Below are 288,358 nucleotides of genomic sequence, written 5' to 3'. Positions count from 1 at the left end.
CATCAAACAAGCCGACAAAGGCGGAGCGGTAGTGGTATGGCCCAGAGAACAATATCTGGCGGAAGGGGAACTGCAAGTAAATAACCAGGAATGGTATAGGAAACTGCAGGAGGACCCTCTGCAAGAGATTCAGGCTTCAATCACAGAGATCGTTCAAATAGGCAAAGAAAGTGGTTTCCTAGGCCCAAAAGAAAGTGAGTTTTTGGTTAAGAAATGCCCACGAACCCCGGTGGCATATTTCTTACCAAAGATCCACAAGAACTTGTCGAACCCACCGGGGAGACCAATAGTTTCGGGCTGTGATTCATGCCTCGAGCCCCTATCTAAGTATATAGATTTCTTTCTGAAGCCCTTTGTAACAAATGTTAAGTCCTACTTAAGAGACACCACTGACTTCCTGGTAAAGGTAGAAGGGACGCCGTTCGACCGGGTGTCACAACTTATGGTCACCATGGACGTGACGTCCCTTTACACCCAGATACCGCAAGATGAGGCATTGGAGGTCCTGGAACTCTATTTAGACCTAAGGGAAAGACCCCACAGGGTCCCAACATCGTTCATTTTACGATTGGCCGAAATAACTCTCAAAAAAAACTATTTCCGTTTCAACAACGACTTCTTTATGCAAATCAAGGGCACCGCGATGGGGTGCCCTTATGCCCCTGAAATGGGCGTACTCTATATGGCAGAGTACGAGAAAAAGTATGTGGAGGCTGACAACCCTTTCTTGAATCATATTGTGCACTGGTACCGTTACATCGACGACGTGTGGCTCCTGTGGCAGGGGAGCCACTCTGAGTTGAGTGACTTTCACCAGTGGCTCAATAATAGACACATGGACATCAAATTTTCATTGACCTCAAGTAATGTCAAAATGACATTCTTAGATGTGGAGATAGGAGATGTGGGTGGTTCCCTGAAGTCTTGTCTTTTCAAAAAAGCGACAGACCGGAATACTATACTCCACTATGGGAGCTCACACCCCAGGAACTTGAGGGCAAACCTGCCCTATGGGCAACTCCTTCGAATCAGGAGGAATTGTTCAGAGCTGGATAAATTTGACCAACATGGATCAAAATTCTGCGATGAATTGACACAACGGGGATACCCCAAAAAGCTCCTTAAACACTCTTTTAAAAGAGCACGCTGCACTCCAAGAGAAAGCCTTCTGGAAACAAAGGTGAAACGCGACCTTGAGAACTTGGTATGCGTAACGACATTCTGTGCCGAAACCCACAACATTCGCCAATTGATATTAAAAAATTGGCATTTGTTGGAACAATTGGAGACACCAATCCCCCGCCCAATATTCGCCTTCAGAAGGAATCAAAATATTGGTCAACAACTAGTCCGGGCAGACATCAGACTAGAAAAACCGAAAAGTGACCTGATATCTAAATGGGGCTTAAAGCCCATTGAGGGACACCACAGATGTGGGAATTGTATCGCTTGTGATACAACCATCGAGGGCACGATTTTCCAACACTCTAACATATCTTGGTCACATACCAATTTTACCAATTGTAAGACAAAAAATGTCGTTTACGCTATACTTTGTCCTTGCAATAAAATCTATATTGGCAAGACTACCCAGCAGGTTAATACCCGAATGACACAGCACAAATCACGTGTCAAAAACAAGGTAGTGAATGCACCCCTTGTGCAACACTATGTCGACAAACAGCATGGCGACAACGAGTTTAAATGGACCGTGCTCTTCAACATCAATCAACTTAAAAAAGGAGTGAATGTCGACCAAATACTACTGAAAAAAGAAGCTTACCTAATATTAAAATTCAACACTACCCAAACGGGGTTAAATGCACTCTCCGAAATTTCGAGACTATAATGTATCCCTGTTGAACCACAACTCCCAGAATGCCACGCACCCGGCTCGCTATGATGTAAGCGCCCGCTACAGCCACCAGGCGTCTCCAACGCAAGCAGTCCCTGGTTCGCCTGTGCGAGAGGAAGGTTAGTGTAACTCATGCTCCGATAAGATAACGCAGGTTTTCACCGGCGGCAGCGCACCGCAGCCAAAACTAAGTTAACCCCCACCCTCCCACTCTTGTCTTCCAGCGCGAGTAAGCAGCGCTGCTGAAAAGGACTGGGAAAACTTATTCCCGCTACAAACAGAGACCGGGTCCAACGAGGAAACCAAACACACGGCATGGCGACCGCCGCCCTGTGTCAAAACCCGAGACTCTAGGTATGTGCGTTTCAAACAATTTCACTTTGTCCTACCATTGTCCTAGTGTTCTTAACCCGAATAAAGACCGAAACTGAGCGCGACCTTAATTTCCCCCTAGGTCGCACAAACTAAGTAGGACGAGCCAAATGAGGAATTGAAGTAGAAATCTACGCCTGACTCGATAAAAGGTATGAACATGCCGCTTTGGGGTCTGTAGTAGTCACTTTTCTCCGCTTGAGATGGCCTACTAAGTACGTGAACTAATGTCTTATAGATTTAAAACTCCACTCCCATTGATTTGCGATGCACAGTTCTACGTGCCCAATCTAATCCACGAGAGCCCTCCGCTCCGGATACAAAGGTAAACCAACCCACCTAAACACAGCAATAGCAGGGAATCTTTCATAAAATACAAAACCTTAAAACAAACTTCGTTTCTTATTTTCTGTACAGAATTATAACACTGAGAGAGCCCTGAGGAGAATCTGCAATTCATTACAGATTCGAAACGCGTCGGCAAAACGGCAGACAAATTCCAGAATCAGTGCCCCCTTTGTGTTGGGTTTAATCATTCGTTGGTTTGAAATAATTTGATTTGTCTTGTGATTACTGCCGTATACATCTCTTGTTTACCCTTTTTCTGGTTAACAGTGGCCTGACTAGCTCTCAAAAAATCAATCATTTTTTCATACAGTCAAGAAATACCATTCACATGAGAAGTTTGTTGTGTATAGTATATGTGATATATGTCCAGTTGGCGTAAATATGTGTAAATGTTTTTGTATTCTTTTGTAAATATTTTTCTGCAAGTGATTATAAAGTGTTCTTCTTGCCCATGAAAATTGTTACATTTCAAGTGAATATATGAATAAAAGGGTTAAATAATATTACCCATACAAACAAATTGACCCGGCCTTTTGTTTGTCAGTCTCATGAGCTTTTAGCGAGACGAAATAAGTGGGAGGGCTAGCAAATTGTTTTTTGTACTGGTAATGACAAACAGCATACTTCATTTGTCACTACTGTGAGATCTACTACTTTCAGAGATTAGCATTGGGAATTCCTTAAAAGACTTTTAAACTGTAATCCCTGATTGAGAAGAGTAGCCTTTTCATGTTTCATATGTTTGGAATGGTAATGATAAATCCTACCTACTGGTGAAGTTGGATTCAACATTAATGTTTTAGAAATGCCACTTTTAGAAAGTGTACATTTCTCTGTGCCTATAACACTTTGTGCTGTGCAGCCTGTCTCCAAAACACGTCTGAGTTGGGTAACAGCTACACTTTTTGCAATCCCTCTGGAGTTCTGGACTTTTTAGTTCCGTCCAGAGGTGTCAGGGAACAACACCCAAAGACCCCGGAGTTCCACCTGCCTTGGTGCACAAATGAACAGAAACACGGGCTTCTCGATGGTGGCGTCAAAGACCAAAGGTTTATTACTGCAGGGACACAGAAGTCACAGATACTACACACGGGCAGTAACCAGGAGCCTGTTCAATTTGTACAAAGCGGGTTGCTCCTTATATACTAAATTTTAAGCTGGGGGCGAATTCTTTACATGTAATACATTCCCAAAACCTTTGTGTCTAAAACAATAAATATTTGGCGTTACACAGGTGTTATGGCTGTCTTTTTGCTAGCTCTTTGGAGAAGGAGAATGATGGAGAAGTGACTCCAGCCTATCACCCCCATAGCATAGGGATTAGGCCGATAGACAGGGACCCTGTCTTATATACATAAAGGCATTTGCGTGTTATTTTCCTTAGAGTAAGGCTTATGAATTTAAGTGAGGGGTTAGATATATAAGTATTAGCCATGATTCGCTCATTTGCTAACATGCCGATCTGTTTTTCATGGAGCTATGCATATTATGGGCTCCGTAGGCCTTAAACGAGACAGACTCCATTTTGCTTTTTGCCCGGTAGCTCGAGAAGGCTTTCTAGGTTAAGTGTAATGTTTTAGTTTCAAGCTGTTGTTTGCTTGGAGAGAACCGGTTCAGGCTGACCCTTATCGAAGGAATGTATTTTTCTCCATTCCGAAGACACAACTTCAGGCCGGCCGGCTGGGAAAGTGTCCTTGGTACGGGGAGGTACAAGAATTTGGTGGGCGGCAGGTTACTGGCCGTGAATTTCCATGAAGGAACGGGCTTTGATATTAGCGAAGGTGTTAGTCTTGAGTTAGTCAGTCCGTAGGCGGCATCTAGCCGTTAGCATCTCTGCTATTATTCACTTTCATGGTGGACAAGTCGCCATCTTTGAAGTCGGAGAAAGATTTAAGACCGAAACTCTCTGAGATAGACTGAACGAGAAGTGGCGCGGAGCGCACTGATACAGAGAGAGAGAGACGGTAGTTAATAAACAGCAAGGTTCCGAGGTCCTGAGGGAGAGCAGACGAGGTTGAGCCTAGCGGTGCAGACGTGTACTTGTGACGGCTGAGGGTGACTGCAAGGCGAGCCAGGACCCAGAGACGAGACAGGAGCCTAGATGACTGCCGAGTCCCGATTTCCCATTAACCAGGTGATGTCCGACCGATTCTTATAGTATGTGCACCCTAACCTTTATCTTTTATTCCCTTTGCAAATGTAATGTTGTATAGTGATGTGATTTATGTCTATTGTTAATAAATATCCTAATTCATATAGAATTATTGTGTACCTGGTGCTCATGTTCAATCTTGATAAACCAGACTCCTAGTCAGTAACCGTTTGGGTGAACGGATGAGAAATCCCGATCAGGTAAATGGTGAGTGAATAAGGAGGGAGTGGGTGGATCTTTGATGTCAAGAGCAGGAAGTACATTATACAATTTGAACCCATATTCAAAGTTATTATTTTAGTTTTATCCCAAGTAGATTGCCGAGATATCGTCCCAATAATGGTTCATAGGAATGTGGTCGTCGTTGATATGCGGCGTTAATGAGAACACTGGGTGGGAGACCAGTGTGTAAATCCACCAGATTGTGGCTTAAAATAAGTGAGAGCGTCAGGAGGGACACTGACGTGTAGTTTCGCAGGATCGCGAACAATTTGGAAAAGGGAGCATTGGGTTCTGCAGGCCCGTGTGTAGACACACCGGATTGTGTGTCAGATCTGCCCTAGGGTAGAACGGTCTGGGTCGGGGTGACCGCGAGACCAACTGATGTGAATAAGATATTGTAGAAAATCCATATATGTATATTGTCATTCCCCATTCTTAGGTGCAATCTGTATATTTATCTGTATAGCTACTCATTGTGAATACGATCTAAGAAAGGAAGGTGAGTACGTTTTGGCTGGGTCACAGGGGCCCCTGGGGGCTGATCCCATCTAAACAGAAAATCCAGCCATTACATCTGGCGTCACGAACTGTTTACGAAGCCTGTGTGCATTGTGTTGTTTTCATCTTGTTGGTTTGCGCTCGGCTTGTACGTATAAAATTTTGTTTATAATTGTGTATATAATTTTTTGCGTGTCATTATGTTTGCGAAAAAATCACATTCGGTTTTTAAATTACCGATCCAGATTCCCGGCTGGGAGTCTACGCCTTACGAGGCTTTGGCCCGTGAGTGGGCTGATTCTACTGGCTTGAGTGAAAATTGGTCTTCATTCTTAGAGCAGGCGGAGCCTGCTGATGTGGTGTCGTGCCTACAGAAAGCGCCAGTAGTGAAGGGTGATGAGCTTCCTATTTTAGGACGCAGAGGGTGGATTATTCTTAATGCATACAAAATATTGCATGAGAGGTTTGTAAAACTACAGAAACAATTTAAAGATTCGGAAGGACAGTGTGTCGAGTTACAAAATGCGCACACTTTGTTGCGCTGTCAAAATAAATTGCTTGCCGACAAACTTGAAACATATCAGACCATTGCCGAAAGGGCTGCGGTCCGTATTGCACGATATAAGTATAAACATCGTCGTGGACGTGTGTCTTCACGCAAAGTGCGTATGGTTGTAGCAAAAGCTGGAATGGATTGGAACCCCGATGAGTGGGACGGTAATATCTGGGATTCTCATACTTCTGACTCCTCGGCAGAGGAGGGTGACAAGCGCGAGTCTTCTCGCTCCGGACGTGATTGTAAATCTGCTTCGTGCATTGATTTGACTCCTGATTCTGACCGTGCTCGTTCTTCCCGTGTGGATGACGTAGCTTGCCCTGATTGTTCTGTTAAATCTAAGATGCGGGCTTCCTCGGAAGCTCTTCCCGCAGTTTCTGCTCACCCGATCTTTCGACGGAAATTACAACAAGCCCCTGGTAATCCGGGTGGTATCCCTCTTGATTGTATTGAAGATTTTACTCAGCAGGAGATTAGTGACATCCTGCAACGATTTAAACAACGGCCTGGTGAGGCCTTGCTTACCTGGATGGTGCGTCTTTATGAGCTTGGCGCTTCCGGTATTATGCTCGATGCTGTTGATTGCTTACGGTTTTGCTCTTTGAGTTCTGATTCTACTATTCAGGACCATTTTCGGAATTTTAATGGTAATGTCCAAACTTCTTTGCTCCAGCTTGCGTCTGATGGCTGTAATCATAAATATCCAACAGAGTCTGATTGGCCCTCTGATGAAAAGCCGTGGTATACTCTGCGCGATGCGTCGCAACGTTTAAAGGAAGAAGTCATGAAAACGTGTATCTTCCTTAGTACTGCTGACAGGTTATTGGATGGTCTTTTAACATCCTCTGTGCGTAACCGCATTATACGTACTTCTCCTGTTGCTTACAAGCAGGTCATGATGACATTATTGATTAATCAAACTGGCAATCCTTTGTCTGCTGTGCTCGAGTCTGTTCGTCAGCTTGGTGAGCTGGGTGAATGGTTTAAACCTGAAAGACAATCCCGACCTGAGGGTCGTACTGCTGGGGACTATAAGTTCTCTAGACGTGACATGTTTCTTGCTCTCATTGCTGATGGTGTCAAAAGGGAAGAGATTGATGGTGAACCTAATAATATCCTATGGGATATGTTTCGTAAGCGTGGTTTGGATCGAAAGGAGGGTGCCCGTCGTGTGCGAAAGAATGAGTATGATCGTGGTTCGGATGACAGTGGTGATGAGAGACGACGTGTGAATACTGATCGCCGTGATGATCGGCGCTATGAACGCGGTGGTTCCCCCCGTCGTAGTGATGGGAGGGGGAGAGAGGATGATCGTGAGAGGGGAAGAGATGATCGTGGTTCTAGCAGACGTAGAGATGCAAGGAGTTTTTCCCCTGACATAAGAAAGGGGGAGGATCGTAACAGACTCTCTGATCGTAACTCACAACTTTTTGAACCTGACACTAATCCATTTCGTACTGGAGACGGATATGAACAAGAAATTCTGATACCCAAGAAAACTGAAAACATTTACCCTGATCTGTCTTGGTTGACGGAACGCAGGAAAAATGACTAGGAAATAGGTCAAGCTCCGGTACGCAGGTGGGCCCACAGAGATTACAGACCCTATGTAGATATTGAGATTTTTTGGAAACATCGTAATATCCAAAGGGCCCGAGCGTTAGTTGATACTGGGGCGGAGGCCACTTTAATTCATGGTAAGTCAAGAAAATTTCATGGACAGTCTTTCACAATTACCGGGCTGGGTGGTAAGGAAACACCCACAGTTCAAACTGCACTTGAAATTAAAATTGGTAGAATTCCTCGTAGAGAATACTCTGTGTTGGTTGTGCCACTTTTGGAATACATTATTGGAATTGACATCTTGAAAGGTATGACTTTGCATCTGGATGATGGTTACTATCAATTTGGTACTAGACAGTACATTTCGACCAGACCCGTACGGGTTGGCCGTTTACGCATGCCACCTATTAAGATCCCTTTAGCGACAAAAGTGATTTCTCAGAAACAATATCGCATCCCAGGTGGTCATGAGGAAATTACAGCTACGATTCAGGATTTGGTTGACGCGGGAGTCATTACTCCGGTCACATCTGCTTGGAATAATCCTGTTTGGCCCGTGCGCAAAAGTGATAACTCTTGGCGCATGACTGTTGATTATCGAGAATTGAATAAACATACACCTAAATTGACTGTTGCAGTGCCTGATATTGTTACATTGATTGAGAGAATTCAAAAGCATCCAGGTACGTGGTATGCTTCCATTGATATTGCTAATGCATTCTTTTCAATTCCGATTGCCCCCGAATGCCAGGAACAATTCAGTTTTACATGGAATGGACGTCAAATGACGTTCCGGAGTCTTCCTCAAGGCTATGTACATAGTCCTACGATCTGTCACCGGCTGGTGGCGGAACATTTATCTGAAGTGCCCACGATTCCACAAGTTCAGATTTGTCATTATATTGACGACATTTTGATTCAAGGTGAAACGCAAGACCAAGTACAGTCTCATTTAGATCAGATCATTGACTGTTTGCGAGCAAAAGGCTGGGAAATTAATCCTGACAAATTACAAACTCCATCCCAAGCTGTGAAATTCCTAGGAATTAATTGGCATGAGGGTCACAGAGAGGTGATTCCACAGGTTAAACGAAAAATACTTGATTTTGCTGTTCCCAGAAACAGGAAAGAGGCGCAATGCTTTATTGGATTGTTTGGATTTTGGCGTCAGCATATTCCCCATTTGAGTCAGATCTTGGCTCCACTGTATCGAGTCACTCGTAAAAAGAATGCGTTTGAATGGGGTGAACCTCAACAGACTGCTTTTAATTTGGCTAAAGAAGCTATTCAGTATGCTTTGGATTTGTGGCCCGTGAGTGAAGGTAATGTGGATTTGAATGTATCCGTGGAAGGTCTGTATGCCAATTGGAGTTTGTGGCAAAAGCAAGGCAGACAAAAAGTGCCATTAGGTTTTTGGACCAAAAAGTTACCAGAGGCTGGTGAGCGTTACTCACCTTTTGAAAAACAGTTGCTTGCTTGTTATTGGGCTCTGGTGGATACCGAGCAATTGACTTTAGGCCATGCTGTGATTTTGAGGCCTGAGATTCCCATCATGCAGTGGGTTTTGAGTTCACCGAAGTCCCATCGAATTGGACATGCTCAGGAGGCTAGTGTGATTAAATGGAAATGGTACATTCAGGACAGGGCACGTGTGGGTCCGAAAGGTGTGGCGGTTTTACATGAGCGAGTGGCGCAGGCGCCCTCCAATGAGGCTGAAAGTGAGCGTTCGGTTCCCGTAGTGCAGGAGTCTCCCGTGAAGTGGGGTAAATCATTTGATGATCTGTCCGCGGAGGATAGAAAACATGTGTGGTTTACGGATGGTTCTGCGAAGTTCATTGGTGACAAGAGACATTGGAAAGCTGTCTCCTATAACCCGATTACACAGAAATTATTGAGCACAACTGGAGATGGTAAGAGTAGTCAATATGCTGAACTCTATGCTGTTTACCAAGTTTTGAAACAGGAGTTACCAGGTACATGTCATATTTTCACTGATTCTTGGTCCACTGCAAATGGACTAGCGGTGTGGCTGCCTACATGGCACTCGCATAATTGGGAATTGCATTCTAAAGAATTGTGGGGTAAAGAATGGTGGCAAGATATTTGGGAACTGCTTCCGCAGAGTACTGTAACAATCTTTCACGTGGATGCTCATACTCCAATCGACTCCCTTGACAAATTTTTCCATAACATTGCAGATGAACAGTCTAAAATTTCTGAGGCAGTGGTTGACATGCAAGATTCTGATTTGGCGGGATTGGCGAAATGGGCCCATCAGAAAGCAGGACATTTTGGAGAGAAAGCCACTAACAGGTGGGCTGCTGATAGAGGAATTCATATTCCCTTTTCTTTAATTAAAGATGCCATTCTACATTGTCCCATTTGCCAGCATTCTAGAAAGAAAGAGGTGCCTCAAATTGTTCGAGGCCACTTACATCGAGGTAAATTGCCCGCCCAAATTTGGCAGATTGATTATATTGGTCCGCTTCCCATGAGCAGAAATTGTCAATACATTTGTACAGTGGTTGATACTTATAGTGGCCTTTTGGTCGCTTTCCCTTGCAAGAATGCTACCCAAGTGAATACAATTAAAACCCTGGAGCTAATTATTCTGTATTATGGTGTCCCATTCCAAATTCAATCAGACAATGCATCCCACTTTCGTGGAAGATTGGTGCAGGAATTCTGTATAGAGAATAATATAGATTGGATGTTTCATATTCCATATTATCCACAAGCTTCAGGATTGATTGAGAGAATGAATGGCTTGTTGAAAGAACAGTTGCGCAAGTTGACTGATGACCGTTACAGCCAGTGGAGAGATGTCCTACTTCAAGCTTTACTTATTTTGAACAATCGTCCTTTATTACATGCTGAATCTCCTTTGATGCGTTTGTTTCCTCCACATGTTGATGCGAAACCTAATTCTGTTGGAACTACTGTCACATATTGGGAAATTACCCCCGGTGCTATGGCTCCATGTAGAGCAACCCCAGGTTCCGCAGGCCTCGACCTGCATGCATTAAATGATGCACACTTCCCAGGAAAGGATCGAATAATTGTTGAAACTGGCATTGGTGTCTCTATACCTGCCGGTAGTTTTGGATTAATTGCCCCTAGATCTGGCCTGGCCCTGAAAGGTGTACAAGTACTCGGAGGAGTGATCGACAGTGATTATCAGGGAGAGATTAAGGTTCTCTTGCTTAATAGCAGTGAGACGGATTTGTTCATCAAAAAGTCTGACCGTGTTGCTCAGTTACTGATTATGCCTGTCTTCAGTGGTGAGATCAAAAAAGGCTCTGCCCCAACGTTGCTAACTGTGCGAGGACAAAAAGGCTTCGGATCCTCTGATCTTCCTGGAGCTAAAATATGGGTGCAATCGCCTAAAAATCCTCCTGAACAGGCTGATATTATTGCGACCGGTCATGACAACACCGTTTTGGTGATGAAGCCAGGGAAAGATGGCTGGGAAGCTGTCCCAGCTGATAAATGTTACTTACGAGAATGATTAAGGCCTGTGGTTGTATTCTTTCAGATCATTCTTTGGACTGCTGCTGCAGGATGTGTCGGCTTTGGACTCCTTTTGGCCTGCTACGCTGGGAGAGGAGAGGATCCACCGACGCCGAGTGATGGGATAACAAGAGCCGCGCGATCTGCGTGGCAGAAATCTTCAAATTTCTGGATCACACTCGCGAAGCGAGTGACGAACTCTCCGCATTTTTGCCTTACCCCCATGAAGTCTGTCACTGACATTTTATCGACCTGTTTGGTTGCTGTCCCTGCATCTACTGAAACTCTATATCATGTATTCAATGTATCCAATGCCCGACCTAATGTTATTTTGGGCGATTTCGCGGCCCATGAATTTTGTCCCTCATGTACTCTTCTTTCAGACCTTGATGTCCCTATTAATTCCAGAATTATTACTTTTAATATTACCCCTGGTGACCTTTGTTTCATGATGACCTGTAATCCTAAGGCCATCTCTGAATGTTTGCGGTTGAAACTCCAAGCCGCTACTACTTTTTCATTTCATCAACGTTTGCTATGTTTAAAAAGACTTCCTAATTCATGTCTTTCAGTGAAAAACATATGACCTGTAAAAGTTTAGTTGTAGCCACTAGCCATTATCGTTCAATGTTATTACCAGCTGGATGGCTCTTTTCCTGCGGGAATTCATCTTGGCCCTATATTCCTGCGAATATTTCTGGTGGCCCATGTGCCATCACTAGATTAAGTTTGCTAATGTTTTCTTCACATCCCCCTTCCCATTCTCGTATTGTTCGAGATTCTATGTCATTACATGAAGACTGCGATTCCTCTGTTCATCTTTTTTCCAGATCAGAATATCTTGGTTTAGCTTTTTCTATTATTGGTGTTCCGGCATTGGCCGTGTATAATGCCAAAACAATCAGTAAAATGGCCTGCTGGATGGTAAAATCGATCAACCAAACATCTACTGTTTTATCAGATTTATTGTTAGATTCCCAAGGTGAACGTAGAGCTATTTTACAAAACCGTGCTGCAATCGATTATTTGTTGTTAAAACATGGGCATGAGTGCTCTGAATTTGAAGGTCTATGTTGTTTTAATTTATCTGACCATTCTAAAGATATCCAATCCCATATTAATAAACTCCACGACTTGACTGCAGAAATTAGAGAACATATAGATCAGGGTTTCTTTGACTGGCTTTTTAACTGGCTCCCTGACATGCATTTTTTACGACAAATTTTGGGAGGGGTTATTGTTGCTGTTTGTATCCTTATAGTGATTTGTTGCTTTATTCAGTGTATTCCTTCCCTGCTACAATATTTTAGACTTACTAAGGCTCGTAGATCGGTTAGTTTTGTTTCATATTATTCGTCTACTGACGTTAGTTCCATTTAGTTTGTGGTTAATAGACTGGAGTCAAGGGGTGTAATGTTATGGCTGTCTTTTTGCTAGCTCTTTGGAGAAGGAGAATGATGGAGAAGTGACTCCAGCCTATCACCCCCATAGCATAGGGATTAGGCCGATAGACAGGGACCCTGTCTTATATACATAAAGGCATTTGCGTGTTATTTTCCTTAGAGTAAGGCTTATGAATTTAAGTGAGGGGTTAGATATATAAGTATTAGCCATGATTCGCTCATTTGCTAACATGCCGATCTGTTTTTCATGGAGCTATGCATATTATGGGCTCCGTAGGCCTTAAACGAGACAGACTCCATTTTGCTTTTTGCCCGGTAGCTCGAGAAGGCTTTCTAGGTTAAGTGTAATGTTTTAGTTTCAAGCTGTTGTTCGCTTGGAGAGAACCGGTTCAGGCTGACCCTTATCGAAGGAATGTATTTTTCTCCATTCCGAAGACACAACTTCAGGCCGGCCGGCTGGGAAAGTGTCCTTGGTACGGGGAGGTACAAGAATTTGGTGGGCGGCAGGTTACTGGCCGTGAATTTCCATGAAGGAACGGGCTTTGATATTAGCGAAGGTGTTAGTCTTGAGTTAGTCAGTCCGTAGGCGGCATCTAGCCGTTAGCATCTCTGCTATTATTCACTTTCATGGTGGACAAGTCGCCATCTTTGAAGTCGGAGAAAGATTTAAGACCGAAACTCTCTGAGATAGACTGAACGAGAAGTGGCGCGGAGCGCACTGATACAGAGAGAGAGAGACGGTAGTTAATAAACAGCAAGGTTCCGAGGTCCTGAGGGAGAGCAGACGAGGTTGAGCCTAGCGGTGCAGACGTGTACTTGTGACGGCTGAGGGTGACTGCAAGGCGAGCCAGGACCCAGAGACGAGACAGGAGCCTAGATGACTGCCGAGTCCCGATTTCCCATTAACCAGGTGATGTCCGACCGATTCTTATAGTATGTGCACCCTAACCTTTATCTTTTATTCCCTTTGCAAATGTAATGTTGTATAGTGATGTGATTTATGTCTATTGTTAATAAATATCCTAATTCATATAGAATTATTGTGTACCTGGTGCTCATGTTCAATCTTGATAAACCAGACTCCTAGTCAGTAACCGTTTGGGTGAACGGATGAGAAATCCCGATCAGGTAAATGGTGAGTGAATAAGGAGGGAGTGGGTGGATCTTTGATGTCAAGAGCAGGAAGTACATTATACAATTTGAACCCATATTCAAAGTTATTATTTTAGTTTTATCCCAAGTAGATTGCCGAGATATCGTCCCAATAATGGTTCATAGGAATGTGGTCGTCGTTGATATGCGGCGTTAATGAGAACACTGGGTGGGAGACCAGTGTGTAAATCCACCAGATTGTGGCTTAAAATAAGTGAGAGCGTCAGGAGGGACACTGACGTGTAGTTTCGCAGGATCGCGAACAATTTGGAAAAGGGAGCATTGGGTTCTGCAGGCCCGTGTGTAGACACACCGGATTGTGTGTCAGATCTGCCCTAGGGTAGAACGGTCTGGGTCGGGTTGACCGCGAGACCAACTGATGTGAATAAGATATTGTAGAAAATCCATATATGTATATTGTCATTCCCCATTCTTAGGTGCAATCTGTATATTTATCTGTATAGCTACTCATTGTGAATACGATCTAAGAAAGGAAGGTGAGTACGTTTTGGCTGGGTCACAGGGGCCCCTGGGGGCTGATCCCATCTAAACAGAAAATCCAGCCATTACAACAGGAACCGTCGATAATATCTGAGGCCAAACATTGCGAAGAGAGGGGTTCCCACTAGTTTGTCACAATTCCCTGTCAATATTGCATTCAGGACCCGGACCGCCTCATCGTAAAGTTTGTTACCTCCCCCTAATAAAGATTCAGAAAGAAAGAAACAGAGCCAGGTGTGGAAGATAGAAAAGTGGGATAAGGGATGTTTGTGGGTTGTAAATGGGCAAGGCTACCGGCTTCGGCCGCCTAATCATGATCAGGTACAATGGACACGAAGACCAGTTTGGCAGGGCTGGCCTCGGGCAGAGGAGGTAGCCTTTGTCGAGTCATGCAGCTACAGCGTGATCTGGTTTAAGGTGCACGTGTTCAAGAAAGAGGTGAATCTCCGGCTAAGGTTACGTGTCCTTAATCGAAATGAAGTGATCAGAGGCTATTGCGTATGTGAGGGCAAGAAACACAAAATGGCGGCCATGATCTAAGATGGATGCCGTGGGTAGATCAGAAATGTGTTTATAAAAGGAGTGCTCTTGCTCGTAGCATAGCGAAAACACCAGGATATACTAAATGGATCATTTGCGGTTCGCTGATACCAATATTATGTATTTCCGACAAACTTGAAAACACGGGTTCAAATCGTCACGGAACCGTCACGGAACCTCAGACCCTCCTTTTGCCCTTACATAGGCAATTACTCAGTCTATGTCAGAATCTAGTTCTATGCTCATCAGGTCAGTGACATGCTGTTGTATCATCATCCTTTCTCGTGTCTTTTCTCCAAACGCAGGTTGTTTTCTGAGACAAGTTGCAGCACAAAGACTACACAGAGCAGGACCACACTGGATAATCAGACAACATGAGAATAGGAATACTAAGATGACACCAATGACCATTAGAACCTTCCATCCCCACGCTGATATCAGAGTCCAAAACCACTCCATGAAGGACCAGTTTCCCTTGTCTACATGTATGGAGTCTGAAATCTTGTGCAACTTAGAGATCGCCTCATAGACTGTTGGAGCATTATTAGGAATAAAGACACAGCAGCTCGATTGGATCATTCTGCATACCCCACCTCGATCTGCAAGTATAACGTCTAGAACCATACGGTTCTGCAACGTCATGAGCCTATCCGCCTGAAGCTCAGCTGTCAAATTGCTAAGGGCACCAGCAGTTTCGGTAATAGTAGATTCAACTACCCGTGTTAGCTGATGTATGTTTCTACTATTGGCCATAGGCCCCCAGAACGGAAGGAAGCCTTTGAAGAAGTCTCCAGCTTCCTGACCAGCGGTATCTTCCTTGCTGAAGACACCTCTCGCTACTCTGGTTCTGTGGTAATCAGATGAAGCAGTGTATGTTGGAGGCAACAATCGAGCAATGTAACATGATCCTGAAAAGTCGGCAGGCAACCATGTATAAGCTCTGTCTCGACAAATGAAGTAGGTACCCCTGGCAGTAAGAAAGGCAGGGGAAGAGTTAGCCGGAAACACGTAAGTCTCTACGCACTCACTCCTCCCTAGCTGAGCTCTCGGATTTCTCCCATTACCTTGCAGGCAGACCTGACCTCGGTGAGGTACGACCCAGATTGGAGTTGAGCTTTTACGCTTGCTTTCTCCTAAACTAAGGCGATACTCTGAAGTATTCCAACTTAAATATACTCGCAATTCGTCTCTAGGATAAGATGGAGTATTATTGACGTCCTTGACCATGTCAATAATTCCCTGGACTTAGGCTTTGTTGGCAGAGTTATATTTAGTGGAACGCGGTGGACGTGGAGGATAGGTTTCAAGGGCATAAGCAAAGATGGTTTGGAAGGCCTGAAATGATCCATTATAGCTGTAAGGCAAAACCAGATAGGGAATACCTTTATCCATAGTGTGGGGTATCAAGCCACACACCCAGCAGTCTGTAGTGTTAACTACCAGTTGGTGTTGGTGCAAGAGCTGTACAAAAGTGTTGTTCGTGAACTCTGAGCGTCGGGCTTGCTCATGTTCTGGAAACGAGTGAAAAGAGTGTATAGAAGAAACAGTAGAAATAGCAGGATCAAGGGGAGGTACTGTAGAAACTGGCACAAAAATCAAATTTATACTAAAGACGATTCCACCCACCAATGTTGCTAAAACAATCAAAAATGTAATGGCACATTGCATCAAAAAGCATTTGCTATGAAGAATTCTATTAAGTCTGTTTCTGCGAACATAAATCAAATTTTCTCGTTGCAGCGCAGGAAGCTCCATCTTCTACAATCCGCTCGCGACCACTGATGATGTGTACGTAGATGAAAATGCCTCTATCAGCCCTGGGAGTTCCCAGAACCAACAGAAAGATCGACCTTGTGTCAGACCCCTGCAAATTCAAACTAGGCACACAGCCACGACCCTACGGCTACCCAGACGGCAAGGCAATTTTAAAAACAATAAACAATAGCAAACTTCCTGGCTGAAGGCAAAAGTTCAATATATATCAAAATCACAATATGCAGTTGCCTGCTTTATTTGTCCATTTTATGGCTTCTTAGGTTGTATCTCTGCTTCGCTGGTACTGTCTGATCGGAAAATAGTGTATCACTAGCAGTTGTTGCAGAGTTTAAGTTCGCAGATAGCAAAGTTTCTTCTGATGCTGGAGACAAATGTTCAATGTTCAAAGGAGTCTTTTCAGGAGGAGAGTCAGGTTTTGAAGTGTCAGTAATCAATTCGGCATCGCTGAAAGAGATGAACTTCGGTGTGATTTCAGATTCGGAGGCACCAATTCCCTTTTTCACCCAGTCGTCGTAAGGGAGCGGCAAAGGAACACGCTTAACATGAGAGGCGTGTATCCAGTGCTTACGGCCAGCTACACGAACTGCTGTCCTCGTTGTCAGTAAGATCTGAAAAGGCCCCACAAATCTCGGCTGAAGGTTCTTTGTCCTCGCGAAGTTCTTGATGACAACCAGATCTCCTGGTTTCAGCTGATGCCCTGGACTCTCCGGAGGTTTTGGCAAAGCATCGAAAACCTGTTGATGAATAAGACTCAATTTAGCAGTCAAGTCGTAAAGGTAGTCTATCAACATAGGATATTCAATGGAGCAAAATTCTTTAGGCCTTGGCACACCCCAGACATTTGCCGGGCGACCAAAGACTATCTCGTACGGGCTAAGCCCTATTCTAGAATGTACTGTTGCTCTCGTTGATAACAAGGCCAAAGGAAGTGCATCTGGCCAGGCTAAACCTGGGGATGCTTGTATTTTGGCTATTTTCAGCTTGAGGGTGCCATTGTAACCCTCGACTAAACCAGCAGACTGGGGATGGTTTGCACTGAGAAATTTCTGTTTCAATCCTAGGCCGGCACACACACTCTGCATAACTTTCCCTATAAACTCACTTCCGTTATCTGACCATACAATCCGTGGCATTCCATATCTAGGGAAAAATTCCTTGAGAAGAATTTTGGCAGTTGATAGGGCAGTATTGTCCTTTAATGGATATGCTTCTATCCACCTGGAAAAAGCACAGACTACCACCAGGACATACTTCAAATTATTGCAGCGCTCCATGTGAATGAAATCTAACTGAATCACTTCAAAGGGGCAGGAAGGAGGAGCGAAATGACCAGCTGGAGTTGGAGTTCCCTTGCCAGGATTATGCATCAAACACACCATACAATTTTTCACCACTCTCTCTGCACACTTACTGATTCCCTCATTCTTCCAGACCGGAGCTAACATCTTACATATCCCTTTAGAACTTATATGCGCTACTCCATGCGCCATTGTCACTACTGCAAGCACATACGCATCGGGCAACATCCAACGCTGCTGTTCTGTCAAATCAATCCAACATCCATTCGAGTCCAACTTGCCCGTACTTTCTCTCCATACACGTTTCTCTTCCTCAGTTGCTTCTTTCTGAATCTCTTTCACACTTTCCATAGTGTCTTCACACATTCCGGACTCAGCAATCCATCTTGCAGATGTAGCAACATACATTCTGCTCATCGTGTCTCTAGCTGTCTGTTTAGCAATTTCATCAGCAAAAGCATTCCCACGACCAACATCATCCGTGATTGCTTTATGAGCACTGCACTTCACAATCGCAACTTCAGTCGGCAAGGTTAGAGATTCCAACAAGTCGTTAACTAGCTGACCATGTTGGATCTTAGTCCCATGGGACGTAATGAAACCTCTTTCTCTCCACAACCGGCCAAAACTATGGGCCACGCCAAATGCGTACTGACTATCTGTAAACACATTCACTCTCTTTCCCTCAGCTAAAACACACGCTCTCGTTAGAGCTATTAATTCTGCAGCTTGGGCAGAATTCTGACTCACTCTTGCAGTCTCCACAATCGTCTTCAAAGTCGTTACTGCGTAAGCAGCAGTCACATCACCATTCTCCAATTTAAAACATGACCCGTCCACATACAGTGTACCATCCAGATCTGATAGCGGAGTATCTTTTAAATCAATGCGTCCTTTTGTCTCTTCCTCCGTTTTGAAATAGCAATCATGTGGCTCGGAATCACTCGACTCTTGATCAGTCGGCAACAATGTTGCTGGATTCAATACATTGCATCTTTTGATCTGAATATGACTCGCTAGTAATGTCAGCTCGTAACCAGATAATCTCGCACTAGTAAGGTGTTGTGTCTTCGTTCGGTTCATGAGTGTATCCACTGCATGAGGAACCATGACCACTAGCATGTTATTCATCACCAAACCAGCAGATTGTCGAATGGAAGCCGCAGCTGCCGCTGTAGCTCTCAAACAACTAGGCAACGCTCTGGCTACCGGATCTAATGTTGATGAAAAATACGCACAAGGGCGTTGTTTATCACCAAACTTCTGTGTCAGAACACTCAACGCGCAACCTTCCCTTTCGTGAACGTAGAGCGTGAATGGCTTACTGTAATCAGGTGTACCCAATACAGGAGCTGAACACAATGCTTTTCGTAATTCAATAAAACTCTCTTGACATTCATCAGACCATGGCACCGGACTCGGAACATTTTTCCCAGTCAAAGCTACCAATGGTTTCGCTAAAAGAGAAAAATTTGGAATCCACTGCCTACAGTAAGAGGTAATACCTAGAAAGGCACGTACTTCTCTCTGTGTGCGTGGAACACTCATCTGCGTAATTGCTTTTATTCTCTCTGGGGTGAACTTCCTTCCCTCCTTTGACAAGAGATGACCTAGGTAGGTCACTTCTTGGCAGCAGTATTGCATTTTGGAAGGAGACACCTTGTGATTCAAATTAGACAAATGATGCAATAAGGAAATTGTAGCTGCTTTGCAAGTTTCCTTGTCATCGGCAGCCACTAGAAGATCGTCTACGTATTGTACTAGAGCAGAACCTGGAGGAAGGACAAAGGAATCTAACTGGCTTTTTAATGCTTGACTGTAAATGGATGGACTCTCACAATAGCCTTGTGGAGCGCGTTTAAATCTGAAACTGCGACCTCCTAGACAGAAGCCGAAAATATCCCTACTTTCTTCAGCTATCGGAATGCTGAAAAAGGCATTCTTTAGGTCAATAACTGAGAACCATGTGGCTGTGGCAGGAATCAATGTTAACAAGGCAGTAATGTCTGGCACCACGGGAAACTGCGGGACTACAATCTTATTAACTTCTCTAAGGTCTATGACAAACCTGTACACTGGAGGTTTTGTAGGATCAGTTCGTTTCAGAATTGGTAATACAGGACTGTTACAGACATTTCCTCTAGTTTCTTCAACCACACCTTTCTTAATCAAATCTTGCACAATCAATAAAAGTGCACGCTCTCCTTCACTCGATATTTTATATTGGGGAATTCTTGGAAATTTCACATTCGCTTTCAAAGTTACCACATACGGTGGAATTTCTAGGAGACCTACATCATTAGGACCAGTCGCCCAAAGAGAATCAGGGAGTGAACGTAGCTCCGGCGGGAGTGCGTCCATTGACAAGTACATCGGAGAGGTGATATTTTTACCCAATGTAAGCTGTACTCCTTCCGGAGAACAGTATAATGTCGCATATAGTTGTTTTAACAAATCTAAACCAAGCAGATTTTCATTACAACCTGTCGTCAAAATCAGGGGTGCTTTCAATTGGCATGGTCCTACAGAAATAGACAAAGGACCAGATATCGGGTTGTAAACAGGGGCGCCTGAAAAACCTACGGAAACATTTGTTGAGCCAGACAAAGGTGCGCCAGGGAGTTTCGCATGAATGATAGAACTTTTTGCGGCACCAGTATCCAACAGAAACGGTTCGACTACACCTGATGTTGCTACTGCGACATAAGGCCCACTCTGATCCACTGGAACTGATACTACTCCCTCTCTCTGTCCATGGCTGTCCTAGTACCCATTTTGCTGATAACCCTCATCTACTTCATTATAGTCCTCAACAAGGTACTGTTGAGATCTATTTTGCTGAGCAGATTGTCCATTTCGTTGATCAAAGTGATTGGAGGGACGATCATTCGTTTGTGGAGGCATAGCACCTCGCCCTCGACCTCTAGATTTCTGCACAAAACCACCACGACCTCTTTGAGCTGCTGCTGCATTATTTTGCGCTAAGATCGGACATTCATTTTTATAGTGACCCTCTTTCTTACAGTATGCACACTGATTCCACTGGTATTGAGGTCTTGATGAGCCATAATCTGTCCTTTGGTATGAACCTTGCTGCGTATTAGTCTGATTCGTGCGAGGCGGATACGCCTGCTGCAAAAGAACTTTAGTTTTTAAATCTTTCGTTTTCTTCTCTGATTTTTCCTTTTCCTCTTTATCCCTATTTTCATAGTACTGTGCAGTCGCAAGTATCTGCACTGTCGTAGATACAGCCCACGCACTTTCTGAATCCTTTAATTTATTGCATAATTCAGGTAACAAATTATGCACAAATTTATCTACAAACAGTCTTTGCCCTCCTTCTGTACTCATGTCCTGACCACTATGATCTACAAAAGTCTCTTCAAACCTCGTGAAGAAGTCGGAGACACTTTCGTCTTTCTTCTGCCTGCATGCTGACAGCTTGTCCCAATTAACACGCAATGCTGGCATCAGAGTCTTCATTAGATCAATTATTCTACCTGCAAGATTAGCGATTAGAGGTTCGGGTTTTGCACCACCTATTTGCTGACCATCTGCTGCAGTGATAGCTGCCCAATCACCACCTAAAGCAGCTTGATGATCCTCTCTACGAATTTTAGCCCACACTGGTTGCGGAACTACGTTACCAAACAACATATCGATGTCAGCTAAGTTCATTATACAAGCCTCAACTGTCTGTGTTAATTCCTTGTAATATCCAGCTGGATTCTTACGTGGATCTGGCAAGGCCTGTTTCACCGCTAACACTTCAGCTCGCTTCCATGGAATGTGTATCCACACTCGTTGGAACTGTGCTGGAGCAGCTGCAATTCCTGCATTATCATCACGTTGTATTGCTTCGCGCCAGATTGGAGGAACCTCCCTCATAGGATATTGGCGACTTAGCTTCACTTTACCTTTTTCTAAGTCTCTCGGTGAACGAAGGGATGGATCATTCCTAAAACTTAAAATAAGTTCCATCGCTTCCTTTATATTCTCACCCACTATCATTCCAGCAGCAAACTCCTTTTGAACCCTAATTAAATCTTCCAAATCTGATTCGACATCATCCTCTTCTATTTACTCACGTAACAACGAGCACATCTCATCAAAGACATACCGTTGCGTCGGTTCCTTCCACTGCATAAATGTGTCTAATACATCTCTCGTACTATATCTTCTACTCTTCGAAATCCATCTGAGAGCCGTGGAATCTAAAATTCCCCGTTCCTCAGTACTTGGAAGCTGACTACGTCTCTGAACAGAGTCAGGAGTAGGAGTCTTAATTAAAGTTTTATATATAGGAGACAGCATATTAGTAACAGAATCAGTGATTCTTCGACGAACAGAAAGTGGTTTAGCACACTCGCAGACGTAGAGAATGCAGTAGAGGTAGGAATAGATAACGGAACAGTAGGAGTATCGAGAAAAATAGTTTCTGGAGCAGTAGGTACAGAAGTAGGTATAGAGGCTGGCAGTGCAAGAAGAGGAGGAGCTGTAGGAACATTCACATTCATCACAGGAGGTACGGGAACTTGATTCTGAGGGACAGGAGCAGGAACACCAGGTTGTCCAGCAACCGGTAATTGAACATTCGGGACAAGTGGAGCCGTAGCACCTTGTGCATACGGTGGAGGTGACCTTAACAGATAAGATAGCAGAGGATCGTTTTCGGAATCCTCCAGTATCTTAGCCATTTTCGATGGCAAGGCAGGATAGCACTTGTCAATCGCTAGGTTATGCTCTCTAATTGCTACATCTATGGCCTTCTCACACTCGTTAGCCTGCAACTGTTTAGCCACTTGCTCTAGAGTTAACTCTTCTTGTTCTTTCTGTTCTTTCTTCAACCTTTTCATTTCTCTCTGTTTGGATTCTTTTCGCCAGTAGCGGAAAGAATCAAACATTGCCGGCCGGGCTTTCTTCTTGAACAATTTCGCTTCTAAGTTGTCGAGAATCTCTGGTTCAAAACTACCATGCAGTGGCCAGCTAAGGACACCATCCTTCTTACAATAACGGACCCATACCTCATTATAAGATATAGGACCCACACCATGCTTACAATATAAATCATATAGGGGAGTCCCAATCGGAGGAACCAGACAAGAGTCCTCCAATCGTGAGTCACTGTTGCAACTAAAACAAGACAACATTTTCCGACTTACCATTTTCAGTCCGGAACAAAAAACAAACAAACACGGAACAAATATGTGCACTCGAACCAAGAACTTAGGCCTACCAAAACGAACTGATGTATCGATACCCAAACTAAACCAAAAAGATTATCGTAACCTAGAACAACCAGTGATAATCTTACAAAACCAAACCAAACCAAGAACCGATCAAGGATTTTAACAATCCTCACAAAAGTAACCAGCTAGCTATCACTAAATACTTAACTGAGTCACTGAAGACGTCACCAAGGAGAAACCCGTCACGTTTCGCCGTACTAAGGACTGCACCTCGGGTCCAAGACAGGGCGACGGTCAAGGCAACGGCCCACTGCAGCCGTCCTGAACGGGAAGCCCTCGTGGAAGAGAACTTCGGACCACTTTTGCGATATGCCGGGATCGATGAAGTGGGGCGCCTCCCTCAGGAATCTTCACACGAAGCTTCTCGAACTCTTCAGGCTTTTGGACCGGTACCGAATGACGTCGCCCCACGTTGGGCGCCAATTGGAGTTCTGGACTTTTTGGTTCCGTCCAGAGGTGTCAGGGAACAACACCCAAAGACCCCGGAGTTCCACCTGCCTTGGTGCACAAATGAACAGAAACACGGGCTTCTCGATGGTGGCGTCAAAGACCAAAGGTTTATTACTGCAGGGACACAGAAGTCACAGATACTACACACGGGCAGTAACCAGGAGCCTGTTCAATTTGTACAAAGCGGGTTGCTCCTTATATACTAAATTTTAAGCTGGGGGCGAATTCTTTACATGTAATACATTCCCAAAACCTTTGTGTCTAAAACAATAAATATTTGGCGTTACACAGGAACCGTCGATAATATCTGAGGCCAAACATTGCGAAGAGAGGGGTTCCCACTAGTTTGTCACAATTCCCTGTCAATATTGCATTCAGGACCCGGACCGCCTCATCGTAAAGTTCGTTACCTCCCCCTAATAAAGATTCAGAAAGAAAGAAACAGAGCCAGGTGTGGAAGATAGAAAAGTGGGATAAGGGATGTTTGTGGGTTGTAAATGGGCAAGGCTACCGGCTTCGGCCGCCTAATCATGATCAGGTACAATGGACACGAAGACCAGTTTGGCAGGGCTGGCCTCGGGCAGAGGAGGTAGCCTTTGTCGAGTCATGCAGCTACAGCGTGATCTGGTTTAAGGTGCACGTGTTCAAGAAAGAGGTGAATCTCCGGCTAAGGTTACGTGTCCTTAATCGAAATGAAGTGATCAGAGGCTATTGCGTATGTGAGGGCAAGAAACACAAAATGGCGGCCATGATCTAAGATGGATGCCGTGGGTAGATCAGAAATGTGTTTATAAAAGGAGTGCTCTTGCTCGTAGCATAGCGAAAACACCAGGATATACTAAATGGATCATTTGCGGTTCGCTGATACCAATATTATGTATTTCCGACAAACTTGAAAACACGGGTTCAAATCGTCACGGAACCGTCACGGAACCTCACCTCTAGACAGCCAAAAACACAAGAATTGGACAAGTGATCTCCAAGGGTTTGCTGTCTTGGCTCCTGTTTTCTTCAAGCCCTCCATAATTTGATATACTGTATTGTTACCACCTAATGACTATAATCAATGAATTAACATTATTAGTCATAGAGAATATCATGTTTACTGGTGAAAATGTTCAGTTGATTATATTTATATTAAATTATCCTGTTTATGTTCGTGAAATGAGATCCTGTCAGATTTACCATAAAAGATGATTGTGAATAGCTGTATGGATAGTCTCCTAATGATATTTTAGCTTTCTTATTATTCATATACCAAATAAATATTTTTTTGCGATTTTGAATATAAAATACTCTAGATCTTGTCTATGTTTGTAATAAACCCATCATTTATGCATTTTTGGACTAAGATATTAATGTGCAGTCATATTCCTGCAACTCAAAGTTGATCATCACATAAGTCATTAACCCATCCAGTGTATATAACTTTCAAACAATAGCCTTTTGCAAAAGCACATGAGTGAGTTCAAGAGGACAGTTTCTCATGGCAGATGTTGCAAAAGTAGCAAAATCGCTACAATCAGTCCTTGCATAGGAATGGGAACATTCCTTATGAGACATAGTTTCTCTTCACATTGTAAATTGAATTTGGTTCATTAAAACAGGGAATATAAAATGATAGAAATATACATTTAATTTATACCTTTTTGTGACCTTATATATTTTGTTCAACTTATTTGCACTCATACTGCATTTTGATGTTGTTGTAGATAGCACGTGTAACTGTGACATATTACTGCATTTTCAAAGTACCAAGATTCATATTAGTACATATATGAAGATTATTCCCTAAAAGTTTCCAGCAATTGGTTTAGTATAAACATGCAGCACTCATTTCTTCTTTCTCTCTTGGTGCACAGTTTCTCTTATTCAAAATATTGTGCTTGGAATGTAACTTCTAAATACCGCACATAATATCCTCAAGATTACATTAGTTGCCATTAATTCATCACACACATTATTATTTGATAAAGAAAATTCCCTCACTATGTGATTTTATCACCTATCAACTTCTATTACATTTTGAAAAGATACACCAATACTAGTACACAGAATACAATCTAAGTTATTCAATGCCTAATTGTCATCTGATTTTCTCTCATCTGCATGCTTTTATGATGCAGTAACTAAGTCTTCTTGTGATTTTTTCTCCTCATTCTTCAATGTATAATTAGCACAGTTGGTGCCCGTTTGTCATTTTTCTCTCAAATTTGTCGTAATGGGTTTTATGTGTCAGTTAAAAGGCTTAGCAGTTTATCTGCTTCATCAATCCCTCATTTGAAGGTGAATTAAGCCATCACACAATTCTCGTATCTGATGTCACACATTACAACTCTGTAGACTTGTTTTTCATCTATAATTTTCTAATGACTTCATCTTGTCATAGGTCCCACTTTGTATATCTTTCAATTTTATTTCAGCTCTTTTCTTTTTTATTCCTCTAATTTATTTCTTTGTTTTCAAATGTCTATAAACCATTAACATGATAATCAAGGTAAACATACAGATAATAATTTCTTTCCCAATTGATTCCCAAGCACATCTGCTTTAAAATCTTTCAAGTCTCTTTTAAGATACATAATGGTCTTCATGTATTCTTTCAAAACGTTACTTTTATCTGGAATGTAAGTGCAACAATGTTGCACCTTTAGCATTTAGAAGACTCCGACTTCTTTCGTGGGAAGGACGGCTAAAGCAAGTTGCTTTTAAATAAAAATGGATCTCATGGCAATCATTACAGCATCTGTAGCTAAGAATCCTCCAGCAGTGTCAGTAGACAGCTTGTTTACCACAGTAGAAAGTTTTCATATCCTGTGAGAATTTAGTATCACCCCATCAGATGGTATTAAGGCTCCAAAAATGTCTCCTACTATCTCTTCAATGCTTGCACCTCATTTAAGTCTTTGGTGTGCAACTTTGTTGCTTTCATCAGATTACCAGCATGATACATTTTTGGTAAAATGATTTCCGTGTAACGAGAGACATAAAAAAATGTAGGCAGCCTTTAATAGGCATTTTTCCCAGAGATATATTAAATTCCCGGAAATACAGGATTAACACCTCCCAGAAATAATCCCCAATGACCCAGATCTTGAAATGTATGGTCCCCTTTGCTGGAACCAACAAAGTCTGAATCAGTTTCAGTTCTTCTCAGCTTTCCTCTATGTTGTCAATCTAAAGCAATAGCAGCTCGGTTTCCCATTGTTTTGAGATCTGGTACCTTAAGTGCCCAAGATGGCATATCCTAGTAGGATTTGCAGCCTTAACCATGTTCTCTCTTCATCTACCCTCTATTGATTCTACAAATTATTTTTCTACAGAATGTAGGACGCAGATTAATATGTTTCGGTGTTTATAAGCAGTATCAAGACTTTGTGTATGAGTAAAGAATACTCCCATCATTTTAGCTGTTTCTGTATAAGGCACATATTCTACATATTACCATGCAGGCACTTCAGAAAATATTAAATAATAATTATAATAGAATTACTGAAATTGTTCTTTGCCATAAAATAAACTTGTTAATATACTGGCAGAAATTCAATGTGTTACATGCAAATGGAGTTAGGTCGCGCCCTCAGAAACTGATGTAGGCAATTGCAAGCATACATAACAACCTCTACCATTCATGGTTTCACATACTCATTCAACATTTTTGTAAATACATTCATTGAAATATCACCAGCAGACTGATCTCCATGCAATAACTTATCAACTGAAATACTTAGTTCAGTGTGATTTGCTAAGTTATTTTTAGGTACAGAAGTAAACTTAGGTTTTGTATATATATATATATATGTATATATATATTCACTGAAAAAACCATAGGTTTTAGGCCATATATAGTTAGGGATTAGCATTTACAAAACCTTAATTTACTCGCACAAAACCAAAGAAATTCGCATATATAGTTAGATGCAATAACTATATATTGCGCACCTGCAATCCACTGCTGATGATGTCACATATTACATCATTCATGACATGGTCAGTGACATCACTGATGACATCACTGATGACAACTCAAATGACATCACTGATGACAACTCAAATGACATCACTGACAAAATCACTGATGACATCAATCATGTGATAATACGATCAACCTCTTCAGACTCTAATATAACCTTAGATACACTCAGAGTAAACAGACACTCGCAGACTGTCACTCATCCATGGAGTTACTCACACACCTAGTCAGTCATGCACTGAATCAATCACACCTCCATTTCATCAACTATACAGTTATACACACCTTACTTATTCAAACATATACTAACATATATTTACTCTCTTATACAATTCCTGATACAAGTTTTCAATGATCCATTCAGCCACTCACACATTCACTGGCTCTTATACACAGTAATTTATATATGTGAACTCTCACATGTACTGTGTTTTACATATGTACTTACTTTGACATGTAGCACTGAGATATCCATTAACTCACCAATACACTCGTACACAGTCAACCACCCATATAGCTGTTTCAACATGCAGTTTTGAACCCATAGATCTAGTGAATCAACTGTTCACACATGTATACACAGAGTCACACACCTCCCAGCCACCCCCACACACACACTCACCCTCCCATAGAAATACTTAGGCAACCAATCAATAACCCATATAGTTACTCATATAGCTACTGATTAACACATGCAGCACTTCATAGAACAACAGATATAATGATGCACAAATTAAGACAGTTTAGTCACTAACCCATGCACTCAGTGAGACACATTTAATCACTCTCTCATACAGTCAGTCATGCACCTACTAAATCCTTCATCCAGACACTTATACATCCACTCATTCTTCAATATGTAAGACATATTTTAACTTTACAGAAACATACAGTCACTGGATGTTGTCATCCGTGATGTCATCAGTGATGTCACTGACCATGTCATGAATGATGTAATATGTGACATCATCAGCAGTGGATTGCGGGTGCGCGATATATAGTTATTGTATCTAACTATATATGCGAATTTCTATGGTTTTGTGCGAGTAAATTAAGGTTTTGTAAATGCTAATCCCTAACTATATATGGCCTAAAACCTATGGTTTTTTCAGTGAATTTCAATGGTTTTTTAATAGCAAATATCAAAAGCTGTCAAATGTCAAGTACGTGATAGGTAAAAACATTTTCGTGTTTATGCACGCTGATGTACTTTGAACGCTGCCCCCCCCCACTTTTCTCTTAGCACTACTCTCTCTTTGCAGATAGTGAAGGGTAGTTAACGCAGGCCTTTGCCCCCGTTGTAATCCGTCGTGCCTGCTTCACTCCCCATTTGATTGATTGTTATCCAAGCATTTACTGTTTTAGAATTGGTTCTCGTTGGTTCATTCTCTATTTACAAACAAGCACAGAGACGCAATACTCTGTTTAGTCTTTTCAAATAGTGAAAAATCGTTTTAAAAAACAAAAGGAATCGAGCAAAATCAGTAGGCCACTAATGGGATCTCTTTTTGACCTAGCTAAAATAGAAACATTAAGAACAACCCCTCATGAGAAATACGAAACTAGTGAGATGAACTGAGCTCCACACGATGATGGCTGCAAGACAGCTCGGCTTCGCCACCCACCCCACCCAAAATAACGACAAACCCTATGCAAATATTATAAATATATACAACACACCAGCAAAGTAACAGGGTAAAACATTTTATTAAATAACTATTTACATAACTATTTTATACTTTTAGTTGCCCGATCCGGCTAGCTCAATCGATCGAGCATGAGACTCTGATCTCCTTGGCCTCAGTCAAGCATCAATAGTAAGATTTTCATACATGAGTGTTCGTTCATGGTTTTGGTCCCTGAGTTGCTTCGATGTCACTGCCTTGCACAAATGGCATAAGTCCTGGATGTTGGGTGCCATAGTTCAGAGTTCTGAGCAGCGCTTGTAACACTGTCTAAACCTTATTTGCACCTGCTGCAGCTTCACTATTCTCAAAGTAAGTGGGGGCCGTTTGTGGACCTGACTGCATTTGAAAACAATGTGATACGGTACCTCCCTAAACCGCTTGACGAGGCCCCCGAGGGGCGGTGTGATGGCGCGGACTCGGAGAAGACGCTTGGCTCCGACCCCCTCCCCAAGTCTTGTTGCCCTGGTGTAGCCTGAGATCGCACCGACATAGGCGGCCGGCTCCCGGGGTCAAGCAGAACTTTTTGCCTTTTGGTGACTCTTCCATTCTGAACATTGTCCCACAATCCGTTTGACCTGAAACGATGACACAAATAAAACATTTGTGAGTTTTAAATTTCCGGAGAAGTATAATTCACCAATACCTTTCTCTGTAGATCTTTTTTCATTAACAATCCCAGTTCCATCACCCGCCCAGGATATCACTACTGTCATTTTTGCTTCTGTTTTAATAAAAAATGTTTTAAGGTGTTTACTGTTTTTGTTGCGATGTATATATTTATAAGTTATTAAAGTGTTATAATCCTACTAATTTTTTATCGATTATTGCTCTTTGAGATATTCCCTGTCACAGGGAATATCTCAAAGAGCAATAATCGGACCCTGTCTACAAACAGAGAAGAATAGGAATATTCTGTCTCCCTTTGCAGATAGTGAAGGATAGGTAATGCGGACTTTTGTCCCCCGTTGTAATCCGTCATGCCTGTTTTTCTCCCCACTAATTGATTGATTGGCTGGACATTTATTGTTCAAGGAATAGTTCTTTTGAGGTATTCTCTGTTTACAAATAACGTGGAATAGAAATATTCTGTCTAGTCTTTGCAAGTAGTGAAGGGTGGGTAATGCCGGCCTTTGTCCCCCGTTGTAATCTGTCATGCCCATCTACTCCCCACTGATTGAGAAACTAGTTCCACCCGGACCATTTATTAGAGGTACATCATCCGGCTCAACCGGAGAGTACCCCTAATAAAGAAGACATATGTAAAATACGAAGTAATCACTGTATCCTAATAAACAGAAACTTTAACATGAAACACACTTGAAAAGGAAGGGAAAGAAATCGAACAAAATCAGTAGGCCACTGATAAGTTTTTGACTTCGCTAGAAATAAGAAACATAGAAGTGGTGAAAAAAGCCAAGCTTGACATTACGGCAGCCACGAGGTAGCTAGGCTCCGCCACCCTCCCACTGCTCCAAGCATGTCTGTCCCACCGCCCGCCACGCCCATTAACGGTAACATGAAATAGATACAAATCAGCAGATACCTACCCCCATTCCGGAAACTCCTGAAGTGCAACAGGGCCACGGTTACGCCCATCCGGAAGATGAGGCCTCGACACGTGCAGGGTGGGGCCCGGCTAACCGCCATCAGCCGTGGGGTGGATGGCCCAAAATGTACTGGTCTCCCGATTCCCTTCTTCTGCCGCCTTACAGGCCACGCGGGGGGATGTCTTGCCTATGCCTCCGATCCCCCCCCTCTTATCGCCTGGTCCGGACATCACGGATATCAACGCCAGGTGTCGGCACGTTTGCTGAATACTGTAAAGGTTTTCCTACATTGGCGACGTGCTCGCTGCCTTGAATTCCTGGCGTGAGTCCATGAAGTTTCAGTCAACAAGGCCGGAGGGTGTTCTTCTAGACTGGCTCGCTGACCCGCTTCCCACGTGTGCTTGATATGAGCTCCCCGTTCGGGCCTGAAGCAACGCCCTGCAGGCCACGGGGGGGATGTCTTGCCTCTGCCTCTGACCCCCCCCCTCTTATCGCCTGGTCCGGACATCACGGATATCAACGCCAGGTGTCGGCGTGGGGTGCGCTGGGAGGAAGAGGCGGCGCGAACGAGCCTCTCCCACCCCCACAGGTGGGGACCCTCAGCTGCACCCCCAACGCTCCACTCACCCAACAAAAGGGTTCCTCCACTCTTGCGATGCAGCGGCACTGCACTCACCCGACAAAAGGTCTCGTCCACTATTGCGAGGCAATGATGCTCCGCTCACCCAGCGGGGGTCTCGTCCACTGTTGCGGTGCAACGGCGCTTCTAGTTTCCTGCGTCCAGAAACGTTCTCCTCAACTTTGAAGATTCTATAAGAGCCACGGGGGCCCCCGACCCCCGATGGGGAATGACTGCCATGATCACCCACGGAACAACCACGACGTAGCCGCGGGACGTCGGCGCGCTCATGCCGGCGCCGGCCTCAGTCTTGAAATCACCAAAATCCTGCAAGACTACCAACTTGATCAGTTCCGGTGGGACACCAGTATGACCCGGTAGAAGAGATTGTTGCCTCCCACCCCACTTTGACTGATGGTTCATGTCGGCAGTCCCCTCTGCTACCCTTCAACGAAAACTTTTGGACTGCCGAAAGAGGTCCCGGTCCAACCACGAGTTGATGGAGACATTTTGACTATACTTGGACCTTCCTGACCTCACCCAAAATGGCGCCGGTACAAATGAAACTCTCAACTCCTTGTTGTGCCCCGATTGCTCAGCCTTGATATCATGAGATATGTATGCAGTTTTTAGCACATGAATTGATCCAGGATGGGTATTGATTATACGTTCGAACAATGAATTGACATGGGACGGGTACTGATTACACGTTCGAACAATGAATTGATATTAACTTCTAATGCATCATTGATTACTGTATTTATTATTGAAGGATCGAATTGCCGACACTTTTGGTACTTGCTCACAATGAATTATCGATATGATTTTGTTGCACTTTTCGCACTTTTTACTATGAAATCAACGACCACTGACTCTCTGTTATGTTTTCCACAGATAAATACCCCACCCCATTTACAGTTACAGCCTGCTCCGTGGTCGGCCCACGGGGTTGTAAGCCCGTATTTGGGCACCAACATTTTTATTAAAGGTTTTTGAAAAAGCAAACGTAGTTGTAACGCGTAGATTGGTAAGTTTCGAATAAATGGCCACTGTTTCCGATTTTTTTTTTTTTTTTTTAAAAAAGCAGGTGAAATGAAGCAGCTCAATTAGTTAAGGGTTAAAAAGTATAGTACGCAGAAACATTGAAAATATGAATGGTCCAGGTTTGTTGTGTGTTTTTCATTTTTCTACAGCATAAAGCAATCGATAAAGATCCTGGTATTTAGCCTCTACTTTATATGCTACCTGTATCAGGTAAGTTGTTTTAAATGCCCCTAAGCCACCCCGAACGAATGTCACCTGGCCCCCCTAGTACGAACGAAAATGACCCCATACCACTGTAGGTTATCTCTCTTCCTCAAAAATGACAAAAATTACTTTCTACGACGTTTTGGACATTGATGATTTTCATATGATCTATTTATTAAAGTAATACTCATCTCTCCGCATGAAATTAATTTTCCACATGCTACACAAGTCAATCTCATCTGCCTAAAGTTCTTTTACAGATTTGGGACCGTTTCCCTTGCCTCTGACTAACTTATTGCTAAGTCATTGGTGGATGTTTTTGCCGGTCGGGGATTATCCACCAAATCTCGAAGTTGTGCTTTAGAATAATTAAGAGGGTGCCACCTCTCCATGTGCCGATGCATGGTATGATTACCATAGCTATATTTTTTTCGGTCCCTCTCTCGAGTTTTTTTTTTGCAGATGAGGCAGGTAACAAACCTGGCATTAACTTTCTTTTCATGAGAAGGAAAAGAAAAAAATTGCCAGATAAAATTCACTTTCACATGGGACGTTCTTGGCATTTCTTTCAGAAACTTTTACATCACTGTGGCATTTCTTTGTCTATCCTGGTTAAAGCAATGTCATGTAAATAGTTGTTTAAAAAGTTTTTTTAACGTGTTTACTTTGTTGGAGCGTTGTATATATTTACAAGTTATTAAAGTGTTATAATCCTACAACTTTGTTGGAGTGCTATATATTTTTAATGTGACACATAATTGTGAAGACTTTGATGTACAAAAAGACATCCCTGGAATCTTCCGCTTCAGGCTCAGTCCCACACACCCTTACAGTGAGAAACCCCACCCAATTACAATACAGGATCGTTATCAGATAGTAGGAACGCGTGTGGTGTGACGGATCTCATGAGGTGGCGACCTTGATCTACTGTAACTCCTTTGAACAGGGGTGATTATTTACAGTTGGGGCTATAAACTACATCCGCAGGGCTAGGTGATAGCCTGGGACCGGCCTGGACAATCAGACACAGAGGAAGAGGAGTGTCAGAGGGTGCGGTAGTGAATAGGGTGAAAGGGAGGTGTCGGGCGGGCACAGGGTGTGATACTCAGGGAAGAGCAGCGCAGATGGGGGGAAGTTTATGGACCATGCATGAGAGAGAGAGTGGGGGTGACCAGTGCGTGGGGGAGATGCTTGCGAGGGTGGGGAGCCATGCTGAGGATCGGCGGCGTGCAGAGAGTGGGTCTGGTCAAGGCATCTAAAATGGCTGCCGTGCACGACAAAAGTGTGGCATTGGAAAAAAGGCAAGATGGCGCAGACAATGCTTATCAATACGGATTATTTTTTTATAACAATTATTTTTAACAATATATTTACTCGCAGTGTCAAAATGGCGATCAACACTTCCTAATTTCCTTCGAATCGAACGTTAACAGAAGTCAAGCGGCAAAAAAAAAAAAAAAACTCTCACGCGCAACCGCTGGAAGACAAGTATCAACATATATGAGCCTCCTCAACCACCCTCAGAAAACATAGGGGGTCAGGATAAGTCTCCCATACCCCCTTATACCCAATACTCACATTGCTTTTCCTCCATCTAGTAATTTAATTAAATCGAAACACAAAATGGCGAATTCCCGTTTCGCTACCAGTTTGTAACCCGGTTCGCGAACCGAGAAGCGCTTCTACCGCGAAAAATCAAATTTTTTTTATTTGCCCCACGGGACCCTTTAATAACCCCAACATCATTCCTAGGGGGTCAAGAGGAGCCTACCTTGCCCCCTTTCATTAAATTCCCCCTTCGTTTTTCTCCTCCTCTTGTCTCTCGATCCTACCGAGAGACAAGAACGCGGCCGTACCGGACTGTTTAGAATGTTGACAGACACCGGAGAGCCAATCAGCTTCGCTTTGCAAAGCTCCGTTACGCGAAAAGTACGCGATCTGGAGTGCTATCCAGGACGCTGTCACAGATATATCTGTTTTTTTAAACGTTAATTTCTCGAAATCCACTGGAGCACATATATTGAGACCCAGCAAAGGCACATCGGGCTAACAGTCCCTACAATTTTGCCAAGTTTCGTGCAAATCCATTCAGCCGTTCGAGCTAAAAGTGAGGCCAAAGGCCCTATGGAAAAATGAATGGGAAAACGCTTTTTGGGACCCCCCTTTTTTCTCGCCCCCCCTTGACGGAACCCCCCCAAATTTTCAGGGGCTGCTCAGAAACAAAATGTGCCATTTTCCTGAAAATTTCAGCCGATTCCGTCCACAAACACCAAAGTTATTAGACATAGAATTATCAAAAGTTCCATAGAGAAATAATCCTAACTATATATACCTGCTGGCTATCGCCAGTAGGTAATATATATATATATATATATATATATATATATATATATATATATATATATATATATATATATATATATATATATATATATATATATATATATATATATATATATATATATATATATATATATATATATATATATATATATATATATATATATATATATATATATATATATATATATATATATATATATATATATATATAAATATAATAGGGCAAATTCAAAACTATAAGAAATACTACAAGTGCTACAGAAAGTATAGCAAGAATACATGCACATACACATTTTTTAATGATTTCGCATTTGTGTCCATTGCTTCCATGGAATCAGACTTTATGACCCTATGATAAATTTGGATTAGATGTTAATAGGAATAGCAGTACAAGTAAGAGTCAGGAAGCTTGTTCATTACAAGGCTTCAGCTACTTTTATTTATAGTCTTGTAAATGCAGGTTCTCAGTAAAGGCACAGTTCTAATGTATTGTTAAAATTCCCCAACACAAATTGACTCAGATATTATTTTTGGGAAGTTTATTTCAATAATTCCAATTGGAGCATAGAGTTCTCTCAAGCTGGCTCATGCAAACTTGGATTGTTGTAGCAAAAGGCAAGATATGCTTTTTCACAGTTATTCAGTGCCAAATAAGTCCATTAGGAGTAGCGTTATTTTTTTACGTGGTATCTTAGCTCTGTTAGAACTTCTCACTGAAGGTCCTTCATCATCACTGTCGCTTTGTTCAAACTGACTTGAGATTTCCGCAATTGTTCGTGGTACTCTTCCTTCTGTCAAAATGTGTCTCATTCTGTCTTGTCTTCTGGGCCAAAACTGTGGTCTCTGGGTATTACTCATGTTTCAGCTGTACTGTTCCCTTCAGGGAGGTCAGAATCACGCCTATTCAGCCCTTCCTCTCTTGACTTTTCGATACCGACAAGAGCCGACTCTCTTGGACCTTCCTCAGGACCAGTGCATGGAGTCCCAGTAACTGGAGCCAGCTCTACAGCTTGACTAACCTGAGTTGGTTGTCTCTCATTAAACACCGGCACATTCGAAACAGGTGCTGTATCTTCAAGAAGACTTGGGACTCTGGGAGTATGGGTGGCATGCACCCAATTTAGAAGACCACCATACTTAACAGCAGTTGTAGTTTTCAGGATCAACTGGAACGGCCCATGCCAAGGATGTTCTAAAGACAACTTGAATGCATATTTCTTCACCAGGACCCAGTTACCCAGACTGAGGTCATAGCACTGCTCCTGTTGAGACAAAGTAGCAGCTTCCCCAACCTGCTGAGACACAGAACATATTAGGTCAGCCAGACCTTTGTAGTAATCGAGCACCAAATCATTTGTAATATTCACCAGTGCGGTGGTGGGAACTGCAGGCTGTCACATAGCCCTCCCCATAATTACTTTGTGAGGAGATAATCCTGTACTTCTGTCTGGGGTACTTCTCAAACTCAGCAACACAAGTGGCAATTCATCAGGTCACTTTAAAGAAGTTGAAGCACACAATTTTGCCATTTATCTTCTCCACAACTCCAGAAGCTTATTGACGATAGGGACAATGGAGCTTTTGGTCAATGTTTAATGCTGCTCATAACATCTATAAGATTTCATTGTTAAAATAGGTCCCTCGGTCTGTTTCCAAAGAAGTCGGGAATCTTAAACACGGTATCAACTTGCTCAACAGTAACTTGGCTACAGTTAGACTGTCATTTTGTCTTGTTGGGTAATTTTCTAACTACGTCGAGAGTATACAAACAATTACAGAATGTATTTTAAACCATTGCACATTGGCATCTCAACAAAATTAAGCTACGTTGGGTTAAAAGGACCTCCTCACCTCCTTACATGAGTCATTGTGATTGGTGTTCTTTTCCCCCATTTGTTTGTTGAAACACCATGCAGCGGTGACACAGAGTTTCTGCCACCAATCTGAACCTTGGGTTAAACCATATCGAGCAAAAGAGACACATCTTAGTATCCTTCCCAACGTGTGCAGGACCATGATAGTCTTGTGCCATGGGAGGCAGCAAAGTATCTGGTAATAAAGATCTCTTATCAGTGTACACCCACATCTCATCTTCATGCCTTCTAATGCAATCTGTTCTGATCCCTCCTTGTGCCTCAGCATCTGGTACTGTCTTGCCTGCCTTGCCCTTATAATATTACAGAGTTCCACAAAATACCTAAAAAGGGGTTTCACTTTACAAACTGCAAAGACCACCTTTTAGAATAAGACTTGGGGTTTTATTTATGAAATGCTCTCCCAGATATCAAATTAACAACATTCAAAAGGATATAGAGATAAAAATATTTATATGCAAACAATAATAACATGCTTGGTACATGTAACAGTTAAATGCATGAATAATAATAATGAACAAACAAGCAGCAAATAATACTGCAAGATATCAGACAGATATATACACTAAATACACCCAATGATTACTTTGGATGTGTACTCTGACTCACTCACACATCACAAAGAAAACACCTCAAATGATCATAGCCACTGGCCACACATCACAGTCACAGTAATCATAACTCAAACACTTCACCTTGTGCAAACACTGCATCTTAGCCTACTCCAGACCGGGGGATTTAACAGCCGGGGATTAGAGCCTCAGCAACCAGGGTTCCGCTGTACCAAAGTAGGCACGTCCATCCAGAGATAACATCCCTCAGCTTTATAGTCTCAAAACACACTAGAAGGTCGAGAGTCTTTCCCTCTGCGCCAAATAAACTTACTGGAAATGGCCAGTTTCCATGCAAGAATTCCAGGGCAAAATGAGTTCCCACGTTCCCTCTACATGCTCACATGTTCCAGCCTTTATCCTAACGAAGCTTGCAAAAGCCTTTCAAGGTACATTCAACAACCTCTTCTCCTCTCCAAGAACAGCCTTGAAAGTGATTAACCCAAACAACTTGCAAACACTCTGAGGGCCTGTCTGTGTGCGCAGAAAAGCTCCTGCAAGGCAGAGTCAGAATTCAGGATGACATTATGCCATGTCAAAGCCAATAATAAGAACTAAGTAATACTTCCCCGTGTACAACACAATGCACATTTGGGCACCGCTGCCTATAGCATCACATACTTTATCTCTCAATGTACAATATAATGCACATTTGTGCACCACTGCTCATAAAACTGCACTTCGAGACAAAAAAGTGCATTCCACACTTCTCTCTCTCTCATGCTTTCAAATGCACATCCCACATGTTCTGTTCTTGGCAAGGCTGCTCTACTGTGACAGCTCCCACTTCAAAACTACGAGAAGCAATCTTCCAGAGAAACAAGGCATATGCAGGACGTACATTCGGGCTAGGATAAAATAACACACCAAAGTCAATTAAAATGATGGTAGTCAAGGGTCATCACGTGGTGTCAGACCATAAGAGTACCTCTAGCACTACATTCCAACCCATGACCTTTGGCTGTCATAATAATAATCATAATGGAGCAGCAAATAATACTGGACATCCTGCAAGAAATCCAAAAGATATATATATGCAGGACATCGTACATTAATGCTAGGGTAGAGTAAAACACCAAAGTCAATTAAAATGGTGGTAGTCAAAGGTCATCACGTGGTGTCAGACCATAAGAGAGCCTCTAGCACTACAGGCACCTCATCCTGTAATGCTTTTACTTCCTCCCACATACACACAATGGATAACATCAGTTTGCAATCTGTGATATCAGTGTTCTCTCTCAGGGGATCTCTATTGAAGGAATTTAGAGCCGAATAACGTGCAGTCTCATCCACATAGCAGTTTCCGACTGTGTTGTCATTATTGCCTTGCCAATGGACAGCATGCTTCACCAGGGTAATTTAAGCAGGCACTTGTAGTGACAGCAAAAGGTTTCTCACATTCTCTCCATTACGGATGGGGGATGGGTGACCCTGACGAGGTCATGAACCCCCGCTGTGACCACAATTGCCCACATTCATGTACAATGCCAAATCCATACTGACTGTTGTTGAAGATGGTAATTCGCATTTGGTCAGAGATATTACAGGCTTGTGACAAAGCTATCAACTTGGCCACTTGAGAGGAAAACACACCCTGCAACCATGAAGCTTCAATTGCACCCTTAACTGTACATACAGCATATGCAGCCTTTAGATTTCTTTCTTCATCTTGCAATCCATCAACATACAGCACATACAGCACAGCAGATGCACATGATCTGATTCAGACAAAGGGGTGTCAAGGGTATCTGGCCTTGGCTTCACAGACAGCTCAGCCATGTTCAGGCAATCATGATCAGCCTCATCAATCGCAACCTCATTGCCAGGATGGAGCATCAATGTTGCAGGATTCAAACTCGTGCTTTGCATCAGAGTCGCATTTTCAGCTCCCAAGATTATCTGCTCATACCTTGTAAGGCAGTTATTTGTGAAGTGTTACGTTCAAGAATAAGTAAGAAAGACCTCAACTGAGTGTGACACATACACCCTAAGTGGATGTCCCATCACAATGCTCTCAATCTGCTCCAAACTTACACAAGTTTCAGTGACAGATTTAAAAAATCCAGGGAATGAGGCGGCAAGAGGGTCAAGGTGTTGCACAGGTCTGTGTGCAATACCATGCAACTGAGCTACTACTGATAATGCACAGCCCTCACAAACACTGTAAAACAGTAAAGCTCTTGTTATAATCAGGCATTCCCAAAGCTCAACAAAGACTCTCTCACAGTTACCTAAAAGAGCTCATGCAATCATCATCCCAAGGAACTGGGTCTGACACACCTTTCCGTGTCAGCCTGTGAAGAGGTTTGGCTGTCAGAGAAAAATTAGAAATCCATTGTTGAAAGTAGCTAACCATTCTGAGAAACAGGCAAACTTCCTTTTGAGTACTTGGCAGACTCATGTTCAGAATCACAGTAATCCTGTCCTGTCTGACAGTTTCCGGGCTCCTTTCTCAATATAATGACCAAGATTAAGAACATCTCTCTTGCAAAATGCAATTTGGATGGTGACACCTTATGTCACATCACAGCCAATTGATTCAGTAAAGCAATGGTATTGTGAGTGCAAACCTCCTAAGTACTTGATGATACCAAGTCATCAATGTACTGTAAGAGAACAGAATTATTAGGCAGCTCAAAAGACTCAAAACCTTTCTTTAGAATCTGATTAAATATTGAGGGGCTCTCCGTATACCCTTGTGGAACTCGGCACCATGGCAAAACATGACCACTGACCTGGAAAGCAAAAAAGATTCTGACTGTCCTCATGAAGCAGAATAGAAAAGAAGGCTTGCCACAAATCAATGGCAGTAAACCACTCAGCTTCACATGGAATCTAAAATAAGAGCACAACTGGTTTCAGAACCACAGGATTACATGGGACTACAATCTGATACATTTTTCACAAACACTGAAAAATGAAGTATTTAACATTGGGTTTCTGCAATCCCATAAAAGGAGAGTTACATGAACTTCCCATTGTTTCTTTCAGGATTCCTTTCTCAATCATCGACACAATCAGAGGAGAAATCCCTGCAATGGTTTCTGGACTCAAATTGAATTGCAGAATTTAGGGAAATTCAGCATTAAGTTTCACAATATATTTTACTGGAGCCACACCTTTGATCAGACCAAAATCTTTTCCTGTAAGGCTCAAACTTCTGCAAATACACTATCTGTCCGGTCTAAATGCAGATCACCTCTGATTAACATGAAGAACAATCCTTTTATCTCTGAATTCTGTTTAGCCAATGTAAATACAACATCCTTATTGTATGTGTGGAACTCAATTCCCTTTGGAGTACAGTAAATTGAGCAATTTATTTTGCACAACAAGTCTCATCCTCGTATGTTTTCTGGACTTGAATCACACATAACAAATGTGTGCAAATCCTCAAAGGAACCTGTTTTCACAGGTACAGGTTTTGTCAGCGGGTTAGACATTTGTTGATTTTCAACTCTCACAACTTGGATTATTTCTCCTAAGAGGGGTAGGTTTGGGACTTCCGGTGTTCTTACAGTGGAACGTGTAGCGTCGGTATTGACAACAAATGAGATAGGAGTCCCATTTACCTTGCCGTCCATGTTGGGACCACTCTGGTCTACCTCTAAGCATGTGCCAAGCACTTATTCCTCCTCCCATCTCAGGTACCATCATTGTGACAAGTCTGAGCCTGCATCATCTATTTGGATTAAAGAAACATTCTGATTTGCATGAAATTCTGCATCTGTATGAAATCCTTTATTCGGATTGCATTTCTGGACCGGACCATTCATTTGGGGCAACAAGGCTCTGGCACATTTAGAGCCTGATTTCTTTGCTGTGAACCTGTTGAGTCTGTGCCATGCCAACACCCTGTAACTATGCATTTCCAATATTCTGAATCTGTCCCCCATTTCCTTGATTAATCAGAATAAATCAACATTCATACTTTCAATGCCCCAGAATGCAATAAAACGTGACACAAATGTGTCCTCTTCAACACATCAATTGAAACACTCTGATCTCTACCTCAGGGCTGCATAACCTGCTGTTGTCCTCCACTTACCTCTCACATCATTGGGGACTGCTGATAGCCTCCCTGCACAGCAAACATGGGATCACCACCTGTTCACCTTGACACTTCTGAACTGATTTCATTTGGGCAATCATTATTTTCTTCTTGCGCTTCTTATGTTTTGATTTACTTTTGTCCCCATAATATTTTGCATTATGGAGGATTTCATCAACAGGCTTACTTTGCCAACAAATGAAGTGCTGTTGGAACATGCTGCTAATCACAGGTCTCAGTCCATAAACAAAGCGATAAACAAAATGTCCCATATCTTTTTCTGACACATTCTTCATTCTACTGTATTGATTAAATGCCCACAGTACCCGCTCATAGTAAGCATGAACGGTTTCCTTCAATTCTTAAGTTGTCCTGTGAATTTTTACTCAATCAATTTCTTTAGGAGAAATTTTCCCTTACAAATAGGTAAATGTTTGGTTATGTTTTTACATTACCTCAGGACAAGGTTCACCTCTCTGACTATTCCTAGCTGGTTCTGTTTCGGGCCTATCAACAGCAATTTTAAATTCTGCCCACAGGTCAGTCGGGACCACAATGTCAAATAAGGTATCTAAATCTTTCAGCAAAACCTTTGAAACCTTCACAAAACATTCAACTTGTTTGTATCATTCAATGGGATGTTCTTTCAATTTTGGAAAGTCGTTCGTAAGGGACAATATATCTGGTCTAATCCAAGGGACATGTATAAGTCCTCCTCCAGCTACCTCTCTCATAGTGATCATCCTCACTCCCTCACCCCCATCATCTTCGATAATAACTGGGAACTCTTGCATGGCAACTTTTTATAATTTCTTCGTCTTGGCCCATCAACCTTCCCATTTTTCCAGCTCTCCCCATTTTTTAAGGATAGCCAAACAATCTTTAATCTGTAGCCTTATTCCTGAAGGTCTCATGTTATCAATATCCCTGAAATCTACTCTATAGGGTTTTTGTAATGTTTTTGACTTTTGTACATAATCTATATTTCTGCGCCAATTTAGATACATTTTCATGTATATTTTGAGCAAGCCTGGTGATTTCTTTGCAGACAAACATTCATCATCCTGATACGCAACTATCCTAACAGGGCATTTGGTTCCTATAATAATTTCCTCCAGTTGCACCTTGAGTGCTGCAACATCAAGGGACCCACTTTTTTTCATTCCCATTGCATTTGTTCCATTAACTTCAACACCTGTATTATTTTCAGGGTTAAGTATACCTTCATACCCTTAATAAAATACTTGAGAGGTACGACCTGTTTGCCTTCCTTAAGTATTTCCTAGTAAATCCTCATTCTGACCTTCCATTCTTGCAATAGGTGTAGAATGTAAAAGAGACACATCGAAGTCTGGCATTCCCATCGGAAGAATGTCTCCTGTAGTATTGTGAGTTACCCACGGTGGAGTTACCATACCATTATCTGGTACATAGAAAGTTTGGGCCTGTCCTGAACGTCTGCTGGAAGAATTTAATTGAGAGGAATGTACACTTGAACCAGCATTAGCTCCACAAGGAATATCAGCTGGGGGCAGAATTAAAAAGGCACCTGGGTTGGCTGTCTCATTCTCAAATCTGCAGTAATAGAATTTGAACCATTCATCCCAGTAAGGACAGACAATGTATGTACTTGTTTTCCACTATTTCCAGACTGATATAAAGGAACTATAGGACCTATGGCCACCTGGACAAGTCACCTGTTGGATTCAAAACAGTCTGAATATTCAAATCAGATATACCTATGTTTCCACCCACTGGCATGAAGGGTGTGTGTGTGGAACTGGATCTACGGGCAAGGCAGGTGTGTTAGGTATTTAACCCAAAGAAGAATGTGTTCTACTCTTGGGCTGATATTTATTATAAGGTGATGGACATTTGAGTAAAAATTCATTTAAGAATATTTAATCAAATTCATGATCACTATCTCCAGCAGGAGCTAGTATTTTTGGCTCTTCAAGATGTCTTTAATTTTCCTTACGCTTCCTTATTTACACTTTCTCTGCACCTATTACGGAATACATTCTGGTTTCCTCTGCTATATCTGTTCTGCAGGGCTTCTTTGAGCATCTCATCTAGCCTAAACATATCGGATTAAAGTATACTGACACCTTCTCTGATAATTCTGTTTCTCTTTTTGATGGGTTATATGTCCCTATTCACCTAGCACCTCAAAGTGCATAGGCCTAGAAGTCAGTTTACTCTCATATAGTTGTCTCCTCAAATTTTCTAGAATTACATCAAATGTTCCATATTGTTGGAAAGCTAATGGCCCATCATTGTCAGTGTATTTAATCCAAATTTCAAGTCATGTACATGTGTAATATTCTTTCTCTTAGACATATAGAATGCTGGTGTACGCTCGGACAGTATTGGTACTACTCCTTGAGTGGGTACAGGTACATCCCCATGCATTAAGCATTTTCAAATCTTTTCAAATGTTCATTTTTTTGCACATTTTATATGATATCCTTAAAAAATAACTCTCCTCAATCAATTTCCCCTATACTTTCTTGTTTGACCCCTTCACAGGGAATGCCAGCATGGCGCACAGTGATGTAGTCACCCTATCTCAGCGTGGCGTTACACCAACCAACCCATACCAGCACAGCATATTGTAACATCAATCTTACTTCTTGCAGTGGCTACTACTCCTTTACAATCCTTTATGCACGTTTTCTTTGCGCAAAATATTTACATAATGCAAGCTATTTCAAATACTCTGTCTGCTCCACTAAAGAAATGATCTATCCTTTCACACAAGAAGTCTAACCAAATGCAATGATCTGATCTACTTTCCCATACACTTCAAGTGAGACCTTGACCAGAGTGATCTCACTTAGTTTATCGTGATTTCTCCATGTACACTGAGAGCAACCATAACAACTGTACCCCTCACTTACACAAAGAAAGTTTCCCTTTACTACTGCGGGTGACATCGCATGAACAGCACTTCAAAACACAGAAAACAACTTACTTAGAGTATACCACATTAGGTTCTCAAGTAGGTATTTATCCCGGAATCATAGATCACGATGTACTCAATAAATAACTTCAAACTTTCCGCATAAAGCGCACCACTCAAACGTGGAATCTAACCACTTCACATAACCTCATACAGCCATTTCACACTAAAAGTAATCTGAGCTTAAGTATTTGCAACGTGGAACCCTCTTTATATTTACAACACTGCTCTAAACCATCTTCATCTTACTCCTCTGGTGGTACAGGCACTTGGTCTCCTTCAACCGAAGATGATCTTTGGGATTGGGCTGGGGTGGACAAGCTTTAGACAGGGAATTTCAGTAGGCATCTCAGTAGAGGCCCATTGTATCCTAACTTCATCAGACAGATGAACCATCCGACATGCTACCAGTATAACTGTTGTAGCATCACTGGGCACTCTTTGATCACTAACTTCTTTATCATATCACTAGCCTTACTTTCATTGAATTGGTCCTCCGATGGATCTTGCTTCATTCCAACAGGGGTCGTATATAGGGGATCTAACTCCATTCAACCAATAAGGACTAGGAATTGTGTAACTGACCTACACACTTGTAATTAGATTCATGTATATAACTCTCAGAACTAAGCTATACTAGCAAAGAATTGTCACGACAAGACCAAATCTCCTAAAGAAATTTAGTCGAACCAAGATCATTAGAACCAATAAAGTTAGAGCAATGCAGAATAAAAACATTAGTATCAGCTGTACAGAGATCTCTCCAACCATCAATAACCCAATTGGAATGCACAATCAATTGTCAGAGACCAATCATGGAGAGACAGAACCAGGTTTCATTTAAAGTTAGTTTTAAGAGAATTGAATGCATCAATATCAGGCATTTAACCCCTTCCACACTCATGACGAGCCCAGCTCGTCATGGAGCAGGCCGCTCGCACGCTGATGCCGAGCTGGGCTCGTCATGAATAAAGGAAAATAGCAATTCCCAGCACAGCAGGGGAAAACGCCTAGCAGCCATGGTGTTAAACCTAGGAGTACAAGATAGTTAATTCAAAATCTGAGTTGCCATTAATTACCAAAGTTATGAGAAAGTTCAGGAAGGCGCAGGAACCATGTTGGATCAAAAGAACTCACCCATGAGAGGGAAAGAAGTCTGAGATAGTGCACACAGTGTATGCATCAGTTGAAAGGAAAGCCAGCCGAGTCTGCAAGGAAGTTCCAAAGTAAGGAGAAGTGATGTCTCCAAGTGGGAGCAAGAACATCTCCTTTCATCACATCAACGTATGATATAATCCTCAAGTTCTGGGGTGACACCTCCTGGGTCACCTCATCTGGTCAGACCACTCAGTCCATTGGGCAGTTAATATAGGGTGATTGTCATGCAGCATAATGAAGACACATATTATAGCAAAAAGGTGGTGATCATCATGTAAGTCATTGAACCATTCAGTGCATATAACTTTCAAACAATAGTCCTTTTTCAAAAGCACATGAGTGAGTTCAAGAGGACAATTTCTCATAGCAGATGTTCCCAAAGAAGGGGAATTATTGCAATCAGTCCTCTTATGTGAATGGGAACTCTCCTTATGAGACATAGTTTCTCGTCACATTGTACGTTTATGAAACCTTTCCATGAGAACAGACTCAAGCAAAGTAGGTAAAATGCAGCACTAAATTGAATTTGGCTCATGAAGTACAGAATATAAAATAATAGAAACATACATTTAATTCATAACTTTTTGGGACCTTATATATTTCTTTAAACTTTTTGCACTCATAAAGCATTTTAGTTTTGATGTGAATAGCACAAGTAACTATATCATATTATTGCATTTTCAAAGTACCATCCTGCAAAATTATTTCAGAACATACTATTAATATTTTTTCCAGTTAATCATATTACTTCAAATATGAAGATTATACCCTACAAGTTTCACAGCAATCAATTTTAGTATAAACATGAAGCGTCCTTTTCTCCTTTTTTCATTTTTTGCACAGTTTCTCATATGCAAAATATGGAGATTAGAAATAGACATCTCATTGATACACATAATATCCTCCTGATTACATTAGTTGTCATTCATTATTTACACACATTATTATTTCATCAATGTAAAGAAGACAATTTCAAAAGTATGCATTTTTATCACTTAACATCTTCTATTACGTTTTGAAAAGATACATCAATACTAGTAAAAAGAATACAATCGACGTTATCCAACAAAAAAGCCTGTAGTGAGCCCGATTGATACACCTGGTGTTGCCAATGTTTCAATTATAGAAATTGCTATAGTAACAACTAAACATCAGTCTATACCGTGACAGGGCTGGGACTCTAGACAAGCAGGGTCTGCATTAGTAGAAAACATATTGATAGGGACTCCAAGTGCGTCACAATTTCATGCCCTTAAAACACCAATCATTGTTCATGAAAAGCAACATCTGACAACTTGTGAGCTCATTTACCTTCTGTGTCCCACAGGGAGTCGGTGAGGAGCCGAGCAGCAGTCACGCACTTCTACCGCTTGAGAAGGCAAAACCGGGGAGGACGCCACCTGGGGCGACTACATATCCCATCTTCCCCAGTGCCTGAGCCCCTACAAAAAACCCATGCTGGCCCGCGGCGGGATGTAGTGGCTTAATCACCTTCTGTGTCCCACAGGAAGTCGGCGAGGAGCCGAGCAGCCATCCGGCACTTCTACCACTTAAGAAGGCAAAACCGGGAAGAGGACACCACCTGGGGGGACTACATTTCCCATCTTCGCCAGCACCGGAGCGCTGACAAAACACCCACGCCTGCTTGCGGCATGGGACGCGCCCTTGGCCAAGCCCGGGCCAAGGGCGGGCCCGTCCACGCCCATCAGAGCCCAGAGGAGGCATGGCTGGGCCTCCTTTCTAACATCTGGTTCATTGAAGTGGGAGCTTCCTGTCTCCATGTACTGTGCTGTTGTTATTTTATCTGTCTACAATTAAAGTGTTTGCTTAGACGTATTGATATTTATAATGAGCAAGTGGAAGGGTTGTCGCGACTGCACAGGAGTAGCGGGGACATTGGATGCCTTCATTACACGGGCTGAATCAATGCTCAGCCATGAGATCGAGCTAACGGAGCAGTGGCTCTCACTGGACCCATTGACTTTGCAGAGACGCTCATCGCTAGGCTCTTACAACTTGCGCACCAGCTCGCTAATTCCCCAGCCTACCCCATACAAACCCAGTCTTTACCTTGTCCTGTACCAGACCTGGATGTCCCCACCCCTCTGATACTTCAAACAGGCCCAGTACATGAATGAGGGGCCAGGTTTCCAAGTCTTATAATGATGAAAACAAGACCAAACAACCAATAAAGTAAAGGAGGGATTGGAGCCACAAAAACCAACGAAAGGGTCTCGATCTGTTCAACTTAAGGGGCACGGTGAACCTGAACAGGCGCAAACACTTGCCCCATTGACCTCCCAGTCCGGTGGGGAGGATTTCAGGAAATGAATGGAGACCTTGGTTATGGTGTTAATAAGCCCTCTCCAGCTTAAGCTTCTCACTTGTTCAAGTGGCATTGGGGGAACATTAAAATATAAGTAAATATGCATATTTTGTCGCTTTCTAATGTGACAGTCTGCCTTTAGATTAAACAGCTTATTTACCCTGGGGACCGTGATTTGTATCACATTCTTTGACATAGATTTCATCATTTTGTTAGACTATAGGTTTGCTACAAACTGTGGGAATCACAAACTTTCCCTGATGCCTCGACTTCTCTTTTTATGATTTCCCTAACAATAATAAACCTTTAGTAAAGTTGCTCATAAAGTTAACATCAACGGATTGGGAAAACATACAGCTCTTTGTATATTCTGTTATAACTTTTTTAAGCCTAAAGTCTGCCTCTAACTAAGCGCCCTACATACCTTGGGAACTGTGTTTTGCGTCTGTATGTATCGTTGTGCATCATAAAACGGTGGGATCTGTGATTTGTCTGTACTTTCTTGATGCTTCCATGCATTTGCATCTTGCCGTTAATTCTAAAATCAGAGGTCTGGGATATCTTATAGCTCCATGCCTTTTCCTGCATATATTGGCCCATATTTCAGGTATAACAGAGTGTTCCTTCTTCCTTGCTTGGACTGTATATAATAGAAACAATTATTCACAATATTTCTGTGGTCTCATGAGATCCCCATGAGACTTATTTATGAATATACATTTGCCCGTTTAGAAGCTACAAGCCTATCCATTTTTTCAAACCGTCTGTGTATTACGTTTTTCACGATTACTCTTGAATAAAATGCTGATTCAAACGATGGACTTTGTGTATGGGCTTTATAAAGATAAATGTATTCTGAGCAAATCCTTTGATATTTCTAGGGTTTGAAACATATAAACATAGCACCGAGAATTTCGATGTATGTGACCTCTGGACTTATCATCCCCTTTGCCGACGAAGCCCCGCCCATCCTTTAGAACGCCCGCACCGCGGCGGAGAAAGCGCTGTGGTTAAGGCGTTATTACGGCACACAAGGCTTCCTATTTATTTTATTGAGGTATGTTCATTTCTCCATGTCGGCCCATTTATAATTATGTTTTGCTTTTTAAAAATAAAATTTGCCATAGACTGCATGACCGACATTTGTCTCATAGTAAGTTATTGGGAATACTTATACATTTACTGGTTTCATGTGGATATTACCATTTCTAACGATTGAAAGGGACGTATTTGAGGAACCAAAATCGGTAAGCCTCTATTCGTAGTCCATCAAATAGGGAGATCCCTAGTAAGAATTTGAGGATGGGTGCCATTAGAAATTTCTCCCAGGGTACCTCATGCTTGCTGACCTCTAGTATTAAGAATTCTTTCCCTAAAATGTTGTTCTATAATCAAATCTTGTGAACTTGATATGAATGAAACTTTATTAGTTTTTGTTGATCTTTTGACCCTCTCTCCTTTTCTTCTCTTTTCATGTTCCAAATGAAAGTGTAATTTATATTATCTAGAATCAGCAGGGCCAAACTGGGTGTAAATAATGTTGTAAGTAAGAACTTATCAGGTTTCTTGTGGCTCACACTATTTGCTACAGGCTCTATGGAAAGAAAATTGATATGTGTATAAATAAATAATTGAAATGTACAGTTTTCATGTGGTTGTGTAGAGCCGACCCCCCTTTTTTTAATAAACTTTTTTGTATTTTCAAATGTATAGGTTTGTATAAATATATATATTGTGGATATAAAATGTGCTGCATATAATGTCTAAAAATAAAATTTGTTTGTATGTATTTGTTTGTAGCCCTGAAGAAGTCCGTAAGGACGAAACGCGTTGGCTACCTCGTGTTTGACTACTCCGCACTTTTTATAAGAAAGAAGAATTTTTGAATAAAGAAGTCATACCATGACCTGCTCTTTCTGTTCTTTGAAAGATTTATGTGTCTTTATATGTTTTAATTACTAAATGGAGTGCCAGATCATTGTATGTTAAATGAGTGTTTTGTGGAGTGTTCCATAGGAGACGGAAGGGTACTGCGTCTCAGGTCCCGGGCACCCAAACCAGTCACTATATCCACTATATCCAACTAAGGAGTTAGGTGCTGTCAATATTGCCCTATACACTGTGTGTATATGTTAATCAGCACTTCAGCATTGGTATGGAAGAAGCACAATTGACTCATTGCAAAGTGGAGGAGGGTTCAAAAGTACCAATAACTGCAGGAGATCCTCCATCCCAGCCACCCTGTCAGGAACCTTATTACAATATGAACCAAAGTACTTCTGTTCCTGCTCTTCACTTGCAAAGGCACACAACCATAGTGCAAAGGACTGGTAACGGTTCTAAAACGTGGGGTTCTATACCCACTTCCCTTTTCCCTCCCAGCAATGCCTCAGATAGGCCGCCAAGAAACCTACAGATAGCTAAAAGAGGGGGTTGCAATGCTTACATCTCAAAACAGGAGAACGGTACACAGAGGCAGGCCCACAATAAGTCCCAATCGCTTTCACTACCACCCTCAGAGGCACCCCTTGTATTAGTTCTCGGAAATTTTCCCACCTTCAGGGAGGGCCAGTTTGAAGCCACACTTCAGTTAATCAATAAATTATCTCTCACTGGTTGACTGCCTGCGCAACAGGCCTGAAAAGAGGGGATCTCGGCTAGCCACTCAAATCATCTTAGCAAGAAGGATAGGATGGGTGGGATCGACCCAAAAAACACTGGAAGCGACGGTGTGGTACTTAATATCAATAATCCAGCAATATCGAGATCCCTTTTTTCTCAATTACACAGAGCTCCTCCTCAGGGGACCCAGATCTTAGCACTACCTGTTGGCTATTTCTATAACCCGCCCCACAAATGGGTCTAGAACCAATACTCTATCATGGGGTGAATCAAGCTAATTCTAACCCTCTGGGAAACCCGGGTTTACATCCTATGAATAGATTTGCTCCTCTTTCTGGTATGGACCTCTTTGATTGACTGCCCCCACGACCAGCCTATGGGCTTTCCCCAGCGGAAGATGTACTGCCTGACATCATTGAGTGCCGCAGTTCCAGTGAACGGATGACGAGGCAAGCTGATACATTTCTACCAGCATCTTGGAATGTGACAGGTTTAGCAAACAAACTGGGTGATGAACAATGAGTAAAAAGTTTGCAGGAATATTATATAATCTCCCTCCAGGAAAGCTGGGCAACCAATTCCATCTTTGTAAATGGCTACCGATCTTTTCGAATGAGAGCAGTCCTGTCGCCGTCAGGGAGGTCCAAGGAAGTCCGTTAACATTAATCCCAAATACATCAGCCCTGAAAATAAAGAAGTTCATATAAAAGACCCCACTTTTTCACATCCTCACCCTTGAGCTGGCTAAACAAGGTTCCTGTCTTCTAATACATTTCTATAGTAATAGCTTTGGGACTAATATGCACCTGGTCATAGATAAAGTAAACAGGGAACTGGATGAGGTATTAAAACTATAAAGGATAAAGGAACCAATACACGTCTTCTGGTTGGGAGATTTTAATATTCACCCTTGTAAGCACAACCTAGAGAATTTATGTGGGTCGGTGGACCTTATGGGTAACCTGACATATCATTTTTCCCATTGTTCTTAAGTAAATAGCCTCAATAAAACACTCTTGGCCAGGAATATGGTGATTGCGAACAAGCATTCCCCCTTCTCGGACTCGCTGCTAAAAACCTTCCAATGATTAGACAATGGAATTACTGTAGATTTTGTCCTTGTGTCAAACGCCCTCAACGAGAGCTGTATTTATGCTGACGCCCACTTCACAACTTTTAGTGATCATGCTATTTTAATATGCAAGAGAGGAATCATGGCGTGCAGATGGTCGGGATGTATCAATTAACACCCCACTGCTTGAGGGTAAATTTTCTTATTTAGCAGTGGTCCCACTCTCACATCACAATTTTATTTTGCTGAGATTCCGTCTGAATTTGTTCCCACTGATGCTGGGGTACCTGGGCAGAAGATTCAATCGTTCCAACTTGTCTTTGTGCCTGTGTGATCTTAATTCACCTCAAAATGACTTGCATTTGGTTGTTTTCTGTAGTTTGAATGCTCAGGAAAGAAAGCACAACATTGTACCGATTCTAAAGAGGCAAAATTTTCGTTCATGTCGGGTTGCATTATATTTCTTAAAATCACTGACCAACCTATTTGTCTGTTTTGAAGTGGCATATTTTTTATGGGCATGACCGCAGAAAAGGAAATATGTGGTTCATTAATGAATTCTGAGGGTCTTTTACTGCTCACTGTTTTTAAATTGTATTATTTCTATTTAAATGGATGTTCTATGATCCTAAGTGTGACTTTATTCGGGCATGCTTCATGAATTTGAGTAGTCCAGAATCTGTTGTAGTATGAATTGTGATTGGTTGTGATTTTATATATTTGTTTTATCTACTTTTCATGTACTTATGTGATCTAAATCAAGAAAGATCGAATAAAGTTTCTTTGATGATGATACACTTGTGAGCTTAGTAAAAGGATTAACAAAATGAACAAAACTTTATGAGTGCAGTGACATAATCGGTAATGCTATGCCACATATTAATCAGGTATTAATGATCACAAGCGTGCAATAACATAAAAGGAGCAGAAAACAGACGTAGACAAAGACAAAATTAAATGCGCCTACAGCTTTAAGTCAGCCAGTTGAAATGTTGGCATGTGCTTAAATGACAATCTGTAGACACACCTCTATTATGTAAGTAGAAACGGTATGTCAAATTATTTATGTGGCTAGAATTATGACACAAATACAATGTACTCTTGAATTACAAACTCCAAGGCCCAGATTAACTAAAACTTCACAGGCAGGGGTTTCGTGAAAGGGAGAGAGCAGACAAACGCCATATCCACTATTTATTTATTTATTTCATGCAATTTTTAAAGCGCGCAAATACCCATACGGGTGTCTCAGCGCTATTGTTACAGAACTCACTTCTTGCGATGAGGGGGAATTTAGGAAGAAAACAACCATGTTTTGAGGCTCTTTCTGAATTGGAATAGCGTGGGGGCAGTTTTAATGTGGAGTGATAGAGTATTCCACAGTTTGGCAGTTGCGATGGTAAAGCATCTATCTCCCCAGTTAGCCTTTCTTGTCCGTGGGACTTTTAGCAAGTAGGCTGAGGACGATCGTAAGGTCCTAAGTTGTTCCACTGGACAGAGGGCTTTTTTTAGGAACTGTGGTCCGGAATTGTTCAAAGTTTTGTAGGCTATACACAAAGCCTTAAATTTGATTTGGCTCCTGATAGGGAGCCAATGTAGCTCTTTGATGTAGGGGGAAGTTGAGGTGAATTTGGGGATGGATAGTAGGATTCTAGACTTCAAATTAGGAAGGAGAAACCCTTTATTGAAAAGGGAAGGGGTTCTAAGCAGACAAAAGTAAAATTCCCTTTTCATGTAGTCTGAGAGAAAAGACTTGCGTCTCTGGGGGATTACAGAGGGAGGCCTGGGGTGAGCCAACTCACGTATTAAAGTTGTGAAGGGATTAACAAATTCACAGTTAATTTCAATGTGCCTTAGTAAACATCATTTTGCCTATCTGAGCAAAGCGTCAAATAATAAGGAGATAAACATTAAAGTGTAAATTGTATAAAAAGATTTTTTATTTTTAGATATTATTATCTGTTCATACCATCTTATGAAACAAGTACATACATTTATTCATTAAAAATATATTAAAACATTTGATATAACATTTTATCTCACAAAATCAAAATACAATTAAAAAGGTTCCTTCAAAACAACAATTTTATCACACAACAAAAAATGTCGACGCGACGTTTCGGTGATATTATGTCGTCACTTTCTTCAGGACAGTGTGTAAGTTAAAATCACTATAAATTTAAAACACAAAAGGATAACATGTTAACATATCTCCATCATTAGATGTATTAGGTCTTTGGCAGAACAGAGTTTAACTGTAGTCATATACATAGTATAACAAGCATTTAGATTTTTACTCTCAGATACATCCTATATTCCAAAACATTCTTATTCATTGAACCATAAAGGCACAGTTGTTTACACTCTGTAAATTACGAATATTTCAAAAGATTATACAGTTGTAGGGTTGCTCTATTTTGAAGACAAGCCTATATAGTATTTGTGAATCCCACAACTTTAGTTTGGTCACACCCTTTCACTTACATCCCTTCATGCCTTTCTTCTAAAGCGGTTGGTTAGACATAGATACCTATTTGCCCTCAGGTATCACCTATCAATCATCATGATGTTAAGATACTATAGTGATGTATAACCATTTCAGCTTTTACTTCGATCTGGGGTGTGTTAGTTTTATACATACCTCAAATTAAGCTGTTGATTGGTCAGTCGCTTTTTTTATAAGAATTGGCGATATGTGACCATGTCGGAGTTATCTCGATTTCTGTGAAATATTTATATAAGAATAAACGGGGTCATTAGATCACCTCAAGGTATTGTGTCTATTTTATCTCAATACACCTTACTGATTACTTTTTTACCTTTCTCCAGTAAATGTTCTTCATAAAAGGAGTGGGTTAATATTCTTCCGCTACTCCGTTAGTGTATAAAATCAGAGTGCCTGTCAGGAAATTACATATATTAGTCATTGTTTTAATCTTCTTCACCCGTTGTTAAACATACTATTTTTACTACTATTTACCTATTCTTATTCTCTGATTTTTAAGGTAGAATCATAAGTACCTGGGTGGTTTACAGGCGATTCTTATGCAAAAGACGGTCTTCCTTTTCTTAGCCCGGTATTTGGTTCAGGTTTTTATTTCTGGTCTTGGGAAAAAACCAAGAGAAACAAAAAATGTGGGGAATTTAGTAGAAAATTAAAGCAAGGCTTTCTATCTCTATTTCCCTGCTTCGAGGCCAATTACTCTTACCTTAGACCATGTAATTTAGTAGCTCGCTCTTGTTTTTGTGGCGAAGCTTCTCTTTTTAAAAAAAACACAGGAATTTTCTTATTTCATCTAGAAAAAAAAGGGGGAGAGTGGTTTTTGGTACATAGTTATGCTCAGTCCTTTCTTATTTTTAATTAAACAAAGTTTAAGGGTTTACTATTTTTTTGGGCTCGGGTCGGGTCTGTACTTACTTAGAGTTTTCTTCCTCGCGTTTTCCGGGCGTCCACCTTGGCCATCTTGCAAGTAGTGTTTACTGTCTACTGGCAGTACTAGTGCTTATATAGGCCTTTAAATGGGTTAATTGAGCTTAAACCATTCCACCTGTGGTTTTATCTTTCAGGCAAGCTTTGTTCACTCGTTCGACATGGCGGCCATCTTAACGTTATGTTTAGTTCATTGAGCACAATTTGTATTTTTTCATAATTTCGCTGCTGGTTTGTTTACACTCTACATCTTCGTTACAGGGTGAAACGTTTTTGTTATTTAATCGGAAACAATCCAATCTACCGCAGTGAGTTCCCATTTTTTACCGCGGGAGAAGTTCGTGTATAACTTACTGGCAGAATTGGATATTCCATATGTAAATGGGGCGGCCATCTTAGAGGATGTTTGGGGATGTTTGGGGCACAATTTGTATTTTTTCATAATTTCGCTACGGGTTTGTTAACACTCTACATTTTTGTTAAAGGATGAAACATTTATGTTATTTCATCGGAAACAACCCAATCTGCCGCAGTGAATTCCCATTTTTTACCGTGGGAAAAGTTCATGTTTAACTTACAGCCGGAACTGAATATTCCATGCGTAAATGTGGCGGCCATCTTAGAGGATATTTGGGATCTGCCGTTTCAGTAATAGTGTCATGTTATTAGGACTAAGTTTCTTAGTTCCTTTATAATATGGTCTATTTTACATTTTTCTCTGAGTCTCCATATGTTGGCTTCGCCGATTTTAATTGTATTAAATTTTTGATGATGATCATTGTCTATGTCTATTCCTTAAAGCCTATGTTTTCGGTGCACGATGTTATTTTTTTTTTAAAAAATGTTAAAAAAAATTTTGGGGGAAATTTTAGAGCCAGAATACCTTAGGTGTGGGGTCATTTAAGGCGATATAGATCCCCTTGATATGAGACTCTTGACGGGCAAGGGATGTAAGTGAAAGGGTGTGACCAAACTAAAGTTGTGGGATTCACAAATACTATATAGGCTTGTCTTCAAAATAGAGCAACCCTACAACTATATAATCTTTTGAAATATTCGTAATTTACAGAGTGTAAACAACTGTGCCTTTATGGTTCAATGAATGAGAATGTTTTGGAATATAGGATGTATCTGAGAGTAAAAACCTAAATGCTTGTTATACTATGTATATGACTACAGTTAAACTCTGTTCTGCCAAAGACCTAATACATCTAATGATGGAGATATGTTAACATGTTATCCTTTTGTGTTTTAAATTTATAGTGATTTTAACTTACACACTGTCCTGAAGAAGGTGACGACATAATATCACCGAAACGCCGCGTCGACATTTTTTGTTGTGTGATAAAATTGTTGTTTTGAAGGAACCTTTTTAATTGTATTTTGATTTTGTGAGATAAAATGTTATTTCAAATGTTTTAATATATTTTTAATGAATAAATGTATGTACTTGTTTCATAAGATGGTATGAACAGATAATAATATCTAAAAATAAAAAATCTTTTTATACAATTTACACTTTAATGTTTACATCCTTATTATTTGACGCTTTGCTCAGATAGGCAAAATGATGTTTACTAAGGCACATTGAAATTAACTGTGAATTTGTTAATCCGTTCACAACTTTAATACGTGAGTTGGCTCACCCCAGGCCTCCCTCTGTAATCCCCCATAGTAGGATTCTAGTCGCGGCGTTTTGCACCGTCTGGAGTTTATTGAGTACCTTTTCCTGAGCGTTCAGAAGAAGGGAGTTACAATAATCGGTTCTTGAGAACACTAAGGTGCTGATCAGAGTTTTGCCAGCGGACTGCGCTAAGTAAGGAAGTAGTTTTTTTATTCTTTTTAGGGTGTAGAAGGCAGATGATACCACAGCGTTGGCGTGATGTAGGAAAGTCAACTTGTTGTCGAATGTGACTCCCAAATTACGGACCTTGACTACCGGTTGGGGTGGGGGACCCAGCTGAGATGGCCACCACTGTGGGGACCATGCCAGCTGCAAGTTCCCGAATGTCATCACCTCCGTTTTATCGGAGTTTAGTTTGAGGCAGTTTGATTACATCCAGGAGCTTATCGCCTTCATTCCCTCTTGGAAATTGGCTGCGACAGATGTTCCATTGTTGTGCACCGATAATACTAATTGGCTATCGTCGGCGTACGTTGTAGGGGCAATTCCATATGATTTTATCACCCTCGCTAAGTCCGATACATAGATATTAAAAAGCGTCGGACTTAGCAAGGAGCCCTGTGGAACTCCGCAGGGGAGGGAGAAGGTCTTGGAGGTGAAATTACCCATCTTAACTGTCTGAGGGCGGTTGGCCAAGAATGAAGCAATAAGATCATTGGCCTTGCCTCTTATTCCTAAAGCCGAGACACGGTCGATCAGAGTGACATGATCGACCGTGTCAAATGCAGCGGAGAGGTCCAGAAGTATTAGGACCGCCGCTCCTCCCTTGTCCATTGTTGCTCTAATTTCATCTGCAGCTTTAAGCAGTGCTGCCTCCATTCAGTGCCCCTGTCTGAAGCCAAACTGGGTGTCATCTAGTAGGTCGTTATCATTAATGAATTTCGAAAGTTGGATGTTCATAATTTTTTCGAAAATCTTGGCTGGGAAGGGGAGACAGGCAATAGGTCTATAACTGGCAGGGAGGAGAGGGTCCAAAGTCGGCTTTTTTAGAAGTGGATTAATAATAGCCTCCTTCCAAACAGATGGGTAGATGCCTGTTAAAAACATGGCATTGCAGATAGTAGACAACGCGGGAGAAACAGCTTCTGGGATAAGATTCAGAATAGCTGGGGGACATGGGTCGAGGGGGGATCCAGATTTGGTGCTGGCTACCAGGTGTTGAATCTGTTCCCGGTTAGTGGTATCGAAAGATGAAAAGATGGGAGGATTGCTGATGGGAAGTGCCACAGGGGAGGGGGTAGAAGAGGAATGAGAGAAAGTAAGGAAAATGGAGCTAACCTTATCCTCAAAGAAGCTGGCCAGAGCGTCCGATAGAGACTGAGAGCCTTCTAGGCGCGGAGCGTGGGGATTAGACAGATTTGTAACCACCTGAAATAGTTCTCCTACCGAGTTTTTCACCTGGTTAATTTGTGAAGTATCATAGCGACTTTTTTCAGAAACTATAAGTCTTTTGTAGATGGAAAGGGCGTTTTTATAGGTCGTTTTGTCTGCAGGGCTATATTGGTGGCGCCACTGCCTTTCAAGGTTCCCCAATATTGTCTCTGAATCCGAAGGGGCTCAGTAAACCACTGAGCTGATGGTATTTTCCTGTTACGGTGGGAGGTTTTGATCCGGGCTAGTATGTTGCAAGCCATGTTTAAGTTCGTCAAGTAATTAGAAGACGCTAGAGTGGGGTCCTGTTCGTTGGGGATATGACTTTCTTGCATCATCTCTGTTAAATGAGCTAGATTAATATGTTTCCAGTCTCTGTAGGAAAATTGAGAGGAGGATGTAAGAGGAGGTTTAGTGGGGTTGATTTCAACAGAGAAACAGATCGCTGTGTGGTCTGTCCAGATCAGGGGGATTACTTGGGTAACGGCTATATAGGGACTATTAGTAAATAGGCCATCTAGTGTGTGGCCTGCTTGGTGCGTGGGTGCTTTTATCAATTGCAGCAAGCCGGCAGTTGCTAAGTCTGTAGTTAGCTGCGTTGTTTCGTAGTCGTTGAAGGCTTCTAGGTGAAAGTTAAAATCACCTAGTATGGTAAAGTGTGGGGAGCCTGCAGCTGCTTCAATCATGTTGCCTATGTTGGCTAAAAACTTAGATCTTGACCCAGGAGGGCAATAGATTAGCATGCCCTTAAACGATGATTTGGCCGAGAGGCCTAATGTGAAAAGGAACGCCTCATATTCAGGGCAATTAGATTGTGTTGTTTTAAGTTTAAACTGGTCTTTATAGATTATTGCTATGCCTCCACCCTTTTTTTTAGGCCTATCTAGTCTGCATACATTGTAATTGATAGGGGTGGCAGCTCTGAAGTCTGGGCCGGAGGCTTCATCCCCCCATGTCTCTGTGATAAATAGGAGATCCAGTTTATGCGTGTCAATCAAGTCGGCAATTTCTAGCTTGTGTTTGGGGAGAGATCTGGCATTTATTAGCGCTGCTTGAACCAGTTGTGGGACAGTTGTAGAGGGTTTGGGGGCTTCCTTTATGCAAGTAGGACATTGGTGAGGGCCTAGGATGGGATGAGTATACCCGAAATGTGGTAGAGCGTGGGGTAAGTCTACTACATGTCTAAGGTTAAGTAATTCAGCAGAGGTGTAGATGAGTCTCACCGTATTAGTAGCTGATCGTGGAACCGGTGCGACAGGGGGGGTGGCCCTTAGCCCGTCCTCGGCGCAGACGAGCGCAGACGAGCTTGCCTTATGCGCGCCTTCGTCGCGCCCGCTGCCCTCATCCGCTGCGCTTCCGGTTACAACACATGATTTATCGTGCATAAAGTGACGTTGGAAAAGGCGTGGTCAGCGCGGGTAGGCGTGTCCGCTGGTCGAGGAAGGCGGCGTTGCCCTGGCAGCAGTCTACCGCGTCAGCCCTGAATCGGCTGGGCGTGAAGTATTTCGGGGTTCCCAAGGCCTACACGCTCCAGAGATTACCCACATACACAAAAGAACTGTTGGTACGGAAGCTGCTAAAGGCAAAGAACAAGTTTATTAAAACCCCATGGGGTGGTGGTACACTCAAACAGCACCCTTCGGTATTGCAAGAGGTATCACACCGGACACCGGTGTGACCCCGTTTATATACACATTTGGGGCAATAAAAGACAGGCGGCACAAGCTAAAACACAGTTTTAGAGACATATATGGTCATGTTTTGGAACACTGCCAGCTCATTGGAGGGTTTCAAACCCACTGGTCAGTTTGGGACACATTCCTGAAGGTTTACGGGTCAGTGAGAACTGCGCATGTGTGGCTTGACCAATACTAAAAATAGCCTGTTGCTGGGCAGATGAGAGTGGTCAGTAGAACGGACAAAGGACTAAAGGGCACGTCGGCCACGAGGCCGCTCATGAGCTAAGATGGCCGCCACAGTATTAAAAACGGCGTTTATCGTATACAGCCAAGTTAAGGAGGACAACGTGTAGGTTCAGCTAATCGCTAACACGGACGGGCCAATTACGACAGACGACCCTTTTAGCGTTTAGCTGAATCTACCTCATAATGAACATAATCTGGATGTTCGTCCTCGATGTCAATTAACATAATTTGTGTCACCTCTTTGTGGAGCATTATTTTGTCATGGACAAGAGCTCGCCTCGATGGTAAGCAAGCTGATAGGCACATTGAACATAAGGCGGGACCACATTGGATACACAAGCAGATAAAAAACATAGCTCCCACAAGTATACAGAGAATTGTCAACAGTTTCCAGCCCCAAGTTGCAATCATGGACCAGAACCATCCAGAAAGTGTCCAAGTCCCATTGTCCGGGTGTATTTCGGCAGCTATTTTGTGCAGCTTGGAAATCGCATCATACACAGATGGAGAGTTATCAGGCACGTAAACACAACAGCTGCTTCCGATAATTCTACATGCCCCCCCACGATCAGCCAAAACAACATCCAACACCATCCGATTTTGGAGGGTGACAATTCTAGAAATCTGCAGTTCTTCGGTGATATTTCCCAAGGCAATAGCAGTGTCATTCGCAACAGCCTCGACAACGTGAGTCAGCCGTCTTATTTTCCGACTGTTCAATGCAGCCCCCACAAAGGAGAACAGTCCCAGATTAAAATCCACATATTGTTGCAACGCAGTGTCCGTTTGATCAATGTCCTCTAAAGCAACAGTTCGCTTAACTCTGTTCAAAACAAAATCGTGGTACAGAGTATAGTCATTGGGATACATCGGTGGGGCAATGAATACAGGAGGTAGCACAAATGATACATAACAGGTGCCCAACCACCCCACTGGAAGCTGATGATACCCCTTCGTTCCACAGATGAAGTAGGTGTTTCTGGATGCAACAAATGAAATGCCATTCGGGCTATCGAACGTGAGAGTAACGTTACATTCACTTTTCCCCACTGCAATCGTGCCCTTATTTCGGATACATAAATCAGCTTTTGTAGCAATGACATTTATAACATGAGCACTTGATACATTCACATTTCTCTGATTGCTGTATATTCGTGGAGCAGACACATTGTCGGGCTTATACTCTTCCCATTCAAAACGTGTACCCTCAGCCCGTGGAAACCCATCCTTGTCATGGGGACATTCTTTATTGAGACGGAAAAGCACCCCCCCTTTGGTTGGCCATCTCAGGGTAAAAAGGAGGGTGTACCAAGCGTTGCAAGACCCATTATGCGAAAACGGGAGTGGAATAAGTGGGGTGCCCCCTCTCTTCTGGTGCCCAGGCAACATTCCACACACCCAGCAATTAGAGGTATTGGTCATATTATGTGTGTGGTGAAGAATCTGAATGAAACTGTTATTTAAGTACGTTTGACGGTGGCGCTCTTCATGAAAAGGCAACGTAAAATGGAAATGTTCAGACGGTGCCGGGGTAGTCGGCAGCAAATGTTCACGTACAGGCACTACGAGTTCGACTACCCAGGCTATAACAGCTATCACCACAATCGTGAAAACAAAAAGAAAGGCACCCAGTATTTTCTTATCACGCGATGCCGTTGATGCCATAGTTCAAGAAAGTTCTGTGCAAAGTCTCAAATGACACAAATTGTTCACAGTTTCTCACAAGTGGTCTCTGATACACGTACGTGTATACCTAAGAAAAAAAAAGGAAAAATGCGGTGCTGAACTCCGAGGTAGCCGTTGTTTTCTTCTCCGGGCCAAGACGGGTGTCGCTACTCTGGCAGAACTGATCCCCCCCCCTTGGAATTCCCGGTTTCCGTTTCACAAACCTGGAGCGGTTACCAACCAGTTCAAAAAGGAACAAAAATCTTCTTTTATCGCGGTCGTAGATTGTAGCGCTCTCTTCCAGTAGCAGATTGGTCCGGGAAGGCTCCCTCTACTTCGGCCGACGTCACAGCTGGGCTCTTTTCTTTCTCCAAGATCTCTTTATAATCAGTAAGCACAGCAGGAGTCACCAGATCCGGAGAGACTCGACGACAGTGAGTCGAATGCACCCACCGCTTCCTGTTGGTCACTCGTACGGCGGTGCGGGTTGCCAGAAGGACCTGCTCGGGGCCCTTCCACCTGGGCTCCAAACTGCTTGCTCTTTCAAACGAACGGATCATCACATGATCCCCAGGACGAAGATCGTGGCCTTCTCCAGTAGAGTTGTCAGGGAGCGCTTCTCGAACCTGTTGATGAATGGAGAGCAAATCATTTGTTAATCGCGCCAAATAATCATTCATCATAACACAAGGCACATCATGTATTAATCGCGGCTTGGGCACTCCCCAGATATTCATGGGGCGGCCAAACACCACCTCATAAGGTGTAAGGCCAGTTCGTGAATGGGGTACTGATCTAAGAGACAGTAGTGCTAGCGGCAACGCATCTGGCCACTTCAATGATGTAGACGCCACAATTTTGGCCAGCTTAAGCTTCAACGTTGCATTGTACCGCTCGACCAAACCTGCTGACTGAGGGTGGAATACAGCGTGGAACTTTTGCTGAATCCCTAACCCCTTCAGTACATACTCCACAATCTTTCCGACAAAATGGGGCCCATTATCGCTCCACAAAAATTTGCAAACTCCAAAGCGAGGAAAGAATTCCTTAAGCAACACCTTAGCTGTTGTCAGAGCCGTATTGTCTTTCGTGGGGTAGGCCTCAACCCATTTGCTAAAAGCACACACCACCACTAAGACGTACTTCAGGTTATTGCAGCGCTCGAGTTGGATGTAATCCATTTGAAGGACTTCAAACGGTGCAGAAGGTGGAACGAACCCTCCTTTCGGAGTATAGGCCCCCTTTCCAGGATTGTGTTGCAAACATACCAGGCAGGTCTGCACTACTCTCTTCGCAGTATTCGCAATCTCGGGATGTTCCCAAACTCGTGCTAAAAGCCGAGTGATTGCAAGAGCTCCGACATGAGCCAGTCCATGTGTCATCTGGACCATCGCTTGTAAGTAAGCCGCAGGCAATTTCCACTTCTCCATGTCTTTGCTTCTCCAACACCCCTCGTCGTCTAGTACCCCATCTGCTGCCCAAGCCGCAAGCTCAGATTCTGTAGCTGAATTTTGTATATCCCGTATCTCTGCTCTAGCATCACTCCATCGCTCAGCCTGTGATTGTACCACGTACATGGGGGAGCTAGTTCGAGACATAGCCGTTTGCCTTGCTATGCTGTCTGCAAAGGCATTTCCTTGGCCCACCTTATCTGTGACTTTCTTGTGGGCACTGCACTTCACTATCGCTACTTTTTTAGGGCCGAGCAACGCATTTAGAAGATCACGCACTAAGTCTCCGTGCATAATATGCTCCCCGTGTGATGTCAGAAACCCACGTTCCCTCCAAAGAAGGCCGAAATCATGGGCCACTCCAAAGGCGTACCGGCTGTCTGTGTATATGTTCACACATAGGCCAGCACTCAATTCGCAGGCTCTTGTTAAAGCTATCAGCTCTGCTGCCTGAGCCGATTTTTGTGGTATCCTAGCTGTTTCTACCACCGTTTTAAGAGTCGTGATCGCATATGCTGCGGAAGTCGTACCATCTGGCAGCCGTATGCACGATCCATCAACCCACAGTTCCCCATCCACATCGGGAAGTGGCACATCCTGTAAGTCAACACGACCCTTTGTCTGTTCCTCAGTCAGGAAAACACAATCATGATGTTTATCTTCCTGACCCTCCTCGGCCGGATCAGGCAACAGGGTGGCAGGGTTCAAAGTAGCGCATCTTTTTAACGTTATATGTGGCGCTAAGAGTGTCAGCTCATATCCTGTAAGTCGCGCACTCGTGAGATATTGGGTCTTAGTTTGGTTTAGCAGGGCATCTACTGCGTGGGGGACTAACACCAGCAATTTGTGTGATAACACTATGCCCTCACTCTGTCGTATGGCTACTGCTGTTGCCGCTACTGCTCGAAAACACCCAGGCAGCCCTCGTGCTACAGGGTCCAAAATGGCAGAGAAGTATGCACATGGTCTCTGCTTATCCCCGTGTAACTGCACTAATACTGACAATGCACACCCATCATTCTCATGTACATATAATGTGAAAAGTTTTGTGTAGTCTGGTGTTCCCAACACGGGTGCGGAACAAAGTGCCTGCCTTAGCTGTTCGAAAGCTTTCTGACATTCATCCGTCCACTCAAGAGGCATTGGTGTGGTCTTTGACAATAATGCTAGCAAAGGTTTTATGATATGTGAAAAACCCATGATCCATTGCCTACAAAAGGATGTCAACCCTATAAAGGCACGCACATCTCTCTGCGTGCGGGGGACTGGTGTATCTAAAATCGCCTGAATTCGATCAGATGTTAATGCCCGCCCCTCCTTAGACAACAGATGACCAAGGTAGGTCACCTGGGGTCTACAATATTGAAGCTTTTTCCTGGAAACCTTGTGATTGTGTTGTGCCAAAAAGGAAAGTAATGCAAGTGTACTCTGTTCGCATTGCGCATAGGTGTCGGCGGCAAGCAAAAGGTCATCCACGTACTGGATGAGCGCAACGCCAGACTGCAATTCAAAGGAATCTAGTTGTCGTTTCAAGGCCTGGCTGTAGATGCTAGGGCTCTCAGTATATCCTTGAGGAACACGACAAAATCTATATGATTTATTATTGAGCGTAAAACCAAACAGATATCTACTATCTGGATGAACAGGGATAGAAAAGAACGCATTCTTTAGATCAATAACAGTAAAAGTGGTGGCCGTCGGGGGAACCAAAGTGAGCAAGGTCGTGATATCGGACACCACTGGATATTGGGGAATGACAATTTTGTTGACTTCACGCAAATCAATAATAAATCGATAGATCTTGCCATCTGAATCTCTTTTTAGAATCGGTAGAATAGGGCTATTACAAACATTATAAGGGACCTCCTCCACCACCCCTGCAGAAATCAAATCCTGAACAATGTGTGTCAGTGCAATTTCACCTTCCTTTGAGATCTTGTACTGTGGCACTCGTGGTAGAGGGGCCCCTTCCTTAACAGTAATGCGTATTGGTGGAATGCGCATCTCTCCCACATCCGTATCCGATGTCGCCCACAATGTGTGCGGCAGGGAGGCCAAAGCAGGGATATCCAATATGGCATAAAATCTGTCGGGCTCAATACAATCGTCAGGGTCGGGGTAATTGTCATTCAAGATAACCCGCACTCCCTCTGGAGCGCAACGTATTGTTGCTCGAAAATATTTAAGTAAATCAATGCCCAGGATATTGTCTGGGGTATGAGGTGATAACAAGAATTGACCCAAGCTAAAATATTTGTCAATACATAGTGCAAGGGGCTTGGACAATGGGCTGGGGGAGGGTGTGCCATCGAACCCTACACACGTAATCATTTCGCCAGACAGGGGAGCCCTCGGAACCAAGTTTTTCGACAGAGCGCTACGAGTAGCTCCCGTGTCGACTAAAAATTTATCAGTAGAGCCCAAAATACCCGCTGTTACATATGGACCTTGCTGATCTACCCGTACTTCAACTGATTCCTTACCCCATCCTACGCAATCCTATGCATGCACATAATCCTGGTGTTCCACATTCTCTCCTTCCGAAATCTGATATTGATTCCGCCTATCAAACGTGTTTCGTTCGCCCTGGCCACGGCCCCTCTCCTCAACCTGTCTACGATCACCTCCGCCACCTCTCGCTCCCGTATAACCTCCTCTTGACCTTCCACTGCCTCGACCACGCTGACTACGCTGTTCACGAAGTACCGGACAATCGTCGGCCCAATGCCCAAACTCCTTACAATAAGCACACTGATCCTCCGCAATGTCCGTACGACCATACGACGCATTTCCTCCACCTCGTCTACCTCTATCATTCCCTCTGCTCTGTGTTCCCCGAACCTGCGCCAACATCACCTTCGTTTTCAATTCCTTCGCCTTTTTCTCCACACTTTCTTTAGCTTCCACCTCCTGCCGCTCATAGTACTGAGCCATAGTTAACAAAGACGCAGGGGTCGCCGTGGCCCAGGAACTTTCGCTCGATTTCAATCGCTTAGCAATCTCCGGTAGGAGATTAGCTACGTACTTATCTACAAACAGATGCCGACCCGTATCGTCTGTTAAAGATTGACCACTGTAATCATGAAAGGCCTCCTCGAAGCGCGTAAAGAAATCTGAAACCGTTTCATCATGTTTCTGCTTGCACGACGTTAACATGGTCCAATCAATCTTTTTGGCGGGAACAAGCGTTTTCAATTTACGCAAAATAGCTGCCGGGAGTTCTAGGATTAGCTGACAGGGCTTACATGCTGGTTCCCTATCTAAATCTGCAGCATTTATTTCTTTCCATGTCCCTCCCAATATTGTCTCATCATTATTTTTACGAATCTGCCGCCACATGTCAGGTGGTAATATCAACCCAAAAAACAAATCTATATCTACAAGAGTCATCACACAAGACGATATAGCCCCCTCCACCCCCTCATAAAATGCCGCTGGATTCTTTCGGAGATCAGGTAAAGAATTTTTAAGTGCCATGACATCTGCTCTATTCCATGGTGTATACACCCAATTATACACAAAATATCCCTTCGCATCCTTTGACAATTTATCGTCATCCGTACCTTCCCCTTTTGGTGGAACATACAAAGGCGCAGCTTCACGCATAGGCATAACATGCAACGCAGAGCTCTTATCTGAACCACGAAGAGAACACTCCTTAACCGCCCCGTCGTTTCCCGGCTCGGACTCCTTTTTCCTCCGTTTCAGTTCCTGTCGCAAATACGTTGTCTCATCCCGCAGCGCGATCAACTGTTTGAACAGGTCATCCACATCTGTAAGATCAAAATCACCTTTAGCTAAATTCTCACGATATACCGACAAAACTTTAGGCTCTAACGTTTCAGAAACTTCACGATATGCATTGACAACTTCATCCGCTAAAGTGGACAAGAAATACATTAATTCAAGATCCGACCACCCCTGTTTCTCTGTTACCAACTGTTCCTGAGTAACACAATGCTTATTCACTTTACGAGCCCAACTGCGCAAATGAGCGGACCTCTCCGCAGTAAACCTGAGAGCCGATACCCCTTTCTGGCTCACTTGAATCTGCCCATCATCCTCAGGATCCGCAGTCGGAGCCGTCGGTGAAACGTACGGAGGCGGTGACCGATCTAACAAAGAAAAATCATCAATTTCATTATTAAGGACAGGATAAAGCGGTCGGCGAATAGGAAACTGACCAGTTGTTCGCAATTTACGTTCCCGTTCCTCCCTCTCTTTCTTCTCCTGAGCCTCCTTCTCCTCAAGCTGTAAAGCCTTATCCCGAGCAGCCTTGCGCTGCTCTTTGTCCGCCAAGGCAACCTCACGCTTCATTCGTTCACGCACCGCTTTCTCCCACATTCGTACACAATCAAACATATTTTGTCTAGACCTACGTTGAAACATACATTGCTCGACAAATTGGATTTTACTCAAATCGTATGACCCGTGTAGGGGCCATTGCAATTCGGGATCGGCCTTAGTGTACTTATGCCATAATTTACTGTACATAATAGGTGGAAGGCCGTGCTTGATATACATTTCCCTATTTGGTGTTCCCTCTGGGGGAGCCGGCTGTGATTCCGCTAACCTAATTGATGCATCATCTCCTAAGCAACACATTCCCCGGAGTTTGCTGAAAACAGGCATGTTCAAAAAGTATCACGAAAGCGTGACACCAGACCAAATGGCACTTACAGTTCTTCACACGATTGTGCCGCTCAAAGGAAAAAACAAGGTTAGAGAAACATCTCTACATGCCTGCCTATGTGAAGTGCACTACACATATAAGTTCAAAGGTCACAAATTCAAAATGTTAGCTAACTCAGATCAAAGTTCACAAAATTCGGCGAGCGTCCGAAGACTACCTCACCGATCACAAATCTCAGGACTTCAGTAAGCGTCCGAAGACTACCTTACCGAACACAAATCTCAGGACTTCAGTAAGCGTCCGAAGACTACCTTACCGAACACAAAGCTTACCAATTCTCAAAAGTCCAGATTCCAACTGCCAAGGTCTTGTAAGCCAAATCAGCCAAACGGCACTTTCTCAGTGAAGCGGACACTCGAAAACTCAGTCGGAGACCGGCGCCACCTGGAAGGTCAGATCGGAAGGAAAGGAAAAGACACCTTGGCAGCCAAGACTCGGGTCACTCGTGGCAGTGCGCGTCCATGGCGAGTTTCCAAGCCTTCGTCACGACCTCTCCTTCGGGCATCCGAGTCGCCGATGAGTCCCTTCGTGGTCGCCAATTGAAGTATTTCGGGGTTCCCAAGGCCTACACGCTCCAGAGATTACCCACATACACAAAAGAACTGTTGGCACGGAAGCTGCTAAAGGCAAAGAACAAGTTTATTAAAACCCCATGGGGTGGTGGTACACTCAAACAGCACCCTTCGGTATTGCAAGAGGTATCACACCGGACACCGGTGTGACCCCGTTTATATACACATTTGGGGCAATAAAAGACAGGCGGCACAAGCTAAAACACAGTTTTAGAGACATATATGGTCATGTTTTGGAACACTGCCAGCTCATTGGAGGGTTTCAAACCCACTGGTCAGTTTGGGACACATTCCTGAAGGTTTACGGGTCAGTGAGAACTGCGCATGTGTGGCTTGACCAATACTAAAAATAGCCTGTTGCTGGGCAGATGAGAGTGGTCAGTAGAACGGACAAAGGACTAAAGGGCACGTCGGCCACGAGGCCGCTCATGAGCTAAGATGGCCGCCACAGTATTAAAAACGGCGTTTATCGTATACAGCCAAGTTAAGGAGGACAACGTGTAGGTTCAGCTAATCGCTAACACGGACGGGCCAATTACGACAGGCGGGTCTGCGTACTAGTAGATGATGTCCTGGGAAATTAGCTTGGTTTAAAAACAAATTATGCAAGAATTAAAAGAAAGATGCTAACTCCCGGCTTTTCGCCTCAGGAGTGAGTTCGGTGAACGCTCGCTTTCAGTCAGCGCGCGTACTTATACTGTGAGGGGGCGTGGTCAGCGCGGGTGGGCGTGTCCGCTGTTCGAGGAAGGCGGCGTTGCCCTGGCAGCAGTCTACCACGTCAGCCCTGAATCGGCTGGGCGGGTCTGCGTGCTAGTAGATGATGTCCTGGGAAATTAGCTTGGTTTAAAAACAAATTATGCAAGAATTAAAAGAAAGATGCTAACTCCCGGCTTTTCGACTCAGGAGTGAGTTCGGTGAACGCTCGCTTTCAGTCAGCGTGCGTACTTATACTGTGAGGGGGCGTGGTCAGCGCGGGTGGGCGTGTCCGCTGGTCGAGGAAGGCGGCGTTGCCCTGGCAGCAGTCTACCGCGTCAGCCCTGAATCGACTGGGCGGGTCTGCGTGCTAGTAGATGATGTCCTGGGAAATTAGCTTGGTTTAAAAACAAATTATGCAAGAATTAAAAGAAAGATGCTAACTCCCGGCTTTTCGCCTCAGGAGTGAGTTCGGTGAACGCTCGCTTTCAGTCAGCACGCGTACCTATACTGTGAGGGGGCGTGGTCAGTGCGGGTGGGCGTGTCCGCTGGCCGAGGAAGGCGGCGTTGCCCTGGCAGCAGTCTACCGCGTCAGCCCTGAATCGGCTGGGCGGGTCTGCGTGCTAGTAGATGATGTCCTGGGAAATTAGCTTGGTTTAAAAACAAATTATGCAAGAATTAAAAGAAAGATGCTAACTCCCGGCTTTTCGCCTCAGGAGTGAGTTTGGTGAGTTTGTGCCGATTTCCTCTCTGAACTGGCGCACTTTTGACTGCCATTCGCCAATTGCATCCTTGAGCCACAGAGCAAGGTTATATGCATTCTATAATGGATACATTTTGTACAGATGGGGACCCTTGAAGTGGAAAAAACTATCCTTTACGATTTCTAATTTTGGTATGTGTACTGTACTGTTAAATGTGGAGGTCTCTAGGTGGCAGAGGTAAATACCTTTGTTCAAATAGGGACTCTTGCTTCTAGTCAGGGTACGGGGGACACACACTGTTGATAACCCCTGTTCATCCCCCAGGTAGCTTGGCACGAGCAGACAGGCTTATCCCCAAGGCAATGTGTACAGTATTTGTACCAACACTCACAGTAATATAGTGAAACACCACAAATGGACACTACACAAGTTGTTTATAAAAAATAACGTTATCTTTATATAGATTAGGCAGATCAGAACGGCATAAAAATCACATACACAATAATAAAAGTGGCTTTAAAAATAAAGCTTCCCTTGTTAAATGTTCACTTTTGAAAAAGCAAGTTATCTCAAACTAGAAAGGTTCTCTTGCAGTGTTCTTGGTAAACCTTGTTGAGACAGTTTGCTTTATAATTGTTCTCTGTGCAAAAGAAACGTACTGGTAGGAATAAGGAAATTGACTGAGCTCTTCTCCTTGGGGGCGGGGCTCCTGCTCAGAGCGTGCATGCACTACGCGATTTCTTCAGCTCTCATCGCTCCCTACAAGCTTGAGGGTTGCAAGGGTGATAAACCAGTCGGGCTCCGATACCGCGGCTTCTCTGCGAAGACTTTCAGGCCATAACATTATGTCACAGTTATGGGCACAATTCTCCACACACACGCTCTTGCTCTCAACCCACTCCAGGTAGCTCAGCTAAAGCGGGTTTGAGTGTTACCTGGATCGGGTCAGGCTGGCGCGGCAGCTCACTTTTGAGCATGGTTCTCCCTTGGCTCCGGCTCACATCCTGTTGGGGATTCCTCAGTCGGCGTCACGCTCGGGTTCAAACACAGCTCTTTACAGATGAGCACACACCATTGCTGGGCAACGCTCCTGCCCTTACCTCAGTGCGGCTCGGTCTCCTGACTCGGGCCACGTGGTGAAATAGACACAAAGCCTCTGGGCAGCGCCCAGAGCGCGCTCACTCACCCGGGCTGAAACTGACGACAAGACTGGCTGATTCACTGGCCAGCGGTGGTGAAAAGTAGCACGAGGCACTAGCGGCTCACGGGCCGGCGGCAGTGATCTTGGCACAAGACTACCCAGTCTCTTCACGGCCAGGAGATTAGCCCCACGCTTTTTGTAGCTCCCAACTGGGGGTTAAAACGCACAACCAAAGCGAGGAGCAGATGTCTTTCTGCAAACTTTTGTGTCCCTGAGTTTGACAACAGGAGGCCAGCTCTGCCCACGCCCTTGGAGATAGGGGTCTTCAGAGGAGGGCAAAGCACACATCACTGCTCCTCTTCAAGTAAGGGGGACACAGCACACATCAGACAGTCCCTTGGTCCTCTTCATCAGCAATTACAGCAGCTGCAGGTCAGCTCCCAGACACTCAGAAATGGCAACACTTTTCCTCAGTCTTCCTGGCTGTTCTTCTATGGCAGGGATTCCTTCTTGATCACAAAGTTTCCTAATCTAATAATACAGGGGTCTCAGCTCTACTTATATACCCCAAAAGTCTTTGTTCTTCCTGTGTAAGGGGTCCTGGACCCAGTCCAAACCAGTACTGGGTGCACTCTGTCAGGGCACATCTTCTTCCTTTTATGAGTGTGGGCCAGGGCCATCAGATGCACCATAGGAGGTGAAGCCAGCATTGTGGCAGGCAGGCACAGCCCTATTCAGACCCAGGTGCTACTCCTCCCCACCACTCTACATGCAGATGGGTCTATTCAGTCTAGCGCTGACTCACCCAGTCTCCTGGAGCCACCCACAGTCCCTGTCACTCACAAACCAGACAGTCAATCCACAAGCAGACAGAGGCACACAGAAAGGCCTAACAAGAAAATAGCCACTTTCAAAAAGTGCTATTTCCAAACTTAGAATTTAAAAACCATCTTCACTAAAAGATGTGTTATTAAATTCTGAGTTCAGGGATACCAGATTCCATATGTCTATCTTGCCGTTATGGGTATATAAGCAGGTAAACGTGTTACACAGCATTCCCCATGTTATCCTATTAGCAAGATATCCTTTCAATAGTGAAAAACGAAATTGGCAGTATTCACTATTAGGACATGTTACCCACACTAGTACATGTCCTACCTTTCACATACACTGCACCCTGCCCAGGAGGGTACCTTGGGCCTACCATAGAGGTGTCCAATGTGTAAGGAAAGGGAAGTGTCAAGCCTGGTAAGTGTGGACATAGGGCAGGACAACATGGCAGTTCACAGACTGCGCACAGGCACCACAGTGGCAGGCCTGAAATACCATTGGAGGGTTACTAAACTTGGCATGTTAAGCTAAGAGAGCGAAATCATAATGAAAACCGAAGGGTAACCAATACACTTCAGCACAAGCAGAACAGTCCAAAAGCCTGACCCCAAAATGGCGCCCATTCTGGGCAAATCACTCCGGAGCTCCTGCCTTGCAACAAAGCAGGACAAAATAAACCATGCCAAACAAGCGTTGGCCTTAACTTAAAAATTGACTGCAGTACAAAACCATCACATGGCAATGAAAATCTCTAATTGACTTAGCAACGCAATCCGAGAATGATAAATCAGCCAGTAAGATTGTATTGATCGTGCTAAATCTATCCTCCGACACAGTTGGCTCCTCCATTCCCTATCTTCTAGCCCTCAGTGGACTACAATGCACCCACAGAACAGAATAAATGGACCACAGGTCAGCCTGACTCTCCCCCAAACCAACTCAGCACATGGCTAAAACCCCATGGCAGTAACTCTTTCTCCATCATGTACCCTCCCAACCTCACACCCAGAGCGAAAATAAATTTTAAACAAAGGCTGCTAAGACAACACCAAGAATGTCTAATTGTGGACTTATACCACTGCGCCACAAAAGGATTACAGAAAATGGATCTCATTTTCCACACCCAGAATCCTAGGGGCTGGAACTCCATCCTCAGATCCCACCTCCACATATATAAAACTACCACCACCCCTGGAAGCTGTAAACTAACATTACTAATACCCAACCACCGCACTCACTGCGAAAACTCGTTTGTGACCATATACAGCAATGGCACAATCTTAATCCAAGCCAACAACGACAAACTAGAGGCCTTTGACACACTCTTCCCCACGCTACGCCTTGCCCTCACCCATCCATCCCAGCCCAACGCGAAAGAAACCCTAGCCTCAAGCCACACACACGGAGAAAACCTTCCAACCCATACACCCACTCAACAACCCCCGCCAATCTACTGCCCCCCAGTTCCACTATCTCCCTCAACAACTCCCTGAGCCCACAATATTTATCCCGCTTAGGCACACCCATCACTAGACCCATCCTAGACAATAGGCCTCAACCCCCCTTCAGTACCCCCCTCTCCCCTCCCCATCCAGTAACCAAAGAAACCGACCCGCTGATAATAACCCCGAACTCCCCGCCTGCTCTAAACCCAGCAAACCAACCGAAACCTGTGCTTACCCCAATAAACCATAATAAGACCACAGACATAGGGAAGAACAACCTCACAGATTCGCTATCACCACCAATCACAACAAAACACCCTCCAAACACTAATGGTCGGACCCAGGACACACAGAGTCCTAACCCCCCTACCCCTCCCTGCTTGAGCATAACCCAAAGATTGGCTCGACTAGAATTCCAACTAGGAATAGGTACGCAAAATATTAACAGAATCTTATCCAAACAAAACATCCCCTCTACTCAGGGCCCACCCCTCTCGCTCCCTGGCTCCCTCAACAAACATAGATATCCCCGCAAAAATACACAACAGAGATGGTAGTCAACCCCCCACAGTAACCAAACACACGGACCCAAGAGAACAATCGCTGCAATGTCCATACAAGAGGCGAGGGATCTTGCTGAATCCTATAAAGCAGCGCCAACCACCACCCCCAGTTCTGTGATCCCAGTAATCACTGGATTTAGGAGAGAAATCACAACCACAAAAATAGTGAGACCTCTAACGCACCTCACAAATATTCCTAGGGCCCCCGAATTGAAGAACCAAACAACAAGAAGGTGGCCAACTGCATGCTCATAAACTGCAGATCTGCGAACAAACATGCAACAGAACTGGCAGAAACCATCCTAACACATGACATAGAAATCATGTTCATCACTAAAACATGGTTGAATGAATCCTCTCCACCTATCTTCGATATGCTGGTACCCCCGGGATTCTATATCCTCAACAAGGACAGGAACAACCAAAGAGGTGGAGGGACTGCAATCATATATAAAAAGAACATCTTGATAACAGAAACCAACTCCCTCAAATATCATAAACTGGAATACCTTTCAGCCACCATCAAAATGTCTGATAAAAAAATGCTTCACTGTCACCTCATCTACTGACCACAGGAAACAATACCATATTTGGTGAACAGCTGGCTGACCTGATCTCACACTGCTCACTCTCAAATGAGAACAACCTAATACTAGGAGACTTAAACCTTCACTGGAATGAGACCAACAACCCTCAAATACAAACCTTAAATGATCTCCTTCACAACAACAACTTGATCCAACACAGCACTGAACAAACCCACGACAAAGGCTCAATCCTAGATACAATCATAGCCTATGAAGATGCAATCACCATCGTTCGCACCCTCCTTGTTGAGTGGTCAGACCATCGTCTCATCCTCTTCCACATCAATCAAAAACACATCGAATTCCTAGCATGAATGATCACTTCACTGGACGAGAAACCTGAGACAGATCCCCTTGGAAGAACTAAAAGAACGACTGAGCACGCTCTCGCCCCCCCAATTTAGGTGAAAGGTCCACAGCAGAACTTACCTCTCAATATAATGAGGCCCTGACTGACATGCTGGACAAAATAGCAGCCATGAAACAAAAAAAGAGCAAGACCCTACCATCGAGATCGTGGTTCAACACTGAACTAAACCTGGAAAGAAGACAACTAAGAGCAACTGAAAGACTCTGGCACAACAACCCCTCGACAACCCACCTCGAACTACTCAAAAAGAAACGTAGGATGTACAATAAGCACATCATGCACGAAAAATCCTCCTTTTGCAACTCACTGAGTAATGCGAAAGACCGCCCCAAAGAACTCTTCAACATTATCAGACAACAAACATCCAAACCAACACCTGCTGCAATTCCGGCCTCCAAAGACCTATGTGACAAATTTGCCAATTTCTTCAGCGAAAAAATTCTAAAGATTGAGCTCTCACTGAGGGACCAATCAATCAATCAATCATAGGCATTTATACCGCGCACTACTCACCCGGAGGGTCTCAAGGCGCTTGGGGGGGGGTCCGCACTGCTCGAACAGCCAGGTCTTGAGCTTCTTCCTGAAGGAGAGGTGGTCTTGGGTCAGGCGTAGGTCGGGAGGGAGGGAGTTCCAAGTCTTGGCGGCCAGGTGGGAGAAGGACCTTCCTCCTGTTGTCGCTCTGCGGATGCGGGGGACGGCGGGGAGGGCGTGACTGGTCGAGCGGAGATGGCGTTTGGGAGCGTAGAAGTTGAGGCGGCTGTTGAGGTAAGTCGGGCCTTGGTTGTGTAGGGCTTTGTGTGCGTGGGTGAGGAGCCGGAAGGTGATTCTTTTGTTGATCGGGAGCAAGTGCAGGTCTCTCAGGTGTCTGGATATGTGGCTTCGTCTGGGGACGTCGAGGATGAGTCTCGCCGAGGCGTTCTGGATACGCTGGAGTCTCTTCTGGAGCTTGGTGGTGGTCCAGACGGCTGGTGACGAGGGCATGGGTGACCGTCTTCCTGGTCTCGGTGGGGATCCACCGGAAGATCTTACGTAGCATGCGCAGGATGTTGAAACAGGACGAGGAGACGGCGTTGACTTGTCTGGTCATGGAGAGGGAGGAGTCCAGGATGAAGCCCAGGTTGCATGCGTGGTCTGTCGGTTTGGGTGCGTTGCCCAGGGCGGGGGGCCACCAGGAGTCGTCCCAGGCGGAGGGTGAGGAGCCCAGGATGAGGACTTCCGTCTTGTCTGTGTTCAGTTTCAGGCGGCTGGTCGTCATCCACTCGGCCACGTCTTTCATCCCTTCGTGTAGGTTGGCTCTGGTGGTGGCGGGGTCGTTGGTCAGGGAGAGGATCAGCTGGGTGTCATCGGCGTAGGAGATGATGTTCAGGTTGTGTTGGCGTGCGATGGCCGCAAGGGGGCTCATGTAGACATTGAAGAGGGTGGGGCTGAGCGAGGAGCCCTGAGGGACGCCGCAGATGACTTCCGTGGCTTCTGATCTGAACGGGGGGAGGCGGACTCTCTGTGTCCTTCCGGCGAGGAAGGAGATGATCCATTCCAGTGCCTTCTCCTTGATTCCGACGTTGCTGAGGCGCTGCACTAGGGTGCGGTGGCAGATAGTGTCGAATGCCGCGGAGAGGTCCAGGAGGATGAGGGCCGCTGTTTCTCCGTTGTCCAGCAGGGTTCGGATGTCGTCAGTGGCAGCGATGAGGGCGGTCTCGGTGCTGTGGTTGGCCCGGAAGCCTGACTGAGATGAGTCGAGGGACCACACGCTTCCATCAAAGGCAGGCCCGTTACTCATCAAAGAAGATGCAAACCCACCTAGCCAACCAACCAATAACTGGCTAACCTTTACTCTCACTACTGAAACGGAAATTATTGAACTAACCACCGGATCCAAACCCTCATCGCATCTTGAAGACCCCCTCCCTGCTCAACTGGCAAAACTACTCAAACACTCCTTAGCCCCCTTCTGGACTGAGATTATAAACAGCTCCCTGGAAACAGGAATCATACCTGACTGCCTCAAAATAGGCCAGGTAACACCATTCATAAAAAAGGCTGGTGCTGACCCTAACGATCTCAACAACTACAGGCCTGTCTCCAATCTTCCTTTCCTAGCAAAATTACTAGAAAAATGTGTTCTCCGTCAACTCACCCACCACATGGACATCAACAACCTCCTCGACCCGCACCAATCAGGCTTCAGAAAATGATGCAGTACAGAGACTGCCATCTTAAATGTCATAGATGATGTGCACAAATCACTTGACAAGAACCGCTGCTGTCTACTTATACTCCTTGACCTTTTTGGGGCCTTTGACACGGTCGACCACAAACTACTTATTAACACTCTCCAAGTCAGGGTAGGGGCAAAAAGGGTGGTCTCACAGTGGTTCTCCTCCTTCCTACAAATCCTCTCCATTAGAATAAAAATAGGAAACCCCACGTCCAACCTACACCCTATAATCAGAGGTGTTCCCCAAGGCTCAGTTCTATCACCCCCATTGTTCAACATCTACATGGAGCCACTCACCATCATCCTCAAAAAAGCCAACAATCCCTTCCACCTCTATGCTGACGACACCCAGATCTACCTAGAAACCTCCTCCCTAGCAGACATGCAAAGACTGAACATCACCCAAAGAGAAGTACAAACGTGGTTGTCCCTTAACCATCTGAAACTAAATCAAGACAAAATGGAAATCCTTCTCATAGCCAGAAAGGAAAAGACCCCCCAAATCACGGAATGATTAAAGTCTATTGATGCTCTTGACTATGCTCTCATCCCAGCAGACTCAGTGAAGTCATTGGGTATCACTCTAGACCCCAACTTGGATATCATCAAACACATCAAGAACACGGCAAGAGGTCCTTCTTCAACTTAAAGCTACTGAGCAAAATCAAACCCTTCATCCCACCAACGTACCTTAAGCAAGCCACGCTGTCCCTTGTCCTATCCAGATTAGACTACGGGATCGCCACCCTCACAGGCACGGCAAAACTTCACCTGGCTCTGCTCAGAACAAAACTGAATGCAGCAGCCAGAATGGCCACTCACCTCCTTGCTCACAAACAGCGGATCTAGCGCTGCAACGATACTTTCTCTTCGCCATTACCGAGGGCGAGGCGCGACGTCAGACACGCCCACCTCAGCTGGCCACGCCCCCTAATTCGAATATAAAAGTGCGCGCAGCTGGAAAGCGCGACACTCTGAACCTCGAGTCTCCTGAGGCGGAAGCCGGGAGTGAGCTTGTAATTTTAAAATTTATTGTTGTGTGATACTCTGTTACTTTTAATTCCACTCACCTCCTTGCTCACAAACAGCGGATCTAGCGCTGCAACAATACTTTCTCTTCGCCATTACCGAGGGCGAGGCGCGACGTCAGGCACGCCCACCTCAGCTGGCCACGCCCCCTAATTCGAATATAAAAGTGCGCGCAGCTGGAAAGCGCGACACTCTGAACCTCGAGTCTCCTGAGGCGGAAGCCGGGAGTGAGCTTGTAATTTTAAAATTTATTGTTGTGTGATACTCTGTTACTTTTAATTCCACTCACCTCCTTGCTCACAAACAGCGGATCTAGCGCTGCAACGATACTTTCTCTTCGCCATTACCGAGGGCGAGGCGCGACGTCAGACACGCCCACCTCAGCTGGCCACGCCCCCTAATTCGAATATAAAAGTGCGCGCAGCTGGAAAGCGCGACACTCTGAACCTCGAGTCTCCTGAGGCGGAAGCCGGGAGTGAGCTTGCAATTTTAAAATTTATTGTTGTGTGATACTCTGTTACTTTTAATTCCACTCACCTCCTTGCTCACAAACAGCGGATCTAGCGCTGCAACGATACTTTCTCTTCGCCATTACCGAGGGCGAGGCGCGACGTCAGACACGCCCACCTCAGCTGGCCACGCCCCCTAATTCGAATATAAAAGTGCGCGCAGCTGGAAAGCGCGACACTCTGAACCTCGAGTCTCCTGAGGCGGAAGCCGGGAGTGAGCTTGTAATTTTAAAATTTATTGTTGTGTGATACTCTGTTACTTTTAATTCCACTCACCTCCTTGCTGACAAACAGCGGATCTAGCGCTGCAACGATACTTTCTCTTCGCCATTACCGAGGGCGAGGCGCGACGTCAGACACGCCCACCTCAGCTGGCCACACCCCCGTGACGCCCTTCCCCACAGGCATAAATTATGTGTCTCGCTAGGAAGCGCAGCGGACGGGCGCAGCGGGCGCGCCGAAGGCGCGCCAAAGGCAAGCCCGTCTGGGCCCGTCCGGGCCTGGACCGAGCCCAGGGCCAGACCCCCTGCCTGTTCCACCGATTCTACCCGCAAGTGCTGGACCAACACCCAACTACATCTACTAAATCCCTCCCCCTGCTCGGCCACTACCCTCTGCAACCCAGACCACTTAGAATCTGCTCCTTTCCATTGTCCTCAATGTAACTTCACTCTCCAGTCCCACCAATCTCGTCTGCCTTCTCTTCCCACACCGCAGCTCTCCTCACCTAACCACCGGACGCTGAAAGCAGGCTTGGTCAACTGCCGGTCTATCCCCCGTCATGCCAACGACATCTGGATGTCTATTTCCTCTGACGAGTGGGATATTTTATTTCTCACTGAGTCCTGGATCACTGATTCCTCCTCTCCGGATATCTATCTGGCCATCCCCCCAGGCTACGACATAAAATGCATTAACCGGGCTGGAGGAAAATCTGGAGGCGGACTAGCCGTCATCCTCAAATCCCATCTTCAGCTGACCATTACCAAACTTACCAATATTGGTATAATTGAAGCCATGTACTTCTCTGTATCTGACTCCGCGGCAGTTATACTGGCTGGCACCTTAGTTTATAACCCCCCAACCGCCGCCCCCCCTTCACTTACTGCTCTTACCCACCAGCTGGCTGATCTATCCCTTAAACACCAATATTTCCTAGTCCTAGGTGACTTTAACCTCCACGTAGATAACCCTCTCTGCGTGAAGGCGAACAATCTGTTGGAAACCATGGATAGTCTGAACCTTACACAATTAGTCACCGGTCCCACTCATGTGGCTGGTCACACCCTGGACCTTATTTTCGCCAATTTTTCGACTATCACTGTCCTCCCCCCCTCCCCCTTACTTGGTCCGACCACTATCTTATCCCTTTCTCTCTTGTCCTTGGCCGGAAAGCTGTCGCCCTGGCCCCCAGCAAGGAGTTGGGAAGAAAGTGGCACAAGGTCACATGTGCCACCTTGGACCCGGTATTCCACTTCCAGACGGATTACCTCTCCTCTGATATTGACGGAAATGTTTCTAGGCTAAATACTGCCCTTTTCAATGCTATCGACTCCATTGCTCCCCTTAAAATCATTGCCTCCACTAGATCTCGCCCCTCCGCCCCCTGGTTCTCCACCTCCCTCCGTGAGGAAAAAAGCAGATGCAAAGCACTCGAACGTAAGTGGAGACTAAACTATGACCCCGAAGCTAAACTTACTTACAAATCTGCCTTGAAAAAATTCCTCAAACAAAAAAAAATCACTATGAAAGACCATTTCTCTCTTCAAATTGCCAATGCCAAAAACTCGTCAAAAACCCTCTTCACCATTGTCAAAGACTTCATTAATCCTCCGGCTAGGGCCACTCAGAACTCTGCGAGTCAGGCCCTGTGCGAGGGACTCTCTGATTACTTCCTTGAAAAAATTAACAAACTCTGTATCTCCTTCCCTAAAGGGCTAGCCTCCCTGCCTCCCCCCACTAGTCCCCCAGCTTCTTCGTCCTTCCTCTCCTTCAATAAACTCAACCGGGACGATGCTATTAGGTTACTTACCCATTGCAAATCTGGCGTGCCCTCTGACCCTGTCCCTGCGAAACTCATGGGAGAGCTGGCGCCCTCGCTAGCCAGCTCCTTCCTCTCCATCTGGAACGCCTCCCTTCACCATGGCTTTTTCCCTACCACTTGGAAGGAGGCCTTGGTGATTCCCATCCTAAAAAAGGCTGATGCTGATCCCACTGTTTTCGCCAACTACCGCCCCATTTCCCTTCTCCCCAAACCCGCTAAGGTCCTGGAAAAAGCCGTGCAGTTGCAACTCACGGAGTATTTGGAAAGCAACTCTTTACTTCACGACTCACAATCCGGATTTCGGGCGGGATTCAGCACGGAGACGGCATTGCTGGAAGTATCGGAAACAATTCGGGAATGCGTGGACCGGGGCGAGGAGGCCATGCTGGTCCTCCTCGACCTGTCCGCGGCATTTGATACGGTCTCCCACCTCATCCTCCTTGACCGACTCAAACAGATAGGCATTGGCGGCACTGCCTTTAGCTGGATCGAGTCCTTCCTCTCAGGAAGAAGTCAGAGGGTACTGTTGCAGCCTTTTAAATCAGACGAAAAACCCCTGTCATGCGGTGTGCCACAAGGCTCTGCCCTCAGCCCCCTGTTTTTTAACATCTATCTCGCCCCACTGGCCGATGTTGTGGAGTCCTACGGAGTCAGGGTGGTCTCCTATGCTGACGATACTCAGCTGGTGTTCTCCTTCAGAGACCACTCGGACTCCGCGTTCTCCAACTTCCGCCAGTGTCTCAACAACATCAGTGTCTGGATGACTGATAACCACCTTAGACTCAATGCAGACAAGACAGAGGTGCTGTTTTTCAACCAGAAAAATCCCATCCCTTCCTCTTGCTGGTGGCCCACGGCACTTGATCCCGCTCCCTCTCCTGTTCACTCTGCTCGTAACCTGGGTTTTCAGTTTGACGACTCCCTCTCATGCAAAACTCAGGTCAATAAAGTGACCTCTGCCTGCTTCCTGAAGTTGTGCATGATCAAAAAGATACTCCCCTATCTCCCTCTGGATTCCCGCCGTACAGTGACCCATGCCCTCATCACGTCTCACTTGGACTACGCTAACAGCCTTTATGCTGGTGCCCCCCAATATCTGATAGACCGGCTTCAGATTGTCCAGAATGCGGCGGCCAGATTGATTGGCAACATTCCCTACCGTCAATCAGTCTCCGCTTATCGTAAGGAACTTCACTGGCTACCAGTGGCCAGCCGTATCCAGTTCAAGATCCTTACCCTTACCTACCGAGCCATCAACGACCTCGGACCCAACTACCTGAAAAAACGTGTCTCAATATCCCGTTCCATCAGATCCTTGAGATCCAATGACCTCCGCCTTCTGATCTCTCCCCGTTTTAGACTCTCTAGAATGGGTGGCAGAGGGTTCAGTGTCATCGCGGCAAAACTGTGGAACGCTCTGCCAATCGATCTTAGATTCTGTCCCTCCGAATCCATCTTCCGGGCCAAACTTAAAACTTGGCTCTTCTCTGGACTCTGATTTTACTCTGCTGTGTTCCCTCCATGCTCCTCTCTTCCCCCTGGAGGTTCAGGTTCTAGCGCCGGGACACCCCCTCGGGGGTAGTTGTGCGCTCTACAAACTACATAAATAAATAAAATAAATAAATAAATGGTGTCAGGAGTGAAGAAATACGAAAACATCACTCCCGCGCTAAAAGAGCTTAAGTTGCTCCCAGTAGAAATGCGAGCCAATTTCAGAACTGCCTGCCTCACACACAAAGCTCTGCACACTGTCAAACCCACCTATCTAGCTGCCAAACTAAAAAAAAAGCGGGACAGACAAGAAACCTCAGAAGCACCAACTCTCTGCTACTCATCCCTCGAAAACCTGCAAACAAAAGACCTTATCTAGGTCCTTCACCGGAAATGCACCCAAAATCTGGAATGCCATCCCTATACATATTAGGACAAACTCTTCCTACAAAGCTTTCAAGAGCCAGCTCAAGGCGCTCTTCCTCAATCGAGTCCACACAAAGTGACAACGGATCTGCTTTAATTTCCGAACACAAGACAGAAGACCCAGCAATTACGTTAAAGTCAATCCTGACATCACTTCCCCCTATTCTGAACACTACTCCCCCTACTTGCACATCAAACTTTCAACTCTGCATCGATTACTACTAGACGTTTACGAATTAATGAACCTCCTTGGATTCACTGTTTACCTGGTCACTCTTGGTGTACTAAACTCTTATGAACAAATGTTGTAAAGCGCTCCGATACCTCCGGGTTTGGCTAGCGCTATTGAAAACTCCAAAAATAAAATAAAAATAAAATAAATGCCCACTAGTAGCATTTGAATAACCAGCCCTGGCACACACAGTGCACTTTACTAGGGACCTACTAGTAAAACAAATATGCCACTCATGGATAACCAATCACAATAACAATTTACACAGAGAGCATGTGCACCTTAGCACTGATCAGCAGTCGTAAAGTGCCCGAAGTCCTATAGACAACCACCACAGGTCAGGAAAACCAAAGGAGGAAGAAGCAAAAAGTTTGGGGATAACCCTGCAAAAATGGCAATTTCCAACATGTACTTACACTTATGCAAATTTAGAAAAACATGGATAAATATTAACTTTACTCATCCCAATGCCTCAAGAACGCATAAGATTTTGGTGCAAATCCAGTTCTATGAATGTTTTTAGATAGGAATTTGCAACAAAACCAATGGCTGATTGCATGGGAACACCCTTGTTCGAGCCACTGAATGCTACTTGATGCAAAGTAATGCAAAGCAGAGCTTGGTACAACTTTGCGTTACTTTGGAAAACTATCCAAAAGAAATTGTGATTTCCATTCAATAGTAATTCTCAGCATAATACTTTGCATCAGGTTTGCTTACAAAACTAACGGAAACCCATTGCAAAGCACTAGTAAATGTGGGCCCATGATGTCTCTAGCAGATCCAAAGTTGGGTAATAAAGATGAAAAAGGATCTAGTGTTGATAGGTGATCTGCTACACCTAGTCTTAGCCTGCTACAATTAGAGCTTAATATTTGCATGGGGAATTCAGTTTCCCATAATGTCCGGTTGATAAATCTACTTTTAAAGCAACTTACTATAAATAAAGACATTTGTCATGAAAACTAAATACTGAGTTCAAGGTCTTGTTATATATCCATAGTTAATTATAACAGATGGGGTATTGTTTATGGTAACAAAATACATTCAGATTTAAAATGTAATAGTAAAACAGTTATGGAACAGATAATTAATGTGTTGGCTTCTTTTATTTCAAAAATATTTGTTAATCACACCAATTCAGATTGTCGACCTTCAACATGTGAACTGTCACCTAAAGAAATATAACAATTTTTTATATTATAAATCAACATAATTTTATAATAGCAACTGAATGATAATTATAGGTGTCCTTATGAAGCCAACATCCATTGCCAAACACTCCTTTAGCTAGTTGGTTTTATAATGCACAATGCTTAAACATTTTGGGTTATTTTTTGAACTAGTGCTACAATATCTATTATGAGACATGAGGCTTCACAAACCACCTGGGTATTTAGGGATTGGTCACATTTTCTATTGTGGTACATATAGACAGATTCTGTGGTACGCACCAGAGGATGACCCCCTTCCTATTGTGCTTGCTGACTCTCAGCCAAATCCATCTTGCCCTGACAGCAGTTTTGTCTCAATGCCATACAACGCAACCAGCCCCAAACCTTTCTTAGTCAAGCAGGAACATGCCTTTGTCTTGAAGTCACACCGCAGGACTCCAGCAACTTTTCAGCTCAGACTCTGATTAAAGCCTATCAGCCTTTGTGGATGAGGAATGATGATGAGTGTAAGTTGTTCCCAACATTATGATGATGAAAATATGTATCTGGATTTACAAGATACCAGTGGTTTGAACTATTCCCGAGGCGCTGGATTGCTTTCTTCCCCACCCCGGTCCACCAACAGAAGAAAATGCCTCTCCTGGCATGGTAATGAAAGGAGTGACAAAGGGTTTGGACTTTCAGCTGCCACAATGGAAGTCAAAACCAAAGTGCTAACCAAGTCTTACAGCCATGACAAACTTTGTCAGAACCATTACTTATGTTTAATCAAGCCCTAGCTAACACCCTCATGGGTACCTGGTCCAAGCCCTGCTCCTGACCTCCATTGAACTGGCAGATTGACTGGGACATCAGGCGACCCTGACATTTGAATGCAACCTCCTACACCAGTGAGTTTGGTGGTTCAATCTTCCACCAGCAGGGTGAAACCAAATTCATTTCATGTTACTTCTCTGGTCTAAACTTCTTGAGTCTTTTGGAAAGATCCTCAGACAGCCTAGCCCTCTGGTTAGTCAATGTCAGTAGCTTGCTGGGTTGAATTACTCATGCTTGATAAGAAATCGTTGGCAAGCTCTTGCTGCCAGTTCCAGTGAATCTTGGGACAATTTGACTCAAATCATCCAGGATGATCAGGACACCACAAAGTATATCATACACTCTTGTCTGGACACTACTGACTATTTGGGCAGAGCAGTGGACAACAGTCAGGTACTTTGTTTGCATGCTTGGATGAGATCCATGGACTTTTCTGTGGCTATGAAAGCCTCTATAATGGACATGTCATTCAATGGGTCTCACCTGTTTGGTCAGAATGCCAATTTAGTGTTGGAACACTTTAAAGAAAGCCTGGCCACGTTTTGTTCCCTAAACTTTTTTTATCTTTGTGAGGCAAAATCCTGAAATGTTTCACTTCTTTTGACACTGCTCCAGAGGATTGGCAAACTACCTACATCAAGGCCCTCCATCCCTGCAACAGGCATCCCTGTCCTCTCCAGGTTAGGGGTGGGGAACAAGCAGACACTGCCCAGTCCATTATCAAACTTCCCAGACCCCCACCCTTACAGCATTCACCTCCAAGCTTCTATAGCTAGCCCCTTTTGTCTTGATGGAGCGGTAATTTTTTCTGGTAATTTCTCAATGCAAAACCCTCATGCTACCTCTAATTTACCGCTGAAAAAGGTGTTGGGCCCTTCACACCATGTGTTACCTTCAGGAGACTTTAAATAAAGATGAGCAGTCAAAAATGCAATTATTATTTTAAGCCAACAAAGAGAGTTGTTGAGTATTTTAAAGGGTTTTATTGTCTAGTCAAAAGTTAAGTTTTTCTCTGACCCTTTATTCATTAGTAGAATATCAATCAGGTTACAGAATTTGGAAAACAGGAAAAATAGTATTAATTCAGAACACATTACAGTCTGCATATAAGCATTACATGTAGGAAAGAAAATGTGGCTCAAATGTCATTCAAAACTCTTAAAGAGTTTCTAAGAAAAAATTGTCTTGCAAGGCTAATCAATAATTAAATAGTTGGCAAAAAAAATCTCCCATTAAGAGAAATAAATGCATAAGTCAAATACATTTTTTCAGACCTAATTAATTAGTCAAAGCATAAACTTAAAGTTTAGCATCTAAATCTAAAAAGCCTTTCTATCTGTTGCTGCTATTCTGCATCTGTCTGTGTCTAAAGAGCAAAACAGCCCACCCTTCACGAGGCCTCAAAGGAATGTGGCCTGCAGTGCCAAAATATGACCTGCAAGGACTTTAGAGAAAAATCACCAGGGAACCCCCCCACCTGACTCTCCTCGGACACCCAAGGCTGCACCCGTGACAATCTCGTACCCAACCCATGTGAATGAAGCAAAGCCTAACCCAAAATGAGCAAGAAGCCATATGAGCAAAAAGCCATATGAGCAAAAAGCCAGCCACGCCTCCAGAGAGGTCATTATTTATACTCTAATTCTTAGCAGTCTACACAAAAATGTTTCATCTTCAGGAAAACTTGTACGTGATTGGTCAGTCATGATGGCAAGATGTCTCAGAATCCTGACTCATTGAAAATTCTAGAGCATACCAGTCTTAACAAAAGAAGCATACATGAGTAACTATATTTTATAAGTTTGCAACATATGCTAGGAAAAATGTTTCATTCTAATTCTCTTCCTTCCTTCCACAGTGCAGTAGGACAGATATTTTAACTAACTGGTACATTGGCACAATCACAAGAATGTACAAAGTTCAAGATGGCATTGACTCCCTCATGGCTTGAGGAATGCTGATTTGCAAGTCATAGCCTCGATGGATTCACAGGCAGCCATGTTTTGTGTAGGCCCAAAAAATAAAACAGACACAAAGAGAATATTAATGTCTTGTAAATCATCCCATTATGTTTCCCTCCCTCATACTAAAACCCCTTATAAATGTTTACCTAGCCAAGCTATTAGTTTCAAGCAGCTTTTCTATTATTTATGACATGTAAAATAAATGTGCAATGTGCAACATAGCATTTTTATGCTTTAGTGTAAATTTTAAAAGCACACACAGTTAATACAGCGCACACAGCAACATGCTTTAGTGTTTTAGATAGCTGTTCATGCAAAAAAGCATTTAGCCCCATGTGTAGTGTTTGGTGCATTTGTTAATTCACACATTATAAAAATAGGTGTTTTAAACTAAACATGTTTATCAAAATATGCAACAAGCCAAAGTCTTTTAAGACAGGAATAGTGAAATTAGATTGCAAGGAATGAGCTGGGAAGAGAGAAACACATTCTATTAATCTTCAAAGCTAAAAAGGCCACTTTTCTCTATACTGAAAAAAACACATGTTAATTCAGCAAAATCATTTCAGACTAAATAGGCCTCACTTTCATGTTTTTCATGTGCCATGTTTTTAATTTGCATCAAAATGTGCATGGCAATTTAAATGCAGTCTGTCTGAAGCACAAAAAAATAAAACAATGCCTGACTGCAGATTAAATCTGCTCCATCAGTCTCATGAACATCCTGTTAGAAGCTGGATCAGATATTTCCACCCTGAGTGGACAGCACTTACATAGGACAAGTGGGTTCTTCAGATCATTCAACCTGTCTTTGCTATGCCCTTTCTTTTTGACACTCTCCACTTCCACCCACATCAGAGCATCTCTTAGAGGCCCGCTTGTCCAATTTGCTCCAAAGGCCAAAAGAGCCCCTGAGAGGGCCTTGGCCCAGGAACTGTTTTAAATCCTGTTATTTCCTCATGCTGAAAACAGATGGTAGCCTTGGTCTAATTTAAAATCTCTGTGCTCTGAATGTCTTCTTGCTTAATGACAAATTAAAGATGCTTATGCTCTCCCAGGTACTGGACTGCCCTTGATCCAGGTTACTAGAAAGTGGCTTTGGGCCTGCAAGGCCTTACCTTTAATTTATCCTTCTAGCAGTCTCACTGACAATACTTGCAATACAAGGCGCACCAGGAGCAATTTCAATTTGCCGTCTAGTTAGGACGGGCTCACCACAGTCAGTTGTAGGTTCACAATCAATGTACTGAATTCACACCTGATTTATTCGTAGAGACTCTCTTTGATTGGAGCCATTCTCGATACAGTGCAGTTTTAAGTCTTCATTCCACCACCATGTGTTCAGCTCATTTGGGCATTTATCCCAATGTTGCAGCCTCAGTCCTGGATCTCAGTGAAAAGTAGAATCCTGCATCCAGCTCACCAGCTATTGCAGGTGGCATATGCTGGCTCTGAAGGTGAACCTGGAGTCTCCGTGGGCACAGCAAAAGGGTAACCTATCTGATTCCATCAAGGTTCTGTTAAAGAATGCAAAAAACCTGCAGTGGTGAACCAACCACAACTGGACCAGTGTCATACCACTCTCTCTGCCCACCCAGAACTGACGGTGGTGATAAATTAGTCAAAGCAGGGATGGTGACATCATCTGGGTGAGACGGAGATCAGAGGGACTCAGTTCTCCACCGGAGACCAGTCTCCACATCAGTCTGTTGGAGTTGCAGGCCATTCATCTGGCTCTGAATGCCTTTCTACGATTCATCAAAGGAAGGCTTGTTCATGTGCTCACGGATAACACCACTACCATCCTTTGTCCTTCACCGGGAAGCTCTTTGTCTCTCGAGCTAGCTGGACCACCAGGGCTATTCCATTTTTCGCTAAACATTTGGCAAGATTTTTAAATGCCAAGGCAGATGAGCTTAGCTATTGACTCCTGATGGAACACAAGTGGCAGTTACATTCTGAGGTGGTACAGGGCATCATCCAGCAACGGGGAAGTCACTGTCAAGAAAATTCAATGTCCAAAGTGTTGCGTGCAGGAGGTTCCAAGATGACTTCTCCAGCTAGAGTGGAGCATGGGACCATGTAGGCCTCTTCGCCACTACCGTTCCTGCACCACATTCTGAAGATCAGAAGAGACCTGGCTAAAGTCATCCTTTTGGGTCTTGATTGAGCAAAAAGAGATTGGTACTCTGAAATCCTCTGCATGAGAACCTGTCCTACGATCGGCCTACTGCTTTGGGTAGTTTTTATATGCAGCTCCATTCATCATATCGGGGTGCAGCAAATTCAATGCATAGCAGCATGATATCTACCAGCATGGGAGAGCTATGCTGTTGAAATCTTCCAGATCCAGTCTGGCACCTGGGGATATTTTAAAGGTGACGAATCAGTGGTTAGATAGATTATCTAACAGAAAAAAGCACTGTTGAAGCTGAGGAAGATGTTCATCTGTGCCATGAACACATCCAGTTACATTTGGGGATTTAACAATAGTATTGAAAGCAGTCTTTGTGTCTAGTAACTCAGGTGGCACATGAGGATAACAACAAGGACAATTAATTTGTTTGGTCATAGTATCTAGAAATGTCTAGAACATTCTAGAATGAGCACTCTGAGATATCCCTAGAAACTGCTGCTGTGAGCAGATTAGACCCAAATGCAAGAAGTAAAGGCTACATATGCGAAGGGGTAGCCCCACTACACTGGGTGGACCTTCCTAAACAGGCTACATCTCAGATTGTGGGTGTTTGTTACATTCAATGTGCAATTCAGTAGTTGAGATTAGCAAGTTATGAATTGCAAAAAACAATTGCAAGGTACGAAACCTGTAAATACTTGGTTGTTATACAATTTTATCTAAACTTCATTTTCAGATTCATGATTTATTCGAAAAAGCCTATTTAACAATGGGTTAGAACTTTGTTAAGCAGGTCATTGGGTACCTGAGGGAAAGGAAACATTGATTTCCTGTGCTCATTGTTCATGTAAAGTCTGTAGTTCATCTGAAGGTTGAATTAGCTGTCTTTGTTTCTTTGTCTCCAGGCTAAGTGACTGCATGCATGATTATCATCTGACACTAGTCAGCTTTTTATTTATGATTGCACCCACAATTTCAGCTAACACTGCTCCTTTTTAAAGTTTAACAAGCCTATCTACACTCAAATCTGCTCTTTATTTTTCTTGTGTGCCGCTGTCACTCTCGCGCTGATTGGTCACCTCTCAGTCAATCAGTGCTCCGCCCGGGTGGAGCCCGTTGAGCCCCTGTAGCATTTAATGAACGCCCCTGCAAGGACGCGCAGCGAATGGGCCGCTGGATGAATCAGGCTGTTTCAGCCTGATTCATCAACGGGCCGTTTTGCGAGCCCCTAATAGCGAATCATAGCGATTCGCTATTAAGGACTCGCAAAACGGTAATCATGTAGGAATCGCATAACAAAATGCGATTCCTACTGATTCCTTATTTGCGATTAGCAAATTGCTAATCGCAAATAAGGAATAACTCGCCATTCATTCCTATGGGCCAAAAAGCCCATAGGAATGAATGGGGAGTATTCCTTATTTGCGATTAGCAATTAGCTAATCGCAAATAAGATTGCGATTTGAAGGGTGCCAGGGGTGTCCACAGGACACCCTGTAGCACCCCTCAAATGAAATTTCACACAGGTGTTGTACACACACATGTCCAAAGGACATGTGTGTGTGTAACATGCAACTCAGAAAAATGCATTTAAATGCATTTTTCAGAGTTTTTGCAATTTGCCGCGAGGTCTGACCTTGCAGTAAATTGCGGCAAGAAATTGAGAATTTGCAAATTTAAATTGGATGTTGAATTGCATTTAAGGAATCTCTAATAGAGATTCCTTAAATGTAATTCCTCGCACATTTGCGACATCGCAATTAGCGATTTTTGCATTTGGGGTGCTGAATCGCAAATGCAAAAATCGCTCTCGCAAAGGGCCGGATTCTCAGAATCCGGCCCCTTGCGAGCGCAATTTAGGTTCATGAATCGGGCGGTTAGTATACAGCTGTGTCCCCGTTCAAAATATACTTTGCGCGAGCAGCACCTATGCGGAAGGGCTTTTTCACCTTGCTTCTCTCGTTGTCTTTGCTTGCTCATCTTTGGTGATTGCACTTGTCTCACCCTGACCCCTCCATGCCCCCCTCCTTCCGAGACGAAACTCAACCCTTTTGGAGATTTGTTTTAGCAGTGGAAGCTTGCTGCTAGTGTCAAGGAAGGCTGCTTTACATCGTAATATGCAGCGCTCCTTCAAACCAAATCACACCTAGTTCAAACTGTTTACAGTTTACCTAGTCCACCCGAGCTGTTACACAGTTTTAAAAACAAGGAGATACCACTGCAGAACTCCACAGCCTGTTGTTCTGTAAAAGAACACAATTTGCAGGCTAGAGCCAGTATTTTAATTTGACCATGTTTTCTGTGTTTTTGTCGTGTGAGGGAGGAGTAGCTGTTATGCATTTATAATGAGGTAAATTCTCATGCTTGCAGTTTAGTCAAATGTACATTGCGCTTTACCTGAGCACCAGTTACATGACATATTCATGCTTTGAAGTTGTGGGGCTATTATATGATTTGCCCAGAGTCACAGGATTATGGTCTGACGATGAGAACTATGGTCCCTCGGTCTGAAGTTGGCAGCTCTGACTGCCACACCACATCCTCTTCTTATCTTTTTATTGTGCTTTTTAGGAGAGCCAAGATCACAGAAGTCCCTCCAGAAGTTCACCTAGCTTCACTTGTGTTGGTTGTTCGCCCCAACCACACTGAAAATTAGCTCAAAGTATAGGCTGACTACAGGGTATGACATGATACTGTATTGCCAGCCTGCTGTGCTCTGATCACTGTTTCATTTTCCCATACTAATATATACTTGGCTCACGATCCAGTGAGAAACTTGCTTGGTCATCCAAGAACTCTTGTGACATCCTCCCTATTGTCACAGTGGACGAAAAGAATTCCTCAACAGCATTCTGCATCTGTGTACTTGATATATGACCTGGAGATTGTAAAAACCGATATAACATGGAGGATGACTCTTCTGATGCTGGTGCTATTGATATTTTCTGGCAGAATGTAGAACTTGAAACAATTATTTTATCTGTGGAAGTTGCTGATGTGAACCAGAGGGGAAACTTTAAGGATGATCTTGCCAGTGGCAGCTACTTTGAATGATGCACCAACACACTCTGAAGGGTTGAATGAAGAAAGCACTTGAGTTCTCCTTTACCCTAGATGTTAAAATGCTTTCATTTTGAAGTGCAGATGATTTTGAGCATCTAACTCATATAAAAAGAGACTTCCAGTGCTGAGTAGAGGGTGAAACTAGACAGCCCTTTTTTGTACAATAGATCTAGTATAGTGGCAATGCTGTATTCTTCAAAAGACAATGGGGCAAATGCATCAAAGTAGGCTTTTGCGATTCCTTATTTGCGATTATTAAGGAATCGCAATTAAGGAATTGAAAAAGCCTATGAATGTAGGAATCGCTATAAAATTAGTGATTCCCTAACATTTCTTAATTGCGACAAAGTTTTTGCACATAACCATCAAGTTCAAATTGATGGTAATTTGCGATCCCTATTAGCGAAATCACTATTTGCGATTTCATCATGCATTGCATTTAGAATCAAAATTAGCAATTCCTTAAATGCAATTGCAATTTAAGAAATTACAATAAATTGTGATTTCTTAAATTGCGAGAGCCGAACAGTTTGATGCATCGCAGAAACCCTTTTTTGCGGGCACTATCGCCTGATTTTTGCGAATTGCACCTTTTGAGCTCGCAAAAAAGGTTGATGCATGTGCCTGATAGTCTCTGGTGCAGCGTGTTGTTTGTCTCCAGGCAAATGAGTAAACTGTTGACCAATCCAGCACCTTCAACAGTAACTTGCTAAATATTTTTCCACCTTTCGCATTTTGATCTGTTGCAAGTACAACAATGGGATAACTTGGTTCAAGATACAGAATTACTATTAAAGATCAGTGTCAAACATCAAGGGTCGAAGCATTTTAATGGAACACTCTATTTGCCCTAGTTCGTAATCTTCCAATGGCATGGATTTGACGGTCTACTTTTGACATTAGACAATGTATGTATGACTGTCATGCGCAAAGTATTACAGTTTTAGAATTCATATACAATTTGCAAGAACCAGAAAATGACAGGATACTTACATTGATGGTTATTTTGCAGTTTTACATAATTCAATTATACGCTGTAATGTGCAAAATGTTTTTGCTGGATGGGGTCTATTCCTGCACAAAACTCTGCTGTAAGGCTATTCCATTTATCATTGTTTGCTGCAGCATGAAAAAAAAACCACAAATAAATATTTATATTTTATTTGTTACACCATCCTCAGTTAAGCGCAGGATTTTTTGTTAAATTCAAACATACACGTCTTTGTAGATTTGGATTGCTATCAAAATTCAAAATTCATTGGTGGATGCAGAGGTACATCATTGCATCACCCACTTAACACCTCCTTAATGCAAAGTAAAGCAAAGTAGAGCACTGCGTTAAGTTGTATTACTTTTTAGTACAAAACAACGCAAATCACTATTTGCATCAGTTCATGAATCTGGGGGAAAATTTTGCATCAGTAGGCTTTAAAATGTAACGCAAACCTGATGGAAAATGTTTGTAAATCTGGGCCGCAATGTGTTGGGGTGGCTCAAATGTAAAAAGGATATCACATTTTGATTGTGTTCTTTTTTGTCTGTTTTAGAATATTCCTATATCATTGCTGAGCATGATGTTAAATTTGTTGATGTAGGTTACCTACACTTGTAATGAACTATCTATCCAAGGGTATATTTCAGATGCAAAGCAAAAATGACTGGCTTCGCTCAAATGCAAAGATGCCTCCATGTCATTGTATTGTACAGTATGAGCCAAACACAACACTTTTTCCTTCTCACATATCCTACTCTTAGAAAGTTTACCATTGTGAATGAGTCCCTAAGAGTAGGATATGTGAGAAGGAAAAAGTGTTGTGTTTGGCTCATACTGTACAATACAATGACATGGAGGCAAAGTTAACCTTTTGGTCTAAGTTTACCTTTGTGAAAACTTAAAAGTAGTAAAGTTAGACTTTTTGACTAAGTTTACCTTTTTAATACCGAAAAGTAGTAAACTTAGGGGCATATTATCAAGAATGGCGTTAAAATTATCGCCTCTTTAACGGCAGGAAACTGCTGCTAAAGCAGCGATAATGGGCTTGATAATATGCCATTGTGAATTCCCAAAGAAGCCCAGGTTCACACCAGAACCTGGGCTGCTATGGGAATTCACAAGGGCATATTATCAAGCCCATTATCACCTCTTTAGCGGCATCCTCCGGACGCTAAAGCGGCGATAATTTTAGTGCCGTTCTTGATAATATGCCCCTTAGATTTTTGGTCTAAGTTTACCTTTGTCAATACCGAAAAGTAGAAAAGTTACACATAAGCATAAGTTTACTTTTGGAGTCGTCTATTTTTGTCATTCGAAATATATCTCTATTTTTCAAGCAGCTGCCTCCGTTGCAACCATGAGCTTTTCCATTCAATCCCGTCTTCCACAACTAAAATCCTACTTCTTTAAAAGTTTCTCATGCACTAAAATTTTTTTTAATCTTTCTTGATTCCAGCTAACTTTCTCTCCTTCTCTCAGACAGCTGAAAAGCTTTCTCAGAGATCATGCGATGGACATCAGACGAATAGGTCCCACAAGATGTTTTTTTCTGCCTTTTTTACCAATGGTTGATAACAATATTTTCGTTCCAAAAGTATTATATTGAAATTACAGGCACAGATCTAATTTGCATTTGAGGGTTTTCCCCTAAAAGAATAATCTCACCCATGGTGGTCTTAAATCTGCCAGTGAAGAATGCTCTAGAAATGATATTTATGCAGGACGTTAGATTTCCACAATTTTGCATAAATCTAAATTATCGAAATTCGGTAAATAATGTGTATCAAACTATTGCTGAAAAGTTAGATGATTCCCTATATTTAGCAGCAATCATTTCATCTTTATATATTAATTGGTTCCTTCTCCGTTATATGTTTTAGCTGAAATGTATAAATATAATTAACAACATGATTGGGCATTATTCTGATCCAATAGTGATGTGGTGAAAAGCAAACTAACTCAAGAGCTTCAACACTGGTGAAACGAACATTCCAAATTATGTCCCAAGTCCTACAGACGTGATTTATTTTCGCAAAATACCAGACAAAGGAAATGTTATGCTTCCAAGACAATTTATGAAACGCGCTCCTTGGCACATAGGCCTTGAGTTTAGTTGGCCTATTTGTTAGGAATTTCCAACATCCCGTGGGAACACAAAGCGTGTCTTCGTGCAATGCATCAATATGTAGCTTTACTAGGTAATGAATCTTCTGGGCACCGAACATTGCATTTCCTGGCATTTTATAGCACGTTGTTCATCGACTAGAAAATTTGCTCTTTGGCTAGAGGATAATTATTTAGGACTAAAATGTTATGGATCCACGATAACCATTCCACATGTACTCGATTAAGAGATTATTAATCTAAACATATCACTTTAAATAGTGACTAGAAAAGCATATGAGTTACTTTTTCAAGGTAATAAGTGCATGAATCTAATGACTTTTGAACTTTGGAAGAAAATGGATTTTAGGCCGTGTATGGCCATTCTGTCACTCTGTCAGTTCCATGTAAGCTGCAGGCCTGGGGGCTGGTTTCAGAGGAGGGCGGACAGACTTCACCAAATGATCATATTAATGTCCCATTCTTTTACCTTCTTTGCGCTTCTGTTGTGAAACCCACAGGATACTTTCACAGGGGCCAAAAACAACATATCGCTTTAGCCTGTCAATACTATTCATGCCAGTGGCGTCACTAGGGGGGTGCGGGGGGTGCGGACCGCACCAGGTGACACCCCTCACATGGGGTGACACCATCTGGTTACGCAGTGGCGTCACTAGGGTTGGTGTCACCCGGTGCGGGTAACTCATGGTGTCACCCCCTCACAACTTACCGGATGGACCATCGCACCCTCTGCCTGCACCATCTCACCCCCTGCCTGCACCATCTCTCCCGTAGCCTGCACCATCTCACCCTCTGCCTGCACCATCCCTCCCTCTGCCTGCACCATCTCACCCTTTGCCTGCACCATCTCCCCCTCTGCCTGCCCCATCTCCCCTCTGCCTGCATCATCTTTCCCTCTGCCTGCACCATCTCATCCTCTGTCTGCACCATCTCACCCTCTGCCTGCACCATCTCACCCTCTGCCTGCACCATCTCTCCCCTCCGCCTGCACCCTCTCCCTCTCTGCCTGCACCATCCCTCCCCCTCCGCCTGCACCCCCTTCCCCCTCCTGCAGCTCTTTTAACCCTTTCCTCGTCGCCTTCTCCCCCCAACCCCCCATGGTTTACCCCTCACAGTTCTTGGCTCTTCAGAAAGTGACTAAAATAAACTTATTAAATGTGCTTTGCATTCGTGCACTGGCAGCAAAACAATATGAAACTGCTGCCTACGTTCTCACAGGCAGAACGGACAAGATTGCCCTTACAAGTTACCAGTCTTGACTCATTGGCAGTGGAGTGAATGTTAAAAACGAATATCACTTTGCCTGACGCGCAAAATATATTTTGCACCCTCAACTTTCATATATTAAAATTTTTCCGTCAACATGGCAGTTACTTTGGGGACTTTTTATTGTATATAAGATAATAAAGCAGACTTACAGAATGCGTCCTACACTAATCCTTAGCCAACACACCGACATCAATAATTTATACCAGTGAGCGTTGGTTCTGCGCTCCGCTTTGCTTATGAGGTCAGGCTTAGTGGGTTGTGGCACTTATGAACCATTTATTTAGCAGAGAGTGCCTTTTTTTGCCGAATAAAATCCATGCTCTGTTGCGCTATATTAAAATTTTCCAAATATTTCTTACTCCTTCTGCGCACGTTCCCTTGCACGCAGATAACAAATGGTGGGTCATTCCGTCATTTTATATGCTCATTTATGCATTTCTAAGATGCCAAAAAGGTGTTGCAGTTTTAATAGGAGACGTGTTCCTGAGTATGAACGCATGATTAGTGCGTGCGACACTTAGAGGATACATTTAAATACACACACACATAGCTGCCAAGGTTTCAGAGCGCGATGTGTGACATTTTCATAATTTAAGTGTAATTATGAGTGACATTTCAATGACTATGAGTGACACTTTCTACTGAGCAAAATCAAGCAATGAATGATATACATATCAAAAATTACACCCATTTGAGTATAGCTGCTAATGTTTCAGATTGTGTATGTGTGACATTTTTATAGATTCAGTAGATTTATGAGAGACATTCAACAACTAAATGTGTGGCACTGTCGTGCGATCAAAATCATGCAATGAACTCCATGGAAATAGACACATATCAGAAATCACAGCAGGTGATTTTAAAGCTGTTATTTAAGTTCTAAATAATCAGCACATTCCACTCCCTGCTCCAGTTAGCAGCTGAAACATATGTAACATAGGAATATCTGTGACCCACTGAGTTATCCACATACAATACAGTTCAATACAATATGCTGGGAGACCTTCTTTGCAGTAGGCATATTAACCCTCTACCTTACCTAATGGTGAGAGTGAAAACTGCCAGTAGACAAATCTCTGACCTCTCTCCAGCGGTAAACATTAATCACCTGCCTTATCTCTGACTTAGCAAGTTCACCGCGTTGGGAAAATAAATGCTCTGCTGCTTCGAAGTGTCACTGTCCAGCGAGGATGTTAAACACTTTGCACTACTAAGAAATCAGCAAAACTGCTAGTTTAGATAAAACTTCCTCCTAAGATAGCCCTGCATTCACAGTACGGACAGACAACATTAGTTTGCCCATTTCCAAGGAGCTATGTTGAGCTGAAGCCCCCTCCCCATTCTCGTAACAAACATTTATAATGTCAGCAGTAGCAGATTAATAAATTCATATCTGACTCGCCTGTATCTCTTTACAGCTGTCAGAATGATTGATCCACGGAGAGGAGCTGGTGGTGTGGCACAGCGGAGATCGCTTGCCTGCTTCTTTTTCAGAGAGTCAGAGAGCGAGCCCTGATGCACTGCCTTAGCCCCTGCTCTCACTATGAGACTTATGCTGGCCTAGTGACTGAGTCTGGGACAGAAGTTGGGTTCTGCCAGGGTAGGCAGGGGCACAGCAACAGCAACAGCACAGGTCCAGGTCTGGAGGAAGTGAGCAGGTGGTCAATCCTCTAAATCTAGGTGATGCAGCAGGGGATTTCCTGGGTGCCCTGGGGCCCGGCTGGCAGCAGGAAGTTCGACATCCCGCCACAGCACGCGCGCCAACCGTACATGCCTCCTCCGCAACAATGTGTCAATGTGGGACCTGCCGTGACCCGGTGAAAAGCAACGGAAAGCAGCTTGGCGGCGCAAGTTTAAAGAGCTTCTTGTTATAGTAAATAAAGTATTTTATGCCACAAAAAACAGACCGGCTAATTGATGCATTTCGGTAGGAAGATAGGTGCCGCTGCAGACAGCACTTACACACGAGCAGCAAGCGTCTCTTCCATGGCACCGACACTCCGGTGGAGAGAAAGTATGGGAAGGTGTGAATCCTCAATCCACCACCCTTGCTTGTCCCTTATAACATTTCTACGATGGAAATCATAAAAGCAATACGCTGCACTGACTGTCTACTACTTGGAAGTGCTGCGCTTTTTCCAACCACCGGAGCACACTATATAGCAGGCACAATTCATGTTATCAGAGGAGCAGTTTTAACACTGTGACAAGGGATCTCTGTCACTATATTCGCACAGTAGCCGCCCGCAAACTAGATGCGCTGCACAGCGTCTTGAAAGTGGTCATTAATTATGCTGCAGCGCGTTTCAGGTACATTTCTGTTAAACTGTAAGCAGTGAGACACACAGAAGACACACTCGCCCTCACCTTTGAGCAGAGCTGTGTTACACAGCGTAACGTAACCAGATGGTGTCACCCCATGTGAGGGGTGTCACCCGGTGCGGTCCGCACCCCCCGCACCCCCCTAGTGACGCCACTGTGGTTACGTTACGCTGTGTAACACAGCTCTGCTCAAAGGTGAGGGCGAGTGTGTCTTCTGTGTGTCTCACTGCTTACAGTTTAACAGAAATGTACCTGAAACGCGCTGCAGCATAATTAATGACCACTTTCAAGACGCTGTGCAGCGCAACTAGTTTGCGGGCGGCTACTGTGCGAATATAGTGACAGAGATCCCTTGTCACAGTGTTAAAACTGCTCCTCTGATAACATGAATTGTGCCTGCTATATAGTGTGCTCCGGTGGTTGGAAAAAGCGCAGCACTTCCAAGTAGTAGACAGTCAGTGCAGCGTATTGCTTTTATGATTTCCATCGTAGAAATGTTATAAGGGACAAGCAAGGGTGGTGGATTGAGGATTCACACCTTCCCATACTTTCTCTCCACCGGAGTGTCGGTGCCATGGAAGAGACGCTTGCTGCTCGTGTGTAAGTGCTGTCTGCAGCGGCACCTATCTTCCTACCGAAATGCATCAATTAGCCGGTCTGTTTTTTGTGGCATAAAATACTTTATTTACTATAACAAGAAGCTCTTTAAACTTGCGCCGCCAAGCTGCTTTCCGTTGCTTTTCACCGGGTCACGGCAGGTCCCACATTGACACATTGTTGCGGAGGAGGCATGTACGGTTGGCGCGCGTGCTGTGGCGGGATGTCGAACTTCCTGCTGCCAGCCGGGCCCCAGGGCACCCAGGAAATCCCCTGCTGCATCACCTAGATTTAGAGGATTGACCACCTGCTCACTTCCTCCAGACCTGGACCTGTGCTGTTGCTGTTGCTGTGCCCCTGCCTACCCTGGCAGAACCCAACTTCTGTCCCAGACTCAGTCACTAGGCCAGCATAAGTCTCATAGTGAGAGCAGGGGCTAAGGCAGTGCATCAGGGCTCGCTCTCTGACTCTCTGAAAAAGAAGCAGGCAAGCGATCTCCGCTGTGCCACACCACCAGCTCCTCTCCGTGGATCAATCATTCTGACAGCTGTAAAGAGATACAGGCGAGTCAGATATGAATTTATTAATCTGCTACTGCTGACATTATAAATGTTTGTTACGAGAATGGGGAGGGGGCTTCAGCTCAACATAGCTCCTTGGAAATGGGCAAACTAATGTTGTCTGTCCGTACTGTGAATGCAGGGCTATCTTAGGAGGAAGTTTTATCTAAACTAGCAGTTTTGCTGATTTCTTAGTAGTGCAAAGTGTTTAACATCCTCGCTGGACAGTGACACTTCGAAGCAGCAGAGCCTTTATTTTCCCAACGCGGTGAACTTGCTAAGTCAGAGATAAGGCAGGTGATTAATGTTTACCGCTGGAGAGAGGTCAGAGATTTGTCTACTGGCAGTTTTCACTCTCACCATTAGGTAAGGTAGAGGGTTAATATGCCTACTGCAAAGAAGGTCTCCCAGCATATTGTATTGAACTGTATTGTATGTGGATAACTCAGTGGGTCACAGATATTCCTATGTTACATATGTTTCAGCTGCTAACTGGAGCAGGGAGTGGAATGTGCTGATTATTTAGAACTTAAATAACAGCTTTAAAATCACCTGCTGTGATTTCTGATATGTGTCTATTTCCATGGAGTTCATTGCATGATTTTGATCGCACGACAGTGCCACACATTTAGTTGTTGAATGTCTCTCATAAATCTACTGAATCTATAAAAATGTCACACATACACAATCTGAAACATTAGCAGCTATACTCAAATGGGTGTAATTTTTGATATGTATATCATTCATTGCTTGATTTTGCTCAGTAGAAAGTGTCACTCATAGTCATTGAAATGTCACTCATAATTACACTTAAATTATGAAAATGTCACACATCGCGCTCTGAAACCTTGGCAGCTATGTGTGTGTGTATTTAAATGTATCCTCTAAGTGTCGCACGCACTAATCATGCGTTCATACTCAGGAACACGTCTCCTATTAAAACTGCAACACCTTTTTGGCATCTTAGAAATGCATAAATGAGCATATAAAATGACGGAATGACCCACCATTTGTTATCTGCGTGCAAGGGAACGTGCGCAGAAGGAGTAAGAAATATTTGGAAAATTTTAATATAGCGCAACAGAGCATGGATTTTATTCGGCAAAAAAAGGCACTCTCTGCTAAATAAATGGTTCATAAGTGCCACAACCCACTAAGCCTGACCTCATAAGCAAAGCGGAGCGCAGAACCAACGCTCACTGGTATAAATTATTGATGTCGGTGTGTTGGCTAAGGATTAGTGTAGGACGCATTCTGTAAGTCTGCTTTATTATCTTATATACAATAAAAAGTCCCCAAAGTAACTGCCATGTTGACGGAAAAATTTTAATATATGAAAGTTGAGGGTGCAAAATATATTTTGCGCGTCAGGCAAAGTGATATTCGTTTTTAACATTCACTCCACTGCCAATGAGTCAAGACTGGTAACTTGTAAGGGCAATCTTGTCCGTTCTGCCTGTGAGAACGTAGGCAGCAGTTTCATATTGTTTTGCTGCCAGTGCACGAATGCAAAGCACATTTAATAAGTTTATTTTAGTCACTTTCTGAAGAGCCAAGAACTGTGAGGGGTAAACCATGGGGGGTTGGGGGGAGAAGGCGACGAGGAAAGGGTTAAAAGAGCTGCAGGAGGGGGAAGGGGGTGCAGGCGGAGGGGGAGGGATGGTGCAGGCAGAGAGGGAGAGGGTGCAGGCGGAGGGGAGAGATGGTGCAGGCAGAGGGTGAGATGGTGCAGGCAGAGGGTGAGATGGTGCAGACAGAGGATGAGATGGTGCAGGCAGAGGGAAAGATGATGCAGGCAGAGGGGAGATGGGGCAGGCAGAGGGGGAGATGGTGCAGGCAAAGGGTGAGATGGTGCAGGCAGAGGGAGGGATGGTGCAGGCAGAGGGTGAGATGGTGCAGGCTACGGGAGAGATGGTGCAGGCAGGGGGTGAGATGGTGCAGGCAGAGGGTGCGATGGTCCATCCGGTAAGTTGTGAGGGGGTGACACCATGAGTTACCCGCACCGGGTGACACCAACCCTAGTGACGCCACTGCACCATTAGGTAAGGTAGAGGGTTAATATGCCTACTGCAAAGAAGGTCTCCCAGCATATTGTATTGAACTGTATTGTATGTGGATAACTCAGTGGGTCACAGATATTCCTATGTTACATATGTTTCAGCTGCTAACTGGAGCAGGGAGTGGAATGTGCTGATTATTTAGAACTTAAATAACAGCTTTAAAATCACCTGCTGTGATTTCTGATATGTGTCTATTTCCATGGAGTTCATTGCATGATTTTGATCGCACGACAGTGCCACACATTTAGTTGTTGAATGTCTCTCATAAATCTACTGAATCTATAAAAATGTCACACATACACAATCTGAAACATTAGCAGCTATACTCAAATGGGTGTAATTTTTGATATGTATATCATTCATTGCTTGATTTTGCTCAGTAGAAAGTGTCACTCATAGTCATTGAAATGTCACTCATAATTACACTTAAATTATGAAAATGTCACACATCGCGCTCTGAAACCTTGGCAGCTATGTGTGTGTGTATTTAAATGTATCCTCTAAGTGTCGCACGCACTAATCATGCGTTCATACTCAGGAACACGTCTCCTATTAAAACTGCAACACCTTTTTGGCATCTTAGAAATGCATAAATGAGCATATAAAATGACGGAATGACCCACCATTTGTTATCTGCGTGCAAGGGAACGTGCGCAGAAGGAGTAAGAAATATTTGGAAAATTTTAATATAGCGCAACAGAGCATGGATTTTATTCGGCAAAAAAAGGCACTCTCTGCTAAATAAATGGTTCATAAGTGCCACAACCCACTAAGCCTGACCTCATAAGCAAAGCGGAGCGCAGAACCAACGCTCACTGGTATAAATTATTGATGTCGGTGTGTTGGCTAAGGATTAGTGTAGGACGCATTCTGTAAGTCTGCTTTATTATCTTATATACAATAAAAAGTCCCCAAAGTAACTGCCATGTTGACGGAAAAATTTTAATATATGAAAGTTGAGGGTGCAAAATATATTTTGCGCGTCAGGCAAAGTGATATTCGTTTTTAACATTCACTCCACTGCCAATGAGTCAAGACTGGTAACTTGTAAGGGCAATCTTGTCCGTTCTGCCTGTGAGAACGTAGGCAGCAGTTTCATATTGTTTTGCTGCCAGTGCACGAATGCAAAGCACATTTAATAAGTTTATTTTAATCACTTTCTGAAGAGCCAAGAACTGTGAGGGGTAAACCATGGGGGGTTGGGGGGAGAAGGCGACGAGGAAAGGGTTAAAAGAGCTGCAGGAGGGGGAAGGGGGTGCAGGCGGAGGGGGAGGGATGGTGCAGGCAGAGAGGGAGAGGGTGCAGGCGGAGGGGAGAGATGGTGCAGGCAGAGGGTGAGATGGTGCAGGCAGAGGGTGAGATGGTGCAGACAGAGGATGAGATGGTGCAGGCAGAGGGAAAGATGATGCAGGCAGAGGGGAGATGGGGCAGGCAGAGGGGGAGATGGTGCAGGCAAAGGGTGAGATGGTGCAGGCAGAGGGAGGGATGGTGCAGGCAGAGGGTGAGATGGTGCAGGCTACGGGAGAGATGGTGCAGGCAGGGGGTGAGATGGTGCAGGCAGAGGGTGCGATGGTCCATCCGGTAAGTTGTGAGGGGGTGACACCATGAGTTACCCGCACCGGGTGACACCAACCCTAGTGACGCCACTGATTCATGCCTAGGCTGGGCGGCAATAAGCACTGCAGCTTACATGAGCAGTTTGACCTATTTTCATTACTTTCCCTTTGGCAATTGTGAAAAATAATTCCTAACTGCTGTGGAAATTCAGTTAAAGGACCCCCTAAGGCCTCCTCCATCCAGGGCCTCCTGCGATTGCCAAGCAAATTAATATGTCTGTTTTGGGCACACTGTGTCATAATTTTGAGCGTGCCTGTCAGCCCCTCAGAGCCCTATTCAGGATATCCACCATATTTGAAATGGGCAGGTCTCATTTGGGAATCCAGGGACACAAGCAAGGCTTAGTGAATCTGACTGGAGCACTGGAAAGGAAACAAAAACGTTTAGGGGACCCACAAAGTGAGGAAGCAGATTGTCGGCAAAAATGGAGTGGAATCAGGAATGAGTCCAGAGAGGAGTTGTCATTAGAAGCATGGTAAATGACGGTCATCTTAATGTCTCTCAATTTAATTTTTTTTTTTACATAGTTGACTCGTGATAAAAGATTAGGTGAAATCTAATAGTAAATGCTTCTGGCTGACTTGATTAGGCACATCAGTCCACATTATAAGATCATTTAGGGTATTAAGCCACCTACTGTTGACACCCATGTAGATCCTGCAAACATAAGGACATCATTATGGTGAGACAGTTAGATGGTTAGTGCACTTGCTGCAAATGTCTAAATACAGCTTTCGGTCTCATGTCTCAAGGCCGATGAATAAGTCGAAAATGTTAATTGGTTATTCCAAACCGATTTGTGAAACCTGCATGTCACAATTTTATATCCTACTAATGCGTCTCACTCAGTCAGTGTGTTTGTTACATAGATTCCCGTTTAACCTACTGGTCACCATACGAAGTTACCCGAAAATAGCTGAGTGGGTCCTAGCCCACTGCAATTACATTTTTAACACAATGAAACAATGAATGCTATAAATGTTGGCTAGTACATAAAACCTGTTATTGTATCCCCCAAAATATCTCTTAGGTATAATGTGCCTTATAAATCAACATTATTAGTGACATTACAGACAGATTTACAAGCCAGATGTAATGTAGTTCTTGAGACAATACAACTCTCCCATAGTGTGGTTTATCTCAATGAATACCTTGTGAAGTGACATGCAGTACTTCTCTTTCTTTCCCCAGACAGGCTATTGAATCTCGAGGCAAGACTGGAGTGAACTGATATATATGTTTGGAAATATAAAACTATTGCCTTCGACAGTCCTGACTGTCAAATAATTACAAAGGATGATGTTTCATTTTAGAAGCTGTCAAAACCTTAAGGCAGCTCCCCAACGCCCACAATATACTTCAATTCGCCTAAAATACCGACATGGCAATTGCACCTTATTTTCAAAATTTAGAAATGTAAATTATTTTTGTGTTACGTTATGGATGAAATGACATACTAGATCATCGCTCTTGTGAAAGGTATTTCATTGTAATGTCTAAGGTTATAGCCACCAAATTTTCCACAGAACATAGTGTTTTGTTGTGACAGATTCAGAAAGTTTCTGAAAAAAAACAAGTGTTTTTTTGCTGTTTTATTTTCGTTCACAGAACTGACTATGAAGCATCACTGACAGGTAGAACAGCTGCAAATATGCGATCTACTTCCTCTGGGAACAAAGAAACATACGGCTTTTGTGAGGCCTTTGTCAATTGTAGAAAGAATTGTGACTTTATCACGACAGGTTCCATCTGCTTCCAAAGTAGCGAACGATCGAGTAAGTGGAAAAAGTAGTCATTTGTGTTTTATGAAAAGTTGCACTTTTATATGGCTCCAGTAGTAAAAGGTAAGAAACTAGTATGTACCTTTTCCAAAATGTGCTCAGAGATCGGTGTTCTTGACTAAACCATCGGCATATTTTCTAAAGAAGCTTCGCTTGCTCATCATCTGTAAAGAATGTTGGGGCATATTATCAAGGGGGTTTATCTCCGCTTTTTTGGCTTTAAAAGCCAAGAAAGCGGAGATAAAATTATCTCCCTATTTCCTAGCCGTCGCTAACACCAGTTAGCGACAGCTAGTAGGAGATAGCGACCATCTTGGGCCCCAGTTTGCATGTCAGTGATAATTATCACTAATGACATGCAAAGTGGGCGTGCCAAGATGTTAGCGACTGAAAGCAGTCGCTAACATCGCTATCTCCTATTACCAACTTTTGGAGATATTCGCGCTAAGCGCGAATATCTCCAAAAGCTAACACCTGCCCTGAGCAGTTCTTAGCCATGTTATCCAATGGGAGGTGGATAACATGGCTAAGAGCATTAGCTTGGTAATGCATGAATATCGCTGACTTTTCATCGATATTCATGTATTGCGGCGATTTTTATCGCATTTGCGGTAAAATCTTGGTAATACCAAGGTTTATTTGCGGTAAAAATCGCCGCAGCTCTGCGGTTAATTTTTGTCTCCAACCAAGCAATAGCGATAATTATCGCTATTGCTTGGTAATATGCCCCGTTCTTCGTTAGAATGTTAGAATGTTATCACTCACTCTATAGATAGTCATAAATGATGCGCCTCTGCAGCTTGCCGGAGGTCTGAGGGGACATAGAGGCGGAATACTCCAGGGCAAATCGCTGCAAAACACTGCTTTATGTTGTTATGAGTGACGGTGGTGCCCGTGGGTAGTACATGAGCGTTCTGATGCAACCACTCATCGTTTTTGATGCAAAACACTATCTATTAGCAATAGTAGACTGGGTTTTGTGTAAAAAAATAACGCCACTTTGAAACAAGTGTTTTAAAGGAGAAATGCTTTTATTTCTCCTGACTTTTCCCACTTTAGATGTGTGCTGAACTGTGCAACACACATCTGAAGTGGGGATAACGTTAATGTCAGTCTAAGCAGAGAATTTTGTCCTGGATAGGCACCCTTCCAGGACAAAATCTATTCAAGACATAGGCAGACACCCTTGAACTCTGGTGCAAAGTTGTGTTTATGGCGCTCAGATGCCTGATTGTGTGCCTACAACAAGGGGTGGTGAGGGACAGAGTCTCTGAATTAAACAGAATACTCTCACCCAGTCAAGAGATCAGGGCTAGATCCAACACCGTTTTTTAGCTCACTGCACCATCCCAGTTTCAGAACCTGGCTGTATGCAAATTAGTCTGTTCCTGTCCCAGTGCATGATGGGAACAGGGCAAACTAAACTACAAAAGCCAATTCTTACACTGGGAAGGAAACAAGCTACCGGGGACCGGTTTCTGGCATTTCAGCCTCTTCGGCCCGGCTTGCTTGAATCCTGATGGTGCAATGAGCAAGGGACTCACATCTGAGTATACCCTTCCACGCTTAGGGTGGACAAAAATATTTACAACAAGGGGTGGTGAGGGACAGAGTCTCTGAATTAAACAGAATACTCTCACCCAGTCAAGAGATCAGGGCTAGATCCAACACCGTTTTTTAGCTCACTGCACCATCCCAGTTTCAGAACCTGGCTGTATGCAAATTAGTCTGTTCCTGTCCCAGTGCATGATGGGAACAGGGCAAACTAAACTACAAAAGCCAATTCTTACACTGGGAAGGAAACAAGCTACCGGGGACCGGTTTCTGGCATTTCAGCCTCTTCGGCCCGGCTTGCTTGAATCCTGATGGTGCAATGAGCAAGGGACTCACATCTGAGTATACCCTTCCACGCTATAGGTGTGGCAGGGTATACTCAGACATGAGTCCCTTTCTCACTGCTCCATCAGGATTCAAGCAAGCCGGGCCGAAGAGGCTGAAATGCCAGAAACCGGTCCCCGGTAGCTTGTCTCCTTTCTGGTAAAGAATTGGCTTGGTAGTTTAGTCTGCCCTGTTCCCATGATGCACTGGGCCAGGGACAGACTGATTTGCATATAGCCAGATTCTGAGCTGGGATGGGGCAGTGAGATAAATAACGGTGATGGATCAAGCCCTGATCTTTGGACTGGGTAAGAGTGGTCTGCTCAATTCAGACACTCTGTTCATCACCACCCCCTTTTGTAAATCGATTTTGGCCACTATAGGTGTGGCAGGGTATACTCAGACATGAGTCCCTTTCTCACTGCTCCATCAGGATTCAAGCAAGCCGGGCCGAAGAGGCTGAAATGCCAGAAACCGGTCCCCGGTAGCTTGTCTCCTTTCTGGTAAAGAATTGGCTTGGTAGTTTAGTCTGCCCTGTTCCCATGATGCACTGGGCCAGGGACAGACTGATTTGCATATAGCCAGATTCTGAGCTGGGATGGGGCAGTGAGATAAATAACCGTGATGGATCAAGCCCTGATCTTTGGACTGGGTAAGAGTGGTCTGCTCAATTCAGACACTCTGTTCATCACCACCCCCTTTTGTAAATTGATTGTGTGCCTGGCAGGCAAAGCAGCACAGCAACTTTGAGTGCTTCATTGCATTTGTGACATCGTTGTAAATCTGGGTGTATAATTTGACAGAAATTCACAGAACACTACGCTGCCCTCTAACACCCACACACACTTGTCCTACAGGGTTAAAACCAAGGCTACCAAATTAAATACTTTTTGTCGATCTGGTTCAGTGCAGATCAAGAGGTGCAAAGATAATCTTGTGCATTTGCTAATTCTCAAAAAAGATTTGTGCAAAAGCAAAATGTGCTGCATATGTGTGAATTAACTTTGCACACTCATTTGCCTCAATGAAAGATATGCAATCCAAGGTTTTCTGGGGTTCAGGAAGCAGTGGTGTAACACAGGCCCGCATAGCCCCTGCGGTGCGGGGGGAGGCAGGTTCCAGGGGGACCTCTCAACACAGTACTCTGCAAAGAAAGCTCCTGAATGAATCCAGAGGAACAAGAAATGCACTATAAACAAGCTTCGGAGGACCCGTATGTGAATGAGGAGTGCTCTGAAATCGGGGCCTTCCAGACACTTGCGTAACACAACTTTAGGGGGCTCCCCGGCAAGGTAGGTGGAGGGCCCCCTCAAGTTTTGTTACGCTAGTGTCTGGAAGGCCCAGATTTCAGAGCACTCCTCATTCACAAGCGGGTGCTCTGAAGCCGGTTTATAGTGCATCTCTTGTACCTCATAGGTAATACTGAACTAGCACAGGGCTGCTGCAAGGGACGGGGAATGCAAACAGAAGTTGGAAATGTCTTGTGTTTGCATTCAGGTCGTATACTCTACCACAAAAGAAATGTATGTTTTGGACTACAGAATTATGGCCCTTCCATGCAAAAGAAGCTAGTGGAAGCACTTGTTTTCTTTGTGGAGTTGCAAGCTTCTTCTTTTGTGGTGCTAGTGGTGCATAAAGACCTTGTATGGCAAAGGCACAGATTGCAAAAATAAACAATTTACAAGCCTCATTAATATTAATGTGCTGTGAATCTATTTGTGGTTTCTTATGAACTTATACAAATCCGTGATGCAGGTCTGCAATCACAGAATACTTCCTTCATTGATGACCTTGTCCATCAAAGGTACAGAGGCTACAAAGACAAAACAGATATACATTCTTTTGATAACATCAAGGCATTTTGCAGCTGTACACAGGACACTCCACTCACGCCTACCCCCAACATCTAAGTCCACATTTACAAAGCGGAATCTGTACACAAAAAAAACTGTGTTTGCTTGATTGTTTATAGGGAACGGTTGAGAGCCAGAAAAACAACTTTTTGAACACCCTCTATGCCTATTGCATCAGAGGACAAGATGGCTTCCACAGTGGTCTGCAGTGACTGCGATCAAGCTGATCTATCAGGATCCTATGACTTTTTTCCCTGATGGATGGTTTATAGAAGTGGCGATAGAACATGTGGTGACAAAGCTTAGTGAACACCCCAACTGAACAAGGAAAAATACCCATTGCCATACTGTTTTGCAGAAGCTACACAAAAAAGGTGGGAAGGAGGACTGACAAAGACATAGGGTCAAATAGCCGAAATACTTCATTCAGACCTTGCAAGCTGAACATTATTACACAGTACTTATATGTAACACTGTTAGAAGATGGAGACTGAAGATTGGTTGAAGCTCTTTAATCGTTTTGAAGACTCAGGTAACGAGTAACACAGCTCATCCTCCTACAATTACTCCTCAGTTCCAATTAATCCCTCAGTTGGAACATCCATACTCTATTCTAATACCTCTACCACCAATTATGCCATTAACATTCTGCAAGACTAGCACAAACATATTTAAATCTCTTCAAACTGAAAACCAAGGAGACGTCAGTATGTAATAGGAACAGAGAAGTGCACACATGCTTGCTTAATATTTTCACCATATGTCTCTACCCAGAGATATGGAGATTACATTCCTTTTCCAAATTAGAAGTTCATAGTGAGTTGGTTTCCAAAAATATCTGTTGTCTTTGAATCAAAGTATTTCTGCTGATAAATCTTTGTTGTTTTCATCTAGATTAAATTTCTGAGACTACTTGTACTTGTAATGAATGGAACCTGCACCTCTTCATGCACATAAAACATTGAACATAGTAATCAACTATTACATAAAGAAAAACACAAGAATTATGTGTAGGTGCATTGTAGGGGCTTTCCCAACTAATAATGCTTGCATGTCTGGAGGGAGTGGACTCTACTCACAGTCATAGTAGGATCTTGCTCACCTAATGGACCTTATGTCTCTGGAGGGGGTTGGGTCTATGCACATTCTGTGCATTCATCTATGACGATGCATGGTAGGTACCTGCCCACCTAATAGTGCGCCTGTGTTTGGAGGGAGTGGGCTCCATGCACAGTCTATGCACTTAACACAAAGTGTTCATAGTAGGAGCTTGCCCATCTAACGGGGATCAGGTCTTTGGAGTTTGTGGACTTTAAGCATAGTCTGCACACTGAGCGCAGACTGTGCATAGCAGGGGCTTGTGCACTTAAGGTGACTTCATAATGATTGGGAGTCAATGCTCCTTAAAGAGCTTCCAGCCTTTAAGGCCCAAGGAGGGGTTCCTCTGTGACCTCTCATAAGGGCTAGGGGCCAGGGTATCCCTACGTAGCACACTTATGGCCTTTTACTTTTCAGGACTTGGGATCAAATCTCTGAGTGCTTTTATAGCGGCTTTAAAAACTTTTTCATGAGGCAGCCGCCAAGCAGTTTATTCAGTTCCACGGACCTTCTTCCAGTTCCAGCCAATAATACTTCTTTTTTTGTCATTTTTTCCTGAGGGAGTTTGCAGCAACAGATATCTATAATGTTCGAACCTTCATTCCTCAAAAACGGCTGACCAGATATACACCAAACCACTTGCATGAGGAAAACATTTGTGCCTGCGGCATGCACAGTGTTGTCTTCAATATTGTCAATTCAGCTGTCATCAGTGATGTTATTGATGATGAGATTGAGCATGCATGAGTGATGCAATATGAGAGGTTAAAAGCAGTTCATGGCAAGGGCACCTGTTATAGCTCCTTGAGTTAACTATAACTGGTGAATTTCAGAGGTTTTTGGGGTTTAAAATATAATAATATTACAGACATTTTCACCTAACTATAACGTCACTTTAACTTTGTTTTAGTTCAGTGAATTTAACTTAAAAGTGAAATTCTATTACCATACCTGAGTAGGCCAAATCCCATGGGTGAAACCCTCTTTGGGTGGCCAACTGCCCATTGCCTTGCCACCCCCCAACAGTCACACAACTGAAGGATATTTACTCCTGTGAAAGTACACTAAGGCTGCAGTGACGACAATTTGATTTTTTTCATGCTGACCCTAGGCTGTTAGGGTGCCCTCTAACCTGTCCCCTCATATGTTGTTTTGTTTTCATTTTCAGACATGTGGACTGAGTCCCTGAGTCCTAAAATGGTGTCCAAAGTATTTCTCTTCATATTGCGGCCAGTGAGACACAGTGTTTGGTATGTGGAACAGGACTCAAACCTGTGGATTTAGCTAATTAGCTAATTAGTGTGCTTCATTTGCTGTCTGTCCTGTTCCCATGATGCACTGGGCCAGGGACAGACTAATTTGCATATAGCCAGGTTCTGAGCTGGGATGGTGCAGTGAGCTAAAAAACAGTGTTGGTTTAAGCCATGATCTCTTGACTGGGTGAGAGTATTCTGCTTAATTCAGAAACTCTGTCCATCACCACCCCCTGTTGTTTAATTATTTTGTCCACCATAAGCGTGGAAGGGTATACTCAGACGTGAGTCCCTTGCTCATTGCACCATCAGGATTCAAGCAAGCCGGGCCGAAGACGGCTGAAATGCCAGAAACCGGTCCCCAGAAGCTTGTTTCCTTCCCAGTGAAAGAATGGGCTTGGTAGTTTGGTTTGCCCTGTTCCCATGATGCACTGGGCCAGGGACAGACTAATTTGCATATAGCCAGGTTCTGAGCTGGGATGGTGCAGTGAGCTAAAAAATGGTGTTGGATTAAGCCCTGATCTCTTGACTGGGTGAGAGTATTCTGCTTAATTCAGAAACTCTGTCCATCACCACCCCCTTTTGCTTAATTGTTTTGTCCACCATAAGCGTGGAAGGGTATACTCAGACGTGAGTCCCTTGCTCATTGCACCATCAGGATTCAAGCAAGCCGGGCTGAAGATGGCTGAAATGCCAGAAGCCGGTCCCCGGAGGCTTGTTTCCTTTCCAGTGAAAGAATTGGCTTGGTAGTTTGGTTTGCCCTGTTCCCATGATGCACTGGGCCAGGGACAGACTAATTTGCATATAGCCAGGTTCTGAGCTGGGATGGTGCAGTGAGCTAAAAAACGGTGTTGGATTAAGCCCTGATCTCTTGACTGGGTGAGAGTATTCTGCTTAATTCAGAAACTCTGTCCATCACCACCCCCTGTTGTTTAATTAACACTTAAAGAGAAAACATGAACAAATGAATCAAATTACATCCAACCAAACATGTACAAGAATATATTTCAGAAGTTCAAAAAACACATTAGGTTATTCCATTAATCACATTCCTATGAAGACAAAATTTCTAACAAGAGCAACAACGCTTTTATCTCCTAATCAAAGTCACTAGATGAAATGATTGGCTCCTGTTTGATTTGCCGACACGTTTCGGGTTAGAGTCATTGCTCCCCCAACCCTCATCAGGGCTCTGTTACTGATCTGTATAGGATGTAGAAAAACAAGGTTTTAATAACAACCCTTTTGGCCTCTTCTCTAACTGTCAAACTATTTGGACCACAAAGTTTTTGTACCTGTATTTTCTTGAGCAGGTGACCATTAATAACTTCCGTCGATAAGTATAACTCTTTTCTTCAAGTAGCAGCTGGTACACTTTATATTCTAAAAACGTAATCACAAAATACTACTATGTGTAGGTTCTGTTTTTGTTAAACTAGTCCTGGACTAGGTGGAGGTAAATTAAATAGAGAATTTCATACCTCTATCTACGCGAAATGGCGCTGTGGGGAGGGGCGGAGGAGTATCTGTGTCTCTTTGCTTTTTTTCCTACATGACAAAAAGACAAACGTGGGGCTTTTAGTCCCATTCATCGTAGCACTAGGCATTTGTGCCTTACATACAAACTCGACGTATCCCCTACCTTAGTCTTGATACAATCTCCTGTTATAGCTAGGCTGCGCCGCCTCTTTACAAGTCTTTGTGGCCGCCACCTGTAGGAACAATGCCGTTCCGTTATGTTAAGACGTGTAACTCTATGGGTTATTAATATTAAAGAGTGGGTCTTCCACTCGTACCTGCTTAAGTTGTTGGAGGAAAATAATTCCTTTCACCCCCGTCTTGTGCCCCGTCCGGGGCAGAATGCTCAAAAAAGGAGGGGGAATCCCTCTGCTGCTCGTCGTTGACTGCACGCCGGTGCAAGCTGCATTAGTCACGCTGTAAAAGGATAGGACACGGAAAGTTAATCATTCGCGTCTTTTCAGCTTTGGAATTACAACGCGCGAGCGATGAGCCGCGCCTGGTTATTCAATGTTACCTGCACTGCGGTTCTGCTCTGCTTCGCCTAGTACGTATTGCCGCTGCGCCAAGTCGGTACTGGCGCCGCCTAAACTGGCTGCATATGAAACCAGCAATTGCTTCGGATCGCTAGAAAGACCCGGTTTTTGCTTATAGTGCATTGTGGGATCAGTAGTTTATACAGGGCTGTGTTTCTTTCCAAAAATCGCCCGTATTGGTGCAAAACGCTCTTAAAACCGATAGGTCCCTTGTGTGTTCAGGAATGGGGGGTGGAAAAAACCTTGATATAAATAAAGGCATTATATGCAGGGTTATTATTGTAATCATTCCCATGTTTTTGTTAGCGGCCATTTATCTCATGCGATTGATACAGAATATCACAATCTCCATAGTGACCCGTAACAGATAATAGGGCACCAAACCTCAAATTCCGACATGCTGTTTAATCCGGTCATTATACCATTGAATTTGAGAATCAAATATGCTTCCTTTTCCAACAGCTTATTTTCAACATCACGAGGGCGCTGTACATTATTCATTGAGAAAAGGACTGACCATTTAAAGTCATTTTCATTGTGGGACATTGCCACATAATGTTCCACCATCGGAGCAGTCAGTATTTTCCTTTTTATTCTCGACCTGTGCTGCCCTATTCGTAGGTTGACCTGCTTATTTGTCTTGCCTATGTAAATCTTGCGGCAAGGGCAAATTATCACATAGACTACGTTGTGAGTCCTACAATTCAAAAAGCCAGTGTGTCTCCATCTTACTCCCTGATGTTCAAACAGCTCCTTCAATTGTATTGGCACATGAGACACAATTGCCACATTTATGATGGCCTTCTATGGGTTTCATGTCCCACATAGCAAGAAGGTCACGTTTAGGTTGCGGTTTTGAAAGATCTGCTCTGACAAGTTGTTGCCCCAATCTCTGGTTCTTCTTATATGCGAAGATGGGGCATGGGAAAGGACACTCTAAGTCCTCCAAGAGGTGCCAATTTTTAAGCACAGCCTGTCTGAGTTTATGTGTGTCCGGCCCAAAGGTGGTCACACATACTACTCGGTCTAACTCTTTCTTTTCTTTTGGTTGTAGTAATACCTCACGTGGAGTGCATCTTGCTCTCTTATAAGAATGCTTCAAGAGCTTCTTAGGATATCCTCTATTGGTCATCTCGCTACAGAACGCCTGGGCATGATGGTCGTAGTCCTCTATTTCTGTGCAATTTCTCCTAATGCGCAACATTTGGCCGTATGGCAAATTTGCCTTAAGGCTTCTGGGATGATAGCTTTTGTGGTGCAAGATGGTATTCTTCGGTAGATTTCTTATACAGGGATGTTTTTAATGCTCCATCTACACAGGTCAACTCTACGTCCATTTGCTGTTTGACATCTCAGCACTCCCTCAGCAGTACTGCATCGCAAAAAAAATGTGAAACTTAATTTCTCTGAAAAAGCTGAATGGAATTACACTAAATCAGAAAAAGCATGCTTTCTGGTTAAAAATCCACCTTTTTTACATATTTGGAGTAAATCTATCTAGTCATATTGGATTGGCTGCAGTGTTGTCTAAAGGTCCTATAGGAAATTGCATGGGAAAAAGTTTTATGTGAACTCCTCTTTTCTTCCCCCTCCCCTTCAAAGATGACAACGAAACCTTCCAGAAAAGAGTAGAGATGGATGAATTTTATTATGGATAGTTTTGTGAAGATTTGTTAAACATCACCAGTTATTAGCAAAACAAAAAGACAATTTCCTATGAAAACGTGGTCCTAACTATAACTACACAATTGCGATTTCCATGGTGTAAATATATATAGATATTTGTCATTTTGTGTAAACCATTTCATGAGTTTTGAGAAATTAAGGTTACACCTGTATTTATATATAATGCTGCGGATCTAACAGATCTAAAGATAAGATCTGATTGTCTGCTACCACACAAAAAAATATGTGGGGCAGCCATTGTAGGATTTGTGTACTCAGCCCCCTACCATGTTAAATGAATTTAGAAAAACGTATAGGATGTCAGGATATGGATATCCTGGCTCCCTACACCTGGTGTGAGTGTCCTTGAAGGACCTCAGCGGCTAAATGTAATTTTTTCAATTCAACTGATCTGTCAATAATTTGATTGCATGCCTAATTGTTAAACCACTTAGACAGAAAAGGCACTATCAGGCTCTTTACCCTCACTGGTTAAGCCTGAGCCCTCATGCGTGGTTCCCGCTGAAGAGGTTAATGCACCACTTGGCATCTGTACTGAAGAACACTCACCCAACATGGTGGCCACCACATAGTGAGGGGTCAGCCTTCTAGACTTTGGAATTGTTTTGCCTGTCAACGTTTATCTCGAACGTGAGCGTTGAAGCCTTCACACTTCAACTGAAATCTCAAAGTGAGAGAAGTGTTCCTGTAGCAGGTCTTCTCTGAGGAGAATTTCCAGCGTATTTCTAGTTGCACTTGCCTAGTTTTCACTGCGCATACTCCCCTTAGGCTCCGTTTCTCGGAGCGCTGTCCACACCAGTTTGCCCTGTCTGAGGAGACTAGTGTCTCGAGCTTCATTGTCTACAGATTCGTACCTGTGGAAACCTGAAGAAACTAGCGTCTCGAATCTCGGCATCAAGAGACATCAAGTGTCTTTGGAGGACCTTGGCTAATCCTGTTTCTAATAGCAGGTATCCTGATTATCTTCTATCGCAATGGACGTCCCAGTCACCAAGCTTATGGAAAAAGCACTCCTGGAGCAGAAATACTGTGAACGAATGGTCCAGCATATAGGCAGGCCTCGACTGAGGAAACAAAGTGCATCTTGGTTCCTGTCATTTCAACCATTCTGGATGGACTGTATCTTACCTGTCCTCCGATGCCTGTTTTGCGGAGAAGAATGTATGTCAGACCTTTGTTTGACACTCCCATCATGTGCGCAACTGGACGTGAATGCTCTACTGGACACGAAAATGGCCTATGTTCTGCAGTGTCCTCACCGTATTCCAATGTTGATGGTGGAATTCCTTGAGCCACCGCAGGTTGTATATGCACCTGTTGGTATGAATACAGGCTCCTCCACTGATACCCAGGCTTTGGAAAGCGCACAGACTGCCCCAGCACCGGCTGAGGACAGTGTGGAACATCATCTGTGCTCAATTGATGTAGTCTGCAAGGTGCTACAGGGGCCATCTACTGGGGAAGCAAGCAACAAAAACGTTACGTCTACCAGGCAGAACACATAAATAATTGACTCATTTTGGCTCGTAGTGTGATGGAAGAAATTCACCCTTTTTAATAACAAGCTCATTTTGGAACTCAGATATGAAATTGACATTCCTTTCATGTATTGGTCATAAATGGCTTTCTAATGGTTTTGGTGGTTCGGTCTATAACTGTAGGAAGGTGGATATCTGACTATGGTTACCCCCAAACTTTTTGCCTGGTGTTTAGCTGGTTTTTGACTTAGTTGGCCTGGGATCCTGCTATTTAGGGCCTCAGGCTAATTGCTCTCTCCTTAAAATGGACTCCATGTACCTTAGGTACATACACAATGAGAACTGGTTCACCTTATAGGCCCCTGTAACAGTGTACCATAGGTACCAAGGGCATAGGTGTATCCAAGGCCTACCAGGGGCTGCAGCATGCATTATGCCACCCCAGGCCTGGCCTCCATATTTGACACAACTGGCTGATTAATCAGCTGGGGTAAGTTGGTGTAATCACCTCTTACTTAGGTATAGTATATCTATATCTAACATATCTGGACACATGTTAACCTATAAGCCACTCCTATGGAAGGCCTCGACAATCCTGGAGGCAGAGTGCTTGGTTTCATGTGAGATGGTGCTCTGGCACGAGCTGAGCCTGTCTGCAGCTGTCGGGAACAACTCCCTTAGCTGTTCCGGGATATTGCCATACCATATACGCTTAAGTGCATTATAATCCTCGCAGTTACTTGCTAACTTTGGTTTGGCTTTATCAAAACATGTCGAGTAAGGTGTCATACGAATTGGGATACTACCCCCTCACCAATTCTGGCAACGGGGGTAGCATTCCACCCTTCTAGAGGGACACGACATGTACATAACCTGAACCCCAGTTAAAGTTAAACTCGAGCCTCAGCATCACAAAATGGAAGCTGCCACCACAGACACAAGTCTGACCTCCTGCTGCTGGGAGTCCTTCCAGCGAAGGAGGCTTGGAAAAAGGGTTTCCTGCCTTGGGAGGTGCGAGCACCACTCCAGACAGAATTTTGTGTATTGGGTAGAACAGGGCTGAATAGAATGAGACATGCCTGGGGCACACAAGGTGTCCCCGTGCATAAACCAGTCCAAACCGGTGCTGGGTGTAGGAGAGTAGGGTCTGCTATCCTATGGTCACCCCAAATTTTTGCTTTTTGCTTCACTGGTTTCTGACTTAATGTGGCTGTGGGCCTGCTAATCAGACCCACAGCCTGCTGTTCTCTCTCTAAATTACTGCCAATGCACTTTAGGTGCATTACGAATTGGAACTGGTTCACCTTATGAGCCCCTGTATTAGTGCACCCTAGGTGCCCAGGGCATAGGTGTATCCAAGGCCTACCAGGGGCTGCAGCATGTATTATGCCACCCCTGGCCTGGCCTCCATATTTGACACAACTGGCTGATCACTCAGCTGGGGTAAGTCGGTGTAACCACCTCTTACTTAGGTACAGTATGTCTGTGCCTAACCCTAAACTGGACACATATGTTCCTATCAGCCACTCCTATGGAAGGCCTCATCAATCCTGGAGGCAGAGTGCTTGGAAATATGTGAGATGGTGCTCTAGCATGAGTTGAGCCTGTCTGCAGCTGTCGGGAACAACTCCCTAAGCTGTTCCGGGATATTGCCATACCATATACTCTTAAGTGCATTATAATCCTCGCGGTTAAATGCTATCTTTGGTTTGGCTTTATCAAAACATGTCGAGTAAGGTGTCATACGAATTGGAATACTATCCCCTCGCCAATTCTGGCGACGGGGATAGCATTCCACCCTTCTAGAGGGACACGACATGTGCGTAGCCTTAACCCCGGTTAAAGTTAAACAGAGCCTCAGCTTCACAAAATGGACGCTGCCACCACAGACACAAGTCTGGCCTCCTGCTGCTGACCGAAACTCGGCAGATGGTGGCCTGGACAAAGGGTTTCCTGCCTTGGGAGGTGCGAGCACCACCCCAGACAGGATTTTGTGTATTGGGTAGGACAGGGCTGAATAGAATCAGACATGCCCGGGGCACACAAGGTGTCCCCGTGCATAGGCCAGTCCAAACCGGTTCTGGGGCCTTCCAGCCCCAGTCCTGGCGCGGAGCTGGACAAAGGAAAGGGGGTGTAACCGCCCCCTTCCTGGTCGCTCCCAGAGGAGGGACCTAGTAGGTGATCCACCCCCAGTTTGGGAATAAGAGGGGGAGCAGTGCCATTGCACAGCAGATCATCCCGAAATCAACTTTAAACAAGAAGAAGACTGGACTTCGACATTCTGCTGCACAGAAGACTGAAGAGAATCTCCCTTGTGGCCTAGGAGTGGCCACCCTGTGAACACAGGTACCAACCAGCAACTCGACGTCTGCTTTGCCGCCGCCTCCCGCCGGAGACCGAGCCCAGAGCCCAACAAGAACCAGACTCCCAGACCTCTCAGAGCCCGATCCACAGTCCCTGCGAAGAAGGGACCCGTGGAGGCACCGAGTGACGTGGGACCGGACCTCTTGAAAGACACTCGAAAAGCTGACTGCGCAGCTTCTGAGGCATCCTCGACGTTGTGCTTTGGGGATTGAGAACCCCCACCACCGAGCAGCCCTTGCACCTAAGATCAGCCCTCCAGCATCTCCACGATCTGCGTGGGGCCCTTTTGCATTGTGCCACTCGACGCGCCATCCCGGCCACTAGCCACGTGGTCAGCGGCCATCTTGGCGACGAACCCGAAGATTTACACAGCAGGTCTGGTTGCTCCAGACCTACCCAAGCTCCTGTGAAAAGGAGCACCCGCTCTGACCTTGCTGGTCCGAGTGAACAGCATCTTTCAACTTCTGCGTGGCTTGCATTTGCCAAGGCCTGTTTGCTCCGATCAGGTCGCCGACACCGCCAACAGCGAGAGTTTTAAGTTTCAGCTCCGTAGGTCACTCGGAAGGTTCCTAACTTTCTAACTTTGTGCTTTTTACGCACCATAGACTTTGTATTGAGAAGTGCGTGCACTTTGAACACTGCACCCGAGTCCCGTGGGCCTTTCCCGACTTAGTTAACTCCAGTCTCGAATAGCTCCAGCGATTCCCAAGGCCCTAGGCCTCTTCACTTTCCTCCTGGTATCTCTTATACCACTTTCTTAGTATATGGTTTAGGTGGCCCCTAGGGCTCATCCATATTGTGCAACTTTTGTGTATTTTAAACTGTCTTGTGATTTAACGCTTGTGCTTCTGTGCTCATAAAGAGTCCAGGGGATTTTAATAGTTAATAAATCAATATATATTTTCAATATATATCTGTGTGGTGTCCCTTTCATTTGGTATTCAAGGGGGTTGTGTATGGTATAACAGCTGGCTTCACATGCCTTTCAGAGTTTAGCCTAAGACTGCTTTGTCCACGTTACCACTAGGATAACTGGTCTACAAGGTTGAATTACAACCATCATCATAAGGGTTGCTTGGCATGATACAAAGTGATCACTAAGAATTAGTGAGCATTATATATCAGGCCAACTTCTCACATTGGTGAGCAGCGGATTGGGATCTGAGCTTGCTGTTGTTTTACCATTACAATCTTTGAGATTATCATTTGAAAGATCATACAGGTACCTGCTAGGTACATATAAAACAAGACTAGTATACTTAAGTTCTACTGAACTTAGTTGTTGTAGAGCAAAGGGAGTAGCACACCCTAGCTACAACTACTAGATAGGTTTAGTAGGTAAACACCAGTGTAGGTAGATTGCAACACATCCACCCACACTAGAGCAATGTCTGGAACAGAGGGGTCCAGTGGACTTACTCCTGTTGAGAGTGACCCTCCAAGGGCACCATCCCAGTTTGCTATTTTTCCCTTTAAGGAATTAAGACAGCTTTGTGTCTTAAGGGGTCTGAAGACAGGGCCTTCCCCTACTACAGACCACCTAAGAGAGCTCTTGGATCAGTATGAGGCTCTAAAGACCTCTAAAGCAAACCCCACAGGGGATGCTGAAGGAGGCCATCCTTCAGAGGATGACACTGTAGACACCCCTGCCCCTATCATCCTGGTAGATGAGGAAGCCTCCACCACTGGAGCTCCTCAGGTAGATGTAGAGGAAGAGGAGGAAGAGGAGGAGGTGGAAAGCAGTGAGTCAGATGATGACAGAGATAGTCAGGTGCTGGTCAGTAGACTGAACCAGGCTAACTTAAGTCAACTTGGGAATGAATCAGGTAACAACCCATTCAGACCCCCAGGTGGACTTAACCAGGGCCATAGGAGGAGGAGGCATCACTCAGGTGAATCCAATACCTCCCATGTCTCTAGAGGCTCTCATGGTCACTCCAGAAAGGAGATGACTAGCCCTCAGAGAAGGGAACATGAGGCCAAGATGAGAGAGGCTGAGCTTAGGATCCAGAGGCAAGAGTTGGAGGTTGCCCTGGCTAAGGAGAAACTTGCTAGAGCAAGACAGCCTAGAGAGAGTGGGGTAATAGAACCCACTGGTGGCAGCAATATCCACAAGGATAAAGACAGGTCTTTTGATAATAGAAACCTGAGTAAGATTGTGCCCCCCTACAAAGCTGGGGATGATATCAATAAATGGATTACTGCAATGGAGAGAGCCTGCAGAGTACAGCAGATCCCTCAGGAGCAGTGGGCAGCAATCTTGTGGCTCTCCTTTGAAGGTAGAGGCCGAGACAGACTCCTCACAGTTAGTGATGGGGATTCTAGAAACTACCTGGTCCTGAAGAGTGCTCTGATTGATGGGTTAGGCTTAACCACTGAACAGTACAGGTTAATGTTCAGAGATACCCAGAAGACACAGACTCAGGACTGGTCTGAATTTGTTGAGTGTGCCACTAAGGCTCTGGAGGGATGGTTGCTGGGAAGCAAGGTTACAGACTATGAAGGATTGTATAATTTGCTGATGAGAGAACAAATTTTAAATAATTGTCAGAACCAGCAGTTGCATCAACATTTGGTTGACTCAGATTTGACCTCTCCCCAAGAATTGGGAAAGAGGGCAGATAAATGGGTAAGAACCAGAGTTAAGCAAAAGAACCAGAACCAGAACCAGGGTGGTGACCAGAAGAAAACAGACCAGAAGGGTGGGGAGCAGAAAGCTAAAGACCAGAAGTCTTCAACAGGGCCCCAAACTGAGACAGAGGGTGGGTCCCAAACTTCCAAGAAGAAGAAGAAAGAAGGTCAGAAGAAACCCTGGTGTAAAACTTGTAAGAACACCTCTCACTGGACAAGTGAGTGTAAAAAGGGTGGAGCCCCCAGCACTGCAGCCCCTAAGGCACCTGCACCCACTAGTACAGTTAGCAGTGCTGGTCCTCAAGCCAAGGGATTAGTGGGAATCACTTTGGGAACTGAAGGAGATTCTGACCTAGTCAGAACTCTTACACAGGCTGTTCTGGTTTGTGAAGGGGACATAGATTTGACCCCTGACATAAGTCCCAGTAACCTGGGCAAATACAGACAGACACCTTTGATTAACAACAAAGTGGCTCAAGCTTACAGGGACACATGTGCCAGTGTCACTATGGTGACACCTAACTTTGTGGACCCTGGACAATACATGCCAGGCGATGATTACCTGGTGACCAATGCCAGCAATGTCACTACTACACATAGTGTGGCACTTGTTAACTTTTCCTGGGGAGGGGTAACTGGCCTAAAGAAAGTTGTGGTTAGTGCTGATCTCCCAGTAGAATGTTTGTTGGGCAATGACCTGGAGAACTCTCTATGGTCAGAAGTTGAGTACAGGACTCATGCAGAGATGTTAGGGATATCATCACATGTCCTTGCTGTGACCAGGTCACAGGCCAAAAAGTGCCTCTCTGAACCTCAGGTCTTGGATCCTGGAACAATGGACCAAGTACCTCCCAAGAAGAAGAACAGGAGGGTTAAGGCTGCGCCTTCCCAACTGCCTACAAGTGAGGATCAGGCTTCACAGGAAACTGATCTGGAGACCCCTGAAGGAACTGTCCCTGAAGAACTTGAACCTGATCAGGTTGAGTTTCTGGGGACAGGGGGACCTTCTAGGGCAGACTTGGGGCAGGCTCAGTTAACCTGTCCTTCTCTTGAACCCCTCAGACAGCAGGCTGCTGCTGAGGCTGCTGGGAATGCTCAAGGTGCCCATAAAGTATATTGGGACGATGGACTCCTTTATTCAGAGGCTAGAGACCCCAAGCCTGGTGCTACCAGGAGGTTGGTTATACCTCTGCAATTTAGGGGCTTCCTACTCACCTTGGCCCATGATATTCCTTTAGCAGGACACCTAGGCCAGAACAAGACTTGGGACAGGCTTGTCCCTCACTTTCACTGGCCTCACATGTCTGAAGACACCAAGGAGTTTTGTCGCTCCTGTGAAACCTGCCAAGCCAGTGGTAAAGCAGGTGGAACAACAAAGGCCCCCCTGATACCACTACCTGTGGTGGGGGTTCCCTTTGAGAGAGTGGGGATTGATATTGTTGGTCCAATGGATCCCCCTACAGCATCTGGGCACAGATTCATACTGGTGGTAGTGGATCATGCCACCAGGTACCCAGAGGCAATTCCCCTTAGGACCACAACAGCTCCTGTTGTGGCCAGGGCCTTACTTGGAGTTTTCTCCAGAGTGGGGTTTCCTAAGGAGGTAATATCAGATAGAGGTGCCAACTTCATGTCTGGATATTTGACAGCTATGTGGAAGGAATGTGGTGTAAACTACAAGTTCACCACTCCTTATCACCCACAATGCAATGGGCTTGTTGAGAGATTTAACAAGACCCTAAAGGGCATGATTAAAGGATTACCTGAAAAGCTCAGGCGAAGATGGGACATCCTTCTGCCCTGCCTTTTGTTCGCTTACAGAGAGGTCCCACAAAAGGGGGTTGGCTTCAGCCCCTTTGAATTGTTGTTTGGGCACCCTGTAAGAGGACCCCTGTGTCTAGTGAAGGAAGGATGGGAGTTACCTCTCAAAAAGCCTAAACAGGACATAGTGGACTATGTACTTGGTCTCCGCTCCAGGATGGCAGAGTACATGGAAACTAGACTAAACTAGATGAGCACACAAAAGAAGTCCACGAAAGGAAACTGCGAAAATTTAAGCGTGACACCTTAGATTATAAGTTGGATGAGGTATATAGCTGGGCTGATAAATATGCACAGAGGAGGGTATATAGAAAACCAACTGAAAATACCTCAGAAGAAAGCTTGGCCACTGAACAAGACATTTTACCCACACGCCCTCCAGTAGAGACACCAGAGGGAGGAGCATGCGCAGAAGGAACATCTAACAACCAAAGCAGGCAGCCTTTTTTAGAAGGGGGCCACAGTTCCAACCATCCACCGAACGAACAAATACCACAAACACAAAACAAAACAAACGAACAAGGAGGGGACAAGGCAAAAAAACAAGATGTGGTAAGACGCAATCCCAAGAGGAATTGATTATGAACATTTCAGACACTGTACTAACTCCCACACAAATAGCGGTTCTGAATAAGGGCATGTCTTTTGTGCCCACATATCAAAGTAATGACCTCGAGACTGAAATCTCGTTTTTCAAATTTATGAGAAAACTGAGACTCAGGTGGTTCTTTAACCAAATAACCACAGATAACCCTGAACACACAGCAGACACTTCAGAGATTAGAGTGTTTAAACCAAAAAGCACATTCATGTCACCTATGACACATAAAGCTCTAGACTTATTTGAGATTTTAGTAAAGAAAGATCTTGCGGAACTGAACTACTATCGTAAAACAAAAAGAAATCTGACTAGACAGGAAACCATTGCATTGAATGAACTTGCATCAAATGAGACACTCACCATAGTCTCAGCTGATAAAGGCGGAGCACTAGTGGTGCTCAATTCGGCCTATTACCACCTGAAGGTAGATCAACATGTGAAAGACACCAACACCTATATACAGCTAGAGGCTGATCCTACAATAGAGTTCCAGATGATCCTATCTGAGATTTTAAAAAGAGGCATTGAGTTGGGTAGGATTGACGAACAGACTAAGAGATATTTAACCACTGAGTATCCCAACAGGCCACATATATATATGTTGCCTAAGATGCACAAAGACCCGGTTGACCCACCATTCCGACCGATTGTGGCGGGATGTGGGTCACTACATGAACCACTGGGAAGATATTTAGATCATTTCATGCAACCTTTGGTGCAACAATGGCCAACTTTTGTGCAAGACACTACTGATTGCTTGCGAAAACTGAAGAATGTGCCCATTTCTGAGAATGAGGAGATATGGTTGTGCACGGTTGATGTTTCAGCCCTGTACACCTCGATCCCACATACAGAAGGTATAGAGGCAGCAGAGTGGATGCTTTTGCAACATGATTATGAAGAGAGCCATAACATTTTTCTTCTTGAACTATTGCAGTTCTGTTTGTACCACGGATATTTTCAGTGGCAGAATACTTTTTTCCTACAAAAGACGGGGACCTCTATGGGTTTTACGGGGGCACCCACCTATGCTAATATGTTCATGTCTAAGTTCGAAGACGAACATATATTAAAACAAGAGAAATGGAAGGACCATCTGGCATTATACTTGAGGTATATTGATGATATACTGATAGTGTGGAAAGGTTCAGAAGATAACCTAAGGATACAACTCCAAGAGCTGAACAATTGTCATGCCTGTATCAAGTTCACATACACTATTAGCAAGGAACAGATTAATTACCTTGACATCATGATCACAAAAAGAGGGAACATACTTGAAACCAGTGTATTCAAGAAGGCAACTGATAGAAATAATGCTTTACACTTTGAGAGTTTTCATTCACAATCATTAAAGAGTCATCTTCCACTATCTCAATTTATCAGAGCTAGAAGAATCTGTTCAGATGAGGACCAAGGGTTAGAAACAATCAAGAGAATGCGCACAGAATACACAGCAAGGGGGTACCCGGACACAGTTCTTGATCAAGCTGAAAGCAAAGTTAGAACAATGACTAGATCCACCATGTTGGAAAGGAAAGAAAGAATCAAAAACAAAAGAGAAGTTTTTGTATTAAAATTTTCCACAGCCTCACAGGCGATAAAGAAATCTATCATGAGGAGATGGGAAATAATTGAGCAGGAACGCGATTTTAGACAGAAATTTCCAGACAAACCTCTGTTTGCACATTCAAGATCAAGGAACATAAAAGAAATCCTAAAAGGTGGCAAATTTGAAAAAGTGGATCTAGGAAAGAAAGGCATGATGAAATGCCACAATTGTGGGCATTGTGGTAATGTGTTGGTAGGTAACACTTTTGCGCACCCTCACACAGGTAGAAAGATAACCCTGAAACACACATCAGATTGCAACTCAAGTGGTCTAATATATGCGATTAAGTGTCCATGTGGACTTGTTTATGTTGGACGCACCGCAAGGAAGGTGAAGGTTCGGATGACCGAACATAAGAGCATGATACGCACAAAAAACATGAAATCATGTTTGGCGGTACATTGGCATGAGAGGGGACATACAATACCTCAACTGAAATATACTGTGCTAGAGAGAGTGGTGGATAAACCACATGTTGATACTATGAAACTGTTGGCGCAAAGAGAGACATACTGGATCAAGTCTCTTAGGACACTGACCCCCTATGGGCTAAATGATAAAATCGAAATTATTCATTTCTTATGAACTAATATTGCAATTAGATGACTGATTTGTGTATTTTTTCAAATGTAATGATTTTTCATGTATCTGTTTTTACTGTGTATAATCCATGCTCAATAAATCTCACATATAATATCAGACCACACATGCATTAGGCGCAGTTCACGTTTTTGAGGCAGGGAGCATTTTATTTTGTTTTATTCAGTGAGGTTTTGTTTCGTTTTGTTTCGGGTATGGTTGGGAAGAGAATCCCTCGTTTGTTTTTGTCGAGCTGACAAGCATGGTCGCCATTTTAGTAGAGGATATCTTAGCGTGTAGTCCGTTTTCAATGCCTATTCTGGTTATGATGTCACACGCCGGGAAACCGGCATTCTCGAAGCGGCTTTAGTTGAATGGTAAACCACGGACGAAGGAATTTCAGTGACACGCTGCACACTCGTAGCGAGAGGTGAGGCAACAATCAGGTTTTTTAGCATAATGTCATCGGAATACTGAATTTAAGTATTAAGGAGTCCTCCTGTTTCTATATTTTAGAACAAGGACAAGAGAGATTATAACGTGACCATAAGGACTGAGACGTGGGTCCCATAAGATTGAGTGAGTAATGGGTGTTTTTCGACAGTCAGATTTTATACACTCATAATTGGGGACAGGACTATAAGGTTTATGATGTTGTTATTATCTTTTAGAGTAAAGATAATTCAGGATTTCATTTTTTGAAAGCAGGAAGTGAAGGTAAGAGTGCACGACAGTGACACTTCTTGACTTTGGTTGTTTTCAGGTTGTTTTCAGTTTGAATTAGGAGGTGGCATACACTGTCTTGTTTTATTTTAGTTGGTGTTTATTTGGTGCTCACCACTGCATGTGCGTGAAATAAGGGATGATATTATTGGGTGCACACCATGTTTGACTGGTGGCAGGTGAACTTTGTTGAGCATGTCTTCCAGAGTATATGACAAGCAATTACACTTATGAGATTTTCTGGTTTCTATGCATGTGTATAAGCTGTTGTACAAAATTGTTAATATTTATTTTGACAAACATATGATGGACTTTTATGTTATTTGTAGCACATTTCCCTGAAGAAGGTGCATACCGAAATGCATTGGGACATGGCTTCATAAGATGTTTTGATGGAACGTAAACTTTCACTTGACGAAAAAGAAGAATAAGAATAAAAATAATTTGGAGAAAGGAAATACAAAACACTACTTGAAGAATTTATTTTGGTGTTTTTATGTTCTAAGTTCGATTTGTATGATTGTTGACAGAGTTTGTGATCAATCTTTTTGAATTTCATTGTATTCAATTGATATAAGGTTTGTAGATAAAGGGAATGAAAAAAACCCAACACGGAATCGTGTACGAGTGAACAGTGCTCCCCATAACACAGGTTTCTGTGATCTTTTTGTAATTCGTAACGACTTGACTAGGGGCTAGCCAAGACATGGGGTAGCACCATATATTATCTGATAAAACTTAGAGTAATTAGATAAAATAGGGAGTGCTCATCACATAACACTGTTTTCATATTTTACCGTATTAGCTCCATTTGTGATTAGCACCCGCATACAAGGATGGATTTTGATGAATTAGCCCAATTGACTAAAAATCAGGCAGATACCAAAGGGTACACAACGGAGGAAGCAGAGAACATCTATACCCTCATAAAAGAAACCAGAGACCTAAAAACCAAGCCAGGTAACACAGCACAAATAATCAAACAATTGCAATATACGCTGCGAAAAGAGATTAATCAGAGGCTTCATGCCACCACTCTGATACAGTACCATAGGGTTAAGCGTATCCCTAGGGGACTGCGCATCTCATTACGACCAATGTTGTTTAAATTTAATAAACCGTTCTTAGCAAGATGGTTTGCGATACTGAACAAATGTTCACTCGACTTAGTACTTCTTATAGTAGAGGAACTGTCTAATGTTTTGAAGGAGCTAGAGGCAGAGATTGAGGCTATGAAGACAGAATTGTCCACGCGAATGTCTGCTGAGGATATGGACAAGACTTTGAAAGAAATTAATGAAAAACTAGATGAGCACACAAAAGAAGTCCACGAAAGGAAACTGCGAAAATTTAAGCGTGACACCTTAGATTATAAGTTGGATGAGGTATATAGCTGGGCTGATAAATATGCACAGAGGAGGGTATATAGAAAACCAACTGAAAATACCTCAGAAGAAAGCTTGGCCACTGAACAAGACATTTTACCCACACGCCCTCCAGTAGAGACACCAGAGGGAGGAGCATGCGCAGAAGGAACATCTAACAACCAAAGCAGGCAGCCTTTTTTAGAAGGGGGCCACAGTTCCAACCATCCACCGAACGAACAAATACCACAAACACAAAACAAAACAAACGAACAAGGAGGGGACAAGGCAAAAAAACAAGATGTGGTAAGACGCAATCCCAAGAGGAATTGATTATGAACATTTCAGACACTGTACTAACTCCCACACAAATAGCGGTTCTGAATAAGGGCATGTCTTTTGTGCCCACATATCAAAGTAATGACCTCGAGACTGAAATCTCGTTTTTCAAATTTATGAGAAAACTGAGACTCAGGTGGTTCTTTAACCAAATAACCACAGATAACCCTGAACACACAGCAGACACTTCAGAGATTAGAGTGTTTAAACCAAAAAGCACATTCATGTCACCTATGACACATAAAGCTCTAGACTTATTTGAGATTTTAGTAAAGAAAGATCTTGCGGAACTGAACTACTATCGTAAAACAAAAAGAAATCTGACTAGACAGGAAACCATTGCATTGAATGAACTTGCATCAAATGAGACACTCACCATAGTCTCAGCTGATAAAGGCGGAGCACTAGTGGTGCTCAATTCGGCCTATTACCACCTGAAGGTAGATCAACATGTGAAAGACACCAACACCTATATACAGCTAGAGGCTGATCCTACAATAGAGTTCCAGATGATCCTATCTGAGATTTTAAAAAGAGGCATTGAGTTGGGTAGGATTGACGAACAGACTAAGAGATATTTAACCACTGAGTATCCCAACAGGCCACATATATATATGTTGCCTAAGATGCACAAAGACCCGGTTGACCCACCATTCCGACCGATTGTGGCGGGATGTGGGTCACTACATGAACCACTGGGAAGATATTTAGATCATTTCATGCAACCTTTGGTGCAACAATGGCCAACTTTTGTGCAAGACACTACTGATTGCTTGCGAAAACTGAAGAATGTGCCCATTTCTGAGAATGAGGAGATATGGTTGTGCACGGTTGATGCACAGTATATTTCAGTTGAGGTATTGTATGTCCCCTCTCATGCCAATGTACCGCCAAACATGATTTCATGTTTTTTGTGCGTATCATGCTCTTATGTTCGGTCATCCGAACCTTCACCTTCCTTGCGGTGCGTCCAACATAAACAAGTCCACATGGACACTTAATCGCATATATTAGACCACTTGAGTTGCAATCTGATGTGTGTTTCAGGGTTATCTTTCTACCTGTGTGAGGGTGCGCAAAAGTGTTACCTACCAACACATTACCACAATGCCCACAATTGTGGCATTTCATCATGCCTTTCTTTCCTAGATCCACTTTTTCAAATTTGCCACCTTTTAGGATTTCTTTTATGTTCCTTGATCTTGAATGTGCAAACATAGGTTTGTCTGGAAATATCTGTCTAAAATCGGGTTCCTGCTCAATTATTTCCCATCTCCTCATGATAGATTTCTTTATCGCCTGTGAGGCTGTGGAAAATTTTAATACAAAAACTTCTCTTTTGTTTTTGATTCTTTCTTTCCTTTCCAACATGGTGGATCTAGTCATTGTTCTAACTTTGCTTTCAGCTTGATCAAGAACTGTGTCCGGGTACCCCCTTGCTGTGTATTCTGTGCGCATTCTCTTGATTGTTTCTAACCCTTGGTCCTCATCTGAACAGATTCTTCTAGCTCTGATAAATTGAGATAGTGGAAGATGACTCTTTAATGATTGTGAATGAAAACTCTCAAAGTGTAAAGCATTATTTCTATCAGTTGCCTTCTTGAATACACTGGTTTCAAGTATGTTCCCTCTTTTTGTGATCATGATGTCAAGGTAATTAATCTGTTCCTTGCTAATAGTGTATGTGAACTTGATACAGGCATGACAATTGTTCAGCTCTTGGAGTTGTATCCTTAGGTTATCTTCTGAACCTTTCCACACTATCAGTATATCATCAATATACCTCAAGTATAATGCCAGATGGTCCTTCCATTTCTCTTGTTTTAATATATGTTCGTCTTCGAACTTAGACATGAACATATTAGCATAGGTGGGTGCCCCCGTAAAACCCATAGAGGTCCCCGTCTTTTGTAGGAAAAAAGTATTCTGCCACTGAAAATATCCGTGGTACAAACAGAACTGCAATAGTTCAAGAAGAAAAATGTTATGGCTCTCTTCATAATCATGTTGCAAAAGCATCCACTCTGCTGCCTCTATACCTTCTGTATGTGGGATCGAGGTGTACAGGGCTGAAACATCAACCGTGCACAACCATATCTCCTCATTCTCAGAAATGGGCACATTCTTCAGTTTTCGCAAGCAATCAGTAGTGTCTTGCACAAAAGTTGGCCATTGTTGCACCAAAGGTTGCATGAAATGATCTAAATATCTTCCCAGTGGTTCATGTAGTGACCCACATCCCGCCACAATCGGTCGGAATGGTGGGTCAACCGGGTCTTTGTGCATCTTAGGCAACATATATATATGTGGCCTGTTGGGATACTCAGTGGTTAAATATCTCTTAGTCTGTTCGTCAATCCTACCCAACTCAATGCCTCTTTTTAAAATCTCAGATAGGATCATCTGGAACTCTATTGTAGGATCAGCCTCTAGCTGTATATAGGTGTTGGTGTCTTTCACATGTTGATCTACCTTCAGGTGGTAATAGGCCGAATTGAGCACCACTAGTGCTCCGCCTTTATCAGCTGAGACTATGGTGAGTGTCTCATTTGATGCAAGTTCATTCAATGCAATGGTTTCCTGTCTAGTCAGATTTCTTTTTGTTTTACGATAGTAGTTCAGTTCCGCAAGATCTTTCTTTACTAAAATCTCAAATAAGTCTAGAGCTTTATGTGTCATAGGTGACATGAATGTGCTTTTTGGTTTAAACACTCTAATCTCTGAAGTGTCTGCTGTGTGTTCAGGGTTATCTGTGGTTATTTGGTTAAAGAACCACCTGAGTCTCAGTTTTCTCATAAATTTGAAAAACGAGATTTCAGTCTCGAGGTCATTACTTTGATATGTGGGCACAAAAGACATGCCCTTATTCAGAACCGCTATTTGTGTGGGAGTTAGTACAGTGTCTGAAATGTTCATAATCAATTCCTCTTGGGATTGCGTCTTACCACATCTTGTTTTTTTGCCTTGTCCCCTCCTTGTTCGTTTGTTTTGTTTTGTGTTTGTGGTATTTGTTCGTTCGGTGGATGGTTGGAACTGTGGCCCCCTTCTAAAAAAGGCTGCCTGCTTTGGTTGTTAGATGTTCCTTCTGCGCATGCTCCTCTCTCTGGTGTCTCTACTGGAGGGCGTGTGGGTAAAATGTCTTGTTCAGTGGCCAAGCTTTCTTCTGAGGTATTTTCAGTTGGTTTTCTATATACCCTCCTCTGTGCATATTTATCAGCCCAGCTATATACCTCATCCAACTTATAATCTAAGGTGTCACGCTTAAATTTTCGCAGTTTCCTTTCGTGGACTTCTTTTGTGTGCTCATCTAGTTTAGTCTAGTTTCCATGTACTCTGCCATCCTGGAGCGGAGACCAAGTACATAGTCCACTATGTCCTGTTTAGGCTTTTTGAGAGGTAACTCCCATCCTTCCTTCACTAGACAATGGTGCGTAAAAGTTACAAAGTTACTGAAAAGGGAACCTTCCGGGTGACCTAGAACCTAGCAACTTGGAACATAGACACTAGAGGTGTATTGCTACACAGGAGCACTGGAGTGCCAGGGTTACCTTACCCAGAGGAAGCGGGTGCATATGTCTCAAACTGTGTCGGGTTTCGTCGCGCTGGTCTATGGAGCCTGTAGATGAAGATGCTGCAGGCGGGTCATCCAGGAGAGTTCCGGTGGATCCAAGGGTGGATCTGAAGAGGTGAAGACCTGAAAGCAGAGGGGACAAGGTTCAAAGCCACTAGCCAGTGACTACCGTGGAACCAGGAGGGAACCAGGCGATGTTGGGTGCAAACAGGCAAAGAAGTGAAGATTGTCTCTGCAGCCACGTGGACACGAGGTCGAGGATGTCAAGGCGTTGATCACGAGCTGTCCTACAAAGGCTCTACCTGATGGCGGTGTCGGCATCTTGATCGGAGCAAACAGGCCTTGGCTAATGCAAGCCACGCAGGAAATGATGCCAGCTTTTCACTCGGACCAGCAAGGTCAGAGGGGCAGCTCCTTTTTACAGGAGCGAGGGCCAGTCTAGAGCAACCAGACCAGCGGTGTTGAGTTTGGATTTCGTTGCCAAGATGGCCACTAGCCAATGGGCCAGTAACCAGGATAACGCGTCGAGTGGCAAAATGCAAAAGGGCCCCACGCAGATCGTGGAGATGCTGGGGGGCTGATCTTCGGTGCAGATGCTGCTCGATGGTGTGGCTTCTCAAACCCCAAAGCACAGCATCGAGGGTGCCTCGGGTGCTGCGCAGTCAGCTTCTCGTGAATCTTTCAAGATGGCTGGTCCCACGTCTCTCGGTGCCTCCACGGGTCTCTTCTTTTCAGGGACTGTGGATCAGGCTCTGAGATGTCTGGGTCTTGTTGGGCTCTGGGCTCGGGCTCCGGCGGGAGGCGGCGGCAAAGCAGATGTCGAGTTGCTGGATGGTGCCTGTATTCACAGGGTGGTCACTCCTTGGCCACAAGGGAGATGCTCTTTAGTCTTCTGTGTAGCAATATGTTGAAGTCCAGTTTTCTTCTTAGTTTCAAGTCGAGTTCTGGATGATCTGAAGTCTTGGGACACAGCTCCTACTCTTATTCTAAATCTAGGGGCCGGATCACCTGCTAGGTCCCTCCTCTGGGTGGGACCAGGAAGGGGGGTGGTTATACCCCCTTTCCTTTGTCCAGCTCCATGCCAGGACTGGGGCTGGAAAGCCCCAGTGTGAGAAGTTGGCCTGATATATAATGCTCACTAATTCTTAGTGATCACTTTGTATCATGCCAAGCAACCCTTATGATGATGGTTGTAATTCAACCTTGTAGACCAGTTATCCTAGTGGTAACGTGGACAAAGCAGTCTTAGGCTAAACTCTGAAAGGCATGTGAAGCCAGCTGTTATACCATACACAACCCCCTTGAATACCAAATGAAAGGGACACCACACAGATATATATTGAAAATATATATTGATTTATTAACTATTAAAATCCCCTGGACTCTTTATGAGCACAGAAGCACAAGCGTTAAATCACAAGACAGTTTAAAATACACAAAAGTTGCACAATATGGATGAGCCCTAGGGGCCACCTAAACCATATACTAAGAAAGTGGTATAAGAGATACCAGGAGGAAAGTGAAGAGGCCTAGGGCCTTGGGAATCGCTGGAGCTATTCGAGACTGGAGTTAACTAAGTCGGGAAAGGCCCACGGGACTCGGGTGCAGTGTTCAAAGTGCACGCACTTCTCAATACAAAGTCTATGGTGCGTAAAAAGCACAAAGTTAGAAAGTTAGGAACCTTCCGAGTGACCTACGGAGCTGAAACTTAAAACACAGGCCCTTGGGATGTGTACCAGTGCAGGAGCACCGGCGGAGCTGAGTTACCTCACCCACAGGAAGCGGGTGCACAGGGTCGAAGTTGTGTCGGGTTTCGTCACGCTGGTCGATGGTGCTTGGAGCTGAAGATGCTGCAGGCGGCTCGATGAGAAGAGTTCCGGTGGATCCAAGGGTGGATCTGAAGATGTGAAGACCTGAAAGCAGAGGGGACAGTGTTCAAAGTCACTAGCCAGTGACTACCGTGGAACCAGATCGGAACCAGGCGATGTCGGGTGCAAACAGGCGTTGTCGGGTAGCTTCTTTCTGCAGCCACGTGGATACCCGGGGTCGAGGACGTCCAGGAGTCGGTCACGAGCTGTCCCACGTAGGCTTCTCGCTGTTGGCGGTGTCGGCGACCTGATCGGAGCAAACAGGCCTTGGCAAATGCAAGCCACGCAGAAGTTGAAAGATGCTGTTCACTCGGACCAGCAAGGTCAGAGCGGGTGCTCCTTTTCACAGAAGCTTGGGTAGGTCTGGAGCAACCAGACCTGCTGTGTAAATCTTCGGGTTCGTCGCCAAGATGGCCGCTGACCACGTGGCTAGTGGCCGGGATGGCGCGTCGAGTGGCACAATGCAAAAGGGCCCCACGCAGATCGTGGAGATGCTGGAGGGCTGATCTTCGATGCAAGGGCTGCTCGGTGGTAGGGGTTCTCAATCCCCAAAGCACAACGTCGAGGATGCCTCAGAAGCTGCGCAGTCAGCTTTTCGAGTGTCTTTCAAGAGGTCCGGTCCCACGTCACTCGGTGCCTCCACGGGTCCCTTCTTCGCAGGGACTGTGGATCGGGCTCTGAGAGGTCTGGGAGTCTGGTTCTTGTTGGGCTCTGGGCTCGGTCTCCGGCGGGAGGCGGCGGCAAAGCAGACGTCGAGTTGCTGGTTGGTACCTGTGTTCACAGGGTGGCCACTCCTAGGCCACAAGGGAGATTCTCTTTAGTCTTCTGTGCAGCAGAATGTCGAAGTCCAGTCTTCTTCTTGTTTAAAGTTGATTTCGGGATGATCTGCTGTGCAATGGCACTGCTCCCCCTCTTATTCCCAAACTGGGGGTGGATCACCTACTAGGTCCCTCCTCTGGGAGGAACCAGGAAGGGGGCGGTTACACCCCCTTTCCTTTGTCCAGCTCCGCGCCAGGACTGGGGCTGGAAGGCCCCAGAACCGGTTTGGACTGGCCTATGCACGGGGACACCTTGTGTGCCCCGGGCATGTCTGATTCTATTCAGCCCTGTCCTACCCAATACACAAAATCCTGTCTGGGGTGGTGCTCGCACCTCCCAAGGCAGGAAACCCTTTGTCCAGGCCACCATCTGCCGAGTTTCGGTCAGCAGCAGGAGGCCAGACTTGTGTCTGTGGTGGCAGCGTCCATTTTGTGAAGCTGAGGCTCTGTTTAACTTTAACCGGGGTTAAGGCTACGCACATGTCGTGTCCCTCTAGAAGGGTGGAATGCTATCCCCGTCGCCAGAATTGGCGAGGGGATAGTATTCCAATTCGTATGACACCTTACTCGACATGTTTTGATAAAGCCAAACCAAAGATAGCATTTAACCGCGAGGATTATAATGCACTTAAGAGTATATGGTATGGCAATATCCCGGAACAGCTTAGGGAGTTGTTCCCGACAGCTGCAGACAGGCTCAGCTCATGCTAGAGCACCATCTCACATATTTCCAAGCACTCTGCCTCCAGGATTGATGAGGCCTTCCATAGGAGTGGCTGATAGGAACATATGTGTCCAGTTTAGGGTTAGGCACAGACATACTGTACCTAAGTAAGAGGTGGTTACACCGACTTACCCCAGCTGAGTGATCAGCCAGTTGTGTCAAATATGGAGGCCAGGCCAGGGGTGGCATAATACATGCTGCAGCCCCTGGTAGGCCTTGGATACACCTATGCCCTGGGCACCTAGGGTGCACTAATACAGGGGCTCATAAGGTGAACCAGTTCCAATTCGTAATGCACCTAAAGTGCATTGGCAGTAATTTAGAGAGAGAACAGCAGGCTGTGGGTCTGATTAGCAGGCCCACAGCCACATTAAGTCAGAAACCAGTGAAGCAAAAAGCAAAAATTTGGGGTGACCATAGGATAGCAGACCCTACTCTCCTACATAACCCCCCCCCAAACGCAGGGACATTAGACTAACCTTGACCAGTTGTGTCTTCATGTTCTAAGTGGAAGTACCTGGAGAGACCATCTGCGTTGCCATGGTCAGTCCCTGGGCGGTGCTCCACTGTAAAGTCCATCCCCTGTAGGGAAATGGACCACCTGAGTAGTTTGGGGTTTTCACCCTTCATCTGATTAAGCCATAGGAGGGGCTTATGGTCGGTCTGAATCTTGAAGTGAGTGCCAAATAAGTATGGTCTCAACTTCTTCAGGGCCCACACCACAGCAAAGGCCTCCCTCTCTATAGCTGACCAACGTTTCTCTCTGGGGGTCAGCCTTCTGCTAATGAAAGCAATGGGCTGGTCCTGGCCATCTACATTAAGCTGTGAAAGCACTGCTCCCACTCTCAACTCAGAAGCATCTGTTTGGACAATGAAATTATGAAGAGAGCCATAACATTTTTCTTCTTGAACTATTGCAGTTCTGTTTGTACCACGGATATTTTCAGTGGCAGAATACTTTTTTCCTACAAAAGACGGGGACCTCTATGGGTTTTACGGGGGCACCCACCTATGCTAATATGTTCATGTCTAAGTTCGAAGACGAACATATATTAAAACAAGAGAAATGGAAGGACCATCTGGCATTATACTTGAGGTATATTGATGATATACTGATAGTGTGGAAAGGTTCAGAAGATAACCTAAGGATACAACTCCAAGAGCTGAACAATTGTCATGCCTGTATCAAGTTCACATACACTATTAGCAAGGAACAGATTAATTACCTTGACATCATGATCACAAAAAGAGGGAACATACTTGAAACCAGTGTATTCAAGAAGGCAACTGATAGAAATAATGCTTTACACTTTGAGAGTTTTCATTCACAATCATTAAAGAGTCATCTTCCACTATCTCAATTTATCAGAGCTAGAAGAATCTGTTCAGATGAGGACCAAGGGTTAGAAACAATCAAGAGAATGCGCACAGAATACACAGCAAGGGGGTACCCGGACACAGTTCTTGATCAAGCTGAAAGCAAAGTTAGAACAATGACTAGATCCACCATGTTGGAAAGGAAAGAAAGAATCAAAAACAAAAGAGAAGTTTTTGTATTAAAATTTTCCACAGCCTCACAGGCGATAAAGAAATCTATCATGAGGAGATGGGAAATAATTGAGCAGGAACCCGATTTTAGACAGATATTTCCAGACAAACCTCTGTTTGCACATTCAAGATCAAGGAACATAAAAGAAATCCTAAAAGGTGGCAAATTTGAAAAAGTGGATCTAGGAAAGAAAGGCATGATGAAATGCCACAATTGTGGGCATTGTGGTAATGTGTTGGTAGGTAACACTTTTGCGCACCCTCACACAGGTAGAAAGATAACCCTGAAACACACATCAGATTGCAACTCAAGTGGTCTAATATATGCGATTAAGTGTCCATGTGGACTTGTTTATGTTGGACGCACCGCAAGGAAGGTGAAGGTTCAGATGACCGAACATAAGAGCATGATACGCACAAAAAACATGAAATCATGTTTGGCGGTACATTGGCATGAGAGGGGACATACAATACCTCAACTGAAATATACTGTGCTAGAGAGAGTGGTGGATAAACCACATGTTGATACTATGAAACTGTTGGCGCAAAGAGAGACATACTGGATCAAGTCTCTTAGGACACTGACCCCCTATGGGCTAAATGATAACATCGAAATGATTCATTTCTTATGAACTAATATTGCAATTAGATGACTGATTTGTGTATTTTTTCAAATATAATGATTTTTCATGTATCTGTTTTTACTGTGTATAATCCATGCTCAATAAATCTCACATATAATATCAGACCACACATGCATTAGGCGCAGTTCACGTTTTTGAGGCAGGGAGCATTTTATTTTGTTTTATTCAGTGAGGTTTTGTTTCGTTTTGTTTCGGGTATGGTTGGGAAGAGAATCCCTCGTTTGTTTTTGTCGAGCTGACAAGCATGGTCGCCATTTTAGTAGAGGATATCTTAGCGTGTAGTCCGTTTTCAATGCCTATTCTGGTTATGATGTCACACGCCGGGAAACCGGCATTCTCGAAGCGGCTTTAGTTGAATGGTAAACCACGGACGAAGGAATTTCAGTGACACGCTGCACACTCGTAGCGAGAGGTGAGGCAACAATCAGGTTTTTTAGCATAATGTCATCGGAATACTGAATTTAAGTATTAAGGAGTCCTCCTGTTTCTATATTTTAGAACAAGGACAAGAGAGATTATAACGTGACCATAAGGACTGAGACGTGGGTCCCATAAGATTGAGTGAGTAATGGGTGTTTTTCGACAGTCAGATTTTATACACTCATAATTGGGGACAGGACTATAAGGTTTATGATGTTGTTATTATCTTTTAGAGTAAAGATAATTCAGGATTTCATTTTTTGAAAGCAGGAAGTGAAGGTAAGAGTGCACGACAGTGACACTTCTTGACTTTGGTTGTTTTCAGGTTGTTTTCAGTTTGAATTAGGAGGTGGCATACACTGTCTTGTTTTATTTTAGTTGGTGTTTATTTGGTGCTCACCACTGCATGTGCGTGAAATAAGGGATGATATTATTGGGTGCACACCATGTTTGACTGGTGGCAGGTGAACTTTGTTGAGCATGTCTTCCAGAGTATATGACAAGCAATTACACTTATGAGATTTTCTGGTTTCTATGCATGTGTATAAGCTGTTGTACAAAATTGTTAATATTTATTTTGACAAACATATGATGGACTTTTATGTTATTTGTAGCACATTTCCCTGAAGAAGGTGCATACCGAAATGCATTGGGACATGGCTTCATAAGATGTTTTGATGGAACGTAAACTTTCACTTGACGAAAAAGAAGAATAAGAATAAAAATAATTTGGAGAAAGGAAATAAAAAACACTACTTGAAGAAATATTTTGGTGTTTTTATGTTCTAAGTTCGATTTGTATGATTGTTGACAGAGTTTGTGATCAATCTTTTTGAATTTCATTGTATTCAATTGATATAAGGTTTGTAGATAAAGGGAATGAAAAAAAACCAACACGGAATCGTGTACGAGTGAACAGTGCTCCCCATAACACAGGTTTCTGTGATCTTTTTGTAATTCGTAACGACTTGACTAGGGGCTAGCCAAGACATGGGGTAGCACCATATATTATCTGATAAAACTTAGAGTAATTAGATAAAATAGGGAGTGCTCATCACATAACACTGTTTTCATAGAGTACATGGAAAAGGCATCCAAAAACCTTGAGGCTAGCCAAGAATTACAAAAAGTTTGGCATGACCAAAAGGCTGTCCTTGTTGAATTTCAGCCTGGACAGAAGGTATGGGTGTTGGAGCCAGTGGCCCCAGCAGCACTCCAAGACAAATGGTCTGGACCCCATACAATTCTGGAAAAGAAGGGAGAGGTTACCTACTTGGTGGACCTAGGAACTCCCAGGAGCCCCCACAGGGTGCTCCATGTGAACAGATTGAAGGCATATGTCAGCAGGGCAGACATGGGCTTGCTCATGGCTACAGATGAGGGACAGGAGGAAGAGAGTGACCCTCTCCCAGACCTGCTCACTCAGAACCCTGAGGATGGCTCAGTTGATGGTGTGGCCTTAGGTGGCAGCCTCACTGAACATCAGCAACATGACTGCAGACAAGTTCTACAGGCATACAGGCATATGTTCTCCTTGACACCCAGTCAGACTAACTGGTGTACACATGTGGTGGACACTGGTGACAGTCTTCCTGTAAAGAGCAAAATTTACAGGCAACCTGACCACGTCAGGGACTGTATAAAGACTGAGGTGCAAAAGATGCTGGAATTAGGTGTCATTGAGCCTTCAGAGAGCCCCTGGGCTAGCCCAGTGGTTCTGGTCCCCAAACCTCACACCAAAGATGGCAAGAGAGAGATGAGGTTCTGTGTGGATTACAGAGGACTCAATGCTGTCACCAGGACAGATGCACACCCTATTCCAAGGGCAGATGAGCTCATTGACAAGTTGGCTTCTGCCAAATATTTGAGCACATTTGACTTGACAGCTGGCTACTGGCAAATCAGGTTAGCTGAGGAGTCTAAAGCCAAGACAGCATTTTCTACCCCTAGTGGGCATTATCAGTTTGTGGTGATGCCCTTTGGTTTGAAAAATGCACCTGCCACCTTCCAAAGGTTGGTGAATCAAGTCCTCACTGGGTTGGATGACTTTTGTGCAGCTTATCTGGACGATATTGCTGTCTTTAGCTCCACCTGGGAGGATCACCTGGTCCACCTGAAGGAAGTGCTTGAGGCTCTGCAGAAGGCAGGCCTCACTATCAAGGCAACAAAGTGCCAGATAGGGCAGAGCAAGGTTGTGTACCTGGGCCACCTTGTAGGTGGGGGCCAAGTTCAACCACTGGAGAGTAAGATCCAGACCATCAAGGACTGGTCCCCTCCAACTACCCAGACTCAGGTCAGAGCTTTCTTGGGCCTGACTGGGTACTACAGGAAGTTTGTTAAGAACTATGGGTCCATTGTGACTCCTCTTAATGATCTGACATCTAAGAAGATGCCCAAAAAGGTTCAGTGGACAGAAATCTGTCAAAAGGCATTTGATGACCTGAAGAAGGCCATGTGCTCTGCACCTATCCTGAAGAGTCCTGACTACTCAAGAGAGTTCATTGTCCAAACAGATGCTTCTGAGTTGGGAGTGGGAGCAGTGCTTTCACAGCTTAATGTAGATGGCCAGGACCAGCCCATTGCTTTCATTAGCAGAAGGCTGACCCCCAGAGAGAAACGTTGGTCAGCTATAGAGAGGGAGGCCTTTGCTGTGGTGTGGGCCCTGAAGAAGTTGAGACCATACTTATTTGGCACTCACTTCAAGATTCAGACCGACCATAAGCCCCTCCTATGGCTTAATCAGATGAAGGGTGAAAACCCCAAACTACTCAGGTGGTCCATTTCCCTACAGGGGATGGACTTTACAGTGGAGCACCGCCCAGGGACTGACCATGGCAACGCAGATGGTCTCTCCAGGTACTTCCACTTAGAACATGAAGACACAACTGGTCAAGGTTAGTCTAATGTCCCTGCGTTTGGGGGGGGGTTATGTAGGAGAGTAGGGTCTGCTATCCTATGGTCACCCCAAATTTTTGCTTTTTGCTTCACTGGTTTCTGACTTAATGTGGCTGTGGGCCTGCTAATCAGACCCACAGCCTGCTGTTCTCTCTCTAAATTACTGCCAATGCACTTTAGGTGCATTACGAATTGGAACTGGTTCACCTTATGAGCCCCTGTATTAGTGCACCCTAGGTGCCCAGGGCATAGGTGTATCCAAGGCCTACCAGGGGCTGCAGCATGTATTATGCCACCCCTGGCCTGGCCTCCATATTTGACACAACTGGCTGATCACTCAGCTGGGGTAAGTCGGTGTAACCACCTCTTACTTAGGTACAGTATGTCTGTGCCTAACCCTAAACTGGACACATATGTTCCTATCAGCCACTCCTATGGAAGGCCTCATCAATCCTGGAGGCAGAGTGCTTGGAAATATGTGAGATGGTGCTCTAGCATGAGCTGAGCCTGTCTGCAGCTGTCGGGAACAACTCCCTAAGCTGTTCCGGGATATTGCCATACCATATACTCTTAAGTGCATTATAATCCTCGCGGTTAAATGCTATCTTTGGTTTGGCTTTATCAAAACATGTCGAGTAAGGTGTCATACGAATTGGAATACTATCCCCTCGCCAATTCTGGCGACGGGGATAGCATTCCACCCTTCTAGAGGGACACGACATGTGCGTAGCCTTAACCCCGGTTAAAGTTAAACAGAGCCTCAGCTTCACAAAATGGACGCTGCCACCACAGACACAAGTCTGGCCTCCTGCTGCTGACCGAAACTCGGCAGATGGTGGCCTGGACAAAGGGTTTCCTGCCTTGGGAGGTGCGAGCACCACCCCAGACAGGATTTTGTGTATTGGGTAGGACAGGGCTGAATAGAATCAGACATGCCCGGGGCACACAAGGTGTCCCCGTGCATAGGCCAGTCCAAACCGGTTCTGGGGCCTTCCAGCCCCAGTCCTGGCGCGGAGCTGGACAAAGGAAAGGGGGTGTAACCGCCCCCTTCCTGGTTCCTCCCAGAGGAGGGACCTAGTAGGTGATCCACCCCCAGTTTGGGAATAAGAGGGGGAGCAGTGCCATTGCACAGCAGATCATCCCGAAATCAACTTTAAACAAGAAGAAGACTGGACTTCGACATTCTGCTGCACAGAAGACTAAAGAGAATCTCCCTTGTGGCCTAGGAGTGGCCACCCTGTGAACACAGGTACCAACCAGCAACTCGACGTCTGCTTTGCCGCCGCCTCCCGCCGGAGACCGAGCCCAGAGCCCAACAAGAACCAGACTCCCAGACCTCTCAGAGCCCGATCCACAGTCCCTGCGAAAAAGGGACCCGTGGAGGCACCGAGTGACGTGGGACCGGACCTCTTGAAAGACACTCGAAAAGCTGACTGCGCAGCTTCTGAGGCATCCTCGACGTTGTGCTTTGGGGATTGAGAACCCCTACCACCGAGCAGCCCTTGCATCGAAGATCAGCCCTCCAGCATCTCCACGATCTGCGTGGGGCCCTTTTGCATTGTGCCACTCGACGCGCCATCCCGGCCACTAGCCACGTGGTCAGCGGCCATCTTGGCGACGAACCCGAAGATTTACACAGCAGGTCTGGTTGCTCCAGACCTACCCAAGCTCCTGTGAAAAGGAGCACCCGCTCTGACCTTGCTGGTCCGAGTGAACAGCATCTTTCAACTTCTGCGTGGCTTGCATTTGCCAAGGCCTGTTTGCTCCGATCAGGTCGCCGACACCGCCAACAGCGAGAAGCCTACGTGGGACAGCTCGTGACCGACTCCTGGACGTCCTCGACCCCGGGTATCCACGTGGCTGCAGAAAGAAGCTACCTGACAATGCCTGTTTGCACCCGACATCGCCTGGTTCCGATCTGGTTCCACGGTAGTCACTGGCTAGTGACTTTGAGCACTGTCCCCTCTGCTTTCAGGTCTTCACATCTTCAGATCCACCCTTGGATCCACCGGAACTCTTCTCATCGAGCCGCCTGCAGCATCTTCAGCTCCAAGCACCATCGACCAGCGTGACGAAACCCGACACAACTTCGACCCTGTGCACCCGCTTCCTGTGGGTGAGGTAACTCAGCTCCGCCGGTGCTCCTGCACTGGTACACATCCCAAGGGCCTGTGTTTTAAGTTTCAGCTCCGTAGGTCACTCGGAAGGTTCCTAACTTTCTAACTTTGTGCTTTTTACGCACCATAGACTTTGTATTGAGAAGTGCGTGCACTTTGAACACTGCACCCGAGTCCCGTGGGCCTTTCCCGACTTAGTTAACTCCAGTCTCGAATAGCTCCAGCGATTCCCAAGGCCCTAGGCCTCTTCACTTTCCTCCTGGTATCTCTTATACCACTTTCCTAGTATATGGTTTAGGTGGCCCCTAGGGCTCATCCATATTGTGCAACTTTTGTGTATTTTAAACTGTCTTGTGATTTAACGCTTGTGCTTCTGTGCTCATAAAGAGTCCAGGGGATTTTAATAGTTAATAAATCAATATATATTTTCAATATATATCTGTGTGGTGTCCCTTTCATTTGGTATTCAAGGGGGTTGTGTATGGTATAACAGCTGGCTTCACATGCCTTTCAGAGTTTAGCCTAAGACTGCTTTGTCCACGTTACCACTAGGATAACTGGTCTACAAGGTTGAATTACAACCATCATCATAAGGGTTGCTTGGCATGATACAAAGTGATCACTAAGAATTAGTGAGCATTATATATCAGGCCAACTTCTCACACTGGGGCTTTCCAGCCCCAGTCCTGGCATGGAGCTGGACAAAGGAAAGGGGGTATAACCACCCCCCTTCCTGGTCCCACCCAGAGGAGGGACCTAGCAGGTGATCCGGCCCCTAGATTTAGAATAAGAGTAGGAGCTGTGTCCCAAGACTTCAGATCATCCAGAACTCGACTTGAAACTAAGAAGAAAACTGGACTTCAACATATTGCTACACAGAAGACTAAAGAGCATCTCCCTTGTGGCCAAGGAGTGACCACCCTGTGAATACAGGCACCATCCAGCAACTCGACATCTGCTTTGCCGCCGCCTCCCGCCGGAGCCCGAGCCCAGAGCCCAACAAGACCCAGACATCTCAGAGCCTGATCCACAGTCCCTGAAAAGAAGAGACCCGTGGAGGCACCGAGAGACGTGGGACCAGCCATCTTGAAAGATTCACGAGAAGCTGACTGCGCAGCACCCGAGGCACCCTCGATGCTGTGCTTTGGGGTTTGAGAAGCCACACCATCGAGCAGCATCTGCACCGAAGATCAGCCCCCCAGCATCTCCACGATCTGCGTGGGGCCCTTTTGCATTTTGCCACTCGACGCGTTATCCTGGTTACTGGCCCATTGGCTAGTGGCCATCTTGGCAACGAAATCCAAACTCAACACCGCTGGTCTGGTTGCTCTAGACTGGCCCTCGCTCCTGTAAAAAGGAGCTGCCCCTCTGACCTTGCTGGTCCGAGTGAAAAGCTGGCATCATTTCCTGCGTGGCTTGCATTAGCCAAGGCCTGTTTGCTCCGATCAAGATGCCGACACCGCCATCAGGTAGAGCCTTTGTAGGACAGCTCGTGATCAACGCCTTGACATCCTCGACCTCGTGTCCACGTGGCTGCAGAGACAATCTTCACTTCTTTGCCTGTTTGCACCCAACATCGCCTGGTTCCCTCCTGGTTCCACGGTAGTCACTGGCTAGTGGCTTTGAACCTTGTCCCCTCTGCTTTCAGGTCTTCACCTCTTCAGATCCACCCTTGGATCCACCGGAGCTCTCCTGGATGACCCGCCTGCAGCATCTTCATCTACAGGCTCCATAGACCAGCGCGACGAAACCCCACACAGTTTGAGACATATGCACCCGCTTCCTCTGGGTAAGGTAACCCTGGCACTCCAGTGCTCCTGTGTAGCAATACACCTCTAGTGTCTATGTTCCAAGTTGCTAGGTTCTAGGTCACCCGGAAGGTTCCCTTTTCAGTAACTTTGTAACTTTTACGCACCATTGACTTTGCATTGGAGAATGCGTATGCTCTAAGCGCTGCACCCGAGTCCCGCGGGCCTTTCCCGACTTAGTCACTGCTAGTCCCGAACAGCTCCAGCGATTCCCCAGGCCCTAAGCCTACTACCTTTTTGATTAGTGGTACTTATACCACTATTTTAGTATATGGTTTAGGTGACCCCTAGGGCTCATCCATATTGTGCAACTTTTGTATATTTAAACTGTGTTTTGTTTTTACGCATTTGCTTCTGTGCTCATAAAGAGTATAGGGGATATTTGTAGTAAATAAATATATATATATTTTCAATATATATCTGTGTGGTGTCCTTTCATTTGGTATTCAAGGGGATTGTATATGGTAAAACACCTTGCTTCTCATGCCTTTACAGAGTTTAGCCTAGGACTGCTTTGTCCACGCTACCTCTAGGATAGCTGGTCTATAAGGTGATCACTAGAACTAGTGAGCATCATATACCAGGCCAACTTCTCACAATAACTACAAACAGTTTTAGAGCTATACTTTGCAAACATTTGCTTTTTAACACTCTAAGTTTTTTTTAGAAATGTTTTAGATGATTTTAAACATTTTAGCAAAAACAAATGTTTTTAACACTTTGTGCGTACCTATGTCTCGTTTGAATGGTAGTACAATAATTAGTTACATATGTCGTCTAGTGGGAGGAAGAAGAGTGGGTGTTATATTCCATATAGGTACCCTATAAAGGCGCAGGTAACACTGCAACCTTTCACCTATATCCTTCCCTACATTACATACATAATTGTTCTTAGGGACTGACCTTTTACCTAGATACAACACTGGATGCGGAACGCAGGTTTTTCCCTAGTTCAAAACTCATACATTATGCATGAGGCTTCTTGGAAGCACAGCAGTACTGACAGCAGAACGAACATCTCCTGTATAATTCTCCTGTATAATGTCTCTGTATAAAGTTCAGGCCAGACGTCATCCTTTAGGCCGACACACTAACACAGCAAGGTAGGATCCCTGGGGAGACCTGTGGGTATAGATACATCATGTCTTCCTTAGAAAGACAGAGGAGACTATGACTTCCCCGCTGACACACTGATCAGAGACCCTGAGGTTCCTGCATGCAGATACTCCAGCTCACAGTGGGTGTCCAACTCGAGACCAGGACGGGGTCCCATATTCTCTCATTCTCAGGTAATGAGGTTGACTAGATCCTAGAGGGATTCTTGGCATAACACCTACACCGATGCTAGGTACATTTAGGTACATCAAGTTAGGGAGGCATAGTAGGAGTATTCACTTTTTATCATGTGTTTTATGTACTTGTATATATTAGTGATTACTGCCAAATGTTGGAACTGTACCACCACATTACTTTCGTAGTACTGCTAAACATATACCTCTGCTACTGTCTTATAGTTGTTAAAGCACATCTATTTTTACACTAGAATAAAAACTGTTCAACAAAGTTATTATAGAAACACCCAGACTGTTTATTCTGTGTTTCACTGAGACAAACTAAGTGAGCACGAATGACCGAGTGAAAGGTAATAAATTGTTTCCACGATTCTGAGGGATCAGGGTTGTCATGTTTTGAGGTTGCCAGAAACTATTCACTCCCCGATAAGAGGAGATTCTAGTGGCACTGTGAGCTAGCTAATACAAACAGGCTAACATATCCGGTGGTGTTGCTCGGAACCAGTCTGCCACATTCCCACAGTTTGTTTTCCAAACAGGCAGATCCTGTATAGGGTATATAGGAACTACACAACACTTGAGTGTCTGAGTAGGTCTATGAATTGGTGCATGAGTCTCTGAGTGGATCTATGAGTGGATGCGTAAGTCTCTGAATGGATCTGTGAGTGGGTACAGGAGTATCTGATTGTATCTGTGAGTGGGTGTGTGAGTCTGTGAGTAGGTGGATGAGTATTGGAGTGGGTCTTTGAATGGGTGCATAAGTCTCTGAGTAGCTGTATCAGTCTCTGAGCCGGTTTGAAAGTCGGTCCATGAGTGTCTGAAGGGGTCTGTGATTGGGTGTATGAGTGTCTGAGTATGTCTCTTAGTAAGTGTGCGAATGTCTCAGTGGGTCTGTGAGTGGGTGCATGCATGTCAGAGGGAGTCTGTGAGTGGGTGCCTGCATGTCTGAGTGGGTCTGTGAGTAGGTGCATCAGTCTCTGATTCGGTCTGTGCATAGGTGCATGAGTCTCTGAGTGGATCTGTGAGAGGGTGTGTGAGTGTTTGAGTAGGTCAATAAGTGGGTATATGAGACTCTAAGTGGGTCTGTGAGTGGGTGTTTGTGTCTCTGAATTAGTATGTAAGTGGGTATGTGAGTGTCTGAGTTGGTCTGTGAGTGATATGTTAGTGTCTGAGTAGGTCTCTGAATGGGTGCATGAGTCTCTATGTATGTATGTGAGTAGATGGCTGAGTACCTGAGTGGGTATGTGAGTGGGTGTGTCAGTCTCTGAGGGGGTTTGGGAGTGGTTACAGGTGTGTCTGGGTGGGTCTGTGAATGGGTGTGTGATTCTCTGAGTGGATTTGTGGATGGGTATTTGAGTATCTGAGTGGGTCTGAGAGGGTGTGTGAGTATCTGAGCAGATCTTTGAGAGGGTGCTTCCATGTCGGAATGGTTCTGAGAGTGGTTGTATGAGTGTCTGGGTTGGTCTGACAGTAAATGTGTGAGTGCCTGTGTGGGTCTATGAGTGGGTACGTGAGTCTATGAGTGGGTCTGTGCATGGATACATGAGTATATGAGTGGGTCTGTGAGTGTTTGAATGAGTGTCTGAGCGGGTTGCTCAGTGGGTGCGTAAGTACTAAATGAGTGTGTTGGTGTCTGAGTGGTTCTGTGAGAGGGTGCAGGAATATCTCAGTGGGTCTGTTACTGCATGTATTAGTGTGTGAATGTATATTTTTTTCTGAAGAATTCCAACTCACCTCAATGCTACATAGGCAACCGTGCTGGTCATAGTGATGAGACCATGACTCCAACCATGTGGAAAAAAAATACAGTTTATGACATTTTGAAAGTCATAAGGGGCTACTAATGCACCCTTACAGTACACACACACAGGGTGCGGGTACCTCTACCCTGACCCTTTCTATACTATTTAGCCTCAAAACTCACCCCCAGGACAGGGCCCAGTTCAGAAAATGGTAGCTGTACCATCCTTCACCGGTTGTGGCCAGCCAAAAACAACGCTTCTTCTGGCATGAGGGGTCATAAACATCCACATAGGTGTCGTAAAGGGTTTGCGCCTCTAGATATCTAAATTTCAATTTCCTTTAATTTCTCTAAAACTGGTGAACAGATGTACAAGAATTTATAAAAAAGACACTTTCTGGATTAACAGCCACCTTTCTGTCAAATTTGGTGTAATTCCGTTCAGAGTTTTGGACTGCATTCGTGTCTGAATGTCCTATGGGAATTAACATGCGAAGCACACTTTTTGACCCCTCCCCCATTTTTACAGCCACGCTTGATGGATCACCCCAAAACTTCTGTATACCTCTAGAATTACCAGGAAACTTTTTGGGGAAAATTTTGTGAAGATTCGACAACCAGCGCCAAATATATAGACAAGTCAAAAAACGCTTTTAGTATGGAAACTAGGTTCTAACTGTAAATACCTACTGGCAGTCACAAGTAGGTGATATATATATGCATATAAATACTGCCAGAACTGCCACAGCTAAACGCGAATAAAAGTATCTGCCGACATGATGTGGGGTATGAATTCATTGATTGGCGTTGGTTATTAAACTAGAGCTTTCAGGTACATACCTGAATTGAAAGTGACAATACATAAATGGTGAACATAGAAGCGCCACCAATATGCAAAATAATACTGTGCTCCCATTGCAGGAATGAATGTTGATTTAAAGATACTGGGTTGGCATACATTATGGGGCCAACAAACATCATTGGGGCCAATAAAATACTCAATATCTTGCATGAAGATGGCAGCTTTTCAGACTAAGAATGTGAAGACTTTTTTCGCTTGCCACATCTATCCTCCAATAGGAGCAGGATAAGATTTCAAGACTTGAGAGTCAAACATCTTTTTACTAGCATTTGATAAAGCATTGAAGCCAAAACGTGTCATATGTAAGTCAATAAATTGGATTCTTGAAAAATCTGCTGTGTGTGTGCTCCGATGCTCCTGGTGGGAGAAACCTGGTTTCATATATATGTATCCATGCATATCTATATCTCTCGCTCTATACATATATATATTCACTGAAAAAACCATAGGTTATAGAACATATATAGTTAGGGATTTGCATTTACAAAACCTTATTTTACTCGCATAAAACCATTGAAATTCCATATATAGTTAGTTGCGCTAACTATATATCGCGCACCCGCAATCCACTGCTGATGATGTCACATATTACATCATTCATGACATGGTCAGTGACATCACTGATGACATCACTGATGACAACATCCAGTGACTGTATGTTTCTGTAAAGTGTAAATATGTCTTACATATTGAAGAATGAGTGGATGTATAAGTGTTTGGATGAAGGATTTAGTAGGTGCATGACTGACTGTATGAGTGAGTGATTAAATATGTCTCACTGAGTGCATGGGTTAGTGACTAAACTGTCTTAATTTGTGCATTATTATGTCTGTTGTTCTGTAAACTGCTGCATGTGTTGATAAGTAGCTATATGAGTAACTATATGGGTTATTGATTGGTAGCCCAGGTATTTGTATGGGAGACTGAGTGTGTGTGTGGGTGGCTGGGAGGTGTATGACTCTGTGCATAGATGTGTGAGCAGTTGATTCACTATATGTATGGTTTCAAAAGTGCATGTGGAAACAGCTGTATGGGCGGTTGACTGTGTGCATGAGTGTATTGGTGAGTGAATGGATATCTCAGTGCTACATGTCAAAGTAAGTACATATGTAAAACACAGTACATGTGAGAGTTGACATATATAAATAATTGTGCATGAGAGACAGTGAATGTGTGAGTGGCTGTATGGATCATTGTGAACTTGTATCAGGGATTGTATAAGAGAGTAAATGTGTGTTAGTATATGTTTGAATAAGATAGGTGTGTATAACTGTATAGTTGAGGAAATGGAGGTGTGATTGATTCTTTGCATGACTGACTAGGTGTGTGAGTAACTCCATGGATGAGTGACAGTCTGTGAGTGTCTGTTTACACTGATTGTATCTAAGGTTATATTAGAGTCTGAAGAGGTTCATCGTATTATCACATGAATGATATCATCAGTGATGTGATCAGTAATATCAAATGAGATGTCATCAGTGATGTCATTTGAGATGTCATCAGTGATGTCATTTGAGATGTCATCAGTGATGTCATCAGTGATGTCATTTGAGATGTCATCAGTGATGTCACTGACCATGTCATGAATGATGTAATATGTGACATCATCAGCAGTGGATTGCGGGTGCGCGATATATAGTTAGCGCAACTAACTATATATGGAATTTCAATGGTTTTATGCGAGTAAAATAAGGTTTTGTAAATGCAAATCCCTAACTATATATGTTCTATAACCTATGGTTTTTTCAGTGAATTTTCAAGGTTTTGTAAATGCAAATTCCTAACTATATATGGTCTATAACCTATGGTTTTTTCTGTGAATTTCATTGGTTTTTTAAAAGCTAACATCTGTAGCTGTAAAATGTATTCTTCTTTAAATCTTAAAATATATTTTAGATGTTTATTAATAATTTTTTTTAAATATTTTTTTTCTTCGCTTCTAGTTTGCGAACCGGGAAGCTTTCCGTTAGCTCATCTTGATGCCGCGACCTAGTCCGCGAACCGGTCAACGTTACGTTAGCGGAACTGTGACGCGTCGCGGAAGCGCGACGTATCACGTTGTCGCGTAATGCGTCTAATGACGCACTGCGTTAGCGCTCCCGGAAGTGCTCCGGACCGCGAACCGGAAGCGATCCGAGACGCGGCGCGCACCGCGTAACGTAAGCGGAACAGGTCATGTGACTTGTTTATCAAACTTTTCATTGGTTCATTTCACTTTTGGTTTCCAAATGATGTATGACTAGGTCATGTGACCTAAAAATAACACTTTTCATTGGTTCAGAACTTTTGCTTTTCCCAAATCATGTAAACCCCTCCTTCTTTCATCACTCTGACTTTCATCTTGGTGAGAGAAAGACCATTTTCCTAGAGTTCAGCAATGGCTTCCATACTTGCTGCAGCTGGTGCACCCCCACCACCACCTCCACCTCCTCATAAGAAGAGAGGACCACCAAGTCAATTTACCTCCAACAGAGAGGAGGAAGAGGAGGAAGAAGAAGAAGAGGAAAGAGATCAATCACAATTTATCCCGGAGTTGCCCCGTGTTTCTAAGAGAAAAACAAGTTTCATCTGGCAGTTTTTTTCCATCCCTCCAGGGGAGAAGAAGGTGAATGCGAAATATGCCACCTGCCTCATCTGTGATTACAGATTGTCTAGAGGCACAGAGAAGAAATATAGTATGGGCAACTATACTATGCATCGACATATGACCAGGTGGCATCCCTTAAACTACAGCCGGGCTGAGTTAAGGGACCTACAAGACAATCCCCCGACAACTCCTGTGGCCAGATCTACCTCAACAATGTCTTTGACTGGAAGAGAGGCACAGGAAACTGTGCCAAACATTCAGCCAAATTTTAAACATATGAGGTTTACGTGTATATATTGTGGTGCTATGCTGTCGTATGGGAACATGAGCGTCAACTTGATTAATATGGTGTTCGAAAACCATAAGTGCCCTAATGCACCCAAGCAGTAATTTTTTTTTTGCTCCTGTTGAGCCGTTTTCAATGCCTGTTTTTTTGTTGTTTCCCCTCCATAAAAAACACAAAAAAAACATAAAACTGTTCTAAAAATACAAAAAAATCAAAAAATGTTCAGAAAAAAAAAATATATATATATAAAACAACAAAAACAAAAAAAAAAGTTCTTTTCAGAACTACCTCCCCTTTCAAATAAAATTGCTAGAATGTTTATCACTCTGGCAAGCTCTATTTCTTTTGGTTCGCTTCAAGTTCGCTGACCGGTTCGCGAACTGTAAGCGAACTAAAAAAATATTTTTTTTAAAAAAAGAAGAGTTAGTATAAGGGAAGTAAACAGAGAATAATCTAAAAAGAAAGACAGCTATAGAGAGTAAATGAGAGATAGTGTCAGTGACATCATCAGCAGTGCATTGCGGGTAAAAAGAGTAGAAAACATTGACCTTATAATTCTTGTTACCTTTTTAAAATATTTTTTCATACTTTCAATCTGTAAAAGAGAGAACAAACATTTCCAAAAATATTAAAACATGTATTTAAAAATTAGAAAAGACAAGGGAAAAGGTTCAAGAACAAACAGTTTTTCAACAACTTTGACATTTACAGAAGCCTCTGCTTCTCTACGTCCCCTACACAATCCTAAACATATATATTTTAAACAAACTGTATCTTGATGTTGATGAACTGAGGCCTATTTTGGAACATGGTGCTTCTTTTGCACTGCTAATGTCTCACAATAGTGATGCAATAGCAGCGCAAAAAAGATGTAAAGCCATCATAAAATTGAGTCTAACATTTTAAATGATTGTTTCAGGATGCAAATAAGATGTGTGCTTTCAAGAGCTTTCTTTGAGGTGAGGCCTATTCATTTTTTAAAAAAAAAAACAGTACCCAGAAGTACAGCTCTGTAAGCATTAACATTGACACTTACAGAAGACTCAGTTTCTCCATATCTACCTCACATTTCTAAATGTATATCATAAGTACAAAAAGCAGAACATTAATTATACATGTTAAATGGTTTATTTTTGCTGTTCTCAGAATGTATCAAATTTCACTTAAATCAGTGACTTGAAGGTATTCATCATGTAACAGCGGGGAAAAAAAAACACAATCAAAATGATTGTGTTTAAAAAACCCATTCAACATAAGAAATCTGAATTCAAAACTCCTTAAAATTAACTTACTTTCAATGACGTCGAAGGATGTCCTATGAACAGCGTCCACTGTGTTGTGCTATAAATATTGTCAGCCCGCCACTTTCTGAAAGAAAACCTCCAACGATTCGAAAAATATGTTACATACAAGAAAAGACTTCTCACATTCTACCACATGTTTCCACTTGGCCAAATCATGTTGCAGCTATTCACAAGTCTTGTAATTCTTCCAATCAAATCCCGTCATTTTCTATTTTCGCAACTTTCAAAAAGAAAACATTTAAGATAATTTTCACAATCCTGGACTACTAATATCTTACCCTTCTTTGTCACTCATGTTCTCCTTTTCCTATGACACTGATACTGCTTACTATGAAGCAGACTTACTTGCATCAGGTTTATATAGTCGGATTTTACAAAATGACATTATAATTAAAAGTTTTGGACCAATAATCTAGACAGCATTGCAGACTTACATTCCCTCAACTTCATGAACATTTTGCAATTCTTCACAGGAAATCCCGAGATTCTTTCTTTAAAATTTTGGTTTTAAAAACACCAGGTAAGAATTTTTAAGGTCAAACGGCAATTTTTTTTTGAAACTTACAACGGAATCATTGCAGAATGACCAGCCGTTTCGAGACTTTAAATAAGCTGTATGATGTCCTGAAGTAGTTGAAGGACCATCGTGATAGATAATTGCTACAGTTACAAAAGTCCTTCCTGATATTGAAAGCTGAGAAGCCACAAATTTTTTTATTAAAGTTGACAATTTTGATCCATCAGGCCTACATCGTTGCATCATTAAAATGACATACTGGCCATATCTACGTATAAGTAATGTTGACATCATTTCAGATTTACATTGGCTACACTCCATGTTGTGATCAGCTGCATTTACTAGCTTATTAAAGGAGACTGATTTACTGTCTGGCAAAGTTAAATATATAAATCTTTCTGAGTCTACACTAGTAGTACTTGATACCCTACAATTCTCGCAGTCATGCTGCCATTGATAAGAAAGCCCAAACAGTTGATCTACATCTACACCCTCATCTTGCAATACATCAAGCATATACATTAAAAACTCCTGACAATCTTGCTGATTATTTTCAGAGAAGTCTGTTTGACCTGAACATTCATCTAACAGATAACGAACTTCAGACACACTTTCTACTTTTGTTCGATCAGTGCTACATTTCTCGAAAACAGAATTCAACAAACTGCATAAAATTTGTTCTGAATTCAACAGAATCTGTTCTTTTAAACTCTCTAGTGAAAAGAGAACATTAACCACTACATTTGCATAGCAGTTGACACCAGAACTGTTTTCAAATTGAAAACCAACAACATCTTCAACAGAATCCACTTTCTTTCTGCTAACAATTTTCGGTTCATTGACTTTTAGTCTTTTTGCAACAACCTCCCTACTATTACTGCTATTTCTACGTTTCCGGCCTACCACACGTTTCTCAAACAAAGGATATTGAGGCAAATGTGGCGCATACTCTCTTCTTAACCTATTGTATTCCTTAACACAATCTAGATCCGCACAAATGTTTCTGACATCACAGTCAATCAAGTACAATCCCGATAAAGTTCTAACTCGTGACAATGCCACATATGCCATACCCTCCTTGAACACTGAACTGCCAATATTCACCAATGCACAGTCTACACTTAAACCTTGCGATTTATGGATTGTCACCGCATATGCCAAGCAAACAGGAAACTGTTTACGGCGAACATATAAGTCTTTAACAAGCAAAAACCTAGCAGAACAACGACCAATTTGCTGTACTTCCTCAATGCCATCAAATTTAATTCTTAAAAATTCTATTCCATCTCTATTTCTGTATTTCTCAAAATCAACAACATTACCCATTGATCCATTTACCAGACCTCTTTCTACATGTAAATTCCTTCTCAAAATGATTCGGCAATTTAAACACACATTCAAAGTCTTTTCAAAACCCGCTGTTTTAGATATAGTCTTCTCTAATGAATCCAATTTTGATTTCAAATTGTCTGACAAAATAATTGTTGATCCCATATGCTCTAATTTGTCGATAGCTTCAAGTTTCACAATCTCTTGCTTTTCTAAATTCAACATTTTGTTGTTGAAGATGGCACATTCTGCAAGAGTTGGCATGAGACATATCCCGGATTTCTTCTCAGTAATTTTCTGAAAAATATTCTCAGGCACAATCTCTTGTTTGGGATATAAATTTGACAGTAATCGTGCATTTAAAGCTTCTTTCCCATGCTCAGTCACTTTTCCAATTCTAATATCTTGTAGAATATTCTTGTAATCTTCATCCTTTGCCTGACGCATATTTTGATGCAGTTCTGCATAATTGAAGTTTAACCATATATTGACGTTGCCAATGCTCCCTAGGCACTTCCTGGTATCTTCATGCGTGAGTATTTTGAACACAGGTTGACCTTTTACTGGTGTCAGCTGCAGAAGATCTCCGAAAACAATGATGTGTTTCCCACCAAATAACACATCATATTCAGTTTTAAGTACTTCTTGCATTCTCAAATGCACAAAGGCAAGCATGACATTGGAAACCATGCTTACTTCGTCAATGATAAGTAGTTTCATTTTCCTCAAGACTCTTGAAACTTCACAGCAAGCATCTCCAGATAACTTGTTGTATTGTAATTTGTTGTCATGCTCCACCGGCAGCATCAGTAGACGATGCAAAGTAATACCTTTAATGTTATGTGCTGCCAGTCCAGTAGGAGCGGTGACAACACAAGACAGCGATGACTCAGTCCTTTCCTGCAAATAACAAGAGATTGCTTTAATGAGGAAACTTTTTCCAGTTCCCGCTTCTCCACTCACGTACAGTCGGACAGGCTTCAACGATGTACATGAGCACTTGTTCTTCTCATGACTTAATCCGTGCTCAATTTCCTTGGTAACTTCATCATATATTTTCCTCTGCTCAACGTTGAGTTGTTTTTCCAAGTCTTCTAAGTTAACTGAATCCTCCTGAGCATGTGCCATGGCTCTTTCTACTTCATTCATAGCAGTGGCAGCTTCATTTTCGATAATAGGTCCTCCAAGTGGATCTTGACTCAATGAAACAGAACTCTGACTGTCCTGAGAACTGTCTTTGGCAATCTCGGCTGCAATCGTTGCTTCCTGCTCAATTTCCAAAGTTAGCATTTCTTGATATTTAGAAAAAGCAGGACATTCTATGGACTCCTTGGCTGCATTGAAAGAGTCTTCGTAACAGAGGAAATCTCCAAGCAGTTCCTCTTCTGCACGCCAAGGCTTGAAAAGTTGCAAAAGTGCTAAATAAAAAAACTCCTTTTTTTCTGGAGATTCACCACTCAATTTTCGATGGTTTACTAATTGGCATTTTCTTTGCTTGACCAGGCATCCCTCACTTCCAATTACAGCATACACTCCTTTCTCAATATCTTCTTTGATGTTCCTCTTGAATATATAATTTTGGAGAACCTCATATAGACAAACATTCTCAAGGTGACTGCTTCGATTTGGATAATATGTATCCAACATGTTGGTCTTCAAAATGTCGGTACTGTTTGGTTCCTTTTCTGCCAAATACTCAATTTCCCGGACAGGTTTTAGAACTCGATTTCGCGTTGCAGCAAGACCAAGACTCGCCCAAACGAGACTCCTGGATTTGGCATAGAGACTTGCTGAAGACAACCGGTCAGAACATTCGTAAGCTCCGATTTCTCGATGCGACAACATCTTCAGACTGAAACTGTACAACTTCTTGCTGAGGCTCTTTTCATGGGAAATGTCCTCCCACATATCCTTCAGTTCGGTCTTTTCTTTTTTGGTGATGTAAGATGTCACATACCGAGCCACAGCCATACAGTTGTCAGCCACAAACTGTATATCCATGTTAGCATTCCACATGGACAAAATCACTGGGTTGTAGTCATTGATGTACTTGGACTCTTCGTTCCTTTTCAAATTGTATGTATTCTTGGGTGATTTCCTCGTCACATTATGTCGCAGCGAAGACATCAAACTGTTCACTCTTCCTTTAGAAATCACCGGTCGTGGAAAGTTGAAACGACATTTGGTGTAGAACTTGTCCTTGTTTCTGAATTTACGACGACAGTACTTTCCACAACGATGGCTTTGGAAACGTAGAACTTGTTCTCTTAGACTTTTCTTCTCCGTTGCGTTTGGAACAGCACACGTAGAATACTGTTCGATGAAATTCATCACTAAGTCATCCGGATCTGTTCCAAATTTAGGTGCATCCTTGATCCACAACAACATATGTATATGAGGGGCACCTCTTGCTTGGTACTCCTTTCTCCAGAAGAAATCCAACACCTCTCCAAGAGGTGGATTCTTTTTATTTGTGATGAAAGACATCATAGCTTCAAATCTATGATTGAAGTACCTGCATACATTCACTGGATCCAAAGAACACAGTTCTCCAGGTGTCTTGAATTCAATGTTTTCAATATTTCCATTTGCCTCTCGTAGAAATTCAAGTAAGTCTTCCCAGCCATACTCGGCACAGCTCAGAGTGAGGAACCATGTTGGAGTTCCTAAGTTCCTCAGCATACATTTTAAATCACCATGACGACGGTACCAGTACTCATTAGTACCACGCTGACACGCCATGAGATTAATTAAGTGAGAATCCAAAATACTGTCTTGGACATTGACTTTATGCATAAAGTCACTTGCCGAGATGTTTCGCATCTGTATACCACTTTTTAAGATGTGGTTCACTGCATATGACAGTCCAGACAGATCGCTTTCAAACAGGAGATGAAACAAATAGGGAATGCATTGCCGAAACCTAGGATCTTCTGCATACAATCGTAAAGTCCGGTATTCAGACGCAGGAATTTGATGAGGTCGCTCATCATATCTTCCTCCTTGACCTGTGGGAAATAGCTGTGGGAAACACCGAGCTTCCAAACTTTCCTCCCAAACACTAATGGGACTCCCTTTGGCTTGTTTCATTTGAAACAACTCAATAGCATTCCCCATGACTTCCTTGGAATGCAAAGGATGAACACTATAATGTTCATATATTTCTTCACTTTTCGAGGCCTCTACTTTCTCAATTTGGCCAGCACACAAATCGCTATCCTCTTCATCACTTACTTCCTCTTCTGCAACATATACATTCTTATAGTACTTATTATTTTTCTTCAAATACACTGTTGCCTTTTTGACTTTCCTAACATCCACTAAATCTTGCCATATTTTCTTATTCTTTGTCGGAACCCCATTAACCAAGATAACCAGAGGTTCCTCTTCCACTTTTTCTATTCCAATTGTGTTAATGTTTTTGTTCAAATCTAGAGGCAAATAAACAACTCTTCCCTTTAATCCTCTCTGTAAATCTGCTGGAGGCAACTTCCCTGTCTTTGGCTCCATTCTTACAATAGCCTGAAAGGGATGGATACTTTGAATCAAAATAGATTCATAAGTATTTAAATCCTTCAATTCAGAAGGAATCTCAACCAATTCCAGATTATTATGAACTGCCCTAGCAGGCATCTGGTTTTGGTTTAATTTATTACAACAATAAGTACACACACGTTGATCCGATCCCAAATCAAAATAATTTTCTACCATCAAGTATGTGGCAAAATCCTTCCATTCACTATTATTTTCCCTTTCACTTTTTGCATATAAATCCACTACCTTAGTCTGATTCTTATAATAAGTGCGTCGACAACATACACAAGTGAAATTAGGCCTCTCACTTGATTTCATCTGAAACGTGGCAATTTCCTTCTGAAAATTATCTGTACTGGAAACCTGTACATTATCTTCCACATTACCCTCTACTTCAGGGTCAATTTGAACATTCTCATCTTTACTACCAAAGTAACAAAACTCAATTTCTTCACAAATATTCTTCACATCTATTTCAGAACCATGCAAAAGAGCAGCACATAATTGTTTAAGCATAATTGCTGGACTCTTAGCATAATACAACATTCTCACTAATTTTCTCACTTTATTATGATGCACTGCTAGCATCCTGAAATGATGAAAAACACTCTGGCATACTCTCCTGGAAAGACAAGCCAGTGAATGACCACGCAAACCTGTCATTTGTCTCACTCTGCAAGGATCTAAATCTTGCAACAACTTCATTTTCTGCTTCAAACTTTTCTTATTAAATGTCCGTATAAAATCACAAAGCAAATTGATGGAAACCTGTCGCACACTGCAAATAGAACTACACTTCCAAATGTACACAGGACCCTTAGGACGTCTTCCTAAAACCTCATCATTTAGCGCCTCTTCTGTCTCTGTTGTCACAAGTTGTTCTTTTTCAACTGGACAACCATCCTTCACTTCATAAGCTCGACCACTGATGTCAACTGCATGCACCAAATCATTATCCTGAAAATAAGTCTCCTCATTAAAAAATGCCTCAGAACTTGAACTATGCATCCATTCTCCGGAAAAAACTTCACAAAAGTTAGTACGATTTACTACTCTCTTCCATCTACTTTTTGTTTTGAAATCAGAAATTACCTTGCTTAGTTTCCTAATTCTATTGATTACCAAAATAAACAACTTTCGCTTAATTTCAAAAGCATGATCAATAATTTTCTCTACATTTTTCTTCTTCTTATAAAATGCCGCTTTCTGTTGGCCTTTCTTTTTAATATTTTTCAATAAATTAACTAATATCCTATTACGGAACATTCGATTTCGAATGTCCCTAAACTGTTGTTTCCTTCTACTATCATGCACAGAGTTATCTCTTCCTCTACCAGTAACATTTGTGATGGGTCTCTCCTTTCCATTTAAATTACTTTTCTTTTTGTGAACTGAAACATTTTTTTGAGCAAAACTTTTTTTACTACAAATATTTCTTAAGAATGATTTCGTGCTCTTACCCGGACCTTTCTTGGTGTTTTGACAAGTATTTGGGGAAGAGGACTGCTGCAATAAAACATCATCCTGCTGTCTTTGACGTTTTCTAGCATTTCTTATTCTACTTTTGGAAGGCATTTTACAAACTATGAAAGAATCTGCAGTTGAATCTGTGGAAAAATATAATATAAAATGTTATTAACCACTATTACCAAACAGTAAATAAATAACAGTCATCTAAAACTTAATGCCGTACTAATTATTTAACATAGCAAATATTTTCCACCAGCACTGCATCACAAAAATGACACTCAATGGTACAAAACAGGCATACAACACTCATAAATCACTCCCTAATATTTTAAATCATTAATTCAGGATGACGATAAGATGTAGCCTATCTAAAGATTTGTTTAGGCCCAGATCTTTAGACTGGGGTGAATGTGTGTCATTGATCCACATTCAGTCCATCACCTGTTTTGTTTATTTGAGGTGAGGCCAACACATGGTTGCAGATAAGATTATCACTGAAAAAAACTAAGGTAAAAAAACATGTGAAGGCCTACCAATGAAGTAAATCATTAAATGAAAACCAATACATTTCTGGAAATATGCACTACTAGTGCTTCATAAGATGTTTTGGGTCATATTTATAAGGCATTTGAGTGTCTAGTATGCTATTTTACGTTCTTCATGGTGCAAATTTATTGTAAATACGCTCCCACCTGCGGTTGGCAAATTTAGATTTTGATTATGGGAGTTAGATAGGCATGTTAATAATTTCCCAAAAATGGTGTATAACCCCAAACAACCTTTGAAGCAAATGCTCTTAGCCATGTTATCCACCTCCCATTGGATAACATGGCTAAGAAGTGCTTGCAAATGTGAAAAAACGGCCGCAATGCATGAATTTCGCAGAAAAATCAGCGATATTCATGCATTTTCCAGCAAATGCTCTTAGCCATGTTATCCACTTCCTATTAAATAACATGGCTAAGAACTGCTCAGGGCCCCATGAGGAACGCTTTCCATTTAAAAAGGGAAAAATAACATCAAAAACACTAAAATGCCTTCTAAATATGACCCCAAACAACCTATGAAGCTCTAACAGTACATATCCTGAAATTTAAGTGATTTCAAAATTCGTTTTTAAACACAGCATATAAATCAATTGTACACCTGCATTCATGTCCTTGAGACACATGATTGTGTTTTCTGGAATGCCCTAGCACCATTTTTGAGACACTATTAACATGGCTAGGTAACTCCCATAATCAAAATCTAAATTTGCCAAGCGCAAGTGGGAGCGTATTTACAAGACACTTGCCCCAAGAGGAACGCTTTCCATTTAAAAAGGTAAACATAACATCAAAGACACTAAAATGCCTTCTAAATATGGCCCCAAACAACCTATGAAGCTCTAAAAGTACATATCAAGAAATGTAATTGTTTATCACAAATGCGATTAAAAACAGCCGCAATGCATGAATATCGCTGAAAAGTCAACGATATTCAAGCATTATCCAGCAAATGCTCTTAGCCATGTTATCCACCTCCCATTGGATAACATGGCTAAGAACTGCTCGCAAATGCGAAAAAAAACGGCCGCAATGCATGAATATCGCAGAAAAGTCAGCGATATTCATGCATTTTCCAGCAAATGCTCTTAGCCATGTTATCCACTTCCTATTAAATAACATGGCTAAGAACTGCTCAGGGCCCCATGAGGAACGCTTTCCATTTAAAAAGGGAAAAATAACATCAAAGACACTAAAATGCCTTCTAAATATGACCCCAAACAACCTATGAAGCTCTAACAGTACATATCCTGAAATTTAATTGATTTCAAAATTCGTTTTTAAACACAGCATATAAATCAATTGTATACCTGCATTCATGAAGAAATGACTAAAAATGTCCTTGAGACACATGAAAGTGTTTTCTGGAATGCCCTAGCACCATTTTTGGGACACTATTAACATGGCTAGGTAACTCCCATAATCAAAATCTAAATTTGCCAAGCGCAAGTGGGAGCGTATTTACAAGACACTTGCCCCAAGAGGAACACTTTCCATTTAAAAAGGTAAACATAACATCGCAGAAAAGTCAGCAATATTCATGCATTTTCCAGCAAATGCTCTTAGCCATGTTATCCACTTCCTATTAAATAACATGGCTAAGAACTGCTCAGGGCCCCATGAGGAACGCTTTCCATTTAAAAAGGGAAAAATAACATCAAAGACACTAAAATGCCTTCTAAATATGACCCCAAACAACCTATGAAGCTCTAACAGTACATATCCTGAAATTTAATTGATTTCAAAATTCGTTTTTAAACACAGCATATAAATCAATTGTATACCTGCATTCATGAAGAAATGACTAAAAATGTCCTTGAGACACATGAAAGTGTTTTCTGGAATGCCCTAGCACCATTTTTGGGACACTATTAACATGGCTAGGTAACTCCCATAATCAAAATCTAAATTTGCCAAGCACAAGTGGGAGCGTATTTACAAGACACTTGCCCCATGAGGAACACTTTACATTTTAAAAGGAAAACATAACATCTTAGACACTCAAATACCTTATAAATATGGCTCAAAACAACCTATGAAGCTCTAGCAGTACATATCCAGAAATGTAATTGATTTCTTAAATCGTTTTTAAAAACAACATATCTGTTTCAGCTTACATAACAGACCATGGAATGGGCTCCATGTACCACAATAACTTGTGTTACTGCATGCCAGAATGTTACACTAAATATGCAATTACAATTTCTCTATGAAACTAATTCTATTAGTATATCACTAGAGACAAAACCACATTTTAAAAACACAGCTTTCTTCATCATTTTCTCCTTAAATCATACTATTCTCTATCTAAATTAAATAAATCTTTTCTCACCTTAGCAAATATTTTTTGAGTTTTGAAAACAGTCTCAGAAATACACCAAATTGTCTTCAGCAGAAGAAAAAGGATGCACTCCAAAGGCTGCAGCTATTGAAAGCACAGAAATACAGATATTCATTTCACATATCTCTCATATTAGCCAATCATACCTCTTCCCTCACTTTTTTCAAATCAAAACCCTTCCCCCCTCTGCCCTCTCTGCCTTGTTTCCATAGCAACCACCTCCTGGAAGACCTCTCATGTTTGCAAATTCACACAACAATGTTTCAATTGAACTCTGAACTCTCAGTGCACCTGCGTATCCAGAGCAATCTTTCATTAAAAGTTTCTTCCTTGACCATTCAAATTACATGTTTCAAAGAACACATCCATGCACCCTAACTTTCTGTTTTCAGAAATGGAAATGCACCAATCACTGCTAATGAATCATTAGCATTGTAAATCCACAGTTTTTTTTCTTTAGAAACTCCTACTGTTTCAACTGCCCTTTCATTACCACACTTCATCTGACTGCAGAACAACCTTCTCCCACCATGTTTAAGGTCTGGATTGTTGGACATAGTTACATCCACTGGGCTCAAAGGTATGCTGAGAACAGAAATTTACCTAACCTCAATTTACAAGATGTGGAAATTAAGTGGTTGGGCCAAAGAGGATTAAAATGTCACCAATTGATACCATTGGTGAAAACCTTTATGCATTTGCCAAAACCTGACCTGTTAATAGTGCACTGTGGAGGTAATGATTTGGGCACTTTGACAGGGGTAGGTCTGGAAATGCTTTTAAAGGACACCTTTGAGCAATTAATGGCACTTTTTCCTCAAACTGCCTTGGTATATTCCAATATATGCCAAAGACAGAAATGGAGGTGGTCCAACCAATTTTGTCCACAAATTGAGAAAGCGAGGAAGCATGTAAACAAATCTGTTTCAGCTTACATGAGAGACCATGGAATGGGCTCTCTGTACAACAATAACTTGCGTTACTACATGCAAGATATCTACAGAGGAGATGGAGTTCACTTCTCAGATGAGGGCAACAGAATTTTCATTCTGAATTTAAGACTGTGCATTGGTACCTACTTATAAGTACCTAAATGTACCATAAACCCAAAAGCTCTTCTCAGAGCTACCCTACATCTGATCACTCACAATTATTATTTTTCTCTAACTTTTTTCACAAATTTTCCACAAAATTCGCTCCCCGGAGCGCTACCCGGTTCGCTAACCGAAAGCTAACCTCGCGGATTTTTTAAAAAAATGTTTTTTTTCCGCACATATAAGCCTCCTCAGCCACGCTCAGAAAACCTAGGGGGTCAAGATAAGTCTACCATGACCCCTTCTACCCATTCTAAACATTATTTGCCCTCCATCTTGTATCTTAATGCGACCGAAACACAAAATGGTGGACTCCCGTGACGCTTAAGGTTCGCTAACCGGGCCGCTTTCCGGAAAGCGGTCCTAAAAAAAGGTGGGAAAGTAATTTACAGAAAAACGACTAGAGACACTCTCACCAAATATAGATTAGCTCATACTACATAACAATCCCTTCCATTCTCACAAATTTCATTGAAATTTCATTTAGCCATTTAGCCTGTAGACCTCTCCAAGTACCGTGAGGTAAATTACTTCACAAAACACATCTGAATTGTTGGAATTGACAACCAATGAAAATGTTACTTTCATTTTCTACTTTTATTACCTGACATTTGATTGGTTATATACCTGTATATATATAAAGGGAGAGAAGGAAACACAGCCATTTTGACTACTACTTCTTGTTGTACCTCCTATTTCAATAGCTTCAAAAAACTTCAACTTCTTTGTGAAGGTAAGTTATAATTTAATATATTGTGCACTATAACTTAATATAGTAGACTTTTTCTGCTAGATATACACTATCCCTCTGTAGTAGTAATGTATTTAGATAGACTTCTCTGTTATAGTTATGAATGGAGTAAGGCTTGTCTTGGTTAAATCACATACACTTTTTTATAGTCCTATTTCCACTCTCATACTATACACTGCCAAAAGATAAATTCACTGATAAAAACTGCCTATCTAAAATTAATCCCAACAGTGCCCTATCTCTACTAATATATATTTTTTTAATCCAAATTTCAGGCAAAATGGAAGGCGAGCAGCAAGTTTCTTTTGAGATGGACCTGCAAGAGAGCAGCCAGGAATTAATTGAACAAATTGACATGGAATTTATGGATGAAAGCTTGGATAATGAACTGCTGCAATGTGTCCAAGCAGTAGATGTCCTCCTTGCAAATGAGGACATTTTGCAACCTCACAGATTGCAAACAATATTTCAAGAAAATAATGACATTTCAGACACTGAAATGTTAGAAAGTTTAATAAATTATGAAAAAGAATCAAAATAAAAAAAACACTTTAAAAAAAAGAAAACAAAAAAAAACAAGAAAAACAACAAACAATTAACATACAGTATTAGAAAAGTCTTTCATTCTTTTATCCATAAAGTTCGCTGCCCAGAACGCTTTCCGGTTCGCGAACTTGGCGCTTACCACGCAAAAAAAAAAGTTTTTTTTTTTTTTTGGACCCTCCTAGGCCCTTTTAAAACCTCCACATAAAACCTAGGGGGTCAACGAGGATCTACTATGCCCCCTTATGGTAATTTCCCCCTTTGTTTTGGCCTCCTCTTGTCTCTCGATCCTACCGAGAGACAAGATGGCGGCCGCTCCGGACTGTTTAGAATGTTGACAGACACCGGAGGGCCAATCAGCTTCCCATCGCAAAGTTCCGATACGCGAAAGGTTCGCTAACCGGATCGCTGCCCGGAGCGCTGTTACAGATATATATCTTGATTTAAACGTTAATTTCTCAAAATCCACTGAAGCACATATATTGAGACCTAGCAAAGGCACATCAGGCTAACAGTCCCTACAATTTTGCCAATTTTCGTGAAAATCCATTCAGCCGTTCGGGCTAAAAGTGAGTCCAACCGCCCTATGGAAATTAACATGGGAAAAAGGCGTTTTGGGACCCCCCTTTTTTCTCGGCCCCCCCTCCACAAAACCCCCCCAAATTTTCAAGGGCTGCTCAGAAACAAAATGTGCCATTTTCCTGAAAATTTCAGCCAATTCCGTCCACAAACGCAAAAGTTATTAGGCATAGAATTTTCAGAAATCCCATAGGGAAAAAATCCTAACTATATATACCTACTGGCGACCGCCAGTAGGTAATATATATATATATCACTCCAGGAATTACTTCACCAATTGATTTAGTCCACTTCAGACCTTACAGTCTTTGTCAAAGCCACATTGGTGAATTGTACCCAATACTTTAAAAAAAAGTGACATACTGAAAAGACTGGGGTCATTCCTTTTCTCACATTCAGATTACAAATGTTATACAGTCTATTATACATGTTTGTTATTATTTATATATAGAGCAAAGTTGATACATATTTTCAAATCAGTTTCTCGACTTGCATTAATGAAATTAGATACCACAAATCAATTCTCAAAAAATATATAATCATAGCCTAGTGGCTAAATAATTAATTATGCAATTCATGTTCACCGGCTCAATACATCATGTCAACAATATAATTGATGTCAAGTGGCCATATAATCGCAGGAAAACAATAAAAAAAATCCAAGTGGGTTTACATTGCTCTAACCATTGAAATTCATCAATAGGTCATTAGTTGAAAGGTAATAATTGTCTCTCTCTTTGAAAAAATGTCATAATAAGATTCATTACCCCCAAAAATGTGCTCTGCCCAATACACTTTGAAAGAAAAAAGAAAATGTAAACACCTGTTGTGACTGTTTGGTATCTACCTCCGCTCAACAACTCACCAAAAATAGTTTATTCACTCCTGGACCCAGGATTTTGTGAAGTATACATCAAAACTAGTGCAGACAGCTCATTGATGAAAAGACACCAAGCAAAACAAAGGGGGAGAGTGAGGTTGGAAACAGAGAAGAAGACATGATAGCATATTATAATACAAAAATATTGGCATAGATATTAAAATATATTTGTATTAAAAGAAGGCAAGAGAAGCACAGAAAATTGCACAATCACCCCAATTTTATTCTTTTTTTTTTGTCCTCATTCGCCTAATAACCATTGTAGACAAACCAACTGTTCATACCCCAACTCAACGATCTAAGGTGGCACAGGCTCTTTTAGGGGATTCTCTTTCGATACTTTCAGCCTGTAGTGGTATGCTTCCAGGCTGGCTTGCTACTATCCCTCTAAAAAAAAGAGGTATGGTTTTACTCCCAAGTTGATCTATACGATCAGAAGGACTCTTTCGATATTTTAAAGGGCAAAAAGGCCCAACATAGTCCAAGGAGTATCCAGTAGGCTTAATCATCGGACCGCAAAAAAAGCCCCCAAAAAAGCAACCATAACTATTTCCATTGAAGCAGCAGGTCCCAATATGCTAACTTCTTTCGGCTACCGGATCTTGCCAAGTCCATCTTAGATGTTTCATATAGTGAATGTTTAGGAGGCTCAGCATCTACCCACTCTTTACAAATTTGTCTCCTTGTCAATAAGATAGCGTAAAATAAGGGAGCCCCGGCTGAGCCCCTTATATGACTATCAATTCCAAAAATAATCAAAGTCAGGTCCAATAAAATTGGTACTTTCAAAATATTCTCCATTGTTGTCCAAACTTCTTCCCAGAAAATGGTGATTGAAGGGCAGTCCTTGAACATGTGTAGGTCCGAAGCTTCTACTAGCTCACATTTATTATATTTAACTTGGGAGCCTTTAAGGATTCTTGTAAGCCTAAGGGGAGATAAATATGCACGATGGACCACAAAGATGTGATTTCTCTTCAACCAAGAAGGTTTCATTAGGCTGGAAAGCATTTTAAAAGAATCCTGCCATAATAGGTCACACTGTGCCCCTGGCATATGCTCACTCCAAAGCTTGTTGGCCAACTGGAAATCCCCATCCTCCTCCTCTTCTATGGCCCAATACCAGTATGACACCTTCTTCCTCCCTACTGGTCTTTCCACCAACTGCTGCTCTAAGCTGTTTCCCTCCCCAATCGGTTTGTTCTGTCTATTCTGAGACTGAAACCACCTTTGTAGCTGGATATATTTAAATCTTGAAAGATCCTTTCCCACTCTCCTCTTTAGCTCTTCCCATGAAATAAGCTTTTTATTGCTGACCAAATCTCCCCATACTTCAAATCCAGCATCTTTAAGTTGGATTGCCAGCTTATCCCGAAGACATTCCGGCAAGCCCGGAGTGTCCCAGAGTGGTGCTAAATTGGAAAAATAGTTAAGCCCTGTTAGATTTCTTAATTTTGCCCATTTCTGGCAAATCCCAGTAGGACCTTTAATTTGACTTTTTAAAAGAATTTTTGGTCCCCAAATTTAAACATGAAACCCTCCTTCGATAGGCCTGCCCCCTTTAGCATCGTCAGAAGCATATCTCCCCTGTGTCAGTTGGCATTTTTAACAGCATCCAAAAGTATGTAAGTTGAAAGGCCAAGCGTAATATTGAAGATCAGGTAGCGCCAGACCTCCCTTCTCCCTCCTACGCGTTAGCTTCTACAATGCTATCCTGGACAATCTATATGCCCAAATAAAAGAGTTTATTTCTTTTTGAAAATTTTCTATAATATGTTTGTCAAAATGCAGAGGGGTTGTGTTAAAAATAAATGTGGCTCTGGGTTATATAGATATTTTAACAAGATGTACCCTTCCCAGGAGTGATAGAGGAAGATGGGCCCATATCTTCATCTGTTTTCCGCACTCCTGTCGAATTGGTTTCAGATTAACTTCTGCTATTTTCTCTATGTTTTGTACGATTTTAACCCCCCAAATATCGCATATTATGGCTTATATGGTTTCTTGAGCCTAAGATGTTCCACGTCATAATTTCTGTCTTTCCGGCATTTATCTCATATCCAGAGACTTTCCCAAAATCCTCTGCAAGTTTGACAACTGCTGGTAAGGTTTTATCTAAATCAGCTCATAGTATTAAGATGGCGTCTGCATATAGTGCCACCTTCCTCTCCCAAACCCTGTGTCAAAACAGTTCAATATCCAGAACTTCCCAAAGCCTCTGTGCAAACGGCTCTATATACATGTCGAACAACATGGGGGAGAGAGGGCAACCCTGACGAGTCCCTCTGGTGATGCTAAATGCCTTAGTAAGACTACCATTTACCAAAATCTTAGTTGACAGAGCCTGGTATAGTAACTCTACTGTACGACAAAGCTTGGCGCCCAAATTAAGTTTTTCCATAACTACGGCCAGGTACCTCCAGTTTACTCTGTCAAAAGCTTTAGTAGCATCAGAGTTAAAGCAGCCAGGGGGAGCGTATAGGTAGAAGCTATATCTATTGCCCCGACCAGATCTTGTGTAAGGTCTGCCAGCTGTCTCCCTTTTACAAACCCCTTTTGGTCAGGATGAAGAATTTCCTTTGCAACCACCCCCAACCTAGCAGCTATAATGGAAGTAAAAATCTTATAGTCAGCATTTAAAAGCGAAATTGAGCGGTATGACCAACAGCTGGAGGGGCTTTTGCCTGGTTTTAAGATCAGAACCACTGTGGTGATGTTCCAAGATACTGGGGGACTAGATCGATCCAAAAATATATTGTTGAATACCTTGGTAAAAATAGGTATTATGCTCTCCCCAAGTGATCTATATATTTCAACAGGTAGCCCATCAGGACCAGCCGCTTTCCCCCTTCTGCCCTCTGCCAATGCCATCCTTACATCCTCTTGAGTTATACTCTGTTTAAGGTCTAGTTATTGCTCAGCATTAATAGATGTTAAAGTAACTTTTTCCAACAACTCTCGTATCCTGGTCTTATTCTCTCTAGAGGTCTCTTTATATATCTCCTGGAAGTATTCCAGAAAGGCCTCTCCGAAACCTTCATCCGAAGACGTGGAGACTCCCCCTTCAGAGATTTCCTTTATATGGTTCCGGAGCTGGTCGGTCTTAGTTTTCCAAGCGAATAGCTTCTGAGCTCCTTCCCCATACTCAAAATGGGCAATCTTACTAGCCTCCCATCTCCTTATTAGTCTCCCCTGAAGGATACCTTGTAGCTTTTCTTCAACATTTTACATTTATTCATATCCTCATTTTGGCCTATTCCTGTCTGACTGTTCATTCTACCGTCAACTATCCTCATTTCTTGTTCCAGGGCTGAAATCTCTTCCTTATATTTTCTACGTCTATAGCTTGCTCTACTAGTTATGATACCCCTCAAAAAAGATTTAAGAGTATCCCATATTATATTGATCTCAGCTGTGCTGCCCATATTAGTCTCCACGAAGAAATTAACTTCGCTGAAGAGAAACCCTATTTCCTCTTCTTCGAGTAGCAGAGTGCGATCAAAAGAACATATTCTGGGCTTTTGCACCTTTGTATTTTCTAATTACAGCAAGATACCCGAATGGTCCAACAGATGAGATGGCAGATATTTTATATAATTTACTCTATCTCTAAGGCTATAGCTAATGAAGATGTAGTTGGTGCAAAACTTATATTTGTATTTAAAGTTCCTGTAAGATACTCCCAGTTGTTGCCCTGATCTCTCTCTCCAAATGTCGCCAATTTTATTCTTACTATTGTTCCAATTCAGAAATGATTAAAATGTCTTAGCAGTTCATGAGAATTAAGTTCCCTTCTTCCTGTCATGTTATGGTCTCTGAGGAATGCAGAAACGGCTTTACTGACATTTCCTGGCTTTGTCTGTCTGTGGACAGAATTCATTTGACCACTTCCATTTCTGCCTTTGGCAAATATAGGATAAAACCAAGTCAGTGTGAGGGAAACGTGCCATTAATTGACCAAAGGTATGCTTCATTTGGATTTCTAGTCCAACCCCAGTAAGTGTGCCTTGGTCATTGCCACCACAGTGCACAATCATGAATTTTGGATGTTTGTGACTTGCAGTGCTTTCAACTAAAGGCAGCAATTGATGCATCTTTAACCCTCTTTGGACAAACCAACGTAATGTCCACACTAGGCATTGCCAATGCCACTCTTTCTAGCACTCTCTCTGGCCTTAAATCTGCAATCTGCAATCTGAGAATTTTGGAGGGAAGCTGGGGTATCACACCAGAGGAGGCTGTCGCTGAATTAGACTGATCTGAAAAGAAAGGATGTTAAAAAGTGACCTAGCAACTAAATCTGAAAGATCAAATTTGATTAGATGGTTTGGACTATTATTTGGGATAGAATACTGACATTGAAGTAAAAGTAAGTAGATGTGTGATTTGCTTTGGAGAAATAGACAAAAAATGATGATGTTTAGGATATGATTTAACTTCCAAACACTTAACTGTACCTTCTCTTTGTGAAGAAGTTCAGTTTTGTTTCCTTGGTCCTGAAGAAGAGTCTAGGGAAAATGAACAATTGGTTATTGGAGGTGCAGAGGAATAGGACACAGGTATATGGCCGGGATGCCCGCCACCCCCTCCCAACACCAATACCCCAAGGGGAGGAGACAGACACTGGTTTGAGCTTTTGGAAGGCGGGGGGGAGTTACCCCCCCGGCCGTATTTATTAAAATATGAAACAAAATTTAAAACATTAAATTAAAACGTTTCATGAATTATGTATAATTTTACTTTTGTTACATTTTGATGAAGACATGTTCTTTGGCTAACCTTAACAGCTCTCTAATACAAAGGTTTCCTAGCCGAGTCTAGCATCCTGAAAATGTATACATTCTAAATTAAAATTGTACATCCTAGCATTAAGGGCCAACGGCAAGGTCTTAACCGGTGTCAGATCCCTACTACCAAACTCCCGCCCTCACGGTGTGAGTGGCGCATGCGCAGAGGACTTTACCCTCGTTGCCAACTGTAACTTCCCTTGTCGTGGGGGCCCCCTCTCACTCGATGCCATCTTAAAGGTCGTCCGAGTCCCCGTGTGAGGTATCTGTAAGAAGGACAGCGTGGACTCCCCCCTTCCCCACACTCTCATCCGCCGTCGAGGATATCTGGCCCCCGGGAAATTTGTAGGAGGGGCATCTAGCCGTCTCCCTCCTGGGAGGGGCCTATGGCCGTCTCCCCCTAGGCGACCCATCCGTAGTGGGTGCCGCCTACCCATGGGAGGGGCCAATGGCCGCCTCCCCCCGGGCGCTCCCATCCATTCTGGGTGGCGCCCCCCCTTGGGACCTTGAAATTACTGCTCACCGATCATGACCTTACCGCCCGACCAAAAAATAAATACGACAGTTGTTTTACCTACTAAGGGAAGAAAATTCACCTAACGTGAAACAGCTTGATGATTCATCAACTTTCCATTTCTACAAAGGGAAAAAGGTCCTAAAGAACAAGACAAGTACATTACTTGATGCATTCCTTTACTTTTCTACAAAGGAAGAAAGGCCTATACACATTCATTCAATGCTGAACCAACTTGACTGCATCTCTTTAATACAATCTGATATCATCAATAAATCACTTTATTAAAAAAATATTGCAATAGGGGCTGGTGGGTGGGTCAAAATTGCCGCTTGTTCCGTCGAGGGCTCACGAGCAACGAGTGGTGCAGCCTTCAGAGCACTGGAACAAGAGCACGCTTCTTTGGATTCCTGCTCTTTTATCCGTCTGCGGGAGGGCGGGGACCCTCCTCAGGTACGCCCACGGGGCGTGGTCTTCCGGGTGGGTGTCTAGGACAACCCCTTCTGGGCGGGAAGGGCGTGCTCCGGCTACGCCGCTTTGGGCATACCAGCCGAACCACGCCCCCCGCCCAAAATGGTTTCCAGGGGGGATCGGGGCACCCATCCATACGTTCGGGGGGACCGAGTGGTCTTCCCTTTCCATTAGTACTTTTAACTTTGCATAAGAGACTGCAAAGTTTAATCCAGTATCTTCAGAGAAACCAAACTGTGTTTGTATTTGTTGTATAAGCACTCACAACAAAAGCTAAACTTGAAATGTAGTTGTATTCTCAAAGCTAAACCGGAGAACACAGATAAGTGGCAAGAATGTGCTCTATATTTATTTAAAGAGGAATGCTTTTATTTGACAACACATCATATTATATGTAAGTATTGCCATGATAAGTTAGGGGACAAATCAATGCCGGTCAGAGCGGTACATAACAAGTTAGAATTGGTATCAATTTGTGAAGAACTTCAAGAATTAAATAGTTATGAATTAATTCTCATACAATACATACGCCCTTTTCAAGCAATAGTTGTATGGAAACAAAGGCAGGGAAACTAGCACCAATAGTGCTACGGAAAGGCCTCAAAGAAAGAGTTATCTCCTTACCTTTAGATTTTAAATGGAATATTGGAACAGTGGTTCTAGAGAGAGATATTGATGAACCACTTATCATTCCTGTAAATGGTAAAAGCAAAACACTAGCGTACATCACATATAGTCACTTTTATCCTTGTGCAATCAGCACTTTTCTTCAATTCGTATTCTCACAGAAACACTCCTTTCCAATCCAAGAGAGTCACGTTGTGTAGCAAATGAAAATTGTATTTCTTTTAAAACACAGTGCTCCACAGCCGATGCGCGTTTCGCCCTTTGCTAATTCTCAACATATTGAGCACTATAGTAATTAAAGCACAGGTTTGCCACTGTACGTGATTCTTTGTACAAGATTCACCAAGAATATAATCAAATTTATCCGAGCAAGTGATATGAAAATAGTCTAATCCTCTTTGTTTTCTATAGTTGTGGAGCCATGATAAGTTCCATAATAAGCACCCGAAACTTCATCACATCTCCATATCCGGCTTCGATACGAATTTCCGAAATTCGTATCAAAAACAGATATGGAGATGTGATGAAGTTGTTTGTTATGCTATTCTGTACATTACAAAATCAAGAACACAGAGGTTAAGGAGATGTGTGCATAAAAGTCTGTAACCTAAAAATTGCACAACTTCAGCTTGAAAATGCTTTCAAATAGGGAGTTAGGCTGCCATGAATGTTATAACGAGTTGAGCTCGGCCCGTTTGTACATGAAATCAAGAGGAATTGTTTGGGTTAGTCTAGGCCTTGCAAGCACATGAAACAGATTATTAAAGTTTTTCTGGAAATTCAGTACCTAGCAGAGATTTACCCATAAAGTAGAGCGATTGTGAGATAAATAATAATATAAAATAATAGTAACTTACTCTCCAAGAAAAAGTCCACACCTTGAAAATGTATGTCTTTAAGAAAAACTTACACAGTATTGATATAGAAATAATGTAACAGAAAACATAGATGAAGGGAAATATGCAGTAGTTGGTTGTGATGTTTTTTTTTGGTTTAACCTACAAAATGAGGTTTAATAAACCACAGAATACGTAGTTGCCAAACTCATGATAAAAGAAAAATGTTCTTTTTGGCACTTCTGCAACTGTTCGAGCCTTTGCTTTCTGAATGAGAGTTACTCGGACACTTTGACTGCTATGAAGATCCGTTCAGTGCTATGAAAGACAGCATTCAGTGTTCATGACAACACACTGGTGTATAAAAAAGTTATCTGGTGAGGTTTGTCATGAAGTCTCAAGAGTACTGGAGGAACTGAGGTGAGCATGGTGTCAAACCTAATGCTTGGATTTGTACACTTGATAGTCCAAACGATTTTTAAAAACAAAGTATGTTGTACTGTTATAAGGAAACCACTTAATTGTGTTTTTAGACCTACTACAAGTTACCACATCAAAGAACAGCCTGTGTTCAAGACCCTTCTCCATGATGAAACTTGGAATTCCGTGCAAGTTAGGAAATGTAAACATTTGGCTAAATATCCAATACAAGGAACTACTTAGGTATATGTGCCAAGCATCTGCCGTGGAATACAGAAATATTCTGAAGGATATTGGAGAAGGAGTTCTCATAAATGATGGGAAACATTGCTTAGAAAGGCGACTTATAAAGAAACTATTTTCTTCACACAAGACAGCAGAACAGCTAATGCACAATTTCATTATAGAAAGGAAATCCATTGTCTGCTTAATTCTTCTGTTAACAAACAATTTCTTAAACTGGAGAAAGGAGACATTTTGGAAATTACTTCAATTGAAAAATGGAACACCAGGGGTGACAGTACTGCAAAGTAAAAAACTACAAGCAAATTGGATTAATTGGAGAAATCTGTTTTCAGAACTGTGGGATTAGAAAAATGTTTACATGTTTGCACAAACTATTGAGTAATTTTCTGTCATAATTTAGATGTTGGAGAAGAATTAATTAATGGTGCTATAGGCAAAGTGAGTGATTTCCTTAACTTTCCAAATAGGAGTGATATTGAAAACTTAGCAATAAAATTTGATCAGATTGATGGCATAAAGTAGATTGGTAGATGTACTGTATGTTTTTTGCTTATGAAAGTCTTTTGTGGTCAGAGGCAGCAGTTTCCAGTTTGTCTAGCATACAGCGTGACTATCCATTAAGCTATAGGTTTAAGTGAAGACTCAGCCTTTCCTATTATTAGTAGTACTGTATTTAAAGAAGGTGTGTCATATGTAGTGTTAGCTTGAATTAGAACATTCCCCGGTATATTTTTAGTTGAATATGATGATAGCAAAGTAATTGCTGATGCAAATTGTGTCAAAGAGTATAATCAGCTAGTGTATATGCTGGCCATTTAGGACAGTATTCCAAATTTGAAAAATTAATAATCTGTCCAAAACGAAAGCTTACAATCGATTTTAGAAATGTTGCTGAAAAGAAGGAGAACATGAAAACTGTTAAAAATAAAACAGTGGACAAATTCTAGGTTACCAATTGTCAACCCCTCCTTGTGTTAACTGTTATGCAAATGCAGTTCTCAATGTACTTGTTAATTTGCCACATCTTGGAAATGCAATTGAATGGAATCCAAACAAGGAATTATGTTCTGCATTGTGTGGTTTGCTTCAATGTTTAAATAGTGATAGGACTGTAATACATTGGGCTTTAGGCATTCGAGATCTAGCGGATATTTGTACTAGATCAGTACAATTTACTCACAAACACTCAACAAGATGCAGAGGAGTTTACAATGGTTATCGTTGGAGCTTTAGAAGAAGAAGAAATACGTATTGATGACTTATTTGGACTAAGTTACTAATGGAACCATTAGTGTGAAGGTTGCTCTTTCATGTCAAGTACACAAATAGATTCAGAGCAATTTCATTATTTAACACTACTGAATTGCAAAACTGTGCCCTCTGACAGATTGATCAAAAAATTGTACCAAACAACACCTGTTCAAATTTTCGAAGAAGTGAAAAGTATCTTATATTAATCTTGCAATCATGCAGAGCAGGTAGATGTAAATTGGAAACAGAGATTACAAATGTTAAAGCTGGACAAATATCTGATTCTGGAAGAACTAATACTACTATGATTGTGATCTTTCATGAAGGGCTTTGTGTAACTCCTCTGCACTATACTGTCTATTTTAATGAGTGAAACTGGAAGGACTGAATGTAATGACAGCAACCATAAATTCAAACAAAAATTGCCTTTCAAGCTACCAGTTCCTTATCTTTTGTTTCTCCAACCAAATGTCTAAGAAAGATTACTGTTAAAAAAGTGGTATACGCTATTTGTTCTGGCTTTTCAAGCAGTAGCAGCATTCCCCACCCCAGCGCCTTGAGACCATCACTGGTGAGTAGTGCGCTTTACAAATTATTATTTATTATTATAATTATTATTTTTGGTTTTTGTAGAGCGTGTAGTCACCCTTGAGTATCCCAGCGCTAAAACCTCGAGCTCCTAACGGGGGGCACAGGGAAGTTTCGAAGCAAAATCAGGGAAAAAGGAGGGTTTTGAGGGACTTTCTAAATCGAAGGAGGTTTGGTTCAGCTCTGAGGTTCGAGGGGAGAGCGTTCCATTTTCTGGCCGTGTTCACTGAGAATCTGCGGCCACCGATGCGGGTTTTCTTTACCTTGGGGACAACAATGAGGTTTCCCTGTTCGGACCGAAGCGCTCTCGACGGTCTGTATGGAGTGATCCAGGTGCTCAGGATGGGGGGACCCGTATTGTTCAGGACCTTGTGTGCCAGACAGAGGGCCTTGAAAGCGACTCTTTCCCTCACGGGGAGCCAGTGAAGTTTTTTCAAGGCAGGTTTGGCCGAAGTTCTTGCTGAGGTGTTTGTGAGCAAGCAGGCTGCGGCGTTTTGGGTTTTTTGTAGTGTTTGCAAGGTGGCTTCCGGCGCCCCTAGGTAAATAGCATTACTATAATCCAACCTTGCTAGCACTAAACCTTGAATAAGCAGAAGGCGGGACTGGAATGGCAGTAGGGGGAGCACTTTCCTACATGATCTCAGGAGCCCATAGCAGATGCCGGCTGTTTTCCTGGCCTGTGTCCGGAAAGTGAGATCTGTCTCTAGCCACACTCCCAGACTCTTAACCTCTGTCTTAGGTGAGGGGGGGTCACCCATACAGGCGGGCCAGATGTTAGGGGGGAGACTCGGGGTTTTGTGACCGAGAAGCAAGATCTCTGTTTTTGACCCGTTGAGCTTTAGGTCAGAATCGCCCATCCACTGATGGACAGTGGACAGGCAGTCTTGCAGGTTGGAGGGCTGTAGCTTGGGGTGGGAGAGGGTCACTACCAGCTGAGTGTCGTCAGCGTAGCTGACGATCGTGACTCTGAAAGGGGCGACCAGCTCCTCCAGTGGGGCCATATACACATTAAAAAGTGTGGGGCTTAATGAGGAGCCCTCGGGTACTCCACACCGGAGTGGGATTGAGGGAGACCGGCTTTCTCCTTCCCAGACTTGGAAGGAGCGTCGGGCGAGAAAGGATGTGAGCCATCTCAGCGCACTGTCTTGTACGCCAGTGCTCTCTAGGCGCTGGACTAGGACCTGGTGGCTGACAGTGTCGAATGCTGCGCTGAGGTCCAGGAGGACCACTGCCACTGATCCTCCTGTATCCATGATTTCCCTCGCTTTTTCTACTGCCGCCAGGAGGGCGGTGTCTGTGCCCTGACCTGGTCTAAAACCTGTTTGGGAGTTCTTTAGGCAGTGGTTTGCTTCCAGGAAGTGGGACAGTTTTTTGTTTGCGAGCTTCTCCGCGACCTTACCTATCCAGGGGAGGAGCGAGATGGGTCGATAATTGGATAAGTCCGTGGGGTCTAGTGACGGCTTCTTCAGCAGACCTTTGACAACGGCCTCCTTCCAGCTTTGTGGGACTACTCCTTGGGAAAAAGAGGTGTTAATGAGGGCCGTGAGTCTAGCTGTGATGGTTCGTGCTATGTTTTTCGTGAACCGTACGGGGACTGGGTCGCTGGGGGCTCCGCTTTTCGTGGCTGCTAGAGTGGTTGCCACTTCTTCTTCTGAGACTGGTCCGAGTGCAGATAAGCAAGGGGAAACAGGTTTGTCCGTGGGGTTTCCAGACGTGAGGGTACAATCCTTAGGGCTTCCAGGGATGGCCTGATTAGTAGCGGGTAGGGAGGAAAGGATTTTCTTGATTTTGCTGTCGAAGAAATTGGCCAGGTTAACGCATTTCTCCTCGGCTGCTTTGGAGTCCAGGGGTGCCTGCGGGGGGGCTGAGACATGGAGAAGCTCTTTAAGTATGGAAAAAGTCTCTTTAGCAGAGCACGAGGAATTTTGTATTCTTACCTCAAAGAAAGAGCTTTTAGCGCTGTGGAGGGCTTGTTTATACGCCTTCATGGCAGATTGATAGGCGTTTTTGTCCGTCGCTGTTTTATTTTTCCAAATGATATGATTGATTGATTTATTATATGGATCATCAATACTTATGGTAAAAAGGAAAGAGAGGGGCTCTTAATGACCCAAAGGGAAATAGAGCACCAATGCACTTAAAAAGTAAAACAAGAGATTTCCCAATGGGAGATACTATTTCCTGCTCATAAGTCAGGGCTCAACTATCAAACAGCATTCATACCATTCATCTTTGTGGAACGGGGAAACACTCACCAGAAAGGAAAACCACCCAATCTAATAGTACTGTAAAAAATATACACTTTATTCTAAAATATACAACACTGATCAATAAGTAAAAGTTAAAAAAACATAAAAAACACAATGGAATGCACAGTTAAAAGCCACCTAATGTGGACGTGGAGAAAATTAATCTAAAGAGACACTTATATCTGTCTTTAGTCTGTCATTTCGGACCCTCATTTGTCAACACTACGAGGAAAAATATATCCTTACTACAGCGGTGATTGAAGAGACGCCACGAGAATTAGCGCTGGGAAAGCCAGCCGTGTGCACACATTAGCCACGTGCATTATTTTACCCGGTTGCTGGACAAGAACCCCATTCAGGGAACGAGACCGACGAGTTTGATAGTTGAGCCCTGACTTATGAGCAGGAAATAGTATCATCAATACTTATGACTAACCCTGGGTGCGTAACTTCACTCCACCGGTGGAGTTTGCACAGATTTGCCTACTCCATGCTCCTTTACAAACACGGAGTAGGCAAAAAACTCCTCCGCTGTGGGGGAGTGGATTTAGCTGCTCCCTCCCGCCTCCCAAAGTGTTTAAAAATGTAAAAAAGAAGCCACTTACCGGTTGTCTTCCGCCTCACCTGCCTGGCTGCTCTCCTTCCTGCTCCTCGCTCCTCAAGCCCCTTTCTGCAATAAAAAAAAACAATCCACTATGTTGTACATCTGACGCGTGAACAAGGGAGCGTAGTATATTTCCACAGAGTTTTTTTTAACCCCTTCACTGTGAAGTAATCAGGGTTCCCAAGGCCTACATGGTCCGAAGATAACCCACTTACACTCAAGAACTGTTGGCACGGAAACTGTAAAAGGCAAAGAACAAGTTTATTAAGACCCCATGGGGTGGTGGTACACTCAAACAGCACCCTTCGGTAATGCAAGAGGTATCACACCGAACACCGGTGTGACCCCGATTTATATACAGTTTTGGGGCAATAAAAGATAGGCGGCACAAGTTTAGAACACATTTTAAGGACATATATGGTCATGTTTTGGAATACTGCCAGCTCATTGGAGGGGGCACAACTCCGCTGGTCAGTTTGGCGCACATTCCTAAGGGCTTACTGGTCAGCTAGGACTGCGCATGTGCGGCTTGACCAGTACTAAAAATAGTCTGTTGCTGGGCAGACTGAAGTGGTCAGTGGAACGGACAACGGACTAAAGGGCACGCCGGCCACGAGGCCGCTTATGGTCTAAGATGGCCGCCGCAACATTAAAATGTGGCCAAGTTAAGGAGGACAACGTGTAGGTTTCAGCTAATCGCTAACGCGGCCATGCCAATTACGACAGACGACCCTTTTAGCGTTTAGCTGAATCTACCTCATAGTGAACATAATGAGGATGCTCGTCCTCGATGTCTATTAACATGATTTGTGTTACCTCTTTATGAAGCATCATTTTATCATGAGCAAGAGCTCGTCTTGATGGTATGCAGGCTGATAGGCACATAGAACATAAGGCTGGGCCACATTGAATACAAAGGCATATAAAAAACATTGCTCCCACAATTGTACATAGAATCGTCAACAGTTTCCAGCCCCAGGTAGCAAGCATGGACCAGAACCATCCCGAAAGTGTCCAAGTTCCATTGTCCGGGTGTATCTCAGCTGTAATCTTGTGAAGCTTGGATATGGCATCATAAACAGATGGAGAATTGTCCGGAATGTATACACAGCAGCTGCTTTCGATAATTCTACATGCCCCCCCACGATCAGCCAAAACTACGTCCAACACCATCCTGTTTTGGAGCGTAACAATTCTAGAAATCTGTAGTTCCTCAGTGATGTTTCCCAGGGCAATGGCAGTGTCATTCGCTACAGCCTCAACAACACTTGTCAGTCGTCTTATTTTCCGGCTGTTCAGGGCAGCCCCCACAAAGGAGAATAGTCCCAAATTAAAGTCCACATACTGTTGCAAAGCAGTGTCGGTCTGGTCGATGTCATCCAGAACAACAGTTCGCTTAACCCTATTCAAGACGAAATCGTGGTATAAAGTGTAATCATTGTGATACATTGGTGGGGCAATGAATACAGGGGGTAACACAAACGATACGTAGCACGTGCCCAACCACCCCAATGGAAGCTGATGGTAACCCTTCGTTCCACAAATAAAATACATTTTCCGTGATGCAACAAATGAGATGCCATTCGGGCTATCAAAAGTGAGAGTAGTATTGCATTCGCTTTTCCCCACTGCAATCGAACCCTTATTTCGGATACATAAATCGGCTTTTGTAGCAATGACATTAATGACATGTGCGCTGGATACATTAATATTCCTCTGGTTACTGTACACACGTGGGGCAGACACGTTGTCGGGCCTGTACTCTTCCCATTCAAATCGAGTACCCTCAGCCCGTGGAAACCCATCCTTGTCATGGGAACATACTTTATTCAAACGGAAAAGCACCCCCCCTTTGGTTGGCCATCTCAAAGTAAAGAGGAGGGTGTACCAGGCATTGCATGATCCATTATGTGAAAACGGGAGTGGAATAAGTCGGGTGCCCCCTCTCTTTTGGTGCCCTGGCAACATCCCACACACCCAGCAATTTGAGGTATTGGTCATGTTATGTGTGTGGTGAAGAATCTGAATGAAGCTGTTATTTAGATACGTTTGCCTATGTCGTTCTTCATGAAAGGGTAATGTAAAATGAAAATGTTCAGACGGAGCCGGGGTAGTCGGCAGCAAATGTTCACGTACAGGCACCACGAGTTCGACTACCCAGGCTATGACAGCTATCACCACAATAGTCAGGACAAAAAGAAAGGCACCCAATACTTTTTTATCTCGTGATGTCGTTGATGCCATAGTTCAGAAATGTTCGTGCAAAATCTCAGATAGCACAAATTGTTCACAAAGTCTCAGATACACGTACGTGTATACCTAAAAAAAAGAAAAATGCGGTGCTGAACTCCGAGGTAGCCGTTGTTTTCTTCTCCGGGCCAAGACGGGTGTCGCTACACTGGCAGAACTGATCCCCCCCCCCTTGGAATTCCCGGTTTCCGTTTCACAAACCTGGAGCGGTAACCAACGAGTCATAAAAAAAAACAAAAAATCTTCTTATCGAGGGCGCAAGTTGTAGCGCGCTCGTCCGGCAACAGCGTGGTCCGGGAAGGCTCCCTCTACTTCGGCCGACGTCACAGCTGGGCTCTTTTCTTTCTCCAAGATCTCTTTGTAGTCGGTCAGCACAGCAGGAGTCACCAGATCCGGAGAGACACGGCGGCAGTGTGTCGAATGCACCCACCGCTTCCTGTTGGTCACTCGTACAGCGGTTCGGGTTGCAAGGAGGACCTGTTCGGGACCCTTCCACCTGGGCTCCAAACTGCTTGCTCTCTCAAACGAGCGAATCATGACATGGTCCCCAGGACGGAGATCATGGCCCTCTCCAGTAGAGTTGTCAGGGAGCGCTTCTCGAACCTGTTGATGAATAGAGAGTAAATCATTTGTTAATCGTGCCAAATAGTCGTTCATCATAACACAAGGCACATCATGTATTAGTCGCGGCTTAGGCACCCCCCAGATATTCATGGGGCGCCCAAACACCACCTCATAGGGCGTAAGGCCAGTTCGTGAATGGGGTACTGATCTAAGAGAGAGTAGTGCTAGCGGCAAAGCGTCTGGCCACTTCAATGATGTAGACGCCACAATTTTGGCCAGTTTAAGCTTCAACGTAGCATTGTACCGCTCGACCAGACCTGCTGACTGAGGATGGAATACAGCGTGGAACTTCTGCTGAATCCCTAACCCCTTCAGTACATATTCCACAATCTTTCCAACAAAATGAGGCCCATTATCGCTCCACAGAAATTTACAAACTCCAAAGCGAGGAAAGAATTCCTTAAGCAACACCTTAGCTGTTGTCAAAGCCGTATTGTCTTTCGTGGGGAAGGCCTCAACCCATTTGCTAAAAGCACATACCACCACTAGGACGTATTTCAGGTTGTTGCAGCGCTCGAGTTGGATGTAATCCATTTGGAGTACCTCAAATGGTGCAGAAGGTGGAACGAACCCTCCTTTCGGAGTATGGGTCCCCTTTCCAGGATTGTGCTGTAAACAAACCAGGCAGGTCTGCACTACTCTCTTGGCTGTATTAGCAATCTCGGGATGTTCCCAAACTCGTGTTAACAATCGAGTGATTGCAAGGGCTCCGACATGTGCCAATCCATGTGTCATCTGAACCATCGCCTGCAAGTAAGCCGCAGGCAATTTCCACTTCTCCATGTCTTTGCTTCTCCAACAACCCTCGTCATCTAGTACCCCATCTGCTGCCCATGCCGCAAGTTCAGATTCAGTAGCTGATTTTTGAATATCCAATATTTCTGCTCTAGCATCACTCCATCGCTCAGCCTGCGATTGTATCACGTACATGGGGGAGCAAGTTCGGGACATAGCCGTTTGTCTTGCTATGCTGTCTGCAAAGGCATTTCCTTGGCCCACTTTATCCGTGATCTTTTTGTGGGCACTGCACTTCACTATCGCTACTTTCTTTGGGCCAAGCAGCGCATTTAGGAGATCACGCACTAGCTCTCCGTGCATAATGTGCTCTCCATGTGATGTCAAAAACCCACGTTCTCTCCAGAGTAGCCCGAAGTCATGTGCCACTCCGAAGGCATACCGGCTGTCCGTGTATATGTTCACACATAGACCAGTACTCAATTCGCAGGCTCTTGTTAAGGCTATCAGCTCTGCTGCCTGAGCCGACCTTTGTGGTATCCTAGCTGTTTCTACCACTGTCTTAAGTGTCGTGATCGCATAGGCTGCGGAAGTCGTACCATCTGGCAGCCTCAAACACGATCCATCAACCCACAGTTCCCCATCCACATCTGGAAGTGGCATATCCTGTAAGTCGACACGACCCTTTGTCTGTTGCTCGGTCAGGAAAACACAATCATGATGTTTTTCTTCCTGACCCTCCTCGGCCGGATAGGGCAATAAAGTGGCAGGGTTCAAAGTAGCGCATCTTTTCAGTGTAATATGTGGCGCCAAAAGTGTCAGCTCATATCCTGTTAGCCGTGCACTCGTAAGGTATTGGGTCTTTGTTTGGTTTAGCAGGGCATCTACTGCGTGAGGAACTAACACCAACAGTTTGTGGGATAACACTATTCCCTCACTCTGTCGTATGGCCACTGCTGTTGCTGCTACCGCTCGAAAACACCCAGGCAACCCTCGTGCTACAGGATCCAGAATGGCAGAGAAGTATGCACATGGTCTCTGCTTATCCCCATGTAATTGCACTAACACTGACAACGCGCACCCATCATTCTCGTGCACGTACAATGTGAAAAGTTTCGTGTAGTCTGGTGTGCCTAACACGGGTGCGGAACAAAGGGCCTGCCTCAACTGTTCAAAAGCCTTCTGACATTCATCTGTCCACTCAAGGGGCATTGGTGTAGCTTTGGACAGTAGCGCTAGCAAAGGTTTTATGATATGTGAAAACCCCATGATCCATTGTCTACAGAAAGACGTCAACCCTATGAAGGCACGTACATCTCTCTGCGTGCGGGGGACTGGTGTGTCTAAAATTGCTTGAATTCGATCAGATGTTAATGCACGCCCCTCCTTAGACAACAGATGACCGAGGTAGGTCACCTGAGGTCTACAGTATTGAAGCTTTTTCTTCGAAACCTTATGATTGTTCTGTGCCAAAAAGGAAAGCAACGCAAGTGTACTCTGTTCACATTGTGCATATGAATCAGCAGCAAGCAGAAGGTCGTCCACGTACTGGATGAGAGCAACGCCAGACTGCAATTTAAAGGAATCCAACTGCCTTTTCAAAGCCTGGCTGTAGATGCTAGGACTTTCAGTATAACCTTGGGGAACACGACAAAATCTATACGATTTATTATTTAGCGTAAAGCCAAACAGGTATCTGCTATCAGGATGAACAGGGATGGAAAAGAACGCATTCTTTAAATCAATGACGCTAAACGTGGTGGCCGTTGGTGGAACCAAGGTAAGCAAGGTCGTAATATCGGACACCACCGGGTATTGGGGAATGACAATTTTGTTGATCTCTCGCAGATCAATAATAAAACGATAGACTTTGCCGTCAGTGTCTCTCTTAAGGATCGGAAGAATAGGACTGTTGCAAACATTATAAGGGACCTCCTCCACAACCCCTGCAGAAATCAAATCCTGAACAATATGTGTCAATGCAATTTCACCTTCTCTCGAGATCTTATATTGTGGCACTCGTGGTAGAGGGGCCCCCTCCTTAACAGTAATGTGTATCGGTGGAATGCGCATCTCTCCCACATCCGTATCAGAGGTCGCCCATAACGTGTGCGGTAGAGAGGCCAAAGCTGAAATATCTGAAATGGCGTAAAACCTGTCGGGGTCAGGATAATTGTCATTCAGGATAACCCGCACTCCCTCCGGAGCGCAACGTATTGTTGCTCGAAAATATTTAAGCAAGTCAATACCCAGGATATTGTCTGGGGTATGGGGAGATAACAAAAATTGACCAAAACTAAAGTATTTGTCAAGACATAGTGCAAGGGGCTTGGACAATGGGCTGGGGGAGGGTGTGCCATCAAACCCTACACATGTAATCATTTCGCCAGACAGGGGAGCCCTCGGAACCAAGTTTTTCGACAAAGCGCTACGTGTAGCCCCTGTGTCGACAAGAAATTGATCAGTAGAACCCAGAATACCCGCTGTTACATATGGACCCTGCTGATCTACCGGCACTTCAACTGATTCCTTACCCCATCCTACGCAGTCCTATGCATGCACATAATCCTGGTGTTCCACATTCTCTCCCTCCGAAATCTGATATTGATTCCGCCTATCAAACGTATTTCGTTCATCCTGGCCACGGCCCCTCTCCTCAACCTTTCCACGATCACTTCCGCTACCTCTCGCTCCCATATAACCTCCTCTCGACCTTCCACCTCCTCGACCACGCTGACTACACTGCTCACGAAGTACCGGACAATCTTCGGCCCAATGCCCAAACTCCTTACAATAAGCACACTGATCCTCCGCTATGTCCGTACGACCATACGACGTATTTCCTCCACCCCGTCTACCTCTATCATTCCCTTTACCCTGTGTTCCCCGAACCTGCGCCAACATCACCTTCGTTTTCAATTCCTTCGCCTTTTTCTCTACACTTTCTTTAGCCTCCAATTCCTGCCGCTCATAATACTGAGCCATAGTTAACAAGGACGCAGGGGTCGCCGTGGCCCAAGAACTTTCACTCGACTTCAATCGTTTTGCAATCTCCGGTAGGAGATTAGCCACATACTTATCTACAAACAAATGCCGACCCGTATCGTCTGTTAAAGATTGACCACTATAATCATGGAATGCCTCCTCGAAACGTGTGAAGAAGTCTGAGACCGTTTCATCGGGTTTCTGTTTGCACGAAGTTAACATGGTCCAATCAATCTTTTTAGAGGGAACAAGCGTTTTTAATTTAATCAGGATAGCTGCCGGAAGATCTAGAATTAACTGACAAGGCTTACATGCTGGTTCCCTGTCTAAATCTGCAGCATTTATTTCTTTCCATGTGCCCCCCAATATTGTTTCGTCATTATTTTTACGAATTTGCCTCCACATATCAGGTGGTAAAATTAGCCCAAAGAACAAATCTATATCCACAAGAGTCATCACACAAGACGATATAGCCCCTTCCACCCCTTCATAAAATGCCGCCGGGTTTTTTCGAAGATCAGGTAAAGAATTTTTTAATGCCATAACATCTGCTCTATTCCAAGACGTATATACCCAATTATACACAAAATACCCTTTCGCATCCTTTGACGATTTATCATCATCTGTACCTTCCCCTTTAGGTGGAACATACAAAGGCGCGGCTTCACGCATAGGCATAACATGCAATGCAGAACTCTTATCTGAACCACGGAGAGAACACTCCTTAATCTGCCCATTATTTCCCGATTCGGACTCCTTTTGCCTCCTTCTCCGCTCCTCCCGCAATCCGGTTGTCTCGTCCCGCAGCTTGATCAGTTGCTTGAATAGGTCGTCAACATCTGCAAGATCAAATACACCTTTAACCAAATTCTCACGATACACTGACAACGCTTTAGGTTCTAACATATCTGAAAGTTCCCGATACGCGACAACAACTTCATCCGCCAAAGTAGACAGAAAATACATTAATTCAAGATCCGACCACTCCCTCTTCTCCCCAATCAACTGATCCTGAGAAACACAATTCTTATTCACTTTACGAGCCCAACTACGTAAATGAGCGGACCTCGCCGTAGTAAACCTGAGAGCGGATACACCCTTCTGGTCCGACTTATCCTGTCCATCGTCCTCTGAATCCGCAGCTGGAGCCGTCGGCGAAACATACGGAGGCGGTGACCGATCTAACAAAGAAAAATCATCAATTTCATTATTAAGGACAGGATAGAGTGGTCGGCGGATAGGAAATTGACCAGTCGTCTGTAATTTACGTTCTCGTTCCTCCCTTTCTTTCTTCTCCTGAGCCTCCTTTTCCTCAAGCTGTAAAGCAACCTTTCGCTGCTCTTTGTCCGCCAAGGCAACCTCACGCTTCATTCGCTCGCGCACCGCTTTCTCCCACATTCGCACACAGTCAAACATGTTTTGTCTAGACCTGCGTTGGAACAAACATTGCTCTACAAACTGTACTTTACGTAAATCGAACGACCCATGTAGAGGCCATTGCAATTCAGGATCGGCCTTTGTGTACTTATGCCATAATTTACTGTACATAATAGGGGGAAGGCCATGTTTGATGTACATCTCACGATTTGGTGTTCCCTCTGGGGGAGCCGGCTGTGCTTCCGCTAACCTAATTGTGGTACCCTCTCCAAGACAGCACAGCCCTCGGAGTGTGCTGAAAACAGGCATGTTCAAAACGTATCACAAAAGCGTGACACCGTACAAAATGGCACTTACAGTACTTCACACAACTGTGCCGTTCAGAGGAAAAAAACAAAGTTAGAGAAACATCTCTACATGCCTGCCTATGTGAAGTGCACTACACATATAAGTTCAAAGATCACAAAATCACAATGTTAGCTAACTCAAATCAAAACGTAGATCGTAGGACTTCGGCAAGCGTCCGAGGACTACCTTACCGATCACAAATCACAAAACTTCAGTAAGCGTCCGAAGACTACCTTACCGAACACAAATCATAGAACTTCAGTAAGCGTCCGAAGACTACCTTACCGAACACAAATCTTACCCAAATTCTCAAAATGTCCAGATTCCAACTGCCAAGGTCTTGTAAGCCAAATCAGCCAAACGGCACTTTCTCGGCAATGCAGACACTCGAAAACTCAGTCGGAGACCGGCGCCACCTGGAAGGTCAGATCGGAAGGAAAGGAAAAAACACCGTGGCAGCCAAGACTCGGGTCACTCGTGGCAGCGCGCGTCCATGGCGAGTTTCCGAGCCTTCGTCACGACCTCTCCTTCGGGCATCCGAGTCGCCGATGAGTCCCTTCGTGGTCGCCAATTTGAAGTAATCAGGGTTCCCAAGGCCTACATGCTCCGAAGATAACCCACTTACACTCAAGAACTGTTGGCACGGAAACTGTAAAAGGCAAAGAACAAGTTTATTAAGACCCCATGGGGTGGTGGTACACTCAAACAGCACCCTTCGGTAATGCAAGAGGTATCACACCGAACACCGGTGTGACCCCGATTTATATACAGTTTTGGGGCAATAAAAGATAGGTGGCACAAGTTTAGAACACATTTTAAGGACATATATGGTCATGTTTTGGAATACTGCCAGCTCATTGGAGGGGGCACAACTCCGCTGGTCAGTTTGGCGCACATTCCTAAGGGCTTACTGGTCAGCTAGGACTGCGCATGTGCGGCTTGACCAGTACTAAAAATAGCCTGTTGCTGGGCAGACTGAAGTGGTCAGTGGAACGGACAACGGACTAAAGGGCACGCCGGCCACGAGGCCGCTTATGGTCTAAGATGGCCGCTGCAACATTAAAAATGGCGTTTTCATATGTGGCCAAGTTAAGGAGGACAACGTGTAGGTTTCAGCTAATCGCTAACGCGGCCATGCCAATTACGACAACTGCGGGGCTAATTTCCCCGCGGTGCAGGGGGGAGGGGGGCCGTGCACGGCGCCGCTGTGCTCATGACGAGCCCAGGCTCGTCATGCAGCACGGTGCTCGTGTGTTCATGACGAGCCTGGGCTCGTCATGAACCCACCGGCGCAATGGAACGCTCAGCACAGCGGGGAAGTTAGCCCCGCGTGTGAGCGTTCCACGGCTCATGACGAGCCTAGGCTCATCATGAGCACACGAGCACCGTGCTGCATGACGAGCCTAGGCTCGTCATGAGCACTGAAGGGGTTAAACTCAGTGGAAATACGCGTAGAGGCACTACGTCCACTATGCCCAGGGTTACTTATTCCATTATTTGGCCTACCAGAGGGTATGTCTTTATAAGAGTCTCTATTATTCCAGTGCTCTCTATATCTATTAATAGTAATGCACCGCTTTTTATAATGAACAAGTTATTTTTCAAATATATTTGTTTGGGTCAGTTCAGTAGCTATGGGTAAAACAATTGATTAAATATTTGTAGTGAGTGAAATGCATAGTGTTGCTTCTTTATAGTGACATACTGTGCAGATCTTTTTTTTTTATCTATATGAATGTTTTTCCCTCCTGTTCAAGGATGAATCTTTACCCAGTTCATCGGTTATGGTGTGTAAGTATAGAAGCTCAGAACAATAAAAAAGGGAAAATGAAATGCTTTAATAAAATGTAAGATACTATTACAGAATAAGAAATGTCTACTGCTTTGTTTATCATATAAATTTACGCAATGAAAAAAATCAAACTTTTATTGTATTATTTTGTAAAATGAAATACTAACTTGCATATATGTTTTTTCTTTGATACAGATGAATGGCACCATCTATTAAAGTAATGTAATCTAATTTACTAATTCGTTTTTTCTGTGTTACATTCTCAAGATACAGACCGAGGGAGAGAGTGATACAGCTACTGAGACCTCCAGACACACACCTATACAGTCACTCACACACCCAGTCACACACCTTTACATGCACTCACACAGGAAACTACCATTACAACAGAGGCATTACAATGTAATGCCTTTGCAATGCAATTTTTATATCGCAGAAATCAATACAACAACTGTAAAGTATTGAATGGTGCGTCCGAATTTGTGTGCAAACTAGCAGCACTAGATCTAAAAATTATGAACAGAAACTCCCCGTGGGATTCGCCTCCATCGGCAACATACCTGAGTGGAAAAGTCGTTTCGACAATAGACTTTATTATAATGAGTTCTAAACAGCTCTCAGAAATAACTAGTTTCAGAATAATTACACGAGCTGAAAGTGATCATCTGCCCTTAATACTGAATCTTAAGAAAAGAACAGTCTTCGCTCAGAGTAATAACGCCATTTCGCAACACTCAGAAACATTTAACTTGCGCAAAGTAAAATGGCGAGGAGAGGCTCCAGAACTTATTGAAAATAAAGTAAAATCATTGATTGAAACCCATGGCCCGGCCCAAGAATGGGCTCATGTAAGACATTGGGAGCAAATGGTCGAGTTTTTACTCCAAACCTTCCCGGTTATCAAGCCACATGGGTCATTAAAAACAGCCAAAAGGGACCCATGGTTCAATCATGATCTGAAAATGCGCAAAAGAGAGATCGCTAGAAAAGTGCGACGTCTATCCCGAGAGGGAGAAAAGGACCTAAAACAGGAAAAAACAAAGCTGCAGACACTAAGGAGTGCTTATAGAAAGAAGTTGGAGAAAGCAAAAAGAGAGTATAAAGAATCGATCTGGCAGCAACTACTAATAGCCAGCAAAAAACCCAACAGCAGCGATTTCTGGGGGATCATTAACACGTCAACAGCGGTTCCAACACTTCACCAACAAGCAGGAATCGGTGCAGAAATCTGGTCAGATCATGCAAAGTCCTTGTTCAACCAACCCAGGAGGGACTTAGAACAACATCCCGAGGGGCAAGATCATGAACAGAACGACGCACAATCCGGATTGCGTCACGCAACACAAAAAGGCTAATTCAGCCCATTTAAAACTCCGTCTTCAAAGAGCAATCTCCTCTGACAAACGAGAAAGAACTAAAAATCCTCATAAAGAAATTAAAGTCTGAGGGAGCGGCGGGACCAAACGGCATTCCAAATGCAATCTTCAGAAATAACCCAGAGCTATGGTCTGAAATCCTAACACCAGTCTTCAACGAGATTTACGTAAATTCTAACATCCCAGCTTCCTGGAGGGGGACTGTCATCCAACCCACATATAAAAAGGGAGATCATGGTAACCCAGCGAATTACAGACTAATCTCCTTGATTGACGTGGAATCCAAATGATACGCTTCGTGCCTATTGAACCATCTGCAATGTTGGATGGAGGAACAAAACATCATCCCTAACTTCCAAACAGGATTCAGGCAAGGCATGGGCACTCAATCGAACCTTGCAACCCTAGCTCTCTTGACGGAACAGGCGCAAAGAAGGAAAGTACGCCTCTTAGCCAGTTTCATGGACATCAAATCGGCATTTGACAGAGTGAGCATGAACCTTTTATGGAACAAACTCCAAAGATGGGGCATACCAACCACACAGCTGCGTCTTGGCCCCAAGCCTTTTTAACTTGTATTTATTGGACATTGCCAAATACATTGATAACCCAGATTGTCACCCCCCAAAACTGGCTAATAAGCCAGTTGTAATCCTCCAATATTCGGACGACATAGTCTTGTTAGGCCAGACCCCAGTAGGATTACAAAGATCAATAAACAACCTGGCATCCTATCTGGACTCGGAACAGCTAGAGATAAACAAAGATAAAACAAAAATTGTTCGTCTGGTTGACAGAAGGAAATTAAAGTTCAAATGGAGGGTAAAGGTGGCCCACATGGAAGAAAAAAGTGCATACAAATATTTGGGCGTGATAATCAGGCAGGGCACAAGTCACAAAGATCACAAAATGCCCCTCAAAGCAAAGGCCCAGTCCCTGATCTACGCTTACAGATCCTTGCGCAGAAAATTGGGCTGCCCTAATCATTTGCACTTGTTAAAGGTATTGAGTGCCCAAATACAACCAAGTTAGTCATACGGTCTTGTCCCATGGTGTGGCAAAGATTCGAATTTCCTGAATGAATTGCAGTCAAAAATGTATAAATCCGTTTTTGACTTGCCAAAATCTGCTTCGCCCGCCCAGGTACGATTGGAATTTGGGTTTCAGGACCTTAAATACAGGGCAATGAGCAACTTCATTAAATTCTGCCACACTCTCCGGTTATCCGAAGAGGACACTCTAAATAGACTCTGCTGGGATGAAGTAAGGACACAGAATAAGCAAGAATCCCCAAACTCTTGGGGGAGTTATCTGAGTACATCCTTGGCCACTTTGGAACTCCAACCAGCTTGGGACAACAAGATGGATCGAGCATCCTTTAACAAAACCGTGAACGCCGCAAGCAAAAAGAAATCTCTATTGGAAGATGAATTTGCGCTCACAAAGAGATGCCATGGATGGACAGTCATAAATTCATACAGGTCTCTAAAGCCACAAGCCTATTTATCTGCCCATTTCAGTTCCTTTTTAAAGACGTGCTTTCTAAAGTTCAGGATGGGGGTGCACGTCTACAAGGACCTATCCCCCTCATGGGCGACAGGTTTTAACTCAGAAAGTTGTCGCTTACGTGGACTCCAAAAGGAAACTTTGGCCCATTTGCTGTGCGCCTGTCCAGCCATGCTAACCCAAAGGAGACAATACCTAAAGGCGATTTGTATCAACCAGAATATTCGCTCAAGCAGACAAGCAGTAATAAGCTGGCTGGAGGGCTCGTCATGCATCTTGTCTTGCCGAGGAGTCAAATTCATGAGATTAGTGAAAAGCTGCCTATTGCAAGCAGATGAACTTTAACTGTACATGCATGTAACGTATCCCCATATTTTTGATTTGATGGTACATAATTTTTAATCTTTTCTGCTGTAACTTGATTGATACATAGTTTTAGAATGATTTTATAATAATACAATTTTACACACTTGAAATGTACGGGAATCAGAGTACAGATGCAATTATGATAGCTTGCATAACGTCACTCTCAGCTGTTTGTGTAGATGAAGTTCACTTATTTTATGGAGGGGGTATTGTAATGATTTTAATTAATCAAACAATAAACATTAAACTTGAAAAACTTGAATACAACGCCTGTCATTACAACGCAGACGCCATTGTAACACATACAATTACAACACACTTTTAGGTAAGTATAATAGTTACCTTTTTATATTGGAATTATGATATTAAAAATGGATGATAAATTATTTTTGAAAAAGTGATTTTAATAAATAATAATAATTAACTAATAATAATTATTAATAACAAAAATTTAAAAATGAAATTAGAAAGGGTGTGAAGGAAATTGGGGGTTAGAGTGGGGGAGTTTATAAATACTCAGGTATGTATTTTAATACCTGTGTTTTCACTTTTTTTAATATTTAATATTAATATTATTTATTTAAAAATACTCTTGGGGTGTAACTCTTACCCTCTGGCATGGGATTTGAGGGAATAGAGGTTTTGGGTGGGGGAGAGTATTACTACTCAGGTATTATGAGTTGGATGATGAGTCTGCCCCAGATGCGCTAGAAGCCATCCCCCCTGGCTACTGCCTACTGCATCTAGACAGATATAAACAAAGAGGGGGAGGGATAGCCATAATTCATAAAACTGAGTTACAATGCACTCTTACTAAAGCTAATATATTGCACAGTGAAAGTGGCCAATTTACCATCAACTATGGACCGAGAGACATCATTAACGGCCTGTTAATATATCGCCCTCCTGGAGCAGCTGGACAATTTGAAAACAATCTTTTTGAGTATATAACGCAACCAGCTCTACGCTATAAAAAGTTCATAATCCTAGGGGACTTAAATCTTCATTTTGAGGATAGGGAGTGCAAAGATGCTCAAGAGATGGCCACGGCACTGGCATCGTTGGGACTGAGCCTAAAATCGACTGCTCCATCCCACCAACATGGCCATCTCCTAGACCCCATCTTCACCAACTGGGAAGGCATCACTACCTTTCCACCGGTAAAAATCATCTGGTCCAATCACTTTGTTATTCCATTTCTAATACACAATACTCTCATAAATACCAATACCTCTAAACCCCCTTTTCTTAAACATAGAAACTGGAAGAAATTTGATCATGAAACCTTTAGACTTGCTCTCCTAGAAAACCCTCCCCTGCGAAGCAATTCCCTCCAAGAGGCCTATGAAAACTATGAAAACTGGCTGTCCAATGCCTTAGATAAGATAGCCCCCTGGACATCTAAGCCTCCTGTCAGGCAGTCAAAAACTGCGCCATGGTTCTCTGAAAAATTAAAACTAGCCAAAGCCAGATGTAAAACGCTAGAGCGCAATTGGAGAAAGCACTATAATCCTGAAGACAAACCACTTTATAAGACTGAACTTCACAAATACCATAAATTAGTGAGATTGGAAAAAAGCTGCCACCTCAAAAATAGAATTGCATCAGCGGATAATCCTACTAAAGAATTATTCTCAATCTATAGAGAACTTACCATTCCTACTAGACTGGAAGCTCAGGATACATATTCGAAGGAGATATGTGACTCCATTGCTGATTTTTTTGTCAACAAGATTGACAAAATTCATGCCACCTTTACAAAAGAGGAGTCCAGATCTAGCGAATCGACAGAAGTTAACAATTGCAACACGAGGACCTGTGATCTTACGTGTTTTATCACCCCGGAGAAACAAGAACTACTCAGCATCGTTAACAGCATACAATCTGGTTCCCCGAGTGACGTATGCCCACCGACTCGCTGCAGAGGAGTCATGGAGTCTACGGTCATCAACTACATCCACCAAATTGTATCCCTGTCCATCGAGGAATGTAAGGTACTAGATACCTGGAAAATCGCCCAAGTTATCCCCTTAAAAAAAAAAGGCTAAAATTCATATCTCCCAACTCCAGAATCTTCGCCCCATATCCCTCCTCCCTTTCTGCGCCAAGATTGTGGAGAAAGTAGTGAACATACAGCTCATGAGCTATCTTAAAGATCACTCGCTCTTACACCCTACTCAATCTGGGTTTAGAGCCGGATACTCTACTGAGTCAGCCCTACTTTTCTCCACAGAGAGTCTTAGGCGCATAGCGGATGAGGGAGAGACAGCAGCGTTGATATTATTAGATCTAAGTGCAGCCTTTGATACCGTGCTGCACTCAACGCTGCTGTCTCGGCTGTCTGGAATGGGAGTTAAGGGGCCAGCCCTTGCGTGGTTGGAGTCTTTTCTGACCAACAGAAACTTTCAGCTACACTGCCCCCCCTTCAAGTCTTCTCTGAGAAATGCGAGCCATGGGGTCCCTCAGGGCTCAAGTTTGAGCCCTACCCTATTTAATATCTATATGGAGCCCCTGGCTCGCATAGTAGAGACTTATGGGGTGGGCATTGTTAGCTACGCTGATGACACCCAGCTGATGTTCAAACTCACACCCGACCACAGGGAGGATGCCACCAATTTCTCCAACTGCCTCTCTTCCGTGGCAGCTTGGATGAACAATAACTGCCTACGCCTCAATGGCGACAAAACTGAGCTGATGGTGATGGGAAAATCCTCCTCCGCATGGTCCCACATGTGGTGGCCAACGGAACTAGGCAGTCTACCCTGCCCTGTGGCTTCGGTGCGGAACTTGGGCATAACGTTGGATTCCAACCTGTCATATAAATCTCATGTGAACAAAGTCACAGCAAGATGCTTTAGCATACTGAGGGTTCTTCGGAAGGTCCTTGATCTTCTTCCCTTGGACTCAAGAAAGACAATTGTGCATGCCCTAGTCACCCCCCATCTGGACTATGGGAACGCCTTGTTACTGGGTCTGAGCAAGAAGAGCATACACCAGCTCCAATGTGCACAAAACGCCGCTGCGCGCCTTGTGCTCAAGCTACCTCGTAGAGCCTCAGGGAAAATGGCCTTAACTAGACTCCATTGGCTCCCCATCAAGGAGCAAATTAAATTCAAGGCCCTGTGCTTCGCCCACCGCATCGCCCATGGAACTGGCCCAGACTATCTACACAGTCTACTTACAATACATCGCCCTACCCGGAATCTCAGATCTTCGGGTACGATGATGTTTAAAATTCCTAAAATAACCAGAGCCAAGATGGGCGGCTCCTCGTTCAGATACCTGGCTGCTAAAGGTTGGAACGAACTCCCCATCAAGATGCGGATGGAACCTTCTGAAACAAGACTCCGAGGAAAATTGAAAACGCTCCTCTTCCCCCGCATCTGATCTCCCTCTCTCCCCCCTGTCCCTGTTCTTCTTCCCCCATATTCACTCCTCCAGGTTCCTTTGCAGTTTTCAGCGCGGGGACACTCTGTTTTGAGTAACCAGGCGCTCTACAAATGGCTTCTATTCTATATTCTATTCTATTATTATTAATACTAGCATATTAATTTGAGGGACATTATAATATTATTTTAAAAAACTGGGTATTTTTTTATTTTTTTTTATAACATTAATTTTAATATTTTAAAAAAATTAAAAAACACTTGTGTGTGTAAAACACACTCTCCGGCACATGATGTGAGGGAAATAGGAGTTATATTAGGGACATGTATTAATACCCAGGTATTCATTTTACTACTTGGGTTTTAATTTATTATCACTTTTACTATACCTGGGCATTCATTTAAAAAAATTAATAATTAATAGTAGAATGAAAAAAATTGTTTAGCATGGATTTATTGAAATGTATTTTTAAGAACAGACAAAACATGCATCAACAACTATATTTTAAGCAGGGCGTGGCCGAGTCAAGCACAAAGATGGCTGCTCGACTCTGAAGCTCCAGAGCAGCTGTGAGTTATCAGCAGCCAAACTCCGCTTCATGCTATCATTGACCATGGAATGGAGTCCAGAGATGTTCTCTGAACTGCAAACCGCCCCAGGCCGCATGGCAATGAATTAGGAGACCCTACTAAGGCATGGTGGCCCTCCTCTGTCCGAGACCTGACACCGCCATTGCGGCGACAGGGGCGGTGGGTGAGCCTAAGGGTGGTGTCCAAGCCGGGCTGAGCAGCTGCGCCACACCAGAGACCGAGGCAGCAGCAGGCCCAGAGGCCTGAAGTGAAGCCATGCTTTACCTATTAATCGGAGGGGTGTGGCAGTGAGCGATCGTTTTACTATTACCGGCTGCAACATGCTGTTTGCCCATCCACACATGGACGCATTGTTACATTTTAATAAAGGATATCTGGCAAGGCTGGAGCCCATTATTCAAGACACTTTCCTTTTCTAATATGGAGCTGAGCCTCCCCATCTGATTCTCATTATGCCACGCTTTGCTCACCTATGGCGTAGTCCTCAGCCTACAACCACTTCACTGGAGGGATGGTACCCCGGTGAGTGGTAGACTCTAACAGACAGGACATTAGTGAGACCGCACAATGCTCGCTCTAGTGGGTTGGTCTGCTGCAACTTAGAGGCTGGGCTACTCTAGTGGAATGACTGAAAAGGCAATGAGACACTGTTGACCTTGGCCCACGCTGCATAACACACATCTGATGCTGCATTGCAAATCTGCTCCCTCCTCCCCATCCCCTTGGGGTGCAGTTTTTCCTTAGATTCGCCATGTGTCGTGGAGACCCCAAGCAGCACCAGCTCTCCTGTGATAATGCCAAAATGCCCGAAACAAAGAAAATCCCCCTGACCATACTGAGTCAGAGCCTGCAGCAACAGATGGAATTGTGACCATTATGGCAGATCTGCAAATGGGCTTCAAAGCCATTTAAACATGATTCAATGCTCTGGCGACTGCATGGCTGCATCGAATGACATGGGACTCGTATAGAGGCCACGAGCAGTACCTGTCTTAACTGGAGATTGCCCAACCTGCTATCACTAAGAGACTGGAATGAACTGAGTGCCTCCTTGAAGTGGTTGCCTCCAGGGCAGAAGATTTGGAGGTGCGATCATGTTGAAATAATATTTGCACAGCTGGGTTGGGTGCAACTACCAATACTGATCCCATGGCTGGTTATGTGGAGCTACTGTTGATAGAATTGTTCAGCAGAGATGCCTTCTCCTCCACACTTTCAGTGGAACGTGCGCACAGAACACTAGCGTCATGGTCAGCAACTGGCACTCCTCCACATCTGATTATCACCCAGCAATAAAATTATCAAGATCGTGATTCCATTCTCCGTCTGGCCCATGAAAGGCGATCCATTGAACATCAGGGCATCCCTCTTTGTCCTTTTTTCCGGACTTCACCCCATTGGTGCAAGAGGCCAGTCGCAAGTTTCAGTACATAAAATGAATGCTGCAGAAAGCAAATGTTCAGTATGCAATGATATACCCAGCGAAGCTCCGTGTTACCAATAATGGATAAACTCATATCTTGGATTCTCCTGTCGGTGCGATGTACTTCTGGAGGCAGCACAAACCGAGCTCCCCCTCCCCTGCCAGGCTGGGGATGGCTAAATCTTCGCACTGGCACTCTGTGGAACCTTGCCCAATGCTTACGCCTACTGCCGGACACTATGAACACTGACAATATATCGAACTGATTCAATATTTTATCCTTTCCTTACAGTATTTTGATCTAATTGGCTGTGCATAATTTTTATTATTGTTTCTTCTTTTCAGAAGTATATAGCTCGGAAGGAACAACCTCTTACAGGGTTGCCTCCCTCCTAGGATATCTCCTGCTGTTAAATAGGGACATTATGGGATTCACCTGATACTGGTTGGGTTTCTATCTGATGTGGGTTGGGGGGTGGTTGGATTTAGGTTGCTATTTTTGGGTTGTTTTCTAAATGTTTTTTGCAGGACATAAGATGCAGCAAAGTTTACTAGGACATCTACCCATGCAATGAGGCTGACCCACATTCACATGCCTGGTCCTAATGCCGGCACCAGTGCAAAATCTTAAAACAATGGAACTGAAGTGTATGTCCTGGAATGTGAGAGGCCTCGCTACTCCCTGTAACGGAAGGCAAGTGATATTGTATCTTACTAGGCATGCAGTTCAAGTGGTGTTTCTGCAGGAGACTCATAATGTCCCCAGCCCCTCCAATTGTTTTGCCTCCAATTGGGGTGAAACCAGCTTTTTTGCCAATTACAGCAAATTTTTTAAGGGTAGCATGTTTACATATTTATACAAAAGTACCTATCCAGGAAAACAAAGTAATTGCGGACAGAGGGTTGATATCTGCTGGTGGCTGGCACCCTTTGGGCCACGCACATACTCCTGATCAACATCTATGCACTAAACACAGACACACCTGAATTCTTCACTAATATTGCCACACATATCTCCTGCTTATCTGTAGACTTAATCAGAATGGACTGTGACTTTAACTTTATCCTGGCCCTACCCTTGATAGGACGGGCCAGTGCCAAGCCACTTAACCAGGCTCTCTTTAAGCACTTAATGCCTTACCACATGCCTCACTTCTGAATGATGCTTTGTGAACCATGCACCCCTTTGACAAAGGTTTCTCCTTTTACTCGGCTCCCCACAGGATCTGTTCCCACATAGATCACTGGTATTTATCCCCCAGACTCTTGACAACTGCCCTTTCAGTAGAACATTTCCCCCACACTCTCACGGACCACTCGCCGGTGCTGCTGATGCTTTCTATATCTAGTATTCTGAGATTATCTATTCCCTGGCATTTCCCAGCAAACTACTAGACAGCAAGTTTCGGACTGATGTCAGAGACGCCATATCTGAATACTTTCAATTAAATACTGGATATGTACCTCATTACGATACACTCTGGGAATCCTTTAAAGTACATATACGGGCATAGACATTTCAAAGCAGGCTGGGGTATTATGCTCTTTTATGCTCTATTCACCAGGACCAGGACCTTCATCACGCTGCTACAGCTTGATAATGGTGTCACACTTACACGGGACACTGACATCACCTCCACCTTTCTTTCTTACTACTCTCACATATATGCCACCAGCTCCCCTTACTCTGATGAGGGTCAAATTAACTACCTGGCCGAGATAGCTATGGTCTGGCTTGAAGACTGCCAGCAACAATTTTTAGTGTCACCTATCACAGCAGATGAAGTACCGCAGGCCATTGATGATCTTAATGGAGCCCATGCCCCTGGCATGGATGGTCAAACTGGTCTCTTTTATAAAACATACAAGCAATGTTTAATCCTCATCTACTGCAGGTATGAGCTGAGTCCCTCGAGCGGTGCAGTTACCAATATCAATGCAAAAGGGCGTTATTACTCTTCTCCTTAATCCAGGCAAACCTGCTCACCAATGTATCTCATATCGCCCATTATCGTTGGTTAATCAAGACTACAAAATCTTGGCTAAAGTTCTGGCAACATGTCTATCATTATTAGTGGACCAGATTATTTCCCCCTTACAATCTGGATTCGTTCCAAAATGGTCCACATCTGCAAACCTCTGCACAGTCTTTGCTATCATTAATCAAATAGATCCCGATCTCCCTGCTGCTACGGTACTACTCGACGCTGAAAAAGCTTCTGACTCACTAAAATGGTCTTTTTTAAATTCTGCGCTATGGAAGCTTGATATTCCCAAGGGTGTTTCTGATCTCATACGCTTGCCTTATGCAGCTCCACTAGCCAGATTCTGGATAAATGGCAAGCTCACCAGTCAATTTGCTTTATCGCGTGGTACTAGAAAAGGCTGTCCTCTATCACCATTAGTATTTATTACAGCTATGGACCCCCTTGTACGACATCTCAAGAACATCACTTGCAACACAGGTTAAGATTCCACTACGGTCCCCCTTTGACTTCCCTGTATAGGATGATATTTTATTATTTGTGAGAGACTCTGCTGTCAATCTCCCTCCTCTTCTCATCAAAATCATGCACTTCGGGACTTTCTCTGTGTTAGCCATCAATTGGAAAAAATCAAAAATATGTGCATCAACAGATGCCACAACTCAATTCACTCTACACTTCCCATTGTGCTGGTGTGATGATTCTCTCCGTTACCTAGGTATCTTTTTTGCATCACACTGCTTCGGAGGTCCTCCGCCTCAACTACAGTTTCGCTATCGACTGGCTGTCAACTCAAATAGAGGGATGGATCAAACTCGGTTTTTATCTCTCTTCCTTAACTACCGCATGCCACTAACCTCTAAAGCTTTCACACCATTCGAAGCATGCTGACAAGGTTGGTCTGGGCTAGCGGTCGAGCATATATCCAGTGGCAGACTTTGATGATGCCCTATCAGTGCTGTGGATTTGATGTCCCAGACTTTTATGTATATTAGCTAGTGCCGCAGACACACTTTGTATATTACTGGTAACTGGTAACCAGAGGCACTAGTATCTAAAGCCTGAATGGTCACAAACGATGCCCCATTCAGTATCCAACATTATCCCACAGGGTCTCTCCAGAACGCCCACAAGAATACAGACACTCCAAAGCACATATTGGCCTGTGAGATGATGTGCCGCTATTTGAATGTTAAGCTACTGTACTCCCTGCACTTACCACTCCAGGATAACCCATGGTTAACCACTACCTTGGAATCAGCAACCAAAAAGACTCTTATTTGATATGGGTTACACTCTATGGGTGGGTTGTTTCATGACATCCAGTTGAGTTGCAATCAGTGGTTGGTGGTCGACCAAGCAGGAGGGCAAGATATACCTTATATGGACAAGTTCCTCTTACATAGAACACATACATCTATGTACACCGCGGTCCATTACTCCACAGTGGAGCCCACTAACTTTTTGCCGTCATCACTTATTATTACATCTACTGACGGAACCCACTTGGTCTCTCGCTTATTTAACTTGGCCCTGATGCTACGACCACCAGTGGGGATGGGAGCATGCACATCATGGAAAAAGGATCCGGAACACCCACTGCCAGATGAGACATGGACCTTTTGCTGTGAATAGGCCTGTTAAGTCTCCTAGAATTACAAACATAAGCTCCTACACAGAGCAAACATTACTCCCAAATTGTTTGCAAAGATGGACCCGACTAAAACCCATGCCTGCCCTTGGTGTGCTTCAGACCAAGCTGATTTCTCTCACATGACATGGAATTGTGCGCCAATAATGAATGCAGGGAGGAGGTTCTCCGACACATTGCATTAATGATCAACTCCGATCTAAGCCCATCTCCGCATTATTGAGTTGCATTAGACCACTGAGTGATGGTATTTGCCATTTTACTGACACTGCCTTGCTTCATGCCAAGAGGCAAATTTCCATACACTGGGGTGCCACTATGGTCCCCACAATCAAGGCCTGGTTACGGGATCTGATATGTTGGGAGACCACCAATGATATTTATGCTACAATGCAGCCACCTTCTTCCAGACCCAAAACATCTGGTAATAACTCTGCTCCTAATTACTGGCTCTACCAGAAGTGACAGAGTATGGGGTGACTGATTGGGACTACCAGACTAGGCTGAGTGTCATACCTACTGGAGAATGGGCATAGATTTGCACCGTAATATCTAGATTGCCTCTTATGACTTTTGGTATGTCTCTATATTCCCCGCTTTCGAGGACTTGTTAGAATATTGCCACACTATATTCTATATGGTAACAATGCTAATGCTATAACCTTTTTCTCATTGTATCAATGTCAATCATTCAAACACTACATGATGTATATCCTTCTATGTATAGTTTATTTATTCTGTTTTGCATTTGATGAAAATAACAATCTAAAGATTTTTTTAAACAACTGCATTTTAAGAAAAATATTTAATAGTTCTTTAAAAATCTGAATTAAAAAAAATCTATAAATTATTTTTAAAAATAAATTCCTCCCTAAAGGCTTTTATTAACATATTAAAAACATTTGTAAGTGCTTTCCCACTCTTCCATTGAAATCAAAGGGAGAAATTGTCACTTTTTCCTTTCAAGGTTCACGGTCAAGATAGGAAGCAAGGAAGAGCTGCAGTCAGGTAAGATACATTTAATTTATTAAACAGAGATTATGGGTGGCATACTTTATTGTAAGGAGAGAGGTAGTTAGATGTATGTCAGTGGTAAGATGTATATTTTCAATGTTTTAGGGCCTTTTTATGAGTTTGGTGAGCGGTTTCCCAACCACCCCATTATGACTAGGGCAATCAAGCCACCCTGGGACCACCGCAACCACCCTCCCTGGCAGTTGCGCGGCAGTCCTGAGACTGAAATATTCTTCTCAGAGCTGCTGCAGCCCGGCCAAGCATATATACGAGTTTCTTCACTGCCTCATGGCAGTGTGACCACAATGAAAAGTGGTGGCAGTGTGGAAACACCAAGTGGATGCACACAGGGGTGCACAAAATATGCCCCCCTGTGTGCATGCACACCTGTACATACAAGGAATTAACTGCAGCAGTCCATGTCATGCAGTCACTGCCTTTGACATTCCCACTGGAATACCTAGTTCATAGGGAACACCCTCGGAATGACAAAGAACCTCCTACCAGATCAGGAGAAAAATCCTGCCTGACGGGCAGTTCCTACATGGGTTTGGTGGTGCGGGAGTGGGATGGTCCTGCACCGACAAACGCATATTAAGGCCCTTAATAACTTTTGGTTTTGAAAACACTCTTTTTAAGAAAGAATAGGAAAAGGGATAAACAAGTATTTTGTTTTTGTCAAAATGTATTTATTGAAACATTTGTCTGTAAATACGAACAATGCATAACAACTACATCATACCATGGGTTTAGTGTCGATTAGCCGGCAGAGATACCGTTCTTCAGGTAGCCAACATAGAAAACACATTTTCTAATGACCTGGGAAGGTATGCCCCTCAACATGTTGTCTCGGAAGGCGATGTAGCATAACAAAGAATAGAAAAATGCACCCAGTATCTCCCCAGAACTACTAGGCCAAATCTTCTGTGTAGCACCTACTTAGGTAAACTTCATTGTGCGATGTGTGACTAACATCTAGTAAAACCATCTTGCAAGTGTTCTGTCAACAATGTCTAGATTGCTTCAGAGCATGTAACATAAATCTAAGAAAAAAGCAGAGTACAAAGGATAAAGAAAGAAAGGTGACTAAGGAAGGAGACAGAGAAGGGAAAACATTCAAACTACGGTGGTACCCAGGGAAGTGAATGATGAAGTGTTGCTGGCTGTAGAGGGAGGAGGAGGCCAGGCTAAGATGGGAGCACCCCACAACCAGCTGCAGGATGCTATCTCTGCCAGGGCCGCCACAGTGGTATGGCCGTTAGTTGGATGGATAGAGGAGGCCTAGATCAGTTAGAGATGGAGCTCTCTCAGCCTAGGACTACAGGTGAATAGGGGAGCCCCTACGAAAGATAACTAACCAGGGGGGTCCAAATGTAATCTAATCCCTTTCGTGACTCTTCGGCTATAGTCATTAGTCGCTCCACTGCTAAGGCCTTCCACAATCGAGCATTCCATTGGAAGAGCGAGGGGGCCTCTGGCTTCTTCCACGCACCTGCTATGGCCATCTTTGAGGCTCCCATGCAGAGCCATAGTATAGATTGATCTGCATGTGTTTGATATTTGAGCAGGGGATTGCCGAGATCCAGCAGCACTTGTTCTATGAGTCCCCCACAGGGTAGCCTTGTATAATTTTAATTTGTGAAAAAATTTCCTTCCAAAAGGTTTAAATGACCGGGCAGTCCCACCAGATGTGTTTAAAATCTCCCAGCAGACTACACCCTCACCAACAGCGGTCAGAAGTGCCTGGAAAAAATAGTGTGCAGTTTATGGGGTGAAGATACCAATGTAAAGCGTCCTGTAGTGGGCTTCCCTGAGGTGCAAGGATCTATTACATTTTGCAATGTCTCTGTACAGGGTTTCCCATTGCTTATCTGAGGGCAGTGTCTGGAGAATCTCTCCCCTGAAAACCCTTTGGCATTGGGTGCGGTGTGATGACAATGCAAGTAGGAGACTATACAGAAAGGAAATACATCTTTTCCCTGTGGTACCCGTCTGCACACATTTCCCTATTTGAAGGTATTCCCTAGTGGCAGCTTGACAAATCTGAGGTTGTTGAACCCAGTGAATTAGTTGAGTGTAATGGAATTGTTCAGTGGGTGGAAGATGGAAATGGTTCATGCAGGCATGGAATAAGCGTTTCTTAGTGCCCTGAAAGAGGTCCCAGATCATGAGGCATCCCCCTTCATACCATCAGTGAAAAGGCCCCTTTTGGAGAGCTGGCGGGAAATCCTGGGAGAAGTGTATGGGGGTATAGGGAGATGGTAATGTAGTCAGTGGCAAAGTTTTAGTTACTGCACCCCATATTTGAAGGGTGGTGGAAGTAGATACACTTAGGTAGGCGTTGAGAGGCCTGTCTGCTTTGTGGCCCCAAGGCAAATCTTAAATCGTCCTACCTGTCACCTGTAGGTCAATATGAAGCCATTGCTTGTTAGATGCTCGTAGTGACCATTCATTTAGTACCCTTAGTAAGGCCACCGTATAGTAGGTAAGGAATTCTGGTAGGGCTAGGCCTCCCTTCAAATGTGGTCTTGTTAATAAATGATAGGAGAGTCGTGCACGCTTTCCTTTCTAAGTGAATTTGAGCAATATGGTTTTTAATTCAGGAAAGAGTGCCTTGTCAGTTTGGATGGGGAGGCCCTGGAAAAGGTAGAGGAGATGTGGCAGTACGTTAATTTTAACTGCGTTGTTTCTGCCAATCCATGATATGTAGGCTGAGCTCCATTTTTTGCAGTCAGTTCTTGATCGTTTTAAAAGGGTTGGGAAGTTGGCCTTGTAGAGGTCAGTGAGTTTGGCAGTAATTTGGATCCCTAGATATGTAATGGCCATGGGCACTCATTGAAAGGAGAAGGTCTCCTCCAGGCTCTTTTGCATGTCTCGAGGGTGGGTAAGATTTAGGATGAAGGATTTAGATAGATTTACTTTGAAACCGGACACCGCGTCAAATTGTTCTAGTTCCTGATTAATGGCAGGGAGGGAAGTGGTCAGGTTAGTAACTGGTAAGAGGATGTTGTCTTCAAATAAAGCTATCTTATGGGCATCCGTCCCAAATTGGATCCCAGTAATTGTCTGATTAGCGCCAACCCGGGCTGCCAAGGGTTCGATACTCAGGGCGAAGAGGAGCACGGATAGTGAGCACCCTTGTCTGGTCCCTCTAGCCAAGTTAAAAAAGTTCGAGGCTATTCCATTGACCACCACGCGAGACCTAAGGGCACTAAAGTTGGTAAAGATCATTCCAATGAAGACGTCACAGAAACCAAATCGGCTCAGAGAAAGCTCTAGGAAGTTCCAATCAACGCGATCACAAGCTTTCCCTGCGTCAAGCGATAGTAGTGCCTCAGGAATTTGCTTCTTTTGGGACTTATCAATGAGGTAAAAAAGCATCTTAGATTGTCATGTGTCTGCCCCCCTTGATAAACTCGCACTGATCAGGAAAGTATGTCTCAAGTTGGGTAGCTGGAAATTTGGAGTAAAATTTGGCTGGCGTCTAGGTTAAGCAGGGTGATGAGGTGATATGATGAACATTGCTGGAGGTCTTTCCCGTGTTTCAGGATGATAGAATTTAGGGCTTAATCCATGGATGGTGTTACTGCCTGTCGGGTTGTGATATCATTAAAGAGGGTGGTTAGGTGAGGACCCAAGTCTGCTGCAAAGGTAAGATAGAATTGGACGGTAAAGCCATCACGCCCTGGTGCTTTATGAGGCTTTAAGGAGTCGATTGCTGCCTGTACCTCCTCCAGGCTGATACTCCTTCCCAGATTCTCATTGGTGGATTCAGGGAGCTGGGGTAGGTAAAGGAGCGCTAAGTATTGTGATTGCCTGGATTCGCTATAGGTGTCCCCTTGATCCAATTTTTGATAAAAGTCATGAAAGGCTTGCCCTTTCGCTTCCTCGTTGGTGTGGGTCATGTCATAGTCATCTAAGATTTGGTTCAAGTATTCTTTCTCTTGTTTGACCCGCAGTTGCTTGGCTAATAGAGTGCCCACCTTATCTTTCCCTTCGTAACCTTTGGCCTGGAGTCTCAGGATTGTTTTCTCCCCCTATTTGTGTATATTGAGTTAAGTTTCCCTGTAACTTTCCTCAGCGAGGGGGCCGAGGGAGTGGTCTTATGTTCCCCCTCTGCTGTTACCAACTCCCGCTCTAGTTCTATTGGTTCTTGAGTTTGAAGTCTCTTGTGGGAGGATGCAAGGGAAATACAATGACCCCTAAAATACGCGTTTAATGCTTCCCAATTATTCGCTAGAGACATATCATTCGGGTCATTGAGTAGGAAAATGTCCTTGATCGCCTTGCGAAGGTCATCACAGTGAAGACGATCTCTACATAAAAACTCCGGGGAGTATCATCTTAAGAGCTTAGAACATGGGGCTGGCCAATTTAAAAGACAAGTCAGAGGAGCATGGTCAAAGATAGCGATAGGTAGAATGAGAGAGGACGAGACTGCATGAGTGAGCTATTGGCTGATAAAAATTTGGTCAATGCGGGAATATGATTTGTGAACATGAGAAAAGAAGGAGAAGTCCTTCTTAGTCAGGTTAAGGTGGCGCCAGATGTCTATCAGCCCCAGTTGTTGCATTGTTTGTTTAAGTGGTGTGGGGAATGTATCCCCTCCGGATCTATCCGCATGGGTGGAATTGAGAAGGGGATCCCAGATGAGGTTAAAGTCCCCCATGATGATGAGGTCCCCCATGATGAGGTCCCTCATGATGATGAGGTCCCCCACTGCAAAGCCCCATAAGGAATCCACGAAAGAGGAGAGAAAGTCAGTTTGCCCAGTGTTAGGTGCATAGATAGAAGCAATTGTGCAATGTCTGCCCATGAATGACCCCTTGCCCATGATAAATCTATCCTCCTTGTCCTTCTGTGTGGTCTCGTGGACAAAGTGCCCAGAGTAATGGAATATTAGGGCGACCTCATTCTGCTTTTTAGTATTGGTGGCTTGATAGATCTGGGGATAGCGTTTGTGCTTAAGTCTATTTTCTTCTTCTCACTTTGTATGGGATGCCTGAATTGCCACAAATAACGGTCCCTGATCTCTGATGTATTTCCAAAACTTGTGTCTTTTGTTAGAGGAGTTGAGGCCCCTAACAGTCCAAGATAAAATCTTAACCCCCATCCTCCCTATGGAAGCCAGTCCAGCTGATATAAAAGTCTCCCCTCACCCCCCTCATTTCCCTCCCATCCCTGGTGAGACCATCCCTAGGTCTTGCACCAAGCAGTCCACAGAATATTTCAGATGACCCTTGTGGCAGAGTCTTGTAAACTAGAGTAAGTTCGAAGGGTCGCCATTAGTCCATAGTGTGGTCTGGCATGAGACCCCGCAGTTTTTCTCTCACGGATGAAACATAAGAGTTCTTTCTTCTTTTGAGTCTGTGTAGCCCCCAGCGGGGGGACTGGGTCAAATTACATAGGGTGCTCATGGAGTCTGTTTGCACATTGCCGGTACCTTCTGCCATCCTCCAACGACTTCCCCACCTCTCGTCCATCCACTGGAGTCTCCTGATGGGGTCGAGCTTTCCCAGGGTGCTGGGTTGGGGAGGCCAAGTAGGGTTGCGGCGCCCTCCACCTCAGTGTAATGATGCTGTTTGCTGTTAAAAGTAAAGGCGAGTCCAAAGGGGTATGTCCATCTATATTTGATTTGTTTGTTCCGCAGAGCAAATTTAGCTTAAGCAATTAGAAAAAAGGGAATTAGGAACAGGTCAGCTCAATACATGTACTATAGACAATATGATTTAGAAAAGTACAATTCTACTGCGTCTGCCAGCCAAAATAATTTTGGGGTGAATAACTGTACCACTAATCAACTTTTTTGTCATCTTTATTTCTTACACCAGCACCAAAGGGCAAAAGAGGATGTAGGGCAGGTGTCACGGAGGGTGGAACCAACACCACCAGAGCCAGGGCTGATGGTTCTGCTGGCGCCAGTAAGTCCTGTTAATGATAATATTTACATAAATGTTGCCTCTCCCAAAAATTAGAATCATTTTGCCTTGTTTATTTTTTTATACTGTCTACTATTTTTTCAGCAACTTCCTCCTGTCTGTATTAGTCTGTAGTGTTCTTCTGCTTTGTTAGTAGCTTCCTCTTTCCCCTTACATATCTTGTGATACTGTAAGATTAAGAGAACATATTTTTGGTAATCAATTGTGAAGATTGCAGGCCCAAGTGAGCTAATATTCACCACAATTGTTTGTTGGGAAGACTTTCTTTTTCTTGCTCAGTCAAAATGAGAGAGTGGCTATGATCATGGTGGACCCCTCAATCATTGATTTATACAGTATATCAAACGGTCTCATGAAAGTGCAACATGACAGGAAAGTATGAAGTCCCATCACATTTGCCAACCTGGGATATATTCTTCATTGACCATTATGCCACCGTTTCATTGCGCTTCAATGACTCAGAGTCATCCTAGCTCTGCTCCTCCATTACAAAAAGATTTTGGTTGGCTAGACAACCTGGCTTTTTTAACACTGTCAACCATCAGACTGGCAAAAGTGATAGTTTTGATAGAAGATACTGCTAACTGAACTGTGGTGAGGTATTGAGGAAGTACTTTGCTAAAAAAAATACTTTGAAACCTATCTGGCATCTAAAATGTACAATTGTTTTTGTAGCCACATAGACCACCTGGAATGTGGCAGAGCCAATGTGCCAGAGGCAGCCAAGGAGGTGGTTAGAGAGGGAGTCCCAGTAGTAACAGGGATGGTTAGTGGCAAGTCACATTGCTTGTGTATTGAAAAATTAGGCGTACTCACTGTATTTGTTAAGTGAGGCAGATATTGCATCCATCATCATTCATCCCCTCCTTGCCTATGGCATTTTGCCACCAGTGAGATAACTGCAGCATGGTGCAATTCAGCACTGTAGTGTTGGCAGTGCAGTGTGTGTCTGTTTTAGCTAATGCAGAACTTAAGAAATGTTTAATGCATTACAAACAAGAGGTGTTTCCTAGTGCCCACTCAGTCACCTCCTGCTGGTACTTCACTCCTTTATCGTTTCCTAGGATTTGTCTCAGCGTACCCATAAAAATGAAAAATACATTCTTGGCATGGGATACATTTTTCTGGTCAAGTGATTTCTGTATTTATATTTCATTGCTTCCATAAAATAATTAGACCTGTTAACATTTTTCCCTTTTATCATACATCAGTTACAGTGATTGACTGAGCCAAAGCTTAGGACAAGATGATCAAGGACACCCCACGTATCCTATTGCAAAACCTCTACCTGCCATAAATCCTCTAGCTTACCCTGCAGTAGAATAAGTTTACTTATTGCCAAGCAAAGATATTTGTCGAAAATATTTTGTAGGTGAGGACGAGGCCAAGGAGTGAAGTGAAACTGCATGCCTGATTTAGAGTTTGGCAGGTGGGATCCTCTGTGATGAATATGCCAAATACAATCTATAATCCGTTCCATTCCCTGAAATGCAGTGAATAATTTTTTCCACTTTATACTTAAGGCAAACAGGATATCCACATTTTTTTATGTGATATGTGTGACCTAGTATTATTATTATTATTCATTCTCTTTGGAGTCAGTGTAGAATTAGAAGGCTGTTGGAGAAAAGCAGGGCCATTGGAATTAAAGTAAGATAATAAATTGCCTCAGCAGCTGACTACAGAGAGTAGCAAAGTACCCGACATGCTAGCATGCCTCTATTAATTTAGCACAATAATACTATTTAATGTGCTGCATAGTGCATAATAGCTTACTCATTAAATAGAGGTAATCTATTTTTATTTGTTCACACAAAGTGTCTGTTTAGTAATTTTACTAGGAAATCCTTTAAAGGAAAAAAAAGCACTTTGTTTTATTCTGGTCGTTATCTGGCTTATTTCCTTGCACCCAATCAATGAATTTATGTGAGACCTGTATGGGGAAAACTTGGACCTGTGGCTAATCACATCAGAAATTCCAATGGCCCTAGGGGCTAGCAATTTACTGATACTGTGCCATTATGTAAACAAGTGTTTGCACTGAGAATTATTTACAAATTGTCTTAAAATAGCTACTCCTGTTGGTCCATCATCTCAGCAGGAGATAGCAGCCCAGCTGTGGCAGCACTGGACGGTAGCCATCCAGACAGAAATTTGTCATCTGTTGGCTTTGGAGGAGGAGAAGGAGGCAGAGGCATCTGCCACTGGCCGGATCCCAGTACTTCCAGCTAGCTGCTAGTGCCTCCATTCCGGCTACAACATTGGCAGCGCCACCAGCAGCTGGGTTCTCCCTGATCCACCACTGCTGTCCCTTTATACCCAAACTGCTTCTGCATCCTTAGTGAACTAGCGCTGCTTCGCCAAGAAGTGGCAAGCCACTGCACAAGTATGCGCTTTTTGTATTTGTTGCTTTAGTAGGAAGAGCGTTTGTTGTGGTTAGAGAGGGTGGAAATTGGGAGGGGACATGTTGTTGGACTTTGGACATTCTTTTGGACTTTATTTTGGGTGATACTGATTTGTTTCGGGACAGTGGTGGGCCGGTTGTGGATGTAGAGGGTGGGTTGTTATTGCTAAGAAAAGTAAATGGAAATTTTGTTACTTCATCCCTGAGATCTTTTTTGTGTTTAATCTCCACTGCTTCTTTTCAGCACAGTTTGTTGTTTTTTCAATCTGATTATCAAAGTGTATAACAGTTAGGTATACCCTTGTCCTACTACCCTCTATAACTATATTGATCACTCTATATTGCCTACAACAACCTATTAACATCTTAATGTTCAGCAGAAGTTAGCTACTAACTAAACTAGTTCACTTTACTCCATAGTTCTCTTACCTGAATGGACAAAGAGATGGCTGTTACATTTCTCAATCTTCTAAAACCTTACTGCAGGGTTTGCCAACATGCCTTCTTAATAGTGTTGTAGTAGTAGCAGGTCCCACTACCACCCTAGGTGAACTCCAACTGTATAATTAATCAGAAGGCAGCTAGATTGAAAGAAATCCCAGAGTTAGTGGGTTATTTATTTAAATCATAACTTTGCAAAGACTCAGACCAGACTACCACCATGACACAAAGACCTGCTATTATAATAAAAACCAGCAATAGTGACTTCTTCTGAGCAACGGGCAGATAGTATTCAATTGAAACTAAACTTAGAAAATCCTTCAGCCACGAAAAGTGGACTCCGGAGTGAAGAAGGTTAAGTGTGTACACAAAAAAGGGCTGAATGATAATCTTAATGAATGATATCTAAATGATGGATCACTTTTTAGTTTAGTTTTATGTGTGGCTGGGTAAGGGGTCAATTGCTCAAGAAATAGAATATCCCACAGTGAGTTGGTGTCGCTATCACCACATCCACCCCACCAAATATGTGAGGCACACCTCAATATATATAATACATTCTGGGGAAGAGGGTTAGGGGTTTAAAGAACAAATGGAATGGGTAGTTCTGGAAAGCTGTGACAAAGGTGTGACAGAGATAAACACTAGATAACAACAATATTCATTAGGTAGATGAGCAGCACATCAGCATCATCAAACCTTTTGTATAAGGAAATGAAGGAATGACAGTTCGAGTAAGTGCATTGCAAACAGTCCTTCAGCCCCAGAGACCCTAGTTAATGTATATATCTACATGTTTTGTTATCTAGGTTTAAAAAATACAAATGTATAGAGGTGTGAACAGACATAGTTCCAAAAATTATGATTGTTAAAAGGAAAATGATACTACATAAATGCCAAATTGGACGGGGCATCTTTATTTGTCTTAGAATGTTTATCTTCTTGGGTGCCTGGATAAGGTGCACAGGAGTGTTATGTGTCTTTCACTTTTCACGTAGGAGAAGAGAAGGCCTGTAAAACAGAAATGATAGTGTAGAGTCAAGGAAAGGACAGAAGATAATTTTAATGAGGATTGTACCAAGACTCAGAGGCAGAGAAAGTGCATATGCTGCTGCAAACTTTAATTGTGACTCGTGTGCAATTAATTGAGGCGTGAGAGCAATTTTTCAACCATATCCCAGACAAGTAGCTGTATGTTCCAGGTTGATCAATCTAACAACTGTCTTCATAAAATTTAGCCTTGTGTGTGCATCATATGATGATGTGTCATCACATGTCTGTCGCCTGTAACAACACCCTCCAACCACAACCACATAATAGAGGATTTCATATTTGACCCACCAGCATTTACCACATCAACACACTTCTCTCTAGTCCACAGAGCTGAGTGGGCCTCTTATAATCATCATCATGTTGGTCTCCCTTTGAAGTCGATAACTTCCTTCTTACAGCTGTTGAGGTAGTTCCAACCTGGGTCCTTCCTGACTCTGAGTAATGATGAACAAGAAGAGAAGAATAATTTGAGTATTTTGTGTGAATTTGTGTTTGAAAACTAAATTGACTAGTCTGGTCTATGAAGAAGCAGAAATAAAAAGTACAACAAGGAGTGGACCCTGCAAGTACATCTTGCTGAGTATGAAAGGGTCAATCACATTCAGGAAAAATCACTGATCAGGCCTCAAACATTGGAAATCTTCGAAATCAGGTTTACAAATCGGTTGAACTCCCTCCCACACTGTCTGCCACCACATGAAACATCAATATCCACTCAATAATATATCACTCATTGGTGCAATAGTTACCTGTTCAAATTCAAGCATGGTGGTGCACAAGTGTATCTCCTCTTTTGCAGGAAGCAATCCATTGTCAGGCTTGTAAATAAAATGATCTTTACTGGTACAGCCTTGTTAAAGGGTGAAAAAAGAAGGGTAGTCATTAGACAGAGGCAGGCATTGTCTCTGATGTCCTTGAAGGAAATGGTGAGACTCCTCACTGCACTCTGGTCTAACTCCAATCTGCCAATACATTTAACAAAAATGGTGAGGCTGCGTAAGTCAGGCACCACACAGTATATAATGTTCCACTAGCTATATCCATTGTTTTCATCAAAGCAGCTGACCATATCATGACCTACTAAGTTTGGGAAGTGGAGTCTGTCTTCAAAATCAGGTGGTTTGCCAAGATGTTGGTCAGCTAATGCACTTGAGTCTGACCAATACCCTAATCCTCCTGTGGTGTTTTAGGAACAGTGTAATTGTGTGGTATGAACTGTGGGTTCAGTGTGATCATGGTAATCTCCACATGCTTTTAGCCAAGAGAATAATCTGTCTCACTGTGACAATTGCACCAGCTGGTCTAAACATGCACCCAGTAGACAAACTGGCTACCAGACAAGCCAGATACTTAATTGCCAGATAGCTGAGCTCTGGGCTTTGGCATATCTTCATATACCAATAGACCAATGGGTTTTGATCAATGGAAACCTCTTTTGAATCATTCAGATAGTCCTGGAATATCATCTGGTCATTGGTGCATCTACTTGTTCAACTTCTTTTGCTTTCACCTCTGCACTTGATTTAAGCCCTGCCACTTGAAACCTAGCCCTTGCAGAGGTTCAGTCTGATTCTTCTGTTCATGTTGTTGTGGTTGCCGGTGTTCTTGTTGCTGGTGTTTGCCGCTTCGAGACAAAAGCACTGCCCTCTCTCGAAGTTGAAGGCTATACCCCAGAACATCTGCCCGGGGTGAACAACCTTTACAACAAAACTTTTACAACGCACTACCATTACAATGCGGTCATTACAACGCAAACCATTACAACGCATTGCGCTGGGGGGCGCTCTAGGATAGGGAATAAGTTGAATTTTCTATCCAACACCTTCCCTAGTGTCCACAGGGACTGGAGTTGGAATAGAAAATTAAACTTTTCACTATCCAGCACCTCTAAGCGCTATGCGTTGTAAAGGTATGCGATGTAAAAACCGCGTTGTAAAGGCAGGCGTTGTAATAGCCTGCATTGTAACATCATACATCCTCTGCCCGGGACTCTAATTTTCAGCCGTTCTTCTTCCAGAACTCTTGCTTGCTTAACAATCCATGTCATGTATAGTGAATCATCCATTTTTTGAAAAAAGGAATGAAAGTAGGCAGTATTTTTTGTACTATGGATCAGGTATTATAGCACAGATGTTCTCTTTGAACAACACAATGGGCCCGATTCACAAAAGTAATCTGAGACAAAATCCTAACTTCACGACTTTTGGTATTCACAAAAGGCATTTAGGAGTAGTAAAGTAAGGATTTTGCCTTAAGTTTGTCTTATGTTTTGGTCTTAAGACAAAATCCTAACTTAAGTTAAACTTAAGTTAGGATTTTGTCTTAGGTTTGTCTTAAGTTTTGCTCTTAAGACAAAATCCTAACTTTTAAAGACTTCCAAGAAGTTTCCAGCTGTATGGATTTCTCCAAGGCAAACATTGTCACAGTTGCATGCTGCCAAAACCCTTAAAAGTTTCTTCAGTACTAAGACCTGTAGATAGCTGTTGCTTATTCCCAAAAAAGAGATCCACTGTGTAGTGAAACACAAGTAATCAGTGGCTTGACTACTGGTCCACATATCTGTTCTCAGGTGGATAATGTGAACAGCACTGTGCTTCAAAGCTTGTCTAACCAATGGCAGCATATCATGATGGTGTGGTGGAACAGCAACTCTGGTAAAATAGGTCTGGCTGGGAACATTCCGTTATGGGCAGAAGGACACCACACATTCTAAAAATCCCACAAAAGAAAAGGGAGGAGGTCCTGCACTAACATTGTATTGGGTAGTTGCATTCGTACAGCCCCTTCTGGATAAAGATGCCTGTAATAGTAGCCTGGATTTTTTTTTCTGATGCCACTGATACTGGTGGCTTCCGGTTGAAGAATTAGAGGGCATGGGTTGGTTGGGGACCCTAAGTGAACCAATTTCATGATGTGATGGAGTCCTGTGGGGAGAGCTGGCTCCATTCGGTTAGTCTGGTATCTGTGATGGTAGCAGGGTAGTTGTGTTGCTTCAATAAGTTGGTGGCCTTGGGCTGGGATTCGAAGTTTCAGGAGCTGGAGGCCACAGGCAAGTGGTAGCCTAGGTACCTAGGAGCCTACTAGTGTGGTCTCGCTGAGGCCTTCATTAAACAGGTTCTGCAATGCGTGCACCTTCTGATGGCAGGAAGAATAGTGAGTGGGAAAACCAGGGTGCAAAAACCTGGGCAGTGGTGGTGTTACTTGATCAGGCTAGACCACGCAGGAACTTGAGGCCAAAGTCAAGTGGCAGGCAGCCCGAGTACCTTCCCCACTTCAAAGAAAGAACCAAGTATAAATATTGGACCTCAGACACCTCTGGACCTGTGAATACTCTGCCAGGAAGAAGAACTGCTGAGCTGCTTAAAAGACTGCCAGTCTGCTTTCTCCTTCTTTCAAAGACTGCTGCCTTATTGTGCTGACCTGTTTCCTCCTTCCCCCTTGCCTGTGTGAGGAGGACTGGGCTTGCATCTGTTGAACCCAGGACGCCGAAGTGACTCCAAGGGGTCATTAGCTGCCCTCCTGACGAGAGCCTCAGGGACAGATTGCTCCAACAACCTTGAACCCAGAACCTGAACTCTCTAATCTGTGAGTCCTAACCTGCTAAGGGGGGCCGACCCAGTATTGGACCCTTGGAAGTGAGCCTGAAGGATACATGGATCCAGCAGAACAGATGCATTTCCTTTTCTTTTTTTTTACCGTGCAATACATGGCATATCATATTTCAAACATATTTTGTTGCTTAGCAACCGCGTCCGGTAGTGTTTATACCGGCCGGGCGGTGACGTGGGGAGGGGGAGGGGAAGGGTGGGGGTAGTAATGTATGAATTGCGGAGTTTAACAGGTAAGTAAACATATAAATAAATAAAATGAATTTCGTTGCGCGTACTGCATCGCATTTGGTGATGCAGTGCACGCAACAAAATGTGTTTTATTTATTTATATGTTTACTCACCTAGCTAGCGCGAAACGAAATAAAATTAGTTACGTTCCCGGAAAAACCAAAAACAGCGACAGCAATTGTAGGATTTTGGTCTCCAGTAATACCAGGAATTATACTGAAGGAGAGCGAGACCCTCCATAAATATGGTTACGATCTGACCCCAGCATTACAGCACGAAGTTCACAAAAAACCCACAACAGAAGAAACTCTTAAAATGCAGCGATCGAAGCAAATCTCTAACACCATGACCAAGCCCCCAGACCATACTGCAGAAAACATATTTGACTCCATAAAGAATGGTGAAAGAGAAGTCTGGAGTAAAAATTCCCCCAGCGAGAAAACAACAAAGGGGGAATACTCATAGACCTGGATCTCAGAGACCCTGAACCGTAATAAACAAACCAAGGACAATAATTCTCCCGTTTAGCACAGGCTTGACGATCACCTCTTGGAACATAGCGGAAAAAACTAAAGAAAAAAATGGCTGAAATACCCAAAAACTGCCCAGCTATAGTGGCCCTCCAAGAAACGTGGTCTACACAAAACTTCTACCAAGAGAAATATTTCGTATATGATACCATTGCAGAGCAGGTTGAATGGGGACATGCAAAAGGAGGGATAGTGATCTTATTAAATGAAGATTACAAATGGGCCCAAGAAATAATACCAACTAATTCAAATAAACACCAATGTATCAAGATCAAGTACGGGACAAATCCTCTAGAAACTTTAAAAGATCTACTAATCTATACCATCTATATCCCCCTGGAGCAAAAATGGACACACTCGCTTTAGAAATTTTAAAAGACATTGAACAAACAATAGAAAATCAAGGTTATCCAGCGTTCTTTATCATGGGTGACTTAAACGGGAAAATATCTAACGAGTCATTACAAAAATGGGCAGATTGGCACAAAGAAGAGGCCTTTGGTATCTCCACTCCACTACTGCCTAAAGAAAACAAGGCGGATAAAAGAGGAAAAATCCTAATAGCATCACTCCCTGTGTTAAATGGAGTAATACTGAATGGCAACGTAGAAGGCGATATTCCCGCCTCAAATACAATACAGGGTAATAGTAGTCCCTCACTACTGGACTATATGATCTGTAGCTATGACATATGGATCAGTTGTACAACTTAAAAGAAATTTTTTTCATGGTAGCGACCATGCCACTCTAAAAGCAAAAACATAGTGGAAAATACAATCTACCTAGTCAAGTCAAATTATGTACAACCAAAGCACTGTTCTGGCAAACCCAAGCCAAAGACTTATTCATTGGAATTCGGCTACATTCAACAAGATAATCAACATAATTGATTCTACTCAACTTCTGCAAGTAACCCATTCTGCAAATCCGATAACAAATTTTGAAATGGTCATCAAAAAGCTAACACAAAAATTGCAGGAAAAATTGATGCAATCAATAACAACAAAGAATCAAAACGAAAAGCCAAAGTTAGCGACCAATACAAAACTTCTGAATAAACTGATAGTTCTTCCCGTCACAATTTGTAAATGATTGGACAGTTCTTAGAATATTCTCCATCTAAACACCAAGAAATTAACAAATTAAAAAATCAACGCAGGAGAGAAAAGGAAAAAATAAGAGAATAACACAAGATCAAAATTGGGCAGACCTGCCGATAGCAGCGAAGCAAAATAACCAACGAGCCTATTGGAGCATAATCGCAAACGGGCACGAAAAAAGCCATACAAGCTATCCCGGTCCCTCCAAAGGAATGGGATCTTTACCTTGTCAACTAATACAAACTAAACACCAATTCAGAAAAGATGCATAATCTTACTATGAATGCAGAAATAAAACCTCTAAATAGTGGAGTATCTAGTCCTTTCTCAATTGAGTTACACATAAGAAAGGAGGGAACAACAGGAGCCTCAGGTCCAGATCAAATACCAATCACGGTCCTCCAGTGCAACCCCAAAGAATGGAGCAAGATGTTATCTCCCATTTTTAACTATATCTTCCCTACTGGAGAAATCCCCAAATCATGGAAGGGGAGTATAGTAATACCCATACATAAAAAGGGTACAAGGCTACACCCTGGTAACTATAGGCAAATAGCCCTCTTGGATGCAACAAGAAATATCTTTACTGCAACAGTTTTAGATCATCTTAAAGATTGGGCCTTTTCATCTGGACAAATTCCTCTATATCAGGCAGGATTTAGACCAAAGCATTCGGTCACAGACAACATTGCGGTGTTACAATTATCCTAGATAAATACGTGACAGCTAAATCTCAGGTCGTATATGCTGCTTTTATTGATTTTTCCACTGCATTTGATAGAGTGGATTGAGGAACACTCTGGAGAAACTTGGCAAAATGGGCATCCCGGACATACTAGTACACATACTCATATCATTACATGCAAAAACCTGGTGCCAGGTTCAAATGTGAAGGGAAAAGGGTCTCACTAGTTCTATCCAGACTCCAAATGGCCTAAGGCAAGGATGCCTTCTCGCTCCTCTACTGTTTTACCTGTATCTTAGTGATTTGCCTCAACGTTTTCAGCAGATATGTAACTTTCCACCAAAAATAGCCCTCCACAAAATACACACGATGTTATATGCAGACGATATAATTGTACTAGATCTAACCCCATTTGGACTACAAAGGAACGTCCAGGCACTTCACAAATACAAGGAGGAAAATGATCTAATCCTGATCATCGCGAAAACAAAAATAGTCCCATTCTCAGGAAGGAAAAAGAGCATCAAATTCCATTGGACCCTAGGGGAAAAAAGGGTGGAAGTTGTCAATGAATACTCTTATCTAGGTCGAATCTTCACTAAGTCTTTACAGAATAGGCACCCCACTCTGAATTTGACCCCGAAATCGGATATGCACGTGGGAGCACTGTCAAGATTGTACGCCGCTTCTGGACAAAGACACTTCTTCTCCATGCTTAAGGTATACAGTGTAAAGATCCCACCAGTACTGTCATACGCTCTGGAATATATACCAATAAGCCAATTGAACTTTTTAGATCTAAAAGAAGGCAAGATCCTACGGAAAATCACAAAGCTGTCCCAGGCGGTACCAGTAAAATCCCTCCGCCTAGAGTATTCATTAGCTAGTGCCTATGCCAGAGGAATTGCTAATATCATCAGGTGGTACAACAGGGGGTGGTAATGGACAGAGCATCTGAGCCAATCAAACACTCACACCCTGTCAAAAGATCTGGGTTTAATCCATCACCGTTCTTTTGCCCACTCCGCCACCCCAGTTCAGACATGGCTATATGCAAATCAGTCTGACCCTGTGCCTCATGAGAACAGTCCAGCCCGAACTGCCAAGCCATACCTTCCCTGGACCGGAAATAAGCTTCCGAGGACCGGTTTCTGGCATTCCAGCTGTCTTCAGCCCGGCTTGCCTGAATCCAGTGGCAAAGTGAGCAAGGGACTCACGTCTGAGCACACCCTGCCACACTTATGGCGGCCAAAAGCTGTACAAAAGGGGGTGGTAATGTACGGAGCATCTGAGCCAATCAAACACTCACACCCAGTCAAACGATCTGGGTTTAATCCATCACCGTTCTTCAGCCCACTCTGCCGCCCCAGTTCAGACATGGCTATATGCAAATCAGTCTGACCCTGTGCCTCATGGGAACAGTCCAGCCCGCACTGCCAAGCCATGCCTTCCCTGGACCGGAAACAAGCTTCCGAGGACCGGTTTCTGGCATTCCAGCCGTCTTCAGCCCGGCTTGCTTGAATCCAGTGGCAAAGTGAGCAAGGGACTCACGTCTGAGCATACCCTGCCACACTTATGGCGGACAAAAGCGGTACAAAAGGGGGTCCGTCCATCACCACCCCCTTTTGTACTGCAATATCATCAAGTGGGCATACAATCTCCTACACACGGATGAAGGAACGCTCCGATCCTTGCTTAAAATAGAAACATTTGAACGCGAATAATCGAAGCATGTATTTTCAAGAAATGTTTTAACTGCTTTCAAACTTTCAGAGACTAATACTAATCTGCTACTATCCTGGACACCTGCCCACCTGAAACTCTTCTTAAAACATTTTACCCCAAGACTTAGCTTTGACCTTGACTTTCAGCATTGTTTTAAATTGCCTCTTTATTAAAATGTCGCAGAATCTATTGTTTTGAAGAAACATCAACAGTATATTACATTTAATCTTAACCATGGGGCTAGGAGATCGATTGTGCTGCTCAGATTAGGAATACTTCCTGTAAAAGCTGTTACATATAGGTGGCACTTAAAAGAAAGCACTATTTGTAATCTATGTAATGGTGGAGAGCAGGACTTAGAGCATCTATTGTTCACCTGCAACAGTTGTTAAGGCAAGAAAAAGGTTTCTACAACCAGTCTACACTAATTGTAGAATCAACTCAGTACACAAAATGATTATTCTATGTAAAGCTCCGCCAAATGAATTTGTATGTTATAACTTTTAAAACATTTTAAAACCATTTTTAACTTTGTATTAGAACGAAAACTATTTAACAAAGTGGTTTAAAATTGAATATGGTGTACTAAATATTTGTGGTCCTCAGTGGGGAACCAAATACAATAAAATAAACTTGAAACTTGAAACTTAAAACTTGAAACTTGAAAAAGAAGGAAAAAAAGCAAAAAACAGCAAAAGATAATCAACCTATAAATGTGACAAAGTCATACAGTTAGTTCAGATGTTCAATCATTGGGGACCATATCTGAGTAGCCCTTTTTTTCCATCTCATTGATTTAAGAGAGCAGAGGCTGCTTTCTAAATTGAAAATATTATAGAATTTGGCCTGACATATTTCAATCAAAGGAGCTTCGTGCTGTAGTCAAACTGAGCCTACACATAAGCATGCAACCGCCACTTCAATAAAAATAATATATCTAAACGTAAATGTCTGTTGACCAATCCTAACACTATCACCTTCTGCTAATAGCATTACATCCCTTATGTTATAAATGTGTGTCCCTGTGATGTCAGATAGGAACTGGATTGTTTGTAATTTTAACTGCAAGAGAGAAGTGCAATCATAGAATATATGCATGATGTCTGTTTTCTCCATACTACATCTAAAGAACTTCCTATCATTAGAGAATCCCCACTTCATCATCTGCTCTGGTGTATCATACACATTAAATATAATATTTAAGTGCTGGGCTTTCAAATTAGCAGATATAACATTCTTCCTGCAATATTGATTGATTGCCACATGTTCATACCTTTCTGTCCAAGCCTATCAGACCATTTCCTGTCTTGTGTGGCCATATCGTCCTGCTGAGTTTCCAATAATATCTCGTGTAATACACCTATTCTTGCCCTTTGTCTGATTGCCTCTACTAACAAAATCTTTGTTATTCCCTCCACCAAATGATGTTCAAAACAAAAAATCATGAATATGTAAGTGCTTGAAGAATTCATTTTGGCGAAGTCCATATCTATCAGCTAAGTCTGAAAATGCAAATAGTACCCCCCCTCAAATAAGTCTCCTAATTGCCTAATGCCCTTCGCCCTCCAGTTCTGCATCCTAAAATCAAATAGTGTGGCGGGAAATATAGAGTTCGAATTCAACAGAGTATAATAACTAATCTGTGGCATATTTATCATTTTGCGAACAACTTTCCAAACTTTATAAGCTGCAATCGAGATTTTGAACCATGTCTTTTTGAAGTAGCTTGGTTCGAAAAACTTAACTATAAATTCCTAACTTCTACCCCCAACACTATCTGATATATTGAAGGTGCCTCCGCCAACACCACATCTTTCCCTGCCAGCAATATCTGAATATTTGGAGTATACATGCATATAAATAAAATGTGAAATTAGGAACTGCCCATCCCCCTCGAGTGTGTGGTAACATCATACATTTAGCCGCCCGCCAAGCAACCTCAATGATGACACTAGTTCTCGCCTTGCAGCCTCACAGCTCCTCGCAAACAAGTGTGATGGATCCTCAATGCTGGACTCCGCATTGCATGCCCTTATTGACGGGATCCTCAATGACCATGCAGGACCTTGCATCAAAGCTCTGCAGCTTCTTGGAACCAATCCATATCTTCCGTTGCATGATGTAGCCTCGTCTTGGGAACTGACAGTGCTCCACAACTGGGATTTAAGTAACCCTTGGTCAGCTGGACAAACTAGTTCCCCGTAGCTGGCTTGTGCTCCATCGCAGTCAGCCAGAACTTGTGACTTTGTCTCAGCCAGGGGCAACCAAATATCCACAGATGGGGCTTTTTGAATTTTGGCGCTATTTTTACTGCAAGTTTTAAAACTGCGCTTCTCCAGTTCTACCGACTGGATTTTTTATTGTGTTGGTCTTGTTTTAATGATTAAAAATTGTTCTATTTTTCTAAATTGGTGTGGGATCCTTTTGGGATGTGTTTTCACTGTGCTACTGTTTGACGTGTTGCACAAATACTTTAAATATTGCTTCTGAGTTAAGTCTGACTGCTCTGTATCAAGCTACCCTAAGGTCTGAGCACCAGTTAATTTAGGGTTTGCTTGCAACACTTTGACAAGGATTGTAGTTCCTGGTAAAGTAGGGTTTCACCCCTCAACAAGTAAACCAATTTCTCACAACATACACTAATCTCAGGCAATGACATTTAATGAGTATTACAAAGGCATTTGACAAACACATACTTTTCTGGTTAGATGAGAATGAAAATGAGTAGAAAACTGGATATGATATAAAATAAAAATAATTATCATCATTCTATATTAATCTATGCAGACTCGTATAGCACATGGCTAGCCATAGGTATCCCAACGCTGTTAGTGCAACACAAAAATGAATTTTGGAAGACATGTTCTGGAAAAGCAAAGTTTTTAGTGATTTGAAGAAGTGAAGAGAGAAGGGGAGGCTATTCCACAGTTTTGCTGCATTAGAAGCAAAAGATATTATTCAAAACTGTTCTCTACCGATAATCGGGATCTTGGCCAGATGGACATTAGAGGAATGCAGCCATCTGCCAGGTCTGTAGGGGGAGAGCAACGACATAGATATCAATAGCCTTTTGCCCAGAAGTTCCCTGTGGGTGATGCAGAGAGATTTAAATGTAAACCGCTCTGTCACTGGAAGCCAGTGATGGAGGTGTAGGGTTGTTGCCCAGATTGATGTATTGATATGTTATACAGGATTGTGCAGCAGAGATCTGTCCCATCAGCAATTTCTTTACCATGGTTTTGGGTGCTCCCAGGTAGAGTGGCTAACTGTGGTCCAGGCGAGAGTGGATGAGCGCAAGGCTACCATTTATTTTTGAGTGAAAGCAAGAAGAGGAAGGACTTTGTGCAACATCCTCCACATACCATAGCAAATAGCAGATAGCTTTATGACTTGACAGTCAAATTTGCGTGATTCATCCAGCCACATCCCTAAGCTCTTTGTGTCTGTTTTTGGAGTTGGCGGAGGAATTAAGCAGCTTGGCTAATCCAGATGTAAAAATGGGTCGGAGTTGTTGCCCAGAAGCATAAGCTTGTTTTATTCCCATTTAATGTAAGACAAAAGCACTTCATCAAATTTGCAATGTTCTCTAGACAAGGACCTAGAGAGGGGCCAGTGGAAACATCTGTCTGGGTTAGCCAAAAGATCATCTATGTATTGTTCGCATACGAGATCACTGAAATCCTAAAAGGAAGGACAGCAAGAGGTCTTTTCTTAATTTTTTTATTTTATTTCATTAAAAACTCCACAGTATAAAAAACAATGATAAATACATATTAATTCATTCCATTCCACAAACATATTATCAAAAATTCAAATGATCAAACATAGGACCCAATATTTGCTTACCCAGCGCTCGCTTCCTAGAACCTTTAACCCAGTATAGAATTAACTCGAACGTTGAATATATTATAAAACCTAGTAAGCCACATTTCAAAGGAAGGTGCCTCTGGGTGAAGCCACGTAGATGCAATACTTAACCGTGCTACCCTATAGCAACAAAAATAAGATACCTATATTTATGTATCAAAGTCCCTTGACGCAGATCCTCCCCTGTACCCAATAACATAACAGAAGCGGAACTCTTTATAGTCACTTCCATAACCTCTGATATAAACCTCTCAATGTGTTGTATATACAAAGTCAAATTAGTGCATGAAAAAAAATTATGTAAAATATCAGCATAACACAACAGAAACATTTCCCATCATACAGATTTCTTCATCTTTGCAGGAGTATAATATACATTTAATATCATTTTATAGTGCTGTGTTTTTAAATTCGCAGCCATAAAGATTTTTCCTCCCAGGTCAATTGAGTCCTCTAAGAACGCAGCTTGCACTCCTAGGGAGTTCCCCCACTTAAGATTATGTTTCTCGAGGTCATCAATTTCGGCAGCTTTTAAAACATCATAGAGAACCCCAAATCATTCCTGAGATCTGATAGCTTCGACTATCTTACGTTGTATTAAGGTTGTGACATGTTTATTTAGGAAATCACATATCTGACGATATTTTAAAAAATTTGGGATTTGGGGAGCTGATACTTATCCATCAGATCAGAGAAGGAAAAATACTGCCCCCCCCCAGCCTCCAAAAAATGTCCCAATTTTGTGATACCGGAGAGTCTCGATTTCCCTGCCACATAATCATGAACTATTAATGGGAGAATCCCTACAGCCGACAAAGGTGTATAAAATGAGAGCCCTTCAATCTGCAAGTTTTTTTGAACCATCTTCCAAACCTTATAAACTGCCCACAAGATCTTAAAGCGTGTTCTCTGGTAATGGCTGCCGTCAATTCTTTGGACAATTTTTTGCCTCAGTCCCAAGAGCCATCTGATATATTGATGGGTTTCAGCAAGATTATCCACTTCTTCTCAAGTTAACAAAAGTAAATTTTAGCTCAAATTCAAGCATAATAATATACTGCGAAATCAGGAACTTACCATACCCCTCTGTCTCAGGGTAAAGTCATGAATCGTGCCACCCTACATGTTTTTCCCGCAGCCCACAGGAATCTAGAGCAAAGAGATTGTAGTTGTTGTGATTGGAGGTGAGATATTTCCAAAGGAACTGATCTAAAGAAATAGAGCACTTTCAGCAAAATATTCATTTTTAAGAACATTGGCTCTACCAACTAAAGATGAATGAAGACATTGCCACCTCTCAAGAGCCTGTTTAATATTTTCAATGATGGCCCCCCAGTTAGCATCAACCAGCTCTTTCAAGTAAACCAGTATTTTAATATCCAGATATATAGCCTCCTTAACAACTCTAGGATCATTATTGATGATTCGATTAGTACAAAGAACCTGGGTTTTGGACGTAGTGAGTTTATAGCCTGCCAAACAGCCAAATTTGAATGCAAGATGTTCAATTTCGGGTAATGCCATCACTGTATCAGATGTTATTATGGATATATCATCCGCATATCCGAATACTCGGAACTGATCTTGCCACACCTTTAACAGTCTTATCCTATCAATCCGCTGAAGCATATCTAGAAAAAGATTGATATAAAGTGCAAACAAGAGTGGAGAGCATGGACAGCCCCGGCGTGCACCTCTCGCAATCTGAACTACCTTAGATGTTAAGCCCAAAGAACAGATTCGAGTCACAGAAGAATGACATAGAACCTACAAAGCCTGGATATAACCGGGAGGAAAGCCCATCATTTGTAGAATTCCCCAAAGAAAATTCCACGAGACGCGGTTGAACGCCTTCTTCGCATTGAGCAACACTATTCCTACGTTTCTGGCCTCCACTCAAGCAATATCAAGTACAGTAATGACTCTAGCTATATGGTTCACTGTCCCCATGCTGTCTGAGTGGGACTAAAGGGGGTATGACCTTAGCCAGTGTATTCGCGAGAATTTTCACATAAATCTTCCGGTCAAAATTTGTAAATGATTGGACGATAAGACCCCAGGAGATCAGATGACTTACCCTTCTTTTTAAAAACAATAATAGTGGCGTTGTCCCATGACTGTGGCGCTGTGCCAGTTTGAGCTGCCTGACAACCAGCCCAAAAATCAATTTTAAGATTTCAGAAAAAAATCCGATAGAGTTCAGATGGAAGCTTCTCTGGACCTGCAGCTTTACCCAGCGCCATACCATTAATAGCCTGTTCTAATTCATCCAATGTAATAGGGCTAGCCAATATTCCTACTTCTTCATAAGCTAACCGCTGAAATTGCACATCCAAAAGACCAAAATCCACATCATTAAGCTCTCCATCGTGTTCTGAATAGAGTTCTTGGAAAAAACTATGAAAAATCTCTAAAATCTCCTTGGGATCGTGTACCAAACTGCAGGAAACATTTTTCATGCCTTCTATTCTTTGTGAAGCTTCTTTGAAAAGTAGCCTATGAGCCAAACAATGCCCTGTCTTTCTTAAAGAGCTGGTATTTTGTAGCAATTTCTTTGCTCCATGTCATATTAATGTTAACTTTACGTCTAGCCACTTCAGTTTATTACTTACAGACAGAATCCCGCGATTTTGGTTTTCTTCTGCTGCTTTCAATTTATTATACAGCTCCTGGACTATAACTTTGGCCTGTTTCTGTTTATGTAACCCAAAGCTCAATTCTTCCACTCTAAAGCAAGCTTTGAAGGTTTCCCAAACATTCCCGTAGTTTGTAGAGTAAAAATTATTTTGAAAAAAATCCCTGACCTAGTTTTTCATATAGTCGATAAAAGCATTATCAATACATTTTCTGTCAAAAGTAAATACCCCTGGTGCTGAATTGCCACCCAAAACTGGAATGTCCAAGACAACTGGAGCATGATCAGAGGTAATTGCGGGAAAGACCCGTATTTGGGCTTCTATTTGTAATAAAGGCGAGATAAAAAAACTAATCAAGACAAACTAATTTGCCATGCGGATGAGAAAACGTATAGCCAGAGTTGGGTGTTTTAAGCACACCCCAGACATCAATAGAACCATGATCCAACATTAAGTGGTATAAAGCCTTAAACACCCTAGGCTTCCTATCACTATAACTCAGAATACCTGTTTGTAGTTCACCCTGCACCAAATTAATATTAAAATCCCCACATAACACAAGAGGGGTGTGCCTTGAGGCAAGTTCAAGATTTAAGTGTTCAAGAACAGGCGCCTCGTCCAAATTGGTCCCATATACTGTACATAACATAAATCTAGAGCCCCCTGGGATGAACTCAAAGGTTGCCCACCCGCGCATGGCTGTCTACAACTATACGTCCAGAAGTTTATATAGTCGATTTGGCCAATACAGCCACCCCACGATTCATAGTTGTCTGTTGTGAAGTGCCTATATTTATATGATGTTTATTACATACAATCAGATATCACTGTAGTAGTCTATTATTAACTTACCGTCTACTACGAAGTGAGCATAAGGTACAGGTTTAATTTACCTAACACTTATCATTCCTTTCTATATTAATTACAGTTTAGTATGTCTAGTACCTGAACAAAATATGGTTAAAATTGGCAGTAGCTCTTTATCTTTTGAGATAATTGGTTAGTTCTGCGAAATATGGTTTTTTTTTCATTTCAAATTCTTTTTTCTGGACCTTTTTTCTTTACAAGGTCAACAGCATCAACTAAAAACAATAGTCTTAAAAGAAAAAAGTAGGACAACAAAGGGAAAAAATGCTTTTGGGGCGGATACTAGTCAGTCTTGGCAAGCCAATGATGGATGGTTATATTTTACTCTGCAACAATGACAGTATGGCAGAGACACTGTTTTGCCATATTGCTCTGTAATTTCCCTATTCTGCCTCAAGAGAAGTATTGATAGAGGGACAGGTGCACCAAGTTTTGGTGGAGGTGCTGAAGGAGCAAAAGAATTAAAAGGTGCTACTGGAAAGCACATATGCAGCAGATGGAAGTGGAGGTGTTGACAAAGCAGAAGTCATAGGTGTTTCAGTAACTGATGTCAATTATCCAGATTTTTACTCTTCTATATACTTCTGACACCTTCTTTCCGCACATATCAACTTAGTGGAATTAATTGCCTGCAGGTGTTTTCTCATTCCCATGGTACCAAACAACTATTGTTTCTTATACCCAAGGCAATACCTTTTTGCATAAGTTGCAGATAACATGTTTTGGATTCAGATTTTTCCTCTTAGTGGCAATGAAAAAAGTCCCATATAATGGAGTGCTTAAATTTCTTCCTCCACTCCACCTCTGCTTCCTTCTTTTGCAACAGCACAGGCTCATCTTTGTCAGCCTTTTTCAGGCACTGCAGTTCTCTACAATGTCAAAGGTGGCATAAGAACAAAATATATTCCCTTATGCGAATAGCACAAGCGTATCAAATTGAAGGGGGCTAAAGAGTAAACACTTCCTGTTTCCTACAGCTGACAGAGTTCTAAGGCACAGCTATTTTGTTTTACAAAAGCAAAAGTACCTCAGCGTTATCTCAATACTATTGTGGTACCTCTAGAGTTAACAAACACAATCTACACAACCTAAAGTTACAATACTAGCACATATACCATTGAAAAACATAAGTAGCCATGAAAACCTGAATCCATGTTTTAAATGGAAACTATTTCTTTGGTGTAAATATAATTTATAAATAATTACAGAGGTACTGCAGTACTTTTAAGGAAGCGCAACTGAAAGCAAAATGGTCACGCAGACATTGCTGACACTCATAATGAAATGCATATAAATTCAATGTAAAAAACAAAGGTTTAGGATTAGTTATAGGCAGGAAAACATCAGGTATTATTTCTAAACAAAACTAACTTAAACTACACAAACCTTAGAAATTGAAAAGGTATAGTTATAATTTAATGTTATAATTTGCACAATGAGCAAAACGTACTGTAACTCATGTACACCGTACACAGTATTACCAACTTGCCTGACTAAATTTACTTTAACTCGCCCCTTCCTAGACCCTTTTGATTTTACATCCCTTAAAGGATATTAAATCATAGCACTCATGACAACACTCATGACATGTAAAATAACAATTTATTTGAACACTGTACATGGCACAGGGCTGAGTTATAGCTTGTTTAGTTTGGTTAGCAAGTAGACAACATGAGTATTGAGGTGCGTGAGTTCTACTACATTTTGCTCAGGGCGTATATACATTTTAAGACATAACTTTAACTTTTTAATTTCTTGGGTGTGTAGTTTAAGTTGGTCTTGTATAGAAATAATACATTATGTTCTCCTAACTTTAACTAATCTTAAACCTTTGTTTATCTAAATTGATACATATATATCATGTGATCAAGCTCCCCAGAGGAGTGAAACACGTCATGGAGGACACTGTTCCATTTATCTGAATGCTGCAAGAAAGATTTGCACTGCTTACACACGAAGGAGGTGCGGAGTCCGTAATTTACATGGGAGTTTCAAGAGGTCCTTGACTGTGTGTTTCCGCCTTGCAATTTGGTGGTCAGGACGTGTTTGCATATATAAATGTATATAGAGAGAGACAGATTGCTAGATGGATAGACCAATAGATAAGTATAGCTATCTAAGGACAGGCAATGATATTGCACATGGACTTAACATGGACACTGTATTAGCAAGTACAAACAGTTGGTCCTATGTCTATGTCAATGCATATACTGCTTTATATATATATCTACAGTATCTCTCTTCCACATGTGGAGTTGCTGCCCCTTGTGCCGAGTCTGTGCCCTGTGCACAGAGTCTCCGCAGACAGTGCAAAGCCATTGCGCATGAGGCAGAGACTCTGTAGTCAAGGTGAGACTCCACCTGTCATGAGCTCACAGGAAATGACATACAGGAACACAAAGTCAGCCATTTTATATTTATTATGTGCCAGCCTTTCCCCTGAGAAGTATCCTCCTCCATCTTGCTGCTCTTGATTTTAAGAATCAAGCCCCCAACATGACTAAGGGACTTGAAACACAGTCCCCCTTTTGTGACACAGAATTAAACATCAGCTGTGAGGTAGTGGTCTCCAAGTGCTCTCAGCTTTATGGATTCCATGATAACAAGTTCAGCAATGCAGCACAACCCAAGGTATGGAGGGGCATCACCACACCCTACAGTTCAGTGCAGTGCTGAACTGAAATTGCGAATTCCCCTTGGCTGCTTTGTTCAGCAACAAGCAGGCAGCTTTTTAAAACACTTCCACGGAATTCTGATAAAAAGTATCTATAGGGAATGAGTTCATTTTTGTTATCATCAAATTCACAGGGTATGATTAATGAGGTTAAGGTGATACAATGGCAGCTATTTGTATTTTGTTTGTTTTCAGTCTGGGTAGATTTTTAACCTCCTATATATTTACTTGTTTACACTTTTCTTCGGACTGGAGCCATCAAGAAGCATTGCACCATGACAATGAGTGAGAGAGAAGGTCCTCAACTCACATGAGGGCACATCCACTGGATACAACAACTGAGGAGAAAAGGGTAGAAGAGAACATCAGAAGAACATCAGAAGAAGTGGTGCTCCTGTCTGGAGTGAAAGTCCCTCTGCATACAAAAGTCTTTGAGTAGAGGCTGAAGAGGCTTGCGGGGCGAACATGGATGTGCACACCACCAGCCAGTGTGGTGAATAAGTAGGGATCCCTCATGGCCTACAAGAATCAGAAGTGGTGCACATAGAGAACGTTTGAAAACCATCTGGGCCTGCCCAAGCAACCCCACCTCCTGTAGAGGCCATTCAACAGGGCCTCTAGATGCACCCACTCCCACTGCCCACCTTGAAGAAAAATCAAGAGACACATCTGCCCCAATTCCCCACAACCCTCTTGTGAGCCTCAATCCCAACCTTGTGAGTCAATCCCTGTGGATGCAGTCAAGAAGACGATGTTGCCATTTACAGAGACTCAGGGACTGATCTCTCTGGATATCTGGACTCTAATGGGAGAGCTCCAGATGCTCCAAAAAATCTTTCTCTGAGCAGCTGCAAATAACTGATGCTATCAACATAGTGATGGCAGCTTGTCAATGTTGCCTCATAAACCACCCAACTTACTGCGGTCCTGTTCCAAAGATTGGGAACCCTCAGTGTTTTCCCTGGTCATACCCTTCAGCATTTCACAATTTCGCGATTTGGTAAATAATCTCAAAATCAGCTGAGGAGCTGAGGAGCATGATGACGGAAATATTAATATTTTTGGATGCAAAAACAAAGGTCTGTAGCAAAGAGCAAACAATTGATGCCATCTTATTGGCTGATTGGCTGTATGTGCACACGTCACTATTACAATTACATAAGTGATTAATTTTAACAGTCCGTGTCTTGGTAGCAAGTCTCTCTCAAGACACTCCGAATGTAAGCCCCTTTCATTGCTTTGCCTAATTCATTCTTTATAACACAACCAGCAAACCAGAGGTTGACCTGTGTCGCAATCCACAAGGTTTGTTCAATTATTCACCATCTTTAATGATTTATCATGAACCCCCGTGTAAGATCCCTCTGGGGATTAGCTATCAGCTCTCACTCTGTGCAGTACTTGCATTCTCCTTCGGTTGGATCCAGAGCTGCCTGCGCCTCATAAAACAATAGGGAAAACTATGCTGTTGAAAGAAGGATGAGAAAACAAAAGTAGTGCTTCACTGGCATACTCTGTAAAGTGGCACTAATGTGTTTGGGTGTGAATAAAACCAGTCTGGCTACTTTGAGGCCACTTTGTCTTGTTTTATTCATTTATTAATTTGTTTGGAAAAATTCATTCTTCCTTTTTTTCCCTCTGTACCGAGTCTGCACTTTTGAAGGGAAAACTTTCAGAAAAATACGGCATTTTCAGCAACGTGTTTTTTTCTTTTTCTTTTTAGAATCCATTTCACAGGGGAACAAATTAAGGAAAGGAGTGGAAAAAGAGGGTAAAAGCCACTTCTTTAAAGACACATTTTCCAGCGGGTGAGGAGGAGTGAGATAGGGACAGAATGAATGCGACAGAGAAATAGAGAGAGCGAGAGAGCTGCCAATGTTCTCAGTGCCAAAAGCAAAATACAATGTCTTGTCCCAAAACTTTGTGCCAGCAATCTTTTGAAAAAATGTTCTGGGAAGAGGTTTGCTCTCACCTGTACATGGAATGCTAGCTACAGCATCGACCAGTCATATTTACCTGAAAGGATCACATAACTGTCCTCAGAGCCCCAAACCCTTGTCATATTACAAGCCAAATAAAGTAGTAGAATATAGCAAACAAATTCTCTCCGACACTTTAAACATGCATATTTCAAAGTAGAATACCATGCTAAAACCAGTTCCATTCATTTGAGGCTTAAAAGGAATCATTTCAAGTAAATTAAAGTGCTGCAATAATGTTGCAAATTTTGTGCTGCAAATATCCCTTTTGTTTCCTCTTCCCCTGGTGATATCTGGTACTGCACCAGCCAGTCATGTCTGTGACTGAGAAGGATTTTAATATCTTAATCAAAACTGAGAGTGAAGATGGCCAGTGATGTTGTCCCTGAAGACGTGACCCTTGTTTCCAGAGAATGTGGCTTGAGGTTGGGCATTTAATATTTATTTGACTTTGGACTTTTATGTTAGGACTACATTTGGATTTAGGATGAATTTTGTCTCCTTGTATATAGACTGGTTCTCTTCTCCAACTTACCGTGTCCTTTCTGCCTGGAGATTTTATTTGTATTACCTCCTCCCACCACACCTATCTGTTTTTTATAATATTCCGATTGTATTTGTATTTTTTTAAAATATCTGATATTCAGACTTAAGAAACAAGAAAACATATATGTTCTTTTTTCTGCATAATGTTTGTTGTTTTCAATGTGCTTTTTAAATATTTTTTAATTGGCTTTTAATAGTAAACATATAGGGGCTGATTCACAGAACTAATCTGAGACAAAATCCAAAACTTACTACTTTTGGTATACACAGAAGTCATTTAGTAGTAGAAAAGTTAGGATTTTGTCTTAAATTAGGATTTTCTCTTAGGTTAGGATTTTGTCTTATGTTAAACTTAAGTTTGTCTTAAGTTTTGGTCTCAAAACAAAATCCTAACTTAAGACAAAATCCTAACTGAAGACAAAATCCTAAAGTGTCTTCGTTCATAAGGTATTGCCCAGCCTGTAGCACTATGTAAGTGTCTTGATCCTTATCCCAGTAACAAACAATCTGGTGGCAGTTCCATATGATATGAAAGAAGTCTGCCTTTTTGTGTCCCCAATGTGTGCAACTCATTCTCCTGTTAGGGTAGATTGTGTGCAGATGTCTGCATGAGAGATATGTGATATGCACTACATTATAATGAGTAAGCTTAAAACGTGAGTTTGTAGTGTTTATGTCGTCACCTCCCAAAGCTGGTCCATCCTGACCAATCAGGATTTATCCTCCATCGAAGCACTCTTTGTAATCTATGAATGCTGGCACAGGTATTTCATGCACCATTTCTGGACCAGGATCCTTATGCCCTTGTCTTCCTAGGTTATAAATGGTGTTCGACTCGGTTTGATGGGAGTATAGATGGTAGGTGTTTGACAGACTGGGCCGGCCCACAACAGAATACTCTGCACCAGTTGGGCCAGAGAGCAAGTCAGATTTAAGGGAGAGTGGTCCGAGATATATCAGGCCAACTATTTTGTATCTATCACTCTTTGTAGTGTTCACCTGGATAAGGAAGTAGTCCAATCTACTGTGTGTATTCACTGAAGGCATGTAGCAGTAGTATGTAATGGTCTGCAGATGTTGGGTTCTCCAGATATACGTCAATCCTATGTCTTTCATCAGTTGTCTCAGGGCTTCCGTCATATTGGTCTTAGTGCTCATCATTCAGTTAACTGGTCCATGTCACTGTCTAACATACAATTGCAATCCCCATCTACAACTAGCTATGTGGGCAGGAACACCCCGCACTGCAACCAAAATGTCTACAATAAAGTCCCGACATCTAAGTTGGGTGCATAACACTGATCAGGCATAAGTCGCGTCCGTCCAGTGTACCATGGAGGATGATGTATCTCCCATTCAGGTCCGCACATACCCCCACCCCAGTTGGGGCTACCTTTGTAAGGGTCTGCTGAGCAAAGCCAAAACAAGAAGTCTTGTACAACTGCCTTCTCTATCTCCAACTGAGTGAGGCCATACTATTGCCCCAAATAATCAATATTTGATAGAGTTTAAAGTAGGTAAACATGGTATGGCATTTATTGTGTCTGTTCAGACCTCAACATTCCACGTAAGGAACCTGTAGTCCTGTCCTATACATTGCATGGTTCTCTGTCCGAGTTCAGGAGGCACTAGAGTCATAAGTTGCCAGCATACTAAGACATTCAGAATGTTAATTATATATGCAATATACTTATCAACAGCTTTCCAGGATGAGTCCACTGACAGTTCATCCTGTCAGGCTCATAGATCACCTCAACCAGAAGTCGTTCTGGGGACTCTCCAGCTCATTGACCACAGCCAGGTTGAAATAAACCAAAACAGAACAAAACAACACAAAAAACCATCAGTTGGTGCACCATATCAGTTGACAGTTAAAGTTGTAGGACCTATCCAGCACCTGTACTGTCACTTAGGGTATTTGGTACTAGTCTAATCCATTGATCCCGGCACCTCCGACCCCAGGATTCTGTGCAGGCAAATTAGAATTCAATTTAATGCTGAGGATCCTGTCCAACGCAATCTCAAGTGTCAACCCTCTGTTGCCAGGCCTACCGCTGCACTGCATTGTTTTAGAAGTCTCGTCTCCTAAGGGTATCAGTTCCACCGCTCTATCTCAGGATGTCCAGCCAGTCCAACATCTCATGCTGGGACTCATAGAAATAGACACAGCCATCATATTGAATGTGCAGTTTAGCAGGGAATATCAGGCTGTATTTGATGTTACTGTATCTCAGTTGCCATTTGACAGATACAAAATTATTGTGCAAAGCTTGGACCCGGGTGTAATCAGGATAAATGAAGATTTGTCTGTCCTCGTACAGAGGGGGACTGCCTGTGCGCACATGCTGAAGGATTGCATCACAGTCACGGTTATTAAAAAGTTGAGCAATCATTTCCCACAGAGGCCACATAGGAACAGCATCAGCACCAGTGCTCCATGAGCCCTCTCAACTGTGAAGAAATTTGAGGGATGTGGAGACTGAGGAGCTTCCATAATTCGGTTTTCCAAGAAGAGTTTTGCTGATGGACCGTGTGCATGCTCGGGGAATCCCACCAGACATAGATTGTTACATTGTGACCACCCTTCTGCATCCCCCAAGAGGTCTACCGGGTGTGGGGTATTGCATTTTAAGCCTTACACTGTAGTTTTGAGTAACGTGATCTCCTTTTTGAGAGCATCAACATCATCCTTGACCACTGTGATCCAATCTGCCACTTTTTGTAGATCCAGTCGCAGATGGTTGAACTCCATGGTCATGGATCTATTTTTCCTTCCAGTGCCACCTGGGAGCCTCGTATCACCGCCATAAGTTCCACAGGTGGTTCATAGTCCTGTTTCGCCGGCTGCACCTGGGGTAATGTCACAGTGTATTGATAAATTCTGTTGGGCTAGACTAGTTTCACCCCTTTATCTTTACCCATAGCTTGTGGCTACTGAAAGTTAAAGGCACGAGCCAACACCAGTCTGCTCCTGCTGTGCCAAGAGTTGGTGTATTCTTCCTCTAAGGCCTTTGTGTGATGTCCGAGAGCTCATAGTGGATTCCCCACTAGGCACTTCTATAAACACGGCTACAGATTTGTATCAATGTAGGCCTATGCCTATTAAACATAGGAGAAATGGCCCAGCCCTTTCAGGTCCGGTTGCATCACGAAGCTCCCCCCATTTGCTACCATTCTATGCACGCTGCGTGCTTCTCATCCCTTTTTCCAGCTTAATACTCCTTCCTAAGCATGGACGAATTTTGCGGATCTCGCGTTCGCGAATTTTGCGGATTTGCGGATTCGCAATCCGCAAAATCCGCGAATTCCCGCGAATTTGCTGAATTTTTTTTTTGTGTGTTCGCCCGTGTTTCTGCCAGTTCGCGAGGGTTTTTACAATTTCGCAATTTGCGAACTTACCTGTCGGGTCGCAAGTTTTGCGAACTTGTTGTTTCTACGTGTCCAGCCTGTTTGGGACACTCTTCTTCATCACTGCCACTCTCTGTCACCACTGCCACTCTCTGACTACTCATGCCACCCTCTGGCCCACCCATGCCACCCTCTGTTTCATCACCACACCCTCTGGTTGTCCAGTGTACATTATTTTCGGCAAAGCACACCTTCCCTGCCTCAAGTGACCTGAATTAATTTGGGGCTGATTAATGTGTCACAGAATATTTTTTTAGCTGGCACCTGCTTCCTTAGTGCGCCCTGATTAGTGATCTTTTGCACTTGCTAAGTGCTTTCATTGTTGCAAAATTAGTTACAACACCTGCCCTGCCCCAACTGACAATAATGAATTAGGGGCTGATTAATGGATTTTAACTTCCAGCCTGGCTCCTGCTTGTCTCCCTTAGCTGTAATTCAGGACCTTTGTGGCATATGTGTAACTATTCTGAGGTTCAGAGCAGGGTCACATAATAGTTTCAACTGGCAACTGAACTCTGGAGGGGCCCCTCAGGAAGCACTACAGGAAATGGCTACTAATGATGAGCCTGAACTTTTGAACCTGGTAAGTAGTTACTTTCAGTTTTGCTAAGATCGTATTTCTGCAATTTTGCACTTATTCGCGGGGCGCAAACTCACACGAACAGTCCGAGCAGTGCGAGCAAAATCCGCTGCTCGCGGATTTGCGGATTTTGCGGGAGATTCGCGAATCTCGCGGATTGCGAATTTCCCGAAAATCTGCAAAATCCGCGAGCGGAACGGATTTTCCGCCCATGCTTACTCCTTCCTCACCTCCTCTCTGGGCCCAGTCAAGCAGATCCAGTCACTAATAATATTCGCCCCAGCCGAGGGCCACTGGTCCCCCTTCAAGGGCCCAAAGCCAGTCCAAATGGTCTATAGCACCATGTAGAAGGTCTATCCATTCAGTGTGCATCCAGTTATCCACATAGGCCTCCATTTTCTCTGCAGCCTGCATCCACGTACAACGCAGTGGGGCTCCTCGCGTTTCCAGCGTATATGCCCTAGTTCCCACCCTACAGACCACATCGCCCAAATCCTTGGGTTGCAGAAAATCTTCTCAATGTTTGGACCTAGACTCAGTTTTGCACATAGTGTGGCCTCCGGGACACTGCTTTAGTAAGGCACTGCACTCCAACGAAGTTTATGCCCCTCAGCAATGTCTAGGCCCAGACCTTGTCTCCAGACCATTGAATCCTGCAGGTCAACTCTGTGCAGGCCTCCTCAAAAATGTTTAATGTAGGGGATTCTCTGGGGCACTCTATTCTGTGTCCGGCTCTTGGGGGCCAACAGAAAACGTAGCCCCTCAATCCTCATTGTTAGGATGATGCGGTGCAGGACAGGCTGCCAACTCTGCCTCCCTCACCAGTGCCTGCCGGCTCACCTCTCATGATTTCTGGAAGCCAAGCAAACAATCCTCAGGTCCCTCAGGCTTAGTCCTCTGCCTACCGAGCCTCTGTCAAAGCGGATCAAAACTGTGCCATGTCTCTGACCATCATTTCACAGTTTCTTAATAATCAGGCCGCAGCTGAATATGGTTGGTTCAAGCACCCAGCACAGCCACTAGGATTGCAGTCTGCTGATGCACCCCAGCATGCATCACCTAGCGGCTGCAAAGGAGACATTCACGGGGCCCCCCACAGGAACTCCAACATCAAGGGAGGCTGCCAGGACAAATTTGGTGCCTAAACAGTATTAGTGGGTGCAGGATGATAAACGAAAAAAAGCTCCATGGTGGAAGCAATCAGAAAAGGCGTCTAGACAGCCATTTTGTCAGGCCTCACTCCCTTCAATGTGGTTACATGTAAATATGTTGCTATATACCATACAGGTTTAGTATGTTGGGTTGTAACCAACATTGTCTTACTGGTCATGATGTAGTAACCGTGAAAAGTGAAATGGAAAGATTTGTACTCCAACTGGAGAAACAATTAAAAAAAATATCCAAATCAACACAGGTGAGAGGTTGTGAACTGTATACTCTTATTTGAGAAAAATGGAGAGTCAAAAAAACGTTTTTGACAGTCTACATGGGGTAGGTGTCCTAGTACTATGGCTGTTAAATCATGGTTGGTAAAGCTCTTTGTAAAAGTATGCATAGATATGTGGCAGATAGCTTTGCAAGTCGCTATGCTGGTTGGTCCGATGGCTGTGCTGGTGGCAGAGGTGGATTATACTGGTGGACTGGTGATTGTACTGGTGTGGCAGGTGAATCTGCTGGTGAAGCCAGTGGTTGTGCAGGTAGAGCCGGTAGTTGTGCTGGTGGGGTCAGTGGTTGTTTAGGTGGGTGTGTGGGTGTTTGTGTAGATACTTCTGCATGTGCTTTGTGTGAAGGTAGACTTTTAAACTTTTTGGATATTGACTCCATCATGTTCATGGCCAAGGCATGTTGTCTTGCACTCAGCCATCCATAAGGTGAGTCAGAATAGACATAAAACTCCATGCCATCAAGTGACACTCATGCTCACTAGTAATTAACACAATACTAGGCTATGAGATAACCTGCTATAGATAATATACAATGGAGAACAACAAATCATTGCTAGTAACACACACGCACAAAGTTTAAAATCTTGTGACCAACAGAAATCCTGTGTTGTGTTTGAAACGCGCATATATAATTTTCTTAGCATTAATCAAAACTGTCTGTCTGTATTTGAAAGATGAGTAAACTACATTTCCCCGAATGCATAATTCAAAACAAGACGGGCAATATGTAAAAAAAGGAATATAGTTAAGGGACTCAATGACTATGAGCAAGGGACAGAGGACTTGTTCACTATGTAAGATAAAAGAAATTAATCATACCATCAGAGACTGGAGTACAGCGTTTTTTTTCATCAAGGATTGAAAGTGGATGTTCGATATATATATATAAATATGTAATGGTGACTTAAGAGCACGCAATAAAAAATATTGAGCATCGAATTCCATGGTCCGTATCTGTGTTTGCTGAAACAAAAGCGACGACTGGGCTGCTTCAGCTACTTCACGGATTTCACAATATATATATATATATGTATATATATATATATCCACAATACCTCGCAGATCAGCCTCGCTTCTGCGCAAAATCACGAGCGTGGACCCAGATTGTAGTGCATTATTTTATTTCCTTATGCAAAGAGTCAAGAGTCAAGACGCGTTTCGACCGTCCAAGCGGCCTTAATCACACACATATATATATATATACTCCAGTCATGAACTGACAGTATCAGGCTCACCACAACACCCGGATAGAAGAAACGCGGTGATAAGGAAACTGTTCCTCGCGCTGGGCTAGCAGTACTACTGCATGTCCCCGCGCAGATGATATCTGGGCAGAGTGGTTGTGCGGAGGGAACAGAAGGAGGCCCTGACAGTCGACAAAAGAGGGGGAACTTTGAACTGGCAGCGCACTCGTCCTGTGAAACGGCACATCCTGCTGTCAACAACGCCGTGGGACCTCGAAACGGAATGCTGAATTCTGGGTCCTGTAGTTCCAGTACCGACGGTACTAACTACATCAGGCGGAGCCCATTTAGGGGAGGAGCAGCCGCAGCCGCAGCCAATCCAACAGCGGCAGGACAATTTTAAGTGCGAACTGCATCCATGTCCCTTTTATTTTCCATGGCGCTGACGAAGGCACAACATGCCGAAATGCATTCGCCGATGTGGAGTTGACCAATAAAGGCTTCCGAATCTGTTCCCGTGTTGGCCTCTGCCTTTTCATTTGGGAAGGACTCCTGTGCATCAATTACACGTCTGCCAGTGGCGTGTTTGGGGGCCCCCGCACATCAAGTGGCCTGATTTTCTGCTGGCAACGCTTCGGCTTTCTACTCCAGTCATGAACTGACAGTATCAGGCTCACCACAACACCCGGATAGAAGAAGCGCGGTGATGAGGAAACTGTTCCTCGCGCTGGGCTAGCAGTGCTACTGCATGTCCCCGCGCAGATGATATCTGGGCAGAGTGGTTGTGCGGAGGGAACAGAAGGAGGCCCTGACAGTCGACAAAAGAGGGGGAATTTTGAACTGGCAGCGCACTCCGTCCTGTGAAACGGCACATCCTGCTGTCAACAACGCCGTGGGACCTCAAAACGGAATGCTGAATTCTGGGTCCTGTAGTTCCAGTACCGACAGTACTAACTACATCAGGCGGAGCCGATTTAGGGGAGGAGCAGCCGCAGCCAATCCAACAGCGGCAGGACAATTTTAAGTGCGAACTGCATCCATGTCCCTTTTATTTTCCATGGCGCTGACGAAGGCACAACATGCCGAAATGCATTCGCCGATGTGGAGTTGACCAATAAAGGCTTCCGAATCTGTTCCCGTGTTGGCCTCTGCCTTTTCATTTGGGAAGGACTCCTGTGTATATATATATATATATATATATATATATATATATATATATATATATATATATATATATATATATATATATATATATATATATATATATATATTTTACCTACTGGCGGTCGCCAGTAGGTATATATAGTTAGGATTTTTTCCCTATGGCATTTCTGAAAATTCTATGTCTAATAACTTTAGCGTTTGTGGACGGAATCGGCTGAAATTTTGTGGAAAATGGCACATTTTGTTTCTGAGCAGCCCCTGAAAATTTGGGGGGGGGTCGTCAAGGGGGGGCCGAGAAAAAAGGGGGTCCCAAAACGCGTTTTTCCCATGGTAATTTCCATAGGGCGGTTGGACTCACTTTTAGCCCGAACGGCTGAATGGATTTTCACGAAACTTGGCAAAATTGTAGGGACTGTTAGCCCGATGTGCCTTTGCTAGGTCTCAATATATGTGCTTCAGTGGATTTTGAGAAATTACCGTTTAAATCAAGATATATATCTGTAACAGCGCTCTGGGCAGCGATCCGGTTAGCGAACTTTTCGCGTATCGGAACTTTGCGAAGCGAAGCTGATTGGCCCTTCGGTGTCTGTCAACATTCTAAACAGTCCGGAGCGGCCGCCATCTTGTCTCTCGGTAGGATCGAGAGACAAGAGGAGGCAAAAACAAAGGGGGAAATTACCATAAGGGGGCATAGTAGATCCTCATTGACCCCCTAGGTTTTATGTGGAGGTTTTAAAAGGGCCTAGGAGGGTCCAAAAAAAAATATATATATATATTTTTTTTTTGCGTGGTAAGCGCCAAGTTCGCGAACCGGAAAGCGTTCTGGGCAGCGTACTTTAAGGATAAAAGAATGATAGACTTTTCTAATACTGTATGTTAATTATTTGTTGTTTTTGTTCGTTTTTTTATTTATTTATTTATTTTGATTTTAAAAAAAATTATTTATTATTTTCATAGTTCATTAAAACTTCCAGCATTATATCATCTGGTATCTCGTCGAACATGGATGTTTCTGTCTCTTGTAAGGTTTGAATAAATTGTTCGTCAAAAGATTGATCCATAAAATCTTCATCCACATTTTCTTCAGTTACAATGTCTTCGGATGTAATCTCGAAGGAAACATTAGTTTCTTCTTGCTCCCCTTCCATTTTTTTGCTGTAAATTGCATTAAAAAAAAAATTATATTAGAAGACTTAGGGCACTGTTGGGTTTAAGTTCAGACATGTCGTTCTGTTTTTTTAACAGTGAAGTTAAAGTAAGTAAATTCATAATTATAGCAGAGAAGTGTAAGTCAATCAATAAATGTAACAGAGGAGGTTATCTGTATCTATAACTATAGCAGGGGGTCAGTAAATAATTATCAATAAACATTTTTACAAATTAATTTAAAGTGCCACTTACAAATTATCAAATAACTTTACAGGGAGGTGAAAAGGCTCTTGAAATGTAGTTCAGGAAGTAGCAGTGAAAATGGCTGTGTTTCCTTCTCTTCCTTTATATATATTCAGGTATATAACCAATCAAATGTCAGGTAATAAAAATTGTAAATGAAAGTAAAGTTTTCATTGGTTGTCAATTCCAATATTTTAGATGTGTTTTGTGAAGTAATTTACCTCAGGGTATTTAGATAGGTCTACAGGCTAAATGGCTAAATGAAATTTCAATCAAATTTGTGAGAATGAAAGGGATTGTTATGTAGTATGAGGTAATCTATATTTGGTGAGAGTGTCTCTAGTCGTTTTTCTGCTAATTACTTTCCCACCTCTTTTTAGGACCGCTTTCTGGAAAGCGGTCCGGTTAGCGAACCTTAAGCGTCACGGGAGTCCACCATTTTGTGTTTCGGTCGCATTAAGATACAAGATGGAGGGCAAATAATGTTCAGAATGTGTAGAAGGGGGCACGGTAGACTTATCTTGACCCCCTAGGTTTTCTGAGGGTGGCTGAGGAGGTTTAAATGTGCGGAAAAAAAACATTTTTTAAAAAAATTCCGCGAGGTTAGCTTTCGGTTAGCGAACCGGGGAGCGTATTTTGTGGAAAATTAGCGAAAAAAGTTAGAAAAAAATAATAATTGTGAGTGATTAGATGAAGGGTAGCTCTGAGAAGAGCTTTTGGGTTTATGGTACATTTAGGTACTTATAAGTAGGTACCAATGCACATTCTTAAATTCAGAATGAAAATTCTGTTGCCCTCATCTGAGAAGTGAACTCCATCTCCTCTGTAGATATCTTGCATGTAGTAACGCAAGTTATTGTTGTACAGGGAGTCCATTCCATGGTCTCTCATGAAAGCTGAAACAGATTTGTTTACATGCTTCCTCGACTTCTCAATTTGTGGACAAAATTGGTTGGACCACCTCCATTTCTGTCTTTGGCATATATTGGAATATACCAAGGCAGTTTGAGGAAAAAGTGCCATTAATTGCTCAAAGGTGTCCTTTAATAGCATTTCCAGACCTACTCCTGTCAAAGTGCCCAAATCATTACCTCCACAGTGCACAATTAACAGGTCAGGTTTTGGCAAATGCATAAAGGTTTTCACCAATGGTATCAATTGGTGACATTTTAATCCTCTTTGGCCCAACCACTTAATTTCCACATCTTGTAAATTGAGGTTGTGTAAATTTCTGTTCTCGGCATACCTTTGAGCCCAGTGGATGTAACTATGTCCAACAATCCAGACGTTAAACATGGTGGGAGAAGGTTGTGCTGCAGTCAGATGAAGTGTGGTAATGAAAGGGCAGTTGAAACAGTAGGAGTTTGTAAAGAAAAAAAACTGTGGATTTCCAATGCTAATGATTCATTAGCAGTGATTGGTGTATTTCCATTTCTGAAAACAGAAAGTTAGGGTGCATGGATGTGTTCTTTGAAAGATGTAATTTGAATGGTCAAGGAAGAAACTTTTAATGAAACATTGCACTGGATACGCAGGTGCACTGAGAGTTCAGAGTTCAATTGAAACATTGTTGTGTGAATTTGCAAACATGAGAGGTCTTCCAGGAGGTCGTTGCTATGGAAAAAAGGTAGAGAGGGCAGAGGGGGGAAGGGTTTTGATTTGAAAAAAGTGAGGGAAGAGTTATGATTGGCTAATATGAGAGATATGTGAAATGAATATCTGTATTTCTGTGCTTTCAATAGCTGCAGACTCTGGAGTGCATCCTTTTTCTTCTGCTGAAGACAATTTGGTGTATTTCTGAGACTGTTTTCAAAACTCAAAAAGTATTTGCTAAGGTGAGAAAAGATTTATTTATTTTAGATAGAGAATAGTATGAATTAAGGAGAAAATGATGAAGAAAGCAGTGTTTTTAAACTGTGGCTTTGTCTGTAGTGATATAGAAATAGATTTTGTTACTTAGAGAAATTGTAATTGCATATTCGGTGTAGCATTCTGGAATGCAGTTATACAAGTTATTGTTGTATATAAAGCCCAGTCCATGGTCTCTTATGTAAGCTGAAACAGATATGTTGTTTATAAAAATAGTTTTTGAAATCAATTACATTTCTGCATATGTACTGCTAGAGCTTCATAGGTTGTTTTGGGTCATATTTATAAGGCATTTGAGTGTCTTTGATGTTATTTTTCCTTTTTAAATGGAAAGCGTTCCTCATGGGGCCCTGAGCAGTTCTTAGCCATGTTATTTAATGGGAAGTGGATAACATGGCTCAGAGCATTTGCTGGACAATGCATGAATATCGCTGACTTTTCAACGATATTCATGCATTGCGGCCGTTTTTTTTCGCATTTGCGAGCAGTTCTTCGCCATGTTATCCAATGGGAGGTGGATAACATGGCTAAGAGCATCTGTTGGATAATGCATGAATATCATTCACTTTTCAGCGATATTTATGCATTGCGGCCGTTTTTTTCGCATTTGCGATAAACCTTGCTAAGGAGAAAATGATGAAGAAAGATGTGTTTTTAAACTGTGGCTTTGTCTGTAGTGATATAGAAATAGATTTTGTTACTTTGAGAAATTGTAATTGCATATTCGGTGTAGCATTCTGGCATGCAGTAACACAAGTTATTGTTGTATAGGAAGCCCATTCCATGGTCTCTTATGTAAGCTGAAACAGATATGTTGTTTTTAAAAACCATTTTTGAAATCAATTACATTTCTGGATATGTACTGCTAGAGCTTTGGGTCATATTTATAAGGCATTTGAGTGTAATTGATGTTATTTTTTTCCTTTTTAAATAGAAAGCATTCCTCATGGGGCAAGTGTCTTGTAAATACGTTGCCACCTGCGCTTGGCAAATTTAGATTTTGATTATGGGAGTTACATAGCCATGTTAATAATGTCCAAAAAATGGTGCTAGGGCATTCCAGAAAACGCTTTCATGTGTCTCAAGGATATTTTCAGTCATTTCCTCTTGAATGCAGGTATACAATTGATTTATATGTTGTGTTTAAAAACGATTCTTTTCTATAATGTTATTTTTTCCTTTTTAAATGGAAAGCGTTCCTCATGGGACCATGAGCAGTTCTTAGCCATGTTATCCAATGGGAGGTGGATAACATGGCTAAAAGCATATGCTGGATAATGCATGAATATCGCTGACTTTTCAGCAATATTGATGCATTGCGGCCGCTTCTTATCGCATTTGCGAGCAGTTCTTAGCCATGTTATCTAATGAGAGGTGGATAACATGGCTAAGAGCATTTGCTGGATAATGCATGAATATTGCTGACTTTTCAGCGATATTCATGCATTGCGGCCGTTTTTTATCGCATTTGCGATAAACCTTGCTAATAGCAAGGTTTATCTGCGATAAAAATCGCCGATGTGCGGCGATAATTTTTGTCTCTAAAGAAGTTATCGCTAGTGGTTGGTAATATACCCCCGCGTTTTTGGTTGCAGGAATCGGGAGGCGGGAGAGTAGCACTGAAATCAGTAGTCTGACGCCTGAATCGGGAGGGTTGGTATGTGTGGATTCTCTACAGCTGGGGCTAGGTGATAGCCTGGGTCCGGCCTGGCATCTAAAATGGCTACCGTGTACGACAAAATTGTGGCATTGTAAAAAAGACAAGATGGCGCAGACAATGTTTATCAATAAGGATTCATTTATAACGAAATTTTTTATCGCACTGACAAATTGGTTGTCAACACTTCCCGATTTCCTTCGAATCGAACGTTAACAGACGTGACGCAGCAAAGAAAAAAAAAAGCTCACGCAGAGCCGCTGGAACACATGTATCAACATATATGAGCCTTCTCAGCCACCCTCAGAAAATATAAGGGATTAGGATACGTCTCCCGCACCCCCTTATACTTAGTAATTTAATTAAAACGAAGCACAAAATGGTCTCCCGCACCCCCTTATACCTATTCCCGTTTTGCCAGCAGTTTGCGGCCCAGTTCGGTGTTCGGAAAGCGCTTCTACCGTGAAAAATATATTTTTTTTATTTTCCCCACGGGACCCTTTAAAACCCCCAACAACATTCCTAGGGGGTCAAGAGGGGTATACCTTGCCCCCTTTCATTAAATTCCCCCTTTGTTTTTCACCTCTTCTTCTCTCTCGATCCTACCGAGAGATAAGATGGCGGCCGCTCCGGTCTGTTTAGAATGTTGACAGACACCGGAGAGCCAATCAGCTTTCTGCGCGCAAAGTTCCGTTTCGCAGGTGGGAGCGTATTTATAAGAAACTTGCACCATGAACAACGCTTTCCATTTAAAAAGGAAAAATAACATTATAGACACTCATATGCCTTATAAATATGACCCAAAGCAACCTATAAAGCTCTAGCAGTACATATCCAGAAATGTAATTGATTTCAAAAAATCGTTTATAAACACGGCACATAAATCAATTGTATATCTGCATTCAAGAGGAAATGACTGAAAATGTCCTTGTGATGCAGTGCTGGTGCAAAAGATTTTCTATGTTAAATAATAAGTAGGACGTTAAGTTTTTGATGACTGTTATTCATTTACTGTTTGGTAATAGTGCTTAATAACATTTTTTATTATATTTTTCCACAGATTCAACTGCAGATCTTTTTTAAATTTGAAAAATGCCTACGAAAAATAGAATTAGAAAGGCTAGAAAACGTCAAAGACAGCAGGATGATGTTTTATTGCAGCAGTCCTCTTCCCCAAATACTTATCAAAACACCAAGAAAGCTCCGGGTAAGAGCACAAAATCATTCTTAAAAAGTATTTTTAGTAAAAAAAGTATTTTTCGCCAAAATGTTTCAGTTCAGAAAAAGAAGACTAATTTAAATGGAAAGGAAAGACCCATCAAAAATGTTATTGGTAGAGGAAGAGATAACTCTGTGCATGATAGTAGAAGGAAACAACAGTTTAGGGACATTCGACATCGAATGTTCCGTAACAGGATAATAGTTAATTTATTAAGAAATATTAAAAAAGGCCAACAGAAAGCGGCATTTTATAAGAAGAAGAAAAATGTAGAGAAAATTATTGATCATGCTTTTGAAATTAAGCGGAAGTTGTTTATTTTGGTAATCAATAGAATTAGAAAAATAAGCAAGGTAATTTCTGATTTCAAAACAAACAGTAGATGGAAGAGAGTAGTAAATCGTAGTAACTTTTGTGAAGTTTTTTCCGGAGAATGGATGCATAGTTCAAGTTCTGAGGCATTTTTTAATGAGGAGAGTTATTTTCAGGATAATGATTTGATGTTTGCAGTTGACACCAGTGGTCGAGCTTATGAAGTGAAGGATGGTTGTCCAGTTGAAAAGGAAAAACTTGTGACAACAGAGACAGAAGAGGTGCTAAGTGATGAGGTTTTAGGAAGACGTCCTAAGGGTCCTGTGTACATTTGGAAGTGTAGTTCTATTTGCAGTGTGCGACAGGTTTCCATCAATTTGCTTTGTGATTTTATACGGACATTTAATAAGAAAAGTTTGAAGCAGAAAATGAAGTTGTTGCAAAATTTAGATCCTTGCAGAGTGAGACAAATGACAGGTTTGCGTGGTCATTCACTGGCTTGTCTTTCCAGGAGAGTATGCCAGAGTGTTTTTCATCATTTCAGGATGCTAGCAGTGCATCATAATAAAGTGAGAAAATTAGTGAGAATGTTGTATTATGCTAAGAGTCCAGCAATTATGCTTAAACAATTATGTGCTGCTCTTTTGCATGGTTCAGAAATAGATGTGAAGAATATTTGTGAAGAAATTGAGTTTTGTTACTTTAGTAGTAAAGATGAGAATGTTCAAATTGACCCTGAAGTAGAGGGTAATGTTGAAGATAATGTACAGGTTTCCAGTACAGATAATTTTCAGAAGGAAATTGCCACTTTTCAGATGAAATCAAGTGAGAGGCCTAATTTCACTTGTGTATGTTGTCGACGCACTTATTATAAGAATCAGACTAAAGTAGTGGATTTATATGCAAAAAGTGAAAGGGAAAATAATAGTGAATGGAAGGATTTTGCCACATACTTGATGGTAGAAAATTATTTTGATTTAGGATCGGATCAACGTGTGTGTACTTATTGTTGTAATAAATTAAACCAAAACCAGATGCCTGCTAGGGCAGTACATAATAATCTGGAATTGGTTGAGATTCCTTCTGAATTGAAGGATTTAAATACTTATGAATGTATTTTGATTCAAAGTATCCATCCCTTTCAGGCTATTGTAAGAATGGAGCCAAAGACAGGGAAGTTGCCTCCAGCAGATTTACAGCGAGGATTAAAGGGAAGAGTTGTTTATTTGCCTCTAGATTTGAACAAAAACATTAACACAATTGGAATAGAAAAAGTGGAAGAGGAACCTCTGGTTATCTTAGTTAATGGGGTTCCGACAAAGAATTAGAAAATATGGCAAGATTTAGTGGATGTTAGGAAAGTCAAAAAGGCAACTTTGTATTTGATAAAAAACAATGAGTATTACAAGAATGTATGTGTAGCAGAAGAGGAAGTAAGTGAAGAAGAAGACAGCGATTTGTGTGCTGGCCAAATTGAGAAAGTAGAAGCCTCTAAAAGTGAAGAAATATATGAACATTATAGTGTTCATCCTTTGCATTCCAAGGAAGTCATGGGGAATGCTATTGAGTTGTTTCAAATGAAACAAGCTAAAGGGAGTCCCATTAGTGTTTGGGAGGAAAGTTTGGAAGCTCGGTGTTTCCCACAGCTATTTCCAACAGGTCGAGGAGGAAGATATGATGAGCGACCTCATCAAATTCCTGCGTCTGAATACCGGACTTTACGATTGTATGCAGACGATCCTAGGTTTCGTCAATGCATTCCATATTTGTTTCATCTCCTGTTTGAAAGCGATCTGTCTGGACTGTCATATGCAGTTAACCACATCTTAAAAAGTGGTATACAGATGCGAAATATCTCGGCAAGGGACTTCATGCATAAAGTCAATGTCCAAGACAGTATTTTGGATTCTCACTTAATTAATCTCATGGCGTGTCAGCGTGGTACTAATGAGTACTGGTACCGTCGTCATGGTGATTTAAAATGTATGCTGAGGAACTTAGGAACTCCGACATGGTTCCTCACTCTGAGCTGTGCCGAGTATGGCTGGGAAGACTTACTTGAATTTCTACGAGAGGCAAATGGAAATATTGAAAACATTGAATTCAAGACACCTGGAGAACTGTGTTCTTTGGATCCTGTGAATGTATGCAGGTACTTCAATCATAGATTTGAAGCTATGATGTCTTTCATCACAAATAAGAAGAATCCACCTCTTGGAGAGGTGTTGGATTTCTTCTGGAGAAAGGAGTACCAAGCAAGAGGTGCTCCTCATATACATATGTTGTTGTGGATCAAGGATGCACCTAAATTTGGAACAGATCCGGATGACTTAGTGATGAATTTCATAGAACAGTATTCTACGTGTGCTGTTCCAAACGCAACGGAGAAGAAAAGCCTAAGAGAACAAGTTTTACGTTTCCAAAGCCATCGTTGTGGAAAGTACTGTCGTCGTAAATTCAGAAACCAGGACAAGTTCTACACCAAATGTCGTTTCAACTTTCCACGACCGGTGATTTCTAAAGGAAAAGTGAACAGTTTGATGTCTTCACTGCGACATAATGTGACGAGGAAATCACCCAAAAATACATACAATTTGAAAAGGAACGAAGAGTCCAAGTACATCAACGACTACAACCCAGTGATTTTGTCCATGTGGAATGCTAACATGGATATACAGTTTGTGGGTGACAACTGTATGGCTGTGGCTCGGTATGTGACATCTTACATCACCAAAAAAGAAAAGACAGAACTGAAGGATATGTGGGAGGACATTTCTCATGAAAAGAGCCTCAGCAAGAAGTTGTACAGTTTCAGTCTGAAGATGTTGTCGCATCGAGAAATCGGAGCTTACGAATGTTCAGATCGATTGTCTTCAGCAAGTCTCTATGCCAAATCCAGGAGTATTGTTTGGGCGAGTCTTGGTCTTGCTGCAACGCGAAATCGGGTTCTAAAACCTGTCCGGGAAATTGAATATTTGGCAGAAAAGGAACCAAACAGTACCGACATTTTGAAGACCAACATGTTGGATACATATTATCCAAATCGAAGCAGTCACCTTGAGAATGTTTGTCTATATGAGGTTCTACAAAATTATATATTCAAGAGGAACATCAAAGAAGATATTGAGAAAGGAGTGTATGCTGTAATTGGAAGTGAGGGATGCCTGGTCAAGCAAAGAAAATGCCGATTAGTAAACCATCGAAAATTGAGTGGCAAATCTTCAGAAACAAAGGAGTTTTTCTATTTAGCACTTTTGCAACTTTTCAAGCCTTGGCGTGCAGAAGAGGAACTGCTTGGAGATTTCCTCTGTTACGAAGACTCTTTCACTGCTGCTAAGGATAGCATAGAATGTCCTGCTTTTCCCAAATATCAAGAAATGCTAACTTTGGAAATTGAGCAGGAAGCAACGATTGCAGCCGAGATTGCCAGAGACAGTTCTCAGGACAGTCAGAGTTCTGTTTCATTGAGTCAAGATCCACTTGGAGGACCTATTATCGAAAATGAAGCTGCCACTGCTATGAATGAAGTGGAAAGAGCCATGGCACATGCTCAGGAGGATTCAGTTAACTTAGAAGACTTGGAAAAACAACTCAATGTTGAGCAGAGGAAAATATATGAAGAAGTTACCAAGCAAATTGAGCATGGATTAAGTCATGAGAAGAAAGAGTGCTCATGTACATCGTTGAAGCCTGTCCGACTGTATGTGAGTGGAGAAGCGGGAACTGGAAAAAGTTTCCTTATTAAAGCAATTTCATGCTATTTGCAGGAAAGGACTGAGTCATCGCTGTCTTGTGTTGTCACCGCTCCTACTGGACTTGCAGCACATAACATTAAAGGTATTACTTTGCATCGTCTACTGATGCTGCCGGTGGAGCATGACAACAAATTACAATATCACAAGTTATCTGGGGATGCTTGCTTTGAAGTTTCAAGAGTCTTGAGGAAAATGAAACTACTTATCATTGACGAAGTAAGCATGGTTTCCAATATCATGCTTGCCTTTGTGCATTTGAGAATGCAAGAAGTACTTAAAACTGAATATGATGTGTTATTTGGTGGCAAACACATCATTGTTTTCGGAGATCTTCTGCAGCTGACACCAGTAAAAGGAGAACCTGTGTTCAAAATACTCACGCATGAAGATACCAGGAAGTGCCTAGGGAGCATTGGCAACGTGAATATATGGTTAAACTTCAATTATGCTGAACTGCATGAAAATATGCGTCAGGCAAAAGATGAAGATTACAAGAATATTCTACAAGATATTAGAATTGGAAAAGTGACTGAGCATGGAAAAGAAGCTTTGAATGCACGATTACTTTCAAATTTATATCCCGAACAAGAGATTGTGGCTGAGAATATTTTTCAGAAAATTACTGAGAAGAAATCCGGAATATGTTTGATGCCAACTCTTGCAGAATGTGCCATCTTCAACAACAAAATGTTGAATTTAGAAAAGCAAGAGATTGTGAAACTTGAAGCTATTGACAAAATAGAGCACATGGGATCAACAATTATTTTGTCAGAAAATTTGAAATCAAAATTGGATTCATTAGAGAAGACTATATCTAAAACAGCGGGTTTTGAAAAGACTTTGAATGTGTGTTTAAATTGCCGAATCATTTTGAGAAGAAATTTACATGTTGAAAGAGGTCTGGTAAATGGATCAATGGGTAATGTTGTTGATTTTCAGAAGTACAGAAATAGAGATGGAATAGAATTTTAAAAAATTAAATTTGATGGCATTGAGGAAGTACAGCTAATTGGTCGTTGTTCTGCTAGGTTTTTGCTTGTTAAAGACTTATATGTTCGCCGTAAACAGTTTCCTGTTTGCTTGGCATATGCGGTAACAATTCATAAATCGCAAGGTTTAAGTGTAGACAGTGCATTGTTGAATATTGGCAGTTCTGTGTTCAAGGAGGGTATGGCATATGTGGCATTGTCACGAGTAAGAACTTTATCAGGATTGTACTTGATTGACTGTGATGTCACAAACATTTGTGCGGATCTAGATTGTGTTAAGGAATACAATAGGTTAAGAAGAGAGTATGCGCCACATTTGCCTCAATATCCTTTGTTTGAGAAGCGTGTGGTAGGCCGCAAACGTAGAAATATCAGTAATAGTAGGGAGGTAGTTGCAAAAAGACTAAAAGTTAATGAACCGAAAATTGTTAGCAGAAAGAAAGTGGATTCTGTTGAAGATGTTGTCGGTTTTCAATTTGAAAACAGTTCTGGTGTCAACTGCTATGCAAATGTAGTGGTTAATGTTCTCTTTTCACTAGAGAGTTTAAAAGAACAGATTCTGTTGAATTCAGAACAAATTTTATGCTGTTTATTGAATTCTGTTTTCGAGAAATGTAGCAGTGATCGAACAAAAGTAGAAAGTGTGTCTGAAGTTCGTTATCTGTTAGATGAATGTTCAGGGCAAACAGACTTCTCTGAAAATAATCAGCAAGATTGTCAGGAGTTTTTAATGTATATGCTTGATGTATTGCAAGATGAGGGTGTAGATGTAGATCACCTGTTTGGGCTTTCTTATAAATGGCAGCATGACTGCGAGAATTGTAGGGTATCAAGTACTACTAGTGTAGACTCAGAAAGATTTATATATTTAACTTTGCCAGACAGTAAATCAGTCTCCTTTAATAAGCTAGTAAATGCAGCGGATCACAACATGGAGTGTAGCCAATGTAAATCTGAAATGATGTCAACATTATTTATGCGTAGATATGGACAGTATGTCATTTTAATGATTCAACGATGTAGGCCTGATGGATCAAAATTGTCAACTTTAATAAAAAAATTTGTGGCTTCTCAGCTTTCAATATCAGGAAGGACTTTTGTAACTGTAGCAATTATTTATCACGATGGTCCTTCAACAACATCAGGACATTATACAGCTTATTTAAAGTCTCGAAACGGCTGGTCATTCTGCAATGATTCCGTTGTAACTTTCAAAAAAAAATTGCCGTTTGACCTTAAAAATTCTTACCTGGTGTTTTTAAAACCAAAATTTTAATGAAAGAATCTCGGGATTTTCTGTGAAGAATTGCAAAAGGTTCATGAAGTAGAGGGAATGTAAGTCTGCAATGCTGTCTAGATTATTGGTCCAAAACTTTTAATTATAATGTCAATTTAAAAATCCAACTATATAAACCTGATGCAAGTAAGTCTGCTTCATAGTAAGCAGTATCAGTGTCATAGGAAAAGGAGAACATGAGTGACAAAGAAGGGTAAGATATTAGTAGTCCAGGATTGTGAAAATAATCTCAAATGTTTTTTTTTAGAAAGTTGCGAAAATAGAAAATGTCGGGATTTGATTGGAAGAATTACAAGAGTAGCGAATCGCGGCAACATGATTTGGCCTAGTGGAAACATGTGATAGAATGAGAGAACTGTTTTCTTCTATGTAACATATTTTTCGTATCGATGGAGGTTTTCTTTCAGAAAGTGGCGGGCTGAAAATATTTATAGCACAACAGAGTGAATGCTGTTCATAGGAGATCCTTCGACGTCATTGAAAGTAAGTTAATTTTAAGGAGTTTTGAAATCAGATTTCTTAGGTTGTATGGGTTTTTTAAACACAGTCATTTTGATTGTGTTTTTTTTCCCCGCTGTTACATGATGAATACGTTCAAGTCACTGATTTAAGTGAAATTTGATACATTCTGAGAACAGCAAAAATAAACCATAAAACATGTATAATTAATGTTCTACTGTTTGTACTTATGATATACATTTAGAAATGTGAGGTAGATATGGAAAAACTGAGTCTTCTGTAAGTGTCAATTTTAATGCTTATAGTGCTGTATTTCCGGGTACTGTTTTTTTTAAAAAAAGGAATAGGCCTCACCTCAAAGAAAGCTCTTCAAAGCACACATCTTATTTGCATCCTGAAACTATCATTTAAAATATTAGAGACAATTTTATGATGGCTTTACATCTTTTTTGCGCTGCTATTGCATCACTATTGTGAGACATCAGCAGTGCAAAAGAAGTACCATGTTCAAAAATAGGTCTCAGTTCATCAGCATGAAGATACTGTTTATTTAAAATATATATCTTTAGGATTGTGTAGGGGATGTAGAGAAGCAGAGGCTTCTGTAAATGTCAAAATTGTTGAAAAAGTGTTTCTTCTTGAACCTTTTCCCTTTTCTTTTGTAATTTTTAAATACATGTAGTAATATTTTTGGAAATGTATGTTTTCTCTTTTACAGATTGAAAGTATGAAAAAATATTTAAAAAAGGTAACAAGAATTATAAGGTAAATGTTTTCTACTCTTTTTACCCGCAATGCACTGCTGATGATGTCACTGACACTATCTCTGATTTACTCGCTATAGCTGTCTTTCTTTTTACATTACTCTCTGTTTACTTCCCTTATACGAACTCTTCTTTTTTTAAAAAAAATATTTTTTTGGTTCGCTTCAAGTTCGCGAACCGGTCAGCGAACTTGAAGCGAACCAAAAGAAATAGAGCTTGCTAGAGTGTTAAACATTCTAGCAATTTTATTTGAAAGGGGAGGTAGTTCTGAAAAGAACTTTTTTTAAATGTTTTTGTTGTTTTTTTAATTTTTTTTTATTTTCTGAACATTTTTTGTTTTTTTTGTATTTTTAGAACAGTTTTATGTTTTTTTTGTGTTTTTCATGGAGGGGAAACAACAAAAAAACAGGCATCGAAAAGGGCTCAACAGGAGCAAAGAAAAAATTACTGCTTGGGTGGGTTAGGGCAGTTATGGTTATCAAACACCAAGTTGATTAAGTTTACGCTCATGTTGCCACATGAGAGCATAGCACCACAATGTATGCACGTAAACTTCATGTGCTTGAAGTTTGGCTGTATGTTTGGCACAGTTTCCTGTGCCTCTCTTACAGTCAAATTTATATTAGAAGTTGATTTGGCCACAGGAGTTGTCGGGGGATTATCTTGCAGATCCCTTAACTCTGCCCGGCTGTAATTTAATGGATGCCACCTGACCATATGGCGATGCATAGTATAGTTGCCCATACTATACTTTTTCTCTGTGCCTCGAGATAATCTTTTTTTGCAAATTAGGCAGGTGGCATATTTGGCATTAACTTTCTTCTCCCCTCGAGGAATTGAGAAAAATTGCCAAATGAAACTTGTTTTCCTTCTGGAAACACGGGGCAACTCCGGAATAAATTCAGGTTCATCAGTGTCCTCTTCTTCTAAGTCGTCTTCTTCTTCCTCTCTGTTTGAGATGAATTGAGATGGTGGTCCTCTCTTGTCATGAGGAGGTTGAGGTGGTGGTGGGGGTCCACCAGCTGAAGCAAAGATAGAAGCCATTGTAATCAAAATGGAAAATGGTCTTTCTCTCACCAAGATGAAAGTCAGAGTGAGGAAAGAAGAAGGGGTTTACGTGATTTTGGAAAAGCAAAAGTTCGGAACCAATGAAAAGTGTTATTTTTAGGTCACATGACCTAGTCATACATCATTTGGAAACCAAAAGTGAAATGAACCAATGAAAACTTCGATAAACAAGTCACATGACTTGTTCCGCTCACGTTACGCGGTGCGCGCCGCGTCCCGCATCGTTTCCGGTTCGCGGTCCCGAGCACTTTCGGGAGCGCTAAAGCGGCGCGTCATAAGACGCATTCGCGACAATTATACGTCGCGCTTCCGCGACGCGTCACAGTTCCGCTAACGTAACGTTTACCGGTTCGCATACTAGATCGCGGCATCAAGATGAGCTAACGGAAAGCTTCCCGGTTCGCTTACCGGAAGCGAAGAAAAAAATATTTCAATAAAAATTATCAATAAACATCTAAAATATATTTTGGGTTTTAAAGTAGAATACATTTTACAGCTACAGATGTTAGCTTTTAAAAAACCAATGAAATTCACAGAAAAAACCATAGGTTATAGTCCATATATAGTTAGGAATTTGCATTTACAAAACCTTGAAAATTCAATGAAAAAACCATTGGTTATAGAACATATATAGTTAGGAATTTGCATTTACAAAACCTTATTTTACTCGCATAAAACCATTGAAATTCCATATATAGTTAGATGCGCTAACTATATATCGCGCACCCGCAATCCACTGCTGATGATGTCACATATTACATCATTCATGACATGGTCAGTGACATCACTGATGACATCACTCATCTCGTTTGACATGACTGATCATATCTCTGATGATATCATTCATGTGATAATACCACAAACCTCTTCAGACTCTAATATAACCTTAGATACAATCAGTGTAAACAGACAGTCACAGACTGTCACTCATCCATGGAGTTACTCACACACCTAGTCAGTTATGCAAAAAATCAATCACACCTCCATTTTCTCAACTATACAGTTATACACACCTTACTAATTCAAACATATAATAACACATATTTACTCTCTTATACAATCCCTGATACTTATTCACAATGATCCATACAGCCACTCACACATTCACTGGCTCTTATGTACAGTTATTTATATATGTCAACTCTCACATGTACTGTGTTTTACATATGTACTTACTTTGACATGTAGCACTGAGATATCCATTCACTCACTAATACTCTCATGCACAGTCAACCGCCCATACAGCTGTTTCCACATGCACTTTTGAACCCATACATATAGTGAATCAACTACTCACACATCTATGTACAGAGTCACACACCTCCCAGCCACCCATACACACACACTCAGTTTCCCATACAAATACTTGGACAACCAATGAATAACCCATACAGTTACTCATATAGCTACTGATCAACATATGCAGCAGTTTGTAGAACAACAGATATAATGATGCACAAATTAAAACCCAGTCACTAACCCATGCACTTAGTGAGACACATTTAATCACTCACTCATACAGTCAGTCATGCACCTACTAAATCCTTCATCCAGACACTTATACATCCACTCATTCTTCCAAATGTAAGACATGTTTTAACTTTACAGAAACATACAGTCACTGGATGTTGTCATCAGTGATGTCATCAGTGATGTCATTTGAGATGTCATCAGTGATGTCATCAGTGATGTCACTGACCATGTCATGAATGATGTAATATGTGACATCATCAGCAGTGGATTGCGGGTGCGCGATATATAGTTAGCGCATCTAACTATATATGGAATTTCAATGGTTTTATGCGAGTAAAATAAGGTTTTGTAAATGCAAATTCCTAACTATATATGTTCTATGACCAATGGTTTTTTCATTGAATATATATATATATATATATATATATATATATATATATATATATATATATATATATATATATATATATATTACCTACTGGCGATAGCCAGTAGGTATATATAGTTAGGATTATTTCTCTATGAAACTTTTGAAAATTCTATGTCTAATAACTTTGGCGTTTGTGGACGGAATCGGCTGAAATTTTCAGGAAAATGGCACATTTTGTTTCTGAGCAGCCCCCGAAAATTTTTGGGGGGGGGGGTTCGTCAAGGGGAGGCCGAGAAAAAAGGGGGGTCCCAAAACACTTTTTTCCCATTCATTTTTCCATAGGGCGTTTGGCCTCACTTTTAGCTCGAACGGCTGAATGGATTTACACGAAACTTGGCAAAATTGTAGGGACTGTTAGCCCGATGTGCCTTTGCTGGGTCTCAATATATGTGCTTCAGTGGATTTTGAGAAATTAACGTTTTAAAAAATATATATATCTGTGACAGCGTCCCGGATAGCGCTCCAGTTCGCGTACTTTTCGCGTAACGGAGCTTTGCGTAGCGAAGCTGATTGGCTCTCCGGTGTCTGTCAACATTCTAAACAGTCCGGTGCGGCCTCCATCTTGTCTCTCGGTAGGATCGAGAGACAAGAGGAGGAGAAAAACGAAGGGGGAATTTAATGAAAGGGGGCAAGGTAGACTCCTCTTGACCCCCTAGGAATGATGTTGGGGTTATTAAAGGGTCCAGTGGGGCAAATAAAAAAAAATTGATTTTTCGCGGTAGAAGCGCTTCTCGGTTCGCGAACCGGGTCGCAAACTGGTAGCGAAACGGGAATTCGCCATTTTGTGTTTCGATTTAATTAAATTACAAGATGGAGGAAAAGCAATGTGAGTATTGGGTATAAGGGGGTACGGGAGACGTATCCTGACCCCCTATGTTTTCTGAGGGTGGTGGAGGAGGCTCATATATGTTGATACTTGTCTTCCAGCGGCTGCGCGTGAGCGTTTTTTTTTTTTTTTTGCCGCATGACGTCTGTTGACGTTCGATTCGAAGGAAATCAGGAAGTGTTGACCCCCATTTTGACACTGCGAGTAAATATATTGATAAAAATAATTGTTATAAATTAATCCGTATTGATAAACATTGTGTGCGCCATCTTGCTTTTTTTCTAATGCCACACTTTTGTCGTGCACGGCAGCCATTTTAGATGTTTTGATCAGACCCACTCTCTGCACGCCGCCGATCCTCAGCATGGCTCCCCACCCTCGCAAGCATCTCCTCCACACACTGGTCACCCCCGCTCTCTGTCTTATGCATGGGCCATAAACCTCCCCACATTTCCGCTGCTCTTCCATGAGAATAACACCCTGTGCCCGCCCAACACCTCCCTTTCACCCTATTCACTACTGCACCCTCTGACACTCCTCTTCCTCTGTGTCCGATTGTCCAGGCCGGTCCCAGGCTATCACGTAGGCCTGCGGATGTAGTTTATGGCCTCAACTGTAAAGAATCACCCCTCTTCAAAGGAGTTACAGTAGATCAAGGCCCCCAACGGATGAGATCCGTCACACTACACGCGTTCCTACAATCTGATAACCATCCTGTATTGTGATTGGGGAGGGGATTTTCACTGTGAGGGTGTGTGGGACCGAGCCTGAAAAGGAAGATTCCAGGGCTGCCTTTTTGTACATCAAAGTCTTCACAATTATGTGTCACATTAATAATAAATATTGTAGGTAGCAAGGACCCCCTGATAAGGATAGATATCCTGGGACAGGGTAAACAATAAAAAATAAAAATAGCGACTCCCCCCTTTAGCAGATTAGCTAAATCTTTGCGTATACTGACCATTGTTCCTTCTGTTTTAATAAAAAATGTTTTAAGGTGTTTACTGTTTTTGTTGCGATGTATATATTTATAAGTTATTAAAGTGTTATAATCCTACTACTTTTGTTGGAGTGCTATTTATTATTAATGTATGTGAGAAAAACACTCCCAGGCATAAACTAAGGAGAATACACAATAGATTAAACAAACAAACTAGTTCAGTGGGAAAAATTGTTTGTATTTTAATTTGATAAAAAGAGAGATAAAAATTCAACACAGTAATCACAATTGATAAAAAATTGATACAAATGTATTCACAAAACAGATAAAAAGAAATTTAAATGGTCTCCAGTCAACGCGTTTCGACATATACAATATGTCTTCATCAGGACATTAACCATCAACAAGCTCTGTAAGACATAATTATAGCATAAAATTACTATAAAAATTCATTAAAATTAATCTCACATGATTATTACTGAACTAGATTAGAGTTTGTTAGCACATTCTATTGGTAAACAGAAAAAAACTTATTTCGTTCCAACTCTGTGATAAAACCGCTCTAACAAGACATCATACATCATACATTTATGTCGTCATAGGCTTACTAATAAAACACCTTATGTACAAGATAATATTCACCTAATCCTATTTAGCGTAAGTTGTAACACAGGGAGAAATATGCTTATAAGATATCCTCTGTTTTAACAGTTTCACATGGTGAACTTTTATTTAGTTTCAATACAACTTTGGTTCAAGAAAAGAATTTTCAATGAATTCACAAGCTTGTTCTGTCTTTAACGATGAATGAGTACAAAAAGTTGAAAAAGGTATATTTGGTATGAAATATTCAAATGTCTATTACTAAACTTATTATTCAACCAATATAATGATGTCTACTAAAGTAGTGCATGAGGAAAGGTAAAAAGAAAAGATAAAGAAAGACAAAGTATATAGAAATAAGTGGACAGATAACACGTCAATAACTAAAGATTTTTCATACTTCTTAGGGTGTGTATTCCATTAGATTAATCTACTCGGCTAGTACAAGGCTCTGTTATTTGAAATGATGACCTAAAAGGCCATACATTATGGTGTTGCATTCTTACCTATTTATGCAGTAATATAAGGGGACATATATCAAGTCTCTTCCTTATTTATCCCAGAATTGGAAACACGGTCAGAAGTTCCTAAAGTGAAAAGATATAATCACAATGGTTCGCATTTTAATGTAAGAACTATTCTAGTATGAGAAATAGGTTTAGTTTAGAGCTATGTTTATGTTAATGCTCCACTATTCTTACCCTAAAATTAGAATTCATAGGTTCCACAAAATAAGGTCCGGATTAAAAGGTGATAGGTAACGTAGTTATTTATGAATATGTTCGTGCTACCTATGAAATCAAAACAAGAAAAGTGTACACGGTATCAATTGAGATCAAGAGTGCTGTACTACTTATAAGGGTATAGCCGATAAACTTCTTACCAAATGAAATAGTTGGGTTCACTTATAAAAAGTGACAGCTATTCTGAGGAGCGCAGCTGCACGTTACGCTAACTGTTGTGGTTGTATTGTAGGCTGCGATGGAACTCCTAGTTAGAAGAGCAATAGTCATTAAATTAAATTACTTGAGAGCCTTAGACAGACAAATAATAACTAAAAAAGAATATGAATTTCTAAACACCTCTCAGGGCAAACTAGCATGCATCTATGGTTTGCCCAAGATGCACAAAAATCAACAGGACCCCCCTTATCGACCAATAGTGTCCACAATTGGTACCCCGACTGAAGCTATCTCCAAGTATGTGGACAATATCTTGAGACCTTATATATCTTTATCTCCATCCTATATTAAAGACACTGGAGAAATTATAGCAAAAGTAGAAAACCTAACATTTAATGAAAATAAAGACCTCCTTGTAACATTGGATGTTGAAGCTTTATATAGTAACATCCCGCAGAAAGGCGCTTTGGATGCGACAATGTGGTTTATAGATCTCCACCAAATACCCTGCAATAAACAATTTGTGTATGAGTGTCTGTCCATAGTGCTACAGGAGAATGTTTTTCAATTTGGTAACCGTATGTACCAGCAGATCAAGGGTGTAAGCATGGGGGCGGCCATGGCCCCCTCGATAGCGAACATATATATGGCTCTTTTTGAGGCACGTAACATTCACAACGAGATGGCACCATTCTACGAGTCTGTTTCCCACTGGTACAGGTACATTGATGATATTTTTTTCATCTGGACCAGTGGGGAACAGACTCTTGTAGAATTCTTGGAGTGGATCAACCTCGCAGATGATAATCTACACTTCACTGCTAAGTTTGATACCACGAAAGTCGAATTTCTAGATATATACATCAGAAATAGTGACAAAAAGCTAGAAGTAGATCTATATACTAAACCTACATCGAGGAATACTTTGCTCCATTTCTCTAGTTACCACCCTCGGAGCCAAAAAGACGGAATACCTTTTTCCCAGTTTCTTAGAGTAAGACGTAATTGTACTAACATCAAGGACTACGACATGCAATCAGAACTAATGAAGAAGAAATTCATCGACAGAGGTTACCCTCACCGATTAGTCCGACAAGCTTACAAAAGAGCTAGATTTTATGATCGGGATGCTCTTCTAAGACCTAAAAATGAGACCCAGGAAAGGAAATTGGTGTGTGTTACGCGACACTCTACCATGAATGCAACTATCAGGCAGATAGTTAATGCAAATTGGCATCTGCTAAATATAGAGCAAGCAAAACCCAAATTGAAGAAACCGATGTTTGCACATCGTAGAAATAGGAACCTTGAAGATTTCATTGTAAGATCAAGACACATAGGGACCACTGAAAAACCCCCATTCATACAAAAATCTATACAAGGAGCAAACCCTGTGAAAGGCACCTCTAGATGCGGATCCTGTCAATCATGCAAAGACATTTTAATAGGAGAGTCATTTCAATTAAATGGCTATGACATCAAAGCCAGTGACCTATGGACTTGTAATACAAGTAATGTGGTTTATTTGCTCTTGTGCCCTTGCAATTTGGGGTATGTGGGTGAAACATCCAGACCAATAAAAACTCGGCTTACAGAGCATAGGTCTGCTATCAAGACTAAAAAACTTTCTGCACCCCTAGTTGTACACTACAATGATTATAATCATGCCCCTTCTGATCTGCGATGGCGTATACTTGAAAAAATTAATACCCCAAATAATAAGGGAGGAGAACAAATACGAAAAAAACGTGAAGTTTTTTGGATCTTCTCTCTTAAAACTTTCACCCATGGGCTCAATAATGAATTACCCTGGGAGAATGCCATCTCATAAGTGGCTAAAGACTCTTTTAGTTACTCTGAATCTTTGACTTAAAATGGCTTAAAGTTCTTTTCAGTATCAGGGTGTGTTTAACACACAGAGAATCAATAGAATAGCCCTTGTCCTTAATACAAATCTAATTGGACCAATATACGCGTACATATATACATAACATTTCTATGACTGCGTACCATAGTTCGAACTATGTAGTCTAGTTAGATGCCCTATAGCATGTAAGAGTAAAAATCCTATCCACGAAGCACATTGTTGTCTTCTAATTAGGTTTGTTTCCATCGTTAGTTTCGTTTTCATCGTTTGACAATACTGATTAACCAATGAATATAATAGCCTGTCCCTTTAAGAAACATGCAGACAGGTTATCCAATTGAAAAGATGCATATAAATACACGCCACAACCGACCTATCAGAGTTGCTCTATTTTCGCAATCTGACCCGTCGGCAGAACCCCCGATGCAGCTGGCCATTCTCAGCGCACCCGGTAAGCTACCCTTAAACCCTGTTAGGATAGTTAAATGCTTTAATTCGATTTGACGCTGGGTATACTAAAGCGCCTTTTTTCTTAAAACAGGAACCTTATATTTACTCGAGAAGTATCCCGTAGAAGTAGATTTTAAAATATCAGCACCCGAAGGAGCGTTCGCCTCCTTGGCGCCCACGGTAAGCGTGTGATTTAAACGTGTGCAGTATATAACTAAACAACAGCTCGAACTCCCTTGGAGTCTTCCCATTAAACTAATCCTTCCTGCCCTCGCCCCACAGGACTTGCCTGTGTGGCCAAACGCCTTTGCACGCCTCGTGAGCGTACCGACTTCATTATTGGCGCCATTCCCCATTTAACTTTGCTGGTGAGGAGGATTTGGCTTCGGTTAGAAAGGTCTGTTATAACTCCTTTCGTGCTTGTTGTGTATAATTAGCCCAAATATTAGAGTGTACTATTTTTCAAGTAATTTAATTTAATGACTATTGCTCTTCTAACTAGGAGTTCCATCGCAGCCTACAATACAACCACAACAGTTAGCGTAACGTGCAGCTGCGCTCCTCAGAATAGCTGTCACTTTTTATAAGTGAACCCAACTATTTCATTTGGTAAGAAGTTTATCGGCTATACCCTTATAAGTAGTACAGCACTCTTGATCTCAATTGATACCGTGTACACTTTTCTTGTTTTGATTTCATAGGTAGCACGAACATATTCATAAATAACTACGTTACCTATCACCTTTTAATCCGGACCTTATTTTGTGGAACCTATGAATTCTAATTTTAGGGTAAGAATAGTGGAGCATTAACATAAACATAGCTCTAAACTAAACCTATTTCTCATACTAGAATAGTTCTTACATTAAAATGCGAACCATTGTGATTATATCTTTTCACTTTAGGAACTTCTGACCGTGTTTCCAATTCTGGGATAAATAAGGAAGAGACTTGATATATGTCCCCTTATATTACTGCATAAATAGGTAAGAATGCAACACCATAATGTATGGCCTTTTAGGCCATCATTTCAAATAACAGAGCCTTGTACTAGCCGAGTAGATTAATCTAATGGAATACACACCCTAAGAAGTATGAAAAATCTTTAGTTATTGACGTGTTATCTGTCCACTTATTTCTATATACTTTGTCTTTCTTTATCTTTTCTTTTTACCTTTCCTCATGCACTACTTTAGTAGACATCATTATATTGGTTGAATAATAAGTTTAGTAATAGACATTTGAATATTTCATACCAAATATACCTTTTTCAACTTTTTGTACTCATTCATCGTTAAAGACAGAACAAGCTTGTGAATTCATTGAAAATTCTTTTCTTGAACCAAAGTTGTATTGAAACTAAATAAAAGTTCACCATGTGAAACTGTTAAAACAGAGGATATCTTATAAGCATATTTCTCCCTGTGTTACAACTTACGCTAAATAGGATTAGGTGAATATTATCTTGTACATAAGGTGTTTTATTAGTAAGCCTATGACGACATAAATGTATGATGTATGATGTCTTGTTAGAGCGGTTTTATCACAGAGTTGGAACGAAATAAGTTTTTTTCTGTTTACCAATAGAATGTGCTAACAAACTCTAATCTAGTTCAGTAATAATCATGTGAGATTAATTTTAATGAATTTTTATAGTAATTTTATGCTATAATTATGTCTTACAGAGCTTGTTGATGGTTAATGTCCTGATGAAGACATATTGTATATGTCGAAACGCGTTGACTGGAGACCATTTAACTTTCTTTTTATCTGTTTTGTGAATACATTTGTATCAATTTTTTATCAATTGTGATTACTGTGTTGAATTTTTATCTCTCTTTTTATCAAATTAAAATACAAACAATTTTTCCCACTGAACTAGTTTGTTTGTTTAATCTATTGTGTATTCTCCTTAGTTTATGCCTGGGAGTGTTTTTCTCACATACATTAATAATAAATAGCACTCCAACAAAAGTAGTAGGATTATAACACTTTAATAACTTATAAATATATACATCGCAACAAAAACAGTAAACACCTTAAAACATTTTTTATTAAAACAGAAGGAACAATGGTCAGTATACGCAAAGATTTAGCTAATCTGCTAAAGGGGGGAGTCGCTATTTCTTTACAATAATCAATAATGAAAAATCGACATCAATAGGGTTGTCCATATTCCCGATGCAGCAATATAGTGCAACATACACAGCACCTGGGGTGTCAAGAGTGAACAGGTCCTAGCTGCTTTACCAATGACTGACAAATGCTATATTAAACACTTATTATGTATAATACTTGCGTTCACAATAGTTTTACTTTTCAAAACAGAACAAAAGATGTCCCCTGTAAGTAAACCCATATTAGCTGTTTCAGTTATTGAACATCCTAAGGTTTTATGACATGGGGAACAGTAGTGATATCCTGGGCGGGTGATGGAACTGGGTTTGTTAATGGAAAAACATCTACAGAGAAAACTATTGGTAAATTATACTTCTCCAGAAATTTAAAACTCACAAATGTTTCATTTGTGTAATCGTTTCAAAAACATGTACATTAAAAAACTAAATACGCTCCACTGTTTTAGAAAATCTTTACAGTTTGCTACATCACCCTTTAAAGTTACAACTACGAAAACCTACTTACTTAAGCTGTTGAATTCGGCTTCAAATGTAAAGCATAAGTTCAAGCTAGCATATCATATTTTTAAAAGGTTAAACATAATTGATATGCAAATTTAAATACTACCCTTTCTTAATGGTGACACCTTATCTGTCCTATATCCCACAATTTCCATGAGCAAAGCAAAAGAAATTCTGAGGCCCTGAAGAAATAAGGCTTACTGTGGGGTTCAACTCAATCTGGTGTTTGGACGCATTCATGTTTTGGGGTGATATTCTGTGACAGGGTGCAGGCACCAGAAGAATTTTAGCCTAGTTCATCACATTGGAGAATGAGGGTCTGGGTAAATATCTAATCTGGTGAAGAACCATCCCTTTTTTAAACCCCATGGTGACCAACTATAGTTTATTCTCTATTTCGTTTCCTTGCCATAACAAAATAAAAGTCTTGGGTTATTTATGGAAGGGAAGACTTTTTGTTTCTTCAAATTTTTTAAAAAAAACAAAAGGTTTAAGGAAAGGCAATCCTTAATGTGCATGTTTTCCACAGAAATTTGCCTTTGAAAACTAGAGGCAATAAATAAGGCCGAAATCTGTATTTTGTTTTTGGATACACATGTTATTTGTGTCTGTGTATTCATTTTTATGCATGACTTTATATGGATTGGTTAAAATAACTTATGATGCAACTTAACAGGAAAGATCACAAACATTCCAATGAGTGCTATGTCCCATGTTTTACATAAAGTAGTGTTTACCTAGAGTGGTGCTGTGTAGGACACTCTGAATGGAAATTAACCAGAACTATAACCATCTACTTCCAATAATATAACTTTAATGCCCAAATTACGCAATTACTCAATTTTCGATGATTAATCAAATGGCCTTTTTTCTGCTTCACTAGACATCCTTCATAGTCAATGACTGCATATTTTCCATTATTGAAAAAACTAAAGTGACAACTTCCTCATCCTTAATTTGTCTTTCTTTGTTCCTTAAGATGTCATCTGTGTCAACCTCTTCCGAGAATGCAGATGCGTTAGGGATTTCCTTGTGTTTCTTAATAGCATTGGTGTCTGCACACTTCTTTGTCAATTCTGTGAACATGACAGCTGCTTCATAGACAGACGATATCTTTGTTAAGTTATTAGTGTTAAGTGTGTCTGAAACTACAGTGACCTTCTCTGTTTTACTTTCCTCCGACACTACAGAGTTTTGTATGTTGTTCTTCTGTGCGACAATTATTCCAGATGTTATTCTAGCGTTATTCTAGCGTTTTACTTGCCATTCAGTGGTTTTCCGCCCGCTTTTGCTGCACTGTGTCTCGTCAGTAGCGGTCTGTTGTGCGAATAGTCCCAAGGCAGCAGAACGCGTTGAGACCTGGACGGCACCCAGGTCATGTCCAGTAAGTTGCCGCACTGGTTTTGGTATCCTACAATGCTGTTCCGAAAAATGGCGTGGGGCGCCCCCGGGGGAGGGGGGAAAGGTGGCGTGAATGGGCCTCCCCAGGTGGAGGCTCGTCTGCTGTAGTGGGGCGCCCCTTTACCGTTTCAGTTGCCATTCCGCCCGCTTTTACTACACTGTGCCTCTTCCGCCATTCAGCTGTTTACCGCATGCTCTTGCAGCTACAGCGTCTCGCTCACCATGTAGTTGAGTTGCTTCCACTCTTGCGGTGCAGTGATAGGCGGCTGCCACAGGACTCTTAAAATGGCGGCCGGCTCTTCGGATTTGGACGTGGTCCACTAAAATGGCCCTGGGATACCTTGGAACTCGGACGCTTGTCTGCTAGGGCTTGGGCTCTATTCTCGAAAGCGTCCGTTCAGCCTTGAAGATTCTACAAAAGTCTTGGGGGCCCCCGACTCCCGCAGGCTTCCGGTGGGGAGCGGCTGCCATGATTACTTGCGGAATGGCCACGACGGAGCTACGAGATGGAGGTGCTCTCATGCTGACGCCAGCTTCAGTCTGAAAAATCCAGAAACACTGTAGACTATCAATTCGATGAGTTCCGGTGGAGCCCCAATGTGACCCGGTAGGGAAGAACTTGCCCTCCCCTTTTTTGAGTGATGGTTCTTGTTGCCTATCCCCTCTGTTGTCATCTAACGGAAGCTTTTTTGATTGCTGAGTGAGAAAAAAAAAGGTTGGTCTTTCATCGTTTGGGAAAAAAAAATGTTTTAATCCAATGAAAAGTGTTATTTTTAGGTCATATGATCAAGCCTTCCATCATTAGGAAACCAAAAGTAAAATGAACCAATGAAAAGTTTTATAAACAAGTCACATGACCTGCTATGCGTCTTTGGGTTATACAAAGCATACGAAACTCGTTGGTCCATGAGGCGGCGTCAGTAGCAGACCGATGTGCGAATAGGCCGAAGGCAGCACAACGCGCCGAGATCCGGATGGCACCGAGGTGGTGTCCAGCAAGTTGCCGCACTGGAGTGGCCATCCTACAATGCTGCGCCGAAAGACGGCGTGTCTCACACTCAAAATACTTAAAATGGCGAAAGACGGCGTGTCTCCCACTCAAAACATATAAAATGGCGAAAGATGGCGTGTCTTCCACTCAAAACACATAAAATGGCGAAAGACGGCGTGTCTCCCACTCAAAACATATAAAATGGCGAAAGACGGCGTGTCTTCCACTCAAAACACATAAAATGGCGAAAGACGGTGTTTCTCCCACTCAAAACACATAAAATGAAGTCTAGACTAAAAGGCAATGATCACATTTTCGACTCTTGCTATAGCTGTTCATGCACTGAGGGTGCTGTAGAAAAAAATAGAAAAATGTACCCGATTCAGCACTATAGTGCAACATACACAGCACCTGGGGTGTTAAGAGTGAACAGGTCCCAGCTGTTTAACCAATGACTGACAAATGCTATATTAAACACTTACTATGTATAATACTTGCGTTCACAATAGTTTTACTTTACAAAACAGAACAAAAGATTGTTTATTAGCATAGTGATTGGAGCAGTTATATACATATTCAGGCATAGCAATAATCAGAATGTCACATTCACATGTCTGCTCAGTGTTTACAGGTACTTAGTATCATTGATTTTTCTTTTTCGTCCGGACCATGGTGACCAATTATAGTTTATTCTCTATTTCGTTACCTTGCCATAACAAAAAAAAGTCTTGGGTTATTTATGGAAGGGAAGATTTTTTGTTTCTTCCAATTTTTTTAAAAAACAAAGGTTTAAGGGAATGCAACCCTTAATGTGCATGTTTTCCACAGAAATTTGCCTTTGAAAACTAGAGGCAATAAATAAGGCCGAAATCTGCATACAAAGCACCTGGGGTGTCAAGAGTGAACAGGTCCTAGCTGCTTAACCAATGACTGACAAATGTTATATTAAACACTTACTATGTATAATACTTGCGTTCACAATAGTTTTACTTTACAAAACAGAACAAAAGATTGTTTATTAGCATAGTGATTGGAGCAGTTATATACATATTCGGGCATAGCAATAATCAGAATGTCACATTCACATGTCTGCTCAGTGTTTACAGGTACTTAGTATCATTGATTTTTCATTTTCGTCCGGACCATGGTGACCAACTATAGTTTATTCTCTATTTCGTTACCTTGCCATAACAAAAAAAAAGTCTTGGGTTATTTATGGAAGGGAAGATTTTTTGTTTCTTTCAATTTTTTTAAAAAACAAAGGTTTAAGGGAATGCAACCCTTAATGTGCATGTTTTCCACAGAAATTTGCCTTTGAAAACTAGAGGCAATAAATAAGGCCGAAATCTGTATTTTGTTTTTGGATACACATGTTATTTGTGTCTGTGTATTCATTTTTATGCATGACTTTATATGGAATGGTTAAAATAACTTATAATGCATCTTAATAGGAAAGATCACAAACATTCCAATGAGTGCTATGTCCCAGGTTTTACATAAAGTAGTGTTTACCTAGAGTGGTGCTGTGTAGGACACTCTCAATGGAAATTAACCAGAACAATAACCATCTACTTCCAATAATATAACTTTTATGCCCAAATTACGCAAAGATTTAGCTAATCTACTAAAGGGGGGAGTCGCCATTTCTTTTCAAAATTTATTCACCCATCCGTAGCCTCTCTAATCTCCATTACAATGTGTTTGTTGCTATCGCTAGCTGATAAAAAAACTAAAGTGACAACTTCCTCATCCTTAATTTGTCTTTCTTTGTTCCTTAAGATGTCATCTGTGTCAACCTCTTCCAAGAATCATCAGCGTGCATAAATAAGAAAATGTTTTTACTTACCACGTACTTGACATTTTACAGCTTTTCATATTTGCTATTAAAAAACCAATGAAATTCACTGAAAAAAACATAGGTTATAGACCATATATAGTTAGGAATTAGCATTTACAAAACCTTATTTTACTCACACAAAACCATTGAAATTTCATATATAGAACGCAAGATGGGCGCACACCGCTAGCCTCTCCACCGGATCGCCCCTCAGCATTCTGGGAGTGGTAGTGCGAGTAGCAAAGAAACCGGAAAATTCAAAGTGTATCACCTTGGATGGTGCAAATCAGTTCTTGAAGCTTCAGTAATCTCTAGACCCGAGACATGGCCCGGGTTTCGGGATTTGTATCCCTCATCAGTAGAGATAAAGTTCAGGGGTGGTGAAGAAAGCCGCTGTAGATCCGTCAAGGGCTTTGTTGCCTGCTCAGCACGCAGGTGCGTTTCCCAAAAGCCCGTCGGCTTGGAGGCTCGCAAAAGCCCTTAAGTAGAACGCAAGATGGGCGCACACCGCTAGCCTCTCCACCGGATCGCCCCTCAGCATTCTGGGAGTGGTAGTGCGAGTAGCAAAGAAACCGGAAAGTTCAAAGTGTATCACCTTGGATGGTGCAAATCAGTTCTTGAAGCTCCAGTAATCTCTAGACCCGAGACATGGCCCGGGTTTCGGGATTTGTATCCCTCATCAGTAGAGATAAAGTTCAGGGGTGGTGAAGAAAGCCGCTGTAGATCCGTCAAGGGCTTTGTTGCCTGCTCAGCACGCAGGTGCGTTTCCCAAAAGCCCGTCGGCTTGGAGGCTCGCAAAAGCCCTTAAGTAGAACGCAAGATGGGCGCACACCGCTAGCCTCTCCACCGGATCGCCCCTCAGCATTCTGGGAGTGGTAGTGCGAGTAGCAAAGAAACCGGAAAGTTCAAAGTGTATCACCTTGGATGGTGCAAATCAGTTCTTGAAGCTTCAGTAATCTCTAGACCCGAGACATGGCCCGGGTTTCGGGATTTGTATCCCTCATCAGTAGAGATAAAGTTCAGGGGTGGTGAAGAAAGCCGCTGTAGATCCGTCAAGGGCTTTGTTGCCTGCTCAGCACGCAGGTGCGTTTCCCAAAAGCCCGTCGGCTTGGAGGCTCGCAAAAGCCCTTAAGTAGAACGCAAGATGGGCGCACACCGCTAGCCTCTCCACCGGATCGCCCCTCAGCATTCTGGGAGTGGTAGTGCGAGTAGCAAAGAAACCGGAAAGTTCAAAGTGTATCACCTTGGATGGTGCAAATCAGTTCTTGAAGCTTCAGTAATCTCTAGACCCGAGACATGGCCCGGGTTTCGGGATTTGTATCCCTCATCAGTAGAGATAAAGTTCAGGGGTGGTGAAGAAAGCCGCAGTAGATCCGTCAAGGGCTTTGTTGCCTGCTCAGCACGCAGGTGCGTTTCCCAAAAGCCCGTCGGCTTGGAGGCTCGCAAAAGCCCTTAAGTAGAACGCAAGATGGGCGCACACCGCTAGCCTCTCCACCGGATCGCCCCTCAGCATTCTGGGAGTGGTAGTGCGAGTAGCAAAGAAACCGGAAAGTTCAAAGTGTATCACCTTGGATGGTGCAAATCAGTTCTTGAAGCTTCAGTAATCTCTAGACCCGAGACATGGCCCGGGTTTCGGGATTTGTATCCCTCATCAGTAGAGATAAAGTTCAGTGGTGGTGAAGAAAGCCGCTGTAGATCCGTCAAGGGCTTTGTTGCCTGCTCAGCACGCAGGTGCGTTTCCCAAAAGCCCGTCGGCTTGGAGGATCGCAAAAGCCCTTAAGTAGAACGCAAGATGGGCGCACACCGCTAGCCTCTCCACCGGATCGCCCCTCAGCATTCTGGGAGTGGTAGTGCGAGTAGCAAAGAAACCGGAAAGTTCAAAGTGTATCACCTTGGATGGTGCAAATCAGTTCTTGAAGCTTCAGTAATCTCTAGACCCGAGACATGGCCCGGGTTTCGGGATTTGTATCCCTCATCAGTAGAGATAAAGTTCAGGGGTGGTGAAGAAAGCCGCTGTAGATCCGTCAAGGGCTTTGTTGCCTGCTCAGCACGCAGGTGCGTTTCCCAAAAGCCCGTCGGCTTGGAGGCTCGCAAAAGCCCTTAAGTAGAACGCAAGATGGGCGCACACCGCTAGCCTCTCCACCGGATCGCCCCTCAGCATTCTGGGAGTGGTAGTGCGAGTAGCAAAGAAACCGGAAAGTTCAAAGTGTATCACCTTGGATGGTGCAAATCAGTTCTTGAAGCTTCAGTAATCTCTAGACCCGAGACATGGCCCGGGTTTCGGGATTTGTATCCCTCATCAGTAGAGATAAAGTTCAGGGGTGGTGAAGAAAGCCGCTGTAGATCCGTCAAGGGCTTTGTTGCCTGCTCAGCACGCAGGTGCGTTTCCCAAAAGCCCGTCGGCTTGGAGGCTCGCAAAAGCCCTTAAGTAGAACGCAAGATGGGCGCACACCGCTAGCCTCTCCACCGGATCGCCCCTCAGCATTCTGGGAGTGGTAGTGCGAGTAGCAAAGAAACCGGAAAGTTCAAAGTGTATCACCTTGGATGGTGCAAATCAGTTCTTGAAGCTTCAGTAATCTCTAGACCCAAGACATGGCCCGGGTTTCGGGATTTGTATCCCTCATCAGTAGAGATAAAGTTCAGGGGTGGTGAAGAAAGCCGCTGTAGATCCGTCAAGGGCTTTGTTGCCTGCTCAGCACGCAGGTGCGTTTCCCAAAAGCCCGTCGGCTTGGAGGCTCGCAAAAGCCCTTAAGTAGAACGCAAGATGGGCGCACACCGCTAGCCTCTCCACCGGATCGCCCCTCAGCATTCTGGGAGTGGTAGTGCGAGTAGCAAAGAAACCGGAAAGTTCAAAGTGTATCACCTTGGATGGTGCAAATCAGTTCTTGAAGCTTCAGTAATCTCTAGACCCGAGACATGGCCCGGGTTTCGGGATTTGTATCCCTCATCAGTAGAGATAAAGTTCAGGGGTGGTGAAGAAAGCCGCTGTAGATCCGTCAAGGGCTTTGTTGCCTGCTCAGCACGCAGGTGCGTTTCCCAAAAGCCCGTCGGCTTGGAGGCTCGCAAAAGCCCTTAAGTAGAACGCAAGATGGGCGCACACCGCTAGCCTCTCCACCGGATCGCCCCTCAGCATTCTGGGAGTGGTAGTGCGAGTAGCAAAGAAACCGGAAAGTTCAAAGTGTATCACCTTGGATGGTGCATATCAGTTCTTGAAGCTTCAGTAATCTCTAGACCCGAGACATGGCCCGGGTTTCGGGATTTGTATCCCTCATCAGTAGAGATAAAGTTCAGGGGTGGTGAAGAAAGCCGCTGTAGATCTGTCAAGAGCTTTGTTGCCTGCTCAGCACGCAGGTGCGTTTCCCAAAAGCCCGTCGGCTTGGAGGCTCGCAAAAGCCCTTAAGTAGAACGCAAGATGGGCGCACACCGCTAGCCTCTCCACCGGATCGCCCCTCAGCATTCTGGGAGTGGTAGTGCGAGTAGCAAAGAAACCGGAAAGTTCAAAGTGTATCACCTTGGATGGTGCAAATCAATTCTTGAAGCTTCAGTAATCTCTAGACTCGAGACATGGCCCGGGTTTCGGGATTTGTATCCCTCATCAGTAGGGATAAAGTTCAGGGGTGGTGAAGAAAGCCGCTGTAGATCCGTCAAGGGCTTTGTTGCCTGCTCAGCACGCAGGTGCGTTTCCCAAAAGCCCGTCGGCTTGGAGGCTCGCAAAAGCCCTTAATTAGAACGCAAGATGGGCGCACACCGCTAGCCTCTCCACCGGATCGCCCCTCAGCATTCTGGGAGTGGTAGTGCGAGTAGCAAAGAAACCGGAAAGTTCAAAGTGTATCACCTTGGATGGTGCAAATCAGTTCTTGAAGCTTCAGTAATCTCTAGACCCGAGACATGGCCCGGGTTTCGGGATTGAATGCTGAGGGGCGATCCGGTGGAGAGGCTAGCGGTGTGCGCCCATCTTGCGTTCCTCGAAATTTCATATATAGTTAGATGCACTAACTATATATCGCGCACCTGCAATCTACTGCTGATCATGTCACATATTACATCATTCATGACATGGTCAGTGACATCACTGATGACATCACTGATGACATCACTGATGACATCTCAAATGACATCACTGATGACATCACTGATGACATCTCAAATGACATCACTGATGACATCACTGAAGACATCACTGATGACATCTCAAATGACATCACTGATGACATCACTGATGACATCTCATTTGACATTACTGATCACATCACTGATGACATCATTCATGTGATAATACGATCAATCTCTTCAGACTCTAAAATAATCTTAGATACATTCAGAGTGAGCAGACACTCACAGACTGTCACTCATCCATGGAGTTACTCACACACCTAGTCAGTCATGCAAAGAATCACTCACACTTCCATTTCCTCACCTATACAGTTATACACACCTTACTTATTCAAACATATACTAACACATATTTACTCTCTGATACAATCCCTGATACAAGTTCACAATGATCCATACAGCCACTCACACATTCACTGGCTCATATGCACAGTAATTTATATATGTCAACTCTCACATGTACTGTGTTTTACATATGTACTTACTTTGACATGTAGCACTGAGATATCCATTCACTCACTAATACACTAATGCACACAGTCAACCGCCCATACAGCTGTTTCAACATGCACTTTTGAACCCATACATCTAGTGAATCAACTGCTCACACATCTATGCATATAGTCACACACCTCACAGCGACCCACACACACACTCACTCTCCCATACAAATACTTGGGCAACTAATCAATAACCCATATAGTTACTCATATAGCTACTGATCAACACATGCAGCAGTTTACAGAACAACAGACATAATGATGCACAAATTAAGATAGTTTAGTCACTAAAGCATGCACTCAGTGAGACACATTTAATCACTCACTCATACAGTCAGTCATGCACCTACTAAATCCTTCATCCAGACACTTATACATCCACTCATTCTTCAATATGTAAGACATATTTTGACTTTACAGAAACATACAGTCACTGGATGATGTCATCAGTGATGTCATCAGTGATGTCATTTGAGATGTCATCAGGGATGTCATCAGTGATGTCATCAGTGATGTCACTGACCATGTCATGAATGATGTAATATGTGACATGATCAGCAGTAGATTGCGGGTGCGCGATATATAGTTAGTGCATCTAACTATATATGAAATTTCAATGGTTTTGTGTGAGCAAAATAAGGTTTTGTAAATGCTAATTCCTAACTATATATGGTCTATAACCTATGGTTTTTTCAGTGAATATATATATATATATATATATATATATATATATATATATATATATATATATATATATATCTATATCTATATCTATATATATATATATATATATATATATATATATATATATATTACCTACTGGCGGTCGCCAGTAGGTAGTTATAGTTAGGATTTTTTTCAATGTTAAATCTCAAAATTCTATTTGGAATAACTTTGGCACCGGTTGACGAATCTGCCTGAAAATTTCATGAAAATGGCCTCGTCGAGCTCCGGTCCTTCCCTGAAAGTTTGGGGGGGATACAATAAGCGGGGGCCGAGATAAAAGGGGGGTCCCAAAACGCGTTTTCCCCATGTTAATTTCCATAGGGCGGTCGATTTCATTTTTAGCCCGAACGGCTGAATGGATTTACACCAAACTTGGCAAAATTGTAGGGACTGGTAGCCCGATGTGCCTTTGCTATGTCTCAAGATATGTGCTCCAGTGGATTTTGAGTAATTTAGGTTAAAAAAATATATATATATCTGTAGCCGCTCTCCGGTGCGCGCACCGGAGAGCGCTCCAGGCGCGACACGCGAGGTGCGCATGGAAAGCTGATTGGCTCTCAGGTGTCTGTAAACATTCCAAACAGTCCAGAGCGGTCGCCATCTTGTGTCTCGGTAAAATCGAGACATAAGAGGTGGCTAAAACAAAGTGGGAACTGACCATAAGGCGTCAGGGATAGACCCCTTTGACCCCCTAGGTTTGATGTGGGGGCTATAAAAGGGCCCCGCGGGGCATTTAAAATATCTTTTTTTTTTCCGTTTTGCGCGGGGGAAGCGCACGGTGCGCGCACCAGGTAGCGCACCGGGGAGCGTAAAATGAGGGAAAAAGATGACAGAGTTTTAAAAAAATGAAGTTTTTATTTAGAAATTGGAGGTAGTTCTTAAAAGAACTTTTTTTTTCTTCTTTTTGTTGTATTATTTTTTTTTGTGTTTTTGGAACATTTTGAACTTTTTTTGGCTTTTCAAAACAGTTTTATATTTTTTTTTGTATTTTTTAGGGGGAGAAACAAAAAAAGGGAATTGAAACTGGCTCAACTGGAGCAAAAAAACAAAAAACCCAAAAAATTATTTCTTTTTGGGGCACTTGTGATTATCACCTGCAAGGACGATGAGCTTAATACTTGGTTCCCCATAGGAGATAAGCTTGCCACAAGCAGTACAAGTAATTTTGAAATCAGCACATCTCGGCTGAATGCAAGGCATCACCTCAGATGTTTCTGGTTGCGAGGAAGTGGGTTGGTTTCTTTGGGAGGGGGTCCTTGATGACTGGGGGAGGTTACTGGCCAGTTCCCGGAACTCTGCACGAGAGTAGTTGTTTGGATGTTTTCTTGTCATGTGCCGAATCATGGTATAGTTACCAAAAGAATATTTCTTGTTTGGGTTGCCCCGTGAAAGTTCATCATTGCAGATGAGGCAAGTCACCTTGGGAGCATTCACCTTTTTTTTCCCCTCTGGAATTGAAAAAAACTGCCAAACAATGTGTGGTTTGGGTTTGTAAGGTGTATTTTCCTCTGGCAGCCATCTTCTTCTCCCCTCCTCCTCTTCCTCTTCCTCCTCCTCCTGTTCTTGACCACCAATATAATTTGGAGCTGGTCCTCTTGGTGGTGGTGGTGGTGGTGGTGGTGGGGCAGATGCACCAGCTGATGCTACTACTGAAGCCATTATTTGGAGCAAAAAAATAGAGAGAGCAACACACAGGTCTTCCTCAGTCAAAGGACAAAGTCAGAATAAGGAAAAAAGGTGGGGTCTTTCATCATTCAGAAAAAAAAACTGTCCTGAACCAATGAGAAGTGTTATTTTCAGGTCACAAGACCAGGGGCTTCATCATTATGAAACTAAAACTGTTATGAACCAATGAAAAGTGTTATTTTCTGCTCACATGACCCGACGCGCTTACGCTACGCACACGGGGGCGCGCAGCGTAAGCGCGTCGGAAGTTTACGTTTTGCGATCGTATTCGCTCGAGTACTTCCGGGTGCGCTTACGCCGTGCGTATCACGCGGTCGCGGCTACGCGATACGTCACGATCATGTTTTCGTTTGCGATATTGGCGCTCACGAGACGCTCCCCGGAGCGCGCCCGGGGGCGCTTTTCAGAAATACGCTTTTCGGGGCGCACTCCGGGGCGCGCTCTGGGAGCGCTCCCCCCAAAAATAAAAAAATAAAAAATGGGATAATTGTAGAGACAGGTAGCCCTATTCTGAAGTGGTTTGTAAAAAAATTAACTTTATAAAAATATGTATTGTGCTACATTGGGCTTAATATATGTTAGAGCCAAAATGTAGCCCAAATGTAGCCCAAAGTAGCCCAATGTAGCCCAAAGATGGCCACCAGAGATCAAAAATTGTAAATGTAGCCCAAAATTCAACTAGATGTAGCCCAACTGTAGCCCAATGACAGAATGTACCAGAGTGTTAAAAAGAACAACTAGAGTGCTAACAGTCTTATTTATAAAGTGAAACTTATAGTAAGGAATTAGCATTAAAAAAACCTTTGAAATTCACTGAAAAAAACCATAGGTTTCACACCAGTTATAGTTAGGAATTAGCATTTAAAAAACCTATTAAATTCACTGAAAAAACCATAGGTTTCACACCAGTTATAGTTAGCTGGAAATTTTACTGATATAAAACCATTGAAATTCCCATGTTATAGTTAGTCGGACTCACTATAACTTGCGCGTGCAATGCACTGCTGATGACATCACATATTACATCACTCATGACATGGTCAGTGACATCACTCATGACATCACTGATGACACCATCCAGTGAATATGTGTCTTTCTGAAAAATAAATATTAGTGAGTTATGTTTAAATATTTAAATACATATATTAGTGTTTCACTTTGTGTATAAGTGGCTACATGTGTTGATAAGTAGCTACATGCGTATGTATATGGGTTATTTGATATTTTTAGTAGTATCAGTATGAGTGTCTATGTGGTTTGGTGGAGGTATTACTTAGCACATAGATGCATGAGTGACTGACTCTTTGTTTGTATGTGTTTTGAAGACAGCATATGTACAGGACTGTATGGGTGGATGAGTGTCTATATGTGTTTGTTAGTGAGTGAATGACTGTCTCACTAGTGTCTTTATCAGTAACTACATATGTTTTAATCTAGTATATATGAATATTGATGTATATAAGTGAGTATATGTGAGAGTAAGAGATTGTAAGATTTCCTGTTTAAATAAGTATGTGTTTCTATAAGTGATTGTTTAAGAGAATAAATATGTGTAATTTTCAGTAGAAGTAAGGTGGAAGTGTGTGTATAACTCTATATTCAAATAAATGGTTGTTCAATAGTTTATTTGCACGTGTGAATATGTGTGTGAGTAACTTTTGGATGAATGTCGGTGTGTAACAGGATGTATAGGTGTATCTCTTCATATGATGAGTGAGTATATGTATGAGTGACTATATAGAACTGTTGGTGAATGAGTGGATGTGTATATAGATAGTGGAAGTACAGAATTGCTTGTTGTAACTGATATAGGTATGTCCATTTTTTAAAAATTTCAGTTTCTATTTTTGAATATGTGTCTCAAGGGTTACTTTACACTGAGAGGAGGTCTGTGACTGTGTCACAAGGATGGTGTCATCAGTGATGTCATGAGTGATGTCACTGACCATGTCATGAGTGATGTAATATGTGATGTCATCAGCAGTGCATTGCACGCGCAAGTTAAAAGTGAGTCCGACTAACTATAACGTGGGAATTTCAATGGTTTTATATCAGTAAAATTTCCAGCTAACTATAACTGGTGTGAAACCTATGGTTTTTTCAGTGAATTTAATAGGTTTTTTAAATGCTAATTCCTAACTATAACTGGTGTGAAACCTATGGTTTTTTTCAGTGAATATATATATATATATATATATATATATATATATATATATATTCACAGAAAAAACCATAGGTTATAGTGGATATATAGTTAGGAATTTGCATTTACAAAACCTTGAAAATTCAATGAAAAAACCATTGGTTTTAGGCCATATATAGTTAGGGATTTGCATTTACAAAACCTTATTTTACTCGCATAAAACCATTGAAATTCCATATATAGTTATAAGCGCTAACTATATATCGCGCACCCGCAATCCACTGCTGATGATGTCACATATTACATCATTCATGACATGGTTAGTGACATCACTGATGACATCACTGATGACATCTCAAATGACATCACTGATGACATCACTGATGACATCATCCAGTGACTGTATGTTTCTGTAAAGTTAAAATATCTCTTACATATTGAAGAATGAGTGGATATATAAGTGTCTGGATGAAGGATTTAGTAGGTGCATGACTGACTGTATGAGTGAGTGATTAAATGTGTCTCACTGAGTGCATGGGTTAGTGACTAAACTGTCTTAATTTGTGCATCATTATGTCTGTTGTTCTGTAAACTGTTGCATGTGTTGATAAGTAGCTATATGAGTAACTATATGGGTTATTGATTGGTTGCCCAAGTATTTGTATGGGATACTGAGTGTGTGTGTGGGTGGCTGGGAGGTGTGTGACTCTGTGCATAGATCTGTAAGCAGTTGATTCACTATATGTATGGTTTCAAAAGTGCATGTGGAAACAGTTGTATGGGCGGTTGACTGTGTGCATGAGTGTATTGGTGAGTGAATGGATATCTCAGTGCTACATGTCAAAGTAAGTACATATGTAAAACACAGTACATGTGAGAGTTGACATATATAAATAACTGTGCATAAGAGCCAGTGAATGTGTGAGTGGCTGTATGGATCATTGTGAACTTGTATCAGGGATTGTATAAGAGAGTAAATATGTGTTAGTATATGTTTGAATAAGTAAAGTTTGTATAACTGTATATTTGAGGAAATGGAGGTGTGATTGATTCTTTGCATGACTGACTAGGTGTGTGAGTAACTCCATGGATGAGTGACAGTCTGTGAGTGTCTGTTTACACTGATTGTATCTAAGGTTATATTAGAGTCTGAAGAGGTTCATCGTATTATCACATGAATGATATCATCAGTGATGTTATCAGTCATGTCAAATGAGATGTTTTCAGTGATGTCATCAGTGATGTCATTTGAGATGTCATCAGTGATGTCATCAGTGATGTCACTAACCATGTCATGAATGATGTAATATGTGACATCATCAGCAGTGGATTGCGGGTGCGCGATATATAGTTAGCGCTTATAACTATATATGGAATTTCAATGGTTTTATGCGAGTAAAATAAGGTTTTGTAAATGCAAATCCCTAACTATATATGGCCTAAAACCAATGGTTTTTTCATTGAATTTTCAAGGTTTTGTAAATGCAAATTCCTAACTATATATCCACTATAACCTATGGTTTTTTCTGTGAATTTCATTGGTTTTTTAATAGCAAATATGAAAAGCTTTAAAATGTCAAGTACGTGATAGATAAAAACATTTTCGTATTTATGCACGCTGATGTGCTTTGAACGCTGCACCCCCCCCCTCCCCTCTTTTGTCTTAGTAGTACTCTCTCTTTGCAGATACTGAAGGGTAGTTAACGCAGGCCTTTACCCCCGTTGTAATCCGTCGTGCCTGCTTGTCTCTCCATTTGATTGATTGTTGTCCAAGCATTTACTGTTTTAGAATTGGTTCTCTTTGGATCATTCTCTATTTACAAACAAGCACAAAGTCGCAATACTCTGTTTAGTCTTTGCAGATAGTGAAAAATCGTGTAAAAAAACAAAAGTAATCGAGCAAAATCAGTAGGCCACTAATTGGATCTCTTTTTGACCTCGCTAAAATAGAAATATTAGGAACAACCCTTCATGAGAAATACGAAAATAGTGAGATGAACTGAGCTCCACACCATGAGGGCTGCAAGACAGCTCGGCTCCATCACCCATCCCGCACAAAATAACGACAAACCCTATGCAAATATTAAAAATATAGACAACACACCAGCAAAGAAACAGGGTAAAACATTTTATTAAAAAACTATTTACATAACGTTGGTTTATAAGATGATGTCAGTAGTGGACCGATGTGTGAATAGGTCGAAAGCAGCACAAGGCTCCAAGATCCGGATGGCAAGCTCCTGGATGTTGGGTGCCATAGTTCAGAGTTCTGAGTTTGAGCCTTTTTCAATGCCTGTGCTTTGTTGAATCAAAATGGCGGCTTGACACAAAGCTGACTCAAGCGTTGCTACTGATGCTATGCAGACCAAAACTGGTTTTCAGTTTGTACATTTTTCTAGATTTTTCAATCCAAGTTTGGTTGACTTTGTAGAACGATGGCTTCAAATTTTCAACATACGGTGTGGTGGCGCTGACTGGGAGGGGGCGCTTCGCTCCTGCCCCCTCCCCAAGTAAGATTTTCATACGTGAAAGTACGTTAATGGTTTTGGTCCCTGAGTTGCTTCGATGTCACTGCCATTCTCAAATGGCATAAGTTCTGGATGTTGGGTGCCATAGTTAAGAGTTCTGAGCAGCGCTTGTAACACTGTCTGAAGCTTATTTCCACCTACTGCAGCTTCACTATTCTCAAAGTAAGTGAGTGTCGTTTGTGGACCTGACTGCATTAGAAAACAATGTGATATGTTACCTTCCTAAACAGCTTGACGGAGGCCCCTGAGGGGCGGTGTGATGGCCATGGACTCGGAGAAGACGCTTGGCTCCGACACCCTCCCCAAGTCTTATAGCACTGGTGTAGCCTGAGATCGCCCCCGACATAGGCGGCCGGCTCCCGGGGTCCGGCGGAACTTTTTGCCTTTTGATGACTCTTCAATTCTGAACCTTGTCCCATCCAGCTGAGTTGCGCCCACTCTTGCGGCTACAGCGTCTTGCCCACCATCCAGCTGAATTGCGCCCACTCTTGCGGTGCAGCGATAGGCGGCTGCCACAGGACTCTCAAAATGGCGGCCGGCTCTTCGGTTTTGGGCCTGGTCCACTAAAATGGCCCTGGGACACCTTTGAACTCGGACGCTTCCCTGATAGGGCTTGGGTCCCATTCTCGAAAAGCGTCCCCTCAGCCGTGAAGATTCTACAAAAGTCTTGGGGGCCTCCGACTCCCGCAGGCTTCTGGTGGGGAGCGGCTGCCATGATTGCTCGTGGAATGGCCACGACGGAGCTACAAGATGGTAGTGGTCTCATGCTGACGCCAGCTTTAGTCTGAAACATCCAGAAACACTGTAGACTACCAATTCGATCAGTTCCGGTAGCGCCCCAACATGACCCGGAAGAGAAGAACTTGCCCTCCCCTCTTTGACTGATGGTTCTTGTTGCCTGTCCCCTCTGTTGTCATTTAACAGAACTTTTTGGACTGCTGAAAGGAGTTGTGTTCCGAACGCTGGTTGGTGGAGACATTTTGACTATATTCTTGACCTACGTTGTCGCGTAATGCGTTATATGACACGCTGCGTTACCGCACCCGGAAGTGATCCGAGGCGCGGCGCGCAGCGCGTAACGTAAGCATAACAGGTCATGTGACTTGTTAATAAAACTTTTCATTGGTTCATTTTACTTTTGTTAATTTAATGATGAAAAGCTTGGTCATATGACCTAAAAATTACGCTTTTTATTGTTTTCGAACAATATTTTTTTTTCAAACATATGTTATAATATTCCAGGCTAATGTACTTTCCCGGAAAATTTACAACTGTCTTGTAAGTAAAATATATTCCTTTTTCGAGAAAAAGGGCGTTTCTTCCTTCCATGACGGAGCCGTTGAGTAAAAGAGATTCGGCCTGCTGTCTTAGTCGCCGATACGCCTGATTATCAGATTCTTATCGATCACTTTATATTGCAGACATGAAAAACACAACTGCCCTTAAGCATTTATCTTTACTGCGTTCCTACATATTATACCTTTTATCCGTCATGTAATTGGACTGCTTTATTTCACTTGCCTTTACTGATTCGAAAAGAGTGACTAAAAGTAAAAACTTTACCAATGTAAATACTACTACCGTGTTTTGTTTTAAAAACCTTTATTGTGAAAATGTCAGTATACAAATACGGGCCTATAACCACGTGGGCCGGCCACGGAGCAAACTGAAATCGTATATGATGAGGAGACATTTACACTGTAGAAGAACGTAACGAGCGGGCCATTAGGTTGCAAGAACAAAGGTGTCTAACAGTTGCGGAATCGGTGGACGTACATTTTGTAATTAAAATACGACAGGGCCACTTACAATAACATTTTCTAGATATACATTTGCGGGCAAGGAGTTACGAGTCCCATTTATACCGGCGCCATTTTGGGCGAGGCCGGGCAGGTCCAAGATATAGTCAAAATGTCTCCACCAACCATCGGCCAGACCAGAACCCCTTTCGGCCCTTTATGCTACAAGATGGTGTCTTCCATTCAGAAAATATTGTTGGCAGCATTTTGAAAGGAAACAGAAACAGCCGTTCTCCTAGTGAGTTTCACATTGTTACATTTAGGAAGAATGTTGAAGAGTAGTATGTGGAAAATCTGAAGCCATTTTTCTACAAACTCTCAATCAGACTTGGATGGAAAAAAAAAACCTGAAGAATGTACAAACTGAAAACCAATTTTTGTCTGTATAGCATCAACAGTAACGCTTGAGTCAGCTTTGTGTCAAGCCGCCATTTTCATTCAATCAATAGCGTCCCCCTGCACACATTCAGGGACCTGGTCGTGTCTTCAGATGAAACGGATTGTAGGAAAAGAAGCAGAAAGGAAAAGGAAAAAAGTTCCGCCGGACCTCGGGAGCCGGCCGCCTATGTCATGTGCCACCTTTGGCCACACCAGGGCAATAGTGAAGCTGCAGCAGGTGCAAATAAGCTTCAGACAGTCTTACAAGCACTGCTCAGAACTCTCAACTGAGGCACTCAACATCCAGGACTTGCCATTCGGATCTTGGCGCCTTGTGCTGGTTCCGACCTATTCACACATCGGTCCACTACTGACATCACCTCATAAGCCAACGGGGCACCCCACGCCGACTTTCGGCGCAGCATTGTAGGATGGCCACACCAGTGCGGCAACTTGCTGGACACAACATCGGGGCCATCCAGATCACGGCGCGTTCGACTCACTGTACCGCAAGAGTGACCGCAACTCAGCTGGACACGCCATCTTTCGGCGCAGCATTGTAGGATGGCCACACCAGTGCGGCAATTTGCTGGACACCACCTCGGTGCCATCCGGATCTCGGCGCGTTCGAGTCACTGTACCGCAACAGTGACCGCAACTCAGCTGGACACGCCGTCTTTCGGCGCAGCATTGTAGGATGGCCACACCAGTGCGGAAATTTGCTGGACACCACCTCGGTGCCATCCGGATCTCGGCGCGTTCGAGTCACTGTACCGCAACAGTGACCGCAACTCAGCTGGACACGCCTCTTTCGGCGCAGCATTGTAGGATGGCCACACCAGTGCGGCAATTTGCTGGACACCACCTCGGTGCCATCCGGATCTCGGCGCGTTCGAGTCACTGTACCGCAAGAGCGGGAGAAACTCAGCTGGACACGCCGTCTTTCGGCGCAGCATTGTAGGATGGCCACACCAGTGCGGCAATTTGCTGGACACCACCTCGGTGCCATCCGAATCTCGGCGCGTTGTGCTGCCTTCGGCCTATTCGCACATCGGTCCGCTACTGACGCCGCCTCACGTGCCAACGGATTTTCTACGCTTTTTGTAGCCCTATGCCGCATAACAGGTCATGTGACTTGTTTATAAAACTTTTCATTGGTTCATTTTACTTTTGGTTTCCTAAAGATGGAAGGCTTGGTCATATGACCTAAAAATAACACTTTTCATTGGTTTAGAACATTTTTTTTTCCCAAACGATGAAAGCCCCACCTTGTTTCTGGATCATTCAGACTGAAGCTGGCGTCAGCATGAGAGCACCACCATCTCGTGGCTCCGTCGTGGTCATTCCGCGAGCAATCATGGCAGCCGCTCCCCACCGGAAGCCTGCGGGAGTCGGGGGCCCCCAAGATTTTTGTAGAATCTTCACGGCTGAGGGGACGCTTTTCGAGAATGGAGCCCAAGCCCTAGCAGGCAAGCGTCCGAGTTCCAAGGTGTCCCAGGGCCATTTCAGTGGACCAGGCCCAAAACCGAGGAGCCGTCCGCCATTTTAAGAGCCATGTGGCAGCCGTCTATCGCTGCACTGCAAGAGTGGGAGCAACTCAACAACATGGTGAGCGAGACGCTGTAGCCGCAAGAGCGGGCGCAACTCAGCTAGATGGCCGCCACCTGGGGAGGCCCGTTCACGCCGCCTCCCCCACGCCCCCCCCCCCCCGGGGCGCCGCACGCCAATTTTCGGAGCAGCATTGTAGGATACCAAAACCAGTGCGGCAGTTTACTGGACATCACCTGGGTGCCTGTCGTACATGTTGTGTCAGCCATGGGACACTGGACACAGTCCCATCAACATCTCAACGCGTTCTGCTGCCTTGGGACTATTCGCACAACAGACCGCTACTGACGAGGCCTCCCCCCGCACCACCCGGGACGCCCCACGCTGTTTTTCTGTGCTGCATTGTAGGATCCCAAAACCAGTGCGGCACCCAGGCGACATCACCTGGGTGCCGTCCAGAACTCTGCACGTTGTGCTGCCTTGGGACTATTCGCACAAAAGACAGCTTCTAACCATTGTTGCTTTTTGAGTTGAAAAATGTTTAAATGTTTTTAGTTTTTGTTCCGTTCATTATAGTTAAAAGTTAATAAAGTTTTATAATCTTACTTTGTTGGAGTGTTATCTATTTTTTTAAAAACGGGTGAATAGGGCCTTGAATCGGGTTATTGTCATGTGTGGGCTTTGGAAGTGTGCTGCTGCAGGATCGGACATTTCAAACTCAAATGCACGTTCTTTTTCTTACCTTTCCGAAGCATGGAGCGCAATAGTAGGCAGAGAAAGGGTGATGCACGTGTTGAACACTACCTGACCTGGCAAGTTGCTGGCAGTGCCCCCCCGCCCGCTCCTGAAAGAGGGCACACACACACCGCCGCCCCGAGTACTTCACAAATCTTTAAAAGACCATGCGCTTGTTCATGAGGCTTAAATGGTTTATCACCTCTTCTAGAACCCCTGCATCGACCCTCTGACGTTTCCTGGAAAAATTACCATGTAACACAATACCAAGCCCTGTCAGCTGAAACCCCCAAGGAATCGTGGGGCATATTATCAAGGGGGTTTATCTCCGCTTTTTTGGCTTTAAAAGCTATGAAAGCGGAGATAAAATTATCTCCCTATTACCAAGCTGTCGCTAAAGCCAGTTAGTGACAGCTAAAAGGAGATAGCGACCATCTTGGGCCCCGCTTTGCATGTCAGTGATACTTATCACTAATGACATGCAAAGTGGCGTGCCAAGATGTTAGCGACTGGAAACAGTCCCTAACATCGCTATCTCCTATTACCAACTTTTGGAGATATTCGCGCTAAGCGCGAATATCTCCAAAATCTAACACCTGCCCTGAGCAGTTCTTAGCCATGTTATCCAATGGGAGGTGGATAACATGGCTAAGAGCATTTGCTCGATAATACATGAATATCGCTGACTTTTCTGCGATAATAGCAAGGTTTATCTGCGATAAAAATCGCCGATGTGCGGCGATAATTTTTGTCTCTAAACAAGTTAGAGACAAAAATTATCGCTAGTTGTTCGTAATATGCCCCCGGGTTTTTGCTTGCAGAAATCGGGAGGCGGGAGACTAGCACTAAAATCAGTAGTCACACGCCTGAATCGGGAGGGTTGGCATGTCTGAATTCTCTACAGCTGGGGCCATAAACTTAATCCGCAGGGGTAGGTGATAGCCTGGGACCAGCCTGGCAAATGGCTGCCGTGCACGACAAAATTGTGGCATTGGAAAAAAGGCAAGATGGCGCAGCCGCTGGAAGAGATGTATCAACATATATCAGCCTCCTCAGCCACCCTCAGGAAACATAGGGGATTAGGATACGTCTCCCGCACCCCCTTATACCTAGTAATTTAATTAACGAAGCACAAAATGGCGAATTCCCGTTTCGCTACCAGTTTGCGGCCCAGTTCGCGGCCCGTGAAGCGCTTCTACCGTGAAAAATCATTTTTTTTTCTTTTCCCCACGGGACCCTTTAATAACCGCAACAACATTCCTAGGGGGTCAAGAGGGGGATACCTTGCCCCCTTTCATTAAATTCCCCCTTCGTTTTTCACCTCTTCTTCTCTCTCGATCCTACCGAGAGACAAGATGGCGGCCGCTCCGGACTGTTTAGAATGTTGACAGACACCGGAGAGCCAATCAGCTTTCTGCTCGCAAAGTTCCGAAACGCGAAAAGTTAGCGGACCGGATCGCTGCCCGGAGCGCTGTTACAGATATATATCTTGATTTAAACGTTAATTTCTCAAAATCCACTGAAGCACATATATTGAGACCTAGCAAAGGCACATCGGGCTAACAGTCCCTACAATTTTGCCAAGTTTCGTGCAAATCCATTCAGCCGTTCGGGCTAAAAGTGAGGCCAACCGCCCTATGGAAATTAACATGGGGAAAATGCGTTTTGGGACCCCCCTTTTTTCTCGGCCCCCCCTTAACGAAACCCCCCCAAATTTTCAAGAGCTGCTCAGAAACAAAATGTGCCATTTTCCTGAAAATTTCAGCCGATTCCGTCCACAAACGCCAAAGTTATTAGACATAGAATTTTCAAAAGTTCCATAGACAAAAAATCCTAACTATATATACCTACTGGCGAGACGCCAGTAGGTAATATATATATATATATATATATATATATATATATATATATATATATAATACCTACTGGCTGTCGCCAGTAGGTATATATAGTTAGGATTTTTTCCCTATGGGATTTCTGAAAATTCTATGTCTAATAACTTTGGCGTTTGTGGACGGAATTGGCTGAAATTTTCTGGAAAATGGCACATTTTTTTTCTGAGCTGCCCCTGAAATTTTTGGGGGGGGGGTCGTCAAGGGGGGGCCGAGAAAAAAGGGGGGTCCCAAATGCGTTTTCCCATGTTAATTTCCATAGGGCGGTTGGCCTCACTTTTAGCTCGAACGGCTGAATGGATTTGCACGAAACTTGGCAAAATTGTAGGGACTGTTAGCTCGATGTGCCTTTGCTAGGTCTCAATATATGTGCTCCAGTGGATTTTGAGAAATTAACGTTCAAAGTAAGATATATATCTGTAACAGCGCTCCGGGCGGCGCCCCGGTTCGCGTACTTTTCGCGTAACGGAACTTTGCGATGCGAAGGTGATTGGCTTTCCGGTGTCTGTCAACATTCTAAACAGTCCATAGCGGCCGCCATCTTGTCTCTCGGTAGGATCGAGAGCCAAGAGGAGGCCAAAATAAAGGGGGAAATTACCATAAGGGGGCAT

The sequence above is a fragment of the Lissotriton vulgaris genome, chromosome 3_1 (genome assembly GCF_964263255.1).
Source record: "Lissotriton vulgaris chromosome 3_1, aLisVul1.2, whole genome shotgun sequence".
Taxonomy (NCBI): Eukaryota; Metazoa; Chordata; class Amphibia; order Caudata; family Salamandridae; genus Lissotriton; species Lissotriton vulgaris.
Note: the sequence above shows the minus strand (reverse complement) of the source record.